Genomic DNA, 250672 nt, shown 5'->3' with positions numbered 1-250672 from the left:
AAACTTTCTTGGACTATGTCTCAAAAAATGCAGAATGTGCCTTCTCCTCGGGAGTTGCTTAAATCTATATTTGAATGGGTGTGGTCTACCACCACCCCTCCCAATATTAGTTTCCACTATGAGGTGGAAGGAAAAATCATACTACCCATATCTAACCTTTTTTCTCTTCATTTCTCCCTTCCTTCATTCCATTGGCCAGAAACAGGCAATGTTTTCTCTTTCCTGTGAGCAAGAATGTCCCTTACATAATACCGGCGCACTTGGTTCAATTCTTTGAACTGTGAGGCTCACTATGCAAAATCTCAGCATTACTAAGGGAGTTATAAATATCGAATTTGAATGTGAGCAATGTTTTTTTTCCCATTATTTATGTGACCGTTAGCTAAATTTTTGTTTTTTCAAACAAAAGCCTCATGTTCTTCATGATAAGATTCAAGAAAAGGAGAGAAAATTCCTTAGAAGTTAAAATGCATGCAATAGGGGACAACTCGGACATCTTGATATACATAAATGCATCATACACATCTTTAATTGATAAATCTTATGGTATATTATTAGAGATACTCTTCATGGGATAAGAGGGAGCATCACCCAATGCTTAGTATAGAAAGACTTCCTATGATGAATTGACATTATTAAAAGGAAATATGAATAGGTTTATAACCAATGCCATTTTCTCCCACATTAACAAGCATTCTCTTGCAAAGCATGCCAATATCTTTGAAAATCATATTCTAATGTGTACTGGTTGGTCTTTTTTTTTGGTGGTTCCTCAAAAAGTTAGACACAGAATTACCATATGACCCAGCAATTTCCCTGCTAGGTATTTACCCATGAGAAAGGAAAAAGTACATTACCAGAAGCTTGTACACGAATGTTTACAACAGGATTACTCATGAGAGCAAAAGTGGGGCAACAACCCAAATATCTAACATTGTATGAATAAGCAAATTGTGATGCATACGGGGATCAGGAAAAGTAGGTTCACAGTTGCATTGTGACATTCTGTTGAGTTAATAAAGCAATTGTAATTATCATAACCTGTATGTCTTTTCCAATAGAAACAACTGTAAGCTACTTTTGCCCGCCCCTGTACATACAATGAAATATTATTCAAAAATAAAAATGAAGTACTGGTACATATTATAATTTAAATTGTCATAAAAATATTTTGTTAAATGAAAGAAGCCAGATACAAAATTCACATCTTTTTGTGATTTCTTGTATGTGATATATCTAGAATAAGTAAATTCATAGGGACAGAAAGCAAATTAGAGATTACCAGGGAATTGAGGTAGACAGAATAGGGAGTGATTAGTCTCTGGTTATGGGTGTTTTTGTAGGGTGATTACAAATTTTTGAAACTAGGGAGAGAGCTTGTGGTTGTGCAACATTGTGAGTAAGCTAAATACCACTGAATTGTACACTTTAAAATTGTTATATTATGTGAATTTCACTTTAATAAAAATGTATGTGAAAAAAATGTTAACATTATTACAAACCTACCCACTAGGGGACGCTGCTTCCATTAAGAAACGTGACTAGTATTTATTCATTTTATTTATTTATTTTTTTTTACAGAATAAGGAGGAGAGTTAGCCTTGCAAATACATTTTTTGCTTATTTTGCATCTACTTTAAATTTTTTAAAAAGAAGCAAATGTACATTTTGGAGACATTCCTGGAAAAGCAATGTTTTACATGTGACAGTGCTCTTCAAGAAAAAAGCTTGTGTTGAAGCATCCATATTAAGAAAAGATTTCTTTGCATGAGCAAAGACCTCACAGCTTAAAAATTAAACCAATATGAATAAATTATGAAACTAAAGAAAAGGTTCATGGAAAGCATTTCAAAGACTCACATAAACCTGAATCAGCAAAGTATCCAAGTATTTATATTAATATAATGTTTCAAATAATTTTGTTATTATTACTGTGAATAATTGACTGGGTCTTGAAAGTATACAGTCGTATTTTTGTGAGGACAGCAAAATTTGGTTGTCTAACTCAGCTCATGTCTTACATTCTTTCTCTGATTCGTGAAATAAATTATCATTTATTAATTGATAAAGCAACATTTGTTGAAGTTGTATCAGGAATAAAATAACTAGACCATAATCTCCCTGAGTTTCTGTGGCCAGGGGTTTTAACAAAATAACTCAGGAAGTATCATGATTCCACATAGGTGGAATATTTCTTTTCAGCTCCAAAACCATTCAATGAGTTACTCTTCTTACAAAGAGAATGTCCACCTTGTACTGTATATAACAAAACCCATTATAACAGAGAAAAATTAGCCCAGGAAAACATAGTCCCCAAAGTAAATCTGATCCAAAGCATTGTGATTAGTACCATATCCTATCTAATAAAAGAGAAACATGGTAATTGGCATACAACCACTACCCTTCCCATTGGCTAATCAGCGAGCTATGCAAATTAACTGCCAGCCAAGATGGCGGCCGGCAGCCAGGCAGCTTGAAACTAACATGAGGCTTGCTTGCTTCAGTGACGGAGGAAACCAACGTTCCCCGCCTGCCTCTCTGGCCTCTGAGCTTGCAGTTTAAGAAACATTGTAACAAATATAGAAGCTAAACAAAACCCCAGAAACCTGCTTTCAGCGAGCCCGGGATCTCAGAGCTGGAGTTATAGATTGTTTCGATTATAGAACCGAAACAAACCAGATACCTGCTTTCAGCAGCAGAAGCCTCAGAGCTGGAAGTATCATAAAAAAAAAAAGAAAAGAAAAAAAGGAGCAGTTGGGAGTTTCAGTCAGCCTGAAAACAGCCCTCAGCCCCTCACCCAGACTGGCCAGGCACCCCAGTGGGGACCCCCACCCTGATCCAGGACACCCTTCAGGGCAAACCAGCCAGCCCCACCCATGCACGAGGCCTCTATCCTATATAGTAAAAGGGTAATATGCCTCCCAGCACCGAGATCAGCGGAGCCGCGAGGCCTCCCAGCACCGGTATCAGCAGAGCCGAGAGGCCTCCTGGCACTGGGATCGGTGTGACAGGGGGCAGCGCCCAAACCCCCTGATTGCCCTGCGGCTCTCTGTGTGACAGGGGGCGGGGCCACAACCTCCTGATCAGCCCTGCTCTGTGCCTGATACGGGGGAGCTCCCCAACCCCCTGATCGGCCCTGCTCTGTGTGTGACGGGGTAGAGCCATAACTTCCCCATTGGCCCTGCCCTGAGTGTGAGAGTGGCGGCGCCCCAACCCCCTGATTGGCCCTGCTCTGTGGGTGATAGAGAGCGGCTCCCCAACCCCCTGATCCGCCGTGCCCTGAGTGTGACAGGGGGCGGTGCCCCAACTCCCCTATCGGCCCTACTCTGTGAGTGACAGGGGGGAGCTCCTCAACCGCCTGATGGGCCCTGCTCTGTGCATGACAGGGTACGGAGCCCCAACCCCCCTGATGGGCCCTTCTCTGTGCGTGACAGGGGGTGGCGCCGCAACCTCCCCATCGACCCTGCCTTGAGTGTGACAGGGGGTGGTGCCCCAACCCCCTGAGCGTGACTGAGGGTGGCATGGCAACCTCCCAATCTGCCCTGCTCTGTGCATGACAGGGGAAGGCGCCCCAACTCCCCAACTGGCCCTTTTCTGAGCCCGACCAGGGGCTGCACCTAGGGATTGGGCCTGCCCTCTACCACCCGGGAGCAGGTCTAAGCCAGCAGGGCGTTATCTCCCGAGCGGTCCCAGACTGCGAGAGGGCACAGGCTGGTCTGAGGGACCCCCCCTGCCCCCTAAGTGCACAAATTTTTGTACACCGGGCCTCTAGTCCTATATAATAAAAGTATAATATGCAAATCAACTGAACCGCCAAACAGCAGAACGAACATCCGGATGACCATCTGGGACCACACTATGACACCCTGGGGCCAGGCCAGGCAAGGCAGGTGCGATGCGATTGGTTAGGGGCCTGGCCATCGCCCCATGAGTGCCCCACAGAAGGAGGCTCAGGCCACTGGCCGGCAGGGTGATCAATCGGGAGGCTCCATGATCACCCCAAAGAGGGAGGCCCAGGCCACCTACCAACTGGCTGCCGCAGGCGGGGGGGGGCTCCCTCTGTGAGGGAAGCCCAGGTCCTGGGTGCCAGAGGGAAGCTGGTGCTGGCAGCCAGGGGAAGGAAGGCCTACTCTTGTAGAAATTTCATGCATCGGGCCTCTAGTAATGATATCATGGTGTAGTCATTCTTGGGTTAAATTATAAACAGTCAGCATTTTCCAAGGCACACATATCTACTGTATGATTCCACTTACATAGAATTCTATGAAAGGCAAAATTATGACAGAAAGCATAGCACCAGTCACCATCCACTGGAGGGAGAGGGGAAAGGTTTGACTAGAAGGGGTATCATGGAATTGTATGACCCCAGAGGTTCACTGTCCTTTAGACCTTAGCCTTATACCAAACAGCCAAGAGCAAAAGTCTTCTACGGACCATTCAAAAGTTATGAGTTTTATGACTTTATTTTCATTAAAGCCTCTCTGCCAAAAAGAATCAAGATTTGTTTTTTTTTATTGAACAACTAATTGAAATTTTTATAGAGTAAGGTTATTTTGAACTGGATTTATGACTATAAACAAGAAACAATGCCTTGAATTCAATGCATAGATGAAAGAATAATACGAAATGCAAGCCCACAGAATGCGCGCCTGCTGTGAAAAGCAGATGGTCTCTAATACTGCACCTCCTGGTGTACATGTGTTATTTAATCCCCTCCTCTTGAGTGTGGACAGGATTAGTGAATATGATGGGATAGCATTCCAGTGATTAGGTTCCCAATCAATTGACTCTGAGTTAATAAAAATGGAGAGTAATTTTCTTGGATAGGATCTAATCAAGGTGGGCCCTTTAAAAACAGGTGAAGAGATAAGAGAGCCCTTCTTCTGATGGATGAACTTGAAGAACAAGCCCCCATGAAGTCTATAGGTGCAAGGAATGAATTCTACCAACAACCATATCAGCTTGAGAAAGGAGATTCCTGAGACTCCAGCCCTGGCTGACACCTAGATTGCTGCTTCGCGGGTGCCTGGACTTTGATTCTATAGAAACTGAATAATAAATGATGTTGTTCAAAGCTGCTAAATCTGTGATAATTCGTTACACAGCAGTAGAAAACTAGTTAAGCTGTCTAGAGGAGGTGCTCAAGTTCCATGCTGCTAACTATGATATAAACTTTCAACAAAGCATTTCTTTGCTGTCAGTGCTATTTATATCTTTGTAGTGGTGAGAACTTGTCTCAATACCCACAGTGTGTGATATTCTTTTCATTCAAGTAAAACAATATGTAGGGTACAGTTTTATCTCTTACCTTTCGAAGTAGATTGTACATTCCATTTGAGGGAAGCATGCGTGGTATATCATTTGTAACCATTTAAAAATTAATTGTACAGTATATTGTTCAAAGTCTATTCAGTGTAAAATAAAAAAAAAATCAAACGACATATTTTTCACCGGTGAATCTTTCACTGATTTCCCAAAGATGGATAATACAATTTAGTTAAAATATTTGTTTAGTTGTTATGGCTTTCAGTTTTATGATCCTGATAAATATCTGCTTAACTATAATAACCTTTTCTGAGACTAAACACCATTTACTCAAAAAAGGAATAATAAATCTCAGTTACTTTTAGCCCAATAATTATGGAATAATTACAATGGTCTTTAACATCTATTATAGGCAGCATTAATACAGTGCTTATAATACCCAGATAATGAATATTCTCATTAATATCATTAAAATAGTACATATGCCTAATTCAATAAGAAAAGAAAGGATTTACAACTTATTGACTAGATCTGTAAAGAAAAATATTTTCTCTAGTCCAGTTTTTCCAAAGCCTGATCTGCAAATCAGTAAGATATTTCCAAACACCTACCTCCAGTACATGTATATTTATTTATAAGTTATAAAGAAATATATTTCTATATCCCTTACATTACAAAGAATGCAATGGAATTTTTAAAAAAAGAACCAAGAATAATATAGACATTATTTTTATGACTGTTTTAATTTATAAGGTAACAAAATGTCTTTCCTTTTAAAATAAATAATATACATTATGTCATAGGAGATCAAATTAATATTGAATATGCCTCATTATTTATAAAAATAGTTTGGCCTAACATGTTATATTACAGAAATGTGTAGATCTGAATTTAAGCTCAATTTAGAGATACTTGGATTTAGTAACCTATCTTAGCTGACAAAATAAATGCAGATCTGCCGGAAGCCAGTTCCAGCATGTCATAATTGCAAGAGTTTCATCAAAAGGTTGATGGAACTTGGAGACTCAACAAGGGTTGAGTCACATATGTTGTTACCTGTTGGGAATGGCTAAGGGCATTTCCCCAAACCTGAAAAGGATGACTGCTTGCTGCCAGACAGCTAAGGGCATTTTAATCTACATATTATTGCCTCCTACTGGCCAAACACCTGAACAGCGTAGGCATTTTCCCAAATCTGACAATGTTTCTGTAAAGGAAACCTGACCCTTTGATGTGTATATCTCGGCCTCACCTTAGGACAAAGCCTATCTAATAATAGACAAACAGGGTAATTGACCATTCGTTTGTTATGCCTCCCATTGGCTAATCAGCGTGATATGCAAATTAACCGCCAACAAAGATGGTGGTTAATTTGCATACATAGGCTCCAAGCAAAGACTGAAGGTGAGCCTCAAAGACGGAGGACGGAAGGCAGCTCTGGCCGGAGAGAAGGCCTGGGTCCCAGGTGCCGGAGGAAAACCAGTGCAGGCAGCCAGGAGAAGGGAAGGCCTATTGCACGAATCTCTTCGTGCAACAGGCCTCTAGTTGTGTTAATAAAAAGCAAGGGGTCCTGAGACAAGGAGATCTTAGTTTCTTTAGGCTCCTCTGACCCCCAAATGCCTTTCAAAATTATGCTTTGTCTCTGGACTCTTTATTAAGTTACACACAGCCCTTCTCCAGATTGCTGAACCCTTCTAGATGCTGGAACAAGAACCCTGGCACAGATCCAAATGGGAAAAAAAATTTTAGTTTGCTTACCAAGTCATTCTACTCATTTCTCTATGTTGTTCATTAAAGATTTTTGTTGAAATTCAAGCAAGTTTTAATCTTTCCTCAAATAAAACCTAATCAAGTGTTAATTATATCTTTAAATAATGGTTCAAAACCCACTGAGATCCTGTGAAGATTTTTAATCAAGGTAGAAAATTTGGTTTTCATGTTTTTAAGTGAGCAGATTTTTAGCAACAAAATTATATGAGAATGGAAATATCTATTTTCAAATTGCTCTTTCCATAGCCTGTATTTCTTTCAGAAAATTGTTTTCTTTTTATTGATCAACTTCTTGCATCTTAGCTTATTCTCTTAATTAGGTTGGGAAGCATTTTGCACTGAGAGTAGGAAATGTGTCAGCTGTGCCATTTTCAGGTGGCTCACTTGTGGCTTCATTATTTGTAATGTTCAATCAATCACAATTCTTTTAAGCCACAACTCCATTATCCAAAGGCTTAGGTCAGTGAAAACTAAGGGGAAAAAAATCCATGAGTCCACCTAAGTGATTCCCAATGAACTGCATTATAATACTACTTGAATGAGAATGTTGCTGTCAGCCCCTCCTCCATGTGAAAGTCTCATCTTCCCTCCCATAGTAGGTGACCCACAACTGCCCCGACCATGGACTCATGGTGAGGTCCAGAGTAAGAATAAAGCTTAATGTCTTTCTTGGTTTTCAGATAAAAACTAAAACACACAGAGAGAGTGAGCGTTCTAATATTTTCTTCCCCCATCTTCTACAGATGTCTTGAACAATTCACTTTTTAAAGACTAATGTTTGTTGTCTCCTTCACCAAGTCCTTGTAGTGCTTGATAAAATTTAAATTTCTGTGTCCCATCAAGACCCACTGAATCTAAGTAACTGGGGCAATGATCAGAGTTTTCAAACAAGCTTTAGAGGTTATTATTATACACCAAAAGTGTCAACTTATCTTAAATCAGTGATTCCCAAGCAAAGTAAAGCAGGCTTACATGAGAATTAACTTCGGATGCTTGTTAAAAATATCCAGACACTGGATTCCATCCAAGACCAACTAAAACCAAGTCTCTAAGGGTAGGACCTGGGATTTCGTATTTTTTTTTAAGTGATTTCTCATGTGGGACCAAGTACAGAAACCTCTGCAGTTTATATCATTGAAGTGAGCTTTGTAGTAAAAACTGACATTTTTCTTACTCCTCTCAACATTCTATTGCTGGCAAGCTTGTAGAGCCCTTTGAGGTTTTTGGTTTAGATCTGTGGTTCTCAAATTGTGGGTCCCAGGCCAGCAGCAACAGCATCACCTGGGAACTAGACATACCAGTTCTCAGACCCCACCCTTAGCTATGGAATCAGACATGTGGGAGTGGGAGGGAACTTTATAATAAACAGTTTCATAATAAAAAACTTGATCCTTGAAAGCTGTATTATTGACAATGAATAAAACCTCACATTTTCTCTCTGTCTTTCCCTTTATGCTTGGTGCTGCAGATGTTGACAATAATAAAGCACCATTTAAAATACTTGCATTGGGGGAGTCTGAGATTAGAATTGAGGAAATCTTTTAAGGTGAAATTCTCTCAAGTACTTCCTCCCAAAGACCTTGTGCCAGTCCGTGATTGTGATTTCCTGGCAGATGTTTTCTATTATACTGTTACTGGGTCATGACAGACTCCCCACGGTTTGCAGTTGCCATGACAACCGTGTCTTTTGGTCTGCAGAGCTCAGAGGTGTACGTTTTCTCTTAGCAATGGAAATGTTGATCCATCAAATGAATTGATGAGGTTGACAACTACACACTTGATAAATAAGCAGTGCATTTGAAGGATCATATTTATTACACATGCTCTACCCAGTGGACTGTATGCTGTTTCCACTAAATTTTCTAGATAAATAAAGATTCTGCGGTGAGCACACCAGCCTTTACAACTATAAAAAGCTGGGGGGAAATATTTTATTATTGTTGTAAGCCATATTTTTTATGAGGGAGGAAATGATTTCAGGGAAAAATAGACACAAATTTTAGTGATTCATATTTACTGTTTTGCATTCACATTGAACTATTTTCCCCCTTGGTCACTTACAACAAAAATGAGAACAGCCAGTGTGGCTCAGTGGCTTGAGTACCAGCCTGCCCACCAGAGGGTCCCAGGTTCAATTCCTGGTCAAGGTCATGTACCTGGGTTTCAGGTTGGATCCCCTCCCTCGTCAGGGTACATATGGGAGGCAACCAATTGATGTGTCTCTCTCACATTGATGTTTCCCTCTTTCTCCCCTCCATCCCTCCCTCCTTTCCACACTCTCTAAAAATCAATGAAAAAAATATATTCACCCTTCAGGTGAAAATTAAAAAAAAATAAAGAAAGCAAATACTAATTTGCAAAGCAATGATAATGTAATAACATTGTAGACTTGAAAACAATGTATGTAGCATCACATTGTTTATAATTTCATTTGGGAACTTATTATCTAGCGTATCATTAGGTTTTACATACATGAAAATGCTATGGCACATTTTTTTCTGAATTAAGGTCCTTTGAGAAATGGACCAATTATCATTTTTAAATTAAATCAAAAGAAAAGGTTTTCTCTCTCTCTCTTTGTCTACCAGTATGTCTGAACATAATAATTTTTCTCTTAAGTATTAATCATAACATACTGACATAATTTTCTGGATGGTTTATGGCCTATATGAGAATGGAATCTTTCAAACAAAGGTATTTTAAATTATGGTAATTATTTTCAGTCCTAGGTCCCATGAAGTCTTGGTCAAAGCATAATATTCATCTAGTAAGCTATGAAATCTAATTCCATTTCTTCCACTACAACAGTGATTAGGAATGGGCTCCCTTTCTACTTTTTTTTTTTTACCATATTGTATTATTTTTTTGTCTTGGATAACTTTTGATGAAATATAATTATGTATATCCATCACTGATAGGTGATTTTTCCATTTTAATCACGCCTTTATTTTTTGAATTACATTATTTGTTATAACTGAAACATTGAAAATGTGGATGTGTCTTTTTCTTGGAAAATGTGAAATTCTTTATATTCTTTCACTGGAAAGCTTCTGTGAGTTACAGACCTTGAAATTATTATATTTAGTATTTTTCTTTTACCAGTTGTATATTTTTGCTTTGTATTAGTTGTGTATACACTTCTAGCATTTCCTCCTTGTAGATAATGTGCTTCCAGAAGTTCAACATTATTTCTTCAGTTAATCTTGGTATCCCTTTAATTACCTAACATACACATAGGTGCACAATAATTCTTGTTATAATTAATTGAAATAAAATATTCTATCTCCCTGTAGATTAAAACTAAGTGGATGTTAATCTGGTACTGTTTTATACATAACTGAATTTTTCAAACAGGCTAGAATTAACATAGGTGATTTTTATAATCTCTAAGGGAACTAATCTAACTTTTAAAATAACGATGGCATTTGACAGCTACTTTTCTTCCTCTAATCACCACATCAGCTGGTAAATATGACTGTGATGTTTGTATGTCTTTCTCACCCACCACTCCTTCTGAAATTATGGATCACATTTTTTAAGGGATTAAGTCTATTTTTTTATCGAAGAGAATTTATGCATTCACACTCAGAGGGGAAGCCGAGAGCCCCACTTCTTCCTCATTCTGTTCTGTCTCTTTCCATCCACCTTCTTTTTCTTGTTTGTTTGTGTTTTTTTATTGTCTGAAGTTTTATATGTCTCCTTTCTCCCCAATTGACCCCTCCCTCATGCCTTTCCAGCCCCCACTGCCCCAGTGTCTGTGTCCATTGGTTATGCTAATATGCATGCATATAAGTCCTTTTGTTGCTCTCTAACCCCCCCCTCCCCTATGATTTGTCTCTAGATCAATCTATTCTTGTTCATCAAATTATGTTGATCATTCTATCCCACAAATGAGTGAGATCATGTGATATTTATCTTTCCCCAACTGGCTTATTTCGCTTAGCATAATGCTCTCCAGTTCCATCCATGCTGTTGCAAATGGTAAAAGTTCCTTCTTTTTAATAGCGGAATAGTATTCCATTGTGTAGATGTACCACAGTTTTTTCCATCCACCTTCTATCCTCTTCTGATCCATGTGTTGGCCTTTTGGGAAAAGAAGAAACATAGACTTTCAGAACTGGAAGGGACCTAAGAGACTATTAAACTACAGATTACAATTGCTAAAACTCCTGGAGCCAGGCAGCGCAGCAGTGGGTAAAAAGTGGGCTTGCTGGGGACTGTGTTGCATTAGGAAACACAGATCCACCTATAGGGGGAAGTGCAGCAGACTCAGATCCAGTGAATTACTGCCAAGCAAGAATGTAGACCAAATCTGCCAAGAAAACTTAAAATATGGACCTTTTTGTAAACATCCCAAATGTTGGCAACTGATGCACATACATGCACACACAAAATGCACTGCCTGTCAAATAGAACACATTTGCAGGCCAAAATTAGGGCATTAGCTGCCAGTCTTCAAAATGTGGTCTCCAAACTCCCATTTCACAGATGAGGAAACTGAAGTGCAGACTGATATGAAAACTTGCCTAAAACCATCCTGAATCTCAGACGATGACTCCAGTGCCCTTTAACCATGCATATTGGTGACTTGATATAAATATTTCCTTTACAAGCCAGAAAGGACATTTGTAAGCATGTCCTCTGTGGAGATGAAGTATCTCAGAACTGCCTTATATCTTTGTTCATGGGGCAACGGGCATTTGTGTTAGTATATTAGGAATCAGCAAGAAGACTTTGTTTGAGTAAATAGTATGGTCCAACATTTGAGAGGCAGGTAGGGTAATAATATATAATTTGTGTTCCTTTCAATTTGTTTTTACAACTCCAAGCTCTTTTGTGCAGAAAAACATAACAACCTTTGAGTTTCAGCTAGGGTTTTGTTAAATCAAGGAAACTGGTACATTAAATATTACTTCCACTATATTATTATTTTGATGGATGTCTTAGGAATTACTTGTAATTACTTGAAGAAGGAGAAAATTATCTATGAAAATTGCAAAAATAATATTTGCCCCCAAATTTATATTATTACATTGCATTTTATTTTCTACATTTAAAGTGCCCTTTCTATAAAGCTCAAGAAATGTCCAATAGATCTTTGGTAAATATCGACTAGACCATTCTTATAAAAAAGTAAATTTTCTATTTCCTTATATGAAATGGTCATGTATGAGATTTTTATATTTAGATGGCCCCCTTTGCATTGCTCCTTGTTTCATAAACTACACAGGGTCGGAAATAAGATCAACCGGATCAGAAGTGGCTGAAATCTAAAGAAGAGAATATGGCTCCAAAGATTAAGGAAGGCCTACATCACAAAAAATATCACAAGACACACTTTGAATGTTTAGTAAAGGTGATTCTGAGCCCGCATTATCTGGGCAACTTAAAAAAAAATACCAGTGCCCAACCAGGGACTCTGATTTTATGGATCTGGGAGGTGGGCACACCGATATTTCATCCCAGTCAGTCTCCATGTAGTGAATAGTAGTAGCACCTGGTTGAAATAGCAATGGATCCAGAAGTAGGGCAAATTCTCATCTGAATCTCTACATCAGTCCCTTACTGCATCCCAGGATATCCAGAAACAGTACCTGGAAAGGAGTGACAAACCCATCTCAGTTCTGTATTGATGTGCTGACTCCTGAAGAGGCAACCTAGAGCCCTGGTGAGTTGCATCCTAAGTGCTAAAAGCTGATTAAGTTCATGATTGCCATTCAGGTTTCAATGTCTCTGGCTAGTGGAGGGACTCCCAGATAAAGTAACCAGTCTCTGTAAAACTTAAGATGCTAAGTTCTCTGAAGGCTCAGAAGTAAGCAATAGAGGAGATTGGGACAGTGGTGGAACTAAGCATCGCTTGCTGGACATGCTCAGGCACATGGTCACAGTCGAGTCCACTTAACAAAGGAAGATGTCAGAGCATTCCAGAGGTAGCACCAGAATTTCTGCCTGGGAGGTAGAACTTTGGCTGAAAGGAATGGGAATAGCTCTTGGAACTTGCCTTAAAGTGGCATTTGCCTAACAGAAACATTGGTTTTGCCTAGCAGTATGTGTATTTGCAATACAAGAAGTTATAAAGCCATAGGAGGCTGATGGAGATTATAGAGTTAACCACATATCCAGGCCATCTATTTGTGATTCCTGTCATACCATTGTAAATAGTTATTAATAATAGGAAAGGAGCAAAAGGGAGGCCAGACATTATAAGCATGACCATCTGGGCAGTTTCACCAGGATGCTGCAACTTTACACTCCACAGGGAACCATTGACCCATTCCATGCAGATTTCCGGGGGAAGGGACAGGACAAAGGGGAGATGGGCACATGTTCAATGAAGTTGAGGTGACATAGGGAAGGTACCTGTCAAGCAAACCTGAGAACCAATATAATTGACTAGAAGTGGTGGGGCCAATGCAAGCCCTCGAAAATTTGGAAATACGTAAGCCCCCAGAGGAGCTCTCTCTCTTGGCTCTTGACACTCTTGGCTCTTTAGTTTCTGGATTTGCTCCTGCCGGTGTTCCCTCCATAGCCAGGTTGCCCTCTACATGCAATGGATGGATGGACTATAGCTGGGAACTCAAGCTAAGCTAGCCTGATGCTGGATTGTGGTGTGTAAATATGGAGCATAAACTCCGGACACTGGCTTTGATCTTAGCCCTGCTCAAAACAAAATAGGACTTTTTCCTTGGTGGGATGAAGGGAAATGGAACCTTGGAAACTCAGGGATTTAATTCCACAAAAATAAAGCTTTCTACAATATCTCATTCTCCCATGTGAGTCTCAGAAAATTATTTATCTTGTGACATCACAAGAAGCCCACTTCCACCAGCAACAGGTGGGGACTAGGAGAGATCCATACTAATAACAAAAGCAATTGTCAAACACAAAGGAAGGGAGGTTTAATCCTCTAGTATGGCCAATGCCACAGGTCTTCTGAATCACACTCAGAGGTGAGTCTACACTGCTGACTAAATATAATCACAGAGGATACAATTCTTAGTGTTAATTATCTTTAAACTTAACACAGTCACCTCCCAGGGTGCTGAGTCAGTCTTATTCCCAGTGTGTGCCATTATGGACTCACAAACTTCATCTTCTACTTCCTCCTCAATGTTCACTCTAATAGCTATTTTTCTGACCCTCAAAATATCAAAATTGTAATTATCCTTATCTACAATACAGCTGGAACAAATTGCCATGAACTTTCTCTTCCAAGTGAGACTAACCTCAGATTCCATGTTACTTTTCTATGCCAATATTTAAAGAGCTGCCACTTATTGCTTTAAGGAAAACAGAAAACATGGATTTATACATTTATTTACATTTAAGCTTTGAGCAAATCTCTAATTTACACTTAATCCTTTGAGTGCCTTCAGATTGGGGTTTATACAATAGATAATCAAGTTTTATAAAGTTTAATACTTTAAATTTCAAAAATTTAAGTTTTAATACTTAACCTCAAAAAAAGGTCTAGTAGCACAAAACTTTAAATCAGTATTTACCAAACTGTGTTTTGCAGAACTTGATTTTTTCCTCCATCCGGTTTATGCACTCTAGGACCCTTATTCTGAATTCTTTTTCTGTCATGTTGCATGCCTCTGTATTACTTAGCTGCTTTTCTGGAGAGTCCTCCTTCTCTTTCCTTTGGGGGTTTCTTTGTCTACCCATGTTTGATCTCACTGACATATCTAGACGTTGAGTCATTCAGTGGCTGCTCCCTGGGTGGCAGTGGCTCCTTGGGCTGTGGTTGCTCCTCGGGCGGTTGTGGTAGCAGCTGCTCCTCAGTTGGCAGCAGCTCCGCTGGTGGGTGCTGTTCACAGCTGTGGTGGCTCTTCTGGCTGGTGGGGGGAGGCTTCACATACAGCTGCTGTTCCTCAGACAGAGGGTGTGGTGCTCAGGAGGCTGCTGTTGCTTGGGTCTGCTGCGTTGATTTAAAGGCACAAAATACAACACAACAAGGCACCACGTACCAGGCACTTTCCAGGGGAGTTCTGCCCTTCCTGGCTGCAAACCATCTCACCAACTGAGTAATTTCACCAATTCGGGGTGGGTGTTATTAGTTTCAGCTGCTCACTCCATTTGCTCCGGGACACAACCTGGGACGCGTCTGCCTATATCACCGCCATCTTCCATAATCCCAGAACTTGAATTTTATGATTTATCAAGAGTTGTCACAAATGTTCATGTGTGCTTGTAAACACAGACACACAAATAAAAACACACACATAGAATTTGCTAGATTGGGAAATGCTATCTTAAACAATTCTAAACTGGCTTATTTACTCTAAAACTTCAAAATGTATGCCAATTAACATTAGGAGAATATATTTGAACATATTTTCAAAATCATTCAACCACCGTAGCTGGTATGGCTCAGTGTGAATAGAGTGTTGGTCTGTGGACTGAATGGTCCCAGGTTCGATTCTGGTCAAAGGCACATGCCTGAGTTGTGGGATTGATCCCTAGTAAGGGGATCCCTGCAGGCCTCTAGTATATCAATAAATATGAATTTACTCCTCCCCTTGACTTGAGAGTCTCCTCTGTTGGCCCTTTAAGCACAGGCATATGTATTTATAGGACTCTAACCAGGTATCACATATGGATCTTTTTCTTACTCACTGAATTATTTATTATAAATATGGGCCCGTATTACCATAGTTCATATAACTTAACAGGCCAGCTATTATTTCATGGTATTAAACACAAGTTTCTTTGGACAATTGCTTATTGTTGGACATTCTAGTTATTTTCAAATTTTCCCTTTCATAAACAGTTTTGTGTGAACAGCTTGGAACAAATTACTTATTTGCTTTTGGATTATTTTCTAGGAGTATATTCTCCAAAGTGAAATTACTAGGTCAAAGGAAAGAAACTGTTATGTAGCTTTAGTCACAAATAGCTCTGCAGAAAATTTAAACCAATTTATTATACCACTTAAAATATATAAGCATACCTTTTTACCTTAACCTGTCACTAATGGATATGTATTGCTTTTGCTAGTTTAATGGGCACATATCAGTGCCTTAAATTTGCTTTAAGGCTATTTTATTTAATCTCCAGAACGCTGTGGTTTTTAGTATGCTGGTTTACTGCCTTTCTTTTTATGTAAAAGCCTGAGCTGTTTATTCTACTTCTTTGATATTTATTGACTAGAATCTGGATATCCAGGCTATAGGATATCTAGCCAACCTCATGTTTTAGGCTGACTAGCAAACTTCGTCATGTGACTCCAACCTTTTGCTCCCCCACAACTTATCTTTTCCTATCCTCCCTCTGAACTTGACAGAGCATAGTGGACCTGAAATAGCTTTAGGACAAGAATGATATCACAAAATACAGTGTTTAAATCTCTGCTTATGGTTGGCCAAGAGTGTTTGTGATGTCAATGGTTCTCTTAAGCCCTAGCCTGTGTGGCTCAGTTGCTTGGAGCATTGTCCTGTGCATAAGGGTCACAGGTACATACCCAGGTTGCAGGCTTGATCCCTAGTTAATCCCCAGTCGAGGTTTGTGCCGGAGGCAACCAATTGAATTTTCTCTCTCACATCGATGTTTCTGTTTCTCTGTCTCCCTCTCTCTTCCTCTATCTCTAAAATCAATAAAAAAAAAATATCCTTGGGTGAGGATGAGAAAAACTCCTCTCTGAAGAACCATGATCTCAAACTTTCATCAATAATTTTTATGGGCAAGGCTTTAATTGAGATCTTGATAATTTTATATTAACATGGAGGACTAGCTAACTTATACAAGATAATTAGAGGACTACTTCACATAATATCAAGCTCTGCCTCCAGTATTTTTCTCCATTGCCAAGGTCACTTGGTGACTTTCTTCCCTTTTGGACCAATCCTAACTTTAAACTATAGGTTCCATCTCCATAACTATAGTCAAACCTTGGTTCTCCAACATCTCCCATCTGGAACAATTGGGGTGTGTATGTGTGTGTGTGTGTGTGTGTGTGTGTGTGTGTGTGTGTGTGTGTTTAAAATATTTTTTTATAGATTTCAGAGAGAAAAGGAGAGGGAGAGAGATTGAAATATCAATGATAGGAGAGAATCATTCATGGGCTACCTTCTGCACACCCCCTACTGGGGATTGAGCCCACAACCCGGGCATGTGCCCTGACCAGGAATCAAATCCTGGACCCTTCAGTCCTCAGGCTGATGATGCTTTATCCACTGAGCCAAACCAGCTAGTGCTGAAACAATTGGGTTTTTGACCAAGTTGTTCACACACAAAATCTCAGTTGTCAGACAAAAATTTGGTTCTCAACTTCAGGGGGGTCTGAAACAGATTAATTCAATTTATATTATTTCTAGTGGGGAAAAATAATTTGGCTTTCACACAAATAGCTTCTCTAACAACCTGGAATGGATTAATCCCTGGTAGGGGGTATGCAGAGGGAACCAATGTTTCTCTCTCTCCTTCTCCCTCTACCATCCTCTCTCTTTCTCTAAAAATCAATAAAAATATCTATTTTTAAAAAGTTACAGGTCCTGTTAATTCAGTCGTGGTCTTTCACATCAGTTTTAATAACTAGTTTATCTGTGTTTTTACCCAAGGATTAAGGTACTGCCTGACTTTGACTCTATTGGCACCCTACAGGGATAGTTGTCTGTTTCCCAAAATTCAAGCTTATCGGTGAGGGGAGAGTTGGTCGGTGACCTGTAGCCTGACTGTAGACACTCAGTCCGTGCCTGTCCTAAGCAAATATGGCACCAATTTTTAACTGCGAACAGATGTAACACTAGGTGAAACTTAACCCCAAATCTGAAGCTCTACTGTTGTTCTCCAGAGGAAAGAGTGTGTGTTACTCACATGCAAACGGAACAGGCTCTCTTGCCAAGGTGAACACAATGAGGAGTCACTTACAGGCATTCGCATGACTCAAAATTTGCCTTCTCTGTATTAAGGAAACATGCATGCTTTATGAGAGAGCAGATGTCAAAGACTGTGCACTGGGAGAAAAGAGGCAGGAGGGGGGAGCCACAGAGGAGAAAACCAGCAACTGTCTGCACGAACAGTTCACTAGATGTCCCCACACTTGAGTCAGGATTAATGGTTTTCTTACAGAGCACGCTAGCCGGAAAGGTGCCTTCTGTTTCTTGGCAACAACCAACCAACCAACCAAACAAACAAAAAAACACCTTTTATTTCTCCCCAAACTAAATTGGTGAAATATCTGTGTGTTGAGAATGATTTCAAGTCATAAAGGTAACGTTTGGCTTTAACCACAGAGTTTTTAATGTCCATGAAGTTTTGCCATTTGAGCAATAATGTACTATGCTAACTTATTATGTAACTTTATATAGTACATAATTATTATATAGAAATTTGAAATGCAAACAAAAGAAAATGAAAAGAAAAAACCTGTATGATATGACTTTACCTCCAGAAAGAAAATTATAAACATTTTGATATATTCTTCTAAAATTCTTCCTTTATATTCTTCTAAAATTCTTCCTACACAAAATAAAATGTCTGATGATAAACTACGTTATGAATTATTTACATGTCAATAAATACATTTTTACTGTGAATATACAATATAACTTAAATGGAATATTAGTATTCTATTATTTATTAATCAGTGCCATATCCTCAAACATTGAAACTATATCCCTGAGAGCCTAATATGTTGAAAAAAAAGTCTTAATGTATTTTTCTCATGTTTTATTTCAATGTGTATGACATCATCAAATCTTAAACCATTTTAATATTTCTCTTTGAAGTAATTGTTTAGACTTTTTAAAAGTTTTGACAGGAAGCCAACTTGTATCCAAGTATTCAGTATAGAAATGTGTTTACTAGTAAGTTTTCAATTCTGAGGAGGAAGAATGATGACTTGATTGATGTGAGTATTCAGTCCGAGGAAGCCTGATATGGCACAGATTTCTCATCTGTTTGAGTGGGGCTGGGAAGATCCGTGAACAACACTTTGTATGTGTATATGTCTTTTACTGGCAAGAGACACCATAGATTTCAAGGTTTTTCTAAGATGTTAGTGATATATTTCTGAGAGCCAGATGTTTCTGTGTTTAAATTCCTTCCTGAGTTAGTTCAGGCAATTTATTTAGTTTTTCTGACCTCATTTTCTAACCTGTAAATTGGAGGTCATGATTTCTTCCTTGAAGTCTCATTGGAATTAAATGAGATCATGCTTTTAAAGCTCTTAGGTTCATAAAAGGAGTAGGAGTTTATTTCCTATTTATTTATTTATTTATTTTCAGAAACAGAATCCATGATTCCTCACATCAGTTGAGTGTATGAGTAAATAATACACGTTTGACTTGGTAAAATATTTAAACACATTTTTTGAACTGCACAATTACAAGTAAACCATCTTTGTTGCTGTTATTTTCATGTGGCTTTTATCAATATATGCTTTTGATCTGTTAACTTTAAGCACTGTACATCCTCACAATTTTTGTCTTTCTCTGATGTGGTATTGTGTGTGTGTGTGTGTGTGTTTCTCTTCACTTTTAATCTTTCCCTACCTGGCAGACCAATTAAGTCATTAAGGTCATCCTGAAATAAGCCCTGTTGGCTTACAAATGGCCTATTTCAGTTCTGTTGATATTTGGCATGTGCTTATGGGATACACGGGTGCCGGGAGCCGGTCCATGCTTGCTGTTTCAAGGGACCTGGCATATATGGCATACTGTTCTTAATATGTTTGCTCACCTTCTTGGCACTATGTGTTTTAACCAAGGTCTCTGAGAAAGGTTGTTTCCCCAGGTAGGGATTTTCCCCTGAAGTTAGGGAGGGAATAAAACCTCTTAACTAGTGCCAGGTGGGTAATTAATCACTTTAACTACGAACAATCATGCTTAAGCTACATAATCTTTACTCCCTGGAATGGAGATAAGAAACGCCCTAACCTTTGTAATAGAGATTGATAGGATTGAGTCAACTGGTATAAATACAGATGTAATAAGACAGCAAGAGACAGAACTTAGAATACGGAACCAAGAGAGACAGAACCTAGGCACAGAACCTACACAGAACGTTCTCTAGAGACAGAAGAACTTCGCTGGAGAGAACATGGCAAAAGTTCCTGGACAGAAATTGGCCTCAGAACCTAGAGACAGAACCTAGCGAGAGAACATGGCAAAAGATCCTGGACTGAACCTGACTACAAAAATTGGCAAGAGAACCTGACTAGAACCTGGTAACTGAACCTGGCTGGAGAACCTGGACAGAACCTGGCTGGAGAACCTAGCGAGGGAACTTGGCTACAGAACCTGGCTGGAGAACCTGGAGAACCTGGCTGGAGAACCTAGCAAGAGAACATGGACACAGAACCTGGCTGGAGATCCTAAGCAGAACTTCTCTGGAGATCCAGACCAGAACTTGGCTGGAGATCCTGGCTGGAGATCCTCGCTATGCTGATCAACTGAATGCTGCCTCCATGTCATTCCTTCTTCGCCGACTCCGTCCACACCTTTGGGAACCCCTGGACCCGCTGGGGTTGGACCCCGGCACACGGGGTTTTGAAAGAAAATAATCTGATACTCTGGCAATTCATCCTCCACACCTTTTCCATAAATAATGGGAAAGATGTCGTTCTTTGACAAAGCTTTTTGTCATCTAACCAGGTCAGGAAACACAGCTAAGTTAGCACCCACCCAGAAAGTGAAGTAATAAAGCAGGAAATCTCCTTCTATACCTCCCCTGTAACCCCCATGTGTGCGCCACACACACACACACACACACACACACACACACACACACACACACCTTGTTAACAGTTTTCCTAAGAGAATATTGCATCCAAGGAATGCTATATTGATCCCTTATATTACTTTTACCAGACATGTGTGTTTTTTCCCCCAGTCATATTCACTAAATAAAAAGCTCCACCATTCTAGACTTAACATAGGAGCAAATGTGTGTGCCTCGTGTATGGGTGTACATGTACATATTTTTACACACACAAAATTTAGTTCTCTGTTTCTCAAAATTTCTCCAACTTATAAAAATATTAAGAAAAGAAGCCCCAGCTAGATGAGAATACTAGCGTTAAAATCGATTTGCAAGCACTGTTCTTCTATTACCAGGCATTTTCTCTCTTTTTTCTTTCTTCTTTTTCCCTAGGCTGGCTTGTCTGAATGTTTCCAGAAGTTAGTAGGTGGCGACTTTTATCTATGCTTTCTGTGCTCAACATGCCTGCTTTCACCTTGGGTACTGCATAAATGGTGGTGCTCACACTGTTTTGCTATTTCGGGCTGCACTTGCTCAAGCTGTTTTACTGTTCACTGCGGCTGGAACATCAAGACCTAAACATTTAAAAGCTGGGTCAGAATAAACACGGCTTGCTCCTTTACTCAGTGGGAATTTATGGCGTGCTCTATATGCTCCGGACACTACTTGTGCTATTAAGCCCTTATTTCTGATTTTAAGTTATTTCTAGTAGATGTGTTTATTCTCACTTTTGGAAAAAGAAAAGCTTTATTTAGACTATTGTATTATATTCAATACATACTTGAATTCAATTGCTGCTCATCGTGTCTGTTTCATGAGGTTTCTGGCCCATCAGGTCTACTGGTTTCTGCCTCTCTGTGAACTGTGACAGAAAAGATGGACTGTTTTCCATCATTTTAAAGCTTCGGAAGGATATATTTTTAAGTTTACTAAAGTAGTCAACATAATTATCCCTTTCACCTACCTACTCTCATTGAACAAATTCCCATTTCCTAGAAATTGAGATAAACTGATGAGATTAAAAGTATGTATTTGGTCTTGGACTCGAGTGTAAACTGACATGTTATTTACTTATATTTTGGAACATCCTTTTACACATCTGGCATAGTGATGAGCAATGGAGGCATGAAGATAAATAAAAGTTCCTGTCCTCAGGGAGCTTCCAGGGCTGAGCAACACACTTTCTTCCATCTGGTGAAAGAATGATAGGAAGGTCTATGGACTTTCCTTTTTATATATGCCCATGGGTTAGGTTACATACTCAAAACTGGGTTCCTAGGGTTCCTAAACTAAGTATTCATGAACTAAAATCAGCACACTATTATTATGTACTGAAGAATCTATATCAATTTTTTTTTATTTATTCTTTCAGCAAAATTTATTTTTTAAATATCTACCATTGTGATATGCATTGTACTAGATATACATAGGTCTATGGGTATTTTAAATGTAAATATTATCTCTTCAAACACAAAAACCACTCTATAAAGAAAAGTAATAAATATTACTATTAATCCCACTATACAAAGAAAGAAACATGTTGGCGTTGGTGGTATAGTGGTGAGCATAGCTGCCTTCCAAAGAAAGAAGCAAAGGCTTCGAGAGGTTTACCTAATAAAGGCAGGACTGGAATCAAGGTTCTGGATCTGAAACCATTCTCTAAAAAAAAAAAATCTTTATTGTTGAAATAGTACATATGTCCCCTTTTTCCTCCCATTGACCTCTTCTAGCCCACCCCCACCCTCCACCCCAGGCCCTCATCACCCTATTGTTTGTGTCCATGGGTTATGCATATATGCATACAAGGTCTTTGGCTGATCTCTTCCCACCCACCCACTCTCCCATGCTTGAATTCAATTGCCTCTTTCTTTCTTTCTTTCTTTCTTTCTTTCTTTCTTTCTTTCTTCCTTTGTTTTGGTTAATCCTCACCCGAGGATATTTTCCTCCATTGATACTTTCAGAGAGGAAGGGAGAGGGAGAGACAGAGAAAGAGAAACATCCACAGGTTGCCTCAGGCATGGGCCCCAACCAGAGTCAGAGATAGCCAGGATTGAGCCAGAATCTAACCTGCAACTGAGATACTTGCCCTTTATCAGAATTGAACCAGTGACCCTTCAGTCCACAGGGCTGTGCTTTAACCACTGAGCAAAACCGGCTAGGGCTAGAACCCATGTTTTCTGTTGTTGTTGTTGCTTTGTGTTTTTTTTTCTGTTTAAAGTATGACATATGTCTCCTTTTTCTCCTATTGAGTGCCCCCACCAGCCGCATCCATCCCCCAGGACAAGCCCCCACCACCCAGTATCTGTGTCCATTGGTTATGCTAATATGCATGTATACAAGTCCTTTGGTTGATCTCTTACCAGACCCCCTTCTTTCTGAGGATGGAAGGTCTGTTCAGTGTTTCTTTGTCTCTGGGTCTATTTTTGTTCATCAGTTTATGTTGTTAAAGCTAAAATGGTTTCTTTCCCTTCCACCGGACCATTTGTTAAGCTTATAGGGATAGTTCAGTTGATAGTTCTGTGTGCCCAGTATGGGCCTCTAGCAACGGTGGAATAGGAATGCAGTCCGTCTCATGATTGAGCCGTAAGTTCCAAGACAAGGGGGGAATGAAAGGACAAAGCAGAAACATACTCCCCTCCCTTTGCCCTATCTTGCCTTGTAGGGCTGGGTGCTCAGCCCAAGCCCCCTCCTTTTCTGAGTGACCACAAGAATGCCGGTATTGACCTAACTCCCCCAACCACCACCTGAGTGGACCAATGAAGCTCCAGGAATGCAGCTAAGGTCCTGATAAGGCTATAGTGGGGGACGGCCCAAGCCTCAGAATGTGCTGGTCACTTCCTGACCTTTGTGCTGTAAGACCCTGATGAAAAACCCTGACCTAAATGACCAATCTCTGTAACCCACGTCACCCCCTAAGCCCACCCAAATAACTAGCCCTATAAATTCTCTGTTGTCTTGGGACTCGGGGCTCTCTCTTGTATCCAGTAATGGAGGCAGGGGGGGGACCAAGCGAGCTTGTATAAAAGACTCTCTGCTTTTGCATCGGACTGGCTGGCTCCCTGGTGTGGTCTTTTGGGGATCTTGAAATCTGGGCATAACACATTATATCACACATAAGAGTGAGATCATGTGATATTTACCTTTCTCTGACTGGCTTATTTCACTTAGCATAATGCTCTCCAGGTTCATCCATGCTGTTGCAAATGGTAAAAGTTCCCTTTTTTATAGCAGCGTAGTATTCCATTGTGTAGATGAACCACTGGAACCCATGTTCTAATTGACAAATTGTACCACATGTTGGGGATTGAATTGTGAGCACATCAAACACCTCCCCTGACCTCAGAAACCCTACAGTATAGTTACTGAGACAGATATTAATTAAATCACACAAATGTATAAACACAAATGGTAATATGTACTTGGAAGTGCAAATACAAGCTATTAGAACAAAACTATAATGAAGAACCAGGTACAATCTGACAGAGCAAGAGAAAACAGTCCTGAAAGTTAGATTTGAGCTACTTTCTGAAGTGGAAGCAAGCATTACATTGAAGGCTTTAATGAAAAGGAACTTGGAGAGTAAATGAAGCATTCGTAGATGGAAGGAAAAGCCATGAGGCAGAGTATGGTGGCACAAGAGGAAATCCAAAGTGGCTGTGACCCTCTAGCAAGGAGACTGGCATGAGAACGATAAAGTATTAGAGGCCCAATTGTCCTGGACCATGTAGGCAGTGTTAGGAATGTTTGTTTTTTTCCTAAGAACTTTGAGAATCCACTCGATGATTTTTAAAATATGTTTTTATTGATTTTGTTTTTAGAGAGGGGGAAATGAACAGGGAGAGAGAGAAACATCGACTGGTTGCTTCCGGCAAGAACCCCAACTGGGGATTGAACCTGAAACCTGGGTATGTGCCCTGACCGGGAATTGAAGCAGAGACCTTTTGCTGCGTGAGAGGACGCTCCACCAACTGAACTGAACTCAGTGACTTTAAGCTTTTAAAACTTCTATCTACTTCCAAACTCTTGGCAGTTGTGCAGACCTACTGCACATAAACACAAACGTATTTGAAATATCTTTAATTTTTGTGAAGAACGTTTTGTTGTAAGTATGTCTTGAGTTGTCTCAGGTTTTTATTTGAAGTTATTTATTACTTGGAATTGCTTCCACTTTCTCTTCATTGCTTATTAGTCAGCTGTCGAATACTTAGCTAAGCCCACCATCTGGAATGTCCAGTGTTGGTCTTAGTCTGTTTGGGCTACTATAACAGGATACCATAGGCTGAGTGGCTTATACAAAAAAAGAAATGTATTACTCACTGTTCTGGAGGCTGAGAAGTCCAAGATTAAGGCACAAGCCAATTCAGTGTCCGGTGAGAGCTTGTTTCCTGGCTCATAGGAGGCTGTCTTCTTGCTGTGTCCTCTGGCCAGGTCTCCACACTTCTGACATAATTACCTCCCCCGGGCTGCACCTCCCAATACCATCACCATGGGAAGTAGGGTTTCAGTCTCTAAAGGGGTGGGGGGAGGCACAAACCTTTAGTCTATAACAAATATGTATAATGATGCTTACCCATATTTCTATAGAAAATATGTATGTAATTCCACCCTCAAAATATTCTTAAAAGGAGTCACTTTATTGTTATAATCAGGTACTGTTTTGTTCTGCATTGAAATGTGGGCAAAAGTAAACGATATCTTTCTTTCAGTGAGCCAAGTTCAAACAATATTTGAGAGCCATATACGTATGCCTTTACTACCTGGGTCATTACTACATAGTAACGCCATTTTTATAATGAAGAGTGGTACAAAAAGGTGCAGGCAGAAGGAAAAGAGACACCCCTACACGCCCATCAAGTCTATGTCCCCTTGAGAGAAATAGGAAAGGCTTCAGACCAGGCAGGGTCTGTCTGTTCCAGGGCTCTATGGAGAACTGGAATTTTGCCAGTTTTTTTTTATGGAAAAGGGGAAAGGAAATAAAATGTAGAAAAGCATGGAAATGAGACATAATTACACAGTTGTGATGAACTTAGAATTTCAGAAAATAAAGCTAGGACAGATGATAAGACAGGACCGGTATGCAGCTTGTGAGACTTGGAGATGGAAGTGTGGCATTTGCTGATTTTTGAAGTAGACTTTTCACAGAGGCAGATTTTATGGCCTCTAACAATGGAGGACCTACAACCAACAGAGGAACCAAGGTCTGCATTCAATCATGAGACGGTTTTTTGAGAATGGTAAGTTATTTGACTCTCACGTGAGAAATTACATAAAAATACTGTTATTAATATTGTTAGACGGGAATACACATTGCTGAGACTCATCAAACTTTCTGTTTTTATGGAAATTGGTAGTCAGGAAAAACACACAAAAAGGAGATGATTAATATGTATGTACAGAGATTTGGCTCCTGATAAACACCCATATGATAACATCAGGTCTACTCAGCACATTAGTAAAATTTGGCAAGAATTGTGAATTGTTTTAGCAACCTCCCCTGGAAATGAAGTTTGGCTGATGCACTGCCATCGTAGGAAAGGCCAGATCTGCATAGCATTAACATTTGTGTTGGTGGGTTCCCAAAAATGGGATAGTCTGACCCAAAATGAGTGTTATAATAAAAACCCCTGCTTGCTATACAGGAGTGAGAAACCATCTGAGGGAGGCAAAAAAAAAAATTAGACATTTCTTCAAGCACAAATGTCTGGTGTCAAAACTAACTGCAATAGTGCTATGCTCAGCAGCTGCACCTGCATGGCAGCTAGGGAGCTCTCTGGCTCTGCATGTTGGTTTCACACATCAGAATTTAAAGTAGAGGGTGGAACTCACTGGGCAACATCTCGTGAAAATGGAGTGGAGTTTTCTTCCTCCCTCTGTAACTTGAGCCTGAAGCCTTAAAACAAGCATAAACCATGACATAACGGTGTTTTATCTGTGGAAAAATGGGGCTAATGGCATTTAAAAAGGAAACATGCCTATTTGGCCACTGACCACTCCCCCATCATAACTATCTTGGAATTTCCTTTTTAAGCAATCTTTCCTAGAGACCCAGTGTTGGCCGAAGACCAATTTACTTGATGCCAAAAGTTATTTCTCAGGCTCAATTATCTAGGAAGCTCATGAAATGTGTGCCTTGGCAGGCTAAGGGAAAAAAATTAATCAGGTTTTCCAGAGGAACTCTCAGAATTTCTAATCCAAGATCCCATTTTGGTTGAAAGAGGGTACAAAGATAGAAACATTAATAAAGAATAAAAAATGAGGATGTTTATCTGTTGTTCAGCTTTGGCGGATTTGTTCTATCAGGTCCCTCTTAGTAGATATGAAAGAAATGGTTAAAGTGAAGGGGATGATTAAAGGATCTAGAACTTAGGATCTCCTAAAATGCCCATTCACAGCATGACAACATAGGTAACTTTAAGGAAGGACCTAGAAGTTGCAGGCAGGATAAAAGTCTCTTTTTGAAGGCATTTAGACCAGATGAGTATGTCAAAATCAAAGAGGACCACGAGGTTAGTCTTGGATCCTTACCAGGTGGAGCTCCAAGAGATGAATGGTGACCTAGGACTTAGCTTATTTACACCTGGTTGTCCAGTCATGACACCAGCCAGGTGCTGTTTAAAGAGGCTCTAAACATACCTTCAGCTGTTCAGAAACCCCGCTGGCTCCTTCCACCTCTGCTCCCTTATTGCTATAGCCTCAGAGGAATTCCCTTTCACCCCCAAACCCAAGATCCACTCTCTTCCATTCTTCTCCCTACGGAAATTGGTACTCCTTTAATAAGGAAAAAAAAATCCAATTTACTTAAAAAGAAATGGGATTTGCTCTTTAGATTTTGCTAAGCTTAGTTCTTGTCATTTATTTTAATTAGCTTCTTCCAATGGCTGCCTTTGAACAAATCTCCCAAACTCCATCACAGAAACCAAAGGCATTCTCTATCTAATTCTACTTAAAGTCCCAGCACATACCTCACCTCTTTCAGGAAAACAATCACAACATACTAGATCTAATCATGTATTGTAAATTCTATATTTGAATATTTAACATTTTATTGATCATCTATCTAATTGACAAAAATTCAAATGTTTGGCAGACTACTGGTGGCAAAGATGCAAAACACTTTAAATATGGCTACTGGTAATCATACGAAGTATGAAGTTTCTAAGTAAAGAAATTGGTTAAACTTTGGGAAAGTGGTAAAAAAAAATTATAAAATAAGATTTATCCTGTCTTTCCTATCTGAACTGTTAATCTTCAGTAAATATTGAAGAAATTAAGTTTCTTAATTCTAGTCATTAAATTTACAAGGAATGATAAGATTAGATTATCACTAATCTATATATATGAAAGGCTAAGTGTCCATCCTTCTGACTGGTCACTATGATGCGCACTGACCACCAGGGGGCAGACGCTCAATGCAAGAGCTGTCGTGATGCCACTGGCCATTTAAAAATAAATGGCACCATGGACATGGCGCGGACAAACCAACACTCAGCTTCCTCCAAGTGGGACACAGGCCCTGCCACCACCCTGGAGCAACACCCCACCAAATCGCAGCCAACGCTGCCAAGACCCCATGGCACAAAATGCGGCCCACAGCCCAGCCCAGTCCAGAAACAGTGGCTGTGGGCACTGTGTAATGACATCACATAGCAACGCCTGGCTTCCTCTCCCTAGCGACTAGCCTCCTTGCAGTTTCTTCAGCCCAGGAACCCAACTTGGTTTATAGCCAGGTGCAAACATTTTACAGTTTAACCAAATGTTTGTGAAGTCTTTTCCTGTGCCTCATCTCATTTGATCCTCACAGAAGTCCTGGAGTAGGTAGATAGGAGAGTCAGTAGAATACTATTTTCTTTTTATTAAAAAGGCACAAATAGCAATATTAAAATATTTCTTCTAACTAATTTCCTTTCAATATGCACGAATTCGTGCATCAGGACACAAGTAAAATAATAAACCTAAGTTGTTAAAAAACAAAATTCAAGTGAGTACATTTTAAAGATTTTGTTGGCTTCCTTTAATGATTCATGAATCAGGCAGCATCCAATCTAGCAGATGGAAAGAAGCTCCAAGGAGCTGTAAAAAGATGGAAGACTTTTATAGGCAGAACAGAGCATACACAAGGAAGCGCTAGACAAAAAAAAATGGATTAAGGAAAGCTCACCTTCTTTAGGGGATAACAAGGGTTTATCAGGCAGATTACCTAACTAGTGCTGATGAGGTGATTTCTTATAGACTGGTTTAAGACTCTGTTTCTGGTAGCGCTGAAACTGTAATTATGTTTGTCTTGTTTGGGTGATGTGGCAGTTAGTGTAAGTGTCTCCATTTTGGTCCTTTTGTATTGTTTTTAACAGTTATGAATGCAAAGTATCGCACACAAAAAGTCCACCTAAACTTATACTGATAGAAGTACACACACAACCGAGGAAGTAAAAGCCTAAAGGTAATCAAACTTCTAGATCTAAGTACAAAAGGAACATGTTAATAACTCCGCGGGGATGCAATCTTCCAAATTGGAAACTCTTATTGAGTATTCTCATTTTCATGGCAATATAGCTATTTGCATAAATTCAATGAGAATCTCTTCTCCTTGTAGCAGGACACAACTAGAAATGTTGGGTATGCTACCAAGATTTTGATTGCAATACCATATTTGGGAATGATATTCATAGAATCAGATGTGATCAGACAATTTTAAAGAATAAAGTATCCTGCCAGGCTGGCGTGGTTCAGTGGTTGATCATTGACCTAGGAACCAGGAAGTCATGGCTCAATTCCTGGTTGGGGCACATGCCCAGATTTCAAGCTAAATCCCCAGTGTGGGGCATGTAGGAGGCAGCCTATCAGTGATTCTCTCTCATCACTGATGTTTCTATCTCTCTCTCCCCCTCCCTTCCTCTCTGAAATCTCTCTCTCTCTCTCTCTCTCTCTCTCTCTCTCTCTCTCTCTCTCCCTTCAAAAAAAAATGCCTGGTCTTTTGCTATCAGGATTTGTAGAGCCCTTGGAGGTGAATAAGGAAAGTCACTTCCTGGTAGGCTCAGGAACCTCAGGGTTTTGGGGACCTTGAGAAGAGAGGAATTCACCCAAATCTATTTGTATTATAGGTGACATCTGATGGCAAATCCTTGGCTTGGCTTCTTAGCCTCAAGAGGCTTTTAAAAGTCCAAATTCCAGAAAAGGAGACTTAAAAAGAGCATATATGGTCATCACTATCCTTGCTGTACTTGTGTAAATAATCAGACCAAATTTATTTTGCAAACAAATTAGTGTTACTGTGATTATCTTTGACAGGAATGGGGGTGACTATAGATGGGAAAATATGTTTTCATGGAAAATTATTGCATACCCCTGTGGATATCAGCGTCTAGTCCTGTGCATTGCAGGTGCGGTTTTGTTATCTACCTGTATGCTGTACTGGATCCTGAATTCATTTAGTTTTCTCAAATATCTGGCTGTCATGATCCAAACTAAAGTTTCAAATTTGGCCCACCTTTCTGAAATGAAATAACTAAGTTTATTCTCAATCCTTTGCTTTAAATAAGTTCACACTGCAAATGATCTTTATCAATAATAATAATTTTAAAAAGAGGAATAATAATAATAATTTTAAAAAAGAGGAAGAAGAACGTCACAGCATCTACTTTGGCAGGATCAAAGCTTAAAATCTTAATGTAATTTTGTTCCCTCAAATGGAGATTTGGAGAAAAACTGGGAGAATGAAGTAACTTCAGAATTATGTGTGTGGGAGTATAAGGAAATGCAGTGATTTAGAGTGAACTGGTTTAAACTGGATGAAAAATCAAACTGCAGTGAAAACTTGGCCAGGCATTCCATTACCCCCTATGGATTGCTTAAGAAGTATCAGAGCTGCAATGGGAACCAGCTGAGGCTTTCTTATACTTCAGGACAGAGGAAAACCGAAAGTTAGTCTTTGCCATTTAACAAAACACAGAAGTAGCTTTGAACTAATTAAGAACACTTCTAAAAACTGTATTAGGATTTTTAGTTTTTAAGGCTATTTTGAGAAAGAGAAAATTCACCTGAAAACATTTTTTTTAATATATTTTATTGATTTTTTACAGAGAGGAAGGGAGAGAGATAGAGAGTTAGAAACATCGATCAGCTGCCTCTTGCACATCTCCCACTGGGGATGTGCCCGCAACCCAGGTACATGCCCTTGACTGGAATCGAACCTGGGACCTTTGAGTCCGCAGGCCGACGCTCTATCCACTGAGCCAAACCGGTTTCGGCCACCTGAAAACATTTTATGCCAAAGTCTGTCAGGATGCTTGCTGCCATTTCAAATATTTGAATTCTATAGGAAACATTGGCCAAAACTCATATTATTGTGTAACCATGACAAGATTTTCCTTTTTTTTTTATTGTTTTGCAAACAAATCGCTTATGTTTACAATGTACAGCTGTAGGTACCATTTATTTCTATAGGAGGACAAAACAAAAGAATTTCAAATTTATTTATAAAACACTATTATTTCAATACTTGCTTCCTTGTACTTTCTGAACATTCATATTTACATATTTTTAAATAAATTTTAGAAGCAATTTTTTGTCCTCATTTTTATATTTAACATAAATAATCTTGGATTGCTATAATTTCTTGCTATGATCATTCCAGATTTGTAATAAATATCTGTTTAATGATAAGAATGAGTGCCTACCTACAGTAATATCTGGAAGAAATGCCTCCCTGTGGGTTATGGCTGAGATCAACCTGGAGGTAATAAAATGAGAAAGCATCTTTCATTTCTATCATTCCCTCTGAGATGACGACAGAAGAACAGGATGGATAGTCCTGTAGTGCCCATTGTAAAGATTTACACAAATTGTTCCTTTCTTTCAGATTGCTGCTACTCTCCTCAGCATTGCATACTGTCATTAAATCCTCCACCCTCACTATTACAGCTTCCATTACCACCCACATGGCACTGCGGCTTTATCCATGGGTGGCAGATGTTATCACCATATGTCATCCGATCAATTTTCCATTCAAGGGTAATGTAATGTTTGGGGGAAAGCCAACTCACACTTTAGTAAAGGCTTTCTCTGTAGTCTTCATGAGCCGTAAATGCAAGCATCCTTTCAACTTCTTGGCTCTGATAGCTAACCAAAAAATCAGCAGGGATCTTAGAGATGCTTTGCATGTTTCTGTGTTAGCCGGGCTCTCTCTCACTGTCACCTGCCAAATTGTTTCCTATTAAGGAGCTTGGCACTATTTTGCTTTTGTCTACTTTCATCTCAGAATATGCCGGACAGAGAATCATTAGATCGATGAATACCCGGGGAGTGTAGCAGTCTCAGGTTCTGGTTCACGAGGCTGTTACTTCTTTTGTATTTCCAGTATCTCTATTTCACCTCCTTATTCCAGACGTTGGCACTGCTCGTAGTTGGAAATTCTTATCCCATATAATTATGAAGGGTAGTTGAATTGAAGACCTGATCAATTTATTTGCGCAGTTTTGATTTGTGCATACTTGCTCTCTCTCTTCTTCTTTCTCCCAACTCTACTCACACTCTTACTTTGGATTTATATCTTTCCGCATTTATTGATCTATTATTTGCCAGCTACTGTGTATACTCTGCATACCTAAGTGTTAAATACAATGTCATGCTTCTGAATTTTTCACATCATAAAGAAAAACCTTAGATTGTTTTGAAACCAGTCTAATCTAAGTCATTGCATTTCCCATCCATGTTGGGTAATTAAGATGTGGAATGTTTGGGAAAAGAGGAAACAATTACTTGTGTGTGTTTTTTGTTTTTAAATATATTTTTATTGATTTCAGAGAGGAAGGGAGAGTCAAGAGAGATAGAAACATCAATGATGAGAGCAGATCATTGATTGACTGCCTCCTGCACGCCTCCTACTGGAGATCAAGCCTGCAACCCAAGCATGTGCCTGCGCCCTTGACCGGAATCGAACCTGGAACTCTTCAGTCCTCAGGCTGGTGCTCTATCCACTGAGCCAAACCAGCTAGGGTAGCAATTACTTGTTTTTATTATCATAAAATGATCTCCCTCTCAGCTGAAGCTGCCTACAATTTGGCATAGAAATTTCTGTTTACATTATCCACAGTCACCAATGATCACTGGACTTGCCTTTCTGCAGATATTTTCTGTTATTTTATGTCTTTCTTGATCTGTGAGAACTGAAAGGTTAAAGTTGGTGGTGCACGGGTCAGCTAAATAGCAATCTCAGATGGTGAATAAAGAAAAATGGAATTTATTTAAAGAAAAGGGGATGGGGAATGGGGATAGCCAAAGGGAAGGGCTACATAACACTGAGCCAAAAAGTACTGGGTCCATGATGGCAGCAAAAATATACTTAGGACAGCGAAACAAGGAAGGGCATAGAAGAAGCAATAGGAGAGTCTACGCTGGGCTGCTTTGGCTCATAGGGAAGTCAGAGAAAAAGGGTGCTGGAGGTAGGTTCAGGGGTTAGCCTGGGACCAGCTGCCACTGCCCATTGTTCCCCTGGTTGCAAGCCTCATGGGGCCTCTTAGAGAGGAAGGGAGATGGAGCTGGTGTGCTCCCATTGGGTCTTTTGTCCTGAGCATATTTATCTCTCTCTTGCAGGTAGAAATCTTAGAGGAGGCCTCAGGGGGTTGTCTCAATAGAATATTCATCAGCTTTCCAGGTGTGCTCTTTCAGGCTGTGCTCTGCACTAACTGGTTGGTGCCAGGGCAGGGGCACATTAGTCAAATGTAGCTGGTCCTTAGGCAGCCATGGCATTACTTGTCTGTTTTTGCTGTTTTCCTGGGCCTGGAGCTGAAACACAACTGAAGCCTAGATGTTGTCTTTAGGGAGGAAAGGTCAGGGGTCCAAACCACAGGACCAGCGATATGCTAGGGGAGGAAAGGTCAGGGGTCCAAACCACAGGACCAGCGATATGCTAGGGGAGGGAAGGTCAGGGGTCCAAACCACAGGACCAGCGATATGCTAGGGGAGGGAAGGTCAGGGGTCCAAACCACAGGACCAGCGATATGCTAGGGGAGGGAAGGTCAGGGGTCCAAACCACAGGACCAGCGATATGCTAGGCGAGGGAAGTCACCCTGAGGACAAGGCTCTTGTTCTCCCAGTTTGGGCCCTTGCTAGGTCTCCGGGGCTTTCTGCCCTGGCGTTTCTGTCCTGGGCCCATCATCTTGCTCTGCTCCTGTCTGTCTAACAATAACCAGTCATTACGGTGGCATTTCAAGTACAGACATTCTGCACATTTTCATAAAATAAATCACACCTTTGAAAAAATTTCTTACTGTGCTTCCAGAAGACAAGTAAGTTTGTGAGTATTTGGGACAACATGGAATAATGCCTTTAGACCCAAAGTGATATCCATCTTTTAATGAGTTACAACTCATGTTCAAACATCATATAGTTTAAGGTTTAAATTACTTGTTCTTAAATTAAAACTTTATTTTAATTTAAGAAAAGCATCTACTATGTTGTTTATTCATGCTGACCTATAAAGTTTTCTATTGCTTATTCTCATTTATTTTATTAGGCACTCCCTAGGGAATGTGCATAGAAGCAAGGCACTTGGATATGTTTTATGTTTCTCAAAAATATTTTATTAATGTCACTTGATTGTTATGAAATTAACAACCCTATCTGCAGCTATTTTCAGTATGAATCCCTAAGGAAACCATGTTACCAGTTTTCTTTTGATTGAGAGTATCTCCTTACCAAGAAAAGAAAAACTGATACATCATTTGATCCACAATCTTCTTCTAACGTAAATGTCATATTTTGTGATAGTTTCGGTGTTGCTCACTTCCTCCACCCCAGGAAGGTCATATATATAGTGGCCAACCTTGAGCAACTGCACGTGCAGAACAGTAGTTTGACATCACCTGGTATTTTCCTATTCCTGGGCCCACGTCCATATACTGTCTCAATATCACTTATATGTGGAATTTTAAAAAGCCGAACTTGTAAAAACAGAGAACAAAATGGTGGTTACCAGAGGGAGGGAGTTGGAGTGGTCAGGACAGATATTGTTTAAGGATACAAACTTACAAACATTAGTAAATAAGCCCTGGATAGCTAATGCACAGCACAGTGAGTATAGACAGCAATACTGTATTATAATCACCAAACTTGCTAAGAGATTAGACTTAATTATTCCAACCACTAAAAAGAAAGGATGGTGATGCAACATGATAGAGATGCTAGCTAGTACTACAATAGCTATCATATTGCAATATATAAGTGTATTAAATTAACATATTTTACACCTTAAATTTACACATTGTTATATGTCAAATATATTTGAGTGAAAAAAAAAATAAAACTTAAATGTGCATGGGACTCACTTATGGATCCTGTTGAAATTGTGATTTAGTTTGCTGGCATAGGACCCAAGATTCTATATCGCAACAAGCCCTAGGGGCTGTTTGACTTCCATGAGCTGGCAGTGATGGCGAACCTATGACAGGTGTGTCAGAGGTGACACACGAACTCATTTTTTTGGTTGATTTTTCTTTGTTAAATGGCATTTAAATATATAAAATAAATATCAAAAATATAAGTCTTTGTTTTACTATGGTTGCAAATATCAAAAAATTTCTATATGTGACATGGCACCAGAGTTAAGTTAAGGTTTTTCAAAATGCTGACACACCGAGCTCAAAAGGTTCGCCATCACTGTAAGGCCGTAGACCTCGCTGTGGCCTTTGATGGGGCCTTTTCTCGAAGTTCTCTATTCCTTTGGATTTTTCTACACCAGTTTTTTGGGGGGACTCCCCTCCTTGCTAACTGTTCCTCTTAAGTATCTTTTCTTTATAGGACTTCCTCTGTTTGTTCTTTATGAATGCAAGTCATCCCCAAAGCTTCATCCTCAATTTACTTCTTTTTCTAGAGTAATGATTCCCGAAGTTTAGTACACAAAGAAAGTTAGCTTGGAAATTTATTGAAAATGGAGCTTCCTAAGCCCCACTGCAGAGCCTCTGATTCAGTGGTGTGGGGTGGCGTCCTAGTCTGTACTTTTAATTTTTAGAAAGAAGTTTCTTAGGCCACAATTTTGAGGAGATTGGCCCCAAGGACACTCATTCACTTTTCATTGCATTAACCATACCATAGTCTCCAAATTGTACCTAGACCTCAGACCTATTCATGATTTCAACTGAGTACATAATATTCTAATCTGGATATTAAAAAAAAAAAAATCAAATGTCCCAACTAAGTTTATCTCCCCCAACTCTACCACCTCTTCTTTTTCCTTTATCTAAGATAATGGTGCCTTAATCAAACCAGAAATAATCTGGTTCGAGTTTGTGTCCAAGGAACACTTGTCTACTGAGTCGCTGACCTAGAATAGTTAGCATAAAAATCCCCTGGGGTGCTAAATCACAAACTCCTCAAATGCTAATTCCTTAAGTGGGGGGGGGGGGGGAGTAACAAATCTGCATTTTTAAAATATTTTATTTTATTTTTTTATTTCAGAGAGGAAGGGAGAGAATGAAAGACAGAAACATTAATGATGAGAGAGAATCATTAATCAGCCACCTCCTGCACAACACCCCCACACTGGGGATCAAGCCCACACACCCGGCATGTGCCTGACTAGGAGTTGAACCGTGACCGCCTGGTTCATAGGTTGATGCTTAACCACTGAGCCGCACCAGCAGGGCAGATCTGCATTTTTAACTTGCTTCCCAGCAATGATTCTGATGCAGATGACCCAGGCCCCCATTTTTAGAAATGTTGTTCTAGGGATATTTTCAGCTATTCCTAGCTGTAGGACGACAGGGCCTTTAAAAGCATTTTCTAAGGCAGAGGGCTTAGGATGGAAATAAGGGATGGTTTAACCTTCCCCTTATCTCAAGCAGAGCCTTCCAAAGCTACTCCAAATAACTGTGCACACAGTAAAAATCATTACCCTTCTATCTACAAGTCAGTTTCAGGTGAAGTTACCAGCCACTCTCTTCCTAACAGTATTGACACCCCTAAACCCTTTCATACAGTTATTTCTAGACTATCAATATTTACCCTCATGACAGTTACTCTTGGAAATAAAGAATATTTCCTTGCTATTTCTCTCTCTTCTTTTTTCTCTTAGTCTTATTTCCATATTACTTATTTAAGAAATTAAGTTGCAAAGCCTATACATATCTCAGGTAGGTAGTAGATACCTCTAAGATAGAAATAACATCCATTGTTTAATTTACATCTCCACAAGAAAACATTATCAGACTACCTTGAGAAGCAGAAGCTCAATTAATAGTTCCTTTTATCATAAAGAATTATGGTTTGTATTATATTTTGAATATCTATAATAATAAAAGCATAATATGCTAATTAGACTGGACAGCAGAACAACCTTCTGGATGTTATTCCAGACGTGCTTTTAGATGAAGGTGCAGTGGCAGGGGCCAAGGCAGAGGCGGTTAGGGTGATCAGGCAGGCAGGCGAGCAGTTAGAAGCCAGCAGTCCTGGATTGCGAGAGGGTTCAGGCTGGGCTGAGGGACCCCTAACCCACCCCACCGTGCACAAATTTTGTGCACTAGACCTCTAATTAAGAATATACTGTGTAAATGTAGATAGATATATAGATATGGATAATGATATAAATATAGATATATAATTTAGATAGATATGGATATGGATATGGATATGGATATGGATATGGATATGGATATAGATATAGATATAGATATAGATATAGATATAGATATAGATATAGATATAGATATAGATATAGATATAGATATAGATATAGATATTTTGAATTCTTTGATAGTCTCCACCTAACATCCTTTACGCTGTGGATGAATTTGTTTTGTTGCCTTAAAGAATTCTAATGTGATGTTTTCCCCCATTGTTCTTTTTCACATGTTATGCTTTCTAGTTCAGACATGAGATGATTTTGCCCAAGGTTACTAGAATAAAATTGGAGTTTAATTAGTCACTTTGAGACATGGCAACTAAGTGCTGATTCCTTTTTATTTAATCTTTAACAAGCTCCATTATTTACATAGACCAAATTGATGCCAACACTTAAGAAATATGAAGGAATGCAAACCACACAATTTTGAAATATTTGAATATTCTAACATTCAGGATAACATATATTTTTCATACTGATTAGGCTTTGACACTGGTTTTAAATGGAAACAGTGCCAAACAGAGGTTGAAATGCAAATAGTATGATCTATCAATGTAGAAGGTCTGAAGTCAGTTTAATTTTATCTCTTTGCAAGACTCTAGATGCATAATATCATCTTGATGTTCAGCCTCAACCTGGTCTATCTGCATATCAAAATGTGCAATGAGGGGATAAATTTTTTCACTGGGAAAAACAGCGGGAGCTGAATTAATAGGCAATTTACCTCAGTTTCACTGTGTTTTGCTTTGATTTCAGCTGAGTGAGGATTGATTGACCCTGTTTTCCTAAATCCAAAGCAAGACATTTTCCTTCAGCTGAGTTCACCTACAGATATTTTTCATAGGCGCTGTTCTTTGAAATATCTTTCATCTCTTTATTCCTTTCTTCTCCATATTCTTTTTCTCCACTTCCTGTCTCTCTCCCAGCTGCAAGGATTTGTCTTCCAAAAGAGTGGGGGTGGGAGGGAGTCAGGGAGGGAACCAGAGCGGAGCGGGAACCAGAGAATGCCAGGATCTGGCTTTTGTTATTGGTTGGCTGCTGCCTGATGGATAGAAGAGGGAGGAGTGAAGTCTTCAGTCTGATCTGACGGAGCAGGAGTACAGAAACCATATTTACAGGTAAGGACAAACAAGAAGATAAAATGTTATTTTTATTCAAAAGAAAATGCTTCTCAATTCCCACTAAGAGAATTTTGTAATATGAAAGTCATTCTGAAGACATTTCCTGAAAGTATGTCCTTTTCATTGCTTGAGGGAGCTTTGTAGTGAGTAGTTCTTTCTCCCTGCAGAACCCTTAGCGGATAAAAACACCGGAGGCTTGTCTTATCCTGGGTAACTTTCTAGGCATGCGTTCCTGAAGCAAAATTAATTGATAAAATGAGTCATCGTGTGCCTTTTTTGCTTTTACTTAAGCTTATGTTGTTACGAATCAAAGGAGAGCTCGGGAAATTCCACAGGTCCTGGGAAAATGGACCTTTCTCTAAATATACAATGTATAATTTCATGTGGTGTCTTCTAATATTTACAATATAGCGAATGGCTTAGAAAAATAATTTTTGCTGGCTGTAGACCCTTTTAGCACTAATTTAGAATGAGTGATTTATGTGCATTTAATTCCTTTTAACTTTCTTTATTGATAAATCTTATGCTATTGAGTAGTTGCATCATTTTATTTAGTAAATTTTAAGCGTATGTTATATGTAAACTCTATACTTGTCAATATGCATGGGACTGCTTTCATTTTAAAAGCACAGAAACCTATTTGGGAAAAATTAAACATTACCATAAAAATTACATCATAATAGCCCAGTTTCATTGCTAGTTTCATTTATCAATAAAATATATCTGGATAAGAATTCCATCATAGTATTCATGTTGTTGGGAATATTTCTAGGCAATATTTTTTTAAAGCTGAAAAGTTAAGATTTTACTTTATCAGTGGCTTATATATGTTAATATTGTCTCCCCGCCACCCCCCTACTTAGGGAAAATACGAAAGTTCCAGATATGTAGACTGACACACTTACAGTAAATACATTGAAAAATTTTATTCCAAGTTATTTTATTTTATTCTTTTCTTAATTCATAAATATAGGTCAATAGGGTGGGGTAACCTTTGAAACACTGAGCTTTTTTAAAGAGAGATTATTACTGACCTGGGTCCATTGGCAATTAATTAATACTTGTTGATTGGAATAACAAAATAAAAGTCTTTCAATGATGTAATTGATTACATCATTTCAATGAAGTAATATATTTTTAAAATACTTTTTTTTAATGAATCACAAACTAATAGGAATGAATATAAATAATTTCTAAGGTTTTGGGGGGGGTCCTGTTTTTGCTTTTTGTAATTTAAAAGATAAGTTTTATCTTTAAATATCAGACAAAAACAACATTTCTTGCAAAATTTTTAAAAAGGGGAGGGAAACTACTGAATATTGGGTAACAATTATCTACATGAATGGAGAACTATCTTAAACTTCCTAAATGTACTAAATACAGAGAGTAATACTCTCTGTATTTAATACTCTCTGTATGTAAATACTTACATACTTAAGTGTCATAATGACCCAAGCAAACACTCTTGCATGGTTTATGTTAAACTATTTCTGGATTTCAAAAATTATCGTATGGTACTGAGCCATTGCCATGTTTCTCATTATTGATTCTTTTGATCATGGTTTTTAAAACAAAATGATAATAGAAATTAATCTACCTCCTAGGTTGGAATTTAGGATGACATATAAGACCAGATATTCACTGCCTGATATGTGTTAGAGAAAATAAGCCAAGGCAGTTATATTTTTTGGCAATTAAAAATTCCAAGTAAAGCTAACTCCAGGAATGAAGGAGAATTGATGAAAATGAGAGAGCAGAGTTCCACATGCTTTTAAATTATTCTGTTTCCTTGGAAACCAGCTGCTGCAGATGCATGTTGCTTTCTTTGGCTAAAAATATCATCCTTTTAATAATCACTAAGGGAAAGGTTCTGAATAAAACCAGTGTATTGTTGCTGTTTTTTATAATTTCCGTAATGGTTCACATATTTTGGATGAAATGTAGATAAACCCTTTCTCAATAAGCATCTGCTGTTACCACTGGCAGACGCCGGTGTGAGCTATCTCCATGAGATAACTATGGTAGTCTTTACTGCAGAGACTGAGAGAGAGAGAGAGGGAGAGAGAAAGTGAGCTGAAGTGGAGGCATATTAGATTGAGAATTTTTTTAACTTAAATATTCAGACCATGTTTCATTAATGCAGTTATTTCTTTACCTTTGTGATCCATCTAATATATAAAAAATTACACATTGCAACAATCTAAAAGTGGTTTAATATTATTAAACAGCACCTAAGACGATTTTTTGTTATTAAGGTAATATATTTGAAACTTAATAGAAATTATCATAAATTCATATGTGCTCTTTTTTGTTTTATTAGAAGCCTTTTGCTTTTACAGAAATAAAAATTTATTTTATCTAACTTTTCTTTATTGTCATATTTTACCCTAAGCAATTTCTTAAATTAAACACTTTCATTATACATTGTTATTCTCTCAGTTATTTGGTGAGGAAAGAAAATTATCATAAAATTATTACTTTTTTCCTATTTTATTGTAATTTAGATGAGATTTCTAACTCTATTTTCTCTTTTGTCAGTTGTTTTTGACATAACACTTTATTTTCATAATATTAAACTTAGCCTCTTAGATTTAGTGTCAGCAATGTAGCAAATAAAGTATCATGTAATTAAACCATGTTTTAATGTATTTAGTATTTGGCCAATACATTACTTAGAGTTAAATGAATTTGGTATGTAAGTATGTTATATTTTAAAAAGAGATAGTATAAAGGGAAGTATTCAGTTTTTATCAATTAACATGAGCAAAACACTTTAGTGGCAGTACTTTCAGCATAAATACAGATGACGTTAAAGAATATGCTGACAAATTAGGCTAGTAAATGGATTATGCAACCTGTGCAAAGAATCCTCATTTTAAGGCACAATCAAAATTATCAAGTATATTTTAAGCTCCTGAAAATAATGCATTTCATAGTCTTACTCTTAACTGCAGATATTTTTTAATTACTGTTTATTAGTAGTATCTCTTTACTGCTTTATGCTTCTCTATTTGCTAGAAGTAGCTTGCCATATTCGTATGTGAGTTTACAACGGTCTTTTAAGTTTCACAAAATGTATTCAGGAAAATGAAATATTAATAGCTTCCTCTGCAGTATAGCTAGATAACTTAATATCTATAATGAAAATATGCTAGTTTGGCAAGTAACCCTACATTACTGGAAATGGAAGGCTGGGATTTAAAAGAAACAGAAATTATACCAGGTGGAAAGCTTCGGTCAGGTTTCACACTGTTATGTAGTTAAGGTACAAACTAATGAAAAGGCACATTAACAATTGTACTATGGTAGGTCATAATTGAAAAATATTGATCAGAAGTATTTTTGACTTAGTACATATTTACTACCTAATAATATAATATAGGGCTTATGTTAAGTATAGAATGGGGATTGGTTCAGAGCAGCACTATTACTCTTTATTTACCATTTTGTGAATCAAGAAGCAAGTAATGGGTTTAATTATCAAGCTAACTATCACATTTGGATGTTTCACACATCTCCTTGAATCAGTTGACAGATCATTGGATTTCTGTCAATTGTTTTGATCTCAGTTATATTAGACTAACTAGTTTGACATGAAAATTGTTGAATACACATACTATGAGAATACAGACTCAATGTAGCTTTTGAAGCATTTAATTCAAGATTATGATGACCTTGATAAATGTCAATACTAATTCTAAGGATCACGCTTTAGCAAGAAATGCACTTGACATGAGATCAAATTTGCCATTCATTTTAGTCTCATGGCTAAAAAAGTAAATAGTAGCCATATGATTTATTTCCAAAGAGTCTTGTATTCTAGTTAGATCAAGCGCTTAACATATCTTTCACTATAACAACAAAGGGTGGTGCATACAATATATTACTATATTTCTCCTGACTCACATGCACATTTACAACAATATTATTTTAAACAAAAACATCAACCACCAGGTAAAAGTAATTCTTATGTAAATGTTTGTATCTTTATATAGTGACTATAAAGTTTATAAAGTTATTTGGCAAATACTCATTTGATTTTCATTATTTTCCTTTGGATATTTTAGCCTTTCATTACCCTAAGAGCATGGGAGTGGCCTGTAGAGATAATTCCTTCCTGGATTGCTCATTTTCCTATGAAGGAAGTAAGATGCAGTTTCACAGTGATTTTTTAGTGGGAAGCCAGATAATTTGCTTAGGCAAAAATCACAACAGCCAAACACAGGCTCAGTCATCCTACCCTTTTCTTATACCCTCCCAATGACAGACACTCATTATATTTGGATCTAATGCATTAATTACTGGATGAAAGAACAGCAGAGTTTAGGAGGACTTTGAAAAGTGAAAAATCATGGCGTGGCCAGATGATTCCCAATGCATAACAACACAGGAAATTTGGAGATGTGCAGAACGCTCCCCTTGGTATTCTGTGAGCCTGATCGCTTTGACTTACTGTCATAGTGCCCTTGACCTTCTGTGAGTATGTTGTCAATGTGAAAAATGCATTGCAGCTTTGTTTTCTAGTAAGTGTTGATATAGTTAGTTGTCATGTTGTGGATATATCACATTACATTTAATAAATGACACAAATAATTTCCTAAACAGGACTCCTGAATCTATTTACAAAGATTTTCATTTCCTTTTCTATCCCACTTAGGTTGGCCACAGAAAATCAATATTTGTCATTCATCCTCACCCAGGTTATACTGGTTGTAATGCTGTCAGAATATTAGAGCAGAAGGATGATGGGAAAGGCTTTCAAATGTTATTTTAAAAAAATTCTTGCTTTGCTTTCTCAAAATTTCTTTTTTGAAACTCATAAAGCTCATATTTCAAATGTTAGATTGTTTGGCCACTATGATCTGAATCAGTAAAGGGCCACGAGTGGACACTCTCATGCTGGTCCCTGAAGTCCCCTAGGACTGTCACATGGGTAACTCTGAGCTTGAGGACTCCAGTATAAGCTTCTATATTCAGAGATCTTCACACATCTTATGGGCAGCGCCAATGAGAGCAGGCTCAGGGTCACCTGAGGCCTTTCCCATGGCCCTTTTGTGTGGTCATTACAGGCACTTCCTTGACCTCTCTATAATCTTTTATTCAGCGATCTCAATTTAATTCTCAGTACTAGCAGCTTCTTTTTCTTTGCATCAGCAACACCTAATATAATGTCTGATACATATTATGTGGTCACAAATTGTTTTGCTGACTGAATAAATGAGTGAATAATCTTGTCAGTCATCTTACCCTTTTCTTATGCCCTTCCAATGTCAGCCACTCATTACATTCTAAGATAGTCCCTTCCTTTCATGTGCTTCTCTGTTAATGCTCTTCAAAGTGACAGCTTCCATGTCACTTAGATGCCATTAGGCCATGGAAAATTTTGTATTGCAGACTTTTTATTGTATGCACTCCATTTGAGTACTTATGTTAAGCGCTTGAGTAGGAGTACTTTACAGGGAATTTTGTCCACATTTTATGACTCTCTGCACTGTGCTATTTTGTAATACCACTATTCTGTTTCTGATATACATATACACACCGGTCATCCAATAGTACATCCATGGATTGATTGTATACTAATTATAATTTTTATATTAACTTGTAATATAAATGTTAAATAACACAGTGATACTGTCCAGCTGGTGTTGCTCAGTGGTTGAACATCGACCCATGAACCAGGAGGTAATGGTTCAAATCCTGGTCCAAACACATATCTGGGTTGCAGGATTTGTCCCCAGTAGGGGGCATGCAGGAGACAGCCGATGAATGATTCTCTCTCATCATCGATGTTTCTATCTTTCTCTCAGTCTCCCTTCCTTTCTCTGAAATCAATAAAAACATATTTTAAAAAAGAAAATATAGTAATATGTATTTTACCTGTCTCTGAGTGCATATATATATATATATATATATATATATATATATATACACTCTTATTTATTGAATCCCCACACCTTTGATTAAAATTGTTCAGAAATATTGTTCTGCTCTTCTGCCATTTATATTGTGTTCTGATGAACAATTCCAAGCCATAATGCTTGGCAAGTAACAGTGCTGAATCAGGTACAAAGAAGCCAAGAGTATATGCTGAGAGTTAATCCAGCTATTTCACTGGAGTTTAATATGTCAGAAGGTAAAGGTAAATGTAAGCAGATAATATGGGACATGAAGAAGTGTGTACCGCAGCCAGGTAGAACTGATAAAAAAGAAAGTGGATATATGCCCTGATTTGATATCTGGGAGTCTGACGACAAAGAATGATTGCTAATATATCACAAATGTGTTCAGTTCATTTATATGGGAACTGTACTGTGGTATACATTTATACTCTTTAAATGGATGATTCAGTCACCCAGCCAGTATGCTGTTTCTAAAAATGCTTTCTCTGAGCTAATGGGGTCTTGTAACTTGGCTTACCTATTAGTTCTGTAGGTGGTGCAGCATAATGATTGATGGAATGTGTAATGGACTTTGCAATCATACAGACTGTAGTTCAGCTCCAGACATGGCATCTTACTGCTGGTGTAAATTTGGACAAGTTATTTAAACTATCTGAGCCAGTTTCCTTTTCTATAAAATCAGCTATCTAACTGTGTGATATTGTAAAGATTGATAGGTCGGTGTAGAACATTTTTTACCACAGAATTTGGGCGTAGGAATTGCATGCAATTTTAGTTGTTATTGCTAGTCATCCTTTTTGTTTATAAGCCAAGAATGGAAGAAGCGAAATAATCCTGAAGGTTTTCAATAGCTTCCTAAATATTATTTCTCATTAAGGAATTACAAAAAAAAAAAAAAAAAAGACAACAAAAATTCTTCTATATTGGCTAATTTTTCTATTTTTTTCATATTTCTATAGTTAAATCATTGGACATCAACTGACTGGTTAAGTTAGTATTGTATGAGATATTAGAATTGTGGAGGCAATTCTAGTGGTGAAGAGTCAAGAATCAAGGGAAAATGTGCTGATTAAAAGTATGCTCATCAAATGCCAGAATGCCTTAGTTCGAATGCTGCTTGTAGCTATTAGCTGTATGACCTTGGCCTCATTCTCTAACTTTTCTGTGCTTCAGTTTTTAATCTGAAAATGGAATGGACCATATGGGCATGATGAAGATTTCATGAGTTGATATATGTTGTATTAGTTTTCCACTGCTGTGTAACAAATTACCACAAACTTAGCAACTTAATATTATGCCCACTTATTAGTGTATAGTGCTATAGGTCCTGCGCAGAGTTTCACATGGCTGAAATTATGGTCAGCTCAACTGAACTTTTGTCTGGTCACTCTGGAGGAAAATCTACTTCCAAGCTCTTTTTGACAAAATTCAGTTCCTTTTGGTCATGGGACTGTGGCCCCTTCCATTATCAAAGTCAGCCACAGGGTCTTGCACTGAACCCTTCTCACCCTTCATATCTGACCCTTAGATTTAACGTGTTCATGTGAATAGGCCAGGCCCGCCTGGACAATCTACCAGGTCACTGATTTGGGACCTTAATTACATATGAAGATTTCCTTTGCCATAAAAGGTGTCCGGAATCATGGGAGTGATATCTTACCATATGTGTAATCTTGGGATTATAAAAAACATGCACACTTAGAGGGTCAGGAATCTTGTATACAGCTTATGCTAGAAAGTTCCTGGCACATAGTAAACACTGTATGTGCATTTGTATCTGAAAAAATAACAGAACTGTTTAAAAATAGCAATGTCAGTAGTAATGGCAAGTATATGATAATGTGATATGCCAATCCACCATTAAATATGTAAATTGGTAGAAACTTTCTGCCAGGTAATTTAGCAATGTGTATTGAAAGCTCAGTAATTCTACTTTTAGAATTCATCCTAAAGATATACCAGAGGTATAAACAAAGACAACATGAAAGAAAATATTAATATATGATGATTTGTAATAATAAATACTTTAAAAAACCCACACATCTCCTTTAAAGTGTTAGTTGACATTATGGCATGGCTACTCAATAAAATGCTATGTAGCCTTAAGCACAAAAATAAAACTCAAATAAGACAAAAACACATAGTTTTGAAAGTTATTTAATGAGAAGGAAACATGCTCATGTTATAAGTAGAAAAATCCTAGGTTACAAAATTGCATATATGGTGTTAATCAATTCACACTCCTTCCCGGAGTGTGAGGTGGCATTTTGGCAGCACAAGGTCACTTGACAAGGGAGGGATCTCACCCTACAAGTCTCCTCAGATTGCTTTAGGTAAAACTGGGCTTCTAGAGACTTCTTAGGGAGCCCCAGCATCCCCATGGAGTTTGAGGTGGGCTTTTGGCAACACAGGATCACCTGACACTGTCCTTCTAGTCATGCTCATTCAGCAAGGGCATCGTCTAAAGACCTTATCTCCCCTAGTTTTCTGTGCTGTTGTCATCCATTCAATGCCTCAAAGTGCAAATAGAGTGTCTGGTCTCTCTCCTAATTCATAGCCCTCCTTTATACTAATCTGGCTAAATTATACTCTCAGCCAAGATTTTAGAGAATTGTTTTTGTTTTGTTTTAGCTATACTGCAAGGCATCTGGTGTACATAATAGGTATCCATGGAGAATGTAGAAGTTAACGATTATTAGGAGAGCACCTGCAGTGCATATTCTAACACTGTAAAACAGCTACTCAAAATCCCATGTTACAGGTAAGAAAATATGGCTCAGAGAAATTAATTAGCTTGCTGAAGAACTATTTAAGAATTGGTGAAAGCAGGTGTTCAAGCAACTGGCTTCACCCTCTTCACTATTCCAGTGATTCCTGGGACTCTATTTTTTTAAATCTCCCTAAGAAATTTTAATGATTAGCCTAGTCTAAGTTTTACAGCATTACACATCACCACTTTCCTATACCTAAAGGCAAATGAGTGGTAACAGTGCAGATTGCTTTTGTCTCCTAAGCTTTTTCTAGCTCTAGCCTCTCAGATCTTAAACTTCAAATTAACCCATGTGCTATTTTTGTTGTTGTTATTAATCCTCACCCAAGGATATCTTTTCCATTGATTTTTAGAGAGTGGAAGGGAGAGGGAGAGACAGAGAGAGAGAGAGAAACATTGATGTGAGAGAGACACATTGATTGGTTTTCTCCCGCACGCACCCCAACTGGCCCTGAGGATTGAACCTGCAACTGAGGTACATGCCCTTGACCAGGATTGAGACCCTTCAGTCCTTGGACCAAACTGGCCAGGGCGATGGGTGTGCTTTTAATTAGGGAATGCAGATAACAACACAAGTTCATATTAAAGCAATTCTTCCCATTTGCCTCTCAACACAAAGGAAGATGTACCAAATTCTCTGAACTTTGGAATGAGCATTTCTCCATAGATATTATAACCCAGGCTCACTTCTCTACCTCTTACTTTTTCTGTGACTAATAAGTTCTTGATAAAAATCAATGCCGGATCTCTCAAGTAACAAAAGTGTCCATCTTTGGGGAGTTCCCTTCATCCCTCTCTGACTTTCCCCCATGTCCTACTTTCCCCTCCAAATTCCAAGGACCATTCAATCTACTTTTGCTTTTATTCACTTTTATTTCACATCCATCACTAGCTTTAATTTCCTGTCCCCATTCTTACTCTAGTTTTTACCTATTAACATCTGGTGATCAATCCATATCCATGGGTAACTAATTCTTCATATTAGAAGCAGTATTGAGAAAATTATTTAATATAGCTTTCAAAAAGAATTATTGTATATAGGAGTAGTAATAATACAGTATTCTCATCAGATAAAGAAAATCTGGGAAACACAGAACCCTGTTGAAGGATTCTGAATAGAATTCTAAAACTTTTGACTTCTAACAAATATTGTAATCTTAAGTGCCAAAAAATATAAATAAGCCATATGTACTTCGCTATTTGCTAACAGTTTCTTCTAGCCATGTATTCTCAACAGCATTCTGTGTTATAGGGTGACTCTTAATATTGTTTAGGATTGCTTTCACTTGATATGTGGATGGAACAGTCTCAATCAAGGACATTTGCAGTAACTGTTTTCTCCCTCAGTCGCTCTCCTTTCCCACCTATTACTGCAGACATCTGAATAGGGGTAACATCTTAAACTCCCACATTTTAGCTTCTCCTGCCTGATCTCACCAACTGTTGCCATGGAAATAATTGTAGCATTGAAATTTTAGTACTACAACCAGAGTACACGACAGTGAAATCAGATTGGCTAACACAAATGAGGATGAGTCTCTCTCTTCCAACAAGTGTCTATTATACTTTGGGATATTTCTCCCCTACCCTTTCTCTGTGTTTACTCAGATGTCTAATTATATAGTTCAGTCTTTCTCTAATGACTTAGTGCAAGATTCTTCAAGGTCACCAGAAACTAAAAGCATAAATAGGAGCAAATGCATGCACAACTTATTTACATGGATTTCATAACAGCTAAGGAAAATTTTCCAAATAGTTTCCTGTAAATAGTTTCCTGTTTCCTAAAAACTTAAGGTATATCAATATTTTTTTTTAAATCTATCAACAGTTCTCAGTCTTTACAAGCAATTATTCTAAAAGTTTCTTAAATCAGTTAAAAATAAGAGCAATCTCTTCAACCAAATAATGGTCATATTAGGTCACCAAATGACTTTTTAAGTTGGAGATTGTCTGGCTTTCAAATAGGGTTAACCCAGATCCAGGGTCCTAGAACCCTGGCAATAGCAGGTAGTGGCTGTGTATTTGACATTTAAAAAATCTTGAATAAGAAACTTTAGGGAGGACGGTGGGTAAAATAATTATTAACTCTTTGCCTTCATTTTCCTACAAATTAGTAAATCTTTGATAGTGGTCACTATCCATATATTTGTTCTTATGTACCAAATTAAAAATGTATTCCTTTAGCCCTCTGGGGTGATAAAGGAAAATGTACTTTTTCATTGTTAATGTTATTTTAAAAAAGGAACACCACAGAGTGGTACAATGTATCTGAACGGATCCTATTTGAGACCTAGCTTGTAAGATGGCCTCCACAGCCTATCTAATAATAGGGTAGTATGCAAATTGGTCAAGACACCATCACAGTAATGACTGATCAGCAGGCTGCATGAGCAGCAGGCTCGAGTTGGTGGGGCCTTGCAGCGGGAACAGGGGTGGGGCCGCAGCAGAGGCCTCCCTCTCTGTGAGCCTGTGCCGGGGGTTAGGCAGGCATGCACAGAGGGAGGCCTCTGCTGTGGTCCTGCCCCTGGGGGTCCACAGGTCTCCCCTGGCTCTGGCCTACCTCTTTGGGGCAGTGGATTGCAGGGCTCCCACACTGTGACAGGGCATAGGCCAGGCTGGGGGATCACCCCCCGCCCCGAGTGCACGAATTTTGTGCACTGGGCTACTAGTTATAAAATAATTGGGAAGTCTAGAGACAGAGGTGGTTCTAGGTAAAATTAAGTAACCGCATTGCTTTGGGAAGCACTTTGACCTTTCCTCCTCTTCTAACATTTTCCTAAATTATTTCCCCTCAAAAGAAACAAATAACCTTTCCAGCCCTCACACTCATTAGGTTTTCTGACTTTAACTGCTCATCTGAGCCACTAAGTCATATCTTTCTTAATTCTTTTTTTTTTAATATATTTTATTGATTTTTTTACAGAGAGGAAGGGAGAGGGATAGAGAGATAGAAACATCAATGAGAGAGAAACATTGATCAGCTGCCTCCTTCACACCTCCTACTGGGGATGTGCCCGCAACCAAGGTACATGCCCTTGACCGGAATCGAACCTGGGACCCTTGAGTCCGCAGGCCAATGCTCTATCCACTGAGCCAAACTGGTTAGGGCTCTTTCTTAATTCTTAATCTTTTTCTTCTCCTGCCAAATTTACCTTTCCCTTTACCACAGGCCTTATGAAATGACAGGCCAATGAGTAGTCCTTTGACATTATAAACCAGGCTGTCACTACTATTTAAGCCCATAGTGACCTCCATCTCATCTAGAGTAATAGCCCAAATCCTCACAGGCTCTACACACTATAGCCCCCAATACCTATCTAACCTCATTGCCTACTATGCCCAGCCCAGGGCCTTGGTACCGTTCCTTTGACTCTTCCCCCAGATGGCAAAATTGCCAGCTCTCTCACTTCTTCCATGTATCAATGCTGCTTTCTCACTGTGACATTAGCTCATCAAAAAGTAGAATGTCCTGCCCTGCTGGTTGAGCATCAACTCATGCACCAAGAGGTCACAGGTTCAATTCCCACTCAGGGCACACACCCAGGTTGCGGGCTTGATTCCCAGTAGTGGGTGTGAAGGAGGCAGCCGATCGATGTTGAATGTTTCTCTCTCATTGATGTTTCTTTTTGAACCAAACTGACTAGGCCTTTAAATATTTATTATTCTTGTTGTTTTAATTGACTTCAGAGAGAGAGGAAGAAAGTGGGAGAGAGAAATAGAAACATGAATGTGGGTTGACGCTCAACCACTGAGCCACATCAGCCAGACTCTCATCCATGTTTCTGTCTTTCCCTCTCCCTTCCTCTCTCTCTAAAATCAATAAAAACATATATATATAATATATATATATATATATATATATAGTTCTTTATCAACCCAACTTGTAGTCACTATACCACTTACTTGCTTATTTTTCTCCATAGCATTGATCTCCATATGACATATATTTTAATTTACCTACCTGTTTATTATTTGTTTACCCCTTCACCAAAAAATACCCAGTAAGTGAGCACCATTAGAGAAAGTTGTTTTTTTTTTCTGTGTTGTACTTTATTCTCCAGCATCTAAAATAGTCATTGGTACATGATGAAAGCTCAATCAATGTTTACTGAATAAATAATAAATGGCTCCTAAACAAAGGGCACCAGACAAACAAATATTTTTTCTATTGAATGGCATCAATGACTGAACAACATTTGGATTCCCTTTTGCAACAATCTGAACTGAGATAGACTGAAAGAATGAGTCAATTGGCGTTCAGATTTGAGATTTTTGGATATATTGAGGTAGAGGCAGGTCTCTCAGAAACCAAAACCATATGCGAGTTAGGAATATGAGGAAGCAGAAAGCATAGAAGGACCCCAACAAATATGTCCCAAAGAAATGTAGCTACCATCATTGAAGGAGACTGTGATCTGGACTTGAGTACAGGTACTCCCTTTGGCCTAGACATGCATCTCTTGTTCACCACAGTTCACACTACTACCACCCACTGTCTCCTTGTTTGTGAGAGCATTCTCTATTGTTCCTGTGCTATGATTCCCCTTAGGGTGTAGAAGTAGTTCTTCATACCTTTGTTACAAATAACAGTAGATGAGCCTTAGCTGGTTTGGCTCAGTGGATAGAGTGCCGGCTTGCAGACTGAAAGGTCCTGGGTTTGATTCCGGTCAAGGGCACATGCCTGGGTTGTGGGCTCAATCCCCAGTAGGGGGTGTGCAGGATGCAGCTGATTAATGATTCTCTCTCATCATTGATATTTCTCTCTCTCCCTCTCCCTTCCTCTCTGAAATCAATAAAAATATTTAAAAAAATAACAGTAGACAAAAGAGAAAACTAAGATGACTGCATGGTTTTATTACATCTGACCCTCTTCACTCATTGAAGTTGCCTGCGTTGCAGTTTGTGTTTGCAAGTGCTGGTCACCTGAACAGTTACTCTATGGCTATGAAAAAATTATTCCTCTCAGAGATTTAATGACTCATCTAAATGGATATTAACATTTTTTTAAATATGTTTCTTTATTAATTTCAGAGAGGAAGGGAGAAGGAGAGAGAGATAGAAACATCTATGAGGAGAGAGAATCATGGATCAGCTGCACGCCCCACTGGGGATGGAGCCTGCAACCGGGGTATGTGCCCTTGGCCGGAATCGAACCTGGGACCCTTCTATCCACAGGCTGATGCTCTATCCACTGAGCCAAGCCGGCCAGGGCTAACATTTTTTTAATGCAATGGGATACCTCTGCCTAGCTTTCACTGATGTGTTGATACAGAGAGTGAAGAGACTTAAATAAATATTTTACCCAGTAAAATATTTAGGGACTGTGTTTTACTATATATATATATATATATAATGTATTGCGCTAACCTCCTTGGCATAGGACTCAAGTATTCCCCGTAGCTCTGCTTATTTGACTGGAAACATGATAAGGCATCTAAATTATGCAGGTATAGCCATTCCTAACAACCAATTTGATTTTTGATGGACAAAGAGGCCCAAGAAAGTAGATGTCTTTGTACCTGAGAAAAAGGAAATTCCAAGTAAGATAGACGTGCCCTAATCAGTATGCTGTGGGTATGACAGCATGCAAGTGAGTGATCTATTTTGTTCTGCACTCTGGCTCTATCAAAGACAGAACACGGTTTACTAGAACAAATCAAATAAATGTATTTGACTCCTGTTTTGACATTTGAAAACACTAAAACATATTGCCTATGCAACTCTCTGATTCCACATTTTTAATTTTGATTTTTTTCTTATAAAATACCATTGTCAGATGAGAGTGCAAATAACAATCAGGGTAGAATTGTTTTCAATGCTTTCAAACATTATGGACCGGATAATTTCTGCATAGATATGATAATGTGGTAGATGTAGTTCAAAAAATTACAGCCCCGAAAGATTCATGGAAATAGACAACAGTATGGTGATTGCCAGAGGGAAGAAGGTAAAGGGGGGGATAAATGGTGATGGAAGGAGACTTGGGATGATAAACACACAGTACAATACATAGTACAATGTATTGTAGAATTGTATTCCTGAAACCTATATAATTTTATTAACCAATGTCACCTCAATGAATTCAATAAAAAAAAATAATCACAGCCACCCAATTTGGAAACCATGAGTATGCAATCAGTGGTCAATTATTTCAATGCTCTGTTGTCCCTGTTTGTGTTCCAGGTACATGTGACAGCGCTACAGCTATGAGTGGAATTTTAAGGGGGAAGTGTGAAGAAATTGACAGATCCTATTCCTCTGTGCAGGAATCAGATGATGAAGTTTTTATCTGTGACAGTGCTGACAGTGTTGATAGTGTCAATCCATCCACCTCTAATCATTCACTGGTGAGTATCAGAAGCTGTATTGCAGGTTGTACTTCAAATGGTGGTGTAGGATTGATTCTTGGAGTTTCTGTATTTATCCACTGGCTTTTATCTGCTCCAAAGTTGTTGTTTGTATCATACTAGACTTATTTCCAAACATTATATCATTTTGGTTAATATAGTCTCAGTAGTATACTTCTGTTCATCTCTATGGAGTAAATATGAGAGGCAGAAATTAGTTCAATCCAAGGTAAGCAGATAGCAATTGAAAATGATTTCATATGTGCCTTCAGCTTTCTGAAATAGATCCATCCTTTTGAAACCTAATAAATTGAGATCCTTTGAACTTCTAATACTAATCTACTTATATAAAAACCCTGGGTATAACCTCAGGGCCAGAACCGCGACCAACCGGAAGGAAGTCAGTCCTGCAGGGGTCATCTTGGAAATAGCTGTGCCCTCCCCCAGCTGTTTCCTGGAGGGCGAGGCTTCAGGCAGGAATCGGCCCTTAGGGTGAGGTTTTAGGCAGGAACCGGCCCTCAGGGTGAGTTTTCAGGCAGGAACCTGCCCTTGGAGCCGAGCGTAGAAGTGAAATGATTTGTAATGGATCTATTATTGAAGCTACCTTTGGAAATACTATATCTATAGATCAGTGGTTCTCAACCTTGGCTGCACAATAGAATCACCTGGGAATCTTTTTAAAATCCTGATTTTTGGGCCTCATCCTCCGGACATTCTGTTTCTTTGTTACTAATGTTGTGGCCCCACCCCATAACAAAGAAACAATTAATGGAGAATAAGGCCCAGAAATCAGGATTTTAAAAAGATTCTCAGGTGATTCTAATGTGCAGCCAAAGTTGAGAACCACTGCTATAGATACTATTAAAAATATATCTAAATGTGCAATTCTTTGTCCAAAAAATGAGCATGTTCAAAAATTAAATGAAGAAAATTTGGATATACTCAATGGAGATTTTCACACATATTTGAGTGATGATTCCATTGATTCCACAGATGATGCTGAAAAGGAAAATTTTCCCATTGAATTTTTAATAGTATTGCTCCTTCAGGAATGCCGTGTCATAAATTAAAATTGAAAGTGGGTGCAATCATCATGCTATTGAGAAATCTCAATAGTAAATGGGGTCTTTGTAATGGTACCAGATTTATTACCAAAGATTATTACCTAACATTATCAAAGCTAAAGTGTTAACAGGATCTGCAGAGGGAAAGGTTGTTCTGATTCCAAAAATTAATTTGTCCTCTTCTGACACTGGCCTCCCATTTAAATTGATTCGACGACTGTTTCCCATGATGCCAGCATTTGTGATGACTACTAATAAATCACAAGGACAAACTCTAGACAAAGTAGGCATATTCCTACCTGAACCCATTTTTGCACATGGTCAGTTATATGTTGCTTTCTCTCGAGTTTGAAGAGCATGTGATGTTACAGTTAAAGTTCTAAATACTTCATCACAAGGGAAATTAGTCAAGCACTCTGAAAATGTTTTCACTCTTAATGTGTACAGGGAGATATTAGAATAAGTTGAATCACTTTATCAGTCATTGTTTGCATCACTGTTGTTTTTATATCATGTTTCTGTTGTTTTCATATCATGTTTTTGTTGTTTTCATATCATGTTTTTGTCATTTTTATATCATGCCTCTGTTGTTGTTATATCCTTTTGTTACTGTTTATTAATAAATTTATATATTATTTTCATATATATTTTACTAATTTCCTTTCATCTCTCACACTTCTATTATAAAGGGCAAATAGCAATATTAAAATATCTCCGCTAATTAATTCCCTTTTTTAAAAAATATATATTTTATTGATTTTTTACAGAGAGGAAGGGAGAGGGATAGAGCATTAGACACATTGATGAGAGAGAAATATCTATCAGCTGCCTCCTGCACACTTCCCACTGGGGATGTGCCCGCAACCAAGGTACATGCTCTTGACCGGAATCAAACCTGGGACCCTTGAGTCCGCAGGCCGATGCTCTATTTGCTAAAATAGAACTTATTTTTTATGAACTTGTAGAAAGAATAAAAAATAAGAAGCAGTTAAAGGAACACTTGGGAGAAAGGAGAAAACAATAGCTGTTTTGAGAACAAGATTCTCTAGTTACATTAAAAAGGCTATTGTCAGTCAGTGGATTTGGGGGAAGAGGGTATAAGTTTTGTTTGAGATGTATCTATAGCCTTTGGCTCCTTCCGCTAACTGACTGTAGCCTTGCAGAGGGCACACATCTTGCTGTCACCAGTGGTGCTTAGAAGAGCACTGAATGATGCTTAGATTTCTTTATTGAGTAAATATATTAATTTTAGATAATTCTCATTTTTACACTTTTATTGACAAATAAAAAACATACTTAAGATGTGCAACATGATGCTTTAATTTAAATTGTATTGTGAAATAATTACCATAAGAAGCTAATTAACACATCCATCACCTCCCAGTTACTTTTTTTTTATGGTAGTGGTGAGAAAACTTGAAATCTATGCTTGTGGCAAATTTCAAGTGTACAATACATTATGTTTATAATTTCAGATGATTTAAAAAAAGAAACTGGAAACAACAAGTCCACTGGCTGTTTTTATCCTTAGAAAAGCAACAGTATACATTTACATCAAGAGCCTCAGGAACACTCTATTCATTGCATTTTCCATGTACCTTGAAGAGCTCTCCTTCTCCAAGCCCAGGAGCATTGCAGGAGCTGCCTAGTATTTTTCAAGTATTTCCTTGTAGCCACTCCTGAAAAACATCATCAATCTAGACTCTGCTGCTTTGAGATACCACCTCAACTAGTGCAGTGCAGCATTTTTCACATGCCTGTGGGTTTTTTTGTAACCTCCAGCATGCTTACAACTTCTCGGGTGTCTATGACTCTCCTAAAGTTACGAATTGACTCTGCTGGAAAAATCAATTGCAAGACTTCTCTATGCAAGATGCCTATTGATTTCTATAGCTGTGAGTTCACGAAGTACCTATAATGTTCATTTAAACACCATCAGGTCTTATAATTGTGGCTCAAGATTCTCTCCAGATGAAAGCGATGCTCTGGTGGTTTAAAAAGCTGTAGGTCAGGCGCTTGTAATAACCACCTGAACAACTCCCTGTAAGGGCACAAGATGGAGCAGAGAGTGGTTTTATCTTTATAAAACAAACTATTTGATAACTATTTTGATATCTCGTCATAACTTTTTTGGTTCATTACCATTATGAGAGTCTGTGGAGGAGGCGACATCTTGTGTGTATGGAGAAGTCAGGCTAGCAAAGAAAACAGCTGCAACATTTGATTAGCTTTTTCCAGCACTGATGCTAATGTACATTTCTTTGTGAATTTTCAGAGTTTTGAGGGAACCATTTGCTGATACTCCTTTATAAGGAAATGAAGATAGGCATCATTGAACAACTTGTAATTTAATGTGTGCTCAGAACCGGGACTGGGAATAAACAGTAGGGAGGAAGAGTAAGGAAGAATAGATAGATGAAAAATGTCATCTATGGGGAATTTCTGTGACTGTGGGCTATTCTTAGCCTGATCTCCAATATAAAACCTTATTAATTATTTTATAAAGTTAGACAAATTGAGAAAGAAAACCAACTTAATTATATATTTTGAGAAGATCCAATGCTTTATAAGACAAAGTAAGACAAGCAATAGTAAAGCATCAACCCTCATTTTGAATTCGAAGAATGTTAGAGATAGTAAGGCCTTTGAGAAACTCTAAGCTGACTCTCTTATTTTACAATGTGAAGACGTAGGTCCAGAGAGAGTAACTTGACAAGAATCCAAATGTGAGCTAGCAACAGAGGACTTGATTATAGATCCCTATTGTCTCTGATGGGCCTGTTACACCACTGACTACTAAGTGAAGGGACCTAAGTCATCAAGTGAAAGAAATGCCTGTATCTTTTGGCCACCTTTTCTTAGAAAGGGAATGAATGAGTGTACCTTTTGGTAAAGGTAATGGGTATCTTATCTCCTTTTGCCTTTTTTTTCCAGTTGGTTTCCAGTGAAAGTGCTGATATCTCCTGGATGTAATATTGTGCCAGTGATAAGTTGATGAATAAATTCAATGAGCTAAAGAAATAGTAGACAGAGAAATTAATTGAGTGTGAATAAACAATTTGCCTTTCCCTTTCCGTAAGTGACAGGGCAGACTGTTGAGACTTCCCTTGTATGTCACTGACATTGATGGAGATATCTTACAGCAAACATGTTGTTTTACATTTACATGAAGGAAATTGGTTTGTCTTGGTGACATAATGCTACTCGTGATAAAGTGAAAATGTTACAATGAAGGGAAGGTGAGGCGAAGTATGCAGCGTGCATCTTTAATAGCAGCTAACAAATAGAGGGTTATTTCATTTGTTTTAAAAGTAAGATGTTTTGTACATTCCACTTTTTGCCTGAGGGGTGAATGGGCATCCTGGACTCTCTGGAAGAACAGATAATGATGTCTTTCCATTCTCTGAACTCCAGGATCCTACTTTACTTGTTCAATAATTCAAGACCTCAGAAACACACTTACCTTGTATTTCGATTAGAGTCACTTAGTCACAGCTTCTGATTGCATGGAGTAATTATATTCCATTTGCTGGCTAAGTACAGAATTGGCTGTTAATGTTTGCTTATTTGCTTTAAGCCATGGAAAACTTAAATTTGGCTTTAACTTAAAAATGTAATTGGATTAAATTTCAAATAAAATTTTATATATCAATATAGTGAATCTAGGAAAACATTTATTGCTTGTGGATTTTTAAAAATATATCTTTATTGATTGCAGAGAAGAAGGGAGAGGGAGAGAGAGATATGAAAGAGAATCATTGACTGGATGCTTCCTACATGCCCCACATTGGGGATTCAACTCACAACCCCAGCATGTGCCCTGACCAGGAATCGAACCTTGACCTTCTGGTTCATAGGTCGATGCCCAACCAGTAAACCATGTCAGCTGGACTCGGCTTGTGCTTTTAACTCTCAGCTTCACAAAAGAATAAATATAAAAGTAGTCTTGGTGATGTTAATAATATTGTTTCACACATCATTCAAGGGACAAGGCTCTATTATTATGAAATCTGAAATATGTCATAGAAAATCTTCCAATTTCCCACATCTATGATTTACTCAGGATATTCAAGGTGGAATTGATACTGTGGCAGTATTTTATAAAGAACGCAAGAATTAAAGTTGTTATTAAATATCAAAGACACCATCTTTACTTTAGTCACCAGAATATTTTCATCTTACAGTGTAATGTATTCACAAATATTCTGAGAGCATTTGCATTTTCTACACATCTCTATAAGAATCACGTTTTTATTTTGGAGTCACCTAGGAGTGGCCATGGCAATAAAGAAATAATTGCCCAACTGCAAAATATCATGACTTGAAAAATGGATCCAAGTGAATTCAGATGATTACAATTCTACTAACCATTTCAAAGTACCATTTGGCTTTGGTTTGAATACCAGAGATTGGTTGGCTTATACTTGTTTATGATAGTGATGATGAAACCATAATGCCTGAAGCAAATGTCCTTGTGTTTCTGAAAAGATTTTAAAATTCATCATGCAGATCAGGCAATCTGATGCTTTCTGACAGCTCAAGGGAAGTATATTTGTAAGCATGTAACACAGAAAAGAATTAAACCAGGTCCTGCTTTAAAGAAAGATAGAGGAAAAGGAGCCAGTTAGTGCTATTTCTGCATTGGCTGCAATGTTTAACCATTTCACTCTGGTAAGTTTGATTATACTCTAAAACTGTTCCTTCTCTTTTGCCTGAGAAATTAGGGAATTAAAAGGGCCTTGGAATTGTTGTACAATATGTTTTATGTGTTCAGCTATAGTGATTATCTGGCATGAAATTGAATAATTAAATGTCTCAAATTTACTGAGTTCCACTGAGAGTTGGGTTAGGGTTAAAAGTGTAGTTTTTTAAATGTAATGAAGAAAGAACAATCATCATAATATAATAAAATATAAATATTTGCTTTTCTAACACAAGCCTACATGTAAAAACTCGAAAGTCACTTTCTTTACATGGTATTTAATGTTCAGGTAGGAAAGTGTTTGCAGTTAAACCTGAAATGGACACTGAATTTGTTGCATTTGCTTTTATCTTATCTCACAAATATTATACTAAAGGAGCAGTAATAAAGATTGATTTATATAATTTATAATTCTAGGAACTTGAATGAAATATTATGAAACTTGTTTTATACAATGAACTATGAATTCACTTTAAAATCCTTAAAGTGGAAGGTAGCATGACTACCCTTCCTTCCAAAATATATCCCAAACTCTATGAAAACAATCTCCAAAGCACTGTGAAGGCTGGTGAAGGTTGCTAGCCAGAGGGCTTAAAGCATTAGGTATTTCTTACTGAAATGTAACAGTGGGTCCCATTGATTTTGACATTGTGGAGATGTGAAATGAATGTGACACTATACGTTTTTATGCCATGATTGGATGGCATGTTAGTGGAAATATTGTAACATGAAAATGTACAGATTTTAGTTTTAAATCATATTAATAAAATTATTTTAAGTATTCACAATAAAAAAATACTTGATACAGTTCATCTTTAAATTTTCTCTAATACCTGTAATTTCTATATTATGAAAAATATATATACTCTAAATCTTACCAATGACAGAGTTGGTGGTATTTAATTCCATCTTTGAGGACTTGAATTTGGAAGAAATGATAACTATTAACTTTAAACATAGTTAATTTTTCTAACATAGCCTTTTTTATTTCATGATTTTCCTAAAGATGTCATCCATTATCATGCTGTGATATCTGACTTTCTACTGTTTGCTGTTTCTATGACACCATCATTTTATATGAAATGTGTACTATTCTCTTCAAGCCAAAATGATGGTGTCATACTATATAGTATACATGGTGTCCCCTAAAAATGTATACATACTTTAACTGCTGATAGCTCAATTGATGTTTCTTTCTTTTCAGATTTAAATCATTGGAATTAATAATTATTCAAAGTGTGTATACATTTTTGGGATACCCTGTAAATTATATATAATATATATACAAGACATACACACATTTTAAGGATGTTATACTACCAAAAGAATTTATGAGCCAGGCCAGTGTGGCTCAGTGGTTGAATGTTGACCTGTGAAACAGGAGGTCATGGTTTGATTCCCAGTCAGGACACATGCCCCAGTTACAGGCTCGATCCTCAGGGGGAGGGGGGGCCATGCAGGAAGCAGCCGCTCAATGATTCTCTCTTGTCATTGATGTTTCTAGCTCTCTCTCCCTCTTCCTTCCTCTCTGAAATCAATAAAAATATATTTTTTAAAAAACAATAATTGATGATTAGGCTGACAATTGTGGTGGTCACAATCAGTACTAAAATTAAATGTTATGCTAAGATCCTGGCTAATAAGATATGTATCATATATCAGGCCTAGATTTTTTAAAAAATGCATCAAATTGGAGAGACTGCAAAAGAATTCCTAGGGAATAAACTTGAATAAATAATTTATGGACACTAATAAAGAAGCATATATATTATAAAATTCCCCTCAATATGAGATCAGCAAATTGTTTGATGAAAAATCAAATAATAAATGGAATAAAAAAATGGTAAGCACACCATAAATAAACATTTTTATTTTCAACAGAATAGCTCCTCCTTTTTTTATTTTTTAGCATTTACTAGCTTTGCAGCTAGAATATAGAAATGGTTGAAATTTATAATTACAGTTAGTTTAAGCTTCTTGATGACAAGGACTGTGTTCTATATTTCCCCTACATTACTGAATGGTAATAATCATAATAGCCATCTTTACTGTATGCAATAAGTTTGTCATCTGCCAGGCATTGTGCTAGATGCTTTAAAAAAATTATTTCATTTGCTTCTCACAACATTAGGTACTAAATAAGTTTATTTTGATTGGCATGTTCATGACTTTTTTTCCAGAAGTTATTTGACTTAATTAATCAAATGATTTTTGTCATCTTAAAAAATGATGAGTGAGCTGAAATAGGATAAATGTATAGAAATTAAAATTGTTGGATACAATTAAAATCTTCAATAGGCACAAATCAAAGGAAAAAACTTTCATGTCAGATATTCATGAAGTTCCCAATTTTTGCATACAATATTGCCAGTATAAATAAAACCACTTTTTAAACTTTCTGCATAGTTTTACCAACCTTTAAATTTATTAAACTAAAATTCAATATTTTAAGAATGGAGCATTGAGATAGGTATTTTGAATCAATATATTAACACTCATTTATTACTTTGAAAAGCTAAATGTATCAAAAATTTTAACTATATTGCCTGGCTGGCATGGTTCAGTGGTTGAGCATTGACCTATGAACCAGGAGGTCATAGTTTGATTCCTGGTCAGGGCACATGCCCAATGGAGGATGTGCAGGAGGCAGCCAATCAATGATTCTCTCTCATCATTAATGTTTCTATCTCTCTCTCTCTCCCTTCCTCTCTGAAATCAATAAAAATATATTTTTAAAAAATCAACTATAAGGATGAGTGTTTTGCAGTATTTTCTCTTATGATGATAAATTCTATGAAAACCAATACAATAGATTTCTATGTTGCCAATAAAAACAGTTGAGCAAGTGTATCTCTTGCCATAAAAACATGTTCACATTAGTTATATTATAAAGTTATATTACAGTATTATCCCATTTGTAAAATCTTATGTATAAGATATAAATGTAATAAGATACAGAAGTACTAGTAAAAAGAGAAACATATTTTCTATAGAAATATAGAAAACAAGAGAAAATTTTTATGGAGAGTAGAAATATGAATAATTTTTGTTATACATATGTTATTCAATATTTCAAATATCTATGTCTTCTCAATTTGTGTTCATATATTTTAGCCTAACAACACTTATCATATCCATTCATTATAAAGCTTTCTAGAATTTTTCACTAATATAATTCTTGCTGCCTATTCCTCTAACAGCTTCTCAGATTACTCTCTCTCTCTCTCTCTCTCTCTCTCTCTCTCTCTCTCTTCTTTCTCTTTCCTTGTTTCTGTGTACATATATATTTTTTATTTGTCTTTTAAATCTATGTTTGCCATAAAAATATGTTTATGTGGTCAAGTATATCATGGATTTGGCCATTAGGAAATGCTTTAGCAGATCTTCTCTGCTCCCAGAAGTAATTGCATACAAATAATCTTTTCTAGAACTTTCATAAGTTTGTATTATATATGTAAATCTTTAGACCATTAGAAAATTATGTTGGCATATTGTGTGAAATAGATTATTTTTCAAATTTTTAAAAAATCATGTATTGAATAATCAAATGTTTTCTACTGATTTGAAATTCTCTTCTTAATCTTAAACTAAATTCTTACATACCATAGAATCAGTGTCTGGTTTCTTTTCTACTTCATGATCTGGATGATTTTCCTAATCTAACAATAGTGTTATATTATGGCTCTCTTGTAAGTTTTATTGGGAATAGGAGTTCCCAATTTTCCTAACCCACTACTACAAATAGAAACACAATACACTACCATACCCTTTAAAGACTCTATAAGTTATTTTCACATGATTATTTGAAATTTAAAAGAATATTCTCACGTTTCCAAATCATTTCTATGCCATTAGAATTACATTAAGTTTATACTTTATTTGAGCCACAATGCAGATTGACATCCTTACCATATTACCCTTCCATTCAGGAATGCCAGCTATCTTTCATATTTAACTGATATTTGACCCACAGTAGAGTTTTGTGCTTTTTATTTGCAGTACATTTTCCTTGCTGAGTCCCTAAGATTTTATTTTTATTTTTATTGACTTTTAATGAGAGAGGAGGGGAGAGGGAGAGAGAGAGAGAACCATCAATGTGAGAGTTAAACATTGATCAGCTGCCACCTGCAATGCCCCCTGCCAGGGATGGAGCCTGCAACCCAGGCATGTACCCTGACTGGGAACCAAACCTGCAACCTTTTGGTGCATGGGACGACACCCAACCAACTGAGCCATGCTGATCAGGGAGAGCCCCTAAGTTTTAAAAATATTTTGTGCCTATTATGAATGATATTTTTTAAATATGAGTCCTAGCAGATTATATTTGGTACTAGACAAGGCATGTTTTTTTTTTTTCATTTCTTTTAATAGAAATGCTTCCTTTAATTTGGCTGTAGGATATCCTTTATCTTACTTAAAGACCTATCATATTAAGAGTTTTTAGTTGATAATGAATATGAAGTTTCATCAAATTCCTTATTAGTACATATCAGAATAATCCTATTTTTTCTTTGACCTGTTAATGTGATGAACTGAAGAAAATGTTTTCTAATATAAAATGACTATTGCCTTTGACTCTAACACAAAGTAATTTATTTAAGTGCACATGAGGGTCAACTGTGTGTGCATTAAGGGATCCTTAAAAATGTTCAACATTATTTTAAAATCCATTTAAAAATATGCTTCATTAAGAAAGAACAAAGCTGGAGGCATCACTCATCAGATTTAAACTATTACAAAGCTATAGCAATTAAAATAGTATGGTTCTGGCATAAATGGAATGGAATAAGCACCCCTGAAATACATTCATGCATATATGGTCAACTAATATTTTAGAAGGGAAATGAAAATGCTCAATGGAGAAAGAAGACACTCTTTTAATAAATTGTATAGGAAAACTGGTTTGTCACAAGAAAAAGAATAAAACTGGTCCCCTGTCTTACAACATTCACAAAAATTGACTTGAAATGGATTAAGGACTTAAATGTGATATCTGGAACTGTAAAGCTCCTGTAGACGAAAATAGGGTAAAAACTCATTGATATCTATCTTGGCAATGAGTTCTGATATGACACTAAAAACACAAGAAACAATAGCAAAAAAATAATCAACAAATTCTGCACAGCAAATGAGACCCTCTGCAAAATGAAGAGGCAGCCTACAGAATAGAGGGGATATTTGCAAACCGTATATCTGATAAGGGGTTAATATTCAAAGTATATAAGGATCGTGTGCAACTCTTTAACAAACAATCAATGAGAAAATGGGCAAAGGACCTAAGTAATATAAATTATATGAGAAGATGCTCAACATTACTAATCACCAGAGAAATGCAAATCAAAATGATAACAAGACATCCCTCACACCTGTCAGAATGGCTATTATAAAAAATACAAGAGATAACAAATGGTGAAAATGTGGAGAAAATGAAACATTTATTAGATATTGCTTGATGTGAAAGAGGGAGAATTTAGAAACATTAGTTTTCAGTACAAATAAATACATGCAGGGTTGATCAGGCCTCCTTTAACTTTTTTGCAAATGGGTTAAAAGGTAATCATTCATTTATTTAAAAAAACACAAAACTTTCCTAGATTGTTGAGGTAGATTAAAAGAGGATAAAACTGCTGTTCACCATCCCACATATTGTAGCTGTAGCTTAACATTAAATACATTTTTGTTTCTTTGTGGCCAATTCTTATTTGATAACCTCCATCTGGCATTGATCTGTAATCTTTGTAGTCTGATTACCAGACACAAATCAAAGAAATCAACTGGCTCCTCTATTTTAAAAGGTTGGGAGAAAGTATTTTATATTTACATTTTTTAATTTAAATTTCCTATTTGAGATATAAGAGATAGTGTATACATTTCTATGATACATTTCTATGAAATGTACACTTGAAACCTATATGATCTTATTAATAATGCCCCCCCCGTAAATGTAATTTAAAAAAAGAGAGAATATTCAGTATTACAGTAAACCAAGACCAGTCAACATAACCACATTTGCTTAATTTCTTTTATTGGTAAAACATGAATATACCCATTCTTTCATTTATTTTACTGGTAATACTTGGCATTTGTCCTAGCACTTCTTTAAAATGTTGTTAATGATCAAGGTTATGTTAAGACATTTTTGTTGCAAGTGAAAAAAGCCCTACACAATCTAGCTTAAACAAAAAAGAGATATCTTAGTTCATGTAACTGAGAAAGACAGGGGTGAGGTCATATCAGGCAAAAATAGATCTGGGATTCAAATGATGACTTCAGTGTTCTCCCCACCCCCCCAGGACTTGGCTCTGCTCTCACTTTGGAAGGCCTCATTTTCTCCTACAGCATATGGAGTTATAGGTTTCCCCAATGATCTGTGGGTGATATCTGCCTCCACATACTCATATACATCTTCCCAGCTATGTTCTTGAAGTTAAGATGCAGCCTCTTTTATCCCTGGCTCCAACAGGTTAGGTGGTGAAATATCTCCTGCCTTTCTGAGGATTGTCTTAATGTGTCAATTGTGTTCAGATCCAGTCTCTGTCCTTCATCTGAAATTTGCATTTCCTGACTGCCTTGCCTACTGAATTACATGTGGATTCAGCCAATAATAGGCACTGGTAGGACAATGGAGAGCAGGATTAAAAGATAAACCAGAAAATTCCAGCCTGTTCACTCATGCTGCAGGTGGCCACTGCCCCTTTTTCATGGTCCTGGGCCTTGTTGTAAGAATACTGCTTTCGTGGCCCCAATCCCCATGTAACAGCCTCCTCACAGGTCTGGCTCCCAATGGGAGCACCAGGTATTGAGCTCTAGTGACATCACTCCTTTTTGTGCCTCCAGCTAGAGGGGTGTCAGCATCTTCCTACTGTTGCTAAGCTCTGAGTTCCTTTGTTTTCTCTATTTTGTTTGGCATTTGAGCTCTTAAAAAGCCCTTATAAGTAGTTCACTACATGACATTTATTCCATTGGACCAGCTAACATTGGCACTGTTTTCTGAGCTGAACCCTTACTGATAACTCTAGCATGGGTCACATGTCCTTCACTGAACCAATCACTGTGGCCAAGGGATAAGGTCCTTTGATTGGCTAAATCTCATTTATTTACCAATTATTGTAATAAAAAAAGGAGATACAGAGTGTGTTACCAAAAAAAAAAAAAAATTAGAAGTAGAAAAACATTGGGTGGCCAATAATAATGACTATCTTATTAGTAACTGGAGGCCTGGTGCACAAATTCGTGCACCAGTGGGATCCCTTGGCCTGGCCTGTGGGATCAAGCCAAAACCAGCTCTCCGACATCCCTTGAGGGGTCCTGGATTGTGAGAGGGTGAAGGCCAGGCTGAGGGAACCCACCGGTACATGATAAGAGTTGGGGAGGGACACAGGAGGTTGGCCAGCCAGGGACTGTGGGAGGACTCCAGGGCATGTCCTCAATCAGACGGACCCTAGCAGCAAGCTAATCTACCAGTCAGAGTGTCTGCCCCCTGGTGATCAGTGCACATCATAGCGAGCTGTTGAATGGCCTTAGCATATCATTAGCATATTATACTTTGATTGGTTGAATGGACAAAAGGACAACCAGATGACCAGACACTTAGCATATTAGGCTTTTATTATATAGGATTCCTTTGAATCCATTGTTAATAAATATGAGGATCCAAATTAATTTTTTAAAAAACATCACTGTAAAATAAAATTCTTCATAAGTGAATATCAGGAATAGCTCAAGCCAGTTGCGTTTTAAATTTATAAATATCCTACCACTTCTTTTCTTTTTCTGGTTAATAAAGAGAACTAGTACATTAAAGATCTACTATCAATCACATGTTGTTTTAAATGCCTTTACTTATCTTACTTACAAAATACAAAACCATAGGCTGCTTCATTAAAAGTTTGAGGGTGCAAATGCTGAGATCTTCTTCTTTTATTTCTCTGAGTGGATATTGCTTTTTTGCTCTGAAGCTGAGCATAAAGCACACTGCCTATCATAGTCTGAAATTTAGCTGTGTTCCTAGGACCATCTGTAAGAATTTATGCATTTCTTGGGAATCTGATCAATTCTAGCAGCAATTCTCTATTTTCTCTTTTAGATTAAGGAGCCCTGCCATCAATTTTATATTTAAAAGTTGGTTTCTACATGAGAAAATTGTGGGCCCAGTGTCCAAAAATCATTCTGTGCTTCAAAATTGATTTCCTTAAATAATTCTCCTTCATGAAGACACATGAATTTTTATGTGAGGTCATAAATATCGTATCACAGAATTTGTTTAATGTTTTCTCTCTTTCCCTCCTGCCCTCCTATCTTTATTATATTTTTTTACTTGGCTTTTTCTCTTTTTAACTATTTGTCCTTCATCTACATCTCTTGCTCTGGTAGGGAACTCTTATTGACCTAATTTATATTCTTTTATGTTTTTTTTCAATATCATATAATCATAGACAAACATAATCACGTTCAAAGGCTGTTAAATCTCGTTGTTTATCCATATCTTCAGAAAAAAAATCACTTCTATTGTCATAGTAAATAACCTGCTCCCCTATTTATAATGGTCTGGCCCTTGAGCAACTTTAGCGCAAAACTATAGCTAATTTGCCTACAAACGTCAGGTGCTCATAATAATCTGGCCACTCAGTGTATATACATATTCCCACAAAATTTTTATCAAAAATGGACTGTATCGTATACATTTTAGTTCAACTTGATTTGTTTCATTAAACAATAGCTGATGAAAATTATCTACATTATTTGTTATAGCTCTGTTTTATTCTTTTTTTAATGAGAGGAAGGGAGAGGGATAGAGAGGTAAAAACATCGATGAGAGAGAAACATCATTGATCGGCTACTTCTACATGCCCCCTACTGGGGATCAAGTCCAAAACCAAGGTATGTGCCTTGACCAGAAATCAAACGACCTCTTGGTTGATGGGTCAACTCTCAACTGCTGAGACACACAATCTGGGCTGTTTTATTCTTTGTAATGGCTGCACAATATTCCAAAGTATAAATATATCACATTTTAATCAGTCTTTCCATATAAGTGTTCGTTTGTTTCAGCTTAGTTTTTATGACACTATGGAACAAGGCTATAATACATGTTCTTTTGAAAATGTCCTTACATTCCAGGGCTTTACTTTTTATCGAATAAATTTCTAAAAGTGGGAGAATTAGCTTACTAGATATTGGTATATTGTTTTTTCAAAAAGGCAGCAAAAGTCATACTTCTACCAGGTTTGGGTATAAGTTCACTTTTATCCATAAGTCCCAAGCAATAGGTATTTATTTCCTCATCCATGAGATAAGATCTCTGCCCTCATGATCTTTATGTTAGTAGTCAAGAAGAATAATAAACAAATATGTAAATAATATGATGTCATAAATGGTCATAAATGTACTGTGAAGAAAAATAAAGCAGTTTTAGGATATAGGGGTGGAGATGCCTATTTTTAAATAAGATGGTCATAAGAGGCCCCTCCAAAGAGATTCTATTTTGATAAAGACTTGATGAAGTGAGGGAGTGGGCCATGTGATATCTGGATTGGAAGGAGGTCTCTAGAAAGAAGAGCAAACATGAGATGCCAGCAAGGCATCTGACACTGTAAACAGTCAATGGAGAAGGAAAAGAGACCAAGTCAGAGGTTATTGCTTGGTGGTAGAAGTGAGAGATGAGGGGACTTGTTGAGAAGTGGTCAGATACAGAATACATCTGAAAGGTAGAGCTGACAGAAGGTACTGATTGTTTGGATGTGAGCTTTAAGAGAAGGAGATAAACATAAATAATTCATGGGCTTTTTAAATTAAACTTTTATTTCATAAAAATTTTAGATTACTGGAAAATTTGCAAAAACAGCACACAGTTAATTACCATAGACCCTTTGCTCAGCTTCCCCCAATGTTAACATCCTATCTAATAAAAGAGAAACATGGTAATTAGCATACAACCGCTACCCTTCCCATTGGCTAATCAGGGCAATATGCAAATTAACTGCCAGCCAAGATGGCAGCCGGCAGACAGGCAGCTTAAAGCGAACATGAGGCTTGCTTGCTTCAGTGACAGAGGACTCCCAACGTTCCCTGCCTGCCGCTGCAGGCCTCTGAGCTGCAACTCTAAGCAACTATGTTACAAATATAGAAGCTAAACAAAACCCCAGAAACCTGCTTTAGTCCGACGGGCTTCAGCCAGCAGGATCGCAACATTGTTTCAAATACAGAAGGTAAACAAAGGCCAGAAACCTGCTTTCAGCAGCGGAGGCCTAAGAGCTGGAGCCAAGCCTCAAAGCTAAAGCTGGCCCAGAATAAAAAACAAACAAACAAACAAAAAAAAAAACAGAAAAAAAGGAGCGGTTGGGAGCTTCAGTCACCCGCCAGCCTGAAAACAGCCCTCATCCCTTCACCCAGGCTGGCCAGGCACCCCAGTGGGGACCCCCACCCTGATCCAGGACACCCTTCAGGGCAAACCAGCCAGCCCCCACCCGTGCACCAGGCCTCTATTCTATATAGTAAAAGGGTAATATGCCTCCCAGCACCAGGATCAGCGGAGCCGAGAGGCCTCCCGGCACCGGGATCAGCGTGACGGGGGCAGCGCGCAAACCCCCTGATCAGCCCTGCTCTGTGCCTGAGAGGGGGAGCTCCCCAAACCCCTGATCGCCCTGCAGCTCTGTGTATGACAGGGTGTGGCGCCCCAACCCCCTGATCGGCCCTGCTCTGTGTGTGACAGGGGGCAGCGCCCCAACCCCCTGATCGGCCCTGCTCTTTGTGTGACGGGGTAGAGCCATAACCTCCCCATTGGCCCTGTCCGGAGTGTGAGAGAGGCGGCACCCCAACCCCCTGATCGGCCCTGATCTGTGGGTGATAGAGGGCAGCGCCCCAACCCCCACTCCACGGGCCCTGCTCTGTGTGTGATAGGGTAGAGCCATAACCTCCCCATCAGCCCTGCCCAGAGTGTGACAGTGGCGGCACCCCAACCCCCTGATCCGCCCTGCTCTGTTGGTGACAGGGGGCGGTACCCCAACTCCCCTATCGGCCCTACTCTGTGAGTAACAGGGGGGAGCTCCTCAACCACCTGATCGGCCCTGCTCTGTGCATGACAGGGGGGAGCTCCCCAACCCCCTGATGGGCCCTGCTCTGTGCGTGACAGGGACAGTACTCCAACCCCCTGATCGACCCTGCTCTGTGCATGACAGGGTACGGAGCCCCAACCCCCCTGATGGGCCCTGCTCTGTGAGTGACAGGGGGCAGCGCCCCAACCCCCTGATTGGCCCTGCTCTGTGCGTGACAGGGGGTAGCGCCACAACCTCCCAATCTGCCCTGCTCTGTGCATGACAGGGGGCAGCGCCCCAACTCCCCAATCAGCCCTGCTCTGAGCCCCACCAGGGGCTGCACCTAGAGATTGGGCCTGCCCTCTGCCACCCAGGAGCAGGCCTAAGCCAGCAGGTCGTTATCTCCCGAGGGGTCCCAGACTGCGAGAGAGCACAGGCCGGGCTGAGGGACCCCCCTGCCCCCACGAGTGCACAAATTTTTGTGCACCAGGCCTCTAGTCCTATCTAATAATAGACAAACATGGTAATTAACTGTAATTTCGCTACCCTTCCCATTGGCTAATCAGCAAGATATGCAAATTAACTGCCAACCAAGATGGCAGCCGGCAGCCAGGCAGCTGAAGCGAACATGAGGCTTGCTTGCTCCATTGATGGAGGAAGCCAAGGTTCCCTGCCTGCCGCTGCCGGCCTTTGAGCTGCACTCTAAGAAACAATGTTGCAATTATAGAAGCTAAACAAACCCCAGAAACCTGCTTTCAGCCAGCCGAGCCTCAGAGCTGGAGCTGCAACAGTGTTTCAATTATAGAAGCCAAACAAACCCAGATACCTGCTTTCAGCAGCCGAGGTCTCAGAGCTGGAGCTGAGCCCCAGAGCTAAAGCCGGCTCTTAGTTCCAGTGACAACCACAGAAGGTAAATAAATCCCAGAATAAAAAAAAAAGAGAGAGAAAAAAAGGAGAGGTTGGGAGCTTTAGTCACCTGCCAGCCTGAAAACGGCCCTCAGCCCCTCACCCAGACTGGCCAGGCACCCCAGTGGTGACCCCCACCCTGAAGGGGGTGTGACCAGCTGCAAACAGCCATCATCCCCTCATCCAGGCTGGCCAGGCACCCAAGCGGGACCCCCACCTGATCCGGGACACCCTTCAGGGCAAACCAGCCGGCCCCCACCCATGCACCAGGCCTCTATCCTATATAGTAAAAGGGTAATATGTGAACTGACCCTAACAGCAGAAGGACTGGGAATGACTGGTCACTATGACACACTGACCACCAGGGGGCAGACACTCAATGCAGGAGCTGCCCTCTGGTGGTCAGGGCGCTCTCACATGGGAGGAGCTCTGCTCAGCCACAAGCCAGACTGATGGCTGCCAGTACAGCGGTGGTGGTGGGAGCCTCTCCTGCCTCCTCAGCAGTGCTAAGGATGTCTGACTGCAGCTTATGTCTGCTCCCCGCTGGCAAGTGGACATCCCCTGAGGGTTGCCGGGTTGCCAGAGGGATGTCTGATTGCCATTTTAGGCCCAATCCCCCGGGGAGCAGCCCTAAGCCAGCAGGTGGACATCCTCTGAGGGGTCCCAGACTGCAAGAGGCCATAGACCGGGCTGAGGAACCCCCCCCCCCCGAGTGCACAAATTTTTGTGCACCGGGCCTCTAGTCTATAATAATAAAAGCATAATATGCTAATTAGACCGGACAACCAAATGACCTTCCGGACATCATTCTGGATGTCCTTGCAGACAAAGCTGCTGTGGTGGGGGCTGAGGCAGAGGCTGTTAAGGGCAATCAGGCAAGCAGGCAGAGGGGTTAGGGGCAATCAGGTAAGCAGGCAAGTAGTTAGGGGTGATCAGGCAGGCAGGCGAGCAATTAGAGGTGATCAGGCAGGCAGGTGAGCAGTTAGAGGTATCAGGCACACAGGCAGAGGCAGTTAGGGGCCATCAGGCAGGCAGGCGAGTTGTTAGGGGTGATTAGGCAGGCAGGCGAGTGGTTAAGAGCCAGCGGTCCCAAATTGCGAGAGGGATGTCCGACTGCCAGTTTAGGCTCAATCCCACAGGGATCCCTGCTGGATCAGGCCTAAACCAGCAGTCGGACATCCCCTGAAGGGTCCCAGATTGTGAGAGGGTGCAGTCGGGCTGCGGGACACCCCCCCCTCCTGTGCACAAATTTTGTGCACTGGGTCTCTAGTATTACATAAGCATGGTACACTTGCCCAAACAAAGAATTTAACATTGGTATATACTAGTAGTACTATTAACCAAACCATAGGCTCTTCAGATTTCATAGTTTATCCATTTCTATCCTCAGATCTACTTAAGCATATCAAGTTTAGTCATGGCTCCTTAGTTTCCTCATCTGTGGCAATTTCTCAGTCTTTCCTTGCTTTTCATGACCAGAACTTTTTTGAAAAGCATAATTAGAATATTCCTCGATTTTATTGTTCTCTGGTATTTTCTCATTATTAGACTTGAGTTATGGATTTGAAGGAAGAAGGCCACAGATGTGAAGTGCTTGCCTTTTTGTATCAAATAATATCAGGGAGTAAATGATATCAGCATGATGCATCACTGGTGATAATAATGTGAGTCATTTAATTAAGATGGTATCTGCCAGGTTTCTCCGTTGTAATATTACTATTGTTCTTTTTCCATTATCCTTTGAAAGTAAATTACTAAATGTGGCTCACACGGTGGAGATTGAGGATCAAGTTTCATTTCCAGAAGTGGGGAGAGTATCTACATATATATTTGTAAGTCTTTTGTAAGGAAGCTTTGTTGCTTATCTCTTAATTACTTATTCAGTCATTTATATCAGTGTAGACTCATGAATATTTATATTGATTCTTTGGGTTATAATCTAATACTATCATTAATTTTATTGTTTAGATTATTCCAGCTTTGACTATTGAGAGTATTTTCAGGTCAGTTCTTGGGCCCTTTTGACATGACAATACCTATGTTTTTTCCCTTCTTACTTTCCATCACTGTAAGATGCTACAGGTTCATCTGGTATCTATTCTGCTGCAATCCTAGAATAAGCCATCTCTCAAGGAGCTAGGTCAGTGATGGCAAACCTTTTGAGCTCGGTGTGTCAGCATTTTGAAAAACCCTAACTTAACTCTGGTGCCGTGTCACATATAGAAATTTTTTGATATTTGCAACCATAGTAAAACAAAGACTTATATTTTTGATATTTATTTTATTTATTTAAATGCCATTTAACAAAGAAGAATCAACCAAAAAAAATGAGTTCACGGGTCACCTCTGACACGCGTGTCATAGGTTCACCATCACTGAGCTAGGTTTTTAATATGAGTCATTGGGTAAGCAGTGATGCCATTTACTAAAATGAGAAAGACTGAATTAGAAGAGAAATTCTACAGCATGTTATTTCCTTCTTTCCTCCTTTCCTTCCATCTTACCTTCCCTCTTTTCATTATATTTTGTTTTGATATATTAAGCTTGTAAAGCTTAATAACCATTCAAATGGAGCTGTAATGTAGGCAGTGCAGATAAGAATATAGCGCCCAGATGCCCTGGCTGGTGTGGCTCAGTTAATTGGGTGTTGTCCTATGCAGGAGAGGTGGCTGGTTCAATTCCCAGTCAGAGCATACACCTAGGTTGTGGGCTCAACCCCTGTCGGGGGTGTGTAGGAGGCAGCTGACCAATGTTCTGTTCTCACCGGGGTGTTTCTTTCTCTCCCTCTCTCTTCCTTCCTCTCTAAAAATCAGCAAAAAATCTAAAAAAAAAAAAAAAAAAAAAAAAAAAAAGAATATAAAGCTCAGAGAAGAGGTTCAGATTAGCGATCTAAATTTGGGACTCATAAATAAATGGTGCTATTAAAAGACATAAGATCTGCTTTCCTAGAAAAAGTCAGAGAAGTCTCAGACCTCAGGATTTAGAGGTTAGTAAGAGAGGAAGAAATCAGGCAAGGAGCTTGAGAAAGGGCAGCAAATGAGGTAGCAGACAAGCCTACCTCCTGTACGGAATCCTGGAAGCAAGGAAAAGAAATATTTCAAGAAAATGAATGTGATTGTGTCAAACTCTCTTGAGACATTAAGGGAGGTAAAGACTAAAAATTTACCATTGGATTTGGCAATATCCAGTTTTACCTCTGACCTTGATAGTACTATTTCAGTGGAGCTGTGAAAATGAAATCTAATTTGGGGGAGTTCAACATAGAATTTTATCTGGGGAATGGATAATGCTCTCTTTTAGGAAGTTGCTATAAAGTACAGTGGAGAAATAAGGTGAAAGTGAGATAGGGAATTGATATAAAGGATTTTTTTTTTAAGTTGGGAGATATTACAATATATTTTCAGACAGATGGGAATTATCCAGTAATATGAAGGAAAAAAAAAATGACGATGTAGGAGAGAAAGGGGATTATTGAAGTAACAAAGACCTAAAATTGGTGAGAAAAAATGGAATCCAAGGCTTCAGGGAAAGGGTTGACCTTAGGTTGGAGAGAACAGTTTCGCCTTTATAACAGGATTGAAGGTTGACTACAGGGGTAGAAATATCAAGGATATGTAGGCTATAGTGGTGAGAAGACAAAATTGAATAATGGTTCTTAAATTTTTTTTTAGAAGCAATGTCATAAACAGAGAGGAGATGGGAAGAAATGTTGAAGAGTGGAAAAGAAGCACAGATGCCTCTTTTATTAGTATCATAGAGTTGAAGCATGAATTAAGAGAAATATGATAAGATGATCAGGGACGCACTTAAAGGTCTTTATCGTATTATCAGTAGTTATGCCAGTAATGCCATAGTCTACATTTTCTCTAGTTGTAATCATCTGTTCAGCTACTAGGAGTAGGTTCATAGAAGGAAGATAGCTGAACTTAACTAGGTCATTTTATTTTGTCAGACTGATTTGAAGAGAGAGAAAGGCCTTGGGGGTGATTGTGTACGTAAAGGAGAGACTACCATGCTGAATGATGGACCCTAAACTGAGTAAGTGGGGAAGTGTGAAAATGAGCAGCATGGGTGAAAAATGTGTAGAGGTCAAGAAGCTTTTTTGTTGGCAAAGTGTATGAGATGTTCAAACACTTTTTCAATCCTTTTAGGATACTCTTTCTAGGCAAGTTTGTACCTCTTCTTGGTCCAGTCTTGCTAATTTACCATTTTTTGATAAATTATATGTTTCTTTGGGTTTTTACATTTTTACTTAAACTTACATCTAAAATTCTTGCAAATTCCCAGTTAAGTCTTTTCGTATGCCTTTACAGAGATCTATCTGAACACTTTTGGAGAATTTTTTGCAGTTTCAAGCACAGCTGATTGAGTGGAAGAACAGCATGGTGACCACCTGATATATAAATAACCTAAGGAGGACTGGGTTTAATTTGTTTTAATAACTCCTGTCCACTTACTGAAATAGGATGACTAAGTAGTACCATCATTTTAGAAACTTTTTGGGTCATGTGATACTTTTACTATAGTTCAACACATGTTAGGAAAAAATGGAAATTCATTTTTTGTTTGTTAAATAAATAAATTGATTGCTGCATATATTTTGATGACTGCACTTCAGCAGGTATGAAGGTATGAAATTGGAATGGAATTGTTACTAATTAAATAATTCTAAATAGAATCAGTATGATTGTCAGTGGTTTTTATTCCCTTAAAAAATAGGGTCAGACTTTACATTTCAGATTCATCTTTCCTGCTAGATTTGTTTGCTCTAAGTCCTTTGCTTTAGCCAGGAAGCTGTCCTTCAGAGTGAATGATGCTTTTGCTGGTTGCAGGCATAGTAATGATGCAACATTATAGTTTGAGATGCAGTAACAAATGCAATTAAACTATTATACTGAACTTAAAAATCTTCTCATCACTTTAGAAACACTGAACAGCAATTTCACATTTCTTCAGTTACGTTCATAGACTGATATGAGCCATGCTTCCAGACATGTAGAAGTGATCAGCTGGGGTGGGGACCCTCAAATTCTGTGATTCTGTAACAAGTTTATACTCAAAACCCCAGCATTTGTCAGGAAAACAAAACAAAACACTAAAGACAGGAAGAAGATAGGAGTGTTTCAAACAAGTTATATTTCCTTAGGGTTAATCATTGAATAATCCATTAAAAACAACACAGCTGAAGTTATAGCTCACTCAGGCTGATGTGACCTTTAATGACCTCAGTGAAGTCTAGCATGACTATTGATTAAGATATACCAACACTGACCTACTAACGGTGCTCTTTGGAGACAATGTTGATAAACATGGAAGAGTGACTTGACCCTTGCCATTGTGCATGGCTGCTGGGACTAAGGGTGATTTGCAGTAATGTCCAGGGGCAACCGGGAAGCCAAGGGCCTGGAGCAAGAAGTGATGTTCACCTCTCTCTCTCTCTAGCCCTGCAATATTACAGGAATTTCTAAAACTGAAAAACTGGTTTTCAGGGAATTTCTCAGGTGAACCCAGATAGCAGAAATGACCAGATACGAACCATAAGTGTTAGACGGACATTTCTAAATGATAACACAGGTTCGTATATGTTTTCTTTTTCATAGAATTCATAATCAGAACCTGGGGTTCTTTTGATGAGCACAAAAAAATGTGTGAGGACGAATAACATTACATTTACATTACTGTACATGTTTTTAGTATCTTATAAATGTCACCCTCCTTGAATATTTTTCATAGTATCTGGGATGGTAATATATATCCACAAATCTGTCCCAGATATCACTTGTCACTGTCGAGACCATCCATGGGACCAGGGTCCCACTCAAGTAGTGATATAATAGGCTATGCTGGGGATATCCAACTCAGCTTGGGACCACCCCATAAACATGGGTTTCTAGGAAAATGACAGTTTCCATCAATCCTGTGTAATTCGCCACTGATGTGCCCAAAAGGCTTGTAAAGGAAAAGGAAAAGCCCTTAGATCTGGGGATTATACCTCTCCGGAGTTGCCTGGGTCTCAGAGCAAGTGCTAATGACCTAGATATCTTAGCACCACAACCCTTCAAATTCTCTTTCTCACATGCGTACGCAGAACCTCCTCACACAGTTTCACACAGCCAATGCCTCTGAGTTACATTCACAGAACCAAGGTGCTGGGTTGAAATGGTTTCCAGCATCAACTACTATACATTGTGCCAAGTACTAGCGTCGATCCTCACTTCCCCAATACTTGGAACTTTGCATTGACTATGACATGTTCTTTCAGAATTCTTCTTCCTTTGTGATGAACTCCCTCCCGGGGGCTTCACTGGCCTCAGTCAGGGTCAGCTCTGTCCATCAGATATATTTTTATATCTTTGACCTTCCAACAGGTCAGAGTTTGAATCCCTTTTTCCTAACACCAACGGTTCCTTGGCCTCTGTGTAAATTACAGGCTAATTAGAGGTATGTAAATTAGATCACTAGATTTCTCAATATTTTTGCTTTCCTCAATAGACTACCTTAAATGCCTAAATAAAATATTTATTTGGTAGTAAAATACAATTATTTTTTATTTTAATTTTAAAAGTAAATAATAAAAAATCTTAATTTCTTTCTTTAGATTTAGCTACATGTCACAGATATGTAGTAGTAAGTCTCCTTATTTGTAACATAGGGAAATTGAACTAGTAGCAATTTCCCCATATTTTTATAGCAGCAAAAACTTATTTTGAAGGGATAAAATTTTAAATGCTATCTCAGCCGGTGAAAATGATATTTAAATAATAGAATTAATTTTCATGAACAAGAAATGGTTTCAGATTATAAATGACATTGGTAGACATATGTAATGCAGTATGTAATTTATTTTTAGCATTTTGTTGTGATTTTGCAAATAATATTTTAAAGTTTGTATTTAATGGACACATTATGAGAAGGTAGAGATCTATTAGCATGCTAGTTCATTGATTTTTAATTGCTTGACTTGCAATCTCATGATATGTATCATTAACAGAGAAGGCAGAAAAGTTATATGCTAAACTATTCTTCAAAGTGAGTGAAATAGGTGATATAAGTTATTGCTTCAGTGGTCTTTACATGCCATCATTTGAGGGTAATGTTCTCAAGAGTTTTAAGCTATAAAAGAATAAAGCTGACATCAGTATAAGTTGCTTACTGAGCCTATTTCTTCATTTAAGTAATCGATTTATGGTATTCCTACACCAGCTATTGGTATTGGCTATGATATGTGATAGTTCATCTCTGAGTATTGTAGAAAGACAATAAATGAACCACATTTTCCAAGGTTCTCTACATCATTTTTAAGGAAAATTTTTACATTGCATATGGACATGACCTAACATATTAGAATGGAAAGTTTATTAATTCTTAAGAAAAACTGATTATATACATTTTAATCTGGGAAAGTAAAAGTGTATAATTACTACCAGGATTTTATCACCTCTTTAAATATTTGCATTAATCATTGTGAATTATGGCACTGCAATTTTAAAAAACAGGATTTTTCTTAAATCATGTTTATGTTAAAGAATTTTGTGTTTAAATTATGTTATTAAAGTCTAAGTTATCTTAAAACCTGAATATACAAATATTTCAGTTAATTTTAGAATTAAATTCCTTAAGTAAACCCCCCAAAATATAATAAATATTCATTGTTATTGTCATCACCTATATAGCTGTAACATTTTGGTTAATTTTCCTTGATTTTCATGTGTTTCAAGATATGAATCTTCTAGAGACTTAAATCTAGTGTAATACTGATTAGTAAGATAGAAGGACTTTAACTTTTTGTTCATAGAAATATTTGATTATATAACATGGTTGTAAATTATTAGAAATTTACTGCATTCTTCTAGAATGGATATTCTTTCTGCACTAAATTATGTGTAGTACAATTATTCCACACTATATTTAATGCCTTATTTATATTCCAAGATTTCTATTGATTTTCTCTAGGTCATATTTACACTTTGTAGTCAGCTTTACTGTTTGAAAATATAACATATTAAAACAAATCTCCTTTTTTAAGGAAAAAATAAGGAGATATCAACAGACTGAAAAGATGTCTTCAGAGGCATAATCTTCAGGAAGATACTGGCGTTCATGAGATCTCAAGGTTAGCAGTTCATACATTATTATTTTCATGTTTTTACGGATCTGAGATATAATTGTGTAACTATTCTAAGTTGTTATTGCTAACATGTAATTATATAATAAGGAAAATGTCCTTATTTAAAATACATATTTTTAACAAAATCTCTTTAAGATTTAAAAAATTCCCTTTATACCATAAATGTATTATTTGTGCAATTAGGGATGGTTAAAAGAAAATACTGTTTTAGTAGAGAACCACGTTATAACTTGCTTCACTTATTTGTTAAGAAATCTGCACCTATATAGCAAATTTTACCTTTCTAATGTATCTTTGGCTAAAACACACACATATTGTTTAAAAATAGCTAATCATCAATCCTAAAATTCTTTGAATCAGATTCCATGGCTTTCCCTCAGTACAGTCAAAAAAATTGTTCTTTTGTTGGACATGTGCCTGCAACAAAATGACAATATAAATGAGCAAAAGAATATTTAAGGATCTTTTCAAAGCTGTTTAGAGTCATGTATCTGAAGAAGAAAACCAAAATAAGCCTTCCCTTATTAAGCAGCTTATAATAATAATACACTAATAAAAAAATATTCATTTGTAAGTTTGGATTATCATTTAGGTTAAAATGGTTCATTCTAATGGATGGCTTGAGAAAGTGGATGATTTCTGACTTCTTTATACTGTGGAACTCAATATCAAAATTTTCATAATTTTAAATGAAAACATTGATGACCTTTGATTTTGATTGCTTTGGTCAAGCTTCTTTTCCGTGTCTGTATCTTTCATCACTGATCCAAAGATGTATTCATTCACATTTGTCTGGAACTTACCATATGCAAGGCAATGGGCTAAGTGTTTGGTTGTTTCAAAATGAGTAAGATATGGTTTTTGTTCTCAAGAATTGTCCAACCATATGTTACTCAGACAAGTTTTATTATTAACACGATAAACACATAATTAAAAGGACAAGCTAGATATAAAAGAGTATTCTATGAATTCTAAAACCCAATGGGAATGAGTTGGGGATTATACATTATTTTACAGTATGGCTTTTAGTAGGCTAAAATATTGAGTTTATACCAATGGGAGTTTTGCTCTATTATAAGCCACACCTAACTGTCTTTCTTTTTTATCTTATTTATCTTATGTTATCTTATGTTATCTTATCTTATGTTATCTTATCTTGTGTTATCTTATCATCTTATCATTGAGAGTATTACCAATGTCTCCCATTCTCCATTTTCCCCCCCACCCCCCTTTGCCTGCCTCCACCCAGTCCCACCCCATTCCAGGACTTCACCACACTATTGTCTGTGTCCATGGATTATGCCTATATAAAAGGCTAGTATGCTAATTGTTCCTCCTACCATCTGACCGGTCACTATGATGCACACTGACCACCAGGGGGCAGACACTCAACACAGGAGCTGCTGAGCTGCAGTGACTTGGCAGCAGTGGTTCTCGGGTGACGCACCCCAAAACCAGAGAGGAGGGAGCCCGATTCCTCGCAGGGCCAAACGATTCCACCTTCAGCCGTGGGTTATATTGTTGTTGGGGCACTGTTGGCCCCAAATCTGGTTTACTGCACACTTGCGTTTGCATTCCACACCCTGTACGACAGCAACTTTGCAGAGTGCCCTCTCTCACTCCAGGACCCCTCAGGGAATGTCAGAGGGGTGGTTTTGGCCTGATCCCCTCAGGCCAGGCCAAGGGACCCCATCTGCCAGAGGGACCCCACTCACTCTGCAGACGCCAGGGAGGGACCGAGAAAGGTTGGCTCCAGGGCATGTCTGGCCCATCTCGCCCAGTCCCGCCCAACCAGCCACCTTCTAATTAATTTCCTTTCAATGTGCAAGAATTCGTGTACTGGGTCACTAGTATGCATATAAGTTCTTTGGTTAATCTCTTCCCATACCCCACCCCCTCTGAAAGTAGTTCTTCAAGTATAACACAAGTAAATAATATGACATTCTAAGAAAGAAGTTTCTTTTATGGCACAACTGCAAATTTAATGTTGTAGAAAATAGTTATGCAACACCTACGAAAAGAACAAAAGTGAGGATTGCCTAGTTGTTTTTTCTCTCCCAGTATATTTGACTTCTTTATTAAGCTCCTCAGAGAATTAAATGACCTCCTCAGAGACCTAGAAAGACATGCTATAAACTCCTAAGGGGCCAATATGCACATAGTAGCTGGGTGAGTAAAGAGGTTTGCAATGGAGTGGGAGTCTAAACTCCACCTGAAACAGAATTACACAGCACTGTGCTTCTCACAAAAACCTTTTAAAAAGGTGATATCTTAAGAAATTAAAGCAAGTCAACTAATTAAAAATAGTAAAATTCTTTTGTGAAAAGTCACTGAAGACACCCCTTGCTGAAATTGTGCCATTAGACAAGTGGTTGTATTAATTTATATAACCATAATCATTCAACAAGTATCCATCAAGTGCCTACTGTGTGCAAGGGAGCAACAGCATTGAATAAAATATACCAATATCATTGCCTTAGAGGAAATTACATTCTAAGGGGTGGATACACATAAGCAAAACAACAACAAAGTTTGTTATGTATTATGTTAGATGGTGATAGTGCTATGAAGAAATAGAAAACAGGAAAGGGAATATAGAGTATAGGAAGGGGTGGAATTTTAAAATAAGCCTAATGATTTAATACTGCAGAATTTACACAAAAGAAATAGATATTACTTTTGTCTGCATAATGACAACTAAAAACAAGTGTGATGAAATATAACACCTACTAGAGGCCTGGTGCACAATATCCGTGCACTGGGCGTGGAGTGGGGGTAGGTTCCTCAGCCAGCCTGCGCCCTCTCCCAGTCCGGGAGCCCTCAGGGGATGTCTGATTGAAGGCTTAGGCTTGCTCCCCATGAGGAATAGGCCTAAGCCAGCAGTCAGACATCCTTAGCACTGCTACAGAGGTGAGAGAGGCTCCCACCATTGCTGCTGTACTTGACAGCCATGAGCTGGCTTCTGGCTGGGCGGCGTTCCCCCTGTGGGGTGAACTGACCACCAGGAGGCAGCTCCTGCATTGAGCATCTGCCCCTGGTGGTCAGTGCATGTCATAGCGACCGGTCATTTCACCATTCGGTCGATTTGCATATTACCCTTTTATTATATAGGATTGGTACGTTTTCTACATCATCATTTGTTAAGATGAATGTTGCTAATACATGTACAATAACTAGTGTGTGTCTTTCTCAATTTCACCATAAATAAAATACATATTTTAAAAATGATAATACATTTACTACATGTACATGAAATATTGTCAAAATGTTTGAAATAAAGAAATATACAATTGAATCTGGGTTAGTCCATTCACATGCAAAGGGGGTAAAGACTATAGTTATTCTTCTGTGTAGGGGTGGGGGACGGAATTGATTCATTTGTTTTAATTGAACAAATATTATAAACCTAAAATAGTTAAGGATCATTCTGACAATACATACAGATGATACATGGTGCTAGGAGTTTTTCTCTTTTTTGCTTTTGTTTTATCATTAGTCTTATGTTAAAAGAGCACTAAGTAATTGGATTGAAAACAGAAAGGAATTATTTATACTACCTTATTCACATGGTACACTAATTTTTTTAAGGACATATGTCTTCCTTTATATACTAGGTTTACTAGAAGATATATGGAGATTTGGAAATTAAAGTATAGCAATCTGTTTGTGATCATCAACAAATGAGTTATCAAGTTTCTTTTTATGATCATCTGGTTGAAATTGTTCTATGAAACACTGGGTGCTGAGTACAGGAGTCTGGAGATGTTTATGGCCCAGAAAACCCTGCTGTTTTGCAGCCAATAGATAAACCCACCATATAAATTGATATTATCTTAAAAGTCATTCAGTCTTGACTACTGGATAGAATTGAAAAATTTAGCCAATCTGGTAGCAGAAAAAATAGTTAAATCAATTATTTTTCCACTGTTAATAAGTCAATGTAAAAGAAATATCTAGTCATCCAAATAAACACAATTTGGATTAGGAGGTCTCAATATTGAAACTCCTTCAATCTTTCAGAAGTCAGACATTCTAAATAGTATATTATCTAAAAAAAATAAATGTCCAGTATTGGAGTATTAAAAGGATTATAAAGTCAAGGTTACCATTGTTTAGAGGGCCTGTATTAATTAAACCAAAGCAGAGAGTGTTTGTTGCATGTTGTAGTAAAAGAAATGGTCAGCTCTGTATGGTTGACCATAAGAAGTAGTGTCTATTTAGGGAAAACCAAAAGAAACTAAAAAATGAGAAACACGGGGATGTGGAGGAGAGTTATGGAGAAAAAGAAGACTTCTCAAGTCATGCCGCTATGTGAGAGCTAGATTTCTTCTAAACCAAAATTAATGCATTCATCTGGAAACTTTGGAGAAAAGGACGAGGAACTCTTGTTTAAGGGCAACTGAAACAAAAGCATATGCTTTCCCTCAAGTGCCCTTGTTTCATCCTCCCTCTATTTGCTTTACAAAACGCTAGCCTCAGGAATCATTTGTGAATTTGTGTCACAATACCATAAACTTTTCCAAACAATGAATCTTCCATTCTCTCACAAGCCATCACCCACACATAGATATCTTTGAACCTCACATCACCTGGCATGGCGATGCTCTGGATAGTTCCTCCTTCTCTACCTTTTCCAATGGTTCTCCGGATGATTTATGGCCATTCTCATCCTTCTATCATGTTTATAATGTATCTAAACCAAGGTTCTCAAACTGAGCACTACTGATATTTTGGTCAGATAATCCTGTAGGGGCTGTCCGACATTGTAGGGTGTGCAGCAGCATCCCTGGCACTACACGCCAGTACTACTCCACTCCCCCCAAAATGGTTCCAGACATGGCCCAATGTCCCTTCAGGACAAAATTATCTCAGGATGAGAACCAGGTTAACGCCTAACTCCCACAACCTCAATAAATGTCTACTCCACATCAACCACAAATCCTCCTAACCACCTGCAGCATCTTCCTCTCAATTAAAACTCATCTGAGATGCTTTAAGTTCCAGCCTCCCTTGTTAAATTAAAACTGACTTCTGTCTGACCATCTGTGTTTCTGGTTGTCTTTTATTTGCTTATACCTGACCTTGTATCTAACATGTGTCTTACAAAATAAGAAGAGTGAATATAAAATCAGTTTGAAAAGGGATTAGGGAAAAGGACTAAAATAAAATAAAAACATGAGATTAGGTCAGGAATGGTGTTAGGTTACAAATAAAATTAAATCTTTTTTCTCTCAGGTTTTTTTTGAGATCTTTCTATGTTCTCCAAGTCTTGCTTGGAATTTAGCTTGGACATGAGCCTTTACATTTCTACAGCCTGTCCTTTCTTACATTATACATTCAACCTTGAATCCAAACTATAGTGAATCTTCTCTTTTTCATATCCAGGCACATTGAATGCTACAGGAGCAAAATATACCAGCCTGCAGACTTAAGGTTTTCTAATCTGAGTTAGCCTCTCAATAACATTCACTAATCCTTTCCCTCTGACTGTGGTCAGCCACTGTTTCAAAAGTTTATCACTCCACTGAAGGCATATAGTCTCTCCCTTTCGCTCTCAGTGCACCTGCTATTTTAAAAAGAAAATTGAGGTCATTGTGTGGAAACCATTTGTGCATCCTTGCAATCCTCTCCAGTATCAAATGGCTACATCTAACAACATTCTTACTTTCTTTCCTCCAATCTTAAAGGATCAGGTGCCCTTCCTGCTATTGAAGGCAAAGGCTGTGTTTGATTTTATTCCCTCTTCCTGATGCCGAGGCTTTTGCCATTGGTTATTTTTCTTTCTATCCTTTATCTTCAACTTTTCCTTCTTTGCTAGCCCATTTCCTTCAACCTGTACACACTGTTCAAACTTCTATCCAAAAGAGGAAATTGGCAAACAAAAACCAGCTGACCTCTCTCTCCTCTGGATTTCGCCGCCACTACCATTCAATCTCTCTCCTCTCCAACCCATTCAAAGTCTGCAATGCAATCTGCAAGCATTATCTCCAGTTTCTAAGATTCAGTCACCCCCTCAGCATAGTGGGATCTGACTTCTAACCCCATTTAACAGAGCATGCTCTCTCTAAAGGCACAGATGACCCACAGTCCTTATCTTGACTGGCTCTCTCAGGGGTATTTGACACTGTTAACTTCATTTTTCTTCTTTCACTCCCCAGGCTGTTGTGCCACCCCTTCCTCTAGGCTGGCTTCACACCTTGTACACCCTTTTGTAAAGGCCTCTTCCACAGGCTCTTCTTTCTCTGTCCTTTCAGAAAGTCACGAATCGCAAACTCAAATACGATGAGGTGGCAATAGGTAATATAAATGAGTGCAGACAGCTAATTGAAAACAATACTCTGTAGGCCAAATAATGTGCCCACAAAAGTTCTTTTACTCAAATGACTTCCGAGAGATCTACCCTAAGCTTATTGCTCATCTATTTTCCCTGCTCTTCCTTGTCAAGTAGAGCCACTCTTATGACTTTATTGTTAACATAGATGGAATGACTCCAACCCTGTTCTTCAATTAAGCTAAGATGTACATATTACAGTACAAAAGTGAGAAGTACTGATATCTATTCCCCACCCACACATATGCATATCTTCCCTCATTACCAATACCCCCCACCAGAGGAGTACATTTGTTACAATGTATGACATACAGTGACACATCAGAGTTTACTGAGGATTCACTCTTGGTGTTGTACATTCTGTGGGTTTAGACAAATGTATAATGACATGTATCCATCATTGTAGTATATTATACAGAGTATTTAGACTGCCCTAAAAATCCTTTGTGCTCTACCTATTCAACCCTCCTTTATACACCCTAAGTGCTGGCAACCACTGCTCTTTTTATTGTTTCTCTAGTGTTGCCTTTTACAGAATGCTATATACTTAGAACCATATAGTATACTAGTGGCCCAGTGCACGAAATTTGTGCACATTAAAAAGGAATTAATTAGAGGAAACATTTTAATATTGCTATTTGCCCTTTCTCTATAATAGAAGTGTCAGGAATGAAAGCAAATTAGTAAAATGTTTATGAAAGTCTCCTTCCTGTCAGAGTCTGGGGCATGCCATGAGACCTGGAGTCAAGTCCCCACCCACCCACGCGTGCCTCGAAATTGCGCGAGACACAGACCCAGCTGGCCACACCCCCATCAAGCCCCGCCGGGCAGGGGGCGCAGCCTCAAGTCCCCAGCTCTGGCGCCCAGTGGGGGGCATGGCCACAGGTCCCCCGGTCCAGCCTCAGGTCCGCTGGCCCTGACACCAGGGTGGGGGGCATGGCCTTAGGTCCCCTGGCCCTGGCGTGAGGGTGCAAGGGCATGATGACCATTTGCATATTAGCTCTTTATTATATAGGATAACCTTCTCAGATGGGCTTCTTTCAATTAGTTCTATGCATTGGTTGCTCCATGTCTTTTTGTAGGTTGATAGTCCATTTTGTGTAGTGCTGAAAAAATATTTCATTGTCTGGATGTACCACACTTTATTTATCCATTCATCTACTGAAGAACATCTTGGTTGCTTTAAGTCTTGGCAATTATGAATAAAAATTCTAGAAACATTTATGTACAGTTTTCACATGGAGATAAGTGTTCAATTCCTTTTAGTGACTACCAAAGAGTGCCATTGGTAAGTCATATTGTCAGATTATTTTTAGTTTTGTAAAAAATCACCAAATGTCTTCCACAGTGCCTGTACCATTTTGCATTCCCACTGGCAATGAATAGGAGTTCCTCTTGCTCCACCTTATCTCCAGCACGTGGTGTTACCAGTGTTTTAGATTTGGGCCATTGTAATCAGTGTGTAGTAGCATCTCATTGTTTAATTTTCATTTTCCAGATGACGTATGATGTGGAATGTCTTTACTTATGCTCATTTTTCATCTGTGTATGTTCTTTGATGAGGTGCCTTTCACCCATTTTTAAATTTTTGTTGAGTTTTAAGAGCTATTCTTTGTGTATTTTATTTTTCCAAATTTTTTACTGAGTTGTTTTACATTGTTGAGTTTTATGAGTTCTTTATAAATATTCTGGATAAAATCTTTTGGGAGATGTGCAATTTGCAAACATTTTCTTTCCCATCTGCGGCTTGTTTTTTGTCCTCTTGGCCATTTTCACAGAGTAAGATGAAGTCATATTTATCAAACTAGTTCTCTGATGGCTATTGGTTTTCATGTTGTATCTAACAGCTTTTTGCTTAACTCCTCAAGGGCACAAATTTTTCACCTATTTTTCTTCTACATGTTTAATTTTATATTTTACATTTAGGTATATGATTCATTTTGAGTACATCTTTGTATAAGGTAAGAGAATGAAGTTCAATATTTTGCATACAGACATCCAATTGTTCCATCACTATTTTTAAAAGATTATCTTCTCTTCATAAAATTGCCTCTGCACTTTTGTCAAAAATGAGTCATGTTGATGTGGTCTATTTCTGGCCTCTACTTCTTCCCATTATCACACTGCCTTGATTACTATAGCTTTAGAGTAAGTTTTGAGATAATAGTGTGCATCCTCTTCTTTTTAAAAATTGCTTTGGTATTCTAATTCCTTTGCCTTGTCTTATAAATTTTAGAATCAGCTGGGTGATATCTCCAAAAAATCTTGTTGGGCTTTTGATTGGAAAATTGATGTATATTAAAAATGCTCCAAATTCATCTTAAATAAGAAAAGACACATGAGAAAATATTCATTGCATATGTAAGATAAAAGTGGTCAAGATTATTAAAATATAGAATATTAGATATCACTAAGAAAATATACACTTCTGTGGTTAGGCCTTATGGTAACTTCTTATGAAAGAGTTTCTGGTGACCTCTAAACCTGAAAGAAAATACTCAACATCACTAGTAATCAAAAATGTTTGATATGTAATCTATAATAATAAAAGCACAATATGCTAATTAGACCAGACAGCCAAACAACCTTCTGGATGACCTTCCGGATGAAGCTGGGGTTGTGAGGATGGAGGCAAGCCACCGTGGCTGTGAGGGCCAGGCCCAATGGACGAATTTCGTGCATCGGGCCTCTATTAGTCATATAAACATATAAAACTTGGGGAAATAGCATACTGACAAAGAGCATCATTTTTAAGGTTAGACTGAACTTTTAGTTCATTCTCCAATTCTCCATGAGGATTTAGACAAACTGTTTAAACTCTCTAATGTTGAGATGCTTTATTAATAAAGTAGACACAGAGGCTGGCCCACTGTCAACACTCACATGTGGATTATTATCATAAATACTAGAGGCCTGGTGCACAAAATTTGTGCATGGGGTGGGGGTCCCTCAATCCATCCTGCACCATCTCCAATCCAGGACCCCTTGGGGGCTGTCCAACTGCCGGTTTAGGCCCTCTCACAATCCGGAACCGCTGGCTCCTAACTGCTCACCTGCCTGCCTGCCTGATCACCCCTAACCACCTCTGCCTGCCAGCCTGATGCCCCTAACTGCTCCCCTGCTGGCCAGATCTCCCCTAACCACCTCTGCTGGCCTGATCGCCCCCTCACTGCTCCCCCCTCACGGCCTGATCGCATCTAACCACCTCTGCCTCAGCCCCTGCCACCGTGGCTTTGTCCGGAAGGATGTCTGGTCTAATTAGCATATTAACCTTTTATAAGTATAGATGTTCAATGTTGATGAAGATGTGGGAAGATAAAACATGTCATATTATAAGGATATGCAGGTAATTTGGTTTAACTTTTCTAGAAAGCCATTTGTAATTGTGTATCAAATAACCTTACTCTTTGTATATCCTTTGACCTAAGGGTTCCAAATCTTTAAAACCTTAATGAAATAATCAGTTAATGAACACAAAGCTATGTGTACAAAGATGTTTATTTGAAATGTAAAACAATGAAAATGGGAAACTTCTGCATGACTATGGCATAAAAAATAATTGTCATTAGAAATCTATTCAGGCCCTGGCCAGTGTTGCTCAGTGGATAGACTGTCAGCCCACTCTGAAGAGTCACAGGTTTGACTCCTGGTAAAGGGCATGTACCTGGGTTACAGGTTGCAGGTTCAATCCCCAGCTCCATCCTGGTGCCTTGCAGGAGGCAACCAATCGATGTGTCCCTCTCACATTGATGTTTCTCCCTCTCTCCCCAACCCACACCCTCCCTTCCACTCTTTCTAAATCAATGGGGAAAATATCCTCAAGTGAGGGTTAACAACAACAATAAAATCTATTCAAAGTAACAATCTGAGATAGTTAAAATAAGGGAATTCCAGCAGCATACTCTCAAAGCTATTTTATAGCCTCCCTTTTTACTTACAGAACAGCTTTCACAGTGTGATGCTATTAAATCATGTATATGTATAGAAGGAAGGGGTGATTATTTAAATGAATATGTGTATGTGTACATGCATAAAAAAGTGGTTAAGCCTGAGTAGTAAGGTGTAGATTAAATTTATTGCCTTCTTGGTGTTTTCAAGTAGTGTCTAAATTTCCTGAAAACACATCTTGGTTTCATAACTTTGTGCTTTTACATAGATGATTTTTCTGGTTGAAATGCTGTTCTTTTCATCCTTCCCTACCTTTTATTTGCTTCATTAGACCCTCTTTATTTTTAATTTTTTTAAAAAAATATTAAATTTATTGGGATGACATTGATAAATAATAAAATTAAACAGGTTTCAAGTATACAATTCTGTAATACATCATCTGTGTATTGTATTGTGTTCACCACCCAAAATCAAATCTCTCTTTATATTGAACGGTTTAGAGCCCCCTCCAGAAAGTCTTTTCTGAGCTTTTTTCAGATTTTAGCATCTTGTATTTACTATCTATGAGATAATTGATCACTTTATTCAAATTATCTATTTGCATGTTAACCTTCCCTTAAGACCAGAGACCTCCAAAATATAATGTATAAAACCTGTGGGATAAGCAAAGATATCTTTTGAGAAGCATAGTATTTATATCTATGTTTCTTCATCATTTCTAACTTCTATGTTTAAGTGTTCTCATAATTTAGATAATTTGTACAGTTTTATATATATATATGTATATATATATATATATATATATACACACACATATGTAGTAGTGACGTGCATGCAAAATCACTTTGTTACTGGTGAAATGTATAATTTAAAATAGGTGAAGACCATCACACTGAGGTTTCAAAGGAGCAAGAATATGGCATATCACTTTGCTGAACTTAACTGAGATTAAATTTTATTAAACTCCTACCCACCTTTATGAAGTTAGTTGTGAAATGATTTAAAATTTGAATTATGGTGAAAAATTACCTTTCTCTCATTTATTAAACTCAATGTGTATGAGAGTTAGAGGGAATTTGAGAGAAAGGAATGGAGGAGAAGTTTATACTAAAGTAACATTCATGATTACTAATGGTTTTAAATGGTGAGGAATAAGAACAGATGCACACTTATAGTTTCCCAAAGGTAGCTAAAAATGCAACATTGTCATGAAGTAGAAGATCTATGAGGATTCACAAAAGGGAGTATACATTTTCAAAGCTAATGAAATTTTGATGATAGAGTATGTTTGTTGACCTCAATTCTAAAAGCTCATAACTTGAAAGTCCTCTAAAAATTCTCTTTACAAGAAGCTGCCCAATTTATATAGCTTTGGGATATCTGTCAATTAGTTCCACTACCAATCTGATAGAAGGGCCAGAGGTCTAAACCAGTAGAATTCTATTCAAATAAGTTGGATTATCTTATAGAGAATGACTCTTCTAATTTTAATAAAATTATAGTTCGTTCCAGTCATCTATAATTTCAGACAAAGAATATAGAAAAAATATAAAAAGTCATATTTATGATTTTAATAAGGAAAGATAGATATACAAATGGAATAAATAAAATATTTCCAAGCTGTTTTTGTGTTGTTTTTAGGGTAAAGTTGAAAGTATATAGCTAAAAATATCACTGGATGATGGAAAACATTTTCCTTTTCTAATTAGTTTTTTTTAATGTTATGAGCATGATGAATTAGGAGGCTCTTTTGGATTTCTTTGTGTATAAATTATTATAGCTCAATATTTTTCTGCCCTTTATTTTAAGCAGAGCGTATTTTAATTTAGCTGTTTCTTTAGGCTTTTAATATCAAGCCAAATATAAGAATCTAAAAATTTGTGTTACTTTTGGACAATTTTGTCCTACTCTAAAGCATACATTTCCTGAACAATGTTATTTTTCTCATGATTGCTTTTAAGAATCTAAAGAAATGAATATATGCTATGAGATATTTCTCATATGGTCTGATATATTAAGAAAAAATAAAACTAACAGATGGAACCTATTTCAGAACACCTTTAACTATCTCTTAGTATTAAAGTTATTGTATTTATCAAAATGATTTTTCAAAACAGGATAATATGATATGATTTGAACACAAACACTTAGGAATTGTCTTTAACATAGGTTTGATTTCCAATTGTCAGTATTCATATAACCATTTCTTCTACATCCAGCAGTGGTGGTGACTTTATTTTTTTGTTAAATACAATATAAATTATTAATTGTTTAAAAATTGGCTGCTATTTTATGTTTTATTTTATTTCTAGATATTTTATTTTTTAGTCCTTTAAAGACAGAAATATGGCATAAAAAAACAGTCAACAATACAAAAGTACAATAGATGAATAATATAACATAATATAAGAAAATATATATTTTATTTGGCCATCATAGTTTGGCTCATTTCCAAACTCTCCTTCTTAATTATCATCGCCCTTGTCTAAGGCTGACTGAGGAACTATTCTGCTTTAAACTAGATTTTTTCAGTGCTGCCCATAGCAACGGGAATCCCTTACTTACCCATCTCCACTTGACAGTCTCAGAGGTTAAAGGGCACAGCGAGTGCTAACAGGAGCCAAGCTGCCTCACACTCACATTGTGTTCCATGTATTGAAACTTCTAGAGGTTTATCGATGCAGTGGGACTAGAAAAATAAGAGCTGCACCAATTTTCTCCATGGCCTTCATCCTTTCTCACAGACACATGATAACCACAGTTACCAAAAAGAAACTAGAATTTGCCTCTTCTGTTTTTTGTCAAGCTAAAATAATGGAATTTCTTTTTTCTTCTCAAGTCTGTCTTACCGGGTTAAATATAAAGTTTAGCAGATTATCGCTTCTATTCAGAACATGTAATATTCCATTTCTATTTCTCTGTTACTGATATGTGAATAATAAGAGTATTAAATAATATTATCTATCCTATCTAATAAAAGAGCAATATGCAAATTGACTATCACTCCAACACACAAGATGGCTGCCCCCATGTGGTCAAAGATGGCCACCTCCATGTGGACACAAGATGGTCTGCAGGGGAGGGCAGTTGTGGGCTATCAGGCCAACAGGGGAGGGCAGCTGGGGGAAGCCAGTCCTGCAGGGGAGGGTAGTTAGGGGTAACTGGGCCTGCAGGAAGGGCAGTTGGGGGTGACCAAGCCTGGAGGGGAGGGCAGTTAGAGGCAATCAGGCCGGCAGGGGAGCAGTTAGGCGTCGATCAGGCCAGCAGGAGAGTGGTTAGGGGGTGATCAGGCTGGCATGCAGAAGCAGTTAGGGGCAATCAGACAGGCAGGCAGGCAAGCAGATGGCAGCCAACAGTCCTGGATTTTGAGAGGGGTCCAAGATTGGAGAGGGTGCAGGCTAGGCTGAGGGACACCCCCCCCCCACCCGTGCAACCATTCAACTGTTTGAACGATAGCTATGACGTGCAATGACTACCAGGGAGCAGATGCTCCGACTGGTAGGTTAGCTTGCTGCTGGGGCCCTGTCAGTCCCAAATCTGGTTCACCTGCACCAGATTCCCTTTCAATGTGCACGAATCCATGCACCAGGCCACTAGTGTTTAAAATAAAAGGCTTTACACTAAAGACAAGTTAGAAATTTGTGTTTACAAATAGGTAAAATACTAGACAATATTTTTGTTGTTTTCAACATACCTAGTATAGATTTGTGTTAATAAAATCAATACAACATACAATGCATCCTAAATCTAGGCAAGAATGATTCTTCTCATAACTGTAGAATTTGAAAAATATATAAAGTAAGAAAATAAGGTGATAATAAGATGTATGTAATAAAAATAAGTATCTCATCAAAGGTTGTACTGCTTTTCCTGGTAAAGGAACATCTGTGTTTTAAAATTGAAGAATGTTTTACATTTAGACAAGGCCAGAAAACTGGCTGCCTGAAAGCTGAAGATATATTTTGTTTAGATATCATAGTTGTTTCTTTTTTTTAAATTACATTTGCTGAATTTCTACTGCTCACTTTCTTACTCTAGCCTATTTAACTTATTTTGTCATCTGTCTGGCCCTGAAGGCATCTGAGTTTGTTTCCCCAGCTTTAAAAAGTTGTTTTTGCATGATTTTAAAAACCTTGACAAGTATATAGGGCAGATTTTCCTATATACTATTTTCTTATATATTATAGACATGTAAATTCTTTGCAATGCTTTAAGGATGGTACTTGGCAATATTTATTAAAGTATTAATTCCTTTGAATCTTCTATCTCTCTGAAGCTGTTCTACAGAAACACTGATATAGTTGAATAAAGGATGTTCCCTGATGAATTGAGAGTAAAGAAAAATCAGAAGCCTTCCAAAGACTATGTCAGTAGGAATTAGTTTAATAACTTATAGTAAATCCATATAATGGAACATCATAATGCGCTTTAATGATGAGAAAGGCAATCTGGAATGAGATAGTTCTAACATACACTGACATGGAAAGGCATCAAATAAATATCAAATGAAAAAGAAGGTGACAAAATATTTTTATTTTTCTGTTAATAACTGTCGCATATTATCTATATATATATAAAAGGCTAATATTCTAAGTGTCCATCCAACCGGTTGCTATAATGCACCCTGACCAGCAGAGGGCAGAAGCTCACCTCAGGAGCTTCTGTGACACACTGGCCATTTACAGAGAAATGCCACCATGGAACTGGCACCCACAAAGCAACACCCGGCTTCCCCCAAGTGGGACACAGGCCCTGCCAACACCCCAAAGCGACAGCCCACCAAATCGCAGCCAACGCTGCTGAGACCCCATAGCACAAAATGCAGCCCACAGTCCAGCCCAGCCCAGCCCGGAAATGGTTTCTGTTGGTGCCAGGTAATGACATCACATAGTAATGTCCAGCTTCTTCTCCTTAGCGACTAGCCTCCTTGGAGTTTCTTCAGCCCAGGAACACAACTTGCTTTATAGCCAGGTAGAAACATTTTACACTTTAACCAAATGTCTGTGAAGTCTTTTCCCATGCCTCATCTCATTTCATCCTCACAGAAGTCCTAGAGTAAGTAGAGAGGAGACTCAGTGGAACCCTATTTTCTTTTCATTAGCTGGAAAATAGAGATTTAGAAAGCTTAGAAACTTGACCCGACTGAAAAGAAGTAAGAAATGGTGGAACTTGAAAATGACTTCAGGTTTTCTCACTGCACAGAATATAGTCAAACACTGCTGCAGTTAAATATTTTACCCTTTGTTCTCCCTGCGTGCTCTACAATAATAATCTGCTTTGTGTTGATATTTACTGCTTTGTTGCTGACAATTACCTGAAAGAGAAGTTGGGGTGCTTCACTGGGCTGGAGAAAGTTTTGCTAAATCAGAAAGCAGGTCTAATTAAGCAAGTTTATTCTATATCTATAAAAGGCTAAGTTGACTCATGCAATTGCGCTACATAGAGAGTTCTCGCTGGTGCCAATCGCACGCATGTGTTTCGATCTGTCATTGCCAATCGTGAACTTGGTTGACACTTCTATTATAGAGAAAGGGCAAATAGCGATATTAAAATATTTCTGCTAATTAATTTCCTTTTAATGTGCACAAATTTGTGCACCAGGCCACTAGTTAAAATAATAATACATTAGTATATTGCTAATGTATACCAAGCTGGTAAGGGTAACTATCCATTTTGGGGTGGGATTATGGTGTGTTTCTAATATTCTAAACCCATATTTTCATAACATTTAAATTATTAGAGCAAGCATATATGACACATAGTTAAAAGCTAAACTGTAGACACTCAAAACACTAAAATATTCTATTAAAAATATTGGTTAAGACACCATTTTTCTATATTTACACCTAAGGCATAGTTTGGCTATTGATACAGTAAGAATAATGGTATATAATATGTTTCAAATTGTAAGCACTCATTGGATTATGTCTCTTTAGTATTTTTGAGGGTTTTTTTTTAATTTAAATGAAAAAATTCATTTTTAGAAATATAAGTAAATTTTTAAAAATATAACATCCTTAGGAAGAAGAAAAACACTTAAATATTTAGGCACATATTTTACATAGACATAAGCAGAGAAACATGTTTGGATAGTTTTACTCTGGGGATCAGGTCTATTCTAAATGCTTTAGATATCTATTGTTTTGATGCACATTTTAAAAATCTATAATAATCTGTTTGAAAAGTAAGAAAAAGTATATTTCTCTTGCTGTTGAGAAGAAAAATTTGTTATCTCTGCCTTAATCTTGAACCAGACACTGGTTTGCAACATAAATTTGGCAAAATGTAGATGCCCTGTCCTTGTAGACCATTTGGTCTGTAAATGGACAGATGATATACAAGATGGTCTTCCTGTCATGAAGGAGAGAATCAAGAATGAGGCAAGCTTGCATGCAAGAGAAGACATTTGTATGCTAGCCTTGGAAATGTTTATGTCTGACCTGATTACAATGACAGGTTTATTGCCAAGATGAGAGAGAATTAAAACCTTGCTGGCTTACAGACAAACTTGACAATAAAGAAAGGACCATAGTCTAGAAAATGAGATCATGGCTTGGACTATTGTCATTATTATCAATAGCAAACATATACGAAGCACCCACCAGATGAGAGGCTTTGAATTGAGTGTGGTGAGGCTGATGTTATAAACCCACATGAGAAGCTGACAGAATGGCATATATTTAGGCAGTTGATTTAATGATATATTTAGTCAGTCTAGACATCACCAGAATTGGTAACATTTGAAAGTTTCTGTTTCCTATAAAACTATGACTCCTCAGAAAAATGCACACAAAAGTTTGTATGTTAAATCAGAGGTTCACTCATCCATAGGCCCCTGGCTTTACTTTAAATTGATTTTCTCATGTTAACACTGGCGACGAAAATGGCAATCTAGTTTGGAACTCCAGGGTATCCGCACATGTGTGTGCCAATAGTATGCTTCCAAAATTCGTTTTAATTAAATCTTAACCAAGTATGTCAGCAACCTTTCTGAGCATTTGTCCATTTAAATGCAAAGTGTCATATATTCTAGCCTGTTAAATGGTGGTGGTATTGTTGTTCTAATGTTCGTTTAGGACAGACAGCTTCAAAGTTTTAGAATGCAAATTCATTTGACCTCAAATTACTCATGTCCATTAGTAAGCATGATTAAACAGTTTCCTTCAAAGTGCATCTGAATATGCATTTTACTTCTTCCCTAAGAGTCAATTGATGCTGATTTCCACAATGTCTCCCTAAGTTTCAGCTGAGTATGGTTTCACATGATTCCATCTGACAGGGAGCCTGCCAGCATCCAATGAACACACGAAAACTATACTTGTCACCTAAAGTATTAGTTTCATCAGGTGAAAAGCAGATAATAACTGTCTTTAAGACTTCATTGTTTTTTCTAGGTGTTTATGAAATTACACTTAACATTTGTAGAGTATTTAATGTTCAACATGCATTAAGCCCTTCAGGTCAGTTCAGTGAACAGAACCATGGGTGAGATTATTTGAGCTCGCCCATTGCCACAGAAGCACAGCTACAGACGTAGATTCTGACAGCATCGGCTCATTCCTCGGAAAGTCACATTTAACCATGATCCACTACAGATAGATAGTGCTTTCATGTATGACAGTGATTGGACCGACACATTAAATGTTCAGTTACCAGAGTACAGGATTTTAAATAGTTTTTCAATGACAGAGTGAATAAATAGTATGACAATTTTAAGCAATCTGTATGAAGATTTGCTATAGGACCATGTGTTGCTACACTGGTTATAGCCATTGTTTTTGTTTCCCTGTTGTATGGTAGCCCCAGAAAGGAGATTGGAAACAGGATATATAACCCAGACAACCAAACAGGGAACTCTGCCTTCCCTTTCCTCCCTCTGTCTCAATGGACTCTCCCAAAGAACCATCCACGGCAGGCTCTATCTCTATTTTTCACGTGGCGTTGCTGTCTCTGCTGCCCAAGGCAGAAGATAAATCAACTGCTTCAAATGTCAGGAGAGAAGGATGGGACTAACAAGCTCAATGCTACTGACCCATTCAACGCCATGCTGCTCTGTCATGTGTGTGGCGAAGGGAACAGGCAAGGGGGAAAGAAGCTACTCACTGAGGTTCTACAGACCCTACCCCAGGAACACTCAGCTTTAGGGATTTGTTGGCCACATGGCAAATACATTCAGAGACTAAACAACAGGGGACCCCAAGGCCCTAATGCCAGGAACCTCACCTTGCATTTTCCCCAGTGAGAGTATCCCTGAATCCTAGATATATAATGAATGGCATTTATCTGCTCTTTCATATCAAGGTTGTTTTATGAGTAGCTGTAAGAAAGACTTTTATTATCAACAATCAATACTTTCTGTCAGCATTAGAAGTGTAAATGTGAGGAAAAAAATTGTTACTAACTTTAAACTCATTTGTTATGAAGTCTTTGCAATTATTCAGCATGCAACACTTCCTCTTAGGGAGCTCATAGGTTGCTGTTTTGTTTTGTTTTTTTAACATTTCACTTATGGTGCCTCAAAAGCAAAAATCATGATGTTATTCACTCAGAACTCCCTTTTCTGTGGCCTCTTAATGTTTCCTCACTTCTTTCTTTTGCTTTTCCTTTTCTCCGCCCTCCCCTTTCTGTTTTCTTCTCTTCCGATTGATGTTAGAGTTTCCTTCCCTCGCCTTAATTAAATTTTTGACCTAGAACTGCTGTTTGCCTCCCATTCTTATTTTTGATACATTCAATTCAGAAAGCACTTATTACCTCCCATGGGCACAGGCACTGAGAATTCTAAGTGAAGAAGAAATAGCTTCTGCCTTGAGGAAACTACGGATCTTTTTTCCCTCCCTTCGGCTCCTGAAAAGGAGTAAGAAAAGCAGAACTAGAATGTTCGAGGATAAAGGAAGAGGATGGAGGTGACCTTTATCTTTAGCACTATTAGCAAGGACCTACTGCCCTAGCAATATTCCCAGCTGTCATGGTGGCTACAATTCCTTCAGAAGACAGAAACTTTCATTCGCTACTATAGGAATGTCTATAAATACAAACACCCCTGAGAGACATCTAGTTAATTAAGCTCTTCCTATTTTGGAGTCCCATGGTGCATTGTTTAATTTCTTCTATTATTATTATCATCATATACCATCCTGCCTCTAATTGTGCAATTTCACCCAAAACCAGTAGGAGAAAAGTGGGACAGGCCATTTTAAGGCTCTTGGATTCCAACTAGTATTCTTGCTTCTTTGAAGATGGTGTTAGCTGCCTCTATTTTCCCATATTCATAAAATAGTTATCTCTGTGTTCTCTGCCACTTGCCCACTGTCCCCATTTCCATTCTATCTCTTCTTTCATGACTCTTAAGGAAGAAAGGGCATACCTAGTCATTCATTATTTCCATATATATATATATATATATATATATATATATATTTTTTTTTTTTTTGCTTCTTTTCTTTTCTTTTTTTCCATCACTATTCATCCTCCCTATACTGTCTTCCACCTCACCCACCCTCCTCTCCTCTGCAATCACACATGTTGGAGGAAGGGGGGAAGGGAAAGGCTGAACCAAAAGGAATAGAAAAAGAGAAAGAACTCAAGAACCCATATAGTCGTAAAGAGCCAGTTTGTGAAATTGCTTTTGAAATGGATCATTGACATTTTCAGTGGCATCCTCTTTAATATCTTGTCTTGACATTGTTCTCATTTTTTTTATAATTATCTCCATGGATAGAAATAGATAATCCAATGCTTATGCTTCAGTTGAAGTGTCCCCCTCCCCTTAATTAAAGAATAATGAAGTGGTTTCTCTTTGCATTGCGTCTTGACACATTTTCTGGAATGTGACAATACAATTGTGAATATTATTTTAGGGACATACTCCTCATTTGTGAAGGATCTGGTGTCTGTCACCATTGCTAGGTACCTGCCTTGCTAGTTTATGAAACAGCAGAAACTGCTCTGTATAACATTTCTATCACTTCTTACTTTATAATCACCCCAAATATATTTAGGGTTTTCCCCAAATTTGGTGAAGAAATGTTCTTGCCCTAGCTGGTTTGTCTCAGTGGATAGAGCATCAGCCTGCAGACTGAAGAGTCCCAGGTTCCATTCCGGTCAAGGGCACATGCCAAAATTGAGGGCTCTGTCCCTAGAGTGGGGCGTGCAGGAGGCAGCTAATTAATGATTCTCTCTCATCATTGATATTTCTATCTCTCACTCCCTCTCCCTTGCTCTCTGAAATCAATAAAAATTTATTTTTAAAAAATGTTCTTATGATGGACTGCAGCAAACATGATCATGAGCAAGGTGAGGTGTTATTTAAGCAACCATGACAAAATGCAATTTTTTTGGAGTCTTATCCATTTTCAGACATGGAAGCATAGAACAGACTAATGAATCTCAGAGGGAAGCGGGGGGGGGGGGGGGGGTGTTTAACCAAATAATTTATATGCATATGGACACAGGCAATAGTGCAGTGAAGGCTGGGGGCAGAGGGAGGAGCACAACAGTGGGGTGGAGGGGGTCAATGGGGGAAACAGGGAGTATCTTACAACAATAAAGGTAAATTTTTAAAAAAAGAGAGAAAAAAATAAAATTTATGAAATTTTTGCATTTAACTCCATAGTATATTTACATTTATCGTGCTATGATAGAATGTTTTGATTACTTAAAGCATTTTCTCCAAGTGTTTTCAGTTAAACTGACAGATCAATATGCACAGTTTTTACTCTGGCTTGATGTTAAGTCCAACATGCCTTCCTTGATAGAGAAGCAGAAATAGACAAGAATTCGTTTTTCTTTCACCCTGTTCTACTAGGACACTGAATTTTCATGGATAACCTACTTGATTTTTTCCCCTCATCATGTACATACCCACTTCTCTCTCACTCCTGAGTAAGCTGACATTTCACCTGACATTATACAAAAGCCTCACCTGTTTGTTCAAGATCTGATTATTTTCCCCTAAGGCTTGTGTATTTTGAGCATTTTTCATAGCTCGTCTTTCAATGAGAACTCCAAGAAGACAAAAAAGTTGCTGTATAGTATAAGTTACAGCATGACTTACAGAGCTAACGTATACTCAGATGTTTAATAACGGCATTTTGATGATAATTTTAATATTTTTGACACCCGTCTTTATATGACCTTCTTGCTTGAACTATTGTGAATTTATATGGCACTCCAAGTGGTTGCCTCCTAGCCATTTGTTTGACTGTAAGAAAGAAGTAGGCAGTCGCAATGGTAATAGTTGGTATAAAAATGGCATAAATTTTAAACATGAATTTAATATGTACCTGGGCTCTTTTGGTTTTTATGTGAGACTGATTCCTGGTTAGGAATGTCTGTTAGAGTTTATGCTGGAGCAAATGGTAAGAAACTTTCTTGACTTGAAACTAGAAGTGCTGGGAATCAGACTAAATCCACAGGTAAAGCCTCATTCTTAAACTTAAAGAGATCAGAGCTGCTGGTGATATGCCAGTCAACCCAAAGGATAAATGCCGGAAGTAACTGGCCTGTAGACCATCCTCCAAAACAACGTTACATTACAATACTCTCCTGCTCCAGCCTCCACCTATTGCTATTCCTGGAGAGCCTGTGCATTGTCTCACTGAGGTCAGGTGTTGGCTGCCAACCAGTTCTCTTTCTCTTTTTGTTCTAAACAGCATTGAATAAGCTGTTGAACTCGTTTATATTATTTGCTTCAGTGGCTTGCCCTGGCAGATTACTCCCTGTCTTTATTGTTAAATTCAGTGTACTAGTAGTGTTTTAATTTTTAGTTTGTAGGCCAGTGTTTAACATTTCCATTCGTGTAAACAACACTGGATACGTTGATATTCTCTCCAAGACAGAAGCTTATAATGCTCATCGCATTCTCTAGTTAGAAGTCTTTTACTTAGAAAACTTCATTTTTGCATGATCTTAATTCTGTGGGAAGCATAATTAATACCTATGTTCTCATTCTTTGCTCTACTTCTGGGCAAGGCATTCTCTTTATCTCCTTGCAATGCTTAACTGTGCAGTCAGCTTTCTCACCATCCTGTGATTGCTAAGCCCTGGAGACACATGCAGACTTTCCTCCTCCATTCCATAAGACACCTCATTGATCTTTCCAGCTTTATTGCACCAGTTCATTGTTTTCCACAGGAATCCCTGCTGGCTGGTCCCTACAGGATGCTGGCTGCATTCCCAATTACCTCCTTAGTCTAAACCTCTGAAGCCTGAACTCTGGATTCAAGTAATGTAGAGGAGAGCTCAGCTGCCGGGCCCTGCCTGGGAGGGACAATCTATTTTCTTTGGTTGGTAGTTTGGTAGTTTCTCAGTATTTATTTTAGCATAGTTTCTAGATAATTTGTGTAATTTATGCATCTAGAAATAACATCACAGGAACATTTTGCATATATTTGAAAAAAATCAAATATTTTTGTCTGGCAGGGTTTTCTCTGAAAAGTATGCCTTTCCAAAGAAAATGTTTCATTATAACATCTTGTATCACCCTGATGGCTTAAATTCAAAGTCGGTATTTTATATGCATCTGAAGGGTTAGTTACTTTTCAGAGTTGAAATTCTACTTCAATCAGTATCTAGAGCTTCTGGCCTTTAGCTCATCAACTGACAAGTTTTCACAAACTCTCCACCAACTGGATGTTTCAGACAGTGCAGAAGGCCTGTGAGGTTTATTTCTTATTGTGTAACTCACATACTAGATATTCTCCATGTTTATAATCTTTATGATGGGCTAAAAGCGGTTGATTGGGTGATGGAATATAAAATACTGACTTTAAATTCTAGCGGTCAGGACTATACAAGGTATTATAATGAAACATTTTCTTTGGAAAGGCATACTTTTCAGAGAAAAGTATGGACTACAGACAAAAGCCCTTTTGCCTTATTCTCTACCTAATGGTTTTTCACATCACTTGCAGAAATTGGGCTCTCAGTTTTTATGAGCACTGTAGGGGTGACCCAGTGGGACGCTCATTGTCCCAAGGCCTCTCTCCTCTGTCTTTAGCTACTTCGGGATGTCCTGAACTTGGAGGTCTGCCTACCACATAATGGGTTGTACCTGCCACCAAAGTTTTCTGTGCACTTTATGGCACAGATTCCTCTCCTCACACATCTAAAGCACTGGGAGGAATCCAGCCCAAGCGACACCCACCATGGGATGCAAAGATGAATTAGATCATCTAGATGCAATGTCTGAACTCTCATGTTTGCATTATAGATCTCATACCACTCAGCAGCTTTTTCTACTCCAAGTACGTGGGTCATAACCTGAGCAGCCATATCCATTCCTTCCATTGTGCACTCAGGGACTGCACAGGTCTCCGATCATCCCAGATATAAGGTTAATGCTTATAGTTGCCAAGGTTGTGGAGTATAGAGTCAATTAGTCTCTTCTACAGATTTTGTATTTTTCAAAGTCTTTATATAGTGTCATAAAAGCAAGGTCTCTTGGGAAGTGGGCAATACTGCCTTCTTACCAAGGAGGAAACTGAGACTTTGTGTGGTCAAGTGATTTGTCCAAAGTCTTGGCCAGGTCTAGAACTTGAAAATCTGTTCACTACCGCAGTGTCCTTGCTGAGAGTTTTTAAATGCAGCTATCACAGCTAAGAGCAGTGATTGGAATTTTTGAGGACTACGTTTCACATTTTCCATTCCTTTCCAGAACTTTTGGTACATCATCCTAACACTCCTGGCATTCTGTTCCCTCCTCTGGAACATTGGTTCACCTAATGCAGAATATCACTGATGGGATTGTTCTGTACAAGTGAGTGGTATAGAGAAAGCAAAAGGGTTCATAACCAGCCCTTTGAGAATTAGATGAAGCTTTCTAGGGGGTGGGGGGAGAAGCCCATAGGCACAAATGGTTGCATATAATTTTCTTGGACTCATAAGTCTCTTAAAACTCACTATTACTATTGATCCTGTCACTATAAATAAATAAATATATAAGCACATACAGACACACATATATATTACATAAGATGTATATGCTGTGACATATAATGTGGATATATGCACATAAGTATGTATGTATATAAAAATTCAATGCTCAAAAAAGTCCAACAATTCATAATATAATATTAGCTGCTTATTTCAGTTGTTAATATATTATGAACTTTTTTTTCATGTCATCAGATATTGAATAACCTCATAAAAATATGAGTCTACATGTATGGATGTATCAAATGATACGATAAATCCCCTATTTCTAAACAGTGAGATTGTTTATATCTTTCTACTATTTATATTGATCCTTAGAGTTAAATTTATATATGTGTGTGTGTGTGTGATTATTCTCTCTGCATAAATACCTAGAAATTAATTTTAAGACCTTTGTCAAGTAATGCCAAATCAATTGACATTTACCTTGCATATTCTAGTTGCAAAGAATTATAGTATTCTCTCTTAGGAATTGTTTTTTACATTGGAATAGACATTATTAGTTAGGAATATTAATACTCTTTAAGATCTCTGGTGACAAGTTTTTATAGAGTGAGAACCCAAGAGTAAATCTGAATGACATTTTTCTGAATTTACCAAGAGCCTGTGCTTTAGTAAGCAGCAGTGGACCCTCAACTCCTCTGAAATAGATCAAACAACAGTCAGTTCTTATTAGCAGTTGAAATATGTCATGGGGCTGTCTTCTGAAGGGGCTGAGGGTGACAGCTCCCTGGCTTCCTGGGATAGCTGAAACATCAACTGACTCACATTCACTTTGAGGCCTTGGGATTTTCCCCTACCTTTACTAGACCAGTTTGCCTCATCCATCTTCCTTAACTATGCCAGACATCTACCTAGATCACAGAGCTATCGTTGCCCTTATCTCTAAGGTCATCCTGGATTCTTATATTCGTTATCATTTTCATTAATAGAATTTTTATTTAATTGTTCTGCCTGTTTTATTCATAGAATATAATGCTTATAACAAAAGACATGCAAGTTAAAAGTATATTTAGCTAGTAGAGATAGAAATAAATATTTTTTTAAACAATTTACCTGAGATCTTGTGAACATTTAAGTTGTGTTTCAGTCAGAATGTGAAACTGGATATGTGATTATTACAATATCTTCAATATCACTTAGTTACATCTGAAAAGGTCAAATATATTATTTTCTAAATATTTTTTAAAAATCTGATTTACTCAGGAAAGGGGTAGAAACTTCTCAGGCATCAAACTCAATTCTTTTCTTCCTATTCAGAATTCTGTTGATGTTCTCCTGGTGAAGGTAGAAGTTGATTTAAATAATAGCATTTATCTTTTTTTTGAAGTTGCAGTGAATATCAGTGGTTTTAAATCATTAATTCAATAAATATTGATTGAGCTTCTACTATGTGCAAGTTACTATTCTAGTATGCATCAGTAAATCAAAGAGATGAAAGTACCTGCCCTCCCGGGGCTTACTTTCTAGTGAAAGAAGATATATTGTTAGCAATTAATTTAATGCTATGTTATGCTTGTCTATTATATACTAGTATATCATATGTACAGCTTATTTTCGGGTTTTAGAAGTGATACGGAAAAAAGAAAAACAGAACTTGGTTGTGTGGTCTATAATACAGAGTAGTAGGAAGATTGTGGTATTAAATAAAGTAGACAGTTTAGGATTTACAAAGAGAGAAAAAAATTAAATGAAATAGACAGAGGATGGAGCCAAGGGTTACTTGAGTCAACAGTGTTCCAGGCAGAGGGAAGGAGCAGAACAGAGGCCCTCAGGCAGAGCAAGCTCCTATGATCAAAGCACAGCAATGGAGCCATGCGTGTCTGGAATGATTAAGAAGAATGGGCTAAGGGAAGAGTTGTCAGAGATAAACTCACAGAAGTGAAGGGGACTGTTTATGTAGGCCCTTTGGGCTAATCAAAGACTTTATTAGTCCGAGTAAATAGAGAAGCAAGCCTTTGACCACTTTGAGAAGAGGGTGACATCTGACATATATTTAAAAGGACCTGCCAAGTTGCTTCTTAAAAATTGAATGCAAAAAAGAAAGGAAGAAGGGAGACCTTTTAGGAGCCTTGAACCAGGGTTATAGCAATGGAGGTGTAAAAAGTGGCCTGTTTTTGGATATGTTTTGAAGGTAGTACCAGTGGGATTTATTGTCAGGTTGTGAGCTACACAAGAGAAAAGATGAAAAGTGGAGCAGCTGGGGTCAAAATATTATCAGTAGAGATGGAGAAAGCTCCGGAGAGCAGGACTCGGTGGAAAATCAGTTCAGGTGAGGATATAATTTATACTATCCACTGCTCATTCAAGTGGAGATAATGAGGAGGCAGTTAGATAGCGGGGAATGGAGTTCAGGAAAACAATCTGGGCCAAATATAAAGTTGTGGAATCTTCGGAATATAGATGGCATATACTAGTAAACCATGGTAGAGCAGGAGATAAAAAAAAAAAAAAAAAAAAGGCAATAAATGTAAATACAGAGCAGAGTTAAGAACTGAGACTGGACCTTCTCCAATTTAATTAGGTTGTTGAGGAAGAGTAACTAGCTAAGGAGACTGGGAAGGACCAATCAATAAAAGTAGGAGGAAATCCAAAAGACATGGTACCAAGTGCAGAATGCTTATCAATGAGAAGTGATCTGTTGTCACTTGTTTCTGATGGATCAAGTAAAAGGCAGACTGAGAATTGCCCATTGTATTTACCACTATGCAGTCCACTGATGGCCTTGATGAGAGCAGTTTACGTGAACCAGTAGGATTAAACCACATTTTAAGTGGGTTCAAGAGTGAATGGATGGAAATTTAGCGTGTATGAGTAAATAATTACTTCAAGAAGTTTTGCTACAAAGGGGAGAAGAGGAAGGAAGCAGTAACTGGAGGGGAAATAGTGTCAGGAGAAGGTTGTCTTTTTTTAAATGTGAGAAATAACAGCATATTTATATGAAAATGATCCAATGGAGAGTGAAAAACTAAAGATGTGGGAATAGAAAAGAATTCTGCTTCAGTGATCTTGAACAATCAAGATGGGCTGGGATGGAGTGCATAAAGGAAAAGGAGCATCTTGGAGATTTTAATATGTCTTGACACTATCATGGTAGGGTCATTATAAATAGTTCAAGGAGCATAAGATTCAGATTGCAGGTGTGGGTAGGTTTTTGTTACTTCTTTCCAGGTTATTAATTATTAACTCGAGTTCATGAGGATAGCAACCGGAGCAATCTTATCTACCCTGTGTGCCTGGTGCCTAGGATGGGTCATGGCACAATAAATCAATACAAAAGAAATATTTTCAAATTGACTGATTAGATGAATGAAATATTTTATTTTCTTCTCTTTTACCTGTATTTATTAAATTTAACATAATGAATATTTACTAACTTTTAGTCTGAAAGAGCTAAGTGGATCCAGGAGTCTAGAACTGGTGAAATACAATATTAGAGAAAATGGTCTACCTTGGGTAATTTGCTAAATACTGTATAATTCTGAATCAAAATAAAAATAGTATGTATTGGGTGCCAGGAATGCGGTATGGTTTCACATTTATATAGTAAGATATTATAATTAGCCCCATTTTATAGATTAGAAAATTGAGGCTCAGAGATGAAATCACAATATGAAATGAAAGGCCTGAACTCAGCCTGGGGCTGTCTGTCTGAATCCCTCAATCCCCACTCCCATTCATTTCCGTACTTCACACATCTCAATTTTACAGTCCTGGTAGCCTGCATAAAAATATTGCCTCAAATCAATATTTTCTTTGAATCAGAGTCTTCCTACACAGTTTCTTCGCCACATATATTTAGAGCTGTTTTATAAAAGTCTTATCTTGTCTCAAAGAGTATTTCTAATTAGTAGCCTTTTAAGAAATATAGAAATACATTTGAATTAGTATTAGTAGAAGAACTTCCTCCAATAACATAATGTGTAGCCAGGTTACTTTTTATAATAAGTTCCTACCTTTTTAACCCAGTGGGAAGAGCTGGAGCTTCCAATATTGAAATCCATTCATAACTTGGGACACTGGAAAACTTTACAAAGCAGAAACTGAATTCCTTGTGCTTTTTTGAAAAATGAAATCCAATTGTCTTTGAGAAAAGTACAAAATTCCGCTTTAGCTTTGTTCTGATTTTTTTAAAAATGAAGTATATTAATAAGCACTGTAAAAATCTTTTCAAGTAATATTAAATGTACTTAGCAAAAAGTGATGTTTCCTCTATATCTCCCTTTGATTGACTCCCGTCCTAATTGTTAAGCACAGTCACTGCTGACTGTGTCTCCTTTCAAGCCTTTTTCCATGTACAGTAAAAATGTTATCTTGCTGTTCTCCAATTTGGGACATACTGATGAATCATACTCATTTTCACATCTGCAGTTGTGTGCATGTGTCATTACTCATTTAACTATTTCCATATGGAAGGACATTTGAGAGTCTTTTCAAATCGCAAATAGTGCTACAGCAAACATCTATGTATTTCCATGAAATATCTTCCTAGACATTGAATCGCTGATAAAAAAAAAATTGGGGCACTTGGTAATTTTGACAGATAATGCCAAATTACTGAACAACAACAACAACGAAAAGCTCTCTCTCTAGTGATGTCAGCAAAAGCCTGCCATCACAGCCCTTTGCCAATACTGGATATTATCTGTCCTAAATTCTGCCAATCTGGGGTGTGTGTGTGTGTGTGTGTGTGTGTGTGTGTGTGTGTGTTCTACTGGTGTCTCTGGGTTTTAATTTGCATTTCCCTGATTATTAGAGGGTTGAGGATTTTTTCAGTTGTATATTGGCAGTTGGAATTTCTTTTTTCTATTAAGTATTTGCATAGAATTTAAAATATTCCCAGTTCTCAATATTTTAAATTTTACTGAAATATTCTACAGGGTACCTGAATTCTAATGAGGAAGTAGCACTGTATTTGCAGGTTATTATTTTCCAAATGGAAAGTATTTCTTTTTGTGGGTATGTTTTCCTGACTATAAAAGTAAAACATGATAATGGTAAGAGAAAAAGATGGCGGTATGCAGAAAACTATTTAAACAAACATTAAGAACACTATTAAGAAAAATGTTAAAACCACTTACAATGACAGAGGACGCAGTATTAACATTTGGGTCCATATATACACTCTACATGGTTTAACAGTATACTATTTTACAAAAGTGACAAAGGGTTGCACATAATTGTTTTGAAGCAGGTATTTAACATTTTTAAGTTCATTTAGTTTTTATTGTAGAATTTACTTTCTTAAAAATTTTGCCTTATTATTTTGGCATCAGACCCATATAGAAAGCCTACTTCAGTGATACTGAAGTGGAAAGTCCCTCAAAATATGCACTAATTAAAATAATTAAATGTTGAAATTATGTTTTTCCTGAAGTGTCATGGATAAAACATTGCCTTGAAATTGGAAGGTGTGACTTGAGTCCCATTCCTGCCATTTACTAATAGTCCAGCATTAAAAACTACTTCACTCCTCCTCAGCTGCAATTGCATATAACTCTGTAAAATACTCTGAGGGTTAAATAACAATAGAGCCTGTCACGTGGGACAGTGTCCAATAAATATAATTTGAATTTGAATTATCCAAACTATTCCATTTAACTATATCTTATAAATAGATTTATATGGTAAAAATATTACTTTTCCTTAATTATTTATAACCAAAAATCTTAGTCTAATCACAAACAAGATTTTTTTAAATGTTTAGACATAAAACATAACAGTTTTACTGGGTCATAACATTTATTATTTTGAAACAAGGGAATCTAAATTGTTGGAAATCATTATGTCCTAAAATTTAAGGAAAGGATAAACATGAGCAAGCACATAAAACCTACCAGAGGCCTCTGGGATTTTTGTTTTTTAGAGCCATTACAGTGACATAATTAATTATAGTATCTCAATACTTCTGTAAAGAGCCTATTGGGTATAAGATAGTCTTTAAAAAGAAAGTTTAGCCAGAATTATTTTAAAAATTAATGCAATCCATATTTGTGGCATTTTTCAGAACGACTCTTTTAAGAATTTCTATTCCAGTGTAAATAGAAAGGAAATTAGCTTTTAAAAATATTTTTCACTGCTTATTTTTCTATTCTTTTAATATTTTAAAAATTTGTTTTACTGAGGTAATGTCTGAATTTTTAAATTTTAAGTAGTAAAGACTTTTATGGCTTACTGAAGGAAAACCACTTTTGAATTCTTTGAACCTGGCTGCTTAATGTACTTTCAGTTATGCTGAGATTGCCTGCAAGGCCAGGAAGGAACTTGAGCTGGTGTTTCATATTGTGAAGATGATACTATTTATAATCTGTGCTAATAAAGACTGCATTGTTACAAAGTCTGCATCTTAGAATCTGATTAAATCTGGTAAATACCAGAAATGGTTGTTATTTTTCAATATGAAAATATAGCTTTACCAAATTTACAATTGAAATCTATTCATTCAATTCGGAGAGTTGAATATCAGGGTAGAAAATATAAATTTTAATTTAAGATACCCACTTAAAAGTTGATACCTATAGTCAATTAATCCAAGTTAATAGCAAGTACTGTTTATGAAACTAGGCTGATACAGAACTTGGGCTCTCTAGCATGGAAAGTGCTGGGGTTCGGTCAGACTTGTGCTTTGTTTAAGCAAAATACCCTCACTACTTGCTCAAGCTTAATTTAAGCTTAAATGTGGTGTCTCTCAATTACATATAGCATTATTGTTCTCAATGAGCTGTTACATTTTTCTTCTATGTTATTTCAGTTAAATCTTTACAAAATTGCTGAAAGACATCTTTTCACTAGGACTCAAATTGGAAAGAATTGAAGGGGTGGAGAATATGACACAATTTAGCATGACAAGGAGATGGAGTATTTTTTCCTACCCATTGTAAACCTCCTAGAAGGCCACACAAGCTCTAGAGTACAATGAAGATTCATTGTTATGGCAGCCTGGAGGAGTATTCAGTCTTTCTGTAGACCATATGGTACAGATGATGTGTCCTTTCACATCTGTATTGATGTGTAGAGATAATCATCAAAATGACCTTGGAAATGTTCAGAGGAAATAAAAAACGATCAGACCAGCCCCTGTCTTTCTTGTATCTATGGCTCCTCAGAATCATAACATTTTAGAGTGGGAAGCATATCCAGTCCTTAGCAGTTAAATTGCCATTGTATGTATAGGACCTTGAATAATTTAAGATCTAGCTAAATAACTCTGGCCTTAGCAAGGAATTCAAGATGTAGTAAAGTAATAAATATTATTCCCAGGCCATGCTGATCATTGTTAATGATGTGAGGGCAAAAACAAAGACATCAATGAAAACCCACCAAATTTTCAAGTGTCACTGGCAATGCATAAACAAAAAAGCAAAAGGTTACTTTGACAGTATAGAATATGACTATAAATAAGACCTTATTTTAAAGAGCAATTAAATATATCATTAATCCTGTAGATGAATTATGATGTGGTTCTGTGGGAGAAAGAAAATCAAGGAGGAACAGAATAGTTGATTTTGAATAGAGTGGGAATGGTATTAACAACTCAAGTAAGTACCAACAGTGCAGAATTAGCTGAGTCATTGTCTTCCTGGGACAAATTTCAGCTATTCTAACATATTTTATGTTTCACATAAATGTGTGCTTTCATTGTTCCTGATGACAACAGAACAAATCAAAAAAGGCTTCACTTGCTGAGTAGAAATTAAATTTACCCATTCCTTGTTTTCTAGAACACAGTCAAGGCACAACTTCTTTTTAAGTTTCTATATTTAGACGAATGTAGATAAATGCTCACTAGAGAAATCTGGCTGGTCTCTTCTGAATGTTTCCCATTCCCTGCTGCCCTACTTTCTCCTCCATCTCCAGTACACAGTCACTGGCGGTGCCTTAGGAGGCCATCGTCATCTGTAGGTGAATAATGTTTTCTCATCAGTTCTCTGCACTGGATGTAAGGTGCTGACAAGAACAGTTGTTTGATAAAATGACAGTGGTCAGCTTTTCCTCAGAGTTTCTTTATATTTTTAGTTTTGTCACATAACCTTGCTCTCTCCCCTTCACGTCCTAATGATTTATTTTCTTCCACATCTGAAGTCACTCTTCCAGACTCACCTTTGCTTACCTTTTTCTGTCATCTGCTTCCAGACCTAGACAGCTTTAATAGTCCTTCCTCTCCTACCATTCTTTTATTCCGAATCTACCTGAGCTTTACATGTAATTCCAAGGTCATTCCCACATGAAGTGTTGAACTCGTGTTTTACACGTGCTAAATCAAGCTAATACCCCTAGTCATTTCGTGTCTATTCAGAGCCCTAGGATAGACATACTACTATGCGTTCTTCGCACCCAAAATGAACGCTGTACAAGAGTATTAAATCAGACATATAAAAAGTTACCACAGAGATAAAATAAAGTATCCTTCACACCTTAATTCCATCCTGCCTTATCTTCCCCAAAATCTTTTAGTTTCTTCCAAGACCAAAATGAATAGTAGGAATTCTCACTGTCTGTCTGCCTCTCATATTTTTCTTTCTCTGTTGTCCCTAAGTGCTAAACCATAAGTGGAGATGAAGAAGTTGTACATTGAAAACTTTCACATGTATCCAGCAATGACAGAAGTCAGTTCCAAAAGCCCCTGCAGATCTTGATAATAACTATTCCTTTCTAATTCTAGCTATTCATTGCTAAAATAGAAAACTGTGAGCAGAACAAAGTTGTACTCCCAGAGGAATCTAACCAGTTGTACTTCACAACAAAGAAAAACACGTGTTTACTAAAGTGCTGACATGCAAGCTCTATGGCTATATCATAAAATATTGGGTTACCACTCTGGATCTGAGAGAAAAACAGGAATATAGATTATTTCAAAAAGAACATACAAGCAGAGCGGATCTGAGAGAAAAACAGAAATATAGATTATTTCAAAAAGAACATACAAGCCCTAACTGGTTTGGCTCAGTGGATAGAGCATCGGCCTGTGGACTGAAGGGTCCCAGGTTCAATTCCAGTCAAGGGCATGTACCTCGGTTGCGCGCATATCCCCAGTAGGGGGTATGCAGGAGGCAGCTGATCCATGTTTCTCTCTCATTGGTGTTTCTAACTTTCTGTAAAAAAATCAATAAAATATATTTTAAAAAAAAATACAAGTTCAGAACTCTAAGTTTAGGATGTAATGTCAACCTGTTCTCAAATGAGCCAGATTCATAGAAAGAAACCTTCAGAAAGCATTTTAAGAATCACTAAAGAAATACAAAAATTCAATAAATATAAAAATGTAAAAAAGCATTAATATTTATTTTCAATGAAGAGTCTAACATTAATTTTCATGACATGATAGTAAATCAACCAGGTAGCCTACATCCTTGGTTTACAAAGACTTCAAGAAAAATACCATACTCCAAAGTTTGGAGAAAACGCATTGGTGGGAAGGCCAGGGTTCTGACATAAAATCACTTCCCTTGGCTCAGATCTTTCATGTATAAGCCTGTTAGGTAGGATGGTTCAAGTGGAAATTTAAAAGAGAAAAGAGCTATTTGTTTTTCTGCAAATAGATAGATCATAATGTTATGGAATTCCTTGTTAATATGAGTGGATTATATATTAAAATAGTCTCATCACAGGAATTACACTTCTGGTCCTCTTAAGCCCACCCCCTTCAAGCCCCTGTAGCGATTTCAACCAGTAATCTGGATAGAAAAACAAACATCCATTCCAACACAAAGCTCATTCTCAGTCACATTATTAAGGTCAGTTATTCTTTGATGTTGGCAAGATAGTTGCCAGCTATAGACATGGTAGGATAATAAATGTTGATGTTTATTGAGTTCACCATGGAGTGCGTACTCTGGTAATCACTTCATATTCATATCTAATTTAATTCTTAGCAACCTGAAAGGTACAAATTATCATTGTTTCCCTGTATATTCATCTACAGACCACATATCACCCTCTCCTTCCTTGATGATTTCGTTTGTGTCTCACTGTTACTCTCCCTAATACCACACCTTCACAATTCTTGAACGTTCATGTAGATGATTCTTCCAGTCGTAGTTTTATGACTACTTTTTCTAATAGTGTTATTTTTCACTTTCCTTTGGTGCACAAACAAAATAACTTTCAAACTAATAATTGTAACCTTTCCATAATTTCATTCTCAGGGAGTCCATTCTCAAACCACTGCCTTCTATCTTTCTAGCTCCCTCCCCCTAGTAATCTGATTCCTGTCATTCTTCACCCCCACTGGGACCTATGATGTATTGCTATCACCACCTTTTCACTCATGTTTTCTTTCCTTCTGGAAATAAACTAGTTTCCATGTTCATCACTGTAATCACGTCCTTAAATTTACCCTCAACTCCCTTTGTCCATCTTTCCTGCTCCGTAGTAGATGCCTGGCATGACCCCAGCCCAGGTTCAGTCTAACACTCTGCCTATTTTACACTGAGTTCCAGCTGAACATGACTGTGAAAAAAAATACAACTATGCCGATGTTTTCCTATTTGAATTCATAGCCACTAATTTCAAATGAGCCTTGGTGGTAGCCAGTAATTCTTTCTTATTCCCCTGGTCCACTGAGTCTCTCCCTATCCAGAAAACATTCTTTCTCTTCTTACGACAAAACTCCAACACCTCTTCTCAACATCTTCATAATCAATTTACGATCTTGTTTTCTAATTCACTGAGCAAATAATAGCAGAAGAGAATTTTCAGAGGTTCCCCCCCTCCCCCTATATCTCTGCCTTCTATTTGTCATGATAAACTGCTTATGTTCCTATTCAAGGCCAGATACTAAACTTATGCATTTAATCTCATTCCTTGTTGCCTACCCAAAGATATTGCTCCAGTATATATCCTGCTCCTATATCATTAATATTTCACTCTACTATATCATTTCTATCAGCATATAAGTACACTCTTTTTTTTTGCCTTTAAAGTGAAATTCTTTTTTCCCCACACTGCCTTCCATTTACTATACTATTTCTATCCACCTCCTTAGCAAAACTCTTTGAAAGAGCTACAAGCATTCAGATCAAGCATTGCCCCCACCACTTCATCAAAACTGTTCATCCAGGTCACAGTGCCCTCTGTGTTTCTAAGCAGAATTATAAATTCTCAGTCTTCCACTAACTTGACCCATCAGTAGCTTTTGAGACAGTTGATCGCAATCCACTGCGTGCTTCCCTATTTGTGTATTTTCTGTTTGTTTTTACTTTGCTGCCAGAAAAAAAAAAAAAAAAAAAAAATGCACTCTTCTGGTTTACCTCTGTCAAAAATTCAGAAATAACAGAAGTAAAGCCAATGAATCACCGAAGTGTAGTAATTAGTAAAAGTTTATTGTACCCACATCAAAAGGACAGTTTGTAAACCGGAAGCTCTCAGACCAAATGGCATGAGGCTTGGGGGTAAATTGTTATAAAGCAGCTTCTACAGTGAGAACACAGCGAGTATTCTCTTCACAGTGATTGGTTATAACATTAGAATTTTCAGTGGTTTCCTCATATTAACCTTGGAAACAGTGCAAGATTTGCTTATGATTTCCAGAGGCATAAGCAAGAAAAGACCCAGGTCAAGGTAACCTTGCCAAGTAAGCTAAATTAAGCTTTGCTTATATGACTAAACTGAATTTGCCTGCTGAGAATTTTTAAAGTTGGTCTCTGTTTGTTTTTTTTTTTATTTTAGCACCTCTTACAGGGTTTGCTGCCTCTTCTCTGAGTTCTTTGCTCATTCTTCCTCATCTCCCCAGTCATTAGACGCTGAAGTGCACAGGACTGCCTCTGTTCTCTATCTCCAGCCTAGAGGCTTTAAATGTTCTTTTTAATGGAAAATATTTACTGTTAGCTTAAAACCCCTCCATGAACTTCATCCACATAGATAGATAGAACTACCTATTAGCCATCTCCATTTGAATAGACATCTCAAAGCTACTAGTAATTTGACCTTTCCTGAACTTTTGCAATCGTTCCAAGTGCCGGAAGCCGGTCCATCCTTGCTGCTTGACACAGTCGCTGCAGGATAGAAACATCTGCACAGCATATGTTTCAAGGGACCTGGCGTATATAGCATACTGTTCTTAATATGTTTGCTCCCCTTAGCGCTGTGTGTTTTAACCAAGTCATCTCTCCGAGAAAGGTTGTTTCCCCAGGTAGGGATTTCTCCCTGAAGTTAGGGAGGGGATGAAACTCCTTAACTAAGTGCCAGGCGGGTAGTTAATCACTTTAACTACAAACAATCATGCTTAAACTACATAATCTTTACTGCCTGGAATGGAGATAAGAAACGCCCTAACCTTTGTAATAGAAATTGACAGGATTAAAGTCAACTGGTAACAAGACAATAAACAGCAGAACCTCTCTGGAGATCCAGACCAGAACTTGGCTGGAGATCCTGGCTAGGCTGCTGATCAACTGAACACTGTCTCCGTGTCCTTCCTTCTTCGCCGACTCCATCCACACCTTTGGGGACCCCTGGACCCGCGGGTCTGCTGTTTATTGTCTTGTTACCAGTTGACTTTAATCCTGTCAATTTCTATTACAAAGGTTAGGGCGTTTCTTATCTCCATTCCAGGCAGTAAAGATTATGTAGCTTAAGCATGATTGTTTGTAGTTAAAGTGATTAACTACCCGCCTGGCACTTAGTTAAGGAGTTTCATCCCCTCCCTAACTTCAGGGAGAAATCCCTACCTGGGGAAACAACCTTTCTCGGAGAGGTGACCTTGGTTAAAACACACAGCGCTAAGGGGAGCAAACATATTAAGAACAGCATGCTATATACGCCAGGTCCCTTGAAACATATGCTGTGCAGATGTTTCTATCCTGCAGCAACTGTGTCAAGCAGCAAGGATGGACCGGCTTCCGGCATCCAAGCACAAAGTGCTAACACCCACCCTCCTTATAATCCCTGAAGTGAGACTCCTTGGAGTCAAGGTTGTCTCCTTTCTTTTCCTTCACTCAACATCCATCAGACACTTTTTTATTCTACTCTAAGCCATATTCAGAATAAACCATGTTTTACCACCTTCACCGGATCCCTGCCACCACCATCTATTATTCAGATCATTGTAGCAATCTCCTAACTAGTTCCTCTTTCTACCCTCCTCTCCTACACTGTATTTTCAATACAGCAATCAGAGCCACCTTTAACTTTATTCAGATCATTCACTCTTCTGCTCAAGACCCTCCAATGATTCACTATTTCACCAGGAGTGAAAGTCAAAGTCCTCACCAATGGGCTACAAATGACAGCACTTGTCTGCTGCTCTTCTCACTCCCCTTCTCAGCTCCTCATTCCTTCCCTTGCTCACTCTTTTCCAACATTTTCACCTCTTTGTTATTCCTAGAACATACCAGTTCCTTTGAATTTGCTATTTCTTCTTTCTTGAATTCTCTTCACCCCAGATCTCCCCCTGGCTCACTTCTTCACCCCCTTTGGGGTTTGCTGAAGTATCATTTTTCAGTGAGGCCTTCTCTAACCACTCTATTTAAGATTTTCCCATCACTGCCTAGGACCCCCTTCACTCCTACACCCCACATCTATTCTCTGTGCACTTACTGCTAAATGATATACCGTATGTTTTTTTTAGTTACTTTCTTTTTTACTTATTTGTTTTCTTTGTTCCTCTACTTCCACTAGAATAAAAGGAACTCTCTTCTGTACCTAGAAGAATACCAGAAACATAGTCTATACTCAACAAGTATTTTTTTCATGACTAAACTGAGTTTTCATTTTAAAGACGAGGCTTAGAATGTACAAGTCCAGAACCATTTAGCAAGTAAGATGTGCTGCTAGGAATGGACCCTGGCAGTCTGACTCCTGTGGCTTGACAAGCACTCTTCACCAAGGCCTGTTTACCAGTTACTGGAGTAAGAGCTGGAGTGGCAATGGCTAACCATACTTTGTGTACTCATTAATGGTGAGCCTGGAATAATTACAGAGGAGGGAAGAGGCATTATCAATAAAATTTGGTCAATAAAAAAAAGGAAACAACTAGGAAAGGGTTTTGGACCAGTCTTATGAATTCAGAAGCTGAATCTTAATGGATGAGTAGGCATTAGCCAGATAAAGAAAAGAAGATATATATTAGATGTTAGGGATAACATGTGCAAAGACATGGAGGTATATAATTGCATTTTATGTTCAGTTCCCTATTACTGGAAAATTTTTAAAAATTACATATGATTTGATAGAAGATAAGACTGAGGCAGGAAGATGATGCAGGGTCTTAGGGCCATGCTAACTATCTGATAGTGAGTCATTCAGGATTTTAGCAGGGGCATTCCTCATTACATTTGTGTTGTTAGATTGTCCGCCTGGTGGCAGTGTGAAGAGGAAGCCAGTAAATAGATTAGTGTAGTAGTCCAGCTACGCAAAAGCCTTGACTAAAATAGCATTCTTAATGATGCTGCTGAAGAAGCAGAACAAAGAAACTTTTGGAGAAAAACTCAGTGGTTCTTGGTACCTAATCAACTAAAACTAGAAGTGAAGACAGGAAAGTATTGAGTATGATTACAAGCTTCTTGACTTTAGCAACAGCAGTGGTGGTGTTGCAAGGGAAGCATGGCTAGTGGGATGACTACTGGGTCATTGTTTGGCACACTGACTTTGAGATGCCTCAGGGAAATGCATGTGGTGAAATGAGTCTAATGGTCTAGAGCAGCAGTTCTCAACCTGTGGGTCGCGACCCCTTTGGGGGTCGAACGACCCTTTCACAGGGGTCGCCTAAGACCATCGGAAAACACATATATAATTACATATTGTTTTTGTGATTGATCACTATGCTTTAATTATGTTCAATTTGTAACAATGAAATTGGGGGTCACCACAACATGAAGAACTGTATTAAAGGGCATTAGGAAGGTTGAGAACCACTGGTCTAGAGAGATGCTATAGTGGAGATGTAGGCACGAAAATCATCTACATAAAAGTTAAAATCAAACCCTTAGGATGGATCAGACTGCCAAGGCAAGAACAGGGGACAGGAGGTAGTGCGTTGAGAACGCAGGGCAATACCACATAAGAATACTTGCAGGAGGGAGGAACCAGTGAAGAAAAACCTACCATGGGAAGCAAGAGTCAAAAGGCAGAGAGGTGGAAGATAATTAGGAGAATTTAATGCAAGTGACAGAAATAGAAGATTTTAAAAAGGACTGAAAATTTCTTCTAAAGAGGTCAGTTTTAAAGTAATGGTGAGACTAAATGCCTTATTGAAGAATTGATGAAAGATGACAAATTAGAATAATTTTCCAAAAAAGAAAGACAAAAAGAGAAGATAAGATAAGCAATATCAAGATGTCAGTGCAATTGCTTTGTTTTTCAAATGAGATGAGAAGATGTGATCTGGGCTGATAGTTAACCTGTACATACCAACATTGTCCACTTGTTTGTTGATTGGCAGATGTATCTATTCTGAATAGTCAGAATCCAGTCATTAGGCAGTGTAGAGTCATTGCCAAATAATTGTTACAGTCTCCTCAGTGTGATTATAGGCCAAGGAGAAAGAAAGTAGAGCGGGGATGTTTGAAGACATGGAAGAGTGACAGAGGTCAGTAAATTGGCAGAAGAGTCTAATTTGGCTCACTGCCTCTTTGTTATGGCCCTCAAACACAGAATGGTTTTATGACTTAAATAACTTTAAAAAAAGTTCAAATAGGAAGAACATTTCATGACACATAACAATTTTATGAAATTCAAATTTCAGGGCCCATATATAAAGTTTTATTGGAACAGACACATCTATTTGTTGACATGTCAACAGTTGCTTTCACATTACAAGAAAGTTGAGTAGCTGTGACAGCTACCACGTGTCTTGCAAAAGTCCAAAATATTTACTAACTGGTCTATTACAGAAGAAGCTTGTTGACCACTGATTTATAGCACAATTTCTGAGAAGAGAGAAGGAGAAGACGGGATCAAGGGCACATGCAGAGGCACTGGCCTCCAACAACAACAACAAAAGGATACTTCATCCTATAAAACCGAGGAAAAGGTGATGGGACTGTGCAAATGTAAACAGCTTTGTCGATGCTGGAGGAGAAAGAGCAGGGAGCTCGGCCCTCACCGCATGCACTCCACACTCGAAGTTAAATGTGTTGGCTGCCACCGATCGTGACATTCTAGAGGACAAAAACTGTGTCGTATTCATCTCCATCTCCCCAACAGCTTTCAGCACGGCGCCTTTCTTTCAGCCTTTCTCACTAAATATTTAATTGAATCCCAGGTGAAACTCTATTATAAGCACATTCCTAGAAACCTCTGCCCTTAGGGCCTTGCATTTAATTCTCTTACTACCTGGGCCCACATTTATTAAAGTTTGATGTTATGTTTAGAGGTGTAACGGAAATGGAAACTGGCTTCTTATTTAGTTAATTTTCAGTTCACTAAATGGAGTCACCGTAGTCAGAGCTAATATTCTTATTAAAATTTGCCTGTTTTTCTCTTTTGTTTCACCCTGAATAACTCTATAAGTCACAAAGGGGTTTTGAGAATAATCACTATACAAATAAAAGGCATGAATATTGTTTTTTAAAGCTACTAACAATGTAAAGAAAAAATGAGAACAAAGAAAGTTGGAAATTTAACAAAGAAAAATGACTATAGAGTAGCATATATAGGAACTATTATTTTATTTTGCCATCATGGTGAGTTTTAAGCATGTGAATTTGACATGCTTGGATATATAAACACTATTCTTTAACGGCCTTTGTCACAATTTCTACTATCTATATTTGCTCATAAATATATATTGCCAACCTGGACCTGAACAGTATTAAATTTGTAATTTCTAACGAATTATCTGAAAGCATAAGAACAGTCCAGATGATCAACTTTAGGTCTACTTTTAGCATGGCTTAAATATATATGTGCTCATGCATGAATATTTACAGAAATATACATATATTCACCCAGATTACTCAAATCACAGGATATTTCTTGTTTACTTAAAAAGTAATAGCATGGCAGTGATAATCATATTGCAGTACATAAATATATCAAACCCACAGGTTGTACACCTTAAAGTTACACAATATTATATGTCAATTGTATCTAAAATAAGCCCTAATTTTTAAAAAAGTAACAGCATGTCTGTGAAAGTGTCAGTGATCTTACCTACTAATCTATTGTGAATGCAAAAATTAATTTTGCAAGCACTCAATGATCTGGTATTCTTTAGTCCCCCCAATAAATCTTTGCATCTCAAAGGGAGCTGTACATGTGATGACTATAAAGATATTCATCTTGGCATGATCATCCTTATCATTAGTCTTCTAGTAAGGCATAGATTGCTGAGAAGAATACTACAAAGCCGTGGTCGGCAAACTGTGGCTCGCAAGCCACATGCGGCTCTTTGGCCCCTTGAGTGTGGCTCTTCCTAAGCCTTAGGAGTACCCTAATTAAGTTACTAACAATGTACCTACCTATATAGTTTAAGCTTAAAAAATTTGGCTCTCAAAAGGAATTTCAATCGTTGTACTGTTGATATTTGGCTCTGTTGACTAATGAGTTTGCCAACCACTGCTCCAAAGTGACTGATGATAGTGTTATAGTGACCAACGACAGAGAATATGTCTATACAAGCAACCTAACAGTATTTGGCAACCTCGAATCTACAACCTAGTCTAATTCAGCTATAGTATAGCACAAACTTACAGTAAAGTGATGTGTCAGAAGCTGTTGAGAGAGAAAGAAGAAAATGTACAAAGAAAAAAAAAAGCAAAATATTTTGTCCTATGGGAATATGGGAGTTTTAGATTCTTCTTTCTGATTGCATTTTCCAACAGACACAAAATTTGGGTTCTTTGCCACTTTCTTTAATAAATCATTCTGATACCAGAAAAAAAGCAGTGCTCGGTCTGAGAAGGTGAGAAAGACAGCAGTAAAAATAGTCTGCCAACACTGATCTTTACTGGTGGAGGTGTACCTTTAAGGTTCCTTGTTCTAAATGGTATTAAACTTCTCACAGATAGCCCTAGCCAGTTTGGCTCAGTGGATAGAGTGTCGACCTGCGGGCTGAAGGGTCCCAGGTTCAAATCCAGTCAGGGGCACGTGCCTGGGTTGCAGGCTCGATCCCTGGTGTGGGATGTGCAGGAGGCAGCCAAAGGAATTTTCTCTCTCATAACTGATGTTTCTATCCCTCTCTCCCTCTCCCTTCCTCTCTGAATCAATAAAAATATGTAAAAAAAAATGAAAGTGACACTTAAAAAAAAAAAAAACTTCTCACAGATAAAGGCTGGGGGAAACAGGATATGGTTGACAGTTAAACATGCTTTCTACTAAGTATCTTATTTTAGCCTTTCTAACTGAACAACATTGAAATGCATTAGATCAAGATAACCGGTGGTAAGCTGACTTTTTTTTTTTAATGAACAAAACGGAATTTATTAGCAGACTATTCCTTGAAAGGTGTCCCAGAGTCACCCACCAGTAAAAAGAAGGGATGTGTAATGGAACCAATAATTATTCTAATGAGGGAAATTAGATTCTATTGTCACCATCTAGCTTTAATACATTAGAATTTGACAATGTAAATTAATAGATCTATAAGAACAAATAAGAAAAATATTAAATTTGTATTTAACTCATCCTCCTAGTCTCATATTGCTCTCATATTATTTAATTATTCTGTACGTAATACTTTTTAAAAACTGACAGCCAATTTTTTATCCGTCCTTAATCCAAGGACAAAAAGTTACAGTTAGATTCTATTATTTTCGTAGGAAGCTCACAAACCCTTTTGTTATTTCACGTGGAAATTTCCCTCTTGTTAAATGGTGGAATTAATAGACTCTTTCCAGAAATATTTAGAAAGTTGGAATATCAATTTTAAATAGCATAGATATACTACTAGAGGCAGAGGAAATTGCTCAGTGACTTCTGTAGAGCCTTTTTGAAAATGACCCATGGTGCTCATTTGTGTAGTAAGAGGATTAGGTAGTTAAGAGCCCTTGTTAGCACTCACTTTGACCAAGCTTTTTATAATTGTTCGTGAACAATCCTTACCTGTCCATCTCTTTTCCCAAATCCTCTTCTATCATGTTACTCTACAGAGCCAACCCAAGCTTTACACTATCTTTTCTTTCTACCCTTAAGACATGTGGTTCTCACTGAGTGATTCCATCTACGCCCACAGCCTTCTGTCTCCTCTGACATTGTCCAGACAAACCACCGAGAGCTTGACGGCCATGTTGCAGCATTGGCTACCAAACTGGGCTTGCTTGCGTTTTTCAAGTCACTCTGTATTTGACACGAAAAAAATTCAACACAGGTGATAAAGTACTATCTAAAAGCAGAGCTCAGAGTATCTATGTGTAATTTTGTTGACTACTTGATCAGATATGAAATGCAGGTCCATATGTTGAACTTTTCCCCTTTATGCACTTGACTGTCATATGTACTCCATCAGTCATCTGTCTGTAATCTCTAAACTGTTGCACTAGTGTTCATGATGTGGTTTGGCTCACTGAAGCTTAAACAATTAAGAGATTAAAATTGCTATTTTTTATATTTAGTTATAGCTGTCCACTTAACGTTCCTTTAAACACTATTTACCTAATATATAAAAGGAAAAAATTGATTTCTCATATTAGTTACTAAGAACTACTACTTGTCAAATACATTTCTGCACTAAAATAATAAAAAGCCAAAATACTTGAGTGAAAAGAACATTAGTTTAAGCTAAGAAAGTGGCCACTTGAAATATTTATGCCTTAGTTTCCCCATTAGTAAAATGGGGTTAAGTTATAAGTGGTCCTTTTACCTTGCATGGTTATTTAAGGATGGAAGAAAAGGTTTCAAACATCTCAGGAGAAAATTCAAGTCCATCAAAAGGTTGAATAAATTCAAATTAGGCAGCACAAACCCCTTTTAAAAGGCCATATAAAATAGGACTCATAAAGAGAGAATGTTTGAGATCCTTTTTCCTTTATTTCCAATCGTAATTACTTACTTTTCCAATTCAGTAATGATTCTTCTGATTGTTCTTTGTTCTTGATATTCTCCAAAATGTCATTTTCATTTTGGCAATATATTCACTAAGTTCAAAAATGAACTGTTCATTTGGGTTTTCTCCTCTCTGCAAATATTATAAAATTATATTTACTCTCTCTTGTTTAAATTTAATGCCAATGTTTATAAAATACAGGCTACAGTATAATCTCTTTTGTCCTAGGAAATTCTCCACAACTACACTGAAATATTACTATTTTCTACAGTAGCTTATGTCCTTTGCTAAAGTGGAAAGAATAGACAAATGTGATGGGCCAAAACTTCGAAAAGAATTTCTACTTTGTAAACCCCTTTTCTTTCAGGTCCATCTGTTGCAGGTCTATCGGAGGGGGTAAAAGGTTCACATTATCAATCAATGTCTCAATAAGCATGTCTTATGCTAATGACTATCAAAGTCCAGTGAAATTAATGCTGACTGAATATAAACAAAAAGCTCTTCTATGTGTAATATTAACACATGGACATTTTAGTCTATCTTTACCCAGTTTCGTTTAACACATGCCATTAATTGACAGGAAGCTTCTGTTGATAGAAAGAGTATTTGTAGAATGGCTTGCATATTAGCAGATGTGCTGATCCAAAATGTGAAAATGCTTGTGAAAGACTATTAGTGAAGCCTGAACACAATTCTCCTGGATGTGCAAGTGTCTGTTCTTTAAAAGAAATCTACCTGTGACTTCACAGGGACTGTTAGATAATTGAATACTGCATGCAAAATCACAGGGACTGCGCTTGAATGTGAAACAGTTGAATCACATATTTTCTGTATTTGAAAGAAAAGGAGGAAAAGGGGAAAAAGTGTTGTCAAAGACGGTCGTAATGGTGATTGGTGCTTGAGGAAAAGGCCCGAGAAGTTTTATAAATTGGAGGAATTTTTAACAAGACTGAAAATGTGTTACTCGTGGAGCAGAGAAAATTTCAAGATACCCTGTCTGGTCCAATTCTCATAACCCTGTTGTGAGCGGCGGGTGGAGGAAGGGTGTGCAGTGCTGCTAGCTTCTCATCTGTTTGATATTTGGGCAAGCTCAAAAAGCACAAGCTGGAAGCAGTGTTAACAATAACCCTGTCCTCTGAATAGCAATCTACATGCTACCAGCATTATCAAACATTCTGAAGACACTGTCGAAAGCTTGTGTCACTTTATGTCTATATTTTAAAAAACACTTTCTCAAGAACTTGTTCAACAACATTGAGCATCTCTCATGTGAAAGGCTTGTCATAGCCTTTAAGGATATAAATATGAATAAGGTAGAGGCTTTATGTGTGTGATCTCAGCTTACTGGTATCTTTCTAGAAATGCAAACACCTTAATACAGTTTGATGTATAATGTATAGTAGAATAATAAACAAAAAAACATGGGAGAGAGAGAAAGAATGACCTTTTCCTGCCCATGGGCAAAGGATATGAAGATAGGCTTGAAAGGGGGGGAAGGAGATTTTGAGCTGAGACTTAACTAGGGAGCAAGAGTTTACTTGATGAAGGGAAGAAGTGAGTGTAAGAAATCAGAAAACCACCTTAGAGTTAATACTGTGTTATGGATAGAGAATGGGCTTCTAATCCAGTCTCTCCTATTTCTAGTCAAGGATTTATTGGTCAATACATATTGAAAGTTGCCCTCAAATTGTTGCCTAAGAAACGCTCTCCAGCTATGTTGTGTTTGGTTCTTTTCCAATATACAATTAATAACTCGAACAAAACTCACTGTAGTGTGTTTAGGTTCAGAAGTCTTCAACATCACATCTCTCTGGAATAGCAAGAAAGCAAGAGTTCAACAGCTGGGTGCGTGCATCGCAGGCACCCTCCAGCAAAGGAAGACTTAGTATGAAGACACTAATATTTTCCCAATTAGATGCTTTCACCTCAGGGTTTTCTGCTGTTAAATTTCAGCTGGGACCATATAATGTCTGGCTCCTGGTTGTTGTTTTTTTAACTCTCAAGTTCTTCCCCCAATTTTCACATGTATTACATTCCTCTAGTGTTCTCACAATTTTTATTTTTTTGTGAAAATACAATCTCTGTCCTCCAGGCAAGCAAAATAATTAATGGTAATGTAGAGCTCAGCCGCTGGGTCAGAGTCGTATTGCTTACTGACACCTTATTGTGCCACATCCAATCACCCTTTTTGGTCCACTGCCATTTAGAGAAAGAATGAGAGTATGTGGAATCTCCTTTTAGCACCTCGAAAGCGAATTAGAAGAACATCATAGTGTGTGGTTGCTTGAAAAAAAAGTTGAAAAGGTGTCTGTTCATCAATCAAAAGCAAACATGTCTTTAGGGAGCCTGGCACCAAGCAATAAATCCAGCTGAAGGGTGGAGTGTGGAGGCAGAGTTCAACTTCCTTGATTTCTAAAAGCTTGAGCTCACAGCAGTTGGAATTATTTAAATAATATTCTTATTTTTAAATGCCAGTCGGACGGTCACTTAGGCATATATATATATATATTAGTAACAGGAAACAGAACACTTGCAAAATGTATAAAAATTCAAAGTCAAAAGTCAAAGTCACCTATTACTTAATGTCTAAACGATGATGATCTTAATAATTTTGATACTATATTTCCTATTGTTTTGTATTTATATATATTTAAAATATTGAGATCGCAATGTGTATGTTGCTTTACACTCACACATAATCCCTTATTTCCTTTAGTTCCTCTCCAGTCTTCTTCTGTACATATTAGTTGTAATTATATTGTTTATGTTTTTGGTGAAGTTTCTCACTAATTTTGTGAACATTTTTATTGTTTTAATACACTTGTAATGATTCTGATTGTAATGGCTGTCTGATAGTCCACCACACTGATAAATATATTAAATATATTTGGGTGATTTTAAGTTTTAATTATTTTAAGTGTGGTTCTTGAAATACCTTTGTATTTAAAGGCCTCATTCTTTTTGTAGTCCATTAAACCATAAATTTATTGCTGCTATCTAATTCCACAATAACCATAGAATATAGTAAATTAGAGTAATGAGGAAATACAGTAATGTAGCCATGCTTTCCTAGGTAAAAAAAAAAAAAAAAAAAAAAAATACTGTATAAATAAAATGTAACAAGCACATGTAGACAATGTTAAAGTCCCTTTACTGTGAATAGCTGGAAAACAGTAGTATTATAAGGTCCATTTTTTTCTCTCAGCCATCTTGACTGCACATTCCATGGATAACTATCAGTATGTAAAGAGGCAAAGATCCAAAGCATGCTATGGCCTCCAAAGAGTAGCAATTGCTATAGCATTCACAATTGTCAGCTAAAGTTATTAAGGGTCATAATATTCCGATAAAATGTGTTTGCACTTCTCTCTATTCTTAATTCCATATGGTTTGCTATTCACATAAGAAATTCTGTCGTGACTGGTTTGGCTCAGTGGATAGAGCGTCGGCCTGTGGACTGAAAGGTCCCAGGTTCGATTCCAGTCAAGGGCATGTACCTTGGTTGCGGGCACATCCCCAGTGGGGAGTGTGAAGGAGGCGGCTGATCAATGTTTCTAGCTCTCTGTTCCTCTCCCTTCCTCTCTGTGAGAAATCAATAAAATATATTTTTTAAAAAAAGAAATTCTTAGAATATTTAGATAGAGTTTATTGAGGCTGTGATAAAAAAAAACAAAACTAGTTTTTACTAGTTGATTTACAAGACTAAGGGCTTTTCTTCAGTGGAATGTTGATATTCTAAACTAAAGCAGGTGTAACCACCTGGCCACCTGAATTAAATAGCATCACATTCTTATATGAAGGAACACATCTATACTAATAAAAGAGAAACATGGTAATTAGCGTACAACCGCTACCCTTTTCATTGGCTAATCAGCGAGATATGCAAATTAACTGTCAGCCAAGATGGCGACCAGCAGCCAGGCAGCTTGAAACTAACATGAGGCTTGCTTGCCTCAGTGACGGAGGAAACCAACGTTCCCCGCCTGCGGCTGTAGGCCTCTGAGCCTGCAGTTTCAAACATTGTAACAAATACCGCTGGACTTCAGCCAGCAGGATTGCAACATTGTATGCAAAGGCCAGAAACCTACTTTCAGCAGCGGAGGCCTAAGAGCTGGAGCCAAGCCTCAAGCTAAACCTGGCCCAGAATAAAAAAAAAAAAAGGAAAAAAGGATCAGTTGGGAGCTTCCATCACCCCCAGCCTGAAAACAGCCCTCAGCCCCTCACCCAGACTGGCCAGGCACCCCAGTGGGGACCCCCACCTTGAAGGGTGTGTGACCAGCTGCAAACAGCCATCATCCCCTCACCCAGGCTGGCCAGGCACCTCAGTGGGGACCCCCACCCTGTAGGATGTGTGACCAGCTGCAAACAGCCATCATCCACTCACCCAGGCTGGCCAGGCACCCCAGTGGGGACCCCCACCCTGATCTAGGACACCCTTCAGGGCAAACCAGCTGGCCCCCACCCGTGAACCAGGCCTCTACCCTATATAGTAAAAGGGTAATATGCTCCCAGCACCGGGATCAGCGGAGCCGTGAGGCCTCCCGGCACCGGGATCAGCGTGACAGGGGGCAGCGCCCAAATTCCCTGATCGCCCTGCGACTCTGTGTGTGACAGGGTGCGGCACCCCAACCCCCCCCCCCGCCCCCCCCGCCACGGGCCCTGCTCTGTGTGTGACGGGGTAGAGCCATAACCTCCCCATCGGCCCTGTCCTGAGTGTGAGAGTGGCGGCGCCCCAACCCCCTGATCGACCCTGCTCTGTGGGTGATAGAGGGCGGGCCCCCACGCCCCCCAGCCCCCCCACGGGCCCTGCTCTGTGTGTGATGGGGTAGAGCCATAACCTCCCCATCAGCCCTGCCCTGAGTGTGACAGTGGCGGTGCCCCAACCCCCTGATTGGCCCTGCTCTGTGTGTGACAGGGGATGGTTCCCCAACTCCCCTATCGGCCCTACTCTCTGAGTGACAGGGGGGAGCTCCTCAACCCCCTGATGGGCCCTGCTCTGTGCATGACAGGGGGGAGCTCCCCAACCCACTGATGGGCCCTGCTCTGTGTGTGACAGGGGGGAGCTCCCCAACCCCCCTGATGGGCCCTGCTCTGTGCATGACGGGGGTGGCGCCGCAACCTCCCCATCGACCCTGCCTTGAGTGTGACAGGGGGCGGTGCCCCAACCCCCCAATCGGCCCTACCCTGAGCATGAATGAGGGTGGCATCGCAACCTCCCAATCCGCCCTGCTCTGTGCATGACAGAGGGCGGCGCCCCAACTCCCCAATTGGCCCTGCTCTGAGCCCGACCAGGGGCTACACCTAGGGATTGGGCCTGCCCTCTGCCACCCGGGAGCAGACCCAAGCCAGCAGGCTGTTATCTCCCGAGGGGTCCCAGACTGCTAGAGGGCACAGGCCGGGCTGAGGGACCCCCCTCCCCCCCGAGTGCACAAATTTTTGTGCACCGGGCCTCTAGTACGTATTATAATCATATGTGTACATAATGATCATATCAGTGTAATAACGATGTAAAATTTCCTTCCTTCTGTAGGTAAAAATTAGAACCCAACATGCTTGGATCATGGTTTCATGTAATAATGCTCTTTGATAAAAATAGACATGAATAATGAATACTAAATAGGAAGCTGACTACATGAACAAGAAAGAAAATGCATGCCTCATTTCAAAGAAGCCAGTCACTAGCATTAGAATCAAGCCATGAGACTAAGCTCATTAAAACATTTGCCTAAAGGAGAAATCAAATTTATTTCTTGTATTTCTTCATGTTGTATGATTCAGATAAAGCATGGAGGTGGATTTTGTGATCTGGATCATAATTTTAGTCTGCACAGAACACTTTCATATAATTTTCATATCTGAGTATCACAGCTTCCATTGATAGTATTCCTGATTTGAAACTTTATTGTGAAAAAGGTAGTCACTCTTTGTTCTTTCTTAACCTTTAACCAGGTCACTAAGAGTAATTCTATACTCTTAAAAGTAGCTTTGATGAAGGGAATTGTGTATCTGCATACAGATTTTGACTATAAGCTCCTCTACCAGTCATTGAACATTCAGACGACAAGATGGCATCTTTGTATCCCTAGAATCTTATACTCTTACCTGGTGCATGGTAGGCATTCAATATTTAGCATTGAATGGTTCCATATCTAAGCTTCCTCTTGTATTTCTAACTTTGGTTAATAGTATCATCCATGCTGTCTCCCAAATTAAAAATCCTAGATTCAGGGTTTTTCCTCACTCTCGGGCTAAGTACCTGTTGATTCATTTCCTCAATATCTTTCTTCTCCATCCCCATGGCTGCCACTGTCTTCATTCAGATCTTTATAATTTTTTTTCTAGGATATTTCAATGGTTTTCTTTGGTCTCCCTTCTTGGTCTTCCCTCCAACTCATTCTCCAGAGTTACCTAATAAAACACAGTTGTAATCAAGTCACTTAAACACCTGCAATGAGTACAAACTGACTCATACAAATGCATAATTCCATTAACATTAAATAACCTCACCATTTCCACAGTGAAATTTTCATTTCCTACACACATACATTAGTCAAGCTTCACAATCTGTACATATGCCAACCCTTCTGCTAAAATAGTTTTCTCCTTTTCCACAAAAGAACGCCTATACATCCCTTAAGATTTATTTCCCACATCACCTCTTCTGTGAAGTCCACCATGACTGTCTTAGATAATATGCTGCCAGTAGAGCTACCCTGCATTAAAGCCATAGTACCTAAGTTTGGATATTGACTGTTGTTGACAAATCACTTAACTAATTGTCCCTCAGTTGTCTCATCTATGAAATGGAGATGGTGAAAGTAGCTACCTCATATGCTTGTTGCTGTGGTTATATGAGTTAATTAATATGTGTAAAACACTTCAGTCTTACTAAGTGTTTGATAACTATTTTCTATTTTATATAATACTAGAGGCCCAGTGCCTGAAATTGGTGCACTGGCGTGGGGGGGGGGTCCCTCAGCCCTGCATGCACCCTCTCTCTGTCCAGGAGCCCTCGGGAGATGTCTGACTGACAGCTTAGGCCTGCTCCTCCTGCGGAGGCAGGAGAGGCTCCCACCACCACTGCTGCGCTCGCCAGCCATGAGCCTGGCTTCTGGCTGAGTGGCGCTCCCCCTGTGGGAACGCACTGACCACCAGGGGGCAGCTCCTGCATTGAGCGTCTGCCACCTGGTGGTCAGTGCACATCATAGCAACTGGTCATTCAGCAGCTTGGTTGATTTGCATATTAGTCATTTATTATATAGGATTATTCACTCCTGTCTTTATGTTCTTCTATATTCTTATCTCAATCTATTGTGCTGAGATAAGCATAGATCTTCTTATATCTGTCTCTCCTTCTTGGTGGGGAGCCACTTAGCTTGCAGACTGACTTATTCACCTCTTTAACCTATAAGCACACTGAGCCAGTTCTGAACACATGTACTCAGTGAGTGTAAAATGAATAAACGCATGAGTGAATGAATGAATAAACTTAGGCTGTTTCTGTATGTCTCTGTTATACAAATCAAAGTAGATTCAATATATTAGCCAAGTATTTGTAGACTGTGGCTGGTGAAATAAAATATAGGAAACTCTTTTTCTCGTGCTTTGTGTCTCATAGGCCTTTCAGTTATGGTGCAATATTCTCATTCACATGGAAAAGCCACTCGTCCTATTAAATTACTATATTATTATTCTTATTATTAATTATTATTGTCTGCTCAGTTCATGTTTTTTGCATATGCTATTTTACTCATATTTTTGTCCCAGGTTAGAAAGCTAATTTGGATAAGAAGAAATCATTATGAATCAACTTTCATGGTCACTAAGAAATAAATGTATTCTTTGTGTTCTCAGAGGGGAGGCCTGCTTCATTTACTCTTTTCTCTTGATCGATGCTGTTTTCTAATGCCTTTGTGGTGATAAAGAGGCTGAAAGGTGGTGGGAAAATCTGGGTACTTTCCTTTCTGGGTCACGTTCCTTCCTTTACAGCCGTGTGCAGATTGTGTATGTACATATTGTGTTTGAATTATCTGTGTTGTTGTTTTTTATCTTTGTAGAAAGAGGACATGATTGTCTTTCTCCTACATTTTTCCTACTGAAATAAGATAACAGGAAGAAATAGAAATACTCTCCTCTATGTGCTTTATTTAAGGAAGGTCCTGTTGTTTAGTCTTTCACTGCCTCCCAAACACAACAATATTTGACATCAATAATTTGTCACCATATTTGAAAGTTGACAATACAAATCAAAATACCTGTGAACTTACTAAAATGTCCAATAAAACTAGTTTAATGCTCTCTACTTGTCATATATAATTGGTAGGTGAATCACAGAACCATTGACTTTTAAGGTTATAACAGATCACAGACCTATTTATCCAACCACATTTAAATTTTCTTTCTTTCTTAATGACAGATTCCTTTCTCCTCAATCCTGTCACTGCCTTGAATTCAATCCCTCCTATTTCTTCCCATCTCCCCTTCATCAGACTCTCTGCTGCTGCCTCAGGGCTCCACCGGTCTTGTTGCTCCTCAGCTGTCATGGTGGTCTTTAATCATCGCTTTGACCACTCCTCTTTTCTTATCCTTTGGTGGCTTCGTAATGTCTTATATGTTGCAAAAATCTCCTCACCTCAGGCTTCAGAGCACTTCAAAGAGAACCACACATCTTTGTTTCTCCTTCACCAACCCAATACATGCCTAAATCTCCTGTCACCCAAATTTCCTCAGTTTCTCTCATTAGTTAGTAAAGCTCGTGCCCTTGATTCTGAGCTTTTCCCAAAGTATCATTTTGCAATTGGGAATCCCCTTTTCTCCCAGCTAATTATGCAAACTCTTAACTATTCATTCAGAGACTCCATTGCTGCAATAGTTTTCTCAGATAATCCTTCTTTACTTTGGATACGGCCTAAATTATTCTGCATCTTTTTCAATCTCCAAAGTTGTATTTTCTTTTAATGCACTCATTAAATAATATTCAGTGTTTTACTGAATCTGCATATAAGACTGTCCTTTCATGTACTTTTAGGTTTATTGTGTTGTCTCTGTCATACACATGTAAATATTTTCCAGTTATCAATTGCTTAGTAACTAACACAACAACTAGTGGCTTAAGACAGCAACCGTTTTACTGTAATACATTCTATAGGACAAGAATTTGAGAAAAGCTCAACTAAGCGATTCTTCTTCCCATAGTGACAGCCAGGATTACTTCATGGTGTCCATCTGGTGAGTGGGTAGGTTTGGGGGGTCCAAGACGGCTTTACCAACATGTTAGGCATCAGGAATGGCTATAACACTGGGCCCAGTTGGGACTGTTGACTGGAATGCCTATATGTGGCTTCATCATGGTAGTTTTAGAGTGGATAATCCTCTGATGTGGCAGCTCTAGGCTTCTGGAGAGAGCATCACAAGAGGCTCAATTAGAAGCTACAAAGTTTCTTAGGACCTAGTCTTGGAATTTCTAGAACAATACTTCTATAGCCTCTATTGGTTAAGCAAATTATTAAGTCTAGGTTCAAATAAAGGTGAGGGAAATTAGATTCAACCTTTTCATGAGAAGGATAGCATAAAATTAGCAGCCATCCTGATATATATATTTAACATTTTGATATGTGTATATGATTTTTAATATATGTTTTTTAATATGATTTTTATAATAATTTCCTGATTTTAGGAAACAATATTGAAAATAAAGAAACTGTAATTGATTGTACATAAAATGCATGTTAAGTCAATAAAATATTCAAACTTTTAAAACATGTCCCTACTTTTACCACCCTCTCATAACATTCTCAGCAATTTTTATTTTAGCTAGATAGACTGTAATCTTCTTGGAAACAGTATATATTTCATTTTTATATCCCTAGCAACTGTCTTGGAGCTTGGCACATGGCAACTTCTCAGTAAATATTTATTGAATTGAATTAGTCCTAGATTTTGAGGCTGTCATGGCCAACTTACTGACTTCTATGAATATGTTGTAAGGTAGAATGATATGTAGAGAGAAAATCCAGCCTGATCAAGGGTAAATCCAATAGGAGGTACTAGCACATATGCCAATTAATATAGTTCCAGGAAACACAGGTCATGGTATCAGTAAATCTTCTTCGTCTTCCTTCATGCAATAGAATGTTCAAGGGATTATCTATTGAGCATATCTATGCCTAAATTACTACATGAGCTAAATAACAAACATTTTATATTCTGACAAGTATTTGTTATTTTGTAGAAAAGAGGAGCAAACAAAATGATTCTATTATGGATCTTTGTCATTAGAGGAAAAATAAGTTAATAGAATCAACAGTAGGAATCAAATATCTTTTGTTCAATTCACAACTTTTAATATAACAAAGTAAATTAAAATAGCCTTTTAATCTTGGCTGAAATTTGCTTTTTAAGCTGTGATCTTGTGTTTCTCTGTTAATTTCAAATTTAAAGAACTCTTGGCTGATAAAACTGTTATATAAGCACAGGCACTGTTGTTCAATGTGTAATGTTAGAATCAGAAACTCTGCTACAATTCTCTTGGAAGGATGGCTATATTTTGTAATTTGTTTTAATCCTGAAGCAATTTCATGAGATATGTCTTAAATTACTAAGTTTATTTCTATTTTTTTTGTATGTATTAGAAAAAAATCAATTCTTGTTTCCAGAAGTCCTAATTATTACATCAGTTTGTCTCTACTATTAGGATAATGCACTTAAAATTATTTTAAACAATCATTATGATTTACATAATTTCTTCTCATTTTACTAATATTACTGGCAATGCTTGGTTAAAGCCAATTTAGAGAACTGAAATTAAAAAAGTATATATAGTGCTATATATTTCCATGACATGTTTTCCAAAGACTTTTCTGTTCCAGTTTTGCTGACTTGAAAACTAAGGCATAAGATGCTAGAATAACTCACCAAGGTCATTTAAACAACAGTAGACCTGGAAAGATTATTCCCATTTCATGATCATTCTGTCTCTTCCTAATTTCTCTAGTTCTCTTGTCCACCTTTAAATACCTTTTTCAACATTAATGAACTTAATAGGCTCTTACATTTACTACATTAAATCTGTAGTCTATAATCTTTTCAATGTAGACTCATTATTTTATTGAAAATTTGTTTTAATTGCTAGCTATTTCTATATTCTTTGCATTTATAGTCTTTTCTCATTGTAAATTATTTCTTTACATGCATTCATACAAACTCTAAATATATGTGGTTTTTATTTCCAATATTACACTCCTGGCCCCTCCTTCTCCCTAGAATTTGGAAGTAACTTAGTTTTCTGCTGATTCTTTTCTTCCATTTGGCAACCATTTTATTTCATTGTTTTTGAAGTGATGCAGTAAGAGAAAAAATGGCTGCCTTTTGTTTATTTCCTTGTACATTAACATGATGACATCATCAAAGATATTAGCTAGAATGTACATATCTTTAAAAACCCAGAGGTGCACAGCAAGTCAGAAACAGTCTGGTCTTTTTTGTTTCAATGCCCCAAGGTTTTGTAGCTTTGGCGTAGCTTTTGATGCAGAGGGAAAAATGAACATGGACATTTGGGAACAAATACATTACCATTGTGGCATTTAAAACATATCTGAATATGTTACATGTTAAGAACAAACCACCAAAAAGCATCTACTCAAGTTATGAAACATTCTAAATCAAAATCTAACCCTGCAAAAATTGTTGTAAAGAATGATATTAAATCATTGTATTTAGAGACTGGACTTTTTAGCCATACTTGCCTACTCTGGCTTAAAATTATTTTTAAAATCTTCAATTGTTATAAAGATTTCCAAAAATAGTTTGTTATTGGAAGGCTAACGCAGGTATATAAATTTGCTATTTTTGAAATTATTGAATTATTTATAACCACGATTAAAATGTACTGTATATCTAACTATACAGAATATTTGTTTTTTGTCTTCATTTATGGTGCTTCTGACTTTTCTTTGTGTGTTCTTTGTTGCATTTTGCATTATTTGTCATAAGATTTCCATTGGGATTAACAAGCAACAAGCTTTCAATTACCAATTCAATTTAGATAAATTATTAAAAATGTAAGAAATATTTTTAAAACTAAATTCCAATAGTTATTTTTTTTATTATTTGGAAAACCACAATCCCTTTTCAAATTTTGAGAAATAATTTTAGGTGTTTATTTTTTAAAGTATTTTAGAAAGGTCATCTGATTATACACATACATGTTTGTGTGTATCTATATATTAATTTAATATCTACACAGCAGAAAATTCCTGTATATGTTGAGTAGTCAGCTCTGAAACTACTTGTTAACACTGAAATCAGATAAGGTAAACCATATGCTTTATGGAGGTAAGCTGTCTAAAATAAGTTCCTGCGATTTTAAGAATTAATATGAACCACATGTTCTTTAGATCTTTAAATTGAAATCTTCATTGTTCTTTTAAGTCAGCTGTTCTAAGGATGTGTCATCTTTTGAGAAGATAAATTAATCATCTGCCTCATTTATATACATCAATAAAAGAGATTCACCCTCTCATCTACTTTGTCAAAAGTAATTAGAAGATCTCTATTTTTATTCATATATAGTATCTATTAGTGACTGAGATTTTCATAGAGGAGATTTTGAGGGAAACGGCCACTTATCCTTTTGAAAATCACCTCTGCCAAGGAAAAGAAACACCAGCAATCTAACGGTTAAAACATACTGTCAAATCATTCAGTTGAGCAGGGCTCTTTAATAACATTTGTACAAAAGTACTTTCAGAAAGCAGAAGGTAGGAAACAGCTTTTTGCTAGTTCCCCTTCCTTAAATAATTATTCAGCCTCTTATTAAAATAAAATCTAGTTAACTTCTTTTGAATGCTGGCTCAAACGTTTTCTATCATGAAAAAAAATCTTGTAAAGGGATTTCCATAAGTTGTGTTGCATTAATGACTTAGAGCAGCCTCATAGTCTGTTATTCCTTCCTCCTAGCAGACCTCAGCTGATAAAAATATCCATAGACACAGTGAAGTCAGTGGCATGCCTGGCTTTCTCAGACAAAACTCCCATGTGATCACATATAGGCAGCCTCAGTGAGGCTGATGCCGTGCAGCTAGCAGTAGGTAATGAGTCTTTGTGCAGAGTGAAGCTCTTGTCGCTGAACAATAAAGCATACGGTACCAGCAATAAAACACAGGGCTGGCAAATTTAAGAAGATTCCGCTGAACCAGGAAGAACAGTGCCTTTGGTGATGCTGACACATATTATAAAATGATAATCAATTTCTTTGGGATTCTAATGAATAAAGACTGCAAGGACTAAGACTACAGCTATTTGAACAGGTCAGTGATTTTCTAAATTACTCCAGCACTTCCTTGTGTTTGATTGGATTTAAATTAGAATGGGCTGATGTGTGCTTTGCCTGAAACAAAAACTTTGCAAGATATTTGCAGTGTGTCATATGAAGGATGCACTTGAATTGACCCAATGTGATTAAATTGTTGATATAGTCAGATGTGATAGAGAAATGTTTATATGATTGTAGTAAACTGGAAAGTTATTTATCCTATTTAAAAATTTATGGGTAAGAGAAAAATTCCTCCAATAATTTCTAATCTCTTATATATTCAGGAATAATATAAAGCAGAGTACTACTAATAAATAGCTCAAATAAAAAGCTTCAAATTTATTTTTCCAGTATTAAAAATGTTATATTGAAATACTTTACACGTCTTATTAATTGGATGAAATATCATTCAGAATTCATTAATGTCTTTCGGTATACTGCAAGAGGAAGGTTTGGAATATTTAATTATTTCAATAAAAATGTTTTAAATAAGAATTTTGAAATGTTAGTAATGCTATCTATCAGAACAATGTATTTTATATTCAAATATAGCAATATATTATATATCTATATTATTCTCTTGTGTGCTTTTTATTTTTCATGTTATATTTCCTTTGACAAATGTGAAATCTTATTGCATAAAACCTTTTATTTCATAGATATTATTCACTCACTAATGGAAAAAACAAATTAGCTTAATTGTAAAAAGAATAGATTAATTATGTAATGATGCATAATTCCATTGGCTCACCATTTTAAAAAGATGTGCCTTCATGTGTATTTATAAAAATATGCACACACATGATCTCCTGTATCTAGAAAATAATCACTTCTTAGGTTTATGAGAAATAGAGAAGTTTGTGTTTTAAATAGAGAGATTGCTGTGTGTAGGAAGACAGGGGAAGAAATAACTCTAACAAATAATAGCACAACACTGAACATCTTTGCCAAAGACAAGCATTACTGCTACATGAATCTTTAGATTGAAACACATAGTTTAACTTTGCTCTACATTTTCACTGCGGTATTATTTTAAAGACAGCCCGGCATCTAAATCCTTTATAATTAATTTCTTGGACACCATTTAGGATGATTGTCTTCAAGGCACTGGGGCACATTTAATATTTTATGGAATTATTGTGGTGACATGATGTATTTGTATAATGACTAAAATAAATGTATGCCTGCAAAATGCTGTTTAAACCCACAACCAAAAGAAATACCCAATGTCTCTTGATTATGCGTGCAATACTATGTATTCCAGTGGGGGGGGGGGGGGGGGAATCAGCTATGTTTCAAAAACAAGGGAAGTCCATGAAAAATTTAAATTGGCCTTCCACATGTATTGCAATGAAGTATTTGACTTATGTGGGTTTCCTTAGTTACCATAGTTGATGTGACACCTTCTTTTGGTGGGGAGCAGGGAAAAGCAGGACTCTAAAACAGAGTCAAAAACAAACACTTATCCATTAATAGACCTGGGGGGCTGTGATGCCGCCAGCCCGGTGAAGCCCGTGCCCACTGCCCCTCGCCCGCCCCAGCCCTCCCGCCGGTGATTCAGGTATTCTGGCAGAGCTGCAGCTCCAGCCCTTACCCAGCATTCCGCTTCAGCCGCTGGAGGACTGCCCGAGCCTTATGCAAATGAGCCAGCTCCGAGGCTTTGACTGCAGAAGCAGAGGAGGGGGGAGAGGGAGTTCAAAGGTCACAGGGCTGGTGGAGAGCTGGATCGGTCGGCTGAAAGGAAAAAAAATGCACCGGGCTGCTCTGCAGCAGTGTGTTGCAGCAGTTAAATGAAGTGTGCTTTATTTCTCAGGGCGAAGATTTTACAGCGTGTGCCGTAGTCGTTTAAAGTGCACGCAGGTACGGTGACAGATTTCCCGATGCGCCTGATTTTATTTCTGTGGAAGGCACTGCATGCGGATTGGCTCTTTTCATTCATTGCGGAGATTAGCAGTGCCTTCCCCCTTGAAGGGTTCCCTTAACTAGTTTATTCTTTAGATCTTGATGTTTTCTGGATTTGAAACAGGGGTGTTTTGTTCAAATGGAATAATTTCATGGGAGAAAAGATTGGGTTTGGGCGTTAAATAATTACATTTGGGGGGAAAGTTTTTGATTGCAGAGAGATACCTGTGTTGAAACATCTCGGACTCACAACTTTAGAGGATTTTCACACTTGTAAGAAATGTATTTTCAGGAAGAACTGGGTTCCTAGCCTCCTGTTCTTGTGAGGTATCTGGAATTAAATAACTGAGCTCTTTTGTTCCTATCCCAGACAACATCGTGACAGTTTTAATAAGTTATATTTTCATTTCATTTTAGGAGAGGGTGTCAGTTTCGAGAGTCTTTATTCTACATTTTATTCTACATAAATGCCTTATCAGAGAAATAATTTCTTATTTTGGTGTTTCATCTTTTAAGTGACTCTCTAATTTTCCAAATTATTATTTTGGGGAGGGGGCTTTTTAGGCTATACTATTTTGAATTCAACATGTTTAACTTCCCATGACATTTTCTTTTAGTTAACTCGGATAGTAAAGTGATCCCCATAAATGTTACAGGCAGGACAAGTCTTTTTTTTTTTTTTTATGCACTAAATATCCCACTTTTGTAAAATGTGTGATTACATCATGCTAGGATCTGACTTGTGCCAAGCAAATGTGTACTCACTTTTATTGTTGATATTGCTTTTTTATTTCTAAAACATATTTTAAATAAATTTAAAGCATGATTAAAACATGTTTATCCATATCATTAAAATTTTAAAATATATCAATTCAGCAGTTACAATGTTGATGGGAAGTATTGCACCAAGTCAGCATCTGTCTACATCACAGGTTGTATGTGTATGAAAATATTTTCGAAAAATAAAGAGGCAAAATAATGTTTAGTCATGAAATTACTGTTTTATGCTTTTATATTTGCATAAGACATTTTAAAATGAATTTTATGAAGCTTACATACAAAGAGCTAGCACATGTTTAGATAAACTTAATTACTTTCTTTGCACTGAAGAGTGTTAATTTATTACAATGATTAAGACTCGGTAGTTTGGCAACGATATCTTTTATTTTAAATTAGGAAGGGGGTGTGGATGGTGGATCAAAACAGGGGGTGAACCAATGAAACAGTGAAGGGCAATTATTTCAACTGTCTATGAAATCACTTTGCTGTAGTCATGCAGGTCCAGATTCTCACCCTTTGTCACTCTATGGGGATATTATGACATTTATCCAGGATCCTGAGATTAATTTAGGAAAAGGAATTCATGTTCTGTGTGGTTTTTAAAAATGCAAAAACTGCCAATTTTTTCTAAACTTTCTCTTTTGAAACTTTTAATAATGACTGCAGCTAAAGGGGATATATTTCAAATAAATTGTTTTTTTCTTATGTTGATTGCAATATCCTGTCCTCTATTTTAAATAACATATTTGTAAACAATTGTCTTATATATGTATATATAATTTATAATGAAATATATATACATTTTATACGTCTGTATTACATTATATATAATATATTTTGTATATACCATCTATGCATGTATACATATATATATTTTTTTTTCTAAAGGTTAATCATATTTAATTCAACAATATGAAAAAAAAATTTTAAATTTTACTTTTACTTAAGTCTTCTCCATGGTTTTTATATAATAACCACTGTGTGTGTTCTAGGCAGAGCACAGGAAGGAGGAAAGAACCAAGTTGAAATTTATTTAGATAGTTCAATATTATTAATTTTGTAAATGCAACCACTACCAGTTAGCACATTCTGAATATGGATATAAAAACAGTGTGGACAAAGAAGGAGGGCCTGCAAAGATTCTTAGAGAAAACATGATTAATAGACACATGTTAAATAAAGAGAATTGTGCTTCTGTGAGCCAGGAGAGAGTTTTATATGTCCTGCAGCAAATTTATGGCTTTGACTACTGTGGATAATTTATGTCTCTATGCAAATTCACTCAAAACTGGGAAGTCTTTTTTGCATTTGCTGGAGCCATGCTGCCATACAAATCTCAGCAGCATGTACATACTAAGTTCGTGGTCTGGATATTTAAATGTATGTAAAATGTATTTGTATAAATGCACTTAAAACCAAATTGGAAGGTAAAGCTGTAAAAACAAAGCATTGAAGCATATGCAGTTAGTATACCAAGAAATGGTATTATCTCAGACTTCAAAGGAATCATTAAGGACTTTTCAAAAATTAATTTCCTGCATTCTGATTACCAGTCTATCTCTTTCATCACTTGAAACTGGAGACCATATTGTAAGCTTGCAAAAGAGTTTAGGGCAAACATGTTGTACCCAGTCTAGCAGGATGGAGGAGAGTCTAAACTCTACAAATAACTGTTGTCATCTCAAACTTGAAGCGTATGTTTTAAGCTGTACTATTATTATATGTGTCCTTCTCTTGAACTTTGGTGTGTATGAAATAGAAAGAATGACACATTACTTATATTAAAAAGAAAATGCTCAAGATAATTGAGTATTCAAAGCAATCACATTTATTTATTTTAACCTGGCAAAACATTGATTGCCTTTTGTATCATTTATTCTGGAATTTACATAGAATTGTATCAGTTTTATTGAAAAGTATCAGCTCAAAAAAGTGTAAAATTGTTTTTAAATTTTTATTTTTACTCCATATTATTAGACACATAGCAATGCTATAATACTACTTTGTCTAGAGCAGTTGGAAAATAATCTGTGCTAAATAAACCTATTCAGATAACTAAAATGTAAATTTTAATGTCTAGGGTTTTTTTTTTTTAATGTTAATTGCTCTCCTATGATTCTGCATTGCTGAACAAAATGGAAATCAGTTTAGGCTTTTTCTCATGGCATAAGAATCATCATTCCCACCATTAAACTGACTTAGTGCAAAAGATAAAACTGTTCTCTAACACCAAGTGGTGATGCTAGTATATGCTTTTTGTATACAATTTTTTATGTTTTATATATGTACCAGGTATATACTTTGTATAATTTTACTCTGTTTTCTCATGTTAATATTTATTTTTCAATACAGTTAATAATTTCTCCTTTTCTGGGAACAACTCAAATATTAAGTTTATGCACTACATTTTACATTAATTCTAAATTGCATAATGGGGAAAGGGAAAGAAATAAACATCCCCCCGTTCTTCTTCTATGCACTGAACTCCTAATGCAGACACATAATTAGTATATTGAGCATAAGCACATGGAAGATAAACAAAATGCATCTGAGTTCTTATGTTCAGAATTTTGAAAAATCATGTCTGAGCTCTACATAAATTAGAAGTTGTTCTGGTGGCTACAGTAAGAATCTGTTATATTAAACCATCAACAGGAATTTGACATTATTTTGTATAATAGGGAAATGAGGAATTGCTAACAGGTATACCAAAAAAATACCCCCAAAAAACCCATATAGATCAAATTTTTATTTGTAGTAATTGATGTATCATTGGTGTCATATACCTATTCTTACCAATTTTGGGAGTTGTGGTCTATTTCATTGTCAGATCCTGGGGCTTTGAGATTCATCACCTCTCACCACCATGCTAACTAGGAAGAGTTATTACTTAGACAAACCTTCAGCTCCATGTAAGCGTATTCATTTAGAAATGCATGTAGTCATGTGTGTATATGCACACACGTGCACACACTTTAAATCATCCCCAAATCACACTGAGTTATCAATCCCTATTGCTTTGAAAATTTACTAATTCAATTGTGTGAAGATAAGCAAGGCATCTAATATCATACCCACTAACTAGTAGGTGTACGCATCCATTCTGGAGAACTTTGAAGATCTGAAGGAATGTTGGTTCCATGAACTTAGTGTCAAAAGTTATTCTGTAAGAATGAGAACTAGTCCAAAGTATTGGGGAAAAGCTGCTTATTCTGGACTCCTTTTGTCCAATAGCATTTTACAAAGCTGGGTTATACTGTTAAATACATTAAAACCGTATAAATTTCGGGCAACTCATGAACAACTAAAAATCCAGGAAAATATTGTATAGTGTTTTCTTAATAGGTAAGTGCTTTTATTATGTGTTGGGTATGTGAGTTCACGCTATATAATGAAGTATGAAGAGGCTTAATAGGATAGCAGTGAGGAACTTAGGTTCAAGTTCAAGTTGTAAACCTGTTGTCACTTCCAAGATATGGTTTGCCTCTGAACAATCCATGTGGCCTTGGACATGGTACTTAAGTCTGTAAGCCTCAATGTTTTCATATGCAAAGTGGAGATAATTGTGTATATATCAAAGATTATTTTTATGAAAATGAAATGGCATAATGCATGCCTGGCACATATTAGCAGCATTATAAACAATAGCTATTATTTTTTTAAACCATAGGAATTGATCCCCTGGTGTTGATAAGGCAAGTTCAGCTAAAGCCTAGGGTTAGAGAATCTTGATGAAACAGCTTAGATTGGAATGGATGAGAAAGGGACATGTTTTCCAAAAATAGAAACACAGGAGGAGTTTATTGGAGGTCCTACTTAGGTAGTACTGAGTAGCTGATACCTTCTATTCCATGGGACACATAGAGAAGGCAGTCACCATGTAGTCACCAAGGTTCAAACTATATGTAGCTCCCTACATGCCTTTAATTTTTCCAAATGGAAGAACAATGTCCACAGGCTCCTCACATATGTGGTAAAGTGTACTTTACTGAGCTCTTATTTTATATCTTTTCTTGCTTTGAAATTTTTCATCCTTGTGCTTTTGTTCTACTATTTTTCTATTTCCATGTTGACTTTGTATAATTAAGGCATTAGTCATTCATCTCTGCTCTATCTAGAGTTCCTGTCTCATCCATAGACTATGGACTTTTTGATTATAGAGAGAGTCAGGCCCCAAAAAATGTTTGCTGAGCCAATGCTGTTATAGAGCATAATGAGTATAATTTTACCTAATGACTTAGTGCTAATTTGTCTGAATCATGAAACAATGTCTATGTCACAGATATATTGCTATTTTTAAATTTCTCTGTATCAGAATGATGTTTAGAAATATTGCATTAATTAATTTGATCACAAGGATTTTCAAAATGAACTTAAAAATATATTTTGTTAAAATTGTTTTAATAGTAGCATACTTAGTTGTTTTTTTTTATTAATTTACATTGGTAACAAGTTGGATAAATTGGTGTGGAGGAATGTCATGACTCTTTGCTTTTGTGAAATTCAATTTGAATGGAGAAACTTCTCTAAATAGTGGGTTTCTGACCTTTAAAAGATTATATGAGTTTGGTGTGACTTATTTCTATGTAAACCCATTTTAATCTTTGCAAGCAGAACCATCACTGAAACTTGAAAATCTAGATATCTAATCTTACTCTTTATTATTTTACTAATTGCTGCTTAATGCAATGTCAGGCAACTATGTATTGTCCTCTGCCTTAGGTAGTAAAAAATCTATACCTTGCTTAAGGTGGTGATTTATTTTAAAGAATATCCAAAGTACTGTTTTCTACTTATTCTAATTCTAAAATCTTTATTTTCTGCACAGTATTTTTGGCAGGATCCCAGTGCTTAAACGGGAATGGCCCTAAAGCGTGGCCATATTTTATTCTGATGACCATTTTAGAATACTTTATAAGACAAATGTTTGCAAACGTTCCTTTCCCTTCAGACCATTCTGATGATTCTTCCGAAGGAAAAGGATATCATATCTCTTAAATAACACTTGCTAGTCTACTTTATTATTCAGTCAGAAACTTCATAAAAGACTGAAGTGAAACTTCTTAAGAGCTAAGGAGGAAAAAAAAATGTGTAATCTTCCAATGCTGCAGTAATAATTCTAAATTCTTCACGTCTGTGTGGTCTTTTATTCTCTTAATGTGGTAAGTCTTGCCAGTCATCCAAGGAATCAGTCTAAGTACTGTTCTTTAGTCTTAATAGCAAGCATATAAAATAAATTTTTTATTGGTACTTTTGTTGTTAGAGTGGGAAAAATAGGCTTACAGCAGGCACTTGATCAATTTTCAGCAGTTTTAAAAGCCTTATTATGTTCTCGGTTGACTTTCTCCACTCTTGCTAATTAAAAGAGCTTCCTGAAAGTTACTTTAGGGAAGGACTTTGGACTCCAGTCCATATGTATTTTATTACACTATGTTGCCAAATACCAACCAGTGATCAATGTTTAGAGTTAAGTAGTATTTAAAAAAAAACACAAAAAAACAAAAAAACAGTTGTCTGTTTTTAATGGATATTAATCCCCAGGGAGGTAACAGAAAATTTCTTGGGGTACCCCCAGCCAGAAAGAGTCATAAAGAACCCATTTACCATTAGTAAGTAGAGTAGCCATCCATCCCTATATCAGCAGGGCATAAATTAGTTTAGCCTTTGCAATTTGTACACAGTCAGAGAAGAAGGTTGGGCATTAGAGGCACCAGGAGGCCACTGCGTTTATCATTACTTCAGGTACTTGGGACTGCATTACATCAGAACCTGTTCTCATATTTTGATAAGTAGATAAAGAAGAGAGGTATTCCTCTTACTTAAAATTAGGCTACTCGTTAGGAGCTGATCCAGAATTAGACTCCAGATTGATGACCATTCATTCACTGAGCAAGCACTGGAGTACATAGTCAGTCCATGAAGAATCTCACAGTAAAGGGTGAGAAAATGTCACTGAAATTAGCAGTTGTGATACAGTGTAAGAAGTACTGCTAAACGCATCAAGCAGGTGCTATGACTGGAGAGGGGTCACTTAACCCAGTGTGGTGCTGGTCAGAGAATATTTTTTGGAGAAAGTTTGGGTCAGTCAGGCCTCTTGGGCAAATTACCTAGATTTCTGAAACTTCCATTTCTTTGTAAAAACTACCTTATAGGATTTGGGAAAAGATGACAGAGAATAGGTACAAAGTATCCGGCCCTGATGGGTACTCACTTAAAGGCTGACTATATTATTATAAATGGAACAAGGAACCTAAGCTATGTTTTAGGAAAGACAGACACTGTTTTGAGGAAAATGTACTCAACCTAGAACCATTCTAGTTGAGCCTTCACCAAGCCACAGAGTTACAGACAAGGCATTTAGGGCAGCCGAGTGAGCACTGAAGAAAGAAACCCTTAAACATGGTTGGGATGTTCCCATAAGATGCAGTAAGGCCCTTTGGCACACATGGCAGAAGAAACTGAGGGAGCCAGAAAGAAGCCTTCCCTAGGAAGTGGGTAACCCTGGTAGTAAAGGGAACAGGAGGCTACAGATGTCCAAACTTCTGTCGTGCTTTGAACTAATGTGGTCACAATGAATAATTTCTCCAAGTTCTGGATAGCCACCCAAGCTGGGGCAGTGGTACAAGTCACCAGAGCAGAGGTTCTAAACTGAGAGTATATGGATAGATGGCTTGCATTTGTGCTTTTCTGCACTTTTTTTTCTGGAGAAAACATTCAGTTTTTAAAATATATTTTTATTGATTTCAGAGGGGGGTGGGAGAGAGAAACATCAATGAGGAGAAAGAACCATTGACTGGCTGCCTCCTGCATGATCCACACTGGGGATCGAACCCACAACCTGGGCATGTGCCCCTGACCAGAATTGAACCAGGGACCCTTCAGACCGCAGGCTGACTCTCTATCCACTGAGCCAAACCAGTTAGGGCAAAACATTCATTTCTTTCATCAAATTCTCCAACTACAAATCATCAAGGTGCAAAATAATGAAATCCTAAGCACATAAAGTAATTCAGAACTTTAACTCAAGGTCACAGGCAACTCCAGCACAGGAACACATACATAATTGGGGAACCCTACAATTATTTCCCAAATAAAAATGCTCATTAGGTACGAGTGCTCCTAGGGTTCTTGGCTTAAGCAGACACCTGGACAAGAGAAGTGTATTTGGCCAAGTTGTGCTTTGCTTCTCACATTGGCAAGTGACCAGCAGCATTTTTCACATTGGTGGTTCCCCATTGCAACACCTTGCGGGATTTTACTTTGTGAAATCATTGCCAAATCTTTATCCTCTTGGTGGCAATTACGTTAATTTCTTGCCAAATGGGTTCTAGTAAAAATGGCCCCAGTATTGTGGAAAAATATATCTTTTTGTTGTTTAGAGAAATGCATAAGCATTCTGAGAATGTGTGGACTTATAAGTGTTCGAGGCATTAAAATCTAATGCCAACTTCTTAAAATAATGGTTATCTTATTTTGGCAGGGGCTACATCTTATAGTCAGTGTTTGATAATAGTGTAAGATCAGTAATCATGTCAGTATTAGGGGAGAACATCACCGATTACTTAAAATCGTGGTTTAGAAAAATTAAGGATGAAAGGATTTAATACAACTAAGTTAGGTAAAATTGTATCCTGATACTTAGGGACACATCTGGATAACTAAAGATATCATACCAAAGAATAAAAATAACACTTTTTTTTTTTTTAGCTGAGCTCTCCTTTCTTAAATATTAGAATAAAACCTATACACCATTGATTGAGCAGCTGTCCTCTTCATCCTCTACCTGGCCCAGTAGATAATCTGGTTGATGAAGTGTGACATTGTAAATAATCTTGCTTTTGCCAGCTAAGCTCTTCCCACCTGCTACCACAGATGAGCCACACACCAGTATTTTCATCAACCTGTTGGCAATGCCTTTCATCTCATCATTTGCATTTGGTGATGTCCCAGCCCCTTGGTGATTGAAGCAGTCAGCCTTACCTTATCAAAGTAGTTAGAATAGAAATTTATCATAGTTTGTTAGCGTTTTGTATTTGCTGGAAGAATTTGATGAGAACACAAAATAAATATTTTGTTCTTTGACAAGTCGTGAAGAAATACCCCCATGTCAGGTTGTGTAACATGCCATCTCACCAGGCAGAAGGGTCTTTGTTAATGACCTTGCAGCTAAAGATCACTCTGATGCTGATTAGCTACAAAATTAGCAAGGAAGCAATACAAGAAAATAAAGGTTAACCCAGGGCTCTACCTGCCTCCCTTTGTTCCGGAGAGAGGAGCAGGGAAAGCTCCTGGTTGGGCAGCCTCCATGGAATAAGGACCTACCAGGTAAAATGACCTGGGAATTCACAGCTCACCACCTGTTTTTTCATCAAGCCCGGGAAGAGACGGCATCTTCCTAAAAAGACATCCCCATTACTATACAAGGAAATTCTTACCATGACAAAATTACCTCCTTTTAAATATATATTTTCTGCATCAGTGATAGGCCAAGCCTGACCATTACCTATTAACCACCACCCACCTGTCACCTTTTTTGTAAATTCTTTGATAAATTTATGATTTACCCTCATGATTGTAAATGTTTTATTTACTATGTTTAATCTGATTGGTTAGGGACAGAAATATTCTTGTATGGTAGTCAGTTGGTAGGTGGCATTTCTTATGTAACTGTATTTGTTGATTTCATAGTCATTCTATTTTCTCACCAAGAACCAAGAGCACCAGTTAGGGTTGTCAAAAGAAATGCAGGATGCCCAATTAAATCTGAATTTCAGATAAACAACAAATAATAAGTATAAATATATCCCAAATGGTATTTTTTAACCTCAAACTCAAATTTGTCTGGGTGGCATATTTTTATTTGCTAAGTCTGGCAACCCTAAAGTGGTTTTTCTGCAAATCAGATGACTTGCTCCTCAAAATTGAGGGATCCATGATATTCTTAAGGCATTTTTCCTGTGGTCATTTTCTTAAAATACATAGCAAAGCATCAGGAAATAGGGGCAAATGTCAGAAGAAAAAAGGATTAAACACTAGATGACTATAAATGGGATAGTAAGAGCTCAATGTGTTACCTATGGAAGCTATGAAATATTTGGGATATCAAAAGAGTGCTACCCAAAGTTTAGCTTCCATTCTTCTTCCAAAGGCATTGAAATGTCCATTTTTATCTAACTTCTTGATTTGGAAACATTTATACTTCTTTACTACTTTTTCATTAAATGTGCTGAGATTCCCCTGAGCAATGGTTACATCTAATACAAATATGAAATAAGTCTATATGTTAATCAACAACAACAGATATCCAAGATCACAGAGTTTTAAAATAAAGTAGTTATTGATTAAATTTGACAATAGAAAGGGCATGTGGGCACAGGAAAAGAGGAAGCTGTCCAAGTGGTGAAATCAGGGACCATATTAATAAATGAAAAAATAAGATAAATCTGTGTTAGCCAAGGAGAGACTAGTGACTTTGAAATGCAATTGAACTTATTGAAGCCTCTGAGTGAGTCTCTGGAGTATTACCTAATTGGGTGGCTCCCTGCCTACTGGTCATGTAGTTGAACGATCAAAGCCTGGCACCTGACCCAAGGTGGGCTAAAACGTTCTTCACCCCTTGAAACATTAAACTTGAAAGGCAAGACATAGAGAACAGTTGTTGGGCTTAAACTTGGTAATAGTAGCATTTTAGAGAAAAGATCAAGGAATTTCTAGTCAGAATCCTAGAAGCTGTCCTTATTCCTACATTTCCTCAGAGGAAATGCATTTAGGTTTTAGCTCTGTCTCAGATTGCATGAACTAGTTTAGTATCTTTTCAACAGATGTCTTTGTGCATAAGCTAGCTAGAATTGGCTTTTAGGTTGCTTGCAAGCAAAAAATATATATATGACGTTTTGAGGTCAATGTTATCTCTCATTTTGATTCTCATTCAATCAAATATACCCAGATATATTGTTAGTCAGGAGAGAGTGGTGAATGAGATGAACATGATTTCTGCTTCATGGAGCTTTCAGTCCAGCGAAGAAATGAGACACTGATAGAGAAATTGAAGTGTGGAAATGGAAAGGTTTCATTCATTCATCAAACACATATTTATTAATCTGCTATTATATATAAGGCATTGGCTGTGACCCCTGGAACACTAGTAAAGAAAACAAAGATCTTTGCCCTTAAATATTTTAGCTAAAGACAAAAATAATACACAATAAACATTGTTTTTTTATGCAGAAACACATAAATAAATAACATGGATTTAGAAAGTGGTGAGTGCTATGGGAAAATATTTTTAAAATGAACCAAGAAAAAGGCCTAGCTGCCAGAGAGAAATGGCAGGGTGGAGAAACTGAGAGATCATTCGAGCCAAAATATTGACAACAGGGTCAGTGGCTCAAAATGAAGATGAAGAGATTAGCCAAAATAGACTGTTAGGGACTTTATAAGCCATTTGAGGATTCGGACTTGATCCTAAGGCAATCCAAAGCCACTTAAGAGTTTTAAACTACAGACTGACATGTTCAGATTTGCATGTTAAATTTATCTTTCTGCCAGCAACCTGGAAAACACATTGAAAGCAAACAGTAGTGGATGGGGAAAAAAAATAATTAGGAGGCTTTTGTCCTAGTCCAAGTGAGAAATGGTGATGCCCTTGACTAGCATGTGTTTTTTGAATTGGAAAACAGTAGCTGTGTCAAAAATGGCCGTTATCGGGGTTTAGATTTTCAGCTGCTCACATTTAAAATAAATGAATACCTACCCAGCTTTATCTTCTGCCTAAATTCTTGTATTCTTTTCTTCCCTAGTGAGATAGTATAGATGATGTAGCAGGAAACCGCTCCACTATTAGGTCTAAACCAAGGTTAAGATACTGGTAAGCAGTAGGTCATTTGACCCTCACAATTTGTGATGACATCTTGTTACACTCACATTTTTTTAAAAGGCAGTGAAAGCAGATAGATATTATGCTTGGTTGTTGCACAAGTAATTTAGCACTTAACCAATTTTATGGGTATAAGGTTATGCCCTCCTGTAATTACTTAACATTTTTATTTTAAGCATAGGCACTAATTCTACTCTAAGCAGGCAGTGTCTTTTTTTTTTTTTTTTTTCCTTTGACATGGGTCTGGCTTAGGCTTTTTCACTCCTGAAAATGTATATAGAAGTTATATCCAACCTTCAACTCCATGGTTTAAACTTTAAAGTCTTGCAGGTTCCAAACGTAATAACAAAGGGGGAAATGACTTTTAATTCTCTTATCTCCCCTCCCAAGATTTGCCCTCTCATTCTTGAGGAAGTGACAAAGGTACTCATCTCACCATATTGGAACATGGTTCCCTGTGGCCCAATTTAGTGTCTTGAGGACCCTGCCTTTATAAGGAAGCTGGGGAAGCTTAATGATGTGGTTTTTAACTGTTCCCTTTGCAATATTTTATTATAAAAATGTACTTAAAAATAGGTTTTCATCTTGTATTACTTTGTGTCTTGGAGTTTCTACCTCATGAATTTATTTGCATCTTGTTTGAAGTGAACCATTTTAAAATTTATATCCCGTCCTACTTTTATTTTAAGAACTTACTTAAAATATCTTTCTCTTTTCCATGCTCAGATTTGCATAAACACTTTATTCATTTCACACTCTTTTAGCTGGAGAAAATAATATACTAATCTGAATAGTGGTAAAATAAGAGTAAGAATAAAGATTTTATTCTCAAAAGTGTGGACAATGCAATATCGTCTTATTGCGATCAGTTTTCTCCGTTGTTAATGTAAGTGCAAAAAGACATGGATTACTAGAACAGGCTGCAGAACATGAATTTGGGAGTGTTCACAATTCGATGGAGCTCAGCATAGCGGATGGGCAAGTAACATATTCTACTCCCTTTTATATCCCCTACTCCACCCAAGGAGTCAAACATATTCATACCAGTTCCTCAACACGTGTGTAGGTGAGTGGAGTACATTGAAATCAGTGATAGACTTAGGAGACATCTCATACATGTCTAATAATTTCACTAGAAATCACATCACGGATGGCCTTTTGACTAAGAATTGAGTGCAGGGTTATGTGACTCTCTATGGCTGGTGTGTGGACATACCCAAGAAAGGACAAGTCCAGGGAGAAGCTGCTGGAGAGCAGACTAGAATGAGACAAGTGGTCCTCCAGTTTGAGTGCGCATCAAGATCACCTGGAAGCCTTCCTGAAGCACAGAGTGCTAGGCCCCGCCCTCTGGGAGTTTCTGATTCAGATGAGCTAGAGAGGGGCCTGAGAATTTGCATTCTAACAGTCTCCCTCCTGGGTGATGCTGAGGCTGCTAATCCAAGTAGCCCTGTGTGAAAGAAAACTACTGAATTAGGTGCTGAAGAGCTGGCCCAGCTAAGGGGATCTAGGTAATCTGCTTGCTCTGTGATCTGTGCAGAGGAGGGGTAAGTTCAGAGATTTCTGAGAGCAATAGCTGGATAATGTAACTAAGTGGGTTTCAGAATAGCTTTAAGGGTCTTGCTTCCTACTGATCAAAGGGCTGATGGCTACGCTCTGGCAGGAGAAGGAGAGAATGGCTTCAAGAACTCAAATGAGAATTCAAATGAGCTGACATATGGGATGGAAGACAGAGTGCATGGGATTGACTTAATAACACTTTCAGATAAGTTAATCTAATTTAGCAATGTAAAGCCAAGTACATACGTCTAAGCTAATTTATACATAGGTTTTCTCCAAAATATCCTTTCACTGCAAGGAAAGTTTCTGTCCTTTAGCTGACTGTACATACGTCAAGGTAAATGGGGAAGGTGCAGAAAGCCCCAGGACGAAGGGAAAGCCCATTCATCCTAGAGAAAGGACTTAAGAGAAACCATGCCCTCACCTCACCCATCACCAATTAGTGCTATCTCCCAGGTAAACAGCCTTAGATAGTTCCTGAAACAGTGGCAACAGCTTCAGCAAGCAGGTATCATGGGAACACATTGCACCTTATTGCAATATTGAAATGGAAACTACCTAAAATTTAGAACTGGTTTCATATGCTTCACTGTACTCAGCTAATTAGGTTCTTTCATTTCAAAACTTGAGCATGGCATTTGTGCATACTTATCTGTGTTTCTTCCAGATGAATTTTTTACAAGCAGTAATCATTTAAGACTTTGGGGGACACTGGCATTTATTTTCATTACAGAATTTCATGGACTCCAGTGGATTTTCTTAATTTGCCAACAAAAGGGAATAGAGGTATTCCAATAAGAGGAACTATGTCCCCCCAAAAATGGTACATTTTGGTAAGCAAATGGTCAAATGCCCATATTTAATGTAAAGTCATTTTTGTTAATTTGAAGATATTTTTTGAGAAAACCTGCTTGGTGATCTTTCCAAGGTAAAGCTCATGTATAAAAAGCCACTTAGTCATGACTCTGGGGACCTTGGCTGCACATCCAGCGGTCACATATTTCAACGCTTTGTTGCTCCCATTCCTGTTCCAGGTACATGTGACAGCGCTGCAGCTATGAGTGGAATTTTAAAGAGGAAGTTTGAAGAAGTTGACGGCTCCTCGCCCTGCTCCTCCGTGCGGGAATCTGATGATGAAGTTTCCAGCAGTGAAAGTGCTGACAGTGGGGACAGTGTCAATCCATCCACCTCTAATCATTTCCCCCGTGAGTACAGAATCCGTACCTGAAGCCAATTGTCTGGGTCTGCAGTGAAAATAATTGTATCAACTTGGTCATTTTTTTTAGCCTTCATTACCATTTTTTTTTTATAATTGACCTAAAAACAGATCATGATTAAGTAAAAATGAAATATGTCGGCGGCAACAGTGGATTCCTTTAGGTTGCTGTTGGCAGTGGATTATTTGGTTTTGTTGACCAACTGATTCAATGGGGGGAAAAAAAAAGACATTTTATTATTACTTTTTGAAAGAAGCACTCTACTCTGGGAGTAGATGGGAAAAGACAAGTAAAGGCACAAAATAATTTATCCTCCTATACCTGACAATATTCTGGGGAACTGAAGGTCTAGGTTAGGAAGAAAAGGAGCTCAGCCAGCTATGCATTAAGAGAGCAAAAAAACAGCAAAAATCTCCCAAGTGTGCAAGTACATGCAGTTTAGTCCTCTTTCCTACTCACCCCTTTATTCTCTCATCGCCAAGAATAATATCTAAAAACCACAAAGAAGAAAAAAAATGTTTGGTTTCTCTTTGATTTCTTTTCTTCCACACTGCATATTCATAAAGTAATACAACCTACAAGCTAAAGGAAACTTACTAGTAACAGATAAATAATCTCATAAATAGATTTTTTGTTTCTAACAGGCAGATTGTAATATATCATATCATGATAGATAACTAGTCTTAGTTTTTTTTTTTCATTTTTCAATTAAGTGGCTGAGTATGTTAATATGATTCTATAATATAGAATTTATTTTGGAAATATGACAACCCAGAAAACTGAAAGAATTAACCATATTTTTAAGAGGTGATAAGGTACTCAATAAAACTGTTGAACATGAAACAAATATACTAAAATCAACATTGTTCCTTTAAATAAACAAATCTAATAGAAATTATAGTGAAAGAAAAAATAATAATAAAAAAATAAATTATAGTGAAAGAGCAATTTCAACTATTATAATGGGAAAAATCACAAAATATTTAGGGACAAGGTTATTGTGTGATGTAGGTAATTTAAATGCATTTACATATGTTATGAGGATATGATCTTATGTTCCTGACTCAAAAGAATTTTACCAATTTTTTCTTAATATCAATAGTGATAATAACAATGACATTATCAACTAACACGGTTTTGTGAAGATCAACAGAGCAGATGAGATAAAAACACATGAAAGAACTTTGTAAAATGTCAAATTCTAAACACATGCTATGACAAAAAATCATAGCTAACATTTATCGTATATATGTTATGCTCCAATGGCTTTATATAGCCATCCTAGAAGTACCACTCCCTTCAATGTACATAGGATACAGCTGAGGCTCAGAGAAGCTAAACATCTTGCCCCAAATCACACAAGATTTGAACCTAGAGATACATATATTTGTCCCACTCCATAGTCTTCAACTTTTTCATCATTCCATTCTTCCCCTTAATTATATAATATTGAACATATCTTTAAAATATTATCTACACTAAAAAAGAGAAAGATGCAAATTGACCCCACCTTCATGACACCCACCAGCCAATCAGGAGTGAGTATGCAAATTAATCCCAAAAAAAGATGGCGGGTTAAATTGCATACGCAGGTGCCAGTGGCTGGGGGCGGGCGGGATGCTGACGTCATCACGCAGGCCTTCAGCACCGCTCCAGGCCTCTGTGCAGCGTGGGAAGGCTGAAAGGTAGCTCTGGCAGGAGCGAAGGCTGTGCTGGCAGCCAGGGGAAGGAAGGCCCATTCTTGCATGAATCTTCATGCATCAGGCCTCTAGTGAGTTATAAAAGAATGCTTGAATTAGTAAAGAGAGGTTACCTTTCTGGTTATTATGATAAGTAAAGCTTTTCACATTAATTTATAAATGTAAGAGTATGATCTCAATAAAATTCTCAACTAGATTTTCTTAGAAAGTGATAGAATGATAAAATCTATTTGGAAAAATAAGCTAATAAGAATAAAGGGATATTTTTAAAGAATCCATAAATGTGGAAAAGCCATTCTAGACATCAAATCATAGGAGAAAATTATATGATTTAACTTTTTTGATACTGGCTAGATCTAAGAAAGTATGGAAAATCTCAACATGTTATATAAAAGAATTTAATATATAAAAATAGAGCATTATAAAACAACTAGAGGCCCAGTGCACAAAAATTTGTGCACTCAGGGGGAAGGGGGGGTCCCTCAGCCCGGCCTGTGCCCTCTTGCAGTCTGGGACTCCTTGGGAGATAACGACCTGCTGGCTTAGGCCTGCTCCTGGGTGGCAGAGGGCAGGCCCAATCCCTAGGTGCAGCCCCTGGTCGGGCTCAGAGCAGGGCCGATTGGGGTGTTGGGGCCCCGCCCCCTGTGCTGCACAGAGCAGGGCGGATCAGGAGGTTGTGATGCCACCCCCAGTCACGCTCAGGGTAGGGCCGATTGGGGGGTTGGGCACCGCCCCCTGTCACACTCAAGGCAGGGTCGATGGGGAGGTTGCGGCGCCACCCCCTGTCACACACAGAGCAGGGCCCATCAGGGGGGTTGGGGCTCCTTACCCTGTCACGCATGGAGCAGGGTCTATCAAGGGGTTGGGGAGCTCCCCCCTTCACACACAGAGCAGGGCCCATCAGGGGGTTGAGGAGCTTCCCCTGTCACTCAGAGAGTAGGGCCAATAGGGGAGTTGGGGTGCCGCCCCCTGTCACACACAGAGCAGGGTGGATCAGGGGGTTGGGACGCCGCCACTGTCACACTTAGGGCAAGGCCGATGAGGAGGTTATGCCTCTACCCCATCACACACAGAGCAGAGCCCGTGGGGGTGGGGGGGGGGGGTTGTGGCGCCACCCTCTATCACCCACAGAGCAGGGCCGATCAGGGGGTTGGGGTGCCACCACTCTCACACTCAGGGCAGGGCCGATGAGGAGGTTATGGCTCTACCCTGTCACACACAGAGCAGGGCCCGTGGGCGGGGGGGGGGGGGGGGGGGTTGGGGCGCCACATCCTGTCGCACACAGAGCAGGGCCGATCAGGGGGTTGGGGCACCGCACTCTGTCACACACAGAGCCGCAGGGTGATCAGAGGGTTGGGGAGCTCCCCCCGTATCAGGCACAGAGCAGGGCAGATCAGGGGGTTGGGGCACCTTCCCCTGTCACAAACAGAGCAGGGTGGATAGGGAGGTTGTGGCCCCGCCCCCTGTCACACACAAAGCTGCAGGGCCATCAGGGGGTTTGGGCGCTGCCCCCTGTCACGCTGATCCTGGTGCCTGGAGGCCTCGCGGCTCCGCTGATCCCGGTGCTGAGAGGCATATTACCCTTTTACTATATAGGATAGAGGCCTGGTGCATGGGTGGGGCTGGCTGGTTTGCCCTGAAGGGTGTCCTGGATCAGGGTGGGGGTCCCCACTGGGGTGCCTGGCCAGCCTGGATGAGGGGATGATAGCTGTTTGCAGCTGGTCACACACCCTTCAGGGTTGGGGTCCCCACTGGGGTGCCTGGCCAGTCTGGTGAGGGGCTGAGGGCTGTTTTCAGGCTGGTGGGTGACGGAAGCTCCCAACCGCTCCTTTTTTTCTTTTTCTTTTTTTATTCTGGGCCAGCTTTAGCTCTTAGGCTCCAGCTCTTAGGCCTCCGCTGCTGAAAGTAGGTATCTGGTTTGTTTCGGTTCGAAACAATGTATAACTCCAGCTCTGACTCCAGCTCTGAGATCCCAGCTCGCTGAAAGCTGGTTTCTGGGTGGTTTTTTTTTAGCTTCTATATTTGTTAAAATGTTTCAAACTGCCGGCTCAGAGGCCTGCAAGGCAGGCGGGAAACATTGGTTTCCTCCGTCACTGAAGCAAGCCAGCCTCATGTTAGTTTTAAGCTGCCTGGCTGCCGGCTGCCATTTTGGCTGACAGTTAATTTGCATATCTCCCTGATTAGCCAATGGGAAGGGTAGCGGTCGTACACCAATTACCATGTTTCTCTTTTATTAGATAGGATGCGAAGGGGAAGGTGCATTTAATAAATTTAATAGAGTTTTAAAATAAAGTAACTTAGATACACATCTCACAACATATACCAAAATACATTCCAGATGGATTAATTAGATAAATTTTCTTAAAAAAAAAAAAAAAATCATGGGGGAAGGTGCATATTTTCCAGACATTTAATAAATCATTATATGAGCCTTGAAGTAACAGAAAAATCTCACATTGCAATATACTTAACACATTTAATTATACAAAAATATTAAACTTATCGACTACAAAAACAGCTTAAAAGTAAAACAATCCATATTGGAAAAAAATATTTGCAGTTAATATGATATAAGTTACTTTCTAGATAGAGTTTTAAAAAATACATTTTTTCAAGAAATATTAAGACACACACTCTAAGATAATCTGTATCCATGATGGCGAACCTTTTGAGCTCGGCGTGCCAGCATTTTGAAAAACCCTAACTTAACTCTGGTGCCGTGTCACATATAGAAATTTTTTGATATTTGCAACCATAGTAAAACAAAGATTTATATTTTTGATATTTATTTTATATATTTAAATGCCATTTAACAAAGAAAAATCAACCAAAAAAATGAGTTTGTGTGTCACCTCTGACACGCGTGTCATAGGTTCACCATCACTGACCTATATCATGGAAAATATGATTAGAAAATATTTTAAGCATCTCATAACAATGGTAATAATACAGATTAAAACAATAATTACGAGCCCTGTCCATGTGGCTCAGTTGGTTGGAGTGCCGTCCCATACACTGAAAGGTTGCAAGTTTGATTCCCAGTCAGGACACGTTCTGGAGGCAACTGATCAGTCTTTCTCTCTCTCACTCTCCCTTCCTCTCTGTAAAATCAATGCAACTCAATAATCATGGAAATTTCATCTCCATGAAATTAGTGCTCCTTTATTCAATGAAAAATACTAATACTTAAGTGCTGGTGAAGGTAGCAGTGCAAATCATAGGTACATATATCGTTGCTATTGGTGGTAGTGAAATTTAGAAAGCACTTGGAAATATAAAAGCCAAAATATTCATGTCTGTAAGTCTATATTTAAACTAATTTATCTGAAGGAGGAAACATCACAAATAAAGGGGAAAGACTCATAAATGAAAATGTTGGTGCTTGATGGTAGTACCAAAAATCATGGGTTGAAGGTGGGGATGAAAAAGGTAGCATCTAAGAGTGGGGAAGTGATACATTAAGTTATGGTAACATATATAATTTATTTATTTTCATTATATTTATGAAAACTTTATGACTATTTAAAAACCAAAACTTACCTACACTGTCAGAAAAAGTCTATGTATGCATAAGAACAAAGAATGCTAAGATGCCCTAAAAACTGAAATTGATTTGATTTGTTAAAGTATTAGAATTATGGATTAATTTTCATATTTATTAATTTTCATTTCTGTTACTATTCTGTGCATCCCACAGCAAATAAGTTTTAAGTTTAAACTAAAATTAGTTTAGATTGTGTACGTATGCAAACAGCAGATTGAAATGTCATGATCAGCTCAATCAGGCAGTACTTTATGATTTCTGCATGTAATCATGTAACTAATAACGACTTTTGTGTTATGGCCAACAGAAATTATCTTTTCCATTGAAGAAAATAGATATACTTTAAGATGTCCAAAAAGGTTTTGAAATGTTTGAGCTCATTATTTATTATCAGTGGCAGTTAGTAATGATGAGCTTACTAAATTGCTGATTTAGCTTTGTTTTTGTTTTCTTTCTTTTCTTTTTTCCCATCACCATTTAGACCCCTATAACCTCTTCCACCTCCACCTCCACCTTTGCTGATTTAACTTTGTATTAAATAAAATCCAGCAGAGAGTTTTCATGATTTTTAAAGATAATTAAATGACTGATTTAATTAAGAGTGTGATTTTTATTTAATAGTCTGCTAAGAATGAAAATATAAAAAAATCTACCTAGAATATTTACTGTATAAAAGATCTAAGCATGGCCTGGCCAGCGTTGCTCAATGGTTAAGCATGGGCCTAAGAAGTAGGAGTTCACGGTTCGATTCCTAGTCAGGGCACATGCCCAGGTTGCAGGCTCAATCCCCAGTGTCAGGTGTGCAGGAGGCGGCTGATCAATGATTCTCTCTCATCATTGATATTTCTATCTCTCTCTCCCTCTCCCTTCCTCTCTGAAATCAATAAAAATATATTTTTTTAAAAGATTTAAGCATGTTAACTAACCAATGTGAGAAAAGCAGTTAAAAGGGTTTTTGTTTCTATAAATCTATTCATATTATTGCTAGTACAACGATTTTTGCACACATTTTTAGAAAATGTTTCATTTACTTTTCCATCTAGGTAAAATGTGTACTTACCTGCAGTGGTCTTATCTATATATAAATCTATGAACATACACTTTTGGAAGTGTTATTATTAAGGAATCCTCTTTGTTTAATATATTTCCCTACTTTCAGAAATAAAATGATGATCTTAGAGGAAAGAAGGATTTTTGATGGCTATGAAATGTGTGTAGCATGAAGAAATCAAATTTACTTTCACATTGAGAGTATTAAAAATATGGTTATTTAAATCTCACTCATCATGAACTCATCTTTCAGGTTTAAAATATTCTATGTACTTGGTGCTTTATAAGCACTAACATATTGCATAATGACATTTTGTTATCATCACAGATACAGGAATTGATAAGATTATTTGGAACATGTCAGTAGGCTATCTTAGTAGGAAATGCCATGCTGTTCTAAGCTTTCTTTCTGTAAAGATATTCAATTTGCAGCACATCACATTATGATAATGAAAGCTTCAAAATGCAAACCAATAAAGGTTTATGCCTTTTTCCTTGGATTTCTGAGATTTGCCAGACAACCAGCATACCTAAGAGCGATCAACCAAGGTCATATCTTATACTTCCCTTGAGACAGAAGCGGCTGGATTCTGTATTGCTGTGGAACGTTTTGCTTCATCAAATCCCTGTGGAGCTATAGCCAGTCAGCTTGTACTTGAGCACTGTCGAAAGGAGAGCTACAGAGAAGCTAGAGAGGACTGATATTTTCTCCTGTCTTCTCGAGGTTCTTGGCACTTCACACGAATAATGAGAAGCTGTGTGATGAAACATCCTTCCAGAGGAACACATTATTTTTCCTGAAATGGAGTGCTTCTACAAATAAATGTATAGTGTTTAGGAAGTGACAATATCAAGAAGTAAAAGGACAGATATTCTAAATTGCACCTAAAAGCAAGTATGGATGTCTTACAAAGGGATAAGATTTTCAAATTTATAAATACTTTTATTATCTTGAGCTCATTTGATATCCAAAAATTGTTGTGAATTAGGAGACAATATTGTACTCATTTTGTAAAAGTAGGAATTAACATTCAGGTGTATTTATAATATACCCAAGGGCTGAGATTATAACCTATTTTTACCTCACTCCCTCTCTCCCTGCTTCCTTTCTTCTCTTTTCTCTCTAAATACGCCGAGCATAAATATGCTACCATGTGCACCCAAGTCAGAGTCTTCCTCTGGTTACACATTTCATAATGGATTTGGAAATAAATAATCAATAGAAAACAGATTTTGACGTGAAACTATACTGTACTGGAAGTATGACTGAAATATATCTCTTCTCTACTGAGCAGTTAAGATGCCTTGAAGATTTAGATTTGGTTTCAACAAATATAGTGTATCTGTTACAGGCTCAGTGTAGGTGCTTTCAGACAGGTCAAAATGATAAACTACAAATAGTAAATACAACTTGGCGATAACAGTAACAGATCAAGTCTACCCAGCATTGTGGTATTAATTTAAGAATTTACTACAGCAAAGACAAATGTAGCGATCTACCCTTGAATTCGTGATTTTTCAATATGTGAGGAGTGTTCAGGCTGAAACTGAGCACAGTATTTTTAGGGAAAGTCTTTGATTGAGAGGAGGTGGGACCACATGACCCTCCAAAGCTCCTTTCTACTCTGTGAAAGTATAATTCTCAGAACAAGGATCAAATACCATCTTAAGTTAGAGTCATGTCCAAATAGGGAAAGATAAGCAAGTAAAAGACACCTCTGAAAAGCTACTATTAAATTAAGAAATTAGACTTTCTGCAGCCCCTTATGTTGAAAAGAACCCAATTAGCCAGGCCTTGTCAGACCAGATGGAACCAGTTGGAGATCTTCTACATCAGGTCACATATATAAATACCAGACATGGACCAGTTGAATCATTAGGTGTTGAGTTTGCTTTGCTGGGGATAAGGAAGTTCGGGAGTTCAGATAATTATGAGTGAAGGGAGATAGATATGAGCTGGTGGTCCTTTCAGAAAATACTGTAAAGCCCATTGACTGGAACCATGTAATTGTTTCAGATTATTTCATGCGAGAGATCCATTAATGATGAATCAGAAAGTTAACCATTCCTGCCTCCCCTGACGTTACTTAGACCATCCTTCAGGCTTAAAAATCTTCTCCTCTGCCTCCCAATCTCTCTGACTGTGAACTTCTATATGTACTACAAGGTTCATATCAAGTATTTCTTGCCCCATGAATTATTTACCAAGTCTCTCATTCTACTCACCCTCTTTGCCATTTTCTCAGAATCCCCTGGTATTTCACCAACATTCAAAGAATATGGTGATAGTTTTCTATCTCCTTCCATCTTAGTATTCCCCACAAAACCATGTCAGCAACCATGCCATGGCTCATTGGACCATCAGTCTCATACTTCCTTGATCACCTCTACCTATTCCAGTCAAGTCCTTGACCGCCACTTCACTCAGCTGCTAATGTCCACAGCCTTATCCAGAATATTTTCATAAACTAGAAGAGTTCTACAACTCCAAAATGTCAAATTCCAAACTCAGGCCATACCCCTTTTTCTTGCACTTTCTTCCTCCCCTTGTGTACTTTTATTTTTTACCTCCTCCTCTTGTTTTCCCAAACATAGCACCCACTTCTTGTCTTTACATCTTTTCCGACCCTTCACCATTTGCTCCATTAGTTCAGGTATTTTTGTTTTGTTTTGTTTTGTTTTGTTTTGTTTTAATTTTATCTGAAGGCCAGACTCTTGTATGTTGTTGTTTTGTTTTAACTTTATTAGCTTGGTTTATTTTTCCCTCTCAGAATTATTATTTTATTTATTTATCTTTATTGTTGGAAGTATTACAGATGTCCCCATTTTTCCTTCACTGACTCCCCTCCATCCTGCTCTCTCCCCCTCTCCAGGCCTTCACTGCATTATTGTCTGTGTCCATGGGTTATGCATATATGCAAGGCCAGACTCTTAACCATTTTTCTCCCAAATTCTTCAGTCCGTATTTCTTTTTTATTCAAAATACCTGAAAACTTAAAGAAGTTTTAGAGAAAATGAAACTGGCTCTCCGACATCCCCTGAAGGGTCCCAGATTGTGAGAGGGTGCAGGCCAGGCCGAGGGACCCCACTGGTGCATGATCAGGTCCAGGAAGGGGCTGCGGGAGGGCTCCAGGCCCCTCTCCCCTAGTCCCAATAGGCCAGACAACAGCAGCAAGCTAACCTACTGGTCAGAGTGTCTGCCCCCTGGTGGTCAGTGCAAGTCATAGCGAGCAGTTGAGTGGCCTTAGCATATCGTTAGCATATTATGCTTTGATTAGTTGAATGGCTGACCAGTCAACTGGACACTTAGTATATTAGTTTTTTACATATAAGACTAGAGGCCCGGTGCACAAATTTTTGTGCACTTAGGGGGAAGGGGGGGTCCCTCCGCCTGGCCTGTGCCCTCTCGCAGTCTGGGACCCCTCAGGAGATAACGACCTGCTGGCTTAGGCCTGCTCCCGGGTGGCAGAGGGCAGGCCCAATCCCTAGGTGCAGCCCCTGGTCAGGCTCAGAGCAGGGCCGATTGGGAGGTTGGGGCGCCGCCTCCTGTCATGCACAGAGCAGGGCGGATCGGGAGGTTGTGATGCCATCCTCAGTCACGCTCAGGGTAGGGCCGATTGGGGGGTTGGGGCGCTGTCCCCTGTCACACTCAAGGCAGGGTCGATGGGGAGGTTGCGGCACCACCCCCTGTCACACATAGAGTAAGGCCAATCAGGGGGTTGGGGCGCTGCCCCCTGTCACTCACAGAGCAGGGCCCATCAGAGGGGTTGGGGCTCCGTACCCTGTAACGCACAGAGCAGGGCGGATCAGGGGGTTGGGGCGCTGCACCCTGTCACACTCAGGGCAGGGCAGATGGGGAGGTTATGGCTCTACCCCATCATACACAGAGCAGGGCCCATGGGGGGGGGGGGGTTGGGGCACTGCCCTCTATCACCCAGAGCAGGGCCGATCAGGGGGTTGGGGCACCACCACTGTCACACTCAGGGCAAGGCCGATGGGGAGGTTATGGCTCTACCCCGTCACACACAGAGCAGGGCCGATCAGGGGGTTGGGGCACCACAGCCTGTCACACACAGAGCCACAGGGCAATCAGGGGGTTGGGGAGCTCCCCCCTATCAGGCACAGAGCAGGGCTGATCAGGGGGTTGGCGCGCCTTCCCCTGTTACGAACAGAGCAGGGAGGATAGGGCGGTTGTGGCCCCACCCCCTGTCACACACAAAGCTGCAGGGCCATCAGGGGGTTTGGGCACTGCCCCCTGTCACACTGATCCTGGTGCCTGGAGGCCTCGCGGCTCCGCTGATCCCGGTGCTGAGAGGCATATTACCCTTTTACTATATAGGATAGAGGCCTGGTGCACGGGTAGGGGCTGGTTGTTTTGCCCTGAAGGGTGTCCTGGATCAGGGTGGGGGTCCCCACTGGGGTGCCTGGCCAGCCTGGATGAGGGGATGATAGCTGTTTGCAGCTGGTCACACACCCTTTAAGGTGGGAGTCCCCACTGGGGTGCTTGGCCTGTCTGGGTGAGGGGCTGAGGGCTGTTTTCAGGCTGGCGGGTGACTGAAGCTCCCAACCACTCCTTTTTTTCTTTTTTCTTTTTTATTCTGGGCCAGCTTTAGCTCTGAGGCTTGGCTCCAGCTCTGAGGCTCGGCTGCTGAAAGCAGGTATCTGGTTTGTTTGGGTTCTATAATTGAAACACTGTTTCAACTCCAACTCTGAGATCCTGGCTGGCTGAAAGCAGGTTTCTGGAGTTTGTTTAGCTTCTATATTTGTAACAATGTTTCAAACTGCAAGCTCAGAGGCCGGCTGCAGCGTGAGGGGAACGTTCGCTTCCTCCGTCACTAAAGCAAGCAAGCCTCATGTTCACTTCAAGCTGCCTGGCTGCCGGCCGCCATCTCGGCTGGCAGTTAATTTGCATATTGCCCTGATTAGCCAATGGGAAGGGTAGCAGAGGTACAGCTAATTACCATGTTTCTCTTTTATTAGATAGGATGAGACATGATCCAGTTCCTATAGAAACTCACAGCCTAATAATCTTTAGCATTCTCCAATGCTTACTGTATTCTGTTTTACATTGTTATTTGCATACATACCTTATCTTTTTGGAGACTTATAGAGCTTAAGCTCATGTTCTTCTCAGTACTTAAACTGGTGTTGTTCAATTACTATTAAATACTTGACATATAACACTTAGCTATGTAGAGGATTGTACTTTGTTTAGTACATCTAAATGATATAAGTGAAAAAAGACACATTTAGTGTAGGACTTTATAATGGCATGAACATTAGTGGAAATAAATACCAATTTACAAGCTAACTTTGTAATTTATGATTGTGATATATCAGAATCCTCATTTATTGATTATTATATTTCCATACATGTAATGCTGAACTGTGTTGTAAATAAGGCCCCACTGTAATTATGTATTCTGAACATGTTCCTTTAAGATTTCATTTGCTTGTATATATAGCTTTCCCAGGCAGAAGCATCACTGTTTAATTGGATGCTGTGCACTCTTTATGCAGTAGCTGTATAACGCACTTGAAGCAATCCAGGTTGCTTTCACCTTCACCATCCTTTGAATCAGCTAGGGAAAAAGGCATTACCAAGTCAGATCACTAACATTATGTAAGTATAGTTCATGTAGTTGTCATTTGGTTTTGTTTAAATTCATGATCAGGACCTTATAAAAGGGAACTTACTAGATTTATCTATTTCAACCTGCTTAGATTTTTTTTTTAAAGTTCTTTTGGTCTTCTTATGTATTTGTTTTTTCTCCCACACTCATGTGTTATATAAATATGTCTCGAGTCTGTCTACCTCTCTCCATTTGCTTTGTACCTCCCAATCACATGTAACTTTCATCTCCCCTGCACGGGTACAGGAGCCTCCAGCTGTTCTCTCTGCTTCCTCTCTCGGGAGTCACAGGCTCTTCCCTCTGCAGGAGTTCATGGATCACATCACTTTCTTATTCAAATGTGAGGACTGGTAACTCTAGAGATAAGGGTGTTAAGAATGGGTGGTGCATGCTTTAGCTGTACTTTCTCACTTTCATATGTATTTTTAAAGGAGCAATAAGAAGTGAATATGGCAAAAGATTAGTATCCATTAAGTATGGGTAGTAAGTGCATGTTTTATCTGGAGGTTTGAAATGTTTTATAATTTTTAACAAGTTTCACATAGCTTGCACTTGGGATAAAAGTCTATGTGTCCCCCCACCATGCCCACCCATTCTTTTCTTTCATAATACATACCACAGTTTACAGCTATTTTATAGTAAATTTTTCATGTTTCTGTGTTTGTTTTGTATACCACTGTATTCTTAATAGAGAAAGGCAGCAGAGGGCCGTAGCATGTTAGAAACTCTCAGGCCAATTTTAGTCATTAAGTAGAACAAAATTTAATATAGTCATTCAGAGCCTTCATCTTGTCCACAGTGATAGCCAACCAACATTGTCAACTGTTTTCCTCAACTCCTTTCACACAAATTTCTTTCTTTTGTTTTTCTTTTTTTTCTCTTTCCTTTTTTAATTTATTTTATTTGTATATAAAAAAAGAAGAAATATTACAAACCCTTGTGTTGAGGGCTGACTTTGAATACATTGCAAGGAGGGAGCTGCTCTGCTACGTATAAAACCTTTCACACAGATTTATTACCTAAGTCCTAAAATGTAGGGAGACATATCTTCCTAGCATTAGGCTAAGGCTGCACAATGACGTTTAGGAAAATTGGCAATGGAAATTGCTTCTTGTGCTTATAAAATACAACATATAGCAAGTCCCACATAACCGTTTCCCCCAGTGGTGTTAGAATGGAATATTGTTTCTCCAGTGGATCATCGGTGAAGTAGTTGCCTGTGTTTAGGAGACATCGGGGGAAAAAATATTTAGATTTGCTATGATTTTTCTTTCCCAAGTGCATCAGCTAAATTTCTGAGAATGGGGCTCTACTGCAAATCCCTTAAGTTTATAATAACTGCAAAAGCCCCAATCGAGGAGCCACAGATCCTCAATCTAGTTTTAGTTCTAAGTAGCTCTGACCATGGTTACATCATTCAAACTGTTTCTTCATTTGGAAAACGTGAGAATAGGTATTATAATTTGCATGAGATTCAAGTAATCCTTCTTCCCTCCAAATATAACATGCCTCTGGTAGTCCTATTTTGCTTGAGTTATTTATAGTTTTATACTTGAGGACATCTTTGTGTTTTCAGTATTTATGCTTGTGTACTACCATTGGTGTACCAAAGTCCAATAGTATACTTTTAGCTTGTGGATTTAACCAAACAAAACAAAAAAGGAAATCATGTGAATTATTTCAATTAATGTTATTGTGGGATGTCTTGATTAAGCAGATAAAGCACTCAAAGTATAGTACATTAGATCTGTAAAAAATGCAGTTTAATAATGTGGGACTAAGTAAAAATAAGTGATGATGGTTAAAGTAAGGAGTTGTGTATGTTGGTTCATTGGCAGTAAAATATTGGAAAAATAAATAGAATATTTATTTACTTAATGATTTTAAAAAGTTATATTCAAAGCTGACTTTAAAATGTGAACGTGAGCACTCTAGAAAATCTCATTACAAAAGGAATATTCTAACTTAAAATTTCAAAATAAAGTCACAAAAGAATGAAAAATTAGAAGGAATGATTTATCGGAAACATTTTTAAAATGCATACTAGGTAGCCATTTGATATCATGAAATGTTATTTATAAAACTAAATGTCTACATTTGTGGTATTTCTGTGCTAATTGTTATTTAATGTTGGTGAGGTCAACCCTACTTGTCAACAGAATGTGCAGGCTTTGAGGCAGTATATTTTCAGAGGCTTTTCTGTCCTAAAATATTTTTTCAACCCCATGACTGAAATTCCCACCATTAATGTAAATCCCTTTGGGATGATTCCTTTGGGATGATTATTAAAACAACCCACATATAGGTGGCCTATCTAGTTCTCTCTATTAGTTAAAAATGTAATGTCTGGACTCCAAATGCGTAATTTCTCAAATTCTCATCAAAGATTGTCAACTCAGAGCCAAGTAGTATCTCTGACATTCATTTCCTCCTCTATAAATATTGATTAAAAAATAGTACCTGTATTATAAGTATGATGTTGGCTTCAAAGAGTGAATACAGGCAAAATGATTTACATTGTGCTGGATATTTAGTAAAAGCCCAAAAAGTGTTAGCTATGATGATGATGATGATGTTTTCAATGAGGGGCAACACACATTTTATTAATAGTTATTCTGCAAAATACATGTACAGAGAGTAGGTCTGTTTTTGGTAGAGTGGGAGAGAAGTCTGGAAAAGATCAAGATTAGGGATGCAAATTCAAGTATCTTCAAGTCATAACTGTGAGAAAGTTGCCAGGTGTATGACAAGAAGGTATAGTGGATCTAGGGTGCACCTTCCCAAAGACTTTCTATTCACTAGTAATAGTGCAAATAATAATAAGCCTACCTAATCCAATGACATTTGTTTTGAGTCTATATTCAATTTACCAAATATCTCTTTGTTGCTCCTGGTGTAGGTAGTGGAAACTTATTCAGGGAACATTCTGAGATTCAGTCACAGTTGCTATGGAAATAAACATTTCCAGCTTATACTCTCCAGTCTTGCTGGAATTATTTCTACAAAAAAATAATAAGGGTTGAGAATAATAGCCATAGCAGTTATAACTGTCATTTATCGACCTTTCATTAAACATTCAATGCTCTGTACTGCACTTATATTCTATGCGTTATCTTACTTAGCACAGCCTAGGAAGCACCTGATGCTGATTTTAAGAAGCTGCCCAGAATCACAAAGCTAATAAGTAGTGGGGCCAGCTTTAGATCTTTATGTTAGTCTGACTGGAACCTGTATTTTTACATTATATTGTTTCCCATAATTATTGTTGAAAGCAGCAACATCACCTATTCTCATTCTAGCATCACTTTTCAGAATTCTGAAAACATCCCCTCACAGTTTGCATCCAATTTGGAAAATATAGTAAAGTCTACTGCTAAAAAAACCAACCAACCAAACAAACAAACAAACAAAACACATAGATTCCACTTTAAATGAGAGAAACTTGATAAATATTAAATGACTTGGGTTCACAGTGAATACGCTGTATTTGCTCACTAGCTCTTTCATGCACACAGCTTTTTGTATTGGAGTCATAAACCTTAGTATTAAAATTCTATGGCTGATGTCAGAACTTTGTTCTCTTAGATTTTTTTCTAAAGCTGACCACTTAGTCTTTTTCTGAGTGGTATTTTTCTTTTGAGAGTAAAAGGAGCAGGAAAGAAGAGCTGCTGACATGTTATGACTGAGGAGGTAAGACTGGGCCTTGTGGCATCTCTCAGGCAGGCCCAGGTTTCTGCAGGAAGTGCTTCAGAGCTGCGGAGAAGGGAGTGTCTTGGCAGCTGCCTCCCCTTTGATTGACCACATCAGGCTTTAAAAATATCCATGGGCTCATTAGCGTGAGCCATTTGCAGAGAGCTGTCTTGTAGACCATCTTAATGGAAGCATGGGAGAGCTTTTAAGAGTGCACTCCAAGATAAGATTTATGGGAAACAGTCACAGCAAATGTTTGATGTCTTTTGGGCTTATTCTCCTGAATTCTAGGCATTATCAGAACATCAATAATGTGACTTTTATGTAAATACCAGGACAGAGAAATAAATGCTGGCACAGGTATTTCTGGAAATTTTTGTATAACATTTATCAAGGACAACTTACTAGAAGAAATAGTAACTTGAAACTTAAAAGTCTAAGAGAGGGAGGGTAAGGAAGTGGGGAAGAGAAGATAATGCAGGTCGATTACATATATACTCAGAATATGGAATTAGGAAAGGAAAAGGGGTAGCAAGTAGGAAACGCATTGCAGGGTGGAGGCCTGTGCTTGGCTCCGGCACAAAGCACAGACAACAAGCAAGTGATAAAAATAGGTGTTAGAAAATCAATTGCTACTGTTCCAGTTAGCATCTCTTAAAGTTTCCAGTTAAGAAATGGAATCTATAGCAACATCATAAAAAAAGGCTTTCTTTTCAAACGGTGAAAGAAAGGTGAGATTTTAAAAATGTTTGCTACTACACGCTACATGTATTAGCACACAATTCTCACAGCAGCCCTAGGAAATGGGCATTACTTTTAATCTTAATTTTACAGATAATGAAACTGGGTTTCTGAGGCGGTTGCTGACTTTTCCAGGGAAGTATAAGTGGCAGAACCGGCTTCAAACTCCAGTCATCCTCAGGCCAGCGTTTGCACTCTTATCCATGCACCTTTCGCTTGAAGCCTCGAAGGACCTGCTCAATGAAACCTCCTTTTCCTTCTCTGATGTGTAATTTTTAGTCTAGGCTTGATTTTAATACTTACAGAAATCTTTGTGGGTGTGATTTCGTTGTCTAAGTATAAAATCAGATCATGGTCATATGATTTAATCAAAGTCTTCACTGTACAGATTTTATTTGTATTGCCTAAAAAGTAAGAACAGTGAACATTGCTCTTGCCTTGAACTCTTTATTTCTTATAAAGATTACTTTTATATTGTCTAGGTGATATTTACAAAACCGCAAGATGCTTGCCTAAATGTTAGATGCAATAAGTAAATGAAAACAGATCACAGGAACAGAAAAAACACCGTTCAAAGTGTGTGATGCTCAATGATCTTTGTACGCAGACCATAGTCACATATGATTTACCAACAAAAATATCCCATCTGTGATTTTTAAACAAAGTGGTGATGGGGCTTTTTGCTGTGTTGTCTTCAAGCAGTTGCTTGAAAAACTATAAGTATCCTTTTTGTTTTACCTCTTGAAAATAGAAGTGTATTATCTCATTAACATAGCTGTCACTGTCATTAACATTAGCTAACATTTAACACCCAAATAGGACGGTCATTTAATTGGGCTCCATGAAATTCACAAAGCTAGGCCACTGCGCTGTTCAGCAGCAATAGCAGTAGAAAGACAATATGAACCAAGAACTAAACAAATTGACGATTTACACAGATTATACTATTTCATATAATTGCGTAGCCACTACTAGGAGATCTTTGCTATCCCTTCATCTCTTCTTCCTGTCTACAGCCCACACAGAGCAAATTATATATGTGGAAGGATTAGGGGGTTCTAGAAATAATAACCTTCATGGGGATGGAAAATGCTCTGAGATTAATTATAATGGGTTTATCCAGAGAACCAAATTCTGAGTTGGGCTTACAGGATGATTTAGAGGAGCGATTTTTAACCAGTGTGCCACAAGAACTTTTAAAACATGCAATATATGACTATTTAGTCAGGGGCACTGACCTCTTTTCCCTTAGATTGTCAAATAAAATAACAGCAGCCAACATAACAATAGCCATACAGTGTGAATGAATCAAAATTATACTTTTTTTTGTCAGATTGGCAAAAATATATATTTTGGTATGCTGCAGAGTTTTATACTTAGCTTGCGTGTGCCTTGAGATGAAAAATATTGAAAATTGTTGTATTAGAGGATGGAAAAAGAAGTATATATCAAGGTTATGCTGAATTACCCTTATGAATGTTGTTTATGTGGTATGAGCTCGGGAGGCTGTTCAAAAGTACTGTAACATTTTTTTTTTTTTCATTTAGACCCCCACTTCCCATTCCTTCTTTTGGAATGATTACTATTAGGGCCTTAAAACCATAAAACTATCAGTTACACCCAAGATAGTGGGAATGACTTTGCCTTTAAGAGAAGGGACCTAGGGCCCCCGTAGTGCTCTGCATTGTCTGAATTACAGAACTGTTACAATAAAATCAAGGAAAAGAGCAACAAAATAGAGAATTAAAGCCAAATGCCTTCTAACTTACAATTTTATCTGAAATTGGTCCTAGAAAGATAGAGTAGATAAGGGATTTATTATAAGATAATCCCTTCTTCTGCGTCCTAATTTTTCATTTATTGAATTGTGAATTTAAAAATCACAAGGTATTTTTTTCCTCTTACCTAAGCTCCTTTTGAGTCAGATTCACACAACTATGGAATCACATTGAACCACACAATATTTCATTACACTAGTTGTGAGCCTGGGAAGCAAACAGTGCTCATTGGTGAGTTAGGTTTGGGGACCACATGATTTCTGCCCTCAACATTGTACCTCATAGCTACTGGCAAAATCAAGAAGATGGCAGAAATATCGAGAGAGAACATATATTTCTGAATCAATTATGAAGTTCTACATACACAATGAAAAACTATAAAAAAGAGAAGAATTGGAGGCTCAGAAATTCTTGTCTTGTATCCTAGAGTTTATTCACTGGTACATATCCTAGTGTAGGTAATTTTGACCTGGGTTATTTCCCTAGTAGTTCAATCTGATAAAAGTTATTGAATTTCTTATACAACCACCTAAATCAGAAGGACTTAGAAATTACAAGGCTAAAGAGTTTCAAGAGTTCTTTCAAAATTACTAGTGAATTATGAGTTGGGCTATGCTTATTACTCTAGTTGGAGGAATAAACTCTTAATAAGAATAAGGCTTGGAAATCAAAGAAAAATTCTCAGATGAAAGTGTATCTATATGAAGTGGGTACCCAAAGTAATGCAACCCCCTTTTTTCTCTTGTTTTTTAGGATTTTATAAGTCACATAAACAAAAGTTAATTAAAAAAGTTTTTTTAAGTAGAATTAAGGGCAGCTTGGTGGTTAGTAATTACTTGTTACATGGTTTTCTATAACTGTCACAGCACAAAGCATATAAACACTTATACATTTTACAGGTGTGTTTTTTAATCAATTTGATCCAACTGGAGCTTATGCCTGTATAAACCTTCTAAAAATTATCTAACGTATTTGATCCTCTACTGTTCAAAAATAGAAAAAAAGAAACATTTTACCAATGGACACAGACAGTAGGTGGGTTAGGGCATGTGCTGGGGGGGTGGGAGTGGCTAGGGAGAGGTCAATGGGGGAAAAGGAGACTTATGTAATACTTTAAACAATAAAGAATTTTTAAAAAGAAGCATTTTAGAGTGAATAAATATTTTTAATTTTTTTAGTTTTTGGAAATCTATGCAGATGCTGTTATAATTAAATAAAGCATATTTACTTACAATAATTACAAGTCCAAAGTGGCTTTTTGCCATATATTACCCAATTAAAAGGTCATGTAGGGAATGGTAAAAATGATATTACAAAGGGAACCTAAGTCATACAATTGAAAGCCCATTGCTCTAAATACTAAAATATGATTTACTCAGGAAGAAGGATATGCCCAGTGGGGTTGACTTGGTACATCATTCAGCACTTAGTATCTCAGATGTCTCTGTCACTTCCAAATAGATTACTTTTGTTCAAATCAAAACCACATAAATGTTCATTTTGTTTACAAATTGTTCAGCAGGTTAATAAAACAGAAAAGATCTTTTTTAAATATTACCATAGAATTCATGAAATATTGTAAGCACATCCTTATAACTTTCAATTGTATTTTGCAATGTTAGCCCATAGTGGGTAGAATAATATTGGTATCCCATAAGTGCAGTGGCTGAAATCTTACATCTGATATTTGTAAAGTGCCTCTTCATTCAAAGGATGCTCACATATTTTCAGAAAAGGAGTTTATCTGAAGGATATTACATTATAATTCCTTTTCTACAGTCAAATGTTAATATTGTCTATGGATTAGATGGCCTCGAACTTTGTTTACCACCCTGCATTTTTATCCTCTCTTTCATATATATGTGTGTATGACATATATGATCATATACATAATAATCAGTTCTTTAGCTGACCTCTTTCTAGTATACTTGTCTTCAAATTTATACTTTAGGAGAGAAATTACCACCATATTGTTATCTCACTTCTCTTATTCTATTTTTATTTCTTTCTCAGTTGTAAAAGAACTTAAGAGTATGACCACATTATGACACATCTTAAGCTGGAAATCAAAAGCCAGACTAAATGACTATCAGTTCTTGGTAAGCAGTCTTGGATCATTGTAGTTCTGGGTACTGTGCTGAGCCTTGTTCAACCACAGCTGTTCTTGGCAGCTCTCACTGCAGGCGCCCCACCAAAATATTATTATTTGTGCTCTGCCTGCCTCCTTCAATCTTTTCATTGAAATACCATCAATGCCAAGTCTGGCTTTCTTTTCTGGCTTTTCATCTCACTTTCCTCCTAGCAGGCACAATATTCTTCAAGTATTCTTCCATTTGATATGCTAAAAATAGAAGACACACAAAAAATAAAACATGGTCTGGCCTTTAAGGAACTCCCAGGTTTACTGATGGGAAAGGAAGAGGCAAACAATGTGTAGTAGAGCATAAAGTGAGTTGGTAGAAATCAGGAACAATGTGCTAAGCAGCACAGAGGCAGAAGATTATTGTTTAAAAAGGATTTGGACCAAGAAAGTCTCACAGATGAGATGTTTGAGCTGTTTTGTTTTTAATTGCAAATAACATTTCTTTATTAAAGAGAATTTAGAACAATTTCTTACAATATTTTCTATTTTTTCTTGTTCTTGCACAGTTTGTACCATTGGGGGAAAAAAATCATCTCTTTTAAAGTCTCACCACATTTTAGCCTCATACTTGTGTGCACATGCGTGCGTGTGTGTGTGTGTGTGTGTGTGTGTGTGTGTGTGTGCCTCTCCTGCCTTGGCCTCATTTACTCTCTGCTCTTGTTATTGTGACATCCCACTTGCTATTTCTATGTGTGCTAGTAAATGTTTCTACAAAGAAGAATGTTTATTTTGCTCTTCAGAGCCCTTAGCTTTACCACTTAGAGAATTTTCTTCAGATCATTTAACACGTCCCCCTGCTCTTACAAATCTTGAAAGGCAGGCAGAACTACTCTCTGCTGGTCTTTCTCGTCTATCTTGAAATGTCTCCTTTCTAATAGCCATCTGACTATACCTCTACCATAGTTTCCATATTTAAAAATACTGTCTGAAGTTACTGTGACAGTCAGAAAAGAGAGTATGGCTCAAACTGAACAAAAAGTTATATATATATATATATATATATATATATATATATATATATATATATATAAAATTCTAGCACCCATTTTCCTTCTTTTATACACATATTTTCCACCATGTTGTTGCCCAGCTAAGCCTTCCTAATTCTCTTTTGGCTTTATAGATCTCTATATGGGTTAGTTCTGGGTCTGTACATTTTTTTAAGAGTCAAAATATGTACTCTTTATAAATAACATTAAAGAGAAGCATATATTTGAATAGTTTTTTTGTTGTTGTTAATCTTCACACAAGGATTTTTTTAAATGTTTTTTATTGTTTTCAGAGATAGGAAGGGAGAAGGAGAGATAAACATCAATGATAAGAGAGAATCACCCATTGGTTGCCTCCAGCACAAGCCCTGACTAGGGGCAGCAATAGGACCTGCAATCCAGGTATGTGCCCTTGACCATGAATCTAACCAGTGACCCTCCGGTGCACAGACTGATGCTCTAACCACTGAGCCATGCCGGCCAGGGCTAAATAACTTTTTCTTTGGTATGAAAGTATTAATTTGACTGCTATAACAAAATAATAGTAGCTTTAGCTACAGTATACACTGAGTGGCCATATTATTATGACCACCTGACGTTTGTAGTCAAATTAGCTATAATTTCACGCTGAAGTTGCTAGAGGGCCAGACCATTATAAATAGGGAAGCAGGTTGTTTACCATGACAGTAGAAGTGATTTTTTTCTGAAGATATGGGTAAACAATGCGATTTAACAGACTTTGAACATGGGATAGATAGATAGATAGATGATAGATAGATAGATAGATAGATAGATAGATAGATAGATAGATAGATAGGTAGATAGATAGATATAGATAGATAGATATATGTAGAATAGAGCTTAAGCTCGCTATATACGCTAAAAACAGTACGAAAAGCGTCCCAGCTACCCTGCGTGGCTGCTGTAGCTCGCGTACCTTGTGTCTTCTATCATCCTGTGCCCTAAAGAAGATTCAAGAAAACCATTCTGGAATTTTGTGGGGAAAGAAGGACAATAGTCCTTATTTTACATAATTTTGTCCTTTTAATAGAGAAATTTTATGAAATATTTTTACTTTTTTTAAGCATATATATATATTCAGGAGCTAGAGAGTAAAATAGTCTTTCTCAAAACACAGGTCCAGCTTTTGGATTGTGAGTATATGCCCCACCCCGGTTCCATGATGGAATGAGCCAAGGGCTCCGCGCCTGCTCTATAGCACCACCACGGAGGGCCTTCATGAGGCCAGTCCTTTCTTCTTCCTGAAATGTTCTCCAAAGTCAGTCTTTTTTTTTTTCTCTTTGATGTAAGCTCATGGTTACCTCATTTTATGGAGTTAAATTACTATAGATGTCTGTAGGTTCATTTGCTTTTTCTCCATTGTTTTTTTTTCATTGAGGTGAAATTCACATAAAATAAAATCAGCATTTTAAAAGTGTTTATTTAATTCAATGTAGGATATTTTAAAATTTTTACTTTGATTTTCTTCATTTTACCATGAAGAATCACGATACATGCTTTATTTTTAATATATATATATATATATATGGCATAAAACATGATGTTTGCTATACATACACATAGTGAAATGATTACTACCATCAAGCTAATGAATGTTTCCATCTCCTCACATAGTTACTCTTTGTTTGTGTGAGGGAGAGAGAGAGCACCAGAAATCCACTCTCTCAGTAAATTCCTGTCTAAAAGACAGTATTATTAACTAAAGCAGCAATTTTCAACCTTTCTCGATGGCACACATAAACTAATCACTAAAAATCTGCAACACACTGAAAAATATATTTTTTGCTGACCTAACAAAAAATAGGTATAATTTTTATTTATTCACCTTTGACAACTATTGTTATGTTGTCTGTTGTCTTTTTTTAAAATTTGACAATGTAAGGGGAAAGAGGTCAGTCCCCTGACTAAATAGCAGGTATTGTGTATTTTAAAAATTCTTGCAGCACACCGGTTGAAAGTCACTGAACTAGAGTCATCATGCTGTACATTATGTCTCTAGACCTAGTCACCCTACAATACTGCAGCTTTGTAAGGGATCCCTCTTGGGGTACATGGTACCTACAGAGCCCTTGCTGGCCAGCTGCTCGCATCCATTGTTAACTGGGCACCTCATAAATTTCCCCATACAGGCCCCCCCTCTCCACAAAAGCTGTCGAGTTTTCTCCTCTGCACTAAGAAGCCTTCTGTTCATCCGACAGCCCTTGAGGAAAGCCAGAGACCTCACCTTTCCTTCCCTTGCCTCTCTTCATTTCCTCCTTCTTTCAGTCACCTCGTTCCTGTATTTATTCTGTCCGCTCCAGTAGTCTCACCTACCATTCACTAGGATTCGCTTAGGTGCCAGAAGTTATACTTGTTAATCTCCACAACCCCACAGTCTCATTTTACAAAGAGGAAGCAGGCATGGAGAGGCCAGGAAGCCTGGAGAAGGTGGGAAACTAAAGAGTGGCTGAGCCAGGATGGAAATCCATTCTGACTTGAAGCCAACACTATGTCCCACTGCCTTTCAGCCAGGTTTGCTGTTTTTAAAGGTGTCATGGAGAATAACTGAAACAGTGTGACAGTCCAAAAGATCCCATTTCAAATCCTGCCTCCACCTTATTGGTTGTATCCTAGGTAAGTCACTAACCTTCCTAGTTAATTTCCTCACCAGTACATTGGAGACAGTGATTCATTCTTTCATTCACTAAATATTTCCTAAGCATTTTCTTTTTTAAAAATATATTTTTATTGATTTCAGAGAGGAAGGGAAAGGGAGAGAGAGAGAAACATCAATGATGAAAGAGAATCATTGATTGCCTGCCTCCTGCATGCCCCACCCTGGAGATTGAGCCCGTAACCCAAGCATGTTCCCTGATCGGGAATGGAACCGTGACCTCCTGGTTCATAGGCCAATGCTCCACCCGGGAGCCATGCCAACCAAGCCTAAGCATTTTGTATGTGCCAGCCACAGTTCTAGACATTTAGGTTATGGCAGTGAATAAGACCTTTATGACCCACTCTCCCAAGGAACCAACATTTTAGTGGGGAGACAGATGATAAATATACATATCATCTAGTTGTAAGTGCTCTAAAGAAAAAAAAAGAAGAACAAGGAAGATGAGAAAAGGAAAAAAAGGGGGGCGGGGGAGAAAAGGCTTTTCCAAGAAGGTGCAATTTAAGCAGAGTTGCAGAGTAAGGGAAGGAGGCACATGGGTTTCTGGGGTAAGAATATTCCAGGCAAAAGGAAAGTGCAAAGCTGGATTTAGTAGTAATGAACCCAAAATCTTGTAATGATTAAGTGAATCTTCATCACTCATGTATTGGTATATTTCAGGTACATAAATGTCTTTGTTCCCCCTATAAAGTTTCCATGTATTTCTTACACGCATTATTCCTTGTGTAAAGCATATCTGAGAGCTGAGCACATCTGAAAACTTGCTATGATGTGGTTCCTGTTGCCACCCTCCACATAAGTCCGCCCAGAGAGCCTCTGCCACCTTCCACTGCCACTGCTCTCTCCTCCTTGTACCCAGTGGCCACGTGCCTTCACCTCAAAGTGGACCAGTCTCTCCCACAGCTCTTGATCCACACTTTTCGACAAAATGATAAAGTTACTTATAATCATTCCAAAATCAGGTTTCCGTTCCCTCAGTTACATCCCATTTCCCCAAAAACACGATGAAAACTTCTTTCCTTTTTCCGTGGCGCTTCCTTCACCATTGTGTGGCCTGTGTTGCCAGCCTCCATCTCAGGTGATGTCTTTTCTGGCTTTATGCTTATATGCAACTTAGAGATTACATTGTCGTGGCTTCCTTTGAACTCCTTCACCTTCTGCTGGTTCTGTCAGAACTATGAATGAGTCTTCTTCCTGTCCAGTATCTGACTACAGTGATCCCTGGCAGGAGCCATTTACCTGGCCTTGATATTTCCCCTCAGTGTTCTCCTCCTACTCTTGGCCTGAGAAGGCATCTACCTCTGGCTCAAGTTACCCATCTCCTCTCTTCAGCACGTGCAATACTTTTCCTGCCATTTTTCTTGATTTCTCTATTGTCCATTCTGAGCCAGTTTGTCTTTCCAGCAACTGAAATCCTTTGCCTTTTTCCCTGTAAGCTTTTTTTGCATGAGATGCTCTGCTATTATAGCCACACGTAGCTTTTCTGAGTTCTTTCCTCCTTCCTTCTGGGCCCTTGAAGTGGGTGTAACTTATCTTTACTGAGAAATGATTTGTGGCCGTCTACTCAAAATAGCCTTTTCTATCTCTTTTGAAAGAACACACTCACAATCTCTTCTTATTGAAACCCCTCTTATCCCTTCACACTGCACTGATTGCTTGAACCATATACCGACCCATGTTTTTGGTGCCCTCCTCTGTTACTTATAAACACTCTCTACCTAAAAGAAAACTCTGCCAAGTCAGTAACACTTTCTTCCTCTTGACACATGACCTTGCACCTTACTTTTCACAAATGATGCCCCACCTAATATTGGTATATGTGATTAAACAAATGCCTTTATACAATCCTCTCCACACAGAGGAGTAGTCAGGGCATGGCTTTTGTTCTTTCATAGATGAAAAACTATGATCAGAGAAGTCTTGCAATACCCCTACCTCCAGCCCACAGCCAGTGAACAGAGAGTTGCTACTTGGACTCTTTCTTCTGTAGACTCCTTGTCTCTCCAAGGCCCTACAACACATGGCCCAGCCTATTTTACTGGAGCTGTTAATGCCTTGCAATGCTTGAAGAAACAGATTCTCTTGGAGCCTTTGTTGAATTCCTAAAGAGAATGAATGGGTAGTTTTAGCCTATGCGTATACAGTGGAATTGCCTCAAAAATGGCTTCTAGCAACCCTACTCTGGTGTCATTTTATATATAAGCCTGGCATTTGATTTCTGGGTGATTTCTCCTATTCTTATTCAGTAGGTTCATATCCCAAGTCAACCCTGAGGGGTGCACTCCAGGATCTTCCCTACCACAACCACAAACAGACTGTTATTTCAGATCTACTCTATTCTTGTTATGCCATTTTATGCCCTTACAACACTCCCCCTCCCAAATTCTGCTTCTCTTGTCCTCTTTGCTTACCTGTGTGGTACTGCTTCTCAATTTCTTTCTGTACATGCTGTCTGCAAAGTTTCTCTTGGGTGACCAGTGGCTCTCAAAGTGTGGTCCCTGAGATAGAAGCATCAGCATCATGGGGGAACTACCGAATCAGAAACACTGAGTGAAGGCCCAGCAAGCTGTGTTTTAGCAAGCCCTTGGGCAGGGGGTTGCGGGGAGCATATTTGAGCCAATGGGAGCTGGAACAGGCACCTTAGCATCTCTTCCTGTGTCCATACTAGTGATGCTACCTTTGTAGCTCAAAATTGGCCATGTCAGGAATATTTACACAACAGAAATTGGCAAACACTACAAATCAGAGCTTTTTATCCTAGCAAACATTTGTTAAACATTTTTCAGCTCATTGCTGCCTCTAGGTGATTCTGGCACACACTAAAGTTTGAGAACATTTTCATAGGTTATATTTTATACCCTGCTCAGGAGGATTAGTCTATGCTCTGCTTCTTCAGACTCTTACCATGTTGTTCTCCTGACATTTCTTTCACCTTCAAGTTTCAGGTTCCAGGGACAGAGGAAGGACTGCCATGTGTGCTCACTATTTGCCTCCTCTTGTCCCAGTAAATAATATGCAACAACTGCAAATTCTACAGCCCTTAAACTCTCCCAGATCCATTGTACTTGTAATAATCATACTTCTTCATTTCCTGGTCCATGCACTTTATTCACACAGGTAAAGCTACCATGATTTTTCTCCAAAATGCTACCAAGTCCAGAGTGCACTTAGGATCCCCCCATCTATGAAGTGGGTCAAAAATCACAGGTATGTGACTTGTCTAAGGTCATCTGGTTACTTGTCAAGACAGGAAAGAGAGTAAAGTAGAAGCAACGTGTAATCTTCCTCCTCCAGGATCACTTGTGAAATAGTCTACCAAGTGAGACATGAAGATACCTGTAGGCATGTGTGATTCAGAAATCAGGTTAGTAAGTGTTAAATTCCAGAATCATCAAATGACTATGTTTGTGAAAATCTAGCCGCCTAACATAAATCCTATGTGATCACACTCTTTTTCTCCCTTTAAAAGTTTTCATCTTTATTTATCTTCATTTTGTACCCTACCTTTCATCGATTCCCTTTTTAATTCCCAGGTGCCCTGTGTGCTGCATTCAGCAAGCTATTTCTTCTCTTGGATCTAGATGACTCCAAGCTGATTTCCTGTGGTTCAGTGCTCAACCACTTAAAAGAAAGCTTGCAGCGTTTTCCTTTGTAGTCAGGTGGATTTGATTGTTTAAAACAAGCTTTCTTTCAAAGACTCTCACAGACTATACAAAAGCTTAATCATTGTATCTATGTGTAGACTAAAATAAGACCTAGGGTGCACCATACAAGGGTGCCTGTTCTTTGATTTTTGAAGGGCTAAAAGCTCCTTTTGTCTCCTTTTCGGTCTGACAAATTAAACTCTGGTGTTCTTGGTGAGCAATGAATTAATTCTAAAATTATGCACATGCATTTTGAAATAGTCTTTTCATTTTCTACTGAGACAGCATTTAGAATTGTGAGTTTTATTTCTTCTATACCTAGATCTGACTTCCTTTTCTCCAAGTGTTTATTAGCCCTGCTTTATTGCCTTTCCTGCTTTACCCATTTGTAATGCCTTCTTCTTCAACATTTTGAAATCCACCATAGTTTCTCCTATTTGTTAGCCCCCAACCTCCCCCAGGCATTAACTGCGGTGCATGCGTGGTGGAGACATTTTGGGTGCTCGTGAGGGCCTGCCACAAGCTTGTCCCTTCAGCTGGATACCAGCAACTTTCCCACTGGGTCTCCCCCAAAACTGCTCTCACAGTGCATCTCTTTCTCACCCAGATGGCAGGGGAAAGACAAAGTCGACATTTCACATTTACTGTGTGCATGGATATAAGTCACTCACTGTGAATTTCAACACCATTTTAGGAAACACTGACCTTGTACAGCTATCCCCTATTGGTAACTTTATCAGAAATTATTTTATTTCTCATATCATAAAATTGCTAATATTCAACATGTCCAAAGTCAGCTCTTTGATTCTTCAGAACTGGTGGAACCAAGGCCTGTTGCCCTCATTCATTCAACATTTATCAAAAGACCGCCCAGGCATACCCAGGGACATGTGGCTACCCTAGGGAGGCTAATTATTTGCTCAACGTTTTCTTATTAAGGCCAGGGTTTTCAATTATTGTATACCTTTTTCATTATGTTCAAAATGAGAGATTTATTACCTGCACTAAATATCATGTAACATTCTAACTTAATCGTAATTGCCTTGCTATTGCAATTTTCTGAACCAGATAACTTCTGAGGAGGCCTATAAGAGGGTTTTAAATTTAAATGATACAATAAATCACATGTTCCCGGTAAACAGCAGCAATGCCGCGCATCCCGCACTTTCAGAATTTCAGCTCTCAGTGATTTCAAGTAACTGACTAGGGGCTGGGGCAGCGTCTGTGCAGGCAAGTGGCTCTTCCTGCCACTGCACGGAGCAGCTTGTGTGCACACCATGCATCTCCTCAGCAGATGAGTGGTGTCAGTGAAGGCTTTTTTATATTCTTGCTCATGGGAGCTGTTTACTTTGGTGGGAACTAGTCCAATTTACAAGCTGCCAGTCTCCTGTGGAAGTCAGCCTTCCTGGCACACATCTTTTATTTATTCCAGGGATATTAAATAACCCGTTATGGAGTTACTTAGAGGAGCCCTTGGCAATTGCTCAGCTATCCTGCCCCATGATGTATTAGAAGTTTTAAGGAAAAGCAGGATGCACGCCATGCCCCAGAAGACCTTCATCTAGCAGATGAGACAGACATGGAAACAGGTGAATTACACACCTGAGTGATTAGACAATCAGACTACATCCTTGTGTTTAAATAGTTTTATAACAATAATGAATTTTACCATATCAGATTTCAGTAAACTACAGCCATGGCAGGCCAAACCCATGCTGTTGCCAGTTTTCATAAGCTTGATTGGAGCACAGCCATGCTCATTCATTCACATTTTGCACAGTGTCTGGGGCTGCTTTTGCACTGTGACAGAGTTAAATAGTTGCAAGAGACCAAATGGCCCACAAAGCCAGGATGTTTACCCTCTGGCTCTTGACAGAAAAGGTTGGTTGACCTCTTCGATAAAATATGTATAAACCTGTATTAAAGGGATGAGTTCAAACACTATTGCCATTGAAAGTATCCACTAGAGACTTGCTTGTAGTATTTTCACAATATCTGTGCTGTGTGGCCAGGCCTAGAAATGATAATGAAATATGACCATCATCACACCGATGATAATAGAAAACCATTAAGCATTTTGTAAGTGCTTAGAATATAGCCTAGGTATTAATTCTGAATTTAGTAAGAAATTCTTCTTATTTTCTTATCAATGCCACAAATTTATCATCCTATTATGAACAAAAAAGTGAAATAAGAGAAACCAAATGTTCTCTCTCTTTTTTCATTCACAGTCTGTCCCTGCATTTGGACTCTAGAACCTTACATTTACATTTAAAAAGTTTCAAGTCTAGACATCAACAAATCTCAATGTGTTCATATTTTAGATAAATTCTCCATTAGAATACTCCCTTTTAATTTATAAAAAATAACTCTGATTAAATGAATATTTCTTCATGGGATATTTCTGATAAGTATGATCATGACATGCCCCACGATTCTTTATTTTGCTGCTGCTTTATCATTACTTTGCACTCTCTAATTTGGTTGAGCAGCCTGGACTCAGAGACTTATCAGCTGTCAATTCTGTTTCCTATCTACAAAATAAAAGCCCTTTATCTCCTCTGTAGAGCTGTGCCAAGAGTGAATGAGATAAAACCTGAAAAGCACTTAGCACTGTGGTACACATGTGGAAAGTATTCGTTTTATTCCCTTTTTGATACATTCTGTAGCATTTGAACATCTTTCATGTCCTACTCAATGCAAATGTTCCTGTCATCCTAAGCTTAGCAAAAGGACCACCTGAGTGAAGCACACACTGATTGTGTGGTTAAGCTTATTTAATGCCTTTAAAGCATTCATCCCAATCATTACCGGATGATACCATTTCAAGATATTTAGACCTAGGGATGCTCTACTCCAAATGGCTGATAATACAATAATATTGTTATAGGAAGGCAGCCAGGACTTCTTTCATTCTTCTATCACCTGGAACTATGTTGAAATGTGAAACATTAACCTCCTGGAGGCTGCAGATTTTGGGTCTCTGTCTTTAAGAAAGAATGAAATGGCTGTCATGAGGCCTCAAATTCTGGCATCAATAATATCTTTATCTTGTTATTTTTCTAGGATTTCTTGTGAATGTGCATGGAAGTATTTGGACATTTTTTTTTAATTGCAAAAAGAAAGCAAACTCCTAAGAAATTGCAGTTTCTTTATCTTTCTCTATTCAACATTCTAATGTCTTCCTTTGTTTTCTACATAATAACTTGAATCCTCCAGCTCACATGCTTTCCAAGACTCCCCACTGAGCACAGAATAAAATTCCATTTTCTGATCACAGGATTTAAGCTTAAAATTAAGCTAGCCTATTCCCCTATTTCTTGTTGAATGCTAGGTCTGATTCCTTTGTTCATTTCCTCAGTGCAGAGAACAGTGCCTGGCCTATAGTAGATGCTCACAAAATATCTGTTAAATTTAATAACTGAAGTATGAACAGAACCTCCTCCACACCACCCACTATTCATGGCTCTCTGAATGTGTTCTGCCCCTTACAACTTGGGGGTACTTTTTAGAACTATTGAAATGCTACCCATACTTTCAAAGCCCTGCTCTGTGAAACCTTTCCTGATCCTTCTGTAACCAATATTAATTTCTTTATTGAATTTTCATAGCACTCCTTAGATCCATTACAGTATTAAAGCAATTCACTCATTCAATAAATATTTGTTGTTATAAAATATCATCTGTAAAAGATGTATTGGACACCTATTCTGCAATATTCTGGGCACGGAGAATACAGTGGTGAACAAGACTGACAAAGGCCCCTTCTTACAAAGCTTATATTCTGATGGTCAAGATGGATAATACAGACAGATACATAACATCAGGCAATGATATAGATGCAGACAAAAACAAAGGAGGAAAAGGAAATGAAGAATGATGGATGGGTGGCTCTTCTACACAGGGAAGTTAGAGTAGAAGGCATGTGAGTAGAAAGCTGGATTACTCAAAGAAATATGACAGGCCTTGTGCTAGGGGCTAAGAATATAAAGATCCATGAAACACTCTCCTTGCTCACTCACATCATGAAGAGACCTACCTGTCAGGTGACAATAATTGCACTCTAGGGTGTGGAAAGTACACTGATACAACCTATGGGGGAGAACCATTCTAACACTGGTGTGGTTGCCTTGCTCTTTTATGTGCTTCTGTGTGCCTTACTCTATTGTCATCTCACCCAGGAAGGAACCATGTGTTCATCCTGGAATGCTCCAGGGTGCTTAGGGCCCAGTGTATTCCAGACCCAGCGGCTGCTTCTGGGTCTGGAGGGGAGACATCCAGCACTTCAGCTGGAGCTGGGAGAGGAGCCACCTGGAGCTCCCATCTTGGCTCTCAGCAGAGGGAGCTGATTGCTCTCCCCTGTGAATTACTGTTCACACAGAGAGCTGCCATGAGTGGGAGAGCTGCCAAAGCAGTACAGCCAGGCGGGACCCCTGGGGCTCCTGTGCGGTCATCCTCTTCCTTCTGTTTGAGAAGTTTACTGTGAAAGTGGAAATGAACTGGTGGAACCTGGAGAATCTTTTATTGTTTTCTCCCTGAATCATAAAAAATGTACCCAAGACCACACAGGACAGCTTGATTCATCTTGGTTAACAAAAGCTTGTCCCTGTTTTACTCCCAGGAAAAGAGGCATTTTTTAAATGGAAAGTTGAAATTCCAGAGTCTTTAGGGACCCTTATTCTCATTCTCAGAGGCATATCTGAGACATGGTCTCTGAGATAATCAGCTGTTTTGATAAGGACATTGGTGTTCAGTGAGGCAGAAAGAAAGAGCAGTGAGTAAGAAACAGGATAATCTGTGCTCCTGGAGGGACATGCACGGCATACACAGGACAGATACCTATTTTTAATCCCTAATTTTATTATATTATTTGCATAGGAGACAATATTGTCTTTTTTTTTTTTTTGGCTAATTCTCACCCGAAGATATTTTTTCCATTGATTCTTAGAGAGACTGGAAGGGAGAGGGAGAGGCAGACAGAGAAAAACATCGATGTGAGAGAGACACATTGATTGGTTGCCTCCCACACTGTTGGGGCCAGGGAGGGAGCCTGCAACCGAGGCACATGCCCTTGACCGGAATCAAATCTTCCACCCTTCAATCCACAGGCCAACATTCTATCCACTGAGCCAAACCAGCTAGGGCGACGACATTGTCTACATTCAGTATCTTACCTAATGGTAAGATTATTCTGGACTGGTCTGGATTTTGTGTTAGATGACAATCAGCATCTGGGTGTTGTGATCATGGTCTAGTGCAGCTCATCAAGGTCACGCCCAGAATTACATGATTCTGTAGAATTGAAAATCTAGTTCAGAGCCACGGGTAGTCATTATACAACAAAATACATAACCTCCCTCCAGCCCCTGACTCCACTCTTCCTCTCTACTTCCCCAGTCTCTCCTTTTCTCATGAATTGCTCCCCTGAGAGCTGTAAGTCATCTCCTTCCATTATGCAGAGCCCTTTAGCTTCCTCCAGATTCTACTCCTAAACTCACCTATCCAAACACAGCATGGGAGTAGCAGACCCAAGGGTAAAGAAACCTGTTCTTTTTTGTAACCCAGTCTTCTAAATCTGTGTCAACACATGGCACTGTGTTTTAATAATATTCCTACTAACATTGAGAGGAACAGTGTCTTTCAACTTATTTGTTCTTTTCAGCTGTGGCTGGTGACAAACCATTTATAAGCAGATTAGTGTTTTATGCAAAGCCACTTAGGAATTGCCTGGGTTACAGGTGCTTAATATATATTTATTCAGTGAGTGAATAAATATGAATGCATGCATGTGTAATTTTATGCATGAATCCATGGATAAATTAGGAGTGGATAGGTGAGGAATTCTTTGAAGAAGTGAATAATATAGGAAGATGAACTACGTGATTTTAGAGATCTGTGAGTGAGGATAACAGTTCTAACTTCATCAATACTAGTTAGTAGCCGTGTCTTGAGAAGCTTTCCCGGCAACATTGATGTGTTTGTGTTATTCAAATACATCTCTCCCATTTGGTTCTCCTCTCTAATAGCACCAATGTGCAAGATTACCGTGTGTGACCTTGGCATCACTAGAACCCAATTAGCAAATCAACCAGATACCATATTTATCACGAATGGGTGTATGCCTGTGAAAACATGATATATACTAGTATATGATACTTGTATATGTAAATCACATGTGTATTTAAATTCTAGCACAACTTAATTTCTATGGATATTTCTCTATCCATTCCAAAGTTTCACCATGCTAATGCTGCTACACTTTTATTGTTTTTTAAGTAACTACAGTATTAAACCTTGGCTGGATCACTGGCTTTAAATTTGTTTGGTTCTTACCAGTGCTAAAGCAGAGCACAGCGAGACTGGATTTATGACTGGTTAACCGAGACTGAGGGCAGTCCCTGGGAAGTAGGGTTGTCTTTATGTAAGACGACCAGCAGTTCTATTCACAACACTGCAGCTATCATAGCATATGCAATTCTGACCAAGTCAGTCTTTTATTTTCAGCTAAAATATGTGATAAAGTGGAAATAAGTGTGGCAGAAAACATTGCTGCATCAAATAGGCAGGCCACAGAGCTGTGATTCTAGGTTAATTAAACAAGCCTACAGCAGGAACTCATACAATAGTTTGGAATTAAAGGAACAAGACCAAGTCCTGAGTCGGATGAAAGATCTAACAAGATTAGGACTCTGCTAGGAAAGCTTGAATTCTCACAGGAAAATGGAATCAAATCTAGAACCGAGAATCAGGCTGCTTCACACTGTCTAGGTCTTTACATGGAGATTTGGCAGAAACACTACTATCCAGTGGATTTGAATCTACCTGGAAGGAAAAAAACCAAACTAGGTGTATAGTTGGCATGCTAGTGGAGATGGTGCCATTAATATATTTCCAGGTTCATTTTCATTGGCTTAGAATTAGGTGGGAGTAGTACTCACAGCAGATTGTGACGGGACCAGCTTGGAATGACAGATTCATAACCACTATGGAGTGGTTTATGCTCTTAAAACTACTTTATGGAATCCTATGAATAAGTACTTGTGCTTATGTTTAATAAAATTTTTGAAAATGAGAAACATATGGCCATAAGTGCTAGGGTATAAGATGACTCATTTATAGTAATGCCACTTCATGATGTATTAAACATTTTTATTGTCTTGTGTTCAGAAAGCTATAGAAGTGTTTCTTAAAGTAAAAAATAGAGAATTTGCCATCTTTGTAAGTGTTTTGCTTTTTGTGATGTTCATTGCATAAAAGTTGGAAAGTTCAAAAGGGTATAAAGAAATGTTTTTCAAATTGTAATGCTATCACCATCAAGACAACCACTATTAGCATTGTGGTTTTTGTCCTACTATTTTTGTGTGTCTTATTGTATAGTTGCCACATATAGTTAAACTTTTTTTTGAATCTGTTCTTTTTTTTCACTGAACACTATATCGGGCATTTTCTAATTATTAAAAACATCTATAAAATCTTATTAATTTTATTGGCTACAAAAATACCCCTTCATATAGACAGAGCCCCATTTTACTCACCCATTTTCACAGTGCCCAGCATTTAGGTAGTTGTCAATTTGCCAATATAACTTAATGAGGAACAGGTTTGGACATCTATAATATTCTGAATTTCTGATTATATAATCCTAGATTCAGAATTATTTTTATTCAAAAAGGTAAATATTTTATAGGTTATTGGTATACATTAAGAAGTTGCTTTCTGGAAATGTTATTATTTATATAACAATTAGTAGTATAGAAAAGAACTCATCTCTTTGTACTGTTGTCACAATTTAAGATTATAATAATTTATATTATTTGCTAATTAGACGGGAGAAAATTGTATTTTGCTATTGTTTCGGTTTTGCTTTCTTTGATTATTAGTGAGGTCAAACACTTTTTTACCTACTTCAAACATTCTAACATCATTTCTTGTCAGCTTTCTATTTTTTTAAACTTTGATCATCAGTTAATTGTTAGAAAAATATCCCATGTTCAGAGAAAAAGTATAGCTGATTCTCATTATTCATGGCAGTTATTTTCCATAAGGTGTCAGTGAACACTAAATTAGCAAATACCGAACCATTGTTCCTAGAGAAATACAGGGTTAGATGTCTGGGAGCCTCTGCTCATAACATTTTCATTCACCGATCAATACAGACCTTGTTTAGTGTGTTTCTGTTTAAAGACACCTTATTTAATATATTATTGATCGATTAACATTAAACTCATGGCCAACAGCACTGTAACTCCTGCCTGAACAAAGCTGATCTGACTGCTGCATGAATTTTCTCTGTAAGGCCCATCACAGCCTTCTTGTCCTTCACATCACTAACCAGCACTCCAGCCCTGCGCTTTGGGGCCATTTTAAACAGCAAAATGACCTACAAAAGAGCAAATCATGTGGCGCTGCACCTACCATGCTAAGGATGCTTTTTACAGGGGGAGAGCTCAAACAAGAGGGCAGGCAGCCACCTTGCTCAGCCTGGGCTGGGAGTGGGAGGCCACTCAAATGTCTCCTAACTCTGCCCATGTCTGTGAGACACTATGAAAGTGCCATGAGTGTGGATTTGGGGTTACCAGTAGTTTAAGAGAGGAGGGGAATTCAGAAATACAAAATCCATGAATAGTGAAGATTGACTAGATCTTCATACTTCAGTGATCTGGCTACAGGTGAATGGGGATAAATATGGATGAGTAAAGAAATGAAGGAATAGACAGATAAAGATAAATTAATCCATTTTAAAGGGAACCAGCAAAATGAAAAATGTTCTTTAAAACCTATCATTTTGAAAAATAGGTAGGAGTTGGCATAACTAACTACAGCAAGGAAAGTGCAAAACTGAAAATGACATAGCCAGTATGCTGACACCTGAGGAGAAGCAGCGACAGGAAATGGAAGGGCCACCAGGTGACGCGGGATAGAGGTGGATGACTGTGAGTCTCATTTGCCCACTTGTGACATTGGATGAGACCCACTTTGATGCTCTGCCACAGCATCAAAGTTAAGATACTCTCCTTAGACTAAATGGTTCTTATAGTTACATTTTGTCTCTCATCCACAATTATAGCCCTAGGACTTTGCATAATTCCCAATATGTTTTGCCAATTATCTATCAGATATATATATATGTCAAATACTCAATGCCCAAAATATACCAAAAATAAATGTCAGAACAAAAAAAGTAAAGTACAGAGTACTGTACATTTAAAGTGCAGAATAAAGCATTTTAATTGTAAAACCCATGTCATATAGGACTAGACACTGCCAATGAATAGTTAACACCTATCGATCTCTCTATTTCAAACATTTGGCTGCTTTATATAAATGACTTATGTGGACTCAATTATATGAATGAGTTATTGATTTCTTTATTTTTACTTAACAAACACTTATATAGTACTTACTGTGCTCCAAGCATTGTTTAATGCTTTACAAATACGAATTTATTTAATCCTTGTAACAATACTGCATAGTAGGTATTATTATTAAAACCATTTTATGCATGAGGCATAAAGAAAGTAAATTGTCCAAAGTCACAGCAAGTAAATGGTAGACTCAGGATTTGAACTAAGTGCTTTGGCCCCAGAGTTCACGTTTATAAATTACATTTCGTCACAACATTCCTAGGAGATTCCAGATAAAGGAACAGGGCTTAAGTAACTGACCTAAGGCAGCGATGAACATTCTGGTGCGTCTGACTCCAAAGCCTGTGTCATCACGATTTATAGCTCCAGGTCACCAGCGGTTTGGTAATAAAACAGCAGAGGCTTACAGTGGTTTCCTAAGCTGCTTCTAAGAATAAGGCTACTTGCTTTATCGCTTCCTGTTTTAATAGTGCAGCTAGATTATCATTGCCATAATTCTAGATTGTGTTAGGGTCCTGGAAGCAGGTGCTCATGGAATATCAGAAAGAAGCAGAGTATCAGACCATTCCAGATCTCAGAAAGGCAGGCAGTGTGTTGTCAAGATGAATGGCTTGATCTCTGGACTGCCACTGTCTGCATTCAAATCGGGCTGCTCTGTTACCAGCTGTGAGGTTTTGGTAAATGACTTCACCTCTCTAGACCTCAGTTTCATTTGTAAATTGATACAGTTCTACCTCTTCACACCGTGATTGTACTGATGTGAGGAGTCAATAAGTTAATACTTAGAATACACTGAGAAAGGTCGTTGGCACATAGTAAACATACAAATAAAACTTCACTAATAAAAACTTCACTAATACGTACTTTAAAATTATCCAAATCTGTCTTTTACTCAGTCTCACCTCTTGTGTACCAGTACCTTCAAAATTTTTGTGGCCACACATCTCTATCATGAAAATTAGCAAGCGTACCAGCATCCTTATTTTATGTATAAATTATGGAAATGGATTGCTATAGTAATGGATTCCATACAGGTTTAAACTAGACTACAGAAACGGTTCACCAAGTCCTAGTTTATCTTTCCCCAGTGCCAGGAGCTTCCCTAGATACGCTGGATCATTGCATCCCCGCGCCGTAAAGAGTTCTTTGCTCAACGGTACCTGTGGCCTCCTCCAATGACATACTAAAGCAAAAGGGCAACAGCTGAAGAAAAGCAATTATCTCCATTACCATCTGAGAACAACAGTTTCTTCATTCCCTCAATAGTATTCACATATTCAACATTCTGTGTTATTTCTACTGAGTCTTTTATCAAAGGCCAGAAGTCTGGGGGCCAAGGCCAAGTTTACCTTAAGTTGATTCTGCTTTTCATTCTTTGCCTTTTTCCAACTCTGTGGTGAGTAAATTGGATCAGAGATGAATATTTCGCTTGTGGAAGTCACTGAAAAATCAAATTTAGAGGCATTGAAGACTGTGTACATGAAAAGGAGGGCAGAGAAACTGGTTAATGGAGACTGCTGTGAGCCAAAATTCGGAAGTCTGATTTGCTCTAGATGACAGAACAGAAATCTTGAGAAATGATGCTCTTAAAGATGGAAGAAGTTGAATCCTGCTTTTGTAAAATATAGTATACTCATTCTTCTGCTTATGTTTTCCTCTTCTAGCCCAAGGAATAGAAACTCCTTCAATGTAGGGGCAGGAAGGAAAAGAAACCCTCTCCTTTATACAGTCCAAACCCAGGGTTACTTTAGCTTTGGGGAAAAAATATGTTTGTAACAACCCATATATCAGAAGAGTAGCATAGAAAAGGGCAAACATATATCCTTTTGGGACTGTTTATATGTATCCAGGAGGTACATGAGGGGAAAAAATATCCATAGATCACAGAGGTGATAGGAGAGCTGTAGCTGATACCACTCCTTGGAACTGCTGAAATCATTCCAAAGGTCTTTGAATTGGTTTTCTCTTTTGGCAACACATCTGCAAAGGGAAATATCCCTGAGCTATGAAGATGAAAGATGCTATACCTCACAGTAATAAAATACCTCATTAAGCATTCTTTAGGAACTGTTTTAGTTCATAGTCTCCTTGTAAAGAAAGACTATTTATGTGTTTTTTGAATATTGCTTTTACATACTAAATAATAGTTATGCATATGTGCTTGTAAAATTAGAATTTTATAAGAATTGCAGTGTTTAATAAGAGTAGAAACATATCAACAAATCACTCACTTATTAAACTATGAATTGAATATTACACAACATTCTATTTCAGATTCCTGGGGTATATGATTGTACAAAATAAAATAAAAATTCCATTGGGAGACACTCCTGCATGGCTTTTCATACTCCTAGCTGTTTTTCTGAGGGTGCCAAGAATGCACTGACCTTGGCCCTCTCTACCTGAGCCAGTTCTCAGGGTTGTGTTTGTAGCAAGCAACCTTGATGGATGAGGTAATGTCTCCTTCTGGGGCAAAAACAAAACAAAACAGGCTTACTTACTTGCTCACTGAAAACTGTGGTTTCCTATACTCATTATGCCTTGGATCCAATGCAAACCTACTGTGTGTGTAATATCTATTTGCACACACACACACACACACACACACATATCGCCCCTGTAAAACTTGGGGGACAAGAAATACCAACGGACACATGATGTTCATGACACTTGATATGCTGGGAATAATAAAGCAGTTTGTTCTGACCCAGGAGTCTCCTGTCTTTGCCCTCATTCATGAAACATGAACAGGACAACTTTTTAGCTTTAGGGTAAATTCAGTCCCAGACATGACAAATCTCTGCCCTCATTCAATTTTCATTCCAGCCCACATTGTTTCAGTTCTGTCCTATTTTCATATTTCAGTAAAAATGTAAAATCCCCTTTGCTTATTCCTGTACCTTGTCTCAGGGTCTCATCAACTGGGCCTTGTTCTTATGTCTCATCACCAAAAGGAGAAAGTCGTCTGTCGTAGAGCATGCCCGTATGTTATATTTCATCGGAAATTAATTCTTCAGCAGTATGATTTTATTTTTACGGGACAGTCACTACTCTAAGGCAAAGATGACAATTTGAATACTAAGAGACAGAATCATTTTGTGGATCCATCACCAATGAATTGCTACAGGCAAGCATTTCAGTCATGTTTTTGCTGTCAGTCAAAACCAATTAGTGATATTTTATAGGCAGGATTTCTCTTTCAAAATCATTTTATAATACTCAGGTAACTGTTCCCCCCAACCGCTACTTGATTTTTAGAGATGGATTTACAGGCTCATTGTTGATGGACTGTGGTTTATTATGATGCCATGGTTGGTTGGTTGTGTGAGATCTTCTGGCATGTAAATTATAGCATTTTTTCAAATGGTTTCTAATACAAAAGTCATGTGTGCCCACTAGCCATGAGGGTGATATGTCCTCTTTTCAATACATTTTTTTTCCATCGAAAAGCACCCCAGGAAAATAAAGTGTCTAGAAATTAGTGAGGAAGAAAGCTATGTTGACCATGAGGCTTCAGGGAAAAGCTGTCATATGTCATTTTATCATTTAAAATTAAGAAAAATATATTTAGCAAATGTTTATTGATTTACCCCATACTTCATATACTCATTCATGGAACTTAGTTTAACTCTTATCCAGTGAGTTCTAGATGCCCAGCAGTATGCCATTTGCTGAGGGTTCTCCAGGGAGTAAAATTCGGTCCTCCACCCTAGGTCTTGATTGAACGCTAGTAGAGGAGAGACACACACTAATGTGATCAATATCAAGGCAAGGATGCTCTGGAAATGTGCAGACAGAGCTCTCACCTTATCCTAAGAGTTCTATGAAAGGCTTTCTGGAGTTGACACTTGAGCTGAGTGACAATTTTATTTTTCTAGTAGATATTGGGTAACAATTCCATACTAGACATTGTGTATAAATAACTTTTTCATTCGTCGTTTTAAAAAGGATTAAAAACAAACAAATATTATGAAAACTGCACATAAGGTCAACCAAAAAATGGGTATGATTATAGAAAAATCATAGCTAAAAGTGCGTCTTTTGGGTTTTGACTATTCATTGAATATTCAATGAATATTCATTCAATTATTCATTGACGGCCAAAAAAAGAAAGCACCTGAGTAACCTAGCTGCCCCTCGCCCACCAGCCTTCCCAGCCTCTGCTTTAATCCCAACTCTGAAGCCCTGGCTCCTTTTTTAAAATGTAGAATTTCTGACATACGGAGCCAACATTGATTAATTTCTTCCTTCCGTATTTGTTCAATGATTTGTATTTTTATTTGGGATAAGTATAGTAAAGGTGTTTCAAGCTTAAGGACAAAAACAGAAATCAAGCATCCAGATTTCATCCTTCCGGGCAAAGTTCAAAATTCAAGTGTATAATCTTTGGCCTGCTGTTGCTCTCCGGGATGACTTGATCTTAGGAGAGTTGTGTTGCTCTTATTGTTGAGGATTTTGTTTTGTTGCTGCTGTTCAGTGATGTTCTGACCTGGGTTATTATGATGTGTTAGGCTTAATGGGGCTATGTTGTGGCCCCAGATGAAATACTGTATGGCAAAGTCACTGAGCAGGTGGAAAGTGCTGTGTAATTCTTCTAACAGGAAAGGCTCCTGGTGGTATTGAGAAAATGTCAAAAGCAGCAAAACAGGTTGGGAGAGCTGAAGAATAGCAAATGTCTCCTTCTGTCATTGTGTGAGCCTTTTAATCAAATGGCCTGCCTCATGCAGCTTTATTTTGCATTGAGATATTCCATGTCCGTCCAATATTTCTCCGATGGTGGTAATGAATTGCATTGCCCTCTCGGTTGTAAGAGCGCGGGTGCTCTGCTGAGAAGCCATATGGTTCCCATTTATTTTAATGTGTCTTTGACATCAGGAGAATTGCTGAGACAGCAGAGGGAAGTGCTTACACCTTGGACTGCAGCCAGGACTGCAACTATTTATGTTTAGTAACGACTACCTTTTTCCCCAATAAGAAGCGGTATGGTCTTAAAATGATATCCATATTGAGGTTTTCATAAAATGAGAGTATAGGTTTATATATTTTGGAAATAGCTGTTACTTTAGTAGCAGTGAGATATGGTTCTTTAGCATGAAGTTTTAGGGTTTAATTGCACATATGAGAGATTAAGGAAACAAGCTGGGAAGTAGGTGGTACTTATTTTCTCATGATTTTTATTTGGTTTAACAGTGTCACCAAGATAGTACTCTGCATATGTAATGCTTTCCATCTGTGATTCTTAAGGCATTTCACAAAGGTAATTATTTCTGATAACATAACTATGAGGTAGATAAACATAATTCTGAAAATATTAGTGCAGGAACTGAGGAATGCAGCTGCTCATTAATATGATCTGTATAATGGATTTTAGCAAGTATTAGAATTCAGATTTTTTATTGATTTTATTATTTCACAATTTATCATTTTCTCAGGACAGAACAATATTTTCTCTAATTCATTATTAATACCAGGATATGCTTCCAATAAAGAAACATTTTATTTTTTAAAAAGTGAAAAGATATTTAGGCACCTCAATAATTATGTATGTTCCATATGACTATAACAATTAACTGTAGAAACCTCAAAGATTCCTTGGAAAAGTTTAATGTTTCCTAAAGGAATGTACATTGTGTGAAAAGAGAAAAGAGCTGGTAACATTGATCAAAATTCTATAAAATGATTTTACCAATAATAATGTAGAATGGTTAGCTGACTGTATGGAACAGGAAAAAAAAATTCCAACATCCAATCTCCTTTGGGCAGAACTGATCAGAATGCAGGGCCTAAATTTAGCAAAATATTTTAATGTCACATTGTGTTTCAAATAATTTTGCTCAAGGATCTTAATGTATAGACTTTAAGTGGTGTGTCATGCAAAGACAAAATTGAGCCAGAAGGAAGACTGTTCCAAACATAGAATTGGAACACCAAAATTCATGATGCCTAAATACTATAAATTTGATGGATAAATTGATGCAAAAGGAAAATTAGAATGAAAATCAGTAGATTGCTCAGTTACTGGTACTATTTTAATCTATAGTTTCATCTAAATTTGTTTTAGTTTAACAAGTCACCATCCCCCAAGTCAATGGCATTTTGTGTTGGTGGCTAGGACATTCTGCAGTCATATCACATTTTCAAGGGAACGTCAATTTAATGTAAGAGGTACGAGGATCAGTGCTAAGTCAATTATATGTTAAGATTATATATAAAAGAGAACGTGTTTTCTTTTAACTTTTGCTGTTTCAATTTTATCACGTTAAAATGTAACATTTATTCCTTGTATCTTACAAGTATGAGAATAAAAACAACCCCCTTCACTCCCGCCCCCCCTTTTTTAAAGATTACTCACAAGCATTAGAAAGTGCAGGGAGAATCTTTAATCAGGAGAATGTGTGGATGAAAAATAGCTAGTTCTGAAAGATGATTACTCTTTGATATTTAATCATTTTAATTATCTATGACATCAAAGCTGGAAGGTCAAAGTTTACACTTAATTTTTATAGGCAGGTTTCCGAATGTACATCAATACCCTGGGTGGTAAACCTTACATTTTTCCAAGCTGAGAATTGCAAATCGCCGATTATGCTATTAAACGACCCCTGTAATGTCAAATGCAGCTAGCCGTGTGCTGGGCAGCCGGGGTGTAGCTGTGTGGAGAGACTGGCGAGAAAGCTGGTTTCCTCCATGCAGATCTCTCGCTCATGTGGATGTAGCCGACAGACTGAATGGATGACGACGTGACTTGCATGTTTATGATCCAAAACAAAGCTTTAGTCATCCAGCCTCAAGGGTCATCTTTTCATGTTATTTCTAGTCTCGCTAATATTTTTTGTTTAAATGCATGACGTGGTACTTGTACACCTCTTGATAGGATACTTATTATTTTACATAGTCTTATATGAGAAGGTCTTATTTTTGGTTTTGATTTGATACACTAATGACTTCAAAGCGTCTCATCTTAAATTATTTCACTCAGAAGCTGCGGTGCACGAAATATATTATTAGCCTTGGGGGCAATTCACTGTGAATATTTCTAACTTAATATTGGAATGGAAAATGCAGCTAAATGGTTAAACTACCTAATTTTGTCTAGGAATTATAAAACTATTCCTCCTCTACAGAAGGACTGAAATCAGAAGGATGACTGGTTCTTATGTCTGTTTATCGTGTTTTATATGGTTCTGTTTACTTCTGCTTTGCTAACTAGTACATAAGTTGGCTGGTTGGTTTGAGATGGAGAAGAGTGCCATTTAGGGACTGAGGAGAGAGATGTGCTGCAATTTTAAAAGCATTTAGAGCTATCATTCTCACTATAGGGAACCAAATACAAATGTGGACGAGGCATCTCGAGTAGCACTATGGGTGGGACCTAATTTTCTTTGGTCTTTTGTTTTTCAATGCTACTTTCATAGTAATAGGGGCAGTAGGAGAAGAAAAAAATGGTTCCTGATTTGTTTCCTATTATCTGGATTCTGACATTTTCTCACATTTGCTGACTCTGTCTCAGTACCTTTTTGGAAATGCAAAGCACTTTAATTCCAAAATATTGGATATACAAAATATTGCTTATAATATGTACAGCATTTGGGAGTGTCTCCTTTGTTTGTGATTGTGTATGTTTTATGCTCTTCATAACTGAGTGTAAAATAATGTAATATTTGCCATAGATCACTTTACATTACACACTTTAGGTAATTTGTATTTTGTGCGTGGTTGGAAAGAAAATATTCCCAATTAATCTTTACTTTCATTTTCCCTCTCATTCACCCAGGACCCAAGAATATCAATCTTTTGGAGTTTCTCCCACTTGAATGATTTACAACTGCCTTAAAAGCCTTATTTGAGCAAAATAACAAAAGACAAAACTAGAGCAACTATATTCAGAAAAGTTGAGAATGTAACTTAAAGGAATAAAGGAGGACAATTAAAATAAGTATGAATTGCTTTCTATAGCAGACTACACTTTATTTTCAAAGAAACTATTCCTATATTTCTTGGTTGCTCGATTGATTTTTGCTCCTTACTTATGGTTAAGATTTAAGAACATGTGGGCAACACTCTCATGAAGAGGAACCAACCTTGATAGTCATGTCAAGATGGATAAAAATGTGAGACTATGATCACAGGAAATTTGCAGAAGTCACTTGTAAAGATTAGGACTTATTAAAAAATCTTAATCACTTTAACCATTGAAAATTGATTTAATATCCAAGCTATTAGGCTAATTTCTACATAAAGTATTTCTTGATGAAACAAGATTTTGGGTTTGTAAGCTAGGCTTCCTAACTTCCTAAGTCTGATTTGACCTTAATTTGTTTTTCAAAAGTTACAAAGCAACATGCACACTTTCAGAGCCCCCGATTCATTTGGTCTGTATGTTTTAAAAACTTGCGTTTAATTCCCCAAGATTTACCAAAATAAACCAGTTAACTTCAGCAATTTCACTTTGCTTCTACTAAATTTCCCCCAGATAAAAGAAAAATAAACCCAAAGTATAGACTTTCAAATCACCTGATGTTTTCCTTCTGAGCATAGTGCACAGGAGAGAGAAGTGAGCTAATGACTTCAGACCCAAACAGCAGAACTAATATTTTCCAGGGTTTACCCCTTGTTTAACATCACACTGGGCCATGAACTCTCAACTTGCATGTGCCAGATTTAGTGGCAAAATACTTAGGTCTGTTTACTGCTTCCTGCCTTTCCAGCTATGCCCAGGCTTTGCTGGTAGTTGCTGGCACAAAGAACAAGCCTGCATTGAGAGGGTGACCGGCTTGCTGTGCCAGCATGAGCTCCAGGATGGCAGCACTATGGTGGTGTCCATGGTCTGAATCTGGTCTTCCGCTTTGCAGGCCCAGATCCATGATTGAAACCCAAATGCGGGGTGTTTGAGTCAGTTCATTCTCTCGTGAAATTGAAGCATGAAGTCATGGACCAAAACGGTCAGCAGAAGCAAAGTTTATTGAGAGAAGCCAGTCCCGGAAAAGGTGTAGGAGTGCTAGGAGCAGGCCAGTGTGTTCAGAGCTTTCTTCCCATGTTACAGTCAGGTGTTAAAGTCTCATTAGTCTATGTGTAGAGTCCCACATGGCCATAAACCACATGGGTGCAGGGGAGCCATCAACCCTGCCATCAACCCAAGAATCTAGCACAGCAGAGAGAGCAGAGAGGAGAGAGGAAGCATGTGCACTTTTAAATCTAGGGGCAGATGCATATCTTGCTAGTTCCTGATTGGTCCTGTCAAAGAATTCTGCCTTAGCCACATCCTTGGGATTGGTTTATACACCTCGCTGCCTTGTGATTGGTTATTTGCAAGCTGCCTGTCTTAGCAACATCCATACATTTTAAAGTTTGTCTGCTGTGTGTGCCCTTCCTTCCCTGCCCAGCTGGGTTTCCCGGTTCTATTTCCCACCCCCCATCATGGTTCCTATCCCTGTCTATCCAGCTTCCCTCTGTCTCCGTATGATGGTCTCTGTGCTTGCAGAGAAGGCAATTTCAGATGGCGTGGTATGCGCTAATCACATTCACTAATGGCTAAAGTATAAATTTGAAACAAGTCATTTGCAGTAAGAAACAAAATTGATGTGTCAACTCATTAGTCTTGAAGGTGTATCCCAATTTATATGAACAGGTTGGTTTATGAGTGTGGAAATTAAGCAAAGTCAGTTGAATTTTCTTAGAGACTGATGTGATTCAACTCTGATACCTGATATATTCAACTCCTCTGTGGGATCAGAATATCCAGAATATTGGTCTTATCGGAATACTGTCTCACCCTGGAAACACACTTCCCCAAATGTAGTTTTGACTGCCATTTTTAATCCACTCTGCCCATGAACTAATTATATATTTTGTGATACAGTTTATTTTACTTTATCTAATTAAATTCTTACCCTGGCATTGTGAATGAGTGGCTTTCTCGTTTTTATTTACCATTCATTTCTAAAGCATTTTTTAGGAAGAATAACCTGCTGATAGCTAATATCATTCTCCCTGAGCTGTTTATTTCTTTAATTTATAGAAATCAACATTATCTCCATAATATGTGATCATTTTATAGTAACACCAATATGCACATTATGATGTGGTTACCATAGTGGTGTTCCCAAGAGCTGTGTCCTAGGCAGCATGTGCAGTATTGTTGCATTCAGACACTTCTGCTTTGGGAGGTGGGGGTAAGGGGGATTGGGCGGGAGTTAATTGTAAATGGAATAAAAGAAAAGGAGCTGAAAGACACCAAAAAATTAGTATTGTGCATGAAAACAGACTAATTCTTTTTAAAACAGTAATGAAAGACAGCTTTTCCTGCCTTTTTCTTGCTCTTGACCTCACAGTAGTAAACTGAACACAAAACTCTGTAGTGACACAAAGCTGAGTTCAGGCATTCTGCAAAGGGCACAAATTACTAGGTAGGTATATCAGGGAGGTTTTAGATTCCCTAAGGCAGATGTGTTGAGTGAATTTGTCTGTTTTTTCCCAGGCTTGAAAAACAGACTCTTTTTTTATGACTTCATTTTGTGATGTTAGTCAAACTGGGGCCTGGAGGCAGGAGATAGCCCATGAAAGCCCATGCTAGTGCTCCGATGCAATCATAAGAGACGCGGGTGGCTCCTAAGTTCAGGAAACCCACACTTAAAACATCCCTCATACAGCTGATCTTATAGTATTTCAAAGCCTTCCTTTTAAATATACTTTGTAGGCGTTCCAATCATTCTTTTCTCAGTGCTTTTTATAATATGCAAATGCTAAAACAACCATATGCACAGGTTTGACTTGTGAAGGCTTGTGGGACAGAAGCATCACGAATCCTAGCACAATCTGACAATGCTAGTGATGCCAAGAACCCAGGTGAAGGGACCCTGCTCTCTGTTAGAAAGTCCTTTCTGGACTGGCTTTCTGGAAAGGATTATCTGTTTTTTTAGGAAATGGTGGTACAATATATTCATGGAGAAGATTGAAGAGTTCTTCTTATAATCTAAAAATACAGATTTACGATCTAAATAAATTTTTAAGAAGGAAATTGGTCTAGAGTACCAGAATTGTCTAAGAAGAAACAAGTAATAAAGTTGTCAGAGGTGCTTATAATAATTATCTTAAATTACTACATTAATATTTTTTCTTACCTATAAATGTATGACCTTAAATGATAATGATTTAAGGGCATCATTTTTATGATATCAAGGGTGAAAAAGGTTGAAGATTATCACCCCAAAATCAGAAGCTCTAGCCTGCTGTAAGGGGTGACAGATGAGGTTGTCAGATCACCAGGCAGATTGTTGAATTCTGCTTTCTATGGTGATCTTTTACATTTTTACAAATGCTTCTCTTTTTTGAGGTGATTTAAACATACGGTTATGAAGCAGATCAGAGCTTTTAAATCAAAGCTGAAAATTGTCTCTGCAGCCAGGAGTATATGTTGCAGTGAGCATACACATAAATAAATGTGGAAATTATGTGCACGTTTGAAAGCATTTGCTTTCTGGCAATCTCCTTTGGAGAAGTATAACAGTAGGGAAGAGGGGAGGTTGGGGAAGCTAAATTCTTGCCCACATGTCCTATTTCTCATACTCTATATTCTTCTGAATCTGTTCATTCTGTCTGAGCTCATCACTGAAAATGAAAGCTTCACAGTCAGGGATCACCATCTGGTTTATTCACCAATGTATCCAATCATCTAGAGTGTTTCCTTGTACATACTAGGTCCTTGGTTAATACCTATTGAATACATAAATCTATGAAATGAGGTTAATCATAGCATCCTCTTTATATTTGGCTTAAATATGTTACTGAGTGAGGTGGGGACCAAGACACACACAAAAAAACTTGAACCCACATGGAAGAAGATTCTATATAAATCCAAAGTGATACTGTAGTCTTTCTTTTACATTGCTTATGCAGCCTTCCAAATTAAAATCATCTTGGAGGACAGTAGCAGTTGACATCTCTCAGCCTTGTGCAACTTCCTGGGTGACTTCAGCTCTGGCTGCGACATGATGCTTAAAACCCTGGGCTCAGGAATAATGAATCCCAGCTTCACCACCGGTTGTATCACCTTGGCCATGTTATGTATGTAACTTTTGATGACTTGGTTTCCTCAAAATGGAGACGGAGACAAGGGCAATATCAACCCAAGGAGTTGTCAAGATAAAATAATTCATGTAAAGTTCTTTGCATAATACAGAACTTAGGAAGCACTTCGCAAATGTTAGTTTTTATTAATTTTTGCTATTCAAGGATTTATTCTCAGTGCATTGTTTCTTCCTGTGTGTCGTTCTACTTCAGCATGTGTGTTAGTTTCCTAAAGCTGCTGTAAAAAAAAAAAATGTCACCAACTCAGTGGCTTAGAACAGAAGTTTCCTGCCTCACAGTTCTGGAGACTAGAAGATCAAAGTCAAGGTGCTGGCAGGCCATGCTCCTCTGACAGCTGCAGGGGAACGGCCTTTCTTGGCCTTTTCCGGTTTCTGGTGGCCCCAAGCATTCCTTGGCTTTGGCAGCAAAATCTCCATCTTTCTCCATCTTCATGTGGGCTTCTCCCTGTGTCTGTACATCACCCCTCTGTGCATGCCTGTGCCCAATTGTTCCCTTTTTTATGTGGACACAGTCATATTGGATTAAGACCCGCCCTAAAGACCTTACCGTAACATGATCACATCTATAATGACACTATTCCTTAATAAGGTTACATCCAGGGTATTGAGAGTGAGAACTTCAATATATTTTGGGCGTGAGGAGGCACAGTTTAATCCATAGCAGCGTTATCCTATATCTGTCTCTTCAATTCATTGTACCTTTCCTTACCCAATGGAGAAATGTCATATAATATAGCAACAGACCCGGTGCTTTTGGGTTTAAGATTAGTTTTGCGACTAACTGTCTACACTTAAAGAAGCCACTCAAATTCTGCAAACCTGAGTCACTTCACTATAAAATAAAAAGAATGGGCTAGATGATGTCTAGCATGTCTTTCAACTCTAAAAGGTCCTGATTAGAATGTGACTTTCTTTCTGTCGACTACATTATGTGTCTCAACCCTCCATGATGCTCTGTGCATCTTGAGTCCCTATCCTATATAATAAAGGGCTAATATGCAAATCAACCGAACTGTGGAATGATGGGTCGCTGTGATGCACACTGACCACCAGGGGGCAGATGCTCAACGCAGGAGCTGCCTCCTGGTGGTCAGTGTGCTCCCACAGGGGGGCACCGCTCAGCCAGAAGCTGGGCTCACTGTTTGTCCTACTGAGGGACATCCCCCGAGGGCTCCTGGACTGCAAGAGGTCACAGACCTGGCTGAGGGATCTCACCCTCCCCACCACCCTCTTCCCTGCAATGCACAAATTTCGTGCACCAGGCCTCTAGTAACTAATAATAAAATGTCTCATGGCATTTTCAATGGTCTCAGCATACACTTAGATTAAAATCCCCTGTCCATAATGCTATTTAGTGAAAGTCATATCAAATAAAAGCTTTGTTAAATTTTTATTATAAAAATACCTAAATACTGCCAGTGAGCCTTTTTTGTGGATTTTTATTGCTTTTTAGAATTTTCTGAAATTTTTAAGTAGACATATTTTTATGCCAAGGGACTTAGAACAGCAGAAATGCCCTCTGTATCAAAATGAGACCCAAAGTGTGAAGGTTTGTAGTATGTCTTTTCTGATTAAAGTCTGATGCAACTCATGTGAAAACCATAAAACAGAAACCTCAGAGGTTTGGGGAAGTGAAAAATTAAATTCTGCTACAGATTCACAGACTATTGGCAACTTTCTAAAGTTTTGTTTAGACTACTGCTATTTATGGAACTTAAAAGTCTACTCCACCACAGCTAGAGAAAGATTAAAGAAAGGACATAGAAATAGGCGCTAATACTGAGATATGACCTTTTTTGTGTCTCCCCTCCAAAAAAGATTGACCAAAAGATTCAGGTGACAGCTTCTAATTCTTGGCCTCATCTAAAACTGCTGCCCCAAGTGTTCACTGTCTTGCTCTTTTCTCTTTCAGCTTCCTCCATCCTCAAAAGGGAGAAGCGGCTGCGGACGAAGAATGTGCATTTCAGCTGCGTCACCGTGTACTACTTCACCAGGAGGCAGGGCTTCACCAGCGTGCCCAGCCAAGGGGGCAGCACGCTGGGCATGTCCAGCCGCCACAACAGCGTGCGCCAGTACACGCTGGGCGAATTCGCCCGGGAGCAGGAGCGGATCCACCGGGAGATGTTAAGAGAACACCTCAGGGAGGAAAAACTGAACTCTTTAAAACTAAAGGTAAACAGCATTTGAAACTCACTTTTTGCAAAACCCCGTGTCTTTTCTTCGATTTAGTTGAGTTAAGCATTTTCATATTTATATCCACAGGCCAATCTGGGCATTTTGTACAACAGACTGTCTGCTACGGCTGTTTTTTTGTTTGTTTGTTTGTTTGTTTTTTAAAAGCAAAAAAACGGTATAGTGTCTTCGCTGAAAGTAATGAAGTAATGTGGAAAATTTACCTGATGTTGTTTATGCATAATTCATTCTATAGGGAGGCCACCGCTGCTGTCACCGTGGTCTTCTCCCCCTTGGCTGCCCTGCTTCTGGCCGTGGGGCTGCTGCTGCAGGTGCGGGAACTGTGGGAGAAGCACCAGGTGGAAGGCATCTACTGGCCCAGAAGTGAGGAGCAGTTCTCCCCCACAACCGCAACCGGGGCCCAGACTCCTTAGGATTCCAAGGAGACAGTGCAGGGCTGCCTGCCCATCTAGGTCCCCTTCCTCCATCCATCTCCCTCCCTCGCTGTGTGAGCTTAGGGGAAGGCTGATCCCTCTCTGGGCTTCAAACTCTGGGCTTAAGAATAGAAGGGAAAATGGTGCTTCAGAAATCTGCCCCTGAGGGCAAGGAGGGTAGGGATGCTCAATGTGTGTGTGTGTAAAATTGGTAGTGAGATATAATGAAACCTTTTTTTGAAAAGGTTTATTTAGAAAAATACACTTTGAAAAGGTGTATTATTGAGTAATTCTAGATCATAGACCCTGTGTTTTGGCTGGGGCTAACTGGTATCAAAAGTAGATATGGTCCCTTTTCTCCTGGAACTTACATATTAATATATTAATAGGAAAGGAAAATATTAATCATGTAGACAAAATAGAGTCACAGCTGTATTAAGTGCTATGAAGGAGAGTTGCAAGGTGCTGTAAAAGTACATAATAGAGAATTATGATCTGAAGGTCACAGAAGGTTTCTTCAAGGGAATGACAACTGAACTGAAATCTGAGCAGATAACTAGGTGAAAGGGGTGGCAACATTGGCTCAGGCAGCAGGAAGGCCCGGAGCTGCCCTGTGGCAGGAAGAAGCTGGGTGAGCACACAGAGACGGGTGTGGCTACAGCAGGGACAGGAAGAGTAGAGTGACATGAAGGAGTTGGGACAGGGCCTTGTAGACCCTGTTAGAGATTTTTCCTTCCTCTCTTCATCCTAAGGCATCAGAAGTCATCCAGCAGTTCCCAGCATGGGTTTGGGTTGGTGGGGTAGTGTGATCTGGTCATGCTCTGATGTGAGAGTATTTGGGGGGTAGGGGATGGGACAGCCATGTGAGGGGGTTGTGGTATGTGGAGTTAGACCAGGTAAGAGGCTATTGCAACAGTCCAGGAGAAAGATGATGGTGAGCTAGATTAGATTGATTGTAAGGAAGATGAAAAGAGATAGACAGAGGGAGAAATTTATGGAGTAAAATCAACAGTCCTTGATAATGGGTGGATTTGGAAGGAAAAGAACGACTCCTGAATTTCTGGCTTACAAAAGTTAGTAAGTTGTGGGTGATAATATCTTCCTCTATGACAAGGATATGACAAGGAATCCAGGAAGAGGTACAGATTGGGGCTGGGTGTGTAGGGGGGGTGTAAATAATGAGATATTTTTTGGACATACTAATTTTCAGAGGCTTTGAGTTCTTTAAGACATGTCAGTGAGGTGTCCAGGTGGAGATACCCATTGTTCTGCCACATTAGAGATTAACTGGAGAGAAACACAGCTCAGAAAACTTCTTTCATCGACCAGAGGCTCTTTTTATATCTGCAATGATTCATCAACCTACCAATATATATGAAATGCTCTCCCACCATTATCTAATGACAAAAAAAAAAAAAATCCAGGTAATCCAGAGTACTTAACATAAAGTGTTATGCATGAAATAGCTGAAGCACCATAAGCATATCATTATTACCTGTATCTTTAGTTTTTAGTTTCTAGTATAAAGTTGGCAGAGATATGATGTGTGTTTCCAAATCCCTTGTTTCTATGCATTTTGCTATTTATATATGTGCTTTGCTACCAACTGCACAAGAAGGCAGGTACTTAAATTAAGCTGGACACAGTCAGCATAGAGCATGTTTCATATTTCCTTTGGAGGTGCTTTTGCCATCTTTCATTAAATGTCCCTTAAGATTTTTTGGTGGCAATCCATTATTGTTATTGTTGTTCGTGACTGCTTTGCATGTTGTTTAACTTAATAATAATTTGCAGATTTGCTGGTGAAATCCACCCTCTGCCTTTCTAACCCACTACAAATCGACTCTACATCCTACTCAAAAGAGTGAAGTCATTCTTCAAACTCAGTAGTAATGGTTGCCATTCATTCAGTGCTTTTTATTTGTCAGACATTTTATAAACATTACTTACGTTAATATTAACAAAGACCCAATGGAATAGGTAAATTATGAGACCGTGTGTACAACTAAAGAAGAAGCACCACCAAGATGTGATATAGCTGGCTCACTCGGCAGGAAACTGGTCATATGATCTTGTTACTTCCTCTTCTAAAATTAATTGATTATGCCCTATAGACCTTGGGAAAGACAATCTGTGTACCTATAGGGAGCCGTCTCTTTCTGAGGTTTAGTACTGTGTGCAGTGGTTTTTAACAGCTGGGGAGCTATAATTTTATCTGAAAACCAGAAGATTTATTGTGAACTTTGAAGCAGATTGTGCATGTGATGGATATCAGGGGGAGCCACACAACTACAGGAACCTTCCTCCACATCAGGCAGTGATATATTCTGACCCTGTCATTTGTATTCAGCTACTTCTATGCCTTTTTTTAACAAGCTGAAGAAGAAAAGAAACAAAAAGAGCATTCTATTATTGATTCACTTTATTCATTGTGCTTTGTGTTGGAAGTTGGAGAGGCAATCATCTGAGTAGGTGGCAAGTCTTGGCTTGTCATTGATAAGCAGAGAGGTGAAAACATGCAGCCTTTTCTTTTGGTGAAGATGTAAACAAAAATCATTTGGGTAGCATAGCTTCTTCCAAATGAATACCAAGCAAAAGCGATAATGGGATGCTAAGATGGCCTGATTTTAGCCTCACTACACGGAAAGTGTTCAGAAGCTCAGAAACACACATCACATGATCACATGAACCTAATAAGAGATCACAGCAATGTGGACCAGCTTGCTAAAAAAAAACAAAAACCGAAAACAACTGAGGAGAATTAATGGAGGAAAGCTTGTATATTTTCATTGTGATTCCTCTAGCATTTTAACGTTTATGGTTTTTGACATATCACTGACTCTATTGGGATAAGGTTTACCTATTCAAAATCTAAAATTACCTATTGAAAAACATTAACTGGGGAAAAAAAACACATTAACTGTCCAAAAATTTCTCTCTGATACTTGAAATTTTACCTTTAATATTAGCAACATTTGTTTTGAAATAAAAATCCCTCTGAGGTAAGTAGCAAAACAAATGTAGCTAAAGTGATTTTATTATTTTCATTGAGGCAGCAGGAAGGTTTACGGCACAGAAAGGGTCCAAAGAAGAAAGCCAGGATTGCGGCAAACAAACTTTGCCACTTTGGTTTTGCCTGGAGGTGGTCCTCTGTGAGAGGCAGTGAACTGCCTGTTGAGTAAAGCAGAGAGAAGGCAGCATCTGACAAGACAAACACTTTCCAAAGCTCTCACTACGGAGACCAGATATGCACCACAGGAAACCCACTTGACTTGGAACCGGGCAGTTTCCTTCCTACTTACTGGAGAACCAACAGCCCCAAAGCAGTAAAGAGACATTTTCTCTTTCCTCTGTGCCTCCAACCCAGCGTATTCCATAGCACCTCTTCCAGTGGGGCCTTCATAGTGGAGAAGTAGTGAAAAGAAACATCCACATTTCTTATTGCTTCCTTATAATAAATATGTTGAGGACAAATTAAGAATAGAGATTCGTTTTTCATTATAAAATTTCTTCTAATTTAGTAATTCATCTCAATCAAATTATGACATAGATATATTGAGTAATAATACGTATAATTAGATTTGTAGAAAAAAAACAATTTTATTTTAAGGGTTCAAGTGTGTCCTTTTTGTTGTTGATGTTCCAAACATTGTCTAAAAACAATTAATAGAGAAAGCTGATTGAATAAAATGCATGGTCCCAGAAGAAATAACTACCTTTAGATTTCTAAATTACAGAGCACAGTTCTTTTTCTCTGTCAAGCGCATTCAAACATGTCATACTCTTCACAGTAATCAATGCAGTCATCTTGATACTATACTCTTTTCCAAATTAAGTGCTTAGATTTCATCATCAGCACCACACTGTTGAACAATTACATTAGCCTTTATTCCCATTTCACATGTATCTGTAAAATGCATTAGGCAGCCATTTGAACATTTCAAAGAGCCTTGGCATTTCCAGTTGCCTCTAGGTTATATCTTACTGGATTCTACTACCTTGTTCTAGGAAATTTAATTTAGCTTTCACAGCTTTGACTGGCCTCTTTTTCTCAATGTTTTTTTCAACCTTGATTGTTCTTCCTCTTCTTCCTGAGATTAGGCCTATCTCCCCTCTGCTACCATTTCCAATGTCTTCCCACAGTTATACACTTTTCTCAGTTTTCTCTAATACCTTGGTGTTTTTTTAACTCCACTTATCCCTACCGAACTTCACTGTTAAACACTACGCAGGGATCCTCAAACTTTTTAAACAGGGGGCCAGTTCACTGTCCCTCAGACCGTTGGAGGGCCGGACTATAGTTAAAAACAAAAAACAAAACTATGAACAAATTCCTATGCACACTGCACATATCTTATTTTGAAGTAAAAAAACAAAATGGGAACAAATACAATATTTGTATTTGCATGTGGCCCTCGGGCCGTAGTTTGAGGACCCCTGCACTACAGAGATTACTCAAGGGCATTCTTCCTGCTTTGCCTCCCCGGAATACATCCCCAAATGGAGGCCTGCTCCAACACCAAACGGAAAACTTTAATATTCCAAACACTTGCCATGTCATATGCACAACCTGTTTTGACAAGTACAGAGAAAATATGTCTAACCAAAGAGATGGAGACCGGGAGGCTGGCCTTCAGCCCCAAGCAAATGCAATACCTTTAAGAATATGTTCTTTGCGCTTGTGAGGCTGCCGGAGGGCCACCATGGGCGTCTAAATCAGCGCCACTTGCAGGGGCCAGATCAGTACTCCAGGCTTGGGAGGACACGTGTACTACTATTTGTAATACTTTAAACAATAAAATAAAATTAAAAACAAAACAAAAAACAAGCATTTTGAAAAAAAAAAAAAAAGGAATATGTTCTTCCAGAATATTTCTGGTATTCATGTGCCGTGGAGTCAGAAGTTTGATGAGGTTCACTTAGGCAAGGCAAGAATCAATGGAAACAAATCTAAGTGCCACAGAGGTGACAAGATGAGGAAGGTAACTCTTCCTGTGTGGTAATGCAGCTTTTCCTATCACAGAGAATTGAGTAGATGGTAGGCAATTACACACTTGAATTCCTTAGCAAATCAGATCTTTACAGATAGAAAGATGCTTCTGTTTGCAAATAAGAATTAACACAAACGGTAACAGAAACCACTCAAAATAACATCCTAATAGTGGACATCCGGAAGCATGAAAATGGCTGAACCAATACCTTTATAAAGAAATGCCAAGGAAGGAAAAAATTGCAGATCATGCCAAGAAACAAAACCCAATGAAAAGGAATGCACACCTTTGCAAGAAAATAGATTTAAGTTCTAAAATATTCAAAAAGTACAATGTAGTAGTAGTTTTTTTTTTTTTTTAATGCATTTCAGGGACCCTTTGAAATACATTTTAATATACACTTGCTACTGTATTGTTTCCTCTACTTGAGGGCAAAGACCAGTCTTCTATTCATTTTCCAGTACATTCAGAGTAATCCAGTTTAGTATTTGGGGTCAGTAATTAATATTCTAATCTAAATGTCGGACCTTTTCTATGAAGTTGAGAGACTGATGTTTGATGTCACCAGAGCATTTTAACTGTGTCATGATTGAGCCATTGTTAAGATCAAATAGCATGGTAATGATTACAATTAGTGACATTTATGAATAAATTTTAAAATTAAAGCATCAAAAAAGCTTCCATATTTAAAACTTTTTTTGAATAATCCCTTACAGAGCTTTGGCATGTATTCCTGTGCTACCCCTCAGAATACATTTTTGCTCATAATCAGAGAAAACGTCTCTTTCTAAATGCTTTTTTAAGAAGGAAACAATATGTGGTGGTAGAACAGTCAGAAGTGAAATACTGATACAGGGCTTACTGATAGATGGAATTCATTAGAGAAGAAACATAAATAGCAGCAGAACAGTTCTGGGGAGAGGAGACAGTTGTCCACAGGGGCTGTAATGAGGAAGCGCTTGCTTTGGGCACAGGTTCGTGGGACCTCCTTTGAGGGCGAGGTTATTGTCTCAGTGCCCACTGGCCAGCTCCTGCCAGCACTGCCCTCTGCTCCTTGTCTTACTGCGGTCACAACGACCCGACTGATTGCTTCATATCAAGGGCTCATTGTTGGAATGCTCTGTAGGGTAACCGCATTCCTAATTTCAGTAGCGCAGTGCTGCACGTGTTTATTGCCTCGTACGTGCTGTTGCTGGACTCCCAAAGACAGGGTGGTCATTTCAAGGACAGCGTGTTTGCTGACTTTGGTGGCAATGGCTCCCACGAAGGTGTTACCATCTCTGAACAAGGGTGAATTTATTCCAACTTCAGAGCCGCCCATCACGAACCAAGTCTAAAGATAGCTTTCATTGATGGGCATCTGTAACCTTTGGTCCTTTTCACATTGCCCTGGCTAAAAGCTCTAACAACTCTAGCTCTCACATTAGGAGGTTAAGAGACCCAATTAACAGTCCTCTGTGCATTTAAAAGCCTGTCATTTTGATGCCTTCATTTTCCTCCCTGTGACTTCTCTAAAGAGGAAAATAAATGGAAGTGATTGGACCCACAAACACTTATTGATTATGGGGACCTGATGCGATGGAGTAGTTTCATTGTTCTGAACTGTGGAAGTTAGGATTGTAGCCTCTGCCCTCGCGGTCTCTTATTTGCTGCGTTGTGTTTCTAGATGACGAAGAACGGCACCGTGGAGTCTGAAGAAGCTAGCACTCTGACCGTGGATGACATCTCTGATGATGATATTGATTTAGACAACACAGAGGTAGACGAATACTTCTTCCTACAACCCCTGCCAACAAAAAAGCGACGAGCACTGCTGCGGGCGTCCGGCGTGAAAAAGATCGATGTGGAGGAAAAACACGAGCTGCGAGCCATCCGCCTGTCGCGCGAGGACTGCGGCTGTGACTGCCGCGTGTTCTGTGACCCGGAAACCTGCACCTGCAGCCTGGCAGGCATTAAGTGTCAGGTAAGGATTTGCATCTCGGGGAATCCAAAGTCGGGGGTAACACACCACCCCCTAAAGAGACAGTCGTGTTCCATGTAATGAAGTTTCCCACGGGTGGAAGAAAACGTTGGGTGAGGCAAGACACCTGATCCAAGAAAAGAAGAAATCCCCATCCAAGGACATGTATGGGCACACATAACATGCTCATCATCTCAGATATAACCCCAGTCGCGCAATGCTGTGCATCTTTATTGCCTTTATGAAAGGCAACCCAAGCTGTAGCTGAGTTAACTGACATTATTTGCTCTTGGATCCGTTGATTAGACTAGTTTACTTTGGCTTTTTACAAGCATTCAGGCAGATCATCACTTCCCTAATATTTGAGTGTCTATTTTCGGATCCATCCAGGGGTTTAAAATGATGACTGGGGAGAGGTGGTATAGACGAGTGGAAAAATCACTAGACGGACAAGGAGAAAACTGAGTCCTACTCCTGGCTCTGCTTGTTGCCCGTTACGTGAAATTGGCAGGTCAGGTCGACTTTCTGGGCTCAGTCTCCCCACCTCTAAAGTGAAAGGGCTGAATTTGATCAGGTGTTGGCAAACTCTATAACTCACAGGCCCAATCTGGACTGTCGCCTGTTTTTTTTGTAAATAAAGTTTTGTGGACACACAGTGTGTGTGTTGTCTGTGACAGCTTTCACCCTTCCACAGCAGAGCCAACTCGTTGCCACAGAGACCTATGACCCATAAAGCCCAAAGTATTTCCTCTTGGATCCTTTACCAAAAAAAGTTTGCCAACCCCTGGATTAGATGATTCTCAGGTCCCCATTCATCTATAACAGCACGGATGCTCCATGATTAGTTAGGTGTCATTATTTTAGGCAGAAACTTGGCTTTTTTAATAAGGAGAGCTCCTTAGACAGTCAGAAGGAGAGAATAGTTCTCATCAGCTGAATAGTTGTTTGAGGTAGATTCACAGAAAAGGGATTAATGAGTAAGAAAGCAGCTGTCGATTCTGGTTCTGACATCTGCTACTAATTTTTATTGGGCCCAGATGACTGCATGAGAGTCTGCTTTCTCCTCTGTTGCATAGGAAATTCCCCACATTTGGATAAGGTGCTAACAGGGCAAGTTCTTTCTGGTGGCCTGTGCTCTGGTCTGCATATAGGCTAATTGGAGGAATCTGGGACAATTAGCAAATATCTTAGGAGTACCCTTGGATTGCCGAGAATTCCACATATCACTTATTTAAGCATTCAGTCCAACAACACTTGCCGAAACCCACTACTCTATCCACAGAATCCAATCACTTGAATGATTTTAAGATATTGATGGAATGAGCATCCCCTTTACTTGAGGAACTTGTAGTCTACTGGAGTCGAGTGGGGAAGGAGGGAGCCAGGACCTAAGCACAGGGTTCCACCAGTCAAAGTCATGAATGTGCATATCCATTGCAGCCCTGCAGTCAGCATACATGCTCCGAGCACAGAGGCAAACCAATGGGAACAAATCATCAGGCTACACAATATACTGAGTGGTGTCAATCTGGACACCTTGTACAGAGAAGTTCATCTTATAATAAGCCAAGAAAAAAATAGATGATTAATATGGGGAATGTCATAAAATTTAGATTAAAAAATAGCAGGTGGAGATGAGGGTGGCAAGTTTGTTTAAAATTGGACGCATGAGCTGGCATGCAAGGAAAGGGATCTTGGGGAAAGGACAGAAACATTTTTAGAAAGGGAGCAGAGAGAATGGGATGAAGAGAAGGAAAAAAGGAAGAATGGAGGAAGAAGTAGAAAAAGCACAAGGAGGGGTCAGCAAACTCAAAATATGCAGTATATTTTCAGTATAATACTGTAACTCACTTTTATTTTAAAGGGAGGTTTTAAAACTGAGTTGATGCTTATGTTTTAAGCCTCCATTTCCCTTTTCATTTCTGTTTGCAATTTGATTGTCCTTTGGTCTAGCCAAAGTGGAATTAAGTAATCGCAGATTCAGAGGGGTCGTTGGAAGGTACTGGACTTGTATTTGGTTTGTAAGAGTTCCATGGGGCTAATCTGTGTCCTTCCTTCCAAGGTGGATCGAATGTCTTTCCCGTGTGGCTGCACTAAAGAAGGATGTAGTAACACAGCAGGTAGAATTGAATTTAATCCTATCCGTGTCCGGACTCACTTTTTGCACACAATCATGAAACTCGAACTGGAGAAAAACCGAGAGCAGCAGCTCCCCACGCTGAACGGCTGCCATGGGGAGATAAGTGCTCACAGTAGTTCCATGGGCCCTGTGGCTCACTCCGTAGAATATTCTATCACAGACAATTTTGAGATTGAAACTGACCCCCAGGCTGCAGTACTGCACTTGCAGTCCGCTGAGGAATTAGATTGCCAAGGAGAGGAGGAGGAGGAGGAGGAGGAGGAGGAGGAGGATGGGAGCAGCTTCTGCAGCGGGGTCACCGATTCCAGTACACAGAGCTTGGCACCCAGCGAGTCCGATGAGGAGGAGGAAGAGGAAGAGGAGGAGGAAGAGGAGGAGGAGGAGGAGGAGAAAGGAGACAGTTTCATGGAAGGTTTGGGTACCCATGCTGAAGTGGTCCCTCTCCCTTCCGTCCTGTGTTATTCTGATGGCACCGCCGTGCACGAAAGCCACGCGAAAAATGCTTCTTTTTATGCCAACTCTTCAACTCTGTATTACCAAATAGATAGCCACATTCCAGGAACTCCTAACCAGATCTCTGAGAACTATGCTGAAAGAGACACTGTCAAAAATGGTACCCTCTCGCTGGTGCCTTACACCATGACCCCAGAGCAGTTCGTTGACTACGCCCGACACGCAGAAGAGGCCTACGGCTCCTCCCACTACCCAGCTGCCAACCCCTCTGTCATCGTTTGCTGCTCATCCTCGGAAAATGACAGCGGTGTGGCCTGCAATAGCTTATATCCTGAACACAGGTCCAATCACCCTCAAATGGAATTTCACTCATACTTGAAAGGCCCCTCCCAGGAGGGGTTTGTCTCTACATTGAATGGCAGCCACATTTCAGAGCATTCTGCTGAAAATCCTTTGAGCCTTGCAGAAAAGAGCAGACTGCACGAAGAGTGCATCAAATCACCCGTGGTGGAGACCGTCCCTGTCTAGTCGCCTAAGTTATTCTAGGACCAAGTCTTCTATTTAAAGCACTGTATTTAATTGGATTTCCTGGGCTCGTGGTTGTTTAAACTGAGGACCAAGAAAACTTGGACTGTGATGAATCTTCCAGACTGTACTTTGTTTTCCCCTTTCTAGCTGTGTGTCTGTGGCATTGCACAAATACAGTCTCTGTGAGGATTTTAAACGATTTCAGACTGTTTTGATAGAAAATGCTAATTTTAAAAAAGCATAGATCACAATTGCCTACCTGTCAAACTGTGTGAAACCTGCCAAGTTGTGTAGACCAGAGCTCCAAGTTTTGGATTATCGGGCCTGTGCAAAATTGTTAACTAAGACTGGGAGAGAATAAGATTTAGAGTCCTACTTTTCGATATTATCTGAAGATGATGGTGACTTTTTAATGTAAACATAATTATTGTAAGAAAAAGATTTAATTGTCCCATGTGTGTTTTATTCATGGTAGTTCGAAGTCATGTTTTGATGAAAATGAGCAGCCGCATGTTCTTTTAAGCTGAAGATGCATAGTTAGTACCACCGAGCATGCCCACATGGATTGCATCTGGAATCCATTCACGTTTTTACGATCATAACTGATCAAATTTGCAAATACTTTCTTAAGGGTGAAATAGGCCTATTTTTGCTATTTTGGACAAATAAATGAGTCTATATGTGCAGGTCCTTACACAGTTTTCTCTCCAGTTAAGAGTTAGGACAATCCTTTGGGGAGGGTCTAGTTCATTGCCCTCCCTCAATTGACTCCAGAGATGGAGGTAGAAGGAATTGCCTTTCTTTTTTAAACAGCATCATCTTGGTTCTTACCTTGGACAGCACTTTTAAACTCTACTCCCCTACATCAAAATGCACTTTAGTGCCCCTTCATGGTAACTTGTGAGGGGTGGGGACTGAGAACTCTTTGAGATGACAAATTTTAAAACAATTTTTTTTAAATCTGTAACTCTGATAAGGTTCATATACTTAATATAGAGGAATCATCCAATGGTATTCTGTGAAGGAAAAATGACCTGTTTTCCTTCGCGGCTCTGAAGACCTAACTCTGTAAACGCAGAAGAGGCTGAGGAACATGGAAGAGACACACCCTCAGCAACCAGCCTTTTCTACAGCGAGACCAATCCATCTCTACAGGATGAGTGTATAATGAGATTTCCATTTAGTGACTAGCTGATCGAAGCAGGGGCCTCTACCCAAATACTCAACTAGGCCTTACTTTTCTGCAGCGTTTTGATTTATCTTGCCTGGGACATTTAACAGAACAGTCCAGAAAGCATTGAATACTTTCTAATTACCTCACGTTCTCTTGTTAAAGGGGACAGTTAGAAATAAAACAAGCACTCCCTACCTTTAGATTATCTATACATGGCTCGTCGGAGGACTTCTAAGATCCTGTTTTCCTGTAAATTAATTTAGGTAACTAAGTAGAGTGTTTTCCCTTCTTTTTTTCAATACACTATGACTACGCTAAATCTGTTTCATATTTTGGACTTATTGTTACCTCAGTTTCTGCCTCTTTGAAATGTGGACATGCCTTGCTATTCAGTGACTGCATTGCTACTTATTTTTTCTGTCTTTTAGACGTGGATGTTTAGAAATATGGACATAAATAGGTCGTAGATCTCAGTTCCTTAAAAAATACCATCTTACTTCACTGAACTTGGAAATGTTTGATCTAAAGTCCTCCAATGGAAAAGTTTCTACTAAAACTTGACTTGGGGAAAATGTGTTTACTTGCAGCTCTCCGCCGTGCGGTTGGTACCTGCCCCTTCTCTACCCACCAATGGGCCAAATTTATAACCATTAATATTAACGTTAAAGGATCTTTGGGTTTATTCTTTTTGGAGGTAAAGTAAGGAAGGCAGGGATATTCCTTTTGAGTGATAAGCCCCTTGGTAATCTGATTGAGGTTTTGCTTGATCAGTAGCATATAGGGTATGTCTACAAAGTTACTGTTTTTCGTGTTTGATCTTCAAATTTCCCCCCCTACCAATACAATGCAAAGAGCACAGACCCAAAGAGATACTGACGAAAGGCTATTGTTCCTTATTCAAGCACGTAAAAGAATCACATGTGCCATATTTGCTGGACCAGTTGCAAGTCCTTGCAGTATTTACATGGGAAGCACTCAGCTTATTCTTGGAACACAGAGTGCGGCAAAGTGGGGAAGAGGCGACTCTGGCTGGGGCAGAGTTGAAGGGTATAGAATGTCAGTCCACTTCCTGAAAGGATAGATATTTAATTCCGTTCAGCTTCATTTTTCCCAAGAAGGCTGATGCCTACTTGGTTATGTTTCATTGGTCTCTGTTTTGTAGTTTCATTTCTAAAAGGATGCTTAACCTAGGAACAAGCAAACAGACACACACACCCCAGAGCTTATTTCCCTATCTGTCCAATTGGGGATAAAAGTCACTGCTACACAGAAGGATTAGCCTTCCATCCATTCCAAGTTTTTATGTACATAACCTAACCCCTAAACATCTCCCATAAGCTGCCTACACAGATTACCTATTAAAACACCCTCATATCTCTCTCTCTCTCTCTCTCTCTCTCTCTCTCTCTCTCTCTCTCACACACACACACACACACACACACACACACACTGGAGAATAGTAGATTTTAGGCAATGGTCAATGAGATCTGAATTTTCCCTACCCTAGAATCCGGTTGGGTTTTATGATCTAAAAATGTGATTTGGAAAAAAGTATAATTTCTAAAGCTATAGTTTGAAAAGATTGACTCAAAGTTGCAAATAATGTTATTGACGGAATCATTTCATTGTTACTTCCTTTCCCAGAAAAGCTGAGAGAGCACAGTGTTCTATCTGACTTTTTTCCCCATTAATAGCCCTTCTATTCAACAAATACTGCCCACATACCAGGAAAGCTTTTTAAAATGGGGATCAAGCTAGACACAGACAGTGGGGATACTTAAGATCATTATACCAAGCCACGTTAACCAGACCAGCAGCTCTTTCATTGCTCCCATAGCATTATCTAACCAAATTATAGCCTTTTTTGACACACAGCTCTTTAGTCATTCACTGTCAAGGGCAAAGCCTCCTGCTTTGGTCCCTGTTGTTTTAGCACCAGCCCTCTACCTTTTATTGGAGCTTAATTCCCAGTTAGAATCCAGGCCAAACTGATTTGCAAGTCAAGTGACTTGGAGCAGCTTTCATTTTCTTTGACATTCTAGGGTTCTTTTATGAGAGAAAGAAGTCAATGAAAGAGATTCATTTAAGGTCTCCCCATCTCTTGAACATTGATTATTAAGACATAAGTAAAATCTGCTTGTCTCATGTCTTTTGGTTAATTGAATAATATAGTTACTTTTCAAAAGGCAATCTTTTCTTTGTGATAAAACTATATTTTTCTTATTGTGTGAGCCACATATAAAATGTGAAATTAATACTTATTAAAGTGATAAAATCTTCACAACCATATATAACTCAGCAATAGCCACATCCCCCCTCCACTCCCCCCCCCACACACACACACATATACAACTATGAGTTACAGACACACAGGCCACAAGTTAATCCAGAAGCAAAGAGATGATAAGCGATTATGTTCTTTAAATTTTTACACTCAGCTGACTTCTGGGCAAAAATCTGGTTTGGTTACCACTAAGCAGAAGAGCATATGATATATCACTGGTTCTTTAATTAAAGTTCTGATATTGTTGTACAAGTTTATATAACCCTTTGGTCGTGATATTTAGAATTTATTAAGTAACAATTCTTTCTTTCAACAAATATTTATTGAACATCTACTGTGTTAGAGATGGTAAAAAACAGGGGGGAAACCGTTACAATTTCTAAAGGTTATGATGATAAAAAGTAGCATGAAATAATCTTTTTAATTTGTGATTTTATAAAGTGATAGACAGTGGGACATCAATTCTTGTCTAGTTATATGCAAACTGCAGCTAAAAGGAAACTTCTTATTTTCTAAATTAATGAGACTTCCTGTATCCTCCTCCTTTCCTCTTATCTGACATTTATGAATTAAATCTGGACCCAGTGAGAATAACTGAATCGAATGAAAAAGAGATTTTTCAGCTAATTGCTTTTTCAGTGTGAGACCCATATAAGTGATGCTAAATTTATACCAGCAAGCTCCTACTAGACAATTTCAAAGGCGGGTTGACTCATGCAGAAGGCAGGAAGCATTTCAGGAAACCTTTGAAACAGCAATAGGGAACGCAATCACACTTCTGTTTATAAACAGCCTATCAAAATAGCAAAGCCCTAGTTCCAAGTTTCAAAGGCATTGCCTTGCAGCTCCTAGAAAACAGAAAGGTCATTCTGCCCTCTCACCTTTGCTGGGGTTACAAACCATCAAATCAGCAGGTGGAAAATTGACATCGTCAGAAGTCAACAGGAGACCGTCTATTTAGAAGGTGCCACAAAGCCTTCCATTTCTCCAAATATGACTTAATCTTCCTCTTTCAAATGGCATCTGCTCCTTCTCTCTCACAGAGAGTTTAGAGACTCATTATTGTAGTCAGTGTATAAAATACCAAACTCAAACGGGGAGTACTGGCGTGCTTTCAAAGGCAAGATTGTACTGTCATTTGAAACCGGAACTCTCCATAGATCCTGACCACAACCAGAGCCAAAAGTTTAAAGCCTTAATCACTACTCCTGCTTCTAACACAAATTATGACTTCTGATTACATTATTCTTTCTGAGATCTACTAACGTGTGCAAGGGAAACTTAAATGCCTAAGCCAAATGCTCCAGCTTTGCACAAATAGCACAGCTCATCAGATGTGTTATGTAGCATTGGATAATTTAATTGACTAAATTTAACTGAATCATCTGCATTTTGAAACCTCACTAGAATTATGGAAGTGTCAGGGTGGGGTGAGGATGGAATATAAACGTAATAAGTGATGGTGTATCCTTGAAACCACAAGTTTCAGCAGAGATGAAAAACTAAAATGTTACTATAATAGAAAAAAGTAGATTCACACATGGCAGCCCAGATTCTAGAAGGGCAGCCACAGTGTGGACACTGAACAGCTCTGGTGGTGCTCAGCCTGCTGCCCACCGTTCGTACCAATCCCATCTTCCTATCCAACAATCATTTGATGCTTTAAAAGATAAGAACAGCTGGAACATGCTAAAGAAACCATTTTTTAAGATTTAAACACATTTTATATTCCAATGACAGACTATTTGTCAGAAGTAGTATGGAAACAAATGGTAAATATGGAAATAAAGGAGCTCTTTAATATTTTACTTGCCAATCTGCAGATTCAGTGTGACTCTTTAAAACAGTCACTTTTCTAAATTTTACTTTAACTCTTTTCCTATCTTTCAACTGAGACCATGAGATTCCCCCTTCCTAACCAATACAGGTCTTGTATTTTGTTTTTCTTGTGTTTTCAGAAATTCAAACTCAAAAGCTGGGTGTTACTGGTGAGCAGTCCTGGAGTTAGTCTAACTGTATTGTCTGGATAGTAACTGTCGTGTCTTGAACTTTGTATCCTGACAGTGGTGACTCAGACAGAAGGATGGGAAGCAGGATTATATAGATTCAAAGCCTAAACGAGTTCATTTTCTGCGTGCAGTTTTTGTAATCTAATTAACAGGTGGCTTGGAATTTCAGTAAATACAGGTGCTTGTTACATTCATAGAAAATGAGGTAATTTCAAGGACTTAAATCACGTTGTTGACTACTTTCACTTGTGATAAATATATCACTCTACAGGGTAATTTTTTTTTTAATTTGATACTTGACATTTATAATTCAAGAAAAGCCAGCTCTAGTGTGTCATTTTATTACATCTCATAAGTTTCTGGCAGAACTAAAGTTTTCAAAGGAATATAAGTTATATTTTGGACAATATTTGTATTCAACATGCTAATGATGCCATTCCTTTCCTTGTGTTACTCATTACCATGGTAATAGTCATGCCAGTTCAATAACTCATTTTTGTGATGTGTGAGGCCAGTTAAATTTTTTTAAGATAATGTATATTGATCAGAAGGATTCAGGAGAAGACAAATTTATAGTAGAAATCAGCCTTGCCTTTGTTTACGTTAATTTATGTGACCTCATAGAATGGTTTCAGTTGTAATTTTGGAATGGCTTTTTTTTGTTAGGTACCCCTCTCTTTTTCTCTTTTGGCTTTCTTCCAATATTTTTTACCTGGGTTGGGAGTATCTTTAAAGTTATTTATTAATGAATATTTGAAAGAAAATTGGATTGGAAAATATCTCTTTAAAAATTATTTAGGAATTTCTATCACCAGAGATTTTCAACAAGACTTAGTGCCACTCTAGGTAAAATCAGAAACCCCCTTCTCAGAGGTCTAGCTTCCTTATTTTAAAAGAGAATAAAATTTCTAACTTTATAGCATGATTTATCCAATTTTGTTTGGCTCCTTTTATGTTGACAACTAAGCTAGTCTCCTAAGACATAAACAAAGCCAACCATCTTTAAAACAAATTCAAAGATCTATATATTACTTTGAAATTTTACTTAAATATGAAAGAGAAGAAAGAAGTAAAAAAAAAATTAAACAAACAAAAATCCACCCAAATCTGAATTTTCCTATACAGGAAAACCTAAATATCTATTTTTGCCTGAGGTTAGTTTTTTTTTTGTTTGTTTTTGGTTTTGTTTTGTTTTGTTTTTTGTTTGTTTGTTTTGTTTGTTTTTTGCTTGCTTAGTGTTGTTGATCCTTGGGTGATTTAATAATACCAAAATGATATCTGAACTTGACAGACTTTAAATGTTGGCAGTTGGCAAAGTCATTTCCTTTGTACCATAATCAAATGGGGTCCACTGTCAAAGTTTACTGTCTGAATCTTGATTCATCAGTGCTAGTCATGCCGAAGGGGTATCTCAAAATAGTTTAATCTTTTCAAAGATACTCACAATGGCCAACTGTGTGTGAACAATGGAAAGTTTGAGGTTCTTCTATATTCTTTAAATTTTATAGTCCTCAGACCAGAAGAGATCTCCAGGGGTCATCTGGCTCATCCATCTACTTCCAGGGAGGGCTGTCACTCAGGCATGCACAACAGGAGAGATACCCATCTATTCTTCACATCTCCAGGGAATGCAGTTTCCTTGGCAACACAATCCAGATCTCTTAGGTTTTTCTCACAATAAGAAAATATCTTGGCCAGTCGTTGTGAGCTGGGCACTTGGCAACAGTTGTGGTGATTTGGGCCATTGTACTGGGAGACTTAAAGAAAGTTGGATTTCTCCATCCTTTGATAATTATTATATTTGATGATTCCACAAGTCTCCTAAGAAACTAGATTTTTTAAAATAAAGATGTGGGTATTGAAACAATTATGTCAGGTCAAAAATTATGACCTGCTCTGGAAAATAATGACTATAGTTAGTTTTTTTGTGTGTGTTTTTTGTTTTTCATCACTGAGATGCCAGGAGACAATTTCAGGAAAAGTGACTGTTTCTGAGAAGTTACAATTACAAAAAATGAGTATTTTTTTTACCTTCTTGCTTCTAAATAAATACCTTCTCATTAAACTCTCTTTACCCTAAAATGACAAGTGAGAATCTCATGGTTTTCCACTTCTTCTGGGGAAGTTGGGACTAGCTTGGGAGAGTCTGATGTGGAATAAAATCACTCCAAAGAATTGCTCACCCTCCATTTGATCCCAGCCTGTCTTCCCATTTTCTATAAACAATAGATGCTCGCCTTCCCAGGGATCAGCAAAATGATTTAAAAATTTATCATCCTGACAAAGCCTGAAAACCAAGGGAGGAGCCCTGTAGGATGGTGACTTTTTTCTGATTGCATCACTTGACCCAATCACCCCCTGCAGCCAGCTTTCAGAATGTTGTTTTTGTTTTTCTGTTTGCTTAATTGCTTCCAACTAGGAGTCAGAACTAGCCTATGATGAGGAGCACCCCCAAAAAGTCTCCTTTCTCCATGGGATTTTTAAAATCTCCCCGACTAGGATGCCCTTGTGAAACGCCAGCCACATCAATGTGGCTGTTCCCCACCAGCACCACCAGGGGAAATAACCCTTTTACTAAATAAATAAATAAATAAATAAATAAATAAATAAATAAAGTTATAGAATCTTATGTAAAGAAGGTTGAATGATTTGGCCCATGTTTTAATTGACTTTAGGCACCTCTATGGAAATAAGTCTGAGGCGTAGTTTGTGAAACGTTTCAAAAGTGTTTGCTGTAAAATAAATGCTAGACATTTACAGTGCAGAAATAGTTTTTAAAAATTAAAAACCTGTAGATGATGACTCTGTTCCTGAGAACCTCAGCCTTTATTGTGTCTTAGTAAAGTTGATCTGCTTTCATTTAGTTTATTGCATTTCTGGTGTAATAATAGCCTCTTGAGGTAGAACTATTAATACATATGTACTGGTTAATGCCTGTTAATGCAGAAAATGGCACTTTGTTATTTCGGTGTGTTTCCCTCAGTGTCACAGGGTATATCAATTTGATAGGAAAAGATCATTTGACATTGGTCAAAAATGCATTTTCCCCATTTAAAATATATTTGTATAATCCATTGCATAGACAGATGTCACCTTTTGCAGTATCTTGACCTTGATCATAGTCTTAGACATCAACTGTGTCTCCACTTTCCAGCTGCCATAGAAATTTGGTACATTTTCAGATTCTAGTGAAACCTAGTGAGCTGAATGAGATGGTGGATCGAATGCTCTAGAGCACCCGGGCGTTATCCTTCAGTCTACGTTAAACTGTAGGACATTGGGAATGGGCTTTACACAAGGGAAGTCTTTTGAGAGTATTTTGTTTTGCTTTTGTTTGTTTTCACTTCAGGGGAGGGGGAGTAATTTAAAAACTCAGTGAGATAAACTGTAACAATTTTTTAACATTTGATTGGTTTTATCTTTTTGTTGATTTCTGTTATTTTTACTCAATTTAAATAGTAATCTAATCAAATGGAAAGGTCAGAAGGGGGAAAAATCAAACTTACAGTTCACACACACAATCACTATACTTTAAGATGTCATGTTATATGTCACAGTTTCTAGACTGATTTCTCTTGTGTATAAGTTATAACATCAAAGATGCCAAAGGGTATATAAAATAAGCTACAATATTATTCAATAAAACTTAACCTGGACCTTATGTTGTAATAATTTATTCATATTAGCTATAATCTTCTGTATTTATATTTTCAGTATTTATTATGAATGACATGGAAATTTGTGTATTTATTGTGGCTTTTTATGGCAATGTGTGTATATATATATACATATATCACAAACAAGCATTTTTAAGTCTTATCCTTAAGTTTCTTTTATTAGTGGCACTTGTACTATGCTGTACTTTTTATTATATATTGTATAATATCTTGTCCATTTGTTTGCAGCAGAGTAAAACTGGTTTCTAAGTTGTATCTACTATTGCATTTTGTGTAAGCCCTTTGTTCTTACATTCCGAGCTGTCACACACACACATACTCAAGAAAACCTCCCTCCCTCTGTGTAACAGAGACATTCTTGAAAAGTTGTGAGTGAATCCAGTTCCTGTGAAATGGCTCATTATATTATCATCTCAAAGATGTGTTAACTTTATGATGTTTGATCTCTAAGTGGAGGTGCTTAATAACATTTTTCTTCCTCAGCTATTCAACTTCTTCATCAAGAAACGATGTATACATAAATACAGGGGCCAGAGAGGAAGCCCCCTTTTCAAATTAAATAGAGGATGATATTTTTACAAAGACAACTCCAACCCCTTTTAAGTTGCATCCTGTAATTCACCTGCTCAGTAGTATTTGAGTTTTGCCTTGCTTAAAGCAAGATCTGTGTGATTTGGCATTTAGAATACATGTGTACAGATAGGGACATACATATGCCTATCTGTTTAGCAATACTGATTGAAGGTAACCAAACTTACTAGTACTTTTATTAGCAGTAGAATGAAGAAAAAAGAAAATGTATATTTCCCAATCTATTATATGCAAGTCACTGTCCTCAAATAACTTACATCTTACATCTGGACACTGGATCTATATTTTGACAGTTAAATAGTAATGTGTGATTGTGTGATTATCTCAAAACTCAAATTTGATCATGTTGATCCGATCACTTACTTACAAACTCTTCAATAGTGTTCCTTCCTTATTGCCAATAAGATAAAATTCAAACTCTTTGGAATGCCCCACCAGCTCTGGGTAGAGCAAACCTCTGTAGCCTAGTTTTGCTTATCAAACTCTCACTGCCTCCCATGGCCTTCCTTACCCACAGAAAAGACTGTTTAGACTTTGCCTGCTGTTCCATTTTTCTCTGCTTCTATTCAGCATGTCCCCTTTGCCCAGAGTACACACCACACAACTCCGTTCTGACAGCACAATTCTAATGATCAGCTACTTATCTTTCAAGAGAAAACTCAAATGTCCTTTTAGGTTCCCTTCTAATTCTCCTGAGAATTGATTACCTGCTCTTTTATGCCCAATCTGAAGACATTTATTAGAGCCTCTCTAGGTCTCACTGCATACACTTATGTATGTGTCTACTCCCTCCGCAGGACTCCCTGAGAACAGAAAATGTGTCTTGTTACTCTCTCTATTGTCCTCCAGCTTAGTGCCTGGAACATGGTAGGTGCTTAAAACATGTTTACTGATATATGTGCAGTGCAGAAATGAGAGGTGCGTTTGCAGGCGTGCAGATGAAGGACAGATGGCTGGCTGGCAGAAGGAGGGAGAGTTTCAGCTGGCAGGGGACATTCATATTTGACATGATGGGATGGTGTGAGGAAAGGCTGCGTCACGATTAAGTCACCCCCTTCTGTGTGGGGCAAGAGGAGGTTGCTAAGAGCAGACGATTTACCTTTGGGAACAAATGAGCCATCAGCTGAGGAGAATCTTTTCAAATATTGCAGAGCTTTAAAGAACCAGTCCAAAGAGTCTGCCTTGTATCCTTAGAGACCTACAAATATCCTGAAAGTATTAGAAGAAGAAGTTCAACCAAACAAGAGTGACGTTTAGCCATGTGGAATCTGATTGCAGTACACAGACAATTTGGGAAGATGGGACTTCCAAAGTAAAAGTCCTCTGATTGCAATCACTATTCGTGAGAAACTAATTGTCCAGGTCCTACTCTGTTTAGGACACTGTGCTAGAGAACCAGAGGGCTGCAGTGAGCAAAACAGACAGGGTCCTCCCAGATAAGCAAGTGTAGGGGTCTGGGTGACTATGGCAAAGAAAGGGTCAGTTATCAGAAGGCCTACTTGAGTGGGAGAGATGAAAGGTAACAAGATTATGAGCTTAAATTACTGTGGGTGAAGTATGGGGAAGGAGTTAACATAACAGATATAGCATTAGAATTTATGCTAGAATACACAATAAAAATAATGGACAGAAAGAAATGAGAGCCTTAGCTTCTTTGGCTCGGTGGATAGAGCATCGGCCTGTGGACTAAGGTGCTCCGGGTTCGATTCCTCAAGGTTACATGCCCAGGTTGTGGGCTCGATCCCCAGTGTGGGGCATGCAGGAGGCGGCCAATGAATGATTCTCTCTCATCATTGATGTTTCTATCTCTGTCTCCCTTTCTCTCTGAAATTAGTAAAAATATATTTTAAAAAAAAAAAGAAATGTGAGGAGCTTAGGTAAGGATATAAGACTTGCAGTGAGTGAATGTTTTAAGAGGAGACTATAGAGACAGAGAGCATAATGGAGAGAACTGAATCTTTGAAACCTGTCTTCCGCAGAAGAAGATGCTGAGATGGAGTTTAGCAAGCAGAATATTGATTAGGAATCAATACTGTGGAAGCTGGGGAAGGGAGAAATCATACTGTGATGCAGACCCAACAAGCCACACCAGGCCATCCCCACTTGGGTGCCCTGGGGCATAAAGGGCTCTTCAGAGCTGGTGGGCTGAACATGCTGGCCTTAATAATCGCCCCACGATCAGTCAGTCCTTGGATGCCATCCACCCCAGGAAGGGAGTGCTCTGGGGGGTGGAGTCGGGGACCTGCAGTAGAGGAGATACCTGGACAAAGCTGAGAGCTGGAGGCTCTGACAGCACTCTCAGAAGCCAGGAAAGTCCTTCCTTGAAGGGAACTCTGGCAGATGGCACCATTCTGTGTCTTCCACAGCCCACCCCTCAATCCACTTCATCTAAATCTCATGGAGAAGGCCCTCCAGGGTTCGGGAAAACTTAGAAAAGCTTGGTTAGTAGAACAAACTATAATGGCTGCCACTCCAGCCAGTCTTAGAACCACAATGAATACTCATCATCTCATCTTTCACTATAAATTCTATATTCTTCTCAGCCTCAGCAATAGCTTTGCTCATCTCAGTGGCTTTACGTTGTGGTATGGCCCAAACCCAAGAGGCATCTAAGTGGATATTTCTTCCCATTCCCATTGTCCAACAGTAGATCCATCTCTTTAATTACCTCAAGGTTAGTTACCTCTACCAAAATGGCGACTCTTCTCCCTGCCTAAAATGCCCAGGCAGCAGCAGTAGCTTAAGTTCATGGGGATCTTTAATCCCCTGATAACAGTATTCCTGCTTTGGGAACTAGGACTTTTAACCCAGCAGAGCCAATATTGTTGTGGGATAGAAGACACAGTTTTCCCCAGTGGTTTATGTTAAATGGGGCCACTCCTGCTTTCACCCCCAGGGAAGGAACTCATGAGTTCCTATTGGAAAAATAAAACTACATACTGCATCCTGAAACATGGTACCCATCCTGCAGAGTCCCACCTCCAAACTTGCACTGTAACAGCCACCAGCTTCTGAGTCATGGGCTCATTCCCATACCTTTTTCCTGTAAGTTAACTTACCTGCTCTGATATGATGTTATTATGTGAGGTCCCATATGGATAGATCAAATACACTGTAAGCCCTGCAACTAAGAAAGACAAAATCATACTTGCGATATATATATAGATAGATATATATATAGATAGATATATAGATATATAGATATATAGATATAGATAGATAGATAGATAGATAGATAGATAGATAGATAGATAGATATATTCTTGTATTATTTGAATTATTGTATTTTCCATCTGAACAACTATAAATCTACTTTTGCCCAATCCTATACATACATCCATTTGTCCTTCAAGGATAGAAGTCTAATGTAACTCATCTGCCAGCAAGTGTCTGGTCAGAATCCAGAAGAGCAGTGCCATATTGAGAGCTCAGCAACAGTCTTTGTTGCTGGCAATCTATGAATTTGGCAGAAGCAGTAGCTTTATTAACCTTGGTAACTGGGAGGCCATGCTCATGGGCCAGGCACAGTCTTTATGTCTCCCACTACCACCTATTCATGTGTCTATCATGGCAGCACTGGAATAGCCAATGGCTGAGACTGGCTGCTGTTGTTTGCCAAGATATTCTGTCTGTATCAATACTTTCCAAACCAAATACAGTGTGAGCCACAAGGGTGAGTTGCATTTTCTAGTAGACATATTAAAAATAGTAGAAAAGTCCTGCTATGTGGCTCAATGGATTGAGCACTGACCTACGCATCAAGAGGTCACTGGTTCAATTCCTGGTCAGGGCACATGCCTGAGTTGTGTGCCCAATCCCCAGTAGGGGGCGTGCAAGAGACAGCTGATCCATGTTCTTCTCAATTCAATGTTTCTATCTCTCCTCCCTTTCTCTTTCTAAAATCAATAAAAACATATTTAAAAATAGGGGGGAGAAAAAAAGAGATGAAATTAATTTCAATATATTTTATTTAACCTAATATAAAAATATTATTTTAACACTAGAGGCCCGGTGCATGAAATTCATGCATTGGGGGGGTCTCCCCTCAGCCTGGCCTGCACCCTCTCCAATCTGGGGCCCCTCAGGGGATGTCCAACTCCGGTCCCTTTCACAATCTGGGACCACTGGCTCCTAACTGCTCACCTGCCTGCCTGCCATATCGCCACTAACCCCTCTGTCTGCCTGCCTGATTGCCCCTAACTGCCTCTGCCTGTTGGCCTGATTGTGCCTAACTGCCTCTGCCTGCCAGCCTGATCACCCCCTAACTGCTCCCCTGCTGGCCTGATCACCCCTAACTGCTCCACTGCCTGCCTGATTGCTCCTAACTGCTTTGGCCTCAGCCTCCGCCCCTGTAGCTTTGTTCAGAAGGATGTCCAGAAGGTCGTTTGGCTCTCTGGTCTAATTAGCATATTATGCTTTTATTAGTATAGATGTTATCAATAAAAAAAATTGTTATTTTTATTTCCATTACTTTTGAGCCACTAAGTCTTTAAATCCAGTGTATATTTTACACTTAGAGCATTTGGACTGGACAGAGTAAAGGTCCAGGCTGTCCTTTCATAGTAGATGCTCTCTGGTAAGTGCTAACATGGGATACTAAGATCTTCACATTGTGTGTGCACTCCCATATGTCTATCCACATGATCATATCCCAGACCTCCTTTTTCCTAATTTTCTAATATCTCACCTTTCAGGCCCCTGACTAGTCAACCAAACCATTCACCTCTGTGCATGAGTATACATATATATATATATTAGAGGCCCTGTGCACGAAATTTGTGAACTTGGAGGGGGAGTCCCTCATCCCAGCCTGTGCCCTCTCTCAGTCCAGGAGCCCTTGGGGGATGTCTGACTGATGGCTTGGGCCCACTCCCCAGAGGGACATCCTTAGCACTGCTGCAGAGGTGGGAGAGGCTCCCACCACCGCAGCTGTGCTCGCCAGCTGTGAGCCCAGCTTCTAGCTAAGCAGTGCTCCCCCCTGTGGGAGCATATTGACCACCAGGGGGAAGATCCTGCATTGAGCACCTGCCCCTTGTTGGTCAGTATGTGTCATAGCGACCGGTCGTTCTGCTGTTTGGTCTATTTCCATATTGGCCTTTTATTATATAGGATATATATATATTCAGATAGATGAGAAATAGATAGATAGATAGATAGATAGATAGATAGATAGATAGATTTTTTTAGAGAGAAAGGTGAGAGATAGAGAGATAGAAACATCAATTGGCTTCCTCCTACACGCCACCTACTGGGGATCGAGCCTGCAATCCAGGGATGTTACCTGACCAGGAATCAAACCATGATCTCCTTGTTCATCAGCCAACAGTCAACCACTGAGCTACTCCAGCTGGATATGAGTCCATATATATATTCTAACAGAGCCACACAAAGAGAATGAGTAGGTATACTACCAACACTCTGGCAATTTCAAAGGTTGTCCCTGGCCACTGTCTTTTAAAGTACCCCTAAGTGAGGCTGCAGAGCAGTAGCCACCAATTTTTGGCTGCATTGCAACTGCATCCACTTACCAAAGAAAATTGATGTTTCCTCCTCCCCATCAGCTGGCCATAGGGAATGCTTCCTGTGGAGTGAGAGGTGAGCTGAGGGAAAGGTGCCGCTCCAAGGGTGGTGGATGACATGGAAGTCAGGGCTACCCGTCCATGCATCTTCCTGTGCCTTCCTGCCCTGTTGGTGCTCAATCCCAGTTTTTCTACTTCTGTCTTACAACACAGTGCTGCCAGCCCTGTCTTCTCTTCTGATTTAGTGGCTCTGTTAGAACCCAGCTCACGATGCATGCTCCCAGAGGCATGGTCACTTGGCATCCCACATTCAGGCACTTCATCTCTCCAAGGCCTCTTGGAGAGGCCTCCTAATATAATGAGGAGCTGTTTTTCAAAAGGCATATACATTGCTGATAAGAACGGCAATGCCTGGATCTCAGGGCCTCTGTGAGATTCTACAACTGGCACTTGCCATAACCTCTACACCGCATCTTTTGCCACCACCAGTACCTCTAGTACCATAGTGTCTGTGGGTCATGTGGCCCAAGCAGAAGGGCTTTGAATACTGCAGCCAAGACCTTCTGCACAGACCTTGTCTGCTCCATATTCCTCTCAAAGCTGGCAGTCTTTCACATTGCCCTGTTTACAGCCAGGTGTGAAATGTGCTAAATCCAGAACTTGAAGAGGTTTGCTAGGTATTGTGTTGGTGCAATATGCAGTCATTTATCTTTACTGTGAAGATGTCTGAATTGCCCCAGACCACGGGATCCCTAAAGATTAACGTGATGTAGCAGGCCCTGAATCTTCAAAGGATTTATCTCCCACCCTCCAGAGTGCATGTGTTTTACCAAGGCCTCCGGCATGCTGACAGCTTATTGCTCATCTGCCCCGAGGATCATAATATAAATAGAGTGGTATCCTGTAGGATGTCTAGAGTCTGGATCTCTTTGTAATGTATTATAACAAAATCTCATGTAAATGCATCCGGTTGCCACCTTGATTGGGCAAGGAAATTCTGTGTTCCACATACCATTAGATCCTTTTTTCTAACTGGAATAGGAAAGAATGAGTTTGCCAAATCAATGGCCTCACCCATGTCCCTGATATTGGTTAGCCTTCTCTAGCAAAGGTGCTATATCTGGCACAGCAACTGCACCCTATGCTACCACTTGGTGAAATTGACAATAATATACTCATTCTCTGGAATTCTTCCTTGTTCTGCAGGGGCTACTCATTGCACTGAGGTGACTTAAATGGGAATATAATGGGGACCACCACCTCTACATCCTTTAGGTCTTTAAGGGTATCACTCATTTCCACTATTGCCCCTGAAATGCAAACTTGTTTTTTTATTTTACATTGATTGGGGAATGGGGCAGAAACAGTTTCAGAAACTTCCCCACTATTACAGTCTTTATCCCATAGGTCAAAGGTCGACTGAGGGGATTACATACATATATACCAAATATTTCAATCCCAATAATGTACTTGGAAATAGGATAAATGCCTGCTGAATGGGTATAAAACCCCATGGGTTTGACCAAGTCTCTGTTTATTACCTGATTCTTATATATTCCCTCTTGAACAGGGAGCTCATGATAAGGCTTCAGTCTTCCACATAATTGTCAAATCTAATACAGTATCAAACATCCTCTAAATGTTTGGGTATTCCCTTTTTTCTGGTGCACAGTCATCCACATAAATGGCTGTAGGTACCTTTTTGGAAGCACTGCTCAATCACTACCATGTCTACTTGTAACTGGGTCTTTCCTCCTAAGGACCTGGCCTCTTATTGGGTTAATGGGTCCTGTGTCTGAAAACTAACTCAGGTCTGGAAAGTGGGTAAGAGATATTATATTTTATTGGGGTAATTCCCTTCAGGTTCCGGGTCATCCAACCTAATTTCTTGTGATGGTATAAACTGAGGAGTAGCCTTGTTGGCTGTTCATCTATTTTGTCTCTAAATATACCCCTTTCTATTAACCACTGTCATAAATCTCTGTGGGTTAGGACATTCTGGCTGTCACTCTGCTGCTCATTATGATAATTACATCCTTTGGTTTTTAGCAGTTATATGCCACCTCGATTATTTCAGGGTTCTGTCATCCCCACTGGATTGCCACCTTGGGCAAGGAAATTCTGTGTTCCACATACCATCAGTCATGGGGTCCACATTACCAGCCAAGTGGCAAATGCAAATGCAGCTCCAAATGTCATTAACTTCTTTTTTGGACCATTCCTGGTACCAAATGTCAGATTAGGTTTTCTAGAAACAGATTCTGAAATGGAGTTTGATGTGCAGAATATTTATTAGGTATCAATACCTTGTAGAAACAACAATGAGAAAGCAAATGAACAGAGGGATAAGTTGAACTGTGATGCAGTCTGACAAAGTTTCAGCCCAACCCACAAGGAACCCCAGAGACAATGTGGTCCTTTGGAGTTATCCCCTAGTGAGAAGAAGTGCCAGGTCTTTATAGCTTTGCCATGATCAGTCATGGGATGCAAACGCCCAGGTAGGTCACACTTTTGAGCAAAGTATCTCTCTGAAGCTGAGGTCATCTCTCAAAGACAGAAAAGTCAGCACTAAAAAGACTTTGGGCGGCACATCTCCATCTCCGTCACATCAAAAGAAGAAGTACAGAGATAAATGTGAAGTCTTTAACTTGGGTCTAAAAAACGAACACACATATTCACCAGTACAAGATTTGTCCTTCATGATAGACCCACATGGAGTGCTGAGTTCATTTCTGCTTACTGCAGTTTAAGAGGAATATCCACTTCCTGGATGTGTTCACACATGAGAGCCATCAGAATTGTAAAGGAGTTAAGAAGTAAAACAAAAGAGGACTAGGTGAAAGAATTGACGTTGACACTAAATAGAGGTTTTCTTCAGATACCTAAAGAGGCTGAAATTACTCCCTGTGGAATGAATAGCTAAAAATCTAAGAAGCCAACAATTGTCATAATATAGGGAGGATCATTTTAATAGTCAAAACCAAGTAGAAAAGCAGTGCAGGACCTTGCTGGTTTGGCTCAATGGATAGAGCATTGGCCTGGGGCCTGAATGGTTCAGGGTTCAATTCTAGTCAAGGGCACGTACCTCATTTGCAGGCTCAATTCTCCTGCCCTGATTGGGGTGCGTGAGGGAGGCAATTAATCAATGTGTCTCTCTCACATTGATATTTCTCTGTGTCTCCCCCTCCTTTATACTCTCTCTAAAACCAATGGAAAAATATCCTCGGGTGAAGATTAACCGAAACAAACAAACAAAAAAAGCAGTGCAGGTGTACCTTAACCAGATAAAGTGGGGAAGGGGCATATCTGATCAAAGCAGCTATCTTAGGCAATTATGTAAAGTGCAGGTTTGCCAAATATAAGACCATGAGAGCAATAAAGGGGAGAATGAACAATATCATCAGGATTCTTGTATGTCATACATAAGGCTTTGGCAACAAAGAGCTGCAACAAGCATGGTGTTTGGAAAGGGTAAGTCTGACAGCAAGATAGAATGGGTTAGTGAAGGTGTGTAAGATAGTAAGCAGAGAAACTGAGTAAGAGTAACTATGTCTATCTTGCTCATCATTGTATTTGCAGTACCTGACATTGTATCTGCACATGGAATAGGCTCAAGCAAAATACCAATGGTTTCCTGAACTAAGATAATGGCTGTGGAAACATCCAGGAGGTAACCTATTCATGAATGAAGATTAAGAGAGAGAGAGTCAAGGATGATAGATTTCTTGATTTGCACCTAATGGTACACTTGCTCCAGATTGGATACACTGAAGAACGAATAGCTGGTGAGCAGGGGAAGGTAAAGGGAAGGGGCAGGGAAGGTGAGAGAAAGACTGAATTCTAATGTTTACCTAACCATCTATGATTAGGAGTTATCTTTGTTGAAATTTCTCAACAAAGTCTCCACTAATGTGCTTTCTCGTTGATGTTTTCTGTGCAGAAGTTCCCTGTGATTACCCTTAACCTGTCAGCAGGGAACAGCCTCTGCCTCTTTGTCAAGTTTTCACTGGTAAAGCAAAGCAGCAAGCCAATTACTGAGATCATTCAGATGAAAATTTTATTTTTGCCTGAATTAGCTAGAGAATTGAAGCATAAATGGACCTTTTCACTTGACTGATTGAGATAATTGCCTTACTTTTCTACGAGAGACCTATAGTTGGGAGGCTGTGTTTGGTCACCAAACCATGTTTATAATATGCATTATTGACTTTTCTTGAAACAACTATGCTTGGCGAGGTGCCACACTCGAAACTTGCCCTCAACTCTTTAAGGGTCTGAAACAGTGCCGAGAATTCCTGTACCTGGGAAACCTCAGTGCGTGAATTCTTTCATTGGGGGCCAGCCTGAAAGCACATCAGTTCAGGCCTCCAGAAGAGGTAAAATGGCACCGAGGGGCGTCTGGGAGGAGGTGGCAAGGCGGGAGGTTGGCTCAGTAGGTAAGATGCAAGAAGTGAGAATTAGCTCCAGGTGCATGGGAGCAAATGGCTTTTCCTGAAAGAAGTGAGTAGGTGGACGTGAAAGAAACATGTAATTTACATTTATTATTGGAGAGGTGAGAGCAGTTAATAAAGATCCTAGAATAGGGGTAGACATGAAAGCAGCAGCGTGACTCAGATCAGAGCCTTTGGCCTGGATCCGAAGCAATAGAAGCTTTTTCTAACAGCATGGGACACGGGGAAAGGATTTCCAAAGGAACCACACAGCATCTGAGCTTTATACAGCATTTACTATCCGGTGGCCTGGGGCTATAATAGCTAGGCACGTACAGACAAGGCATGGTCGGTGATGACCTAGAAAATTCACTAGAGAGCAAGGTGTGCATTAGAAAATCCCTCACAAACTTTAATTCTATGAGGGAAATTGTCATGTAAATGTGTCTGTAATTACTTTGTGATGGCTCCCCTTACTGGCCAACTGGCAGAATGTGCTAGACCTGGAGAGAAGTGGGAAGACACACGAAGGAGGCATCCTGCTTAACTTCTAAATTTTCCTGCTTTAATAAAATAATAATAATAATAATAGAGTTGCTAAAATGATTTTCTTTTCTGAGTGTCAAAGTAAAAGAAAGGAAATCTCATCTTTGGCATTTATAAAATCCACCAGAATTATTTGTTGTTTCTTTTTTTTTTAATATATTTTATTGATTTTTTACAGAGAGGAAAGGAGAGAGATAGAGAGTTAGAAACATCGATGAGAGAGAAACATTGATCAGCTGCCTCCTGCACATCTCCCACTGGGGATGTGCCCACAACCCAGGTACATGCCCTTGACCGGAATCAAACCTGGGACCTTTCAGTCCGCAGGCCGACGCTCTATCCACTGAGCCAAACCGGTTTCGGCTGGTTTTTATATTTATTTATCTTTAGTGGATGTTTAAAGAGTCTATTAGGATATGTGATTATAAAATAATATGACTGCTTTCTCATTTTTAAGTTTTTATATCTTTTTTTTTTTTAAATATATTTTATTGATTTTTCACAGAGAGGAAGGGAGAGAGATAGAGAGTTAGAAACACCGATGAGAGAGGAACATCGATCAGCTGCCTCCTGCACATCTCCCACTGGGGATGTGCCCACAACCCAGGTACATGCCCTTGACCGGAATCGAACCTGGGACCTTTCAGTCCGCAAGCCGACGCTCTATCCACTGAGCCAAACCGGTTTCGGCTAAGTTTTTATATCTTATATAATTTTAAAAACTGTTTGAGGTAATGGATAAGATACATATACACACATCACGATTGATATATCTAAATGCTGCATTTTTTTGGAAAATACATGCTTACAATAAGCAGGCTGTCATTGTTCAAAGCAATCTTCAATAATTTTTTTTTTTTTTGCTTTATTGTTTGGGATATACCTTTAATTATGGGAAGTATTAATACTTTAATATTTGGCATTTTGAAACCTCCATTAATTATTGTACTATGCTGAAACAATAATGAACTAGTAGTAAAGTCAAACAATTGTATCTAAAATGATAAAAATAAAACAGATGTCTTTCAGATTGTTCCCTAGGATTCCCCACAAATAATCTTTAAAATGTCAAATAATGTACGAAGTATATATCACCCACCTCTCCCACAAGCTACTTATTTAAATACTAGAGACCTGGTGCACAAAATTTGTGCACGGGAAGGGTCCCTAGACTGGCCAGCAATCAGGGCTGATCTGAGGAGCAACTGGCAGGGCGATTGGGGGGCCCCCACTGGCACCCACCTTGGCTGGCCTGGGGCCTGTGGCCTGGGGGTAGCTCATACATTAAGCATCTGCCCCCTGGTGTCAGTGCATGTCATAGCGACAGGTCATTCCACTGTTCAGTCGATTAGCATATTAGGCTTTTATTATATAGGACTAGAGGCCTGGTGCACTAAATTCACGTACTTAGGGGGTGATCCCTCAGCCTGGCCTACACCCTCTCACAGTCAGACATCCTTAGCCTTGGAGGTGGGAGAGGCTCCTGCCACCGCTGCTGCACTTGCCAGCCATGAGCCTGGCTTCTGGCTGAACGTTGACCACCAGGGGTCAACTCCTGCAGTGAGCACCTGCCCCCTGGTGGTCAGTGCATGTCATAGCAATTGGTCCTTCAGCCCAGGCTGAAACCGGCTCTCTGACATCCCCCGAGGGCTCCCGGATTGCAAGAGGGCACAGGCCAGGCCAAGGAACCCCACCATTGCACGATCAGGGCCAGGGATGGATTCAGGAAGTTGGCCAGCTGGGGAGGGGCTGTGGGAGAGGTCTAGGGTGTGTCAGCCCTTCTCACTCAGTCCTGATCGGCTGACCCCAGCAGCAAGCTAACCTACCAGTCGAAGTGTCTGCCCCCTGGTGGTCAGTGCATGTCATAGTGAGTGGTTGAGTGGACTTAGCATATCATTAGCATATTATACTTTGATTGGTTGAATGGCAAACCAGACGACTGGACACTTAGCATATTAGGCTTTTATTATATAAGATGAGAACTGAAATATTTTATTTTAAAATTCATTTTAATATCTCTATATATAGGTGTCATCAAATATTTTTATGTGTGTTTTGACATCAAGAAGGCTGAGGAGACCATTTAGTCCAGGGGTGGGCAAACTTTTTGACTCGAGGGCCACAATGGGTTCTTAAACTGGACCGGAGGGCCGGAACAAAAGCATGGGTGGAGTGTTTGTGTGAACTAATATAAATTCAAAGTAAACATCATTACATAAAAGGGTACGGTCTTTTTTTTTTTAGTTTTATTCATTTCAAACGGGCTGGATCCAGCCCGCAGGCCGTAGTTTGCCCACGGCTGATTTAGTCACTAGTAAAGACTAATTTTTTGCTTTAATCTAAACCAAGACTATTCTTGATTGGAAGACAAATGATATTGGCATGGAAAAAAAATCATACCACTAAACTGATTTTTTCTTGAAGCTGATCTTGCAATAAACAGGATACTCTTGGAATTAATAGTTTATATTAAAACTGTTTGTTCTCATCAGATTTTTTTCAATCTTTCAGTTTTATTTTTATTTTAGTATTTTCACTGTGTTAGTCAAGAGATGCTAAACTGTTCCTGTTTAACAGCACACAAGCTTCTAAGTCCCAATGGTCTAAAAATGGTTTCACTTCAGGCTCATCAAATGAGTGAGGTACTCTGCTCTAAGTGGTCCTCATTCAGATATTAAGACTGATGGAGCCTCCACCCTCTGAAACACTGCAGGCAGGGGAGGAAATGGGTGAATTATGCACCACTTCCTAAAGGGTTGTAGCTGGAAGTAACACATCACACCACTACCATTGCATGGGCCAAAATAAATCAATTGGATAGACAGAAATAGAATGCATTTTACTCTGATTGTCTTAATTGATTCCCAACAAAGATACTTTAACCTCTCAAAGGAAAAATGTTATCCTACTATGTGCTTGGGAAATGGCACCAATAACCATCCCACTGACACTAAATGAGTAAATATATTAATGCAGGAAAAGGGGACAGTGCTTCTTAACAGAGAATCACATATGGCAATAGGATACAGTGAAATTTACATTTTGATTTTGTTATTTTAACAGAAAGAGGCCTAACATTATATTCGCTGAATCAGTTTAATGTCTGAACTTCTTTCCAAGTCTTACATTTTACTGCAAAAAAAAAAAAAATAGTGTTTAAATTGAGCTCTCTGGGGATTTCATAGTGATTGATTGATTAGACTGTGGTTAGGGCCGTGCAGGATGGATGTGAGGAGTGGGGCAATGGTGCAAGAGCAGCTGCTTTTAGGGCTCCAGCCTCAACCTTGAGCGTTGCTATGGTGACAGCTGCCTGTGGGAACCCACTGGGAGCCCAGTAGGCACACTGCCTGCCAGACCTTTGTATCAGACTGTGCACCATCCCCAGCCTTTCAGATACCAGAATAAAGAGCTCTTTAGCCAGGGTGTTTCCACTTACAAGAAGAGGAGACAGTCTATTCTTGCTTGAAGTGTCAGTTGCCAGATGTCAATTCAGACAGACATACTCTATTTTCTCTTTCTTTATATATTCTTTCTCTCATTTATTTTCATATAACATCCCACCTTTTGCCCATTTTATAGTTATACTAGAGCAGTGATGGCGAACCTTTTGAGCTCGGTGTGTCAGCATTTTGAAAAACCCTAACTTAACTCTGGTGCCGTGTCACATATAGAAATTTTTTGATATTTGCAACCATAGTAAAACAAAGACTTATATTTTTGATATTTATTTTATATATTTAACTGCCATTTAACAAAGAAAAATCAACCAAAAAAATGAGTTCGCGTGTCACCTCTGACACGCGTGTCAGAGGTTCATGATCACTGACCAGATCCTAGCTACAAACCATCAGTACTAGTTTAATAGTATTGCTTAGGGAAGACACACAGCAGGGTTGGGTTTTTTTCCTGCCTAAACTTTCTCCTCTGTATGGAAAGGGGGGGTAATAATATTTACTGTGTTTACTAATATGATAGGGACTTTTTATACATTACATTTATTCTTTTTAGCAAAGCTACAAATTATAATTATGCACATTATACAGAGGAGGAAACTGAAGTTTAGGAGGAGTAATTGTTTAAGGTTTCCCAGCTACTAATTGGAAAGAGAAAAAGTCATTCAAACCCAAGTCTCCCTTTCTCCAAAGCCCAAGGTTTTGTTTATTTGTTTGTTTGTTTTACTAAATCTCATGAGAATATTTCCAAAATTCCTCCTAACCCTTCATTATCACCAAAGTGAGCACCATGCATTACACATGGTGAATGAGCTTTGCTTATAAGCTAAAATAGAATCCTTAACTGTACTCCATTTCTAAAAACATGATAATGACTGTAATTAGACACTTACTAACCTGGACCCACCGAAATGTCTACTTCAGTGGCATTCAACCTTGGCTTTGCATTAGGATGATTTGGAAGGTTTTTCTTAAACACTGATGGCAGAGACGCTTCTTCAACCGATGGCAGAATATCCAGGATAGAGGGATAGTTTGTGTTAGGTCCCTCATTTAACTCCAATGTGCAGGTGAGGCCGAGCACTGACGCCCCAGATGCGGGGCCACCTGCTAGGACCTCATGACATTGCCTCCTGGAGAAAGCCCCTTGGCATCCTGGCTGATGTGTTTCATTTTGAGGACACGTGCTTATTAGGGAAAGGACAAGCTGGGCTGAGGAAGCCGTCTTACGCACCCCAGCCCCTCCTGAGGACTGACTCACCATGATGCAAGAGGATATTTTCATTCTGAGCTTTAGGGCTCAGGAACCTGTCACGGGACACTAAACCAAAGTAGTGCAGAGAGGGCAATTATCTGACGGGAAGGAAGGGCTTGCCAACCTCATTTTGAAGTTCATTCCATGTGCACAGGTGCTGTAGCAGTGCATGTCCACCGTCAGGTTGCAACAAGATTTTTGAAAACCATGCCTGCTGGCAAGTCATTCCCCAGGAAAGCAGGATTCCCCCAAGGAGCAAAGGAGTTTAATAACAAGGATGGCTCATAGACTAGAAAAGCAGGCTTGCCCTAGCCAGTTTGGCTCAGTGGATAGAGTGTTGGCCTGCGGACTGAAGGCTCCCGGGTTTGATTCCAGTCAAGGGCACTTACCTCGGCTGCAGACTCCAGGCCTCATCAGGGGTATGCAGGAAGCAACCAATCAATGTGTCTCTCTCACATCTCAATGTGTTTCTTTCTGTCTCTCCCTCTTCCTTCCACTCTCTCTAAAAATCAATGGAAAAAATATCCTTGGGTGAGGATAAAAAAAAAAAAAGAAAGAAAGAAAGAAAAGCAGGCTTGCTTATATTCTCACTCCCAAATCAACTGCTTTCTTTCTTTTTTTTAATCCAAATTCTATGCAGAATTTCCTCTTACCATACCAGAAAAGGACTAACTGTCGACCAAAACTTCAGTAGCCCTCCACACAGCTTAACTCTCACATGGTTTTAAAGATCTCACAGTTTATGTTAAAATACTGTTTTACTAATTTCATTCCTCTACTCATCCTCAAAACTCTTGAGTGACATGCCTTTTCTCAGAGCAGTGATTCTCAAACTTGGAGAAGCTTATTTAAAATGCATATTCCTGCCAAAACCGGTTTGGCTCAGTGGATAGAGCGTCGGCCTGTGGACTGAAAGGTCCCAGGTTCGATTCCGGTCAAGGGCATGTACCTGGGTTGTGGGCACATCCCCAGTGGGAGATGTGCAGGAGGCAGCTGATCGATGTTTCTAACTCTCTATCTCTCTCCCCTTCCTCTCTGTAAAAAATCAATAAAATACATTTTAAAAAAATAATAAAATAAAATAAAATGCATATTCCTGACTCCACTCCTGGAGGTCTGTCTAGAAGGAGACTCTTGCAAACACATATACTTTAAGAATGCCAGTACATGTATAATAGGTGATTGTAATGAGCTGAATAATGGCCCCCAAAGATGTCCACAGTTGTAATCCTCAGAACCTGTGAATAAATTAGCTTAAATGACAAAAGAGACTTGGCAGGTGTGATTAAGTTAAGGATCTTGAGATGGGAAGATTTTCCTGGCATGCAGGTAGGCCAGTGTAATCACAGGGCCCCTATAAGAAGGAGGCAAGAGGGTCAAAGTAGAAAAAAAAAAGATGTGACAGTGGGACCAGTGGTTGGGGTGATGTGTCTCTGAAAGCTGGAAAAGGCAAGGAAACAGATTCTCGGGTTGTCTCCTGAAATCTCCAGAAGGAACACTGCTCTGTGACATCTTGATCTTATTCTTCTGATCTCTAGAACTGTAAAATAATAAATTTATGTGTGTTTGTTTGTTTGTTCTTTGTGTGTTTTTTTAAAATATGTTTTTATTGATTTCAGAGAGGAAGGGAGAGGGAGAGAGAGATAGAAACATCAATGATGAGAGAGATTCATTGATCGGCTGCCTCCTGCACACTCCTTACTGGGGATCGAGCTCGCAACTCTGTCATGTGCCCTGACCGGGATCGAACCATGACCTCCTGGTTCATAGGTCAACACTGAACTACTAAGCCAGGCTAAATGTATATTGTTTTAAGCCACTGAGTTTGTGGCTTAAATTGTTACAGCAATAATATCAAACTAATCGAGTGAACCATGAAGTACAGCATTAACACAAATAAAACACTTTCTGTAGAAATTAACTCCAGTACCTCCCATTATAGAAAAGGAATCTTGAACAGAGAGAGTGAAAAGTAAATTATCCAACTTTACTCGGGGACTTAGGGAAAAGCCAGGACAAACGGGGAATTCTTAGTTTTCTTCTCTTTATCCTGGCATTTAAGCTTTCTTCTTCCCTCTCGTTCAATCTTCCACACATTATCCTATTACTCCTACATCCTTACTCTCCGGAAAACTAATCAACACATTCTCTCCCCCTGACTAAGCCCCATAATTTCTATCTTACTACCTTGGCACTTATCTCTTCCTTCAATCTTTACATTCTTGAGTGTTAATGTTCATTCAAGGCCAAGTGCCGACTCTTACTGAGCTATCAGATGCTCTTTAAAGATCATGATGAAGAATCCCCAGTCAGTCTATGTAGTCCTCAATGTGATTATCTGATTAGCTCTTTAGCTTGTTGATACTCTGTAAAGTAATACCAAGGCAGGAATGGATAAGATCTTTAACCAAGTCAAGCGCCTGAATTTTCAAGTTCTACTTCTTTATAAATTACATTTAACTTTTTCACCACCTTTTTCATAATAAATAACTGATGAACTTTGTTTTGTTGGTATAGATAGCTATCTTTCTTGTTCAACAATTAAAATCTTCTCAGTTACTTGATTTATGAAAGACAACCTCAATATTTACATGTCAGGGGAGTAACACAGCTTTATTCAACATATTTCTTAATAAGATATAATTCACATACCATAAAATTCACAATTTTAAGGTTATTTTTAGTGTATTCACAAAGTTGTATAACCATCACCACTATCCACAAGTAGAACATTTTTATTACCCCCAAAAGAAACCGTTAATACACTCCCCATTCTCCCTTCCCACCTCCACCAAACCAGCCCCCGGAAAACCACTAATCAATGTTCTTTCTCTATGGATTTGCCTATTTCATATAAATTAAATCATCCAATAAGTGATCATTTGTGGCTGGTTTCTTATGCTAAGGTTAACGTATTCAAGGTTGATCCATTTTGTAGAATGTATCAGAACCTCATTTCTTTCTACGGTTGAATAATTGTACAGATATACCACATTTTTTATTCATTCATTAGTTGATAGATATTTGGGTTGTTTCCACTTGTTAGTTAATATAAATAATGGTGCTATGAACATTTGTTCACCAATTTTGTGTGCGTGTGTGTGTGTGTGTGTGTGTGTGTGTGTGTGAAAATATGTTTTTCATTATATTTAGTCTATGCTTAGGAGTATAATCTTTGGGTTATATGCATAACTTTTTGAAGTACTGCCAAACGGTTTCCCACTGTTTCAGTAACATCATTTTACATTCCCACCAGCAATATATAAGGATTCCAATTTCTCCACATCCTTGCCAACATTTGTTATTTTCCTTTTAATTTTAATGATAGCCATCCTAGTGGGTGTGCGGTGGTATCTCATTGTGGTTTTGATTTGCATTTTCCTAATGAATAATGATATTAAACATCTTTTCCTGTGCTTTAATGACCATTTATATATATTTTTTGGAGAACCATCTATTCAAATCCTTTACCTGTTTTTGTTTTTTCAAATATATTTTTATTGATTTCAGAGAGGAAGGGAGAGGGAGAGAGAGATACAAACATCAATGAGAAAGAATCATTGATTGGCTGCCTCCTGCACATCCCCTACTGGATATCAAGCCCACGACCCAGGCATGTGCCCTGACCAGGAGTCAAACTGTGACCTCCTGGTTCATAGGTCGATGCTCAACCACTGAACCACACTGGCCAGGCCCTTTACCTGTTTTTTAATTGGGTTATTTGTTGTTTTTATTGTAGAGAACACAGCTTCTTAAATTAATGTAGGAATCCAGTAATTATGGTACACTTTCCAGCTACTAGCCAGCATTTTTCCTCTTTTCACAGATTTATTTGGATATTTCAGGTCACCAGTCCCACTACAGCATGTCTTCCCTCACAGCAATCAAACATAGGACTTCAAAAGGAAATGGGGGGAGAGCCCACCCCGCCACCCAGCTCCAAAGAAGTTTGGAGGGATGGCTGAGTGTCTGCCTCCTTTTTGCCACTCAGAGCTCTGAGAGTCCTTGCTTGATCATCCAATCCGTGGTACTCGCTTTCTAGTTGTATTATCCTGTTCATTGGTTTTGTATTTTCCATGGTACTCTGATATTTCTCAGCTGTTTGCCTGTTGACTATTTTTGCCCTTTAGAAATGTAAATTCCATGAGGCCAAAACATCACCTTTTATGGTTGTGTAACAAATGCTGACACAGTGCCTGACACAGTGCCTGACACATAATAAACGGCAGCTGAGATTCAATTTCCAGAGGTCTTGCTCTTTAGGAAGTGGCACGGGGCGAAGGAAGATGGGTTAAAGGAAGAAGGAAACTTTGTATTTAGGTAAGAACGTTCTGGAAGGATTGCCAGGTCCTCCAGTATCAGACCCCCTGGGTAGCTTTTAAATTTCATTCTGTTTTGTGTGTTTTTTAAATATATATAGATATATTTTATCGATTTTTTACAGAGAGGAAGGGAGAGGGATAGAGAGTTAGAAACATCAATGAGAGAGAAACATAGATCAGCTGCCTCCTGCACACCTCCTACTGGGGATGTGCCCACAACCCAGGTACATCCCCCTGACCGGAATCGAACCGGGGACCCTTCAGTCCTCAGGCTGACGCTCTATCCACTGAGCCAAACCAGTCAGGGCTTGTTTTGTGTTTTTAAGGAAATCTGGCAAACTACAAGTATATTCATATTCACAAGTAACTATCAGAAGTAATTCTAGATTCTGGAAACTAATTTAACTCAATGAATGTGGTAAACTAGTTTAGGGTTAATCAGAAAAACAGAACACGAGATGTCTTCCTTCTTCCTGCCATAGCAAATAAAGCATAGCAAATATTTCATGTTTGGTTCTTACATAGTCTCAAGCTTATCATTTGTATACTAGTCTTATTGCTATCACAGATAGAAAATACAGGATCTGGATGTATATCACTCCCCAGGAAAATAGCATTTTACCAGCACTTACCTAGACAGCACACATTTCTAAATTCAAATTCTAGCTCTTCAACCTGCCATCAGGAGAACTGTGGCCAAGATGTTGAGCTCATCTGAATCCTTCTCCCATTATTGGAAAAATGGGGATAATACGGATCTAATAGAAGTATTTTGAGGATTCAAAACAATGCTGTATCTAGCACTACATTTCCTGCAATAAATGTTACCTGCTTAATTAGGTAAAACAATTACCTAAATAAAGGACATTGGGAAAAAGAAAATACGGCTCATTATTTATTCGCATACCAGTTAATAAAGCTATTTCTCTGCATGAATGACTTGCATATTTAGTACCATTTGGGAAACTTTCCAATTTCCCTTTTCCATTGGCATTGTTTCCCAAACTTGGCTAAGTAAGGAGCTATTATTCCTTACTTAGTAAGGAGCTATTACAAATTCCAGATTCTGGAATTTGGTCCAGACCACCAGGTAGGAACCTGGGGATCTATGTCTTAACAAGCTCCTCGAAGATCCTAGTGATTGGCCAGGTATAGAAAATTAATGCTGTACCTTTTATTACCTTACCAGGAAGGCTGAAAAACCTTAAAGTCAAACATTAAAGATAATCAGAATGCAATTAACTTGACTACTGAGGTAGTGATGATGCCAAATAATTTAATAGAAACTTTTTTCAGGACTAAAAAAATGGGTTGCTGGAGACCTATTATATCAAACACAGGGAAGCAAAGATTTGCTGGGGACACACTCTCTCAGATGCTGTTGTTTATGGGACATGAATAAGAGTCCCAATTTCTCGGCCAAGGTCAGGTTTCCTCCTCTATAGCTGTACTAAATTGAGGCTGTGCAAAACTGAAAATTGTTTTGATTCAAAAGTAAAAATTCATAATGCATTTCTTAGTTTCTAGTCTTTGTTTCTAAAGTTACCATTAAATTAGATGCTTAGAACCACATAAATATCTCTTTAGGAGATGGTTAAGTGGTTAATATGCTTTTATATGTATGTGGCATAGTAATCACAGCAAAAGAGTCATTCAAACACACTTACCTTAAGTTCTGGGAATAGATGGACATGTGGAGAAGGAAGAATGAAGGCATAAAGAGGTGAGAAAAGGAGAAACAAAGGGAAAATGTGTTTTCTCTTCCTAACGGCAAGGACTACCATAAGGAAAATGTTCTTTGGATATTTCATTGTCTTTTTTGCACACCTCTCTTTGGCCTGCAGTGACCTCATAGCTATATCATAGGTGGCAGGTCCTACCCCAGTCAAAGTTCCCCTCTATTTAGCAAACAGGTGCCTTGTTCCTCCAGTATAGTGCAAAAATCTCCTTTTGGGAGGAACGCCTTCATAACCCTTTTACCATCTCAACGGAACCTACCTTGTTTTGAGGCGATGTAAAAAAAGTAACGAAGAATAGCCATAACAACAATAAAGTCAGGCTACTGGCAGTAATGCCAGGACCTCTAACTTTATCCGACTTTTCAAAAAAACTTGAGGGGTCCTACTGTTTGTGTTATCTATATTGTTTGAAATGTGAAATTGTCTATAGAGTCCTAAAAGATTTAGATTTCCTTTTATTCACAGACTGTTCCGATTCTCTTAAATGGGCAGCATTTAAAACAATTTAAATTTTTAAAAAACCCTCTATAATGCTTAGCATTCAGTAATTTTCAGGTAAAGAAAGATGGGACCAATCCTTTAAATTTTTTTGTGTCAGTGTTTTCATTATACTAAGGAAAAAAGTAGGGTTGAAATGGAGATCCACAGTTATTTTGTTATTGTTTTGCTCTGTGTTTATTTGTTGTAAAGCATGTCCCAAAATTCACACAAGAAGTAATTTTGTTAGAAAACACAGATTTATAATTAAAAATTGTAAATTTTTTATTGATTCATAAAGCATACTGTATAGGATTATGTATGAAATAGTATATTAGGTAAATGGTCTCCACAGCTTTGCTGGCACATACGCACTCTTTTGTTGAAATTTTCCATGACCGTTTGCATAAATGTGGCTGAATTTCGTTGATACAGCGCTCAATTTCCTCCTTCAAGGCATGGGTGGTCATGGGCTTGTTGGCATAAACTTTAGACTTCAAAAAGCCCCAAAGAAAAAAGTCCAACAGCGTTAAATCGCATGATCTGGGCAGCCAATTCTGATCACCAAAACAGGAAATGACACGACCAGGAAATGACTCATGCAGTAATTGAATTGTTTCTTGGGCTGTGTGGCATGTGGCACCGTCTTGTTGAAACCACATGTCGTCCACATCCATATCTTGCAATTTAGGCACAAAAAACTGGATTATCATGTCGCAATAGTGAGCACCATTAACTGTTATCGCCTGAGCAGCCGCATTTTCGAAGAAGAATGGTCCGATGATGCCTCCAGCCCAAAATCCGCACCAAACAGTGACATGTTGTGGATGCATTTATTTCTCAACAATCACTCGTGGATTTTCTGAACCCCAAATGCGACAATTTTGTCGATCAACCAAGCCATCAAGATGAAAATGAGCCTCATCGAAATTCAACCACATTTATGCAAAACGATCATGGAAAATTTCAACAAAAGAGTGTGTATGTGCCAGCAAAGCCATGGAGGCCATTTACCTTATATGCTATTCCGTACATAACCCTATACTGTATACTTTATGAATCAATAAAAAATTTACAACTTTTAATTATAAACCTATGTTTTCTATCTAAATTACTTCTTGCGTGAATTTTGGGACACCCTTTAGTTGTTTTCCATTAACTTTTTATTTTTACACTAGAGGCCCAGTGCACATAACTCATGCATGGGTAGGGTCCCTTGTGGCTGCCAGCCACCTGCTAGAGCCTCCCTTACCCAGCTGCCAGCTGCCAGCCAGGGTCTTCCTTAGTTCCGTGTTGCTCCCTGATGGTCAGCGCACGTCATAGCAAGCAATGGAACTCGCAGTTGGTTGAACTCCTGAGGGGACACTTTGCATATTAGGCTTTTATATATATAGACTAGAGGCCTGATGCACAAAAATTTGTGCACTTGGGGCGGGGGTGGGGGTCCCTCAGCCTGGCCTGTGCCCTCTCGCAGTCTAGGACCCCTCGGGGGATGACCAACTGCTGGCCTAGGCCAACTCCCTGGGGGATTGGGCCTAAGCTGGAAGTCAGACATCACTCTGGCAGCCCGGGAGCCCTTGGGGGATGTCCACTTGCCAGCAGGGAGCAGGCCTAAGCTGCGGTCGGACATCCTTAGCGATGCTGAGGAGGTGGGAGAGGCTCCCACCACCACCGCTGTACTGGCAACCATCAGCCTGGCTTGTGGCTGAGCAGAGCTCCCCCTGTGGGAGCGCACTGACCACCAGGGGGCAGCTCCTGCATTTAGCGTCTGCCTCCAGGTGGTCAGTGTGTGTCATAGTGACCAGTCATTCCGAGTCGTTCTGCTGTTAGGGTCAATTTGCATATTACTTTTTTATTATATAGGAGTGCCTGGCCAGCCTGAGTGAGGGGCTGATGGCTGTTTGCAGGCTGGCCATGGCCCCCAGCCACCCAAGCTCCCAGTGGAGGCTGGCTGGAAGCAGGTATCTGGGATTTATTTGTCTTCTATAATTGAAACTTGTTGCCATGAGCAGAGGCCACAGCTGGCTCAGGGCAGGCAGGAAGCTTGGCTTCCTCCGTTGCCCAGGCAACCAAGCCTCCTGCTTGCTCCACCTCCGTGGCTGCCAGCCGCCATCTTGGTTGGGTTAATTTGCATATAGTCGCTCTGATTGGCTGGTGGGCATGGCTTGGGGCGTAGTGAAGGTATGGTCAATTAGCATCTTTGTCTTTTTTTTTTTTTTTTTATTGCTTAAAGTATTACAAAGGGTATTACATATGTGTCCATTTTATCCCCCCGCCCTAGACAGTCCCCTAGCCTCCCCTACCCCCCAATGTCTTATGTCCACTGGTTATGCTTATATGCATGCATACAAGTCCTTTAGTTGATCTCTTACCCCCCTACCTCCTGCCCCGCAACCCTCCCCGGCCTTCCTGCTGCAGTTTGACAATCTGTTTGAGGCAGCTCTGCCTCTGTATCTATTATTGTTCAAAAGTTTATAATGGTCTCTATTATCCATGAATGAGTGAGATCATGTGGTATTTTTCCTTCATTGACTGGCTTATTTCACTTAGCATAATGCTCTCCAGTTCCATCCATGACGTTGCAAATGGTAAGAGTTCCTTCCTTTTTAGAGCAGCATAGTATTCCATCGTGTAGATGTACCACAGTTTTCTAATCCATTCATCTACTGATGGGCACTTAGGTTGTTTCCAGATCTTAGCTATGGTGAATTGTGCTGCTATGAACATAGGGGTGCATATATCCTTTCTGATTGGTGTTTCTGGTTTCTTGGGATATATTCCTAGAAGTGGGATCACAGGGTCAAATGGGAGTTCCATTTTCAGTTTTTTAAGGAAACTCCATACTGTCTTCCATAGTGGCTGCACCAGTCTGCATTCCCACCAGCAGTGCACAAGTGTTCCTTTTTCCCCACATCCTCTCCAGCACTTGTCGTTTGTTGATTTGTTGATGATAGCCAGTCTGACAGGTGTGAGATGGTACCTCATTGTTGTTTTGATTTGCATCTCTCGGATGATTAGTGACTTTGAGCATGTTTTCATATGTCTCTTGGCTTTCTGAATGTCCTCCTTTGAAAGGTGTCTATTTAGGTCCTTTGCCCATTTTTTGATTGGATTGTTTATCTTCCTTTTGTTAAGTTGTATGAGTTCCCTATAAATTTTGGAGATTAGGCCCTTATCAGATATGACATTGGCAAATATGTTTTCCCACACAGTGGGTTTTCTCGTTGTTTTGTTGATGGTTTCTTTTGCTGTGCAGAAGCTTTTTATTTTGATGTAGTCCCATTTGTTCATTTTCTCTTTAGTTTCAAGTGCCCTAGGAGCTGTATCAGTGAAGAAATTGCTTCGGCATATGTCTGAGATTTTGTTGCCTTTGTATTCTTCTAGAATTTTTATGGTTTCCTGTCGTACATTTAAGTCCTTTATCCATTTTGCGTTTATTTTTGTGTATGGTGTAAGTTGGTGGTCTAGTTTCATTTTATTGCATATATCTGTCCAATTTTCCCAACACCATTTATTGAAGAGACTATCTTGGCTCCATTGTATGTTCTTGCCTCCTTTGTCAAATATTAATTGAGCATATTGGTTCGGGCCGATTTCTGGGCTCTCTATTCTATTCCATTGATCTATATGCCTATTCTTGTGCCAGTACCAGGCAGTTTTGAGAACAGTGGCTTTGTAATACATCTTGATATCTGGTATTGAGATCCCACCTACTTTGGTCTTTTTCAGGATTGCTGCAGCTATTCGGGGTCTTTTTTTATTCTAGATGAATTTTTGGAGAGTTCGTTCTAGATCTCTGAAGTATGCCGTTGGTATTTTAATGGGAAGTGCGTTGAATTTATAGATTGCTTTGGGTAGTATGGACATTTTAATGATGTTTATTCTACCAATCCATGAACACGGTATGTTCTTCCATCTGTTTATGTCTTCCTCTATATCTTTTTTCAACGTCCTGTAGTTTTCTGAGTAGAGGTCTTTTACCTCTTTAGTTAAGTTTATTCCTAGGTAGCTTAATTTTTTTGGTGCGATGGTAAACGGGATTGTTTTTATAATCTCTCTTTCTGAAAGTTCACTATTGGTGTATAGAAATGCCTCGGATTTCTTGGGGTTAATTTTGTATCCTGCTACATTGCTAAATTCATGTATTAAGTCCAGTAGCTTTTTGATGGAGTCTCTAGGGTTTTGTATGTATAATATCATGTCGTCTGCAAATAAGGACAGTTTTACTTCCTCTTTTCCAATTTGGATGCCTTTTATTTCTTCTTCTTGCCGAATTGCAATGGCTAACACTTCCAGTACTATGTTGAAGAGGAGTGGTGAGAGGGGGCATCCCTGTCTTGTTCCTGTTCTTAGGGGAAATGGTGTTAGTTTTTGTCCATTGAGTATGATGTTGGCTGTGGGCCTTATTTATTTTTTAAAAAATATATTTTATTCATTTTTTATA

At 38.5% G+C, this 250672-nt stretch overlaps 1 protein-coding gene across 1 annotated transcript; it reads left to right on the top strand.

Moving 5' to 3' along the window:
* The first annotated feature begins 38390 nt into the window (after positions 1-38390).
* CSRNP3 (cysteine and serine rich nuclear protein 3) lies at positions 38391-216246 on the top strand. The gene is made up of 7 exons (XM_036320840.1): positions 38391-38466; positions 53326-53489; positions 79221-79307; positions 152856-153026; positions 203988-204247; positions 211339-211635; positions 213695-216246. Exons 3-7 carry the CDS (start codon positions 79295-79297, stop codon positions 214751-214753), a joined length of 1800 nt encoding a protein of 599 aa, XP_036176733.1. The 5' UTR covers positions 38391-38466; positions 53326-53489; positions 79221-79294; the 3' UTR covers positions 214754-216246.
* Positions 216247-250672: the final 34426 nt, after the last annotated feature.

This window comes from Myotis myotis, unplaced genomic scaffold (genome assembly GCF_014108235.1).
Source record: "Myotis myotis isolate mMyoMyo1 unplaced genomic scaffold, mMyoMyo1.p scaffold_m19_p_8, whole genome shotgun sequence".
In the NCBI taxonomy this organism is placed as follows: Eukaryota; Metazoa; Chordata; class Mammalia; order Chiroptera; family Vespertilionidae; genus Myotis; species Myotis myotis.
Note: the sequence above shows the minus strand (reverse complement) of the source record. Positions and strands in the feature narration are given on the sequence as shown.

Coding starts and splice junctions, on each gene's coding strand:
- CSRNP3 (XM_036320840.1), top strand. Junction 204,248..211,338: donor TGAACTCTTTAAAACTAAAG/GTAAACAGCATT, acceptor TTGTGTTTCTAG/ATGACGAAGAACGGCACCGT. Junction 211,636..213,694: donor TGGCAGGCATTAAGTGTCAG/GTAAGGATTTGC, acceptor CTTCCTTCCAAG/GTGGATCGAATGTCTTTCCC.